This window comes from Abramis brama (genome assembly GCF_963993115.1).
Source record: "Abramis brama genome assembly, chromosome: 18".
Taxonomy (NCBI): domain Eukaryota; kingdom Metazoa; phylum Chordata; class Actinopteri; order Cypriniformes; family Leuciscidae; genus Abramis; species Abramis brama.
The window spans coordinates 22,477,150-22,756,546 of record NC_139980.1 but is presented as its reverse complement, the minus strand read 5'-3'; the positions used below and the strand labels follow the sequence as shown (position 1 = coordinate 22,756,546).

At 39.9% G+C, this 279,397-nt stretch overlaps 4 protein-coding genes across 8 annotated transcripts; 1 reads left to right on the top strand and 3 right to left on the bottom strand.

Moving 5' to 3' along the window:
• Positions 1–3,462: 3,462 nt before the first annotated feature.
• Positions 3,463–44,132, bottom strand: cep170bb (centrosomal protein 170Bb). Of its 4 annotated transcripts, none has more exons than XM_084091116.1 (20): positions 43,994–44,132; positions 37,670–37,804; positions 30,688–30,777; positions 28,763–28,841; positions 28,481–28,539; positions 28,247–28,361; positions 11,063–11,179; positions 10,468–10,962; positions 9,006–10,114; positions 8,507–8,683; positions 8,252–8,378; positions 6,450–8,141; positions 6,024–6,255; positions 5,724–5,883; positions 5,367–5,405; positions 4,817–4,948; positions 4,557–4,645; positions 4,012–4,105; positions 3,872–3,923; positions 3,463–3,778 (listed from the first exon to the last, which is right to left on the bottom strand). In XM_084091116.1, the coding sequence occupies exons 2-20, from the start codon at positions 37,772–37,774 to the stop codon at positions 3,603–3,605; spliced, it is 5,139 nt and encodes a 1,712-aa protein (XP_083947242.1). In that variant the 5' UTR covers positions 37,775–37,804; positions 43,994–44,132; the 3' UTR covers positions 3,463–3,602. The 4 variants fall into 4 exon arrangements, with proteins under 4 accessions (XP_083947242.1, XP_083947243.1, XP_083947244.1 ...); XM_084091117.1 differs by having other exon boundaries at positions 37,670–37,820; positions 43,994–44,109; XM_084091118.1 differs by lacking the exon at positions 5,367–5,405.
• An 8,770-nt stretch (positions 44,133–52,902) lies between these two features.
• LOC311068021 (RAC-alpha serine/threonine-protein kinase) lies at positions 52,903–97,185 on the bottom strand. Of its 2 annotated transcripts, none has more exons than XM_084090186.1 (14): positions 97,049–97,185; positions 95,476–95,624; positions 78,374–78,502; positions 78,017–78,128; positions 77,708–77,834; positions 77,266–77,397; positions 77,031–77,096; positions 74,937–75,005; positions 74,626–74,751; positions 74,328–74,456; positions 65,741–65,955; positions 55,637–55,724; positions 53,755–53,857; positions 52,903–53,606 (listed from the first exon to the last, which is right to left on the bottom strand). In XM_084090186.1, the coding sequence occupies exons 2-14, from the start codon at positions 95,519–95,521 to the stop codon at positions 53,527–53,529; spliced, it is 1,422 nt and encodes a 473-aa protein (XP_083946312.1). In that variant the 5' UTR covers positions 95,522–95,624; positions 97,049–97,185; the 3' UTR covers positions 52,903–53,526. The 2 variants fall into 2 exon arrangements, with proteins under 2 accessions (XP_083946312.1, XP_083946313.1); XM_084090187.1 differs by having other exon boundaries at positions 96,991–97,119.
• Positions 97,186–122,167: 24,982 nt separating this feature from the next.
• mfsd4b (major facilitator superfamily domain containing 4B) lies at positions 122,168–126,791 on the top strand. Its single transcript, XM_084091113.1, has 4 exons — positions 122,168–122,676; positions 123,514–123,682; positions 124,261–124,377; positions 125,064–126,791. The coding sequence occupies exons 1-4, from the start codon at positions 122,401–122,403 to the stop codon at positions 126,344–126,346; spliced, it is 1,845 nt and encodes a 614-aa protein (XP_083947239.1). The 5' UTR covers positions 122,168–122,400; the 3' UTR covers positions 126,347–126,791.
• A 659-nt stretch (positions 126,792–127,450) lies between these two features.
• On the bottom strand, positions 127,451–264,788 carry rev3l (REV3 like, DNA directed polymerase zeta catalytic subunit). The gene is made up of 32 exons (XM_084091112.1): positions 264,244–264,788; positions 235,546–235,735; positions 233,037–233,111; positions 226,760–226,920; positions 189,926–190,049; positions 189,756–189,850; positions 185,107–185,211; positions 184,918–185,002; positions 184,589–184,713; positions 171,960–172,088; positions 171,289–171,502; positions 170,896–171,038; positions 166,963–170,794; positions 165,995–166,848; positions 149,107–149,195; positions 148,853–148,978; positions 148,477–148,669; positions 146,908–147,019; positions 144,883–144,998; positions 143,535–143,653; positions 143,323–143,441; positions 142,255–142,396; positions 140,906–141,150; positions 140,662–140,770; positions 139,874–140,080; positions 139,141–139,250; positions 137,940–138,054; positions 137,672–137,809; positions 136,434–136,624; positions 133,516–133,762; positions 132,851–133,069; positions 127,451–128,420 (listed from the first exon to the last, which is right to left on the bottom strand). Exons 1-32 carry the CDS (start codon positions 264,380–264,382, stop codon positions 128,280–128,282), a joined length of 9,009 nt encoding a protein of 3,002 aa, XP_083947238.1. The 5' UTR covers positions 264,383–264,788; the 3' UTR covers positions 127,451–128,279.
• Between the last annotated feature and the right edge of the window lie 14,609 nt (positions 264,789–279,397).

Here is a 279,397-nt window from a genome sequence, read left to right as displayed (position 1 = left end):
AAAGTTGTTTGTTCTACTTATTACTACTTATATTACACTTTGGATGGTTCATAAAATGATATCAGTGACATCTGTCAAAACTTAGAATGAATTTGCATTACTCAGTGTTTATAATAAAAGAAAAAGGTACATAACAAAATCAAATAAAAAGTGTTAACAAAAGCTGGATTTGGATTTGAGCAGATCCCAGGATGTTTGATTTTAGTTGATTTAGTATGAATCCTATGAAATGAAACATGGATGTAAAACTCGTCACAAGATAATTGCTGTTGCTATTAGTCTGGAAGTTCTACTAGATTACACATGGCTCACATGCAATAATTCCAAAATAATTATTTCATTTGCATTTGATACAACAAACCATTCATAACACCCAGGTAAAAAAAAAAAGCAAACTGTTTAATGGTGAGCTGATAAACCACTAAATAAATCTACTGTATACAATAATTTCTTAGTGCAGATATTTAGAAACATTTTTTCCTAGATTGACTTGATTATACCAGATACCAGGATTGTAGAGCCTTTTTAACGTTAAATGTTAAATAAATAAATAGAAAAAAATGCTGTAATGGAAGATCACAATTACAGAGACAAAGCAAATACAATTCAGTACTAACATGGTGTCATTTACTTAATAATGCAATGTGTTGATGGGACGCTGGTAGACAGAAAGATGTTTTGTACTGTATGTACAGTTGTGTGGTTCACTGCACATTCACACTGTTGTCATCAGAAGATACTGGTTGTCGCAATATTTCTATGTTTCAATGTTATAATATGTTATAATATTTCAATGTTTGCCAGTTGCAAACTAAAATGGGGGAAGATGCAAAATAAAATAAAATACTGTAAAATATTTAGATAAAAGTTTAACGTGCAGGATTATAATGCATCAGACTTATTAAGTGAAATAAATAGAAACGTTGTAAAATTATTCAAAGAGTTCTTATAAGATAAGATGGCCCCTTCCTGGGGGAAACTATGAATGTATAAATGATATCAACCTTATTATTCTTGTCATTTTTAAAGTCATAATTATAAAATACTAAATCAACCATTCTATTTAAAATTGAGCATTATTTTTTTTGGAATAACTGAATAACTTATGACAGATAATTTATGGCAGAATCCCAGTTAAAAGAGATTCATCTGAAAGGTAAATTTATTCCATGATTTATATACAGGCTTATGAATATTTACATATTTAATTGACTGTATTTTAATTGAAGATATGTCATAATAGCAACACTGAATTCAAATATAATAATTTCACTCATTTAGGCTATGGGTTTTATTGAAAAGCTTCTGACATGTACAAAGTAATTCATGGAATTATTAAATAAAAAACCCATGAATTACAATAAGTATAAATAAATAAATACATAAATAAATAAAATAATGATAGTGACAACATTCCACTCCGGGTGAATTCAGGGGGGCATCTTACCCCAAATGTCTAATTTGAACTCTAACCCAATGGTTTTCAACTGTAACAGTCACAGCACTTTTGACAACACTGTTCCTTAACTTACTAATATATACAGTTTCCTAAATTGAATATTAGTGTGACATTATTGTTGTGGATCTCATTCAGGATATTTAAACATAATTTTGATGCTTTTAAAACATTCAAAATCACAAATACATAGAATATATGACACTTAAAGAATACACGGCTAATGTAAACATAGGGGTGATAGCCTGATACATCCAGCGGTTTTCTGTTCTCACCAATGATAGCTCTTTGTCATCCCAAATTAAAAACAATCACTTTGTTGCATACAATCATAAAAGCATATAATAGAAGTGGGGCAGGGTGAAGGTAACCCGCTTTTCAAGTTTTTACCTGTAAGTTCACACAGCAACAACACTTCACAGCATCACACATGATTCTATTATAATCTAGCAGTCGCTTACACACGTAAACTTAAACACCCTAAACACTCCAGACATACAGTTTGTTGTGTAGTCGCAAAACTACGGTGACCAGGAGGGGACAAGTTTGGTTCACTTAGGTTTGTCCTGGCCATGAGATATTGATTTGTGGGAACCCTTATGTTGATCCACAACATCTTAACAAGAGTTGATTCAGTGAATGTGACATACATATTCATTTTATTTGTACTCTTATGTCATCCAAAAGCTAGCCTGGTAATACCAAACTCTGCTACTTCGCTTTGCTTCGTAGACAGAGTCTGGAAGGGCATAATTGAAAAGCGTTTTCTTTCTCGCGGGGGGGCGCTTGTCTGAAGTTTAAAATCATTGGTTACCCATAAGCCAATCACATAACGTTTGGTTATGACGTGTGTTATGCGCCAGCTCAGCCGCATCGAACTTCCACTGTAAACACATGTATGATGCGAAAACAAAACCATCGAGAGAAATACCGGAGTGAACATGGCTGTGAACGACTTTTGCAGATTATGTGAAGTAAATCTATGCATCCACGGTACAATCAGTGTCTACGTCACGGCTCTCAGCCCGCCCTCTGTTCGTTGATTGGCCGGCTGTTTTGAGGCCGGAGGAAAACTGGGAGATAGGTCGCTATCTCAGACTGAGTACAGAAGCGAACTGAAATTGAGCGGAAGTACGAAGTCTGACATAGTCAGGCTATCCAAAAGCGTCATTGTTATAAAAACACCCTTGTATGAAACTGTATTGAAATCAGTTATTAATTTGAACCTTTAACAAAGTACCAGCTGACAGGGTTCCCTGTATAGTTTACAACATTAGCTGAGAAAGACTATTTTTTTCTTTGAGAAAAAATAGCATGTACTAGCCTATATATCCATATATATATATATATATAACCAAATCAATCGATGTTGAAATTTGCATCAATACCACAGTTTTACAAAGTCTGGTTTTCCTTTGGAATTGGGTTACTTTTAAATTGTTGCCGCAGGTTGATTTAAAAAAAAAAAAATTAAGTAGATTTTCAAAAAAATGATCTCTAGGATCTCGTGGCTACTACAAAAGTGAACCAAACATATCCCCTCCCAGTCACCGTACTATACATTTATGCCAAAGGTTGATTACTTGTAACAATATTTTTGATACGATTAACAATATTTTAACTTGCTATATCTGGGAATTCAACAGTAGCCATATTCTCAGAAGCAGCAATATTCAATTAATAGCATTATAGCACGATAGCATTATACCTAAAACAACTGGTAAATCTTTTTTTTTTCCAAGGCAAGCTAATGTCTATGCCCGTGTTGAAGGCAAGCACTAGGTATTGTGTATTCATCCTTTCTGTCATGCTGTAGATTTGTAACAGCCAAGTGCATTACATGATTGACAGTGAATTGAATTGGAAAGTGGATTGAATGCTACAATGGTTTTCAAAACAGACGGCAACACAACACCCACGCATTAACTCAATCATGAATGACAACATGGCATACGGACAATCGCTCAAGCAAGCTAATGATTACAATTGTTGAAAAGAACAATGTTTACAACCTACTTTAGCTTGTGAAGTGTGTCCGCAGTCTTAGAGAAAGCATATGACGCATATTTGCACCACAGGTAGTCTTACATACAAATACGCCACAAATATTGCAGTCTCCAAAGAAATGTGCAGTTGTTTACTATGCTTATACTACATATCGCCCTCCCTCGGGCCCTTTGGGACCTCGCTTTGCACTTGCATTGGCATTACTAGACGTGGGGCTGGTAAACTCCTTGGAAGCAGATTTGTTTTTTCCCCTGGGAGAAGGTGCCACAGGGGGCATCTTTAGGATTCCTCCAGGCTCAACAATAGTGTTGATCACTAAGGCAAGACAAAACACAATGGATATAGGGAAAGCCCCAGAATGTGTAGCATACAAGGTCAAAGTTAAAGATCTAATGCTAATAAACTCACCCTCAAGTTGTCTCTGGACTCTTCGCAGTTCTTGGAGAATAGATGAGATTTCCTGCTTGCAAAGCAAGGAAAATAGATTACAAAATCTCTGAAATGAAAGTCTGGTCTAAGAAATTGCCTTTAATCAGGACAGAATTTACCTTATTAGATGTCTTAAGGACAGGAACCTCATTTTCAGCGTTGATTTTTGCCTCTATTTCCTCCCAGACTTCAGTCTTGTTATGAAACAGAACTCTAAAAGAAACAATATTTGTGGGACTATACAGACAAAACACCTGAGCACTTTGTTTTAAAGAACATCAAAATGCATTTTGTGCTTTTCAAGTCTATTAGCTTTAAAGATATCTACTGTTAGCAGGGGGTATTAAGGGAATGGAGATTCTCATCCTAGAGAATATGTGAAAATATGTGTAGTCCTCAATATTTAGACTGTATCTGCTAGAGATGGACTTTGTCAACCTTAGGAGGTCACTAGTATATACAGATATACTAGTGACCTCCTAAGGTTGACAAAGTCAATCTTTAGCTGATACACAAAGTCTAAATATTGAGGACTACACATATTTTCACATATTCTCTAGAATGAGAATCTCCATTCCCTTAATACCCCCTGCTAACAGCTAGCATGTGGTTTATTGTTTATAATGTATCTACAGCCTATTTGACCTTTAAATAGGAATCATACTTCATTTTCTCTGCTAGTTGCTCTGTGTTCTCTCTGATAGCCTGGGAGAGCTGGGAGACTGGGTTCAGCATTAGATTGTCCAGAATTACCTGTGATTAAATTAAGAGTCAAAGGTTAAAATTAAAAATGATATAATTGAAGTTTATCTATACCGTATCTGAGAGACACTGCCATTGGCTATGAAGGTTATAACACCCTAAGCAAATGACTAATGGATCAGTTTATTAGTGTAATGAGCAAAGGATTTGACCAAATTTGACCTCTTCACGGTTCCAGGGACGCCGTCTGGAACTGTCATGGTCGTTCATATTTGAGTCCTGGTCTATTGGACTAGTTGAGCCTGGAGGAACCTTTTGATAGTTCAGACTTGCCTCGGGTATATGCTGTACCAGCTGTAGATTAATCAGGGATGGGAAAGCACTAGTAAGAACACGTGGACATGACAATGGCAGGTAAAATTTGATGTTAACAGACATACATCTCTGAGCTCAGATTACAATGGAGGCTTCAGAGATACAACTCTGGGAAGATATCTGTATGATCATGCTAATTCAATTGTGAATAGCAAAGGGTTCTATGTTCACAGTCAACATAGTTGGACAATCTCCTTAAAGTGAATATAACCTGTTTTGTAAACATACAGCCTTAAGAGTGAGTTTGGAAGTGAAGTTCCATGCATTAGGGATGCATTAGGAAATAAATCAATTAGAGCAGCAGTTTCAACAACAGGTTCCAAAGGTGGACATCAGACAGCTGTTAGTACATTGATTTTGGACAACACTTGGTGATAATGAGTGATGAACTCAGCACCTGAGGTAACAGGAACCTCTGTAATGATGCATATGGTCTCTGCACAAAAGAGAAAATATACAACAAAACATATGCACGATTACATAAAAACCTTGTACTTTAATCTTAATCCTCTTTGGGGACACAATATAATTATCAGGAGGTGTACCATGCTACTTCACCATGACTTCTTGGTTACAGAACATGCTTGGTTACCTTTGACTTTAGCATTTTATCTACTATGTTTTCTCCTCATTGTGCTAATGAGGAGATTGCAAACATTTGCAGCATGTTCTGCTTCATACTGAAAAGGTAGTGGAATGGGCCAGTGTATATGATGGGATGCCATTTAACCAAGCAAACAAACTTTAGGCCTACCTCTTCTCTGGTCGAGATAGTGGATGCGGGGGTATTTGGCATGGAGCCTGGGGAAGTGGTAGCTCCTAAGCCTGAGGATGTCTGGGAGTCACCATCCCCTGCTACATCATGGATTTCACGTGCAAGAATAGCAAGATCTTTGGCCAGGTCTTGACTCAGCCTAAAGGATACAAGTATTAATTTTGAAATATATATTTAAAAAAAATCATCAATCATAAATATTTATGCATGCACACACTACCCAATGCATTACCATATTACACCACCACAACAACAACAACAAAACAAAAAACAAATAACCTGGCAATCTCTGCACTATGAGTAGACCAATTCTGGAAGTGTTCATTCTGAGTTTCGTCTTCTTCCGTTTCCAAAGAGCCACATTTCAGCCTCATTTGAACAGTCTTCTGTGGTGTCTGTGTCTGAGTTGAAGCTGAGGCATGGGAGCGCTTTTGCTTAGAGTTGGATTTGGTCTCAAACTCCTCCTCTGAGGTAGAGGAATAGTCTGAATCCTTTTGTCTACGGTGGGAACCTCAAGTTTTAAATAAAAAAAATTTGGAAGTGAATATTTGATCAAAGTATCATGTTTGTAATTTGAAACATCAAATATTGTCAGTAATAATGAAAAATGATTCAAAATGTTGAAAAATGTTATGGCACTCCAGTGGTCTTGTCTATAGAAACTGTATTTATAGATCTAAGAGTATTAAACTGACAGATACTCACCAGCTGTGCTACTGTGTTTAACTTGGTTAGAGCGGGTACGAGTGGAGGAGTGTTTCCCTACTGATGCAGTCCCTTTGCCGGAAGCCTGCCTCACCTCACTTGAAGCCCCTTTCCTCGCACTGCTACTCGCCTCTGTAGGATGGTTAGAAATGCCATGCTTGCTTGAGGTGGATTCATTGTCACTTGGAACAGTGAAGGATCTAGTTCGTTTCCGAGGCATAGCAAGAATGTCCAGCCTTGAGAGTTTCTTGCCTTCAGCAGGAGTCTTACTGTGGTCGGAGCTCTGAGATGCACGGTCCGTCTCTGCACCCTCATTGTCTGAGGTCTCACCTAGTCGAGCTCGGCGGAGCATCGAGGCACGGGTTGGTCTTGGGGCTGAAAGGCTATTGGATCGGGTGAGCACCTGAGGGCTTCCTTTGGTCACCTTACTGGGGTCCTCCTTCTGCAGGGGTGCAGTGAGTTTTTTGTGGCTGTTGGGCCGTGAACTTGACTCATGGTCAGAAGCAGCAGCTTCATGCCACAGCTGTTGACCATGCTGATTATCCGAAAGGTCTAAAGAACCACGGTTACCAGCACTGCGACGGAGCTGGAGACGAAGACTCATTTCAGCTTTACTAGTATTATCTGCAGAGGCATGATTTCTGCGTTTTTCTGATAGTCGTTCACGTGCTGTAGGTTGCCGTGCTTTGTCTTTTGCAGTTAAACCGGAAGATGATTTCTCCTTACGCTGGTCACTTGCAGATGTACGCTTCTTAGGTGCAGTGACAGGAGCATTTTTACTGCTGACCATGCTTACAGTACTGGCAGTATCAACATCTGAATCACCAGACAGGGAGTCCTCTTGTGCAGGAGAGCTTCCTGTTTTTGAGCGTTGACTAGATCCAGGTAACTTCTCTTCTGGTGATGCCAATGATTTCTCTGCTTCCTTAGAAAAGGGAAATGTATCTTGGACAGTTTCCTCTGTATCCAAGCATCTCAAAGCAGGATGACTAGAGATATGTGGTAGTTTCTTGACTTGAATGTTGTCACTTGGCCTATCTTTGGTAAAACTCTCCTGTCGAACAAATGAGGTTGAGGTCTCTTTGGTGGGCACCACATCCCTGTTATGTGCCTGAAGGTTCGGGGCTGACGAGTTGGGCTTCACTGGACGCCTAGACTCATGGCCACTCAAATGTCGTATCAAGACAGTAGTTGGAGGTATTTTGGGAGAGCAGTCTCTCTCTGGCTGTGAAAGAATTGGACTTTTGGATGCATCTGACTTGGATGAACCATCTTCAGAACCAATATAAAATGAGGTGGGTTTGGGAGTGGGTAGTGGCTTCTCTCTTAACCCTCTAGAATGGTTTACATTTTCAGAAGGTGAGGGTATTGAAGTTCCTCTCTTTTCTTGGCTCCTTCCACTCCTATCAAGGATGGAGCTGTCATCTGAACGGCTGGTGTCACTCAGACTGTCTGGGTCCACATCGTCTTGGACACGTAGCCTCTGATTACAGTCCTGCTGCTGCGGTGCTCTAGAACCTTTCTCCGGTGGTTCATGGTCCACGTTAGTTTCATGCCGGATCAAGATACTAGGGGTTGTGTTCTCCAGTTTTTCTCCTGGTGGAACTTGAGGAAGTAGTCGTCTGGTCCTGTAACCTTGACTGCCATCTGATTCCGAGATATCCAAGCTTTGACTTAATGTCACTCTATCATCTTCGAAATCAAAAGAGTGAAAATAGTTATTTTGTTGGCTATTCATAATGAAATCAAAATTTGTATTGCCAACTTGTTCAAACACAACTAGTGATTTTCAATGAAAATACCTCTGTCTGCAGGCCCATTTTTGGGTGGAATTCCCATAGATCCTTGTGTAGATCCAGTATCACTATAAGCGTCTGCTAGGCTGGCCCAGCGTGAGACCCATTTAGGCTCTCCTACACCAGGATGTGCCTAAATCACGAAGGGCAACAACTATCAATCATAATTGCATTAATTGTTCACTATTCACTGACACCGTTAGGGCGACATTTAGTAATGAAGGAGATTACTGTTGTCAAAGCAGTACATAAATGTAATACCTGCAGTGATTTGACTTGGTCCCCACCATGGCCCTGTGATGATGTCGACATTATATCAGCTGCCATACCATGGCTATGACTAAAGAATAGTTGCTCATCTTTACCATCATCAATCACAGGCCTATAAACTCCAAGAGTCTGACCACTGTATTCTGGTGCATCTAAAACACCAAACACCTGTGAAATGAGAACAAATATGATTTACTATGTTTCTCAAACACTACTCAAACATTTTCAGATCACATTGGTCAAACAGGCGGTGCACCCCAAATTCACACCAGAAGTTGAAACAGATATTTATATTTCAGACAACTCAAACACTGAACTCAAATGCTTTGAAAGTGCCAAAGAACCACAATTTTCCACTCTTACCATTCAACTTACCAATCACTTACTTATAGTATCTGTACAGTACACTGGGATAGGAGAATTTTACACCAATTGTAATATAGAATCTACATATCTCTTTCTCAAGAAAAAGAAAAAAAGGCTTTGTCACCTGGTCAATCATACTTCTAGCTTCCTCCACTTCCTTATCTTGTGACTCTGTCTCAATTGTGTAGGTACCAGCATCACTCAGACTGTCCTCCTCCTCAGTTCGTGTCACCCTTGAGCCCTTAGTTTCAACACCACTAGCTAATAGTGGTGAAAACGGGGGCACAGATGACCCAGCTGAGCAGACTGGGGAGGCACTAGAAACTGGAACCCTTCCAGGGGCTTCCGAAGGGACGGAGACAGGGGAGGATATTGGGAGAAGAGACTGGGATAATGCAGGTAGTTGAGAAGGAGAAGATGGGTACGACAGAGATGAGGGTCCAGAGGGCTCTGCTGGGGAGGGTAAAAGAGTGTGTGATGGGGACATCATCACAGGTGGGGCAGACAAGGGAGGTGGGGAAGATTTTCCTGTATCCTTCAAGAACTCTGCAGTAAATTCCTGAGCAAGATTGGACTTCTTGCCCACACTCCCAAAAGGCTTAATGGTGATAGCTGGTGAAGAGCGAGAAGAGGTCCCTAATAAAGATGTGCTGGTCCCATTGTCTTCTGTCTTCTCTCTCTTCAGTGAGCTTGATCGCTGTGAACCTCCATGGCTTGAACCTTTCAGTGGAACAGTGATTTGCTGTGTTGGAGGAACATGCCCATGCACAGAGGCTGGCCTTTCCCCATGAGCCAGGCCTTTGCGTCTCTCTAGTTTGGCCTTCAATGCAGAGTATGAGTCAGCATGCGCAGAGTTGTGGGTAAAGGACTGTGACCGCTTCTTTCTGGGATTATCATCAAAGAACTCAATAATGAAGGCTTGCTGGGTGTGAGGCTCAGGGGGAATGGGCTTAACCTCTGTCTGGTGAAGGGAGGAGGCTTCTTGTATAGGATGAGCCTCACTTTCATCAAGAACACCTTGATGGGGTTTGTGTGGTGAGACTGACTGAGGAAGATGAGTTTTTTGCATTGAGACAGACGGCTGGGACAGAACTGATTCTGATGGCTTAGATTGCGCTGACTGGTTTGACTGTACTGATGATTGTGATTGCATGGAATGATGTGACTTGCTGCGTTTTCCATTCAGCACAGGGTCTTCTGAATCACTCTGGGTTCCATCATCATGATGGTGTCCTATTAGGATTGCAAATATAGTGTATATTATGGCTGTCAATCTAATTCTAAAAAAATCAGTTAATCATTCCTCATAGCCTGTATGTCAATTCTATAATAATTTGTTTTACTAAAATCGTGACAATCAAAGCTTGAAGTTTGTTTTTTTCGAAGACTACAGCCAGCTTGCCTTGTCTAGACCTACTAAGAGCAGGCACAGCCACAGAAAGAGTAACAAGGTATTCACATAGGATGCATATATATATATATATATATATATATATATATATATATATATATATATATATATATATATATATTTAGAACATTTTGTATCAGTGTGAGTCTAACAGAAGGTGCAAGATGTCTCTTACCTTTGAGTGTCCGAATATGCATTGCTAAGTCACTCTTAGTGCTGTACACATCCTCGCAGGGTGGCCGCCTGCACATCATGCTGACATCACTCTGCACAAGCCAGTCTGCCACCTTGCTCTCAGCTGACAGAACCTCAGTGGGTGTGGCTGCCAGAGAATTACTAGGCTGTAGCTGCTTGCTACGCTGACGAGAGGAGAACTTGGTCACGTGATCCTTGATTTTAATCTTGCCTGGCATGCAGTCATCAAACTCGATAGTAAAAGAAGCATGACTTTGGACAACTGGAGGTGTAGAAATCAGAGAAACATTGGTGTCTTTGGTTGGGATGTCAATCAAATCCGTCGTTGGGGACTTGGGTTGCATATGGAACTCCTTTGTTGGAATTTCAAAATAGCTGGGCTCTCGATGGTACAGGTAGGTTGACTTGGCCTGGCCGTCACGGATCTCTTGAACAGAGACGTTAAATTCATCCTCAGCTATCTCCTTTGTGATCTCTGTCAACAGACACCCACACCAAACTATGAATATGGTAATAAGACAAATGTCCATATTAAAAACTCATGAAAGTGGCCGTAAGGGAGGACAAGTGCTTACCTGAATGATTATCACCTGACCTTTGTACTTCATTGTGTGCTCCCTTGTTCCCAGAGTCCTCCTCACCCCACCATGATGGTTGTCCATACAATGGTGTTGGCCGGGGTACAGGGGACTCTGAAGAGGAACACATGTAAACACAGAAAGAGAAAGAGAGATGATGAGTTGGTTATTGTTACATCCCAGGGTGTTCTAATATCATTTGTTGTGAGAAAATATTCGCGTTCCCTGTGTTGTGCTCTGTTTCTCTCCCTCACTCTCACTCAAGTTAACTACCATCAGCTGGAACTCATTGTGAGCATGCCTGAGACTGAGCAGAGGAGTATAAATGGTGCACTCACAGAAGCCAGTGCTGTAGAACATTCTAGTGATGGGAAGTTCGGATCATTTTACTGACTCTCTTGTTCGATCTCGTTCATCAAAATGAACGAATCTTTTTTCGAGTCATTTCGTTCATTTAAGAGGCTTTGAATGTTATACTTTTAACTGGCAATTTCCCCGAACACATACACCTACGCAATCTTGATCATATTCTGAATTAAGAAATCATTATAATGCAGTCAAAAATAATTTACAGGGAACATAAATAATTACTTTACCTTCCGAGTCTTTCGTTCATTTGTCACGTGACAAACGTAATGAATGGATCATTCATGAACGACTCATGACTAGAACATTCACCCCAGCCTTAGACTGGAAATTGTCTCTGTGTGTGTGTGCACGCACGATGAATGAGCACTAGTGCTTACCTTTGAGTTAGGAGTGGGACCTATGCTCATTTGCTGTGTGGCAACAACAGTTACCAGTTTATCCTTGTGAGGGTAACTGGAAGGTATTGTAACATTCTAGTGTTGACTTTTTACCTGTGGGTAACTAAAAGGTATTGTGAAAGCAGGGGCCCGTTCTTCGTACGTTGCTTAAAACATCCGAGATCAAATTACACATCCAATATGATATCATCGTGCTAATCATGATCTGGCTAATTAGGTTCCTCGAACACACCTGCCGGATATGATTAGTATAGCTGGATTGAGTTATCTGAGATAATTGCGCGTTCATGCGCTGGTTTAAAAGGTGATATGTATCGATAGTTGAAACATTGATCAGCAACGCTGCTATTGGCTACTCAGCGTGGCTAAAGAGCGGGCTCAGTTTTTCTCCTCAGCAGAGCAAAAACTAATAGTCGAAGTTTATTCGGAATTTTAATGTTTAATCAAAACTCCAGGGAACACCTCAAAGTCTGCAAAAGCCAGGAGAGAGGGCTGGCAAAAAGTAGCAGACAATTTAAATCCGTTAGAAGTGGCCATGTTAGATGTTTTTATCACTTATTAGCCTATATTTTTGTATTTTAATAATTGCATAATTACTTTGTTCATTGTAATGTCAGAGTCACCACACTAGAACATGGGAACAAATAAAAGTGAAGTACAAAAATATTCTACATAATGGTAATTTTTAGTTATATTATAGTCTCTTTTATAAAAGACACTGTTAAATAAATGGTTATAAAAGCAACCAAGAAAGGCTGAGAAAAAAAGAAAGAAAAGATCTTAGTAGGCTACACTGTAAAATATTTTTTGGTGCATTAAATTAAGGCCGTATAGTCATTTCAACTGTTAAATCTTGAGTAATGATGAATTGCTTTGACTTGTGAAAGTGAAAACTGATAAACTTATGTTAATGTAAAAATATTTTGCCATGAGTTTCCCGAGTGTAGTTCATTATGTAATGATGGGTCAGAGACGTTCGGATCCATTTGCAGTGTTTATTAGAAGAATAGTCAAACAGGCAGAAATCAGGGAACAGTGTCAAGAATATCAGAGGCAATCCAGAATCACAAACAGTGTTAGGCAGAAATCGGGGCAGGCAGCAGAGAATCATAAACAATACCAGGCAGAGGTCAGGGCGGGCAGCAGACAAAACACGAGAGTAAATAAACAGGCAGAGGTCAGGAAACAGGAATCAGTACAATGCAGAGAAAATGCTCAGAAATGTCAGCCGTGGCAAAACAAGACTTCGCAATGACCAAGAGTTCAGAGTCAGTATAAATAGAGAGGAGAAGTGGATGCACCTGTGCAGGTGATTAGACCTAGGTACAGATGTGGCCTTTAAAAATGCGCGTCTCAGAGAGAAGAATGCCGCGAGCACTTCCGAAATTCTGCGGGATCGTGCAGAAGGGGGATTAGGTGTTGGACGCAGGAAATACTAAAACCTGTAGATGGCAGTCGTGTTTCATGTGGCCATACTGAGTTGACGAAGTATGACGAAGACAATGTTTTCTTTTGCCAGTTACATAAACAGTCACATATTCTTCATAAAAATCCGACTCAAACGCGCATCATTTGTCTTATTTTTTTTTCTGTGTACTTACAGTAGAAGAGACGTGATGTATGATAAGTGAGTCTTATAACACAATAATTTGCGAAGACCTTTGAAGAGACCGAGAGCATTTGCGCAATATCATTATCTAATTTTACATTTAGTTCCTTTTTGCATCTTAATGTTTTAAATAGCTTTAACATGGTTGTAATGCGCTTTTCTGCATTACTGTACAGTACTTTTTATATTATCATATTTCCCTTATAGGCATCGATTTCGGTGGGGACGGTGGGTACGCACCCACCAGATTTCGTCATGAGTCATTTTGTACCCACCACTTTTAACTTCCGTCCATATTAATTTGACTTTTGGTTCGATTTTTTTTTACCGTTTTCAGTGGTTATGAGGAGCAATATGAGAGAGAAATTTGGTAATCATTGTCTGACCCAACAAAAAAAACATTTTATTTTATTTTTCGTGTTCGCATTTATGAGGGAAAAAACAACGTGTCAGTTCTCGGTTACGGACGTGAGCGCTCTGAAAGCGGCACTAAAAGACTGCTTTAAAACTTTCACAGAGACCTCAAACAGAACAGCTGCCTTTCTTTAAATTGAATTTTGTTTTGTATTAATTATATCTTAATTTTAATCAATGTTTCATAAACCAATTGCCTGGATTTACGAAGTAAATATAGCAGACAATCACGACATTGGAGGCGCCGGCGAGTGAACTGGTATAATGCACATTCACATTCACAGCGTATTTACACACATTTAGACGCATTCATAATCATTACTTTTACCAGTTCTTTGTGGCAAGCTATATTTGTGCGGTCGTGTGCTTGAGTGCGGCTATATTACGTAAACGCTCATTATCCTGTAGGCTATATAAGTAGGCTAATTAAATTAATATAAAGGGGCGATTTGTCGACGAATTACTTAAATGAACAACTAGCCTACTAGTCGACTAGAAAAAAAAACTTTTAGTCGGAAGCAGCCCTTATTCCACATATTTTCGAACCAGGCAACAGGACATCTGTGTTGAGCGAGGGACCCTGCGGAAGGAACGAGCGGAGCGGAATATTCAGAAATGCGCTCTCCACTCACGAGCTCTGATCGGAACAAACCTGAACCTCACTGTCTGCTGAACTTGTGCAGAATCATCAAAATATAATATTTTCTAAAGAAGAATTTTAAAACTTTATTGGTGGTAGTTGAGAAGAATTCCTCTTTCCATATCTAAATCATTTTGAGCGCAATAAATGTATCATATTGTTATTCTTATTATATAAGAATAATACGTTTTTTTTTTACAACATTTTTAACATATAAAGAATATAAGTTTAGCTTGTTGTGTGTATTTCCTAATTATAAGCTTTTGGTGAAATTGCAACAAAACTAAAAGTGCATAAAAACATAAAAAACGTCATTACTTTTTAAATTCTTATTCACATTTAGCGATGGTTATAAATATACTTTTTTTTTTTTTTTTTGCATTTTGTTGAGCTTTCCCTATCCGATATTTTTTTTCCCCGTTAAAAAAAAAAAAATTCCGTAAACATGGCATCGTCTCAAGAAATATCTGCGTACACACGAAACCACTGAAACCGACTCAAAACGATGTAGCCTAGTATACATACCAGACCAGGCGCTGTAATTCTGCCACAGACATACACTAAAAACGGAGAAGAAGACTTAAAGCATGCGCATAAACCTTGCGCGCTGTATACAACAATAATATTAGGCACATTAGCTTCTTTTTTTCTTTTCTTTTTTTATCAAGAACTTTGTTGAACAATATGAACAACGTTATGGTCTGTTCGATAGTTAGCGGACGCATAAAGCTTGCCACAAAGAACCGGCAAAAGTAATCATGTGTCAAATATAGCAAGGAGACATTTTAATTGTTTATTAATAAGCTAGTGTTTTATGTGTCAGTCAAAGATGTTGACAATGCTGACTCGTCATCTTCGCAGATATTGTGAACGTGCCTATAGAGAGAAATGCACACTTCATACGGATTACATAAGAGAGTTGTCTGTTTCTTTTCGTTTTGAATTGTTTTGTTTAAAAGTGGACATTTCAAGCTTTCTAGATACATTTCTGAGTTTCGGTTCATTTATGAGACGAGCTCAGTTCACGAGCAATGCAAGTTATATCGCGCCGGTGCCTCCATTTCCTGATTAAATCGTCTTAAATGCGTCTCCGTGTGGACAGAAACCAATGTAATCTTCCTGATTTAATCACGTAAAACACAAGTCTAAACACAAGCACCACTCTTCTGAATGATGGTAACCACAAACCTCCAAAAGTTTGTAAACCAATTGTTTGTAAAACATATTTAATACTTTACTTACAAATAAAAAAAAAATGTTTTTACAGTGTATAAATAAAACGACATGAAGGAAGTTATTTCCAAAATGTAATTAATTGCACAGTCTTTGTTTTAGCTGCTTGTTTTAGCTGCTACCAATTGACACAGAGTCAAGAAATTACAAACCACCCACCCCCCAGGTCTGCCGATTCTTTGTCAACCCCCAATGCTAATCGATCTCCTCTCAGGGAATCAAAAGAAAATCGTTTTTTCCTGTTTTCACCAGCGTGTGGGCGGGGTTTTAATCCCTTGCAGTTCCTTTGTTTAAATGCTATTTAAGCAAATCTACTATACATACGCTTTAAGCTATTTCAAATTAATGTTTATAACTTCATTTGTTGATATCGCGTAACTTAATTTGACATATGTTGATATAACCAACTGACATTGTAGCCTAGTAGATTAGATTGCATGCCAGGAAGAGGCTTATGCTTTGTATTAAGTAATGAGCGTTTACTATAATATAGCTGCACTCAAGCGCACAACCGCACGCATAAAGCTTGCCACAAAGAACCGGTAAAAGTAATGATTATGAATGCGTCTAAATGTGTCTAAATACGCTGTGAATGTGCATTATACGCTGAGTTTCGGTTCATTTATGAGACGAACTCCAGTTCACTCGCCGGCGCCTCCAATGTCGTGATTGTCTGCTATATTTACTACTTCTTAAATCCAGGCAATTGGTTCACGAAACATTGATTAAAATTAAGATATAATTAATACAAAACGAAATTCAATTTAAAGAAAGGCAGCTGTTCTGTTTGAGGTCTCTGTGAAAGTTTTAAAGCAGTCTTTTAGTGCCGCTTTCAGAGCGCTCACGTCCGTAACCGAGAACTGACATGTTGTTTTTCCCTCATAAATGCGAACACGAAAATTAAAATAAAATGAATATTATAATGTTTTTTTGTTGTGTCAGACAATGATTACCAAATTTTTCTCTCATATTGCTCCTCATAACCACTGAAAACGGTCAACGGAAGTTAAAAGTGGTGGGTACAAAATGAAATGAATATTGCTACTTTTAGAAAAAAATGACATAATTATGAATCAAATTATTATGAACAAATAATGAAACTGTGTCAAAATTCGACAACACAAAGAATGATCAAAAAGCGATATAACGCACATTTCAGGTTAAATTAATTATATAAAAAACAGGGAATATTTTGTAAAAGCAAAACTGATCAAAATGCGTAATTAAAATAATTGTATTATGTGTTACCAAATATTTAATACCACTTCCCCATAATGTTGTAATTATTTTTTTAAACAACATCTGTCAAACTGTCAATCAGATACCTCTTATCTGGTCATTTTTATTTTATTTTAGAAGTCATAACTGTTGGTCACCCTTTATATGGAATTTGTGAATATGAATATTTAAAAGATTTACAAACTGTTGGCAAGACCATTAAGACAGTTCAATTAAAATATTTATTAATAATGTAATGGCAAATCAGATGCGCCCAAAATATAAATGCTACGCGTTGTGCTGCAACATTACCTCACAAGAAATATCTGCACAAGAACAATCGCACAAGAAATATCTGCACGAATTAAGAATCTGGGTAAGTCGCATTATTTAAGCCTTTCATTATGTTAGGATGATTTTGTGTATATATAAAAAAATACTGCTGGGTTTTTACAGGCAGAGTCACGTGTATTATGCTCACACTAAATTCTCTGTTGCACTTATATAAATGCGCATTGCACGCACAATCATCTTAATAGTTGTACAAAAAAGTTATGCGCTGGCAAGAACGTCACTTTGCTGTTTTAATAAAAGCAATGTTAAATATTCTGCATGCACTCATCTCCTGGAAACCACAGCAATGACAAAGCATATAAAAATTCGTAAACATTGTCCAATACCCCTTCTTGTCTTAAGACAACTTTGATGAACCTTTTGCATTTACAAATATTTTCAAATGTCTGTATAATACAGTAGCCTACTGTAAATATTTGTGTCTATTACTATTTATAATTTATATTTTATTGTGGACGTTTTCTCACAATCATGACGTAATGTGAAGTAAAATAAAAAATCTAATGTAAAGTTGTTTTTTATGCGCCACCTGGTGGATATTCTGTGAAGCGAAACACATTAAGGGATTTTTTAAGTAGGCCCCCCCGAAAGCACTTGCAGAAGAATTCTGCGAGACTCTGCGAGACGAATTGCCGAATGCCACGGGAGAAAACGCGCGTTTTTAAAGGCCACATCTGTACGGGGCTGATGGGAATTGAAGTTCAATACTCAGGTGAACTTGATCTTTGGTGATTGGAGAGAGCCACAGAGGTGCGATCTATGACAGAGCCCCCTCCCTGCGAGCGGCTCCTGAAGCGAGGACCAACACGACGCCGAGGTCTTCCACGGGGTCAAGGGGCAAGTCTTTCTGGGTGGTTCTGATGAAACTCAGTGGTAAGTGCGGGATCCAGTATATCTTGTGATCTCACCCAAGATCTCTCTTCCGGACCATACCCCTCCCAGTCGATTAAGTACTGTAACTCCCTGCCTCGGCGCCTTGAGTCGAGTATCTCCTTTACCCGGTAGGCCTCTTCGCCGTCGATGATGATGGGAGGGGAACTCTCATTCGCGACCTCATCCTGGTCCCTCTCTCCTCTCGGAACACCAGCCGGTTTGAGCAATGACACATGAAAGGTGGGAGAAATGCGATAAGTGGATGGTAAGGCTAGGCGGTATGACACTGGAGTTATTTGTCTAAGAATCTTAAAAGGACCCACGTACCTAGGATTTAGCTTCTTGCTGGGGAGTCGAAGACGAAGGTCTCTTGATGACAGCCACACCCACTGTCCAGGAGCGTACTCTGGTCCCCTTCTTCGAAGACGATCGGCCTGTTCTCTGACTCTACGGACTGATCGTTGAAGGTGTACATGAGCGTTGTTCCAGGTCTCCTCACTCCTCTGTAACCAGGCATTAACGGCCGGGACATCGGTAGGTTCGCCAGACCAGGGAAATAGAGGGGGTTGGTACCCAAGTACGCATTGAAAAGGTGTGAGGCCCGTCGAGGGTTTGAGAAGGGAATTTTGTGCATACTCTGCCCACATGAGGAAACGACTCCAGTCCTGCTGGTTCTGATGACAGTAGGTGCGCAGAAAACGTGTAAGTTATTGGTTTAGCCTCTCTACCTGACCGTTGGCTTGTGGATGATATCCGGAGGTCAAACTGACATTGATGTTGAGCTGTCCACATAACTCCTGCCAGACCCGGGAGATAAATTGCGGCCCTCTATCTGATACAATATCCTCAGGTAGCCCGTACAGTCGAAAGACCTGCTGTATCAGAGCCTCCGCTGTTTGAAAAGCTGTAGGTAATTTGGTTAAGGGAATGAATCTACAGGCCTTAGAGAATCGATCCACCACAGTAAGTATCGTCGTGTAGTTCTGAGAGCGAGGCAGATCAGTGACGAAGTCAACAGCAATATGAGACCATGGACGTTGCGGTACTGGAAGGGGCTGAAGTAATCCGGCTGGTTTCTGATGTGATGCTTTGACTATGTTGCAGATGGTGCATTGATGTACAAAGGAAATCACATCGGCCTGGAGCGTAGGCCACCAGAAGCGGTTAGTCACAAGATGAGTGGTGGCTGTAATCCCGGGATGTCCAGCACTGGGAGTATTATGCACCCACTGTAATACCCGGGTACGGAGGCATTGTGGCACATAGGTGCGATCCGGACTGCAATCAGGCGGTGTTTGCTCCTGACTCTGAGCCACTGCAATCTCTGTCATTATGTCCCACTGTACCGGGGCGAGAATGAGGGTCTTGGGAAGTATGGGCTCTGATGTAGATGAGACAGAGGAACTGTCGAACTGTCGGGAAAGAGCGTCGGCCTTGCCATTCTTGGAACCCGGGCGGTACGTAACTTTGAAATCAAATCTGGAGAAGAAGAGAGACCACCTGGCCTGTCTGGGGTTCAATCGTTTGGCGGCCCGAATGTACTCTAAGTTCCGATGGTCAGTTAGAACCGTAAAAGGCAAGTGAGCTCCAACCAATGCCGCCATTCTTCAAAGGCGGCCTTCATAGCCAGAAGTTCCCTGTCTCCCACATCGTAATTTCGTTCGGCTGGAGTGAGTCTGCGGGAATGGTAAGCACAGGGGAACAATTTAGCTGGACTTCCATGCCGCTGTGATAATATTGCCCCAATCCCAGTTTTGGAAGCGTCCACCTCCACAATGAATTCTCTTTCAGGATCTGGATGGTGCAAAATGGGAGCGGTGGTGAATTTCTCCTTGAGCTGTTTAAATGCTGCGTTACTCTCGGCTGTCCATTTTAACCGGTGTCCTCCACCCTGGAGGAGAGATGTGAGCGGTGCGGCAGTGATGCTGAAGTTTCTAATGAACCGTCGGTAGAAGTTGGCGAAACCCAGGAAGCGCTGCAATTCTTTTACATTAGTGGGTTGTGGCCAGTTAACCACTGCTTGTACCTTGCCGTTGTCCATGGTTACTCCCTCGGTACTGATGACGTAACCCAAGAAGGCGATCTGCGTCTGATGGAACTCGCACTTCTGGACCTTGGCGTATAGTTGGTTGTCGATGAGGCGCTGAAGTACTGATCTCACATCTTGCACATGTGTTTCGAAAGTCTCAGAGTAAATTAGAATGTCGTCAATGTAAACAATTAGTTTCTGGTTAAGCATATCTCGGAAGACATCATTGACCAGTGCCTGGAATACGGAGAGACTGTTGGCTAGCCCGAACGGCATCACGTGATACTTATAGTGCCCGGTAGTGGTTGAGAAAGCGGTTTTCCACTCGTCTCCCTCCCTGATCCGAATCAGATTATATGCATTGCTTTGGTCCAATTTAGTGAAGTACTTTGCGGTGCGGAGCTGTTCAAGGGAAGTAGGAACCAAGGGTAGAGGATAACGAAACTTCACAGTAATCTCGTTGAGACCACGATAATCGATGCAGGGGCGTAAACCTCCATCTTTCTTCTTCACGACGAAAAACCAAGCTGACGCAGGGGAAGTGGATGGTCGAATGAATCCCCTAGAAAGTTGTTCCTTGATGTACGCCTTCATAGCGTCAGACTCTGGTTGCGAGAGGGGAAAAATTATTCCTTGTGGGGGCACAGCTCCGGGAATAAGATCTATAGCACAGTCACAGGCTCTGTGAGGAGGAAGTTGAGTAGCTTTACTTTCACTAAAGGCGAGTGCAAGATCATGGTATTCGACAGGAATCTGTTGAAGGTCTGGATTCTCAGTGTGAGTGGAAATCGTGGTAGACTTGATGAGAGGATGCAGGCATTCCGTTAGACAGGTTTTGGACCACTGGATAATCTGTTTATCAGTCCATGAAATGACGGGGTTATGCTTCTCTAGCCAGGGAAGACCCAGGATGATGGAGTGTCGTGGAGATTCGATGGTGAAAAATTTAATAGTCTCAGTGTGCAGAATGCTAGTGCTTAAGGTTACTTCTTGAGTGATGTGTTGGATTTCTCCGGTACCCAAAGGGCGTCCGTCTAGCACTGCAACTGCCACCCGAGATGTACATGAAAGAAGAGAAAGATCATACTCTTTAGCGAATGATAGATCAATAAAGTTTCCTGCAGCCCCTGAATCTATCAAAGCAGTGGTATTAACTATTTTCTTGCCAATGCGCAAACTGACGGCTAATTCAAAGGGTTTAGAGGAACATAGATTAGAGTTGAATTGGCGGAGGAAATCATCATAGGAGGGAAATGACAGGTTTCCCCCCGACCAAAGCGCCGTCGCCCAATCCAGAGCCTTTCCAGTTAAAAGTGAGCAAATAAGAGACACTCGGCTGTCCTCGGTGGGATAGAGGTTAGATTGTTGGTTAATAAACAGTGAGCATTGCAGAAGGAATCCCTTACACCGTGCAGGCGAGCCGTCATATTTATCAGGAAGAGACAGTCATGGATTACTTGGACTTGTACTCACAATCTGAGTTGGCTGCTCTGGAGATGCTGCGGGAGGAGCTGCGGCGGCGGCTCGTGTCGTGAGGGCTTGCATAGATCTCACTAGTTCCTTGGTCAGCAATGTCAGCTTGACGAGCTGTTGTTGGTGGGCTGCGAGCATGGAAGCCTGTGAAGACACTTCGGAGGTAAGACGATACATGGCTGCTGGATCCTGTGGTGGCGAAGTCTTCTGTAATGATGGGTCAGAGACGTTCGGATCCATTTGCAGTGTTTATTAGAAGAACAGTCAAACAGGCAGAAATCAGGGAACAGAGTCAAGAATATCAGAGGCAATCCAGAATCACAAACAGTGTTAGGCAGAAGTCGGGGCAGGCAGCAGAGAATCATAAACAATACCAGGCAGAGGTCAGGGCGGGCAGCAGACAAAACACGAGAGTAAATAAACAGGCAGAGGTCAGGAAACAGGAATCAGTACAATGCAGAGAAAACGCTCAGAAATGTCAGCCGTGGCAAAACAAGACTTCGCAATGACCAAGAGTTCAGAGTCAGTATAAATAGAGAGGAAAAGTGGATGCACCAGGGTGGGAATTATGTAATTTTAGGGGCAAGGCCATTTGGCCTCCACCTTTTCTCTTTTTTTAGGGGCACCAAGGCCATATGACAGGGCACAAAGGCCATTGAGTACAATTCGATGGTTTTCCCATTCAGATTGATACCATAACATCCTAATTTGGAATAAGACATGGATTATGACTTTTTTAATAAAAAAAACATTTTTTAATGAGAGAGAGAGAGAGCGCCATTACATCCAGAAGGTATACACCCTCACACAACAATAGAAACAACATAAATGCCAATAAAAGCATTCAGAAACACCACAAATGCCAATAAAAGCATTCAGAAACAACACAAATGCCAATAAAAGCATTCAAAATATTCATTCAGTCCTCTATATCATGTGAGTGTGAGAGAGAGAACCATTTCATCCAGAACGTATACAGCCTCACAATCATTATCGCTCAGCGCTCAACGCAGTTTGCTTCGCGCTCCACTCAAATCGCCCCCCCGCTCGCTCCAAAAAAGGAAAAAAATCTACATGTATATCACTTGTAGCGGTCCCCAAGCTTTTTTGCGCCACAGATCGGTTTAATATCAGACAATATTTTCACGGACCGGCCTTCAAGGTGTGGCGGATAAATACAACAAAATAAAATGATACGAACGGCATAAAAACTGGGGTATTTTTTTTAGCCTATAATAATGTGAATCCAATGTGTAGGCCTACTAGCAACTTTATTAGCAGCGTCCTCTAACATCGCGCCTAAAAACAACTGAGAAAGTCTGAACACAAACAAAATGCCCCCAAAAGAAAAAAATCTCTATGTTTTAGGTGCAGGTGCGATGTAAGGGTGGCACTGCTGCCAATAAAGCACCTAAAAGCTGTCACAACGAACCGGCAAAATTAATGATTATGAATATGTAAAATATAGCAGGAGACATTTTAATTGTTTACTAATAAACCATTTTTTATTTTTATTTTTTTATGTCTGTGTCGGCTGGAAAGATGCTGACTCGCGATCTTCGCAGTAGTGAAAGCGCCAGAGAGAAATGCACATTTCATACGGATTACATAAGAGAGCAGTCTGTTTTCTTTCGTTTTGAATTGTTCTGTTTAAAAGTAGACATTTCAAGCTTTATATATGTGTCTCAGGTCTGTGAGGCAAGTAGGCTATATGCTGAGTTTCGGTTCATTTATGAGACAAGCTCCAGTTTCGCCGGCGCCTTCGTGTCGTGATTATCTATTTTCTAATATATTCACTTCTAATTTATTAAATCCAGACAATTGGTTGATGAAACATTGATTAAAATTAAAATACAATTAATACAAAACGAAAGACAGGCTTTGTGCTTTCTGCTTGAGGTCTCTGTGAAAGTTTTATAAAGCAGTCTTTTAGTGCCGATTTCAGAGCGCTCACGTCCGTAACGGAGAACTGTCCAGTCTGTAACATTGTTTTTTTTTTTTTGTGTGAAATAAATTTCTAAATAAATGCGACTTATAGTCCAGTGCGACTTAGGCTAGGCATATGTGTTTTTTTCTTCTTCATGGCGCATTTTTTGACTGTTGCGATTTATACTCCGGAGCGACTTATTAATAGTAGGCTACACCTGTATGACTTCTCATTTTCCTTTTTAAAGTACTTTTTGAACTCCATTATTGAGCTGAGTTTTGACTGAAAATAGTCTACTGTTGATGACTGTGCAAGACAGATGGATTCAGGGTCAGGCTTGACTGAGCATGCTTCAGACTCGTGGTGTGAGCGGAGCGAAACTGGAGCGGGAAATAGGGCGACGCTCCGTCCTTTTGAAATTGCCGCTCTGCGCTCTGTCCAAGATCCGCCCGCTCGCGCTCCCCGCTCGCTCCCGCTCCACTCCGCTCACATGCTCTGCTTTATACATGGAACTTGGACAGGGCCAGGGCACACAGGCCACTGTGGGCGTACGATGATTTTTTTTTCACGGGGCATGAAGGCCAAAGTGTAGGGCAACGGCGGCCATGGCCGCGTGGCCGCGGTATAATTCCCACCCTGGGATGCACCTGTGCAGGTGATTAGACCTAGGTACGGGGCTGATGGGAATTGAAGTTCAATACTCAGGTGAACTTGATCTTTGGTGATTGGAGAGAGCCACAGAGGTGTGATCTATGACACATTATAATGACATTGTGTTTTCCTCTTTTGTGCACTTTTACATAATACACCAACACTTGTATCTTTTCCCAAGAAAGTGGTGGCTGAAATATGTGCAGTAAGTGGACATTTTCTAACTTTCCAAAGGAAAGAAAGTATAAGACTTTGTAATGTCCATTTGTTTCCATTGCACTGGACAGTGAATAAACCTTCTCAGATAACTGTCATATGGAGGAACTAGCCTACCTGCAAGTGCATAAATAACTTTACTTAATTTATACTTGTATGCTTTATGGCTGCAATATAAGTTGCAGTTCTGTCAGGACCACTACCGTCAAATACGATTGACAATTAGCATACAGTTTGGATTGGCGGTATGGGTCCGTTCTGGGCGAGAACTCCCTGCACATCCATGCAGCCTAGCATGGATAAGAGCAGGGAGAGCAGCAATAACCCCCCTTGGGGTAAACAGAACAGAACCAACATGAAAGTTTGCAAATATATTTAATTCAAGATTTTAAAGTACAACATAATCGAGAATTTATTCTGATTCAAGGGGAATCAGAATGCCAAATCCTGACTGGGCAAGAGGAGGAGCTGGGGATGGAGGAGGGTAATTAGCTCCTGAGAAACGCAATAGCTGCTGATAATACTGAAGGAGCGTATATATGTATACAGTGATCGGCATCGTATTCCAATAGGTAGATGTGGATCAGCTGAGGGTCAGCTGATGCGCGCTTGACTAACGTGACCTGCCAGAACTAACACTATGCTTGATGATTCCACATCTACAGAAAGGCCTACAGAAGAGTCTGCACAGACAGAGGAGACATAGGTCTACAGGTGGGCAGTGTAGGCTATAGCCAACTTTTCCTTTGTATTTGTTGCATGAGGCATGTATCTAATATCTCTTGTTGCAGACACTTGACCACTGGCTTTTTTCTTTCTTTTTTTGGCAATGTTGTGTAATATGGCACATGCAACAATGTCACAGGCCCTGTCAGGTGTGCAACCCCTCAGACTTTTCAGACACTGAAATCTTCCCTTTAGTTAGCCAAAGTTCATTTCATTGTGTGCCCTTGTCCTGGCTAGAGCTGCATTGTAACTGGTTTGGGTCAGGGAATGGGGTCATAAAACACCTGTCTGCAGGCAGGAACATGTCATAATCACCTATGAAAAAATGCAGTTCTGTTAGGATCAGCATAAGTGTATGTAATACAGTGAGCTTGATATTTAATTGTGGAACTCTCCTTACCACTTTCAAATAATGTGCATAAATGTGAATCTCTGAAAATTCTTAAGTCATGCACAGATCCTGGCCATTTTGCTTTCTCATTTGTGATATGGAAGATTTTAGTCAACTGCCTTTTTTTAATTTGATATAATATTACTAATCTGGAATATTAAGAATCACAATAGTAACTGTGCTGCACATTTACATTGTGAACCCCCTTTCTGTTCACATAATCCCCTTCATTGAGGCCTTGATGGCAGTCTATGGTCTAGCTAGCCTATAGTCTATGGCAAGTGGTTCTCAATTCCAGTCCTCGTGACCCACTGCTCTGCACATTTTGTATGTCTCTCTTATCTGACACACTCAGTTCAGTTCATGGAGTCTCTCCTAATGAGCTGATGATCTGGTTCAGGTGTGTTAAATAATGGAGACATACAAAATGTGCAGAGCAGTGGGTCACGAGTCATGTATAATCGGCATGGTCATGATTGCATGATCTTCATAAAAAATTATGATAGCCAAAAAAAAAAAAAACTGCTTTAAAAACTGCTTTTTTTGTGGCTTGGCAATGCCACAAAAAAAAACTAAAACTGTTTTTGAAACCTAAAAGTGTCAGGTAAACTCCGAATGACACGACAGACAGCACTTTCCATCAAGTTCTCCGCATCTCCAATAGTGTAAAAGAAAGAGCCACTCGCAAATAATCTTAGGGCAATGCAAACAGTTTGTGCTGTAGTTAAAGCCCGACTCCGACAAGTCGAAAATAAATGTGCGTTTCCAACAAATTAATAATGTAAACGACAATCTCACGAGTCACGAGAAAAAATATATATCTCAGAAAGTGCACTATCGCGCTGCGCTGGACTTCCCGTATCAGCTCCGCTTATGAAGCCGCAGTCTAATCCTGTTAACATGAAATAAGCCTGCTCCCGAGCAGTCCAGGATGAGCGTTGAAGAACCAAACAATCCAAGATCATGCCAAATCACCAACAATCAAATCCAGCTAACTGAGTTAGCGACGTACGAAGAACGGGCCCCAGGTATTAATTTAATTTTCTGTTGGTAATTAAAAGGTTAAAAGTTAAAAGTTTATGTTTATTGGGAAATGTAGGGAGAGGGTGCTTTTTTATTATTATTTTGTGTATATTTTTCTCCTATTTTTGGTTCGAGAGAAAGCTCAGGGAAGTTTGTAGTTGATTTTCATCTTTGTTTTTGTGCAGGGTAGGTAGCTCCCTTAAACCTTAGTTAGCTTGAAGTTCCTGAAGATTTATTCCCATCTTTTGATAAGCTTTTTGATATACAAAGGAAATAAATAACACAACTTTAAGGAAAAGTAAAAGTATGTTTTAACTCTGAGACTGAGGCTGAAGTGTGTTCTCCACATATTTTTATGTCTCTACGTTACTTTTTATTATCATTTTTTTTTTTCCATTGTTACCTCCCCTCCTGACCCCTAGACTGGGAGGGGAACGTAACAATTGGGGGCTCGTCCATTCCCATTACATGTTAAGCACAAGCAATTCTTTAACACTTCATCACTGTCAGAAAGTAGGAGCAGCTCTTATATCAGTTTACTAAAACACAAAATATATAGACTATCCTCCTTATTCCAAACATCTAGTATCCTGGGCATATTTCTATTATATATTCTAACATATTAGCCATATGACCTGAAACAAGTTTTCTTGTGTCAAGTCACCTTTATTTATATAGCGCTTTTTACAATACAGATTGATTCAAAGCAGCTTTACAGAGATAACAGGAAAATAATGCAACAAAGTTTGTTTTGGCTCTACAACAGATCTAGAAGAAAATAGTGTCATAATCCATCTTAAGTAAGTTCAGTGATGGTTAATTTTTGTTATAAAAAGTTATTAATTTAGTTCATTTATAGTCGCTCTGGAGAAAACAGTGATGTCATCGCCCAGCTCAATTCAGTTCTCACATAATGGTGTCAATGCAGGTAGATCAGATTGTGAAAATTTAATGTCCAGTATACAGGACGTTAAGTAGGCTTTTACTGTAAGTGTCTATATTACACAATAATATAATTGTTAACCACTTACATATGGTTAACAAAAAATAATACATCATATTAAATGTTGCCCATTAGTGTTACTCTTTGCATACTCACTTTACTATGCATTATTTCAAAAGTTTTGATTATTATCATTTCAATATTTTATCTAAAAACTCAAACAACCCTCATGTTGATTTTTCTATTTCAGTTTCTTTGTATTATTTGTAATAAAAATAGATATTACATATATAGAAACACTAGTGATGTCATACTTTTAGACACCACTGTATGTATATAGATTTAATGAGCTTTTCAGCACTCTACGGGTTTAGCGGTCCATGAGCCATGTGGTGCCAACAGATGCTCATTGATGTATGTGTCAGTGCAGTGCCAGCTGCTGGACTAAGGCATAAGGATTATCTTTCATATGTGTCACCTGACCAAAAGCTCGACTAGGAGGGGTTTACAAACAAACCAGGCCACCGTATACTGCAGTCTTACAGATAAACAGAGATTAACAAATGCTGTAGATAAGAGACATGATCTTGTTGTTAGATACCCTCTGTACTACATGTTGCAAAGCATTTTTTTAATTCTTTTTATCACTCTCTGTCTTTTTCTCCTGACTTTGGTCATTCTTCATTACTCTCACCTGTGAGACTCTTGCGTTCAGAACGCTCTAATTTGGTCCTTTCTTCTTGCAGGTTCTGTTGCTTCCCCTCTACAGATTTTATGTCCATCTGCAGCTGACTGGTGTACTTCTCATGCTGACACAGCAGGGGGCAGTCCACCAAAATATTAAATGTATAAAACATACATCATTATTTTTATATGCTTCAGACAGAACATAAAAAAAACACACACTCACAAACATGTAGAACCATACCTTGAGGGCCTCTTCAGGGACTTTATGTTGACTCTTCTCGAGAATATACACATGTGAATGTGCTCTTCATGTTAAGTCAGTACATTACAACTTAGATGTATATAAATCTTCTGATTACCTGTATCTTAAGCTGACAGGAATTTAAATCATGGTAACACAGTCTCTCCAAAAGGTTGTACAGAGAATGCTCAAGAAATTAGACAACAGACAACAAACTGCCTCAACCAAATTTAAAGTGTCGTGCTTTGGCATGCATAGAAAAGCTAATCAGGTAAAGGATATCATATCCAAAACGAACGATGTCTGACAGCTTGAGGGTTATGTATGTTTGGTCTGGAATTCTCAAGTCATTCACAAAGGTCTGAAATGAGAGAAGAAAAACAAATTATGTATATGTGCCTGAGATATTGGAATGCCACAGCGAATGAAGGCAGGTTATTAGGGAAAATGCTTTTGTCTCAGAAAACAATGTGCTTTAACTTAAATTTTTATATATTTTTTTATATTTACAGTAATTCATTTAGCAGATTATTTTTTATCTAAAGTGATAAATAAGGAACATGATCATCACAAGAAATTAGTCAAGATTTAACAATATTCATAGTACAGAATCTACTTTTGTGTTCCGCAAAAGAAAGTTTCAGAACGATATGTGAGTGTGAATGCACTGTAAAAGGTGAACATGCAGTTATTGCTTTAAGGAGGCATTTTTACCTGATTCTACCTACAAAGTCCAATTTTGATATAACCTATACTTCAATCAGGTTTATGTAGTATTAAAACAAGGGAATGCTGTTTTAACTTAATTGAGTTACATTGACCCAATATATAATTTCCATTAAAGCTCAGGACGGACACATTCATCACATGTGCACCTGCTCTTTGCTAATCAGCTGATTTTGCTTCAGTGAGAAACTGTGATTTGGGGACATTAAACACTTTAAGTTGTATAAAAGTGAAAATCACAACTGATAGCGCTACTCTTCACCACAATGGTAACAACAACAATAACAGAAACTTCTCAAAATGTCCAACAATGTTAAACATTAACATAAACTACCAACATCTTTCCCTTTGCTGTAAAACACATAAAATAACACTTAATACCTTGAATTTGAATTTACTCTCCTAACGCAGCAAGGCATTGCTGGGAACTACAGATCAACTGCCCAAGGCTGTGTTTCTCAAAAGCATCGTGAGCTAAGTTGATCGTAGAGACCATTGGTGGCAAAGGCTCTACGCTCTACAATCAAAGGCAGTGGATCTAGAGTTCCCAGCATGCTTTGCAAGGGGCTGCTATCTCCTATTGGAGAGTAAATTTAATGTGTTATTTTATGTGTTTCTCAGTAAAGGGAAAGATGTTGGTAGTATGTTATGTTGGACATTTATAGGAGTTTCTGTTACTGAATGTTGCGGTTACCATTGTGCTGAAGAGTAGTGCTTGTGTTCAGGCTGTGGGCACTCATAGATTAATGTTTGTTATATTTAGAGGTTCATTATGTATGTATTGTATAATGATAAACATCAGAGTTAATCCAACTGAACTAAGTTATGTATAAAAATGTCTTCAATTAAATTAGTTTAATTTGCATACAAAGTTTGACTTTACTTCAGTGTTGTGATGTATTTCTAAATGAAACAAAATATTTAATAGAGAGGGTGTTTATTTTAGTGCACCTCCTCTCCATCCCTCGCTTATAGCAGACTGATGGTTGGAGGGGAGTGGTTAAGGATATTCAATCCAAGCTGTCAAACTGACGTCATCAGAGAAGGAACGCCATTCCAGAGCGGAAACACCACAACAAACTAATTTTTTTCTGTGTATTAACTTGCACAGATTGTTCATCACAAGATTAGTAATAGTAGTGCGCCAACAAAGTAAATAGTGTCAATTTTGATTTCATGATGACTTTAAGAAAGTTTCCTATCCTAACCTAACACATTTGACATTGGGACTGGGTCTGATTCAAGGGTTAATTGATTCTCTCTGTACTGCAGTGATGGCACCAGCAATAACTTTAAGCTTTTAAGTCTGCAACAGCACCATAGTGACAATAAGTCTGTTACTTCTGTCCATTTTATTTTTAAAACCAAGGGGAAAGAGAATACAGATTGTCTTTCACAGATAATGTCACAGTAGTCTGTTAAAATGCACTCATGTTTTTATGACAGTAAAAGTCCCTGTTGCCTTTTGTTTAAAAGCTTACCCCATTTAAACTTCCAAGATCCTTGACAAGGTGCTCATCTGTGGCAGGGTTATAGTTGATAACAGCATGCTGTTTATCCACACTCCGAGACTAAAGGTGAAAAATACATCTATATTAGCCATCTTGATGATTCTTCACACTTTTTCACTCCACCCAAACAATACTCTCATACATGTTTGAGGCCTCCCATCTAATTCAGCTGGAAAGGTAGTGCTCTTTTAGCAAAGTAAACATAAGTTGGATCTTTAAAATCATTAAACAGGTCCCACATTTCTGCTCTATGAATCTTACCTGTGTGGCTTGCAAGTACTTAATCTCAAAATATGGTTTTCTCTCATTCATGGAACACAAAAGAGAGATTTTTTTTTTTTTTTATCCTGGCTGCAACAGCTCGATCTAATTTCAAGATCAAACTTTCAATTATGATCAGCAAAGCCAAATCTGTTTACCCCTTTGCTCATTGATTATATGATCAAATCAAGAAATGCATGTTGCAGGTTACATGTTTACTGGTACATGGTAAAAACCTCTTGTAGTTGTAGTTAATGACATAAAAATAGTAGATTCACTCTACAAGTAACGACTGACCATTAGTGACAACACCTTTTTTTTATATATATGATATGTGTACAAAGGTTGTTGAAATCTGAAATTGCTTGCAATCTTTAAAACTCCAGTCATGGAGGACCAGTGTCCTGCTTGAGTTTTTGCTCTAACCAAACACACCAGGACAAGCTAAGGATTTCAAAATTGCTTGCAAATCACAGAGTTGAAGAGCCCTGGGGCTCGTTCTTCGTACGTTGCTTATTACATCCGAGATCAAATGACACATCCAAGATGATATCATCGTGCTAATCATGATCCGGCTAATTGGGTTCTTCGAACACACCTGTTGTTTATGATTAGTATCGCTGGATTGAGTTATCTGAGATAACTGCGCGTTCATGCGCTGGTTTAAAAGGGGATATGTATCGATAGTAGAAACATTGATCAGCAACGCTGCTATTGGCTGTTCAGCGTGGCCAAAGAGCGCGCACAGTTTTTCTCCTCAGCAGAGCAAGATAGTCGAAGTTTATTCGGAATTTTAATGTTTAATCAAAACGCCAGGGAACACCTCAAAGTCTGCAAAAGCCAGGAGAGAGGGCTGGCAAAAAGTAGCAGACAATTTAAATCCGTTAGAAGTGGCCATGTTATTTGTTTTTATCACTTATTAGCCTTATTTGTATTTTAATAATTGCATAATTAATTTGTTCATTGTAATGTCAGAGTCACCACACTAGAACATGGGAACAAATAAAAGTGAAGAACAAAAATATTCTACATAATGGTAATTTTTAGTTATATTATAGTCTCTTCTCTTCTATAAAAGGCACTGTTAAATAAATGGTTGTCTGTTTATAAAAGCAACCAAGAAAAAGGCTGAGAAAAAAAAGAAAGAAAAGATCTTAGTAGCCTACACTGTAAAATAATTTTTGCTGCATTAAATTAAGGCCATATAGTCATTTCAACTGTTAAATCTTGAGTAATGATGAATTGCTTTGACTTGTGAAAGTGAAAACTGATAAACTTATGTTAATGTAAAAATATTTTGCCATGAGTTATTGATCACATGTTTCCCAAGTGTAGTTCATTGTAATGTCATTGTGTTTTCCTCTTTTGTGCAATTTTACATAATACACCAACACTTGAAATATGTGCAGTAAGTGGACATTTTCTAACTTTCCAAAAGAAAGAAAGTATAAGACTCTGTAATGTCCATTTGTTTCCATTGCACTGGACAGTGAATAAACCCTCTCAGATAACTGTCATATGGAGGAACTAGCCTACCTGCAAGTGCATAAATAACTTTACTTAATTTATACTTTTATGCTTTATGGCTGCAATATAAGTTGCAGGATTCCACATCTACAGAAAGGCCTACAGAAGAGTCTGCACAGACAGAGGAGACATGGGCCTACAGGTGGGCAGTGTATAGCCAACTTTTCCTTTTTATTTGTTGAATGAGGCATGTGTATAATATCTCTTGTTGCAGGCACTTGACCACTGGCTTTTCTTTACAAAGAACAATTGAAATAAAACTCAAGGAACTAAGCATATTTGTCTTTTATTAAACATTTAATGAAAAGTGTTTTTTTTTTTTTGGCAGTGTTGTGTAATATGGCACATGCAACAATGTCACAGGCCCTGTCAGGTGTGCAACCCTCAGACTTTTCAGACACTGAAATCTTCCCTTTAGTTAGCCAAAGTTCATTTCATTGTGTGCCCTTGTCCTGGCTAGAGCTGCATTGTAACTGGTTTGGGTCAGGGAATGGGATCATAAAACACCTGTCTGCAGGCAGGAACATGTCATAATCACCTATGAAAAAATGCAGTTCTGTTAGGATCAGCATAAGTGTATGTAATACAGTGAGCTAGGTTAGGTTATGGAAGATTTGTCAACTGCCTTTTTTTTATTTGATATATTATTAATCTGGAATATTAAGAATCACAATAGTAACTGGGCTGCACATTTACATTGTGAATCCCCTTTCTGTTCACATAATCCCCTTCATTGAGTCCTTGATGGCAGTCTATGGTCTAGCCCAGGGATGGGCAACTTCGGTCCTGGAGGGCCACTGTCCTACAGAGTTTAGCTCCAACCCTGAAAAAAACACCTGCCTGTAATTTTCTAGTAATCCTGAGGACCTTGATTAGTTTGTTCAGGTGTGTTTGATTAGGGTTGAAGCTAAACTCTGTAGGACAGTGGCCCTCCAGGACCGAAGTTGCCCATCCCTGGTCTAGCCTATAAGCCTGAGTGACATATATACTGTAATCAGCATGGTCATGATTGCATGATCTTCATAAAAAATTATGATAGTCTAAAAAAAATATAAAATAAAAAAACTGCTTTACAACATTAGGTCTTAAGTGGCTTGGAAATGCCACAAAAAAAAACCTAAAACTGTTTTTACTGTTTTTAAACCTAAATCGCCAGGTAAACTCCGAATGACACGACAGACAGCACTTTCCATAAAGTTCTCCACATCTCCAATAGTGTAAAGGAAAGAGCCACTCGCAAATAATCTTAGGGTACAGTTTGTGCTGTAGTTAAAGCCCGACTCCGACAAGTCGAAAATAAATGTGCGTTTCCAACAAATTAATAATGTAAACGACAATCTCACGAGTCACGAGAAAAAAATATATCTCTCAGAAAGTGCACTACCGCGCTTCCCGTATCAGCTCCGCTTATGAAGCCGGGATCTAATCCTGTTTACATGAAATAAGCCTGCTACCGAGCAGGTTTAAGCTTGCGCACCTGTTGCTATGACAGCAAGTCCAGGATGAGCTTCGAAGAACCAAACAATCCAAGATCATGCCAAATCATCAACAATCAAATCCAGCTAACTGAGTTAGCGACGTACGAAGAACGGGCCCCTGGTCTTCAGCATTTCATGCTCCTGACAGCAATGACATACTCTTTACTTTTTACACTTTTTTGGACTCAGTAACAGTCAGCCAGAATTTGACACATGCGAGTTCCCAAATGTGCATGAAAGGAACTACAGTACTAAACAGTACTGTTTAACCAACAGCAGCTTTCAATTTTGAATTTTATTATTAAAAATTGTATTAATAAAAGATTAATACCTGCTGTTAACAAGCACTGAAGTAAATATAAACACAAGAACTACAACTGACTTCTAGCCACAGCCTTGATGAAACATCTACAGAAGTTGTTACTGAGAATTAACAGAGGTTTAGAAGATGATGATTTATTGAGTTTAGTTTAAGGTCACCATGATGGAGATCATTGTTTGCTTTAGTTGGGCTTTTAACCCTTGACTTTTTTTCAAGAGTTTTCCTTTGGCTGTTGTAATTGAGTGTTTATAAATCACATTTGTTATGGCACAAAATCCAAAAGAAAATCAGGTGTTGATTTTTAAGGATTGATGATAACAATCATTGTTTAGTGACCTGCTTGAGTTAGTTAATTAGTGTACTGATTAATTAAGCAAGCGAGATATTATTAATGTTATTCAAAACTGTTATTCTACAACATAAGAGACAGCAGTTTTATGGCAAGCAGGTAAATTGAAAACAATTTACAAACAATTTGTACTCAAAACATATTCATTGATGGCATTGTCAAGTCTCACACAGACATCAAGAATCAGTATATGAATCTCAACAATGGTGACCATTAAAGGAGACATATCATGCTTTTAAATTGTTCCTTTTTACATATAAATCATACATTTGTAGTCTATATAAAGCGGAACTGCAATGCTTGGGTCTGAATTCCTCATTATTATAGCTCCACAGGCCCCTTTTCTACCCCTTTTCTGATGTGCGTCTGAGAGCAACTCGTTTTGGTGCGGTCTCTTTAAATACAATTGAGACACTTCATACCCCGCCCCCTCTCCATGTTGCAGCGGTTCAACTCCACCCCGTTCGGCCATTTTTGTAGTTTGATAGCAGAGATACGTTTATCTAGCGGCACAGAAACTTTTTATTCACACGTTATTAACAAAATGTCAACAACGGAAGACTTGTCCAGCCAGCCTTACATGTTCGAGCCAGAGTCGGAGCCGGAGCGAGATGAAAATGAAGACGACGAACCTGTAGAACAACGTCTTCATATGGATGTATTGCAATGGTGTGTACTGTATTTAACGTTACACATGAAACTTTGGTCTTCCGACCTTTTACCACCGTGTCGATTTATTTTGATTAATATGTGCGAGGGAGAGAGAGCAAGACAGGATCTAGTTTGGAGACGGTGATGTCTTGTTTACACTTTCGCCTGGCTCTGAAGAGAGAGAGTGGGTCTCTCTCTCTGCTCGTTCTTTCAGTTAAACATGCGCCCTGTCACGCTACATTAGACAGTTCATCTACATTAGACGGTGTAATGAAGCGTGTGGGTTACTACATCCAACAACCGAACATTTTAACTTACCCTCTCGTAACTTCTGCATCCTTTAGCTTGGACTACAAAATTGCAGCGAGAAATAAAAATGGCGGATTGCTCGAAGTGTTGGGCCGGAAGTCAATGTCCTTTTTTGGCAGTTCCGCTGCAAATACTGTGACGTAATAGTTCAAAAAACGTCATAGATAACAGAAAAATCGGAACAGGTTGAAAAATATGACCAAAACAGAATATAAAGATATCAACGAAGCACCTGAAGAGAATAATTTCATATTTTCTGTACTTCTAAACACTCCAAATATACAACAAAATGCATTTAAGGGCTAAAAAAGTGCATTTGGCATGATATGTCCCCTTTAAAAAAAATCATTTTATACTATATGGCTTCAGAAGACTTGCAGAACAATACAAAATAGCTGTATGTGTCTCAAGCTCAAATATGTTGTTGCTGTTATAGTAGCAAGTTTTCTATGAAAGCTCCTTTCTGCCAAGAAAAAGGTAATTGCGACTTTTTATCTCACAATTCTGTCATTTTTTTTCACGGAATTGCAAGATATAAATTTGCAATTGAGAGTATATCTTATATCTTATAGTATATGGTATATTGTGAGTATATTATGGTATATTGTGAGTATATACTTTTTTATCACACAATGGCATTTATATTTCACAATTCTGACTTGTTTCTCAATTGCGAGTTAAGTCCAATTCTGAGGAAACGAATGTTTTATCTTGCAATTCTGACTTTATAACAATTGTGTTTATATCTTGCAATTCTGAGAAAAAGAAAGAAATGGTAACTTGTTTCTGCCACTGAATAAAAAAATACAAAAAGCAATTGCGACTATTAATCTCACAATTCTGACTTTTTTCTCTCGCAATGATGGCAATAATGGCAAGGAAAGCTTCCATTTCTCCTTTATCTTTTATACACATGTTTTTTTATTTGAATTGACTCTAAATAAGTCAAGCATTTGGTAAGGCATGTTACATATAAAAAAAAATATGCACATTTGATCTTTTTTGCTTTCTTGATAATGGTTGAGCAAGCAACACATTTTACTCCAGACTTTGTGGGATCCCATCAAAACTGATATGTTGACTCATTTTGATGCAACAATAGTCTGAGCAGTATTCAGATTTTTATTTTTATTTTATTACATGAATATAATTATATAATAACCTATTTTAAGACTCATTTTTACATCTGAGGCATTAAAATATTTAATGCAAAGTCCTTTATTATGATCTACTTTTTTAACATTGTTAAAAAAAACTGACCCTTGTTCTGTCAGGACCACTATCTCAAATATGATTGGCAGTTGCATACAGTTTGGATTGGCGGTATGGTTCTGTTCTGGGCAAGAACTCCCTGCGCATCCATGCAGCCTAGCATGGATAAGAGCAGAGAGAGCAGCAATAACCCCCCTTAGGGTAAACAGAACAGAACCAACATGAATGTATTGCAGATATCACTAATTCAAGATTTTAAAGTACAACATAATTCGAGAATTTTCAAATGCATAATTCAAGGGGAATCAGAATGCCATACTGACTGACGAGAGGAGGAGCTGGGGATGGAGGAGGGTAATTCGCTCCTGAGAAACGCGATAGCTGCTGATAATACTGAAGGAGCTTATATATGTATACAGTGATAGGCGTCGTATTCCTATAGGTAGACGTGGATCAGCTGAGAGTCAGCTGATGCGAGCTTGACTAACGTGACCTGCCAGAACTGACGCTACGCTTAATTTATCCACTTCAGGAAGTGAGCACTAGGTTTCGGCTCACACCAATGGACCATTACTGACACAAGCTCATAAATCTGTTCTCCCAACAACAGTACTTCAACATGACACAACACAAAATACTACAGCTATAGTGTTTGTACAGCTTTGTAGACCATTTCAGCTATTTCTTCCAGAAGATGTTAAAATAACTACAGATAGTATAGATGTTCAAATTCAAAATTTAACATATTATTTTGAAGAATTATATGTAATTATTAAGTACAGTCTTCAAATGATTTTCATGTATGAAAACTTAAACATGCTTGTGTTCAGCCATGAACCCTACCTGCAGCATGAGCTCGCAGTCCTCCCGTCCAACAAAGATCATTTCCCGTGGCAGACGGTGACGAGTACCAGAGCTGCTGACCAGGAACCATGATGTCACACTCATCTTTGTTGCTCAAAGAAACCCCTTTGCATCCTGTAAAAGATTGTTTCTTGAGAAGAAATACAGGTTTTATGTAATATTTTAATACAAGAAGGAGAAAACTGTTAATTGTACAGTATATTACTGTAAAAATACCATGCACTAAATTGAAACTTGAGTTAACTCATTTCATTTGCAGGAAATCGACTGCCTTAAATTGACCAATAATTTGACCAGTATATACCTGTTTTTTAACTTTCAGTTTGTTACTGTTAAAATACATTTGGTGGGTGTGTCTTTTTATTTTACACTATTAACCCTTTCAACCCGACAGGAAAATCCTGTAGTTTCTACACTACAAAGAGTAAAGTAACATTGACACTGTGTTGCAGTGAGATAATTGAATGAATATGTAAGTGATTGTTGAACATTAATGATGAACACCAGCTGTCAACAAGCAGAATCATTGAAGGAAAGGGGAACAACAAGAACTACAACTGACTTCCAGCCATTACACATTATTAGACTTATTAATTATTTCTGTCATACATCTACAGAAGTTCTTATTGAGACAAAAAATTTCATCTGATTATCTTTCTTTAAAACAAATTATGTGTTTTAGTAAACACTACTACAAAGACCACAAACTCACCTAAAAGCCAAGTGTCAAACTGCCCAACTAAAGTAAACACTAATCACCATAATGGTGACCAAACATTTTCAATAAAACATCAACATCTTAACCTCTGTTGATTCTCAAAAATAACTTCTGCTGAGATATTGCGAGATTTATTGTCTTTTTATTTTCAGTTGATTTCAGGCTTTTATAGTTGTTTCATTTTCTGAGAGTGGAAACATGATGTTGAACCAACATCACATTGTAACATTGATTCAACGCTATTACCATTGATTTTTGGATGAAATTAAAAAAATCAACATTAATTGTGGGAGCAAAAGTGATGTTGAGTTAATGCAGTTTTACCATCCCTGATATAGCCTCTTCATTCATTGATCTTTTTCAGAGATTAATCCTGTATCAAAAGTGTTACATTACCAACATTGTAAAACTACAACAAGAGTTCTAACAACAATCATTTACAATGAAGAATTTTTTAGCCACATCATGCACATAAAAAAACGACATTCTCCGATATCAAAAATCAACACATGAATCTCAACAATGGTGGCAATAAAAAACCCATAAAGTATTCATGCTGCAGTGCATGCTGGGAGTTTTATACTATACACTGTAAAAAACAAAATCCAAATTTTACATAAAATAACTGAATTTTTGATGTTCATTTTCTTTCATTTTAAATTGCACTCAAAACTCTGTAAAATTACAAATAATATCTGTAAAATAAAAATTCAGCTGTTATTTTAGGTATTGTGACATTAATGACAAATTGCAGTAATTCACATTTTTTATACAGAAAATTTACTGTATTTGTTCTGTTTTCTTAAATTACATAAAAATGTATGTAAAATTATAAATATAATCTGTAATTAAACAGTAACAAAACAGTTAAATGATAAAATGGTCGAATGACTGGCAGCCCAAAAAAAAAAAAAAAAAAACCTGTAACATTAAAGTAAAACATCCTTAATTAAATAAACTGAAAAACACTGTTAGTTTACAGGTATATCCTGAATTATCATGATCATAGATGCTATATCATATTATCGTGATCATATCGTGGTGAAAAAATGGTCAAATGACTGCTACGGCTGCCAAACAAAAACTATAAAATTAAAGTAAAATATTAAATTTAAATAATCCAAAAAAACACTGTTATTTCACAGGTATTTCCTGAATTATTACGATCAAATACCTTCATTGTAAAAAAACCTTTTTAAAAAAGGGTCAAATGACTGGCAGCTACGGCTGCCAAACAAAAAAACATAAAATTAAAGTAAAATATGGTTATTTAAATAAAGTGCAAAAGACTTTAACAGAAATTTGATGTCACCATGATGGAGGTCAGTGTTTGCTTTAGTTGGGCTCATGACCCTTGAACTGTTAGATTTTTTCTGGTTGTTTTAACTGTGTTTTTTGATGCACGTTTGTTATGACAAAAAAATCCAGAAAAAAAAGTTATCAGATGGTGTTGGTCACTTAACTGATGATGTTATCAATAATGTGACTGAAATTTTTTGCATGATGATATGAAATTTAAAAAATATATATGTATGTTAAAAAGAAAATGTTTTGAGCTGGGTTAAAATTAATAACTAATATTAAATGACTTAATCAGATATTAGACTTAAGGTAGTATCAATACACTAAAAAGTGAACAAAACCATCTGATATGAGTTTCTATTTGATTCCTACCATAACAAATATGTATCAGAGACACACAGTTGAAGCAGCCAAAGAAAAACTAAAGTTAAAGGGGTCATATAATGTGACGTCAAAAGGTCGAACAGCTTGATTTGAGATGGGGGAAAACAAAAAAATTAAAAAACACTGGATGGATTTTTATCATTTTATGATGGCTGTGTACAGGCACTGCCAACACACATTTCAGTACAATCAACTTGCAAAAGTGCATGTACCATTATATGACCCCTTTAAAACTGAAGGGTCAAGAGCCCAACTAAAGCAAGCACTTATTACCATAATGGTGATATCAAACTGTATTATTTTCAATAATAGAAACCTCTATTGTGCATCTAAACCTCTGTTAATTCTCAATAAGAACGTCAGTATGAAAGAAATAAAGTATGGATTGTGAAGATGTGAAGATGCTGAGATCTTGAGAGATCTGTTAGCGTTTAATGTTCTGTTGGGATTTAAAGAGTTTCTGTATCGTGTGTTTTGTCACCATTGTGCTGGAGAGTAGAGCCTGTGCTGTCAGTCCAGGATGAGCACAGAAACGATGATTGCTGCATGTTGCTTTATTTAAAAGACAGTAACTGTGTAGTTGCTGATTCAGTGACATGTAATCACAGTAAATCATGCATGTAGTTAACCAAAAGTGATTTGCTTTTTACAGTGAATGTGTTTGATAGTAAAAATTTAGGAAATAGTAAAATAATTGTGTTTCTGCTAAAAAGTTGAATAAAGATTTTTGTAAAAGTCTTTTGCACTTTATTTAAATTAGAATATTTTACATTCATTTTGTGTTTTTTGTATGGTAGCCAGTGCTGACAGTCATTTGACCATTTATTTATTTTATTTTTTAATGAAGGTGTTTGATTGTAATAATTCAGGAAATAGCTGTAAAACAACAGTGTTTTTCTGTAAAACATTTAAGGGAAATTTCTGTAAAAGTTTTTTGCACTTTATTTAAATTAGGATATTTTACTTTATTTTTACGGTTTTTGTTTGGCAGCCGAAGCTGACAGTCATTGGCCGTTTTTTTTTTAAGATTTTATTTTTTACAGTGTACTGGAACCCAGCATGCATTGCGACATGAAACGTTTGATTGTCACCATTGTTGAGATTCATGTTCTGATTGTTGATGTCTGTGTATGTCTAAGTCATGCAGAATGATTCATGCACAAAATAAGTGATTGTTGGATCTCATGCTGTAAATTATAGATGCTATAATCAATAAATATAAACTCAAAGATTAGACGCAAGAAGAGATCAGTGAATGTCTTGTATTTTTGCTCATCTCTTCAGTGATTTTGCTTATCAGGTGTTCATCGGTGTCTAAATTCACACGATTCACATAAATGATATTTTGTTTTACAACGGCGAATTTCGCTGAAAGGCGACTAGTTTGCATGCAGATAGCGCTTTTATTTCTAAATATTAACTTGCTTACCATTGTCAACTATCTTCTGTTCCGATTCTCAAATACGTGTAAGTGAGTTTGTTTTGTTGTTTAAAAACCTTTATAAATGATCTTGATCCGTAACGGTAGATGGGCGCCACCATGTTTGTTTGGGCCGCAGTTCAGAGATTCCTGTCTGTTGGATTTATTAAAGCACGTGAATTTATCAGTTTAAAGAAAGGGTTAACCGTTTAAGATAAAAAGACACACCCACGAAATGTATTTTAACAGTAGGCTAATAAACTGTAAGTTAAAAAACACGTAGGCTATATATCAGGTATTTTACTGTAAAAACTTAGCTTTTCTGGGTTACCATTGTGCTGTAGTCTAGAGTAGAGCCTATTTGCTTCAGTCCAGGAAAAGACCAAGATACATTGAGAATATGCTGTATGTTGTTTTATTTAACAGGTGGTGAATGTGTAATTGCTGATCCAATCAAAATCTTTTTATTTAAATTATTTTTAGTGATATCAAATGAAATAAGTTCACAATAATATACTATGTTCATATTATTAGTGCGTTATAAATATCAGTTAATAAATTAAAATGGCAGATGGTCCATTTAAGGCAGTCGCTTCTGACAAATTAAATTAATTAACTGAAGTTTTAATTTAGTGCATGGTACACTGTAAAAAATGATTTTTTGGTGAAGTAAATACTACTGAAAAAAACAATGTAATTTACATGAAAAAGTTAGTTCAGGCAAGAATTAAAAAAACGAAGTAAATTCCATCAGTACTTAATTCAAGCGAGTAGAAATGAAAGCGTAAATATCAACTCAATAAAATTAAGTAAAAAGTACTCAACTTTTCTGATACTGGGGTTCCCATCATGCACTGGACCTTGAATAATTAATGAGGTTCATTTTTCACTGTTTTCCAGCTGTATTTACACTGTTTTATCATTGCTTTTGTTTTCAGGATTAGTAACTTGCCATTTTGTGACATTTCGAGTACATTTTCTGCTCAAAATGACACATTCAAACACAAAAATGATCCATCAAATGTTACCGTCATTGTGTATTGTCTACCAAGTATTGAGGTCTTTGCATTCACATGAGGCTTAACATCTGACATGATGAAGTATAAATTACTTAGATAATCTAAGTAAAGCACATACTATAAATGACTGGTATAATTCAATGTTATTGTTTGAGTGAAATGTAATGCAAAGGAAATTTTAACTAAATTGATATTAATCAACCTTTTACTAGCCAAGTTAAAATTACTTATTTTCTTTGTTACTTTCACTTAATTAGGTTAAGTAAAGTTTACTTAATTCCATATTCCAAATAAATTTAACTTAAAGATTTCTAATTAAAGCTACTGATAAATATGTTTAGGTTTTTACTTGGCAAACTTTGTAAATTTACTAGCATTTTCTGAGTGAAAAAACTTAGCAAGCTTTTTTCAAGTAAATCCTACTCCAAATTTTTTTCAGTGTATTTTTACAGTGACATACAGTAGATTAACGTAAGAACTGTACAATTAACAGTAAATTACAAGCAAAGGTGTCTCCAGTATTTTACCATTAATTTGCGGGACAATGTTTTACAATGTAGGCAGCAATTTGCTGCATGTAATATGGTCAAGCCATCAATAATTCACCTTAATTTAAGGTAATTCATGTACCTATACCCTAACACAGAACTATAGACATAATGTGTTCTTGTTTTAACTGAAGTTCGGTTTCCTCAAAATGGAAGCTTAACAGTTGCACATTTACTGACAGTTTTAATACATTATTAGATAAGACAGCTGTCTAAATAACATATTACATCGAAATAACAGCCAATTTTTCAGATTTTATTTGAAATGTAGGAGATATCTAAACAGCAGATAAAACGTTTTTTTTAAAGATATTTTTAAAATGTGCCAAAGACATGTAAGAAGCTATGATATTTCAGCAGGCCTGCAGATAATTCATCTTTCATCTGTTCGTCTCAAAGAGACGATGCTATCAAATTTTCATATCATACACACGCAATTTTCATGCTATTAGTGGACAATACGATTCAGCATGCACGCATAGTTCTTGTATTTTATGTCACATTTGCATTAAATCGGGCCTGTCTGCTCCATGCGATCATACAGTAAGTGAGTCTGAGCAGCAATGGGTTGGTGATGGAGGATCAGTTGCCGTCGCAAGAGAGACGCCTTCTGCTGCCTTATTTCACTCTCTCCTCCACAATTACATCAGACATCAATGTTACATCAGTATACGTCAACCAAATCCACGAATTTACAGATATTGAGCCATATTGATTATGGTAGAATTAAGACATCTCCGATCTGAATTTATTCGCGTAATTCAAGCGCATATCAAACTCTCATGTACATGAATCGTTATGAGGTAGCAAAACATGAACGTTTCTGTATTGTGAAATAGAAAGCCTACATCTAGTGCGCATCTGCTCTTTCATCCACAGCCTCTGATGACACTGAATATCCTCCGACCTTACCTACTCGACTCCAGATGCGCTGATCTCTCCCAGATAAACGAATCAAACGTCTTTTTCTTGCTTTCCCTAATGTGATAGGCGCTTCCCCGGCTGCACCGTTATTCTGTGAAATCCAGTTTAAAGGTCGTGGATTCTCATCAGTTTTGTGGTTCCATGTAGACAACACCCTCTCCCATTAGACACGGATCATGCTGTCATGGCATCTGCGTCCAGCGCCGCCACCGGTGCATGTGTACAGCAGAGACTGCAACACCAGCGCCTGAACAACCGCGCACTCGCGTGGGGGATCAATATAAATATAAAGCTGGCCGTGCTTATTGCAGCTATTAAAGAAAATGTGCATTCATTCCAAACACTTTATAGCTAACTTCAAATTTGATAAATATTCAACATATTCTTTTTTTCTTTTCTTTTTTCAGTCCATATTTCACCACAAATATGAATTTTCTATTGCTTTTTTTAATGAAGAATATGGGTAACCAAAAATTTAAAGGTATTACCGAAAATGTATAACACTAACAATTTTACAGGTTGATGCAGGCAAAGGACAGATTTAAAGGAATAGTTCACCCAAAAAATTAAAATTCTGTCATTGCACCCTCAAGTTGGACCCCATTTCCTTCCATAGTTTTTTTTTTTTTTCTTTTCTTTTTTTTCCATACTATGGAAGTCAATGGGGCCCATCAACTGTTTGGTTACCCATATCTTCTTTTGTGCTCAGCAGAAGAAATCAATTCTTACAGGTTTGGAACAAACTGAAGGTGAATAAATTATGACAGAATTGTAAACAATACTACAGTTTAAAATAATGGATTAATTAAAATTTCTATGATCATTTAACCATAATCGTGCAATATTTCATTAATTGTGTTTATCATGGGCCATAATTTTATTAATATGCTGTCATAAATTACACCGTATTTTGTTCCTGTGCTGTAATCCAAATATTTGGGATATTATGCTTTTGTGTGACAAACTGTTGTAGAGTGAGATTTAAAAGTTGTATGTGAATATTTATAACAGTCTAATGGGGGCAGTCTAATGCAGTTCAAGTTTAAAAAGCAGCAAAGAGCCTGTTGTTTGTGCATGTAAATCCAGCTGTGATGCGGTTGATTGTACTGTTTGCTGTTGAACTCACTAAGTAAATGATCAATCTTTAATTCTTTAAATAAAGTTTTTTTTAATCTCTCTCAAGTTATTACAGGAACAGATCCAAATTCAATTTTATTCAGGGATATTTATCTCCTTCCTCTCTTCTGATCGTAAAAAAAGATCAATGACTGTCAGCTACGACTGCCAAACAAAACCGTAAAATTAAATTAATTAAAGTACAAAAAACGTATACAGAAATTTTTCTTTAATGTTTTACAGACAAACACTGTTATTTTACAGGTATTTCCTGGATTAATTCAAATGACTGGCAGCAACATAACATTAAACACTAACAGATCTTGAGAGATCTCAGCATCTTCAGTTCAAAAAGTCCAGATTGACTTTATTTCTTTTATAAAAAAGTTCTCATTGAGAGGTTTAGGTGTGGATGTCTAATTGAAAACAATACATTTTGATGTTACCAATATGGTGATCAGTGTTTGCTTTAGTTGGGCTCTTGACCCTTGACTTTTTAACATTACATTGTATATCACCACAATGGCGACATCAATGTTTATTATTTTCAATAAAACATCAACATCTAAACCTCTGTTAATTCTCACTAAGAACTTTAGTATGAGAGAAATACAGTCTGGATTGTAATAAGTGAAGATGCTGAGATCTTGACAGATCTGTTAGTGTTGGGATTTAAAGGGTTTCTGGTATGTCTGAGTTTTGTGGGACACCATTGTGCTGAAGAGTAGAGCCCAGGATGAGCAGAGACATATTAACTTGCTTGCATATTGCTGCATATTGCTTTATTTAAGAGGCAGTAACTGTATAGCTGCTTATACAGTACCATATAGATACATTAAGTCATTCATTCACTTCATTTCACGTCATTTCAGACACTTGACGTTGATTGCACACTTAGAAAACATGCAATGGCTGACCCCGAAATGAGCACGCATCTAGAGCGCTTTCCATCATAAAACCAATTTTTCCCAATTGCTGTCTTACACAACATACAGGACCACATCATTGCAAACATTTCTGCATTTCAACAAAGTTTGCTGCATAGAAACTACAGATGCAAAAACAAAAGAATTCCAAAAAGAGACTTAAATGCCAAACACAACTCAGAACTTACTCCTTTCTTCAATATTGTAAAAAGCAACATAGAACATTCATCAACAACACAGAGCTCACAACCAAAGTCGCTGCTCTGCACCCAATTCACGCTCAAAAAGGCGCATCATGAGTTGATAGAGAAGCACTTTCAAAACACATTTCCAAGCAAAGACCTATAGAAATGATCCCTGAAAATATAGTCTTAACGGTTTATCGAAACTCAATCTGCATTCCATTCTGCTGCGCCTCTCCTCTAAAATGGTTTTGCGTAGTTGAATTCTGTGGGCTTTAAAGTTTACGTGACATTTTAGCACATTGGACCAAATGCAGAAAGGACTTCCACAATCTCTTTGAAGCCTACTATTAAGATATGTGGAAGACAAACAACAATCCATAATGTCATACTTTTTTGCAGCATAGCTACCCGTGTATGCTTTGTAGTTCACTTGTTGAAGCTAAATGTAGAAAATCTTTTAGAAGAAAAGTCACACGCACACAAACAATTCTTTATGTAGACATTTCAGAAACGTGACGTCGGTTGCGCACTTAGAGAACATGCTAAGGCTGACTTCGAAATGCGAAACGAACCGTGTCAGGCCTGTTTTTTCCATAAAACCTGATTTTTATCTGCTGTCTTATCCGAGATACAATACCACATCGTTTTAAACATTTCATGTTTTTGCAGTGATGTGGTATTATCTCTTGGATGAGACAATGTTGGCTTTATATAAAGGACACTGTGACACGGGCCCCAAGACGAGGAGCAGTTTAAGCTGCCACAAAACGGGAGCCGAGTTAACAGAAATGATCTTTTATTTAGTCAAGAACTTCGGAATTTAAACTGGAACATAGGTTCCTCCCGGGCTGTGGTATCCGTGGCGACTTTGTTCCCCACATCTGTTTCAATGCTAGGCCACCTTTAAGGGGGAAGACAGTACTGAAGAAAGGCAAAATCATTAAAGAAAATGATCTTTAATGAAGTCTTACTCTTCATCCAGTTTCTCTCTAACCTCTTAGTCAGAGTGGAACTGATGGTGGAAGTGTCAACTGCAGGATCAATCATAATCCTATTTGAATCGGATTAATCCTAATTTATTTGCCAATTTTTTATTGTTTGTCGGAAAAATGAAATATGAAATATTTTATTAATATGATTTGTGGGCATTAGTGAATCTTCTGATAAGTTTTGTTTGGCTCTCAACCTTGGAGTTTCAACTGGACTACCCAGTCAACACGTTGATTTCTACAAATGATCACAATGTGAGGGCACAGTGAGCTAAAAGTGTAACCTCACAGCACACTCACTGTGTGCTCATATTATGGCCACATAACTGGGGTGGCAGTGGCTCAGTGGTTCATGTAGGTTGTCTACAAACCGAAAGGTTGGTGGTTCAATCCCCGGTTCCACCTGAAGTGTCGAGGTGTCCATGAGCAAGACACCTAACCCCAGCTGCTCCCGACGAGCTGGATGGCGCCTTGCATGGCTGACACCGCCGTCGGTGTATGAATGAGTGAGTGAATGGGTGAATGTGAGGCTATGTAAAGCGCTTTGGTGGCCATAGGTCTGTGAAAGCGCTATATAAATGCAGTCCATTTAGTAAGATTTTGGTTGAAAATTAAAATTGGGTTGACGTCTTAAACATTTGATGTCAGGCTCCAAAGTCATTAAACAACTCCACAAACAGCATTACCAGCTTCACTTATTACTAACAAGACTTTATTTCTGTCATATGTGTACAAAAGTCCTTATTGAGATTAACAGAGGTTTAGATGTTGATGATTTATTGAAATTAATAGTTTTGTTTGATGTCAACATTATGGTGATCAGTGTTTGCTTTAGTTGGGCAGTTTGAGTCTTAATGCTAGTTGTTCTCTGGCTGCTCTAACTGTTTGTTATGGCAAGAACAATAAGGAAAAATGTGATCAGATGATGTCAGCTACTTGATAATGATATAATCATCATGTAGTGCTCTGATCAGCTGATCTCTTCTAGACACATGTGTTATTATTTTCATATAATTTATATATTATTTTCATATAATTATTTTCATAAAATAATGTTTCTATAGTATGATTCTACAGCATGACATCCAACAGTGTTTAAATAAGGAAAACTGTATTATAATAAATAGAAAACTAAACAATTTGAACTACTGTATCATTTAGACACACTCAAACCTCAAGAATCAGCGCGTGAATCTCAATAACGGTGACATGCGTCATGGCGCAATGCATTCTGCATTGTGCAAGGCCAAAGAGCCCAACTAAAGCAAACACTGACCTCCTTTCAAAGAGGAACAGACTTCTTTTAAGAGGTTCAGTCCTGTGTCTGCTGGGAAACTTCCCACTAAAACTTTATTATTATTCCCACTAAAACTTTATATTTTTTTTAGAGAAACATTCACAATTTTAGAATGGAGTGTATCAATACAAAATGTTTCATTTTAGCGAAGTAGAAAAACATTTAAAATATAAAAGCAAAGTTTTAATATATATATATATATATATATATATATATATATATATATAGAGAGAGAGAGAGAGAGAGAGAGAGAGAGAGAGAGAGAGAGAGAGAGAGAGAGAGAGAGAGAGAGAGAGAGAGAGAGAGAGACCAATTTGAAGGTTTCATTATGGGGATTCTCAGAAATGTTTGGTCTGTGCAAATTTTGTTAGCTGTTTATCTAAGGTGTAAAATGCTGAAGTCTGCTTGTCATGTTATTCATTGTTATGTGACTATGAAAGAAATCTGCATTTGCAGCTTATTCTTTGGAGGGTGTAGGGGGACAAATCATATAATTGCCAAATATGCCAAACTGTTGACTTCAATGAACTGCAGCACTGTTTTCAAAATGAAGGGTCTGGAAAGATTAGTAAAGAATTCCTTGAAATGCAATTCTTACATGGATTAATTTACAACATTTAAAACTACATAATAAATATTGGGTACCATGAAACATGTAAACAAAAACAAAAAACTTTTACATTTTAAAAGAAGGCTAAGCAGGTAGATTGTTTGACAATTTTAGTTTGTTTATGCAGTTTAACTATGTCCTGCTATAATAACAAACTCACATGAAGACAAACATCAGTATTGTTTCTTGACGATTGATAGTCCTGAATGGACTGAATGACAGATCTTATAAATTATAAAATGCACTGACATAAAAAAAATAAAAAAAACTTTATTACCACTAGCTGAAACCATCAGTACATGGCTGTAGAGTTTCATTAAATAGTGCTGTACTCAATGGTGCAAAACAACCTATTATACTGAATGTCTAAATGGAGCTGTTCTGTTTGAGAAAACTCTGGGTAACAGTATTTACCTTTGAAAGATTATTCTAATAAAAAAGGAATTAAAAAAAAAATCTCAATCTTTTCTCATTTCTCATAAACTCCAACATAAGTCTCCATCTGTAATTCATTATTTCTTTGGTATTCAGGTAATATTGTGTCCGACACAAACCATGATACACTACATTCATACATAAGGACCACATTTTTAAGTACAACTAAAGAAGAAAGAAGAGAATAAAGAAAGTATTACAGATTTGGAACAACATGAAGGTGAGTAAAGAATACAAATTTTAATTTTTGGTTGAACCTTTCAAATTTAAGAAACAATGTGCATTTGTGAGATGCTAGCATAATCCTCAATAAAGAATTTGACTGAATAATAACCACTAGTGAAATCTTTAAAGTGTGAATCCAGTATGGGAAGGGTGGTAAAGAAGTGGAGTGTATCAGTGGGGAATGTTTTTGTGCAGAAAGTAAATAGTAATAGAAATATTTCGCCCCAAAATGAAAATTCTGTAATTTATTCAACCTTCAAATCTGTATGGCTTTCTTTCTTTAAGTATGCTTTAATAATTCAAAGGCGTAATGTTCAAAAATGTACTGGCAACTCTTCCATATAATAGAAGTGAATGGGGACTGAAAGCAAAAGCAAATGAAACCCATTATTAGTTATGCTGTCTACACTGGATGTGGCGCAACACAACAAGAAGTCAAAAGTAAACTGATGCTCCATTCTATTTCTGGCACACTCCACATGCTTACGCTACTTCTGACAACAGAACAAATGGATTTGGAGCGTTCACTATGACACATCCAGTCTAGGAAGCCTCAAGCTGTTGTGCCTTGACGCCACAATGGTCGTTCTCAATGTGGACATGAGGCCTGTTGCATGAAGCCGGTTTCAGTTGCTACCCAGGTAAATTTAAGATTAATTTCAGCAAACTCTCAAGAAGGTGGATTGGTTTTTAGCGGTTCATCGCCATGGTAACTTATGCTACACGGCCAGAGCAGGTTTTATTCTGGGTTTGAGATCACAAACCTAAACTGGACCAATCAGCTGTGAGCAAAGTGACTTCACACGCACACACACACACACACACACACACACACACACACACACACACACACACACACACACACACACACACACACACACACACACGCACACACACATATATATGTGTGTGTGTAATGCCATAAAGCCACTCCCCCTGTATCTCTTACTCCAAATTAAAGCAGTTCATAGTGAAAGAATTTAGACAAAATTGTCTGTATTTTGTGGCAAATTATTTATTATATTTATATTATATGAATTATAATTATTTATAATTCATATACAATTCATATAATTAGCCTATTATATGAATTAACAATTAACATTAAACTTTGCATTTAAATTAATATACAGTAAATATCTACATATAAATACAAGCTTTAATATAAAGCTTTTAAACTGATTAAGCTTAAGTGTTTTCTTTTGAACTCTTCGTGAACATATCAATTATTATTTAAATTAAATTGATTCACTTGCATTTTTCATAACGATCTCTTAATCCTCAGCAGAAAAGTGAATTGTGCTGCTCTCTTAATCAAACTGATGCTCTCCGTATTTCGTGTGATTGGCTGTTCGCTGCAAATGACACACTTTCAGGTGCTCCTGCTTCAGAGTTAATCATAAACTCTGGATCAAACTCTGAGTTGACAGAGAATGTTTATATCAGCGTTGTCAGCCTACCGAACCTGATCTAAACCTTACAGAATGAAAATATATACATATATTTATGATCAATATATTATATGGTGTAAATATACTGAAAAATATATTAAATATTTTTTATACATTTTTTAAAATATATTATTTATTTATTTATTCATTTATTTATATATTAAATGCGTTAATATATTGTGTTATATATAACAATACATGTAATAATACATAAGGATTTGCCACATATGTTGGAAAATATATTTACAATACATTTACTCTGTAATACCGTTCAGGGTACTTACAAAACGTGGAAAATAATTGCCTTAAATTTCTCCAAGGATATTTTACCCAAATATAAGCTTAAATATAAAAACATGCAAAAGAGTGTCTGGAAAAAAATAAACTATGCATTCATTTCTATTTATCAAACTGAAACTTAACTGAATAAATAATTTAAAAAAAACATCAGCTTAACAAAGAGGTTAACAGATCACTGCAAAAGATAAATGCCTTTTAAATAAAGCAACATGCAGTATATCATCAATCTTTCTTGATCTTCTCCTGGACTAAAGTACAGGCTCTATTCTTCAGCACAATTGTGACACACAAAACTCAGACAACAGAAACCCTTTAAATCCCAACAGAACATTACATACTAACAGATCTCTGAAGATCTCAGCAGTGGAAGCTTAAACAACAAAAACAGCTTCACTTATTACCAACAATTTGACTTTATTTCTGTCAGACGTCTATAGAAGCTCTTATTTAGAAGTAACAGAGCTTTAGATGTTGATGATTTATTGAAAATAATATAATTTTACAGTTACCATTATGGTGATCAGTGTTTGCTTTAGTTGGGGTCTTGATTTTTGACTTCATAGCTTTAGATTTATCTGAGTGCTGTAACTGTTTATACAACATAGACATTACAGCTTAATAAGGCATGATGAAATTGGTGTATAATCTGTTGGGTTTTTATTGATCATCATTCATGACATAATGACATAATCATCATTAATTATACACATAGAGTCACAGATCTCACCCCCAGGTTTTTCCACAAAAATCTGTTAAATCATTCAATGCGCTTGAACGTTGTATTATAAACACTGTTGTATCTGATTTCCATAATATTGCTGATCCTCTTGCTACAATATCAGTGTTCATAATCCAAAATTTAAATGCATCAAATGATGTAACAGACTTTTGTGATAAACCTTGGGATGAGATATGTGACATGTGAGTATAATTAATGATGATTATGACAACAGATTATCCCAAAAAATTCTCTTGGATTTTTTTAGCAATATGACTGTCTTAAACACAAATTTTCAGCAATCAGAGGAAAACTAATGATAAAAAGTCAAGGGTCAAGAGCCCAACTAAATCAAACACTGATCACCATAATGGCGTCTAGAAACGTTATTCTTTTCAATAAATCATCAACATCTCTGTTAATTCTCAATAAGAACTTCTGTAGATGCCTGAAAAAAATAAGATCAAACTGTTAGTAATAAGTTCTGCTGAGATCTTCAGAGATCTGTTAGTATTTAATGTTCTGTTGGGATTTAAATGGTTTCTGTTGTCTAAGTTTTGTGGGTCACCATTGTGCTGAAGAGTAGAGTCTGTGCTTCAGTCCAGCAGAAGACCATGAAACACTGATGATATATTGCATGTTGTTTTATCTAAAAGGATTAAATATTGCAGATCTGTTAACTACAGCAAGCTGATGTTTAATAAATACAAATAAATGCCCAGTCTATCATTGTCCCAGCACTCTTTGGTACGTTTCTATATTAGAAACTTATGATTTTGAGTAAAACATCCTTGAGAAATTTAAGACACTTGTTTTCCACATGTTTTCTAAATACACTCAATTTATGACATTCTACAGTGTTAATTTATCCTAAATAATGGTAAAAAAAAGCGTACATTTCTTATGTATTATTCAATATATTATAATATATAACACAATATATTAATGCAATATATAATTTAATATATTTTCAATATATTTACAAAATATATTATATTGTTCATAAATATATGGGAATATATTTTCGTTCCGTAAGGGAAACCACGTTGGATTTGTATGTTTTTGTCAACTCTAAACCTACTCTGAAGCTCAAGTTTGTTCAACTAGCTTCCTGCAACAGGCCTATGGTGTCAAGCTCCACAAATGACAGAACTAAAGTTTTGCCCGGATATTAAAAAATAAGGAAGATAGTTATACATATTTGGAATAACTTAAGGGTGAGTAAATGATCACAAATTTTCTGGGTCAACTATTCTTTTAAGGGGTTATTTATGCTGTGCCACTGGCAGAATATGAGAACTGAGGGAAGTGGGGCCTTCTATCACTGTCAAAAGACTCCATGTTTTCATCTGGAAAAAAAGAGAAAATGAAATGAATTATTCTTTTTCATTTTATATCATTATAAAGCAACCTGTAAATCACCACTAGATGGCGCCTTCGTTATCAACCAAATATCTGTTGATTGAGAGTTACTGTAAGCATGTAGTGTAATGTCACCTTGGCCTGGGGGTGTGATGGTGATGGTCTGCCCTGTAAACTCCACATCAAAATAGCGAGTGTCTGTTTCTGAGGTTACCTGAGGCTTAAAAGGTGGAACAAGCTGTGGAGAAACAGAAAAACAATATTATACTTGAGTGACCTCTACCTGAAGGCATATTGTAGCATCCTACATAGCAACATTGTGACGTCCCAGATCCGGCCCACATCTGACACATGTGGAATGATGATCTGGCCCGCATGCAGCGTGGAATGACGGCCCTTTGGTGGCTCACTCCTGTTTACCAGATCTGGGCCACAAGCAGGCCATGGCAATGCCTTATGTCTGCCAAGAGCAAAATAATTAAACCAGAACTGAACATTATCTGAGCCACAAAATCTGTGTATATTAAATATGATGTCATCTCAGCCTAAATAAGCATGTTAACAATAAGAATCAATGAATGAAAGTAGAGAACAGAAAAAGAGACGAGCAGAAACACAAGAACTACAACTGACTTCCAGCCACAGCTTTAGATGAAATCAACTGAAGAGAAAAGAAGACATTAAATCTCTCAAGATCTCAGCAGAGGATTAAACAACTCCAGAAACGGCAATACCAGCTTCACTTATTACTAACCAGATTGACTTTATTTCTGTCAGACGTCTACAAAAGTTTTTATTAAGAATTAACTGGGTTTTTCATTTGTAGTCACCGTTTCCATTAATTGGTCTTTTAACTCTTATTATATCTTTTATCATTTTTGGCTGCTATGACAGGGTGTTTGTTAAACACATTTGCAGTAGTAAAGAAAGCTAAAATGAAATGACATTAGGTGATGGTAGTTACTTCTTGATGGCTTTAAAATCATCATGAAATCAACAAACATATGCACAATAAATTAATCTAAGCTGACACACACAGATATCAACAATGGTGACAATCAACAAAATATTTAGATAATCAACGCTGAACATCACAAAAAAGCTACTAAATGTCACAACAAAAACAACAGCAAAAAATAAAAGCAAATATTTAGAATTAAACAAAATAATAGGACAGTTCAGCTGCATAATTTATTCATGCTGCAGTGCATGCTGGGAGTTTTGTACTATGCTGGTATTTGATTGTCACCATTGTTGAGATTAATGTGCTGATTGTTGATATCTGTGTGTGTCATTAACTCTATTAATTTTCAATGAGAATTTCAGTAGACATCTAACAGAAATAAAGTCAGCCTGTGAAGCTGGTAATGCTGTTTGTGGAGTTGTTTAAACGTTGTATCAGCGATTTCAGGCCCAAACATAAATAATATATGCACGAGCGCAAAACCTCACAACACCCCTGTCAGTGATTGGTTGGAACACTATTTATTTTGGTTTTGAGTGGTGGTGAAACCAACTGTTTTTGTGTGCAGATCTCAGAGCCTAGGCTGCCTATAGAGACGCGTTTTTTTGACGACCTGCTTATGGGGCGGGCAGCTAGCGGATCGTTAGGAAAGATTAGATGAATGTGATCATTTATGTTTGGGCCTGAAATCGCTGATACAACCTTTAATCCTCTGCTCAGATCTTGAGAGATTTAATGTTTTCTTTTATCTTCAGTTGATTTCATCTAAGGTCTAAAGTCAGTTGTAGTTCTTGTGTTTCTGCTCTTCTTTCCTTCAGTGATTCTGCTTATTAAGGCTGAAATGACTCCATATTTAATATACACACATTTTGTGGCTCAGATAAGGTCCAGTTATGGTTTATACTGGTTTATGCTGGCAAACAGGAGTGGGGCCACCCAAGGGCTGTCATTCAACGCTGCATGTTGGCCAGATCATCTTGTGCCAGATTTGGGCCGTCACAATGTCATTATGTGGCATTTTGTCAATGACTACATGCTTTTATTATTATTCACCTTCTTCTCATAAACATCTTGCCACTCAATGCCTTCAAAGAACTTATGCTGCATGATTTCTTTTGCATCATCTGGACCTCCACCTAACCTGCAGACAAAAACAACAACCCAAGAAAAGATAAACAAACACCTGATCAGCCAGATTCCCTGGTTACCTTTAAGGCCTCTTCCAATAACAACTTTCAGAGAACTGTTAACAAAATCACACACTCATATGCAAAAGTATGCTTTCACTTATTTTTCATAGTCACTTTTTTTTTTCTGTTACAACAAAGCAATTCCTTAAAACATAATAGGGCTTTTCACACCCTGGGTCATTCTAAACACCGGGTAAATGTAATCCTGGGTTTGGGTTATTTTGCTTCATGTTCACTCTGCTCATAATTTACCAAGTGTTAAAAATGAATCCTGCACTGAAAAAAACAGTGTTTTTAACAGTGAAAGTAAAATTTACTTAATTTTTCTTTGGCAAGTTTTTGCACAAACATTTTTTAAGCAAATTTCACATATGGAATTAAGTAAACTCTACTCTACTAAATAATCTTAACTGGGCTAGTAAAAGGTTAAGAAATATCTATTTAGTTTAAGTTTCCTTAACAATACATTTCACTCAAACAATATAACACACTTTTAAAGTATATGCTATACTTAGAAATATCTACATAACTAATATAACAGATATTGTGTAAGCCACCACATTTACATATCAGTAGTTAAGTGAAAAGTGAACGCAGAGACCTCAATACTTGGTAGACAATACACAATGACGGTAACGTTTGATGGATCGTTTTTTTGTGTTTGAATGTGTCATTTTGAGTAGAAAATTAACTCCAAATGTCACAAAATGGCAAGTTACTAATCCTAACATCAAAAGCAATGATAAAACAGTTTAAATACTGCTGGAAAACAGTGAAAAATCAACTTCATTTATTATTCAAGGCCCAGTGCATGATGGGAACACCAGTATCAGAAAAGTTGAGTAATTATACTTTATTTTATAACGTTGATATTTATGCTTTCATTTCTACACGCTTGAACTGAGTACTAATATAGAATTTACTTATTTTATTAATAGGTTTGTGTTTGTCTCAATGAAGGGGTTTAAAACTTCTTGTACACAGATTTAGTTTTTTATAATAAATACTCCAGCTTTTCTGATTAAAATGCTGCAGGATCTCAAGTGATAGAAATCCTGGATGGTTATGATCATGTAAAATTGATACCAGAGACTAGTCCATAAAATAAATCAGGCCACTACATTATGATAATATCTTTATTATCAAGTAGCCAATTATTAAGTTATGACTGGGTAAGATATTAGACTCAATGGAGGTCAGTAGTCTGAGCTTTTAATTTAATTGTGACAATAATATATATAGTTTCATGTGAAAATGGGAAACAATAATATATATAGTTTCATGTGTTGGATTGCTCCTGTGTGCCTTGTTGCTACTACTGCTGCTGTTGAGATGGTTTGCGTCTGTAAGCTTTGTATATCTTTCTGTTTTGAATCATTATTTACTCTCATTCCTTGTTGTTTATACTGCTAAATATAGCTTACTCAACACCACACATTAACCTGACATCGTTATTGCTAGCACAACACGCTAGTAATTCGCTAGCCTGTTAGCGTGCCATCCGTGCGCTCTTTATTTATTTATTTTTTCTCTCCCACGCTCGCGCCTTTTACAAGTTCATCAAACCTTAGGTGAGTAGGATCAGTCAACAAACACAGTGAGTCATGTCATCTTCTCCTCTTATTGTCACTTGCACTTCATGTAACATGTATAGCATAGCCTTCTCTGTCAGCACAGAATTTACATGTGATAAATGCAGGGAGATAGTCAGGCTGGCGGAGAAGATTTCAGAACTAGAGACACGCATCCAAACTTTAATCAAGGTTAATTGTAAGAGTGCAAGGGCTTTAGATACTGCTTTGGATGTGACTAGCTTAGTGAACTCTGTAGATTGTTCGGTTCCGGCTGTAGTAGAGCCCGTGCAGAGTTGCAATTGGGTGCAATTGGGTGACGGTGAGACGCTGTAGTCGCAGGACAAAATACCGCTCTTCCGTTCCGATAACCATAACAAATAGATTCTCCCCACTCAGTGAAACTCCCAGTGTGAATCCTGTTGAATGTGCCCTAGTTATTGGTGATTCTATTACACGTAACGTGAAAATAAAGACACCAGCCACTGGTGAGAAAATGTGATCAGATGATGTCTGACATGTGAAATGTGATTCACATGTTTGCCGGGAGCCAGAGCGCCTGACATCAAAGCAAATTTAAAAGTGCAGGCTAATGCTAATCTTAAATTCTCTAAGATTATTATTCACGTTGGCACTAATGATGTTCGACTCCGCCAGTTGGAGATCACTAAAATTACCATTAAAGAGGTGTGTGAACTCGCAAGTATGATGTCAGGCACTGTAATTTGCTCTGGCCCCCTTCCTGTTCGCAGGAGTGATGAGATACTTAGTAGATTGTCCTCACTTAATGGCATGGCTGTCTAAGTGGTGTCCGCAAAATAATTTAGAATTCATAGACAATTAGAAAAGTTTTTGGGGCAGACCTGACCTGTTGAAAAGAGATGGTATTCATCCCTCCTGGGATGGTGCTGGGATGGTCTCTAGTAATATGGCACATAGTCTTAGAGCTCAAACATGAATTGGGGCTCAGGTCAGGAAGCAGACAGTCTGTCTCACGTCACCAAGGTCAGATAAATCACATAGAGCCTCTTTCACCTAGATATCATCATATAGAGTCTGTGCCTGTTCCCCGAATTAGGAAATACAAAAAACTTCCAAACCCATCTAAGGTTAAAAATGTAATTGATGTTCAACAAATAAAAAAACAGATATAATACAAATGAGCAAATTATAAACCTTACTTCAGAAGCACTTATTGTTAAAGATATGTAAGAAATTGTAGTCTGCCTCGACCCAGATTCCACTCCTAAATATATTTTAGAATGAGCTCGTCCCCAAAATGGCTTAATTATCATATAGATTAAGGCAGTCAAGTTATATTGTTTCTTGACCATTTGGGTTGATTACATCCTGAGCAAATGGTAGTCAATTGTAGAATGGGAATGGGTGTGGGACACAGAGAACCTTCTCAGACAATGGGGTGTCTCAACTTCATTAACATACAGACCACAGCTGTTACAACAAGGGCAACTTAATTTACATTAAGAGTTGTAAACTGTAACAGGATAAAAGGTTTAAGATTTGGATGTTCTGGGTTCATTCTGACGCCGGTGAACCCAAGGTGCTTTGTGTACCTTGCCACTGCTAAGCTGTAATAAACTTCATTTTTGAGATCTTCGACGTCCACGTAATTTTTTCTTACAGATATGATTACAGACTATAACCTAGATGTGCTGTGTTTGACAGAAACCTGGCTAAAACCAAACGATTACATGACTTTAAATGAGTCCACCCCACAAGATTACTGTTATAAACATGAACCTCGTCTGAAAGGCAAAGGGGGAGGTGTTGCTGTAATTTATAGTAATATTTTCAGAATTACTAAGAAGTCTAGTTTCAAATATAATTATTTTGAAGTGTTGGTGCTTAATGTAACAATATATAGTGTAAATGTAAAATCACGTTTGACATTTGTGCTGGCTACTGTATAAAGGCCACCAGGGCACCATACAGACTTTCTCAAAGAATTTGCTGACTTTCTATCAGAGTTAGTACTGGCTGCAGATAAAGTCATAATTGTTGGTGATTTTAATATACATGTAGATAATGAAAAATATGCATTAGGATTGGCATTTAAAGACATTCTTAACTCTATTGGAGTTAGACAACACGTGTCAGGACCTATTCATTATTATAATCATACTCTAGATCTAATATAATCACACAGAATCGATGTTGATGCCGTTGAAATTCTGCAGCAGAGCGATGACATCTCAGATCATTATCTATTCTCGTGTAAACTTCATTTAGCCAAGGCTGCAAAGCTGACTCCGTTGTTACAAATATGTCAGACCTATCACTTCTGCCACTAAAGATTGCTTTATTAATAATCTTCCTGATCAGTTTCATCATCTCAGCATCCCAGATAGCTTAGAAAAACTTGATATTGCGACAGAAACTTTTAACTCTCTCTTTTCCAGCACTTTAGACACAGTTGCTCCGTTGCGCTTAAAGAAGATTAAAGAAAACAGTCCAACGCAGTGGTACAACGAGCACACTCGGGCCCTTTACTCTGGCCCAGAAAAATGGAGCGCAACTGGAAGAAAACAAATCTAGAGGTATTTCGCATTTCATGGAAAGAGAGCTCGATTGCATACAGAGAGGCCTTAAAAGCTGCTAGATCTGCTTATTTTTCAACCCTATTAGAAGAAAATAAACAAAACCCTAGGTATTTATTTGAAACAGTGGCTTAACTAACGAAAAATAAAGCTTCAAGCCCAGAAGTTTCCAAGAAGCACAGCAGTAATGACCTTATGAACTTCTTCACTTATAAGATTGATAATATCAGGGAGAAAATTATAACTATGCAACCGTCTACTACAGTATCGCATCAGGGAGTGAAAAATTCGATTCATTCATTACTATAGGAGAGAAAGAATTTTCTAAACTCGTTAAATCATCTAAATCGACAACATGTATGTTAGACCCTATACCGACTAAGCTACTGAAAAAAGATGCTTCCAGAGGTCATAGATCCTCTTCTTAATATCATTAAGGCCCTGTTTACACGAGAACGCTCGCGGGTGAAAATGTAAAAATATTTGAACAGATGTGCCTTTCGTTTAGACGGCGACGGCGTTTTTGGGGCTTAAAAACGCAAAAAAGTGAAACCACCCTCCAGAGTGGAAATCTTAAAAACGCTCCACCGTCGCGTTTCCATCTAAACGGTAAAAACGCAAAAGTCTGCTAGACAGTGAAGGCAACGATCAGTGCTTCACATTGCCGCCTGGAGTGCATACTACATTGAATTTCATACACTTTTGTGTCACCGTATGCACGCAGATTTCCCCCCCATACCGCTCGTCTAAACGCAGAATAAAAAGTGATCACTTTTGCGTTTTCTCTTCAGATCGTTTCCGTGTAAACGTAGCCTAATTCTTCTTTGTCATTAGGATACGTACCAAAAACCTTTAAGCTGGCTATGATTAAACCGCTTGTTAAAAAAACACAACTTGATCCTACAGAATTAGTAAATTACAGGCCAATCTCGAATCTACCTTTTCTGTCAAAGATACTAGAAAAGGCAGTATCTTCACAACTATGTTCCTTTTTATAAAGAAATGATATCTGCGAGGATTTTCAATCAGGATTTAGACCGTACCATAGTACTGAGACAGCTCTCATTAGTCACAAATGATTTGCTCTTATCATCCGATCGTGGTTGTATCTCTCTATTAGTGTTACTTGATCTTAGAGCTGCATTTGACACTATCGACCACAACATTCTTTTAAATAGACTCGAAAATTATGTTGGCATTAGTGGAATTGCATTAGCATGGTTTAAATCATACTTATCTGACCGTTATCAGTTTGTAGCAGTAAATGAAGAGATGTCTTATCGATCACAAGTTCAGTATCGCGTACCACAAGGCTCAGTACTAGGACCGTTGCTGTTCACTCTGTACATGCCACCCTTGGAAGGAAGCATGGCATTAGTTTTCACTGTTATGCTGATGATATGCAGCTCTATATTTCTTCACACCCTGACGAAACTTACCAATTGTCACATGCCTGTCCTGTCTTGTGCTGCACATGGGTGTTTTGTTATTTTGGGCTATGTGCTCATGTCATTGTCTGATCCCTCCCACTTGTTATCTGATTATTGTTTGAGTTCTTTCACCTGTTCCCTCTTGATTAGTTCCCTTTATAAGTCCCCTCTTGTTTGCAGTCTGTGTCGGTTCGTTGTCTAATGTTTCCTGTTCCCTGTGATTCCCCAGTAAGTTCTTGTTCTGTTTTTGGTTTTGTATTTACTAGTTATGTTTTCCCCCTCGTGGGTTTTGTTTTGTGTTTAGCTTTTCTTTTATTAATAAATATTTCTTTCTCTGCACTTGAGTCCTCGCACCTTTTGTATTTACCCATTCCGTGACAGAACGAACCGACCAATGAGGACTCAGCGGAGAAAGGGGGCGCAACCAGTCTCCTGTCCGCACTGGGAGCGGATTCTCCGATTTCAGGAGCTAATCTCCCTTCGTCAGCAGGGGACGGGGGTGAGAGAATTCAGTCACGTGTTCTGTAGCGCAGCTGAGGGGCTGAATCTTGACAAGGAGGCTCGTAAGGACTTATTTAATCATGCGCTTGACGAACCGATGGACTGGCTGATCCGATCGGCGTTTGATCGGGTCAGTTTTGAGGCGATGGTGGAGGGTCTTATTCGCCATCAGGAGAGAATTGCCAGGAAGGTGGTCCCGAGTCAGGTGGTCCCAGTTCCGGTGGTCCCAGTTCCGGTGATCCCGAGTCCGATGGTCCCGAGTCCAGTGGTCCCAGTTCCGGTGGTCCCGAAACGGAGGAGGGAAGACTCCCTACGTGACTGTTCCGGTGGTCCCGAGTCCGGTGGTCCCGAGTCCGGTGGTCCCAGTTCCGGTGGTCCCAGTTCCGGTGGTCCCCGTTCCGGTGGTCTCGAGTCCGGTGGTCCGGAGGCGGAGGAGGAAGACTACCTGCCTCCCCAATGGCCCGGAGGCCGTCCCCTCTGAGCAGCCCACTGTCGTCCCGGAGGCCATCCCCTCCGAGCAGCCCGCTGTCATCCCTGAGATCGTCTCTGAGCCGCCCACCATCAGTCCTGCCACGGCCAAGAGAGTGGTCTTCCTTTTTTATGCAGTGGCGGTACTGCAGGCGTGGAGGAAGCACAGGACGTCTGCCGATCCAGAGACTGTTCCTGAGCCTATGTCTTCGGACAAGATGGCCGCCGCCGCCGAGCATGTTCACGTCATGCCTGCCGAGCCTGTGTCTTCGGACAAGATGGCCGCCGCCGAGCCTGTTCACGTCACGCCTGCCGAGCCTGTGTCTTTGGACAAGATGGCCGCCGCCGAGCCTGTTCACGTCACGCCCGCCGAGCCTGTGTCTTTGGACAAGATGGCCGCCGCCGAGCCTGTTCACGTCACGCCTGCCGAGCCTGTGTCTTTGGACAAGATGGCCGCCGCCGAGCCTGTTCACGTCACGCCCGCCGAGCCTGTGTCTTTGGACAAGATGGCCGCCGCCGAGCCTGTTCACGTCACGCCTGCCGAGCCTGTGTCCCCTGACAAGATGGCCGCCGTCGAGCCTGTGTCTGTTCCTGAGCCGGTGGTGCCAGTTCCAGTGCCTGAGCCGTTGGTGCCAGTTCCAGTGCCTGAGCCGGTGGTGCCAGTTCCAGTGGTGCCAGTTCCAGTGCCTGAGCCGTTGGTGCCAGTTCCAGTGCCTGAGCCGGTGGTGCCAGTTCCGGTGGTGCCAGTTCCGGTGGTGCCAGTTCCGTTGGTGCCAGTTCCAGTGCCTGAGCCGGTGGTGCCAGTTCCAGTGCCAGTTCCGGTGGTGCCAGTTCCAGTGCCAGTTCCGGTGGTGCCAGTTCCAGTGCCTGAGTCGGTGGTGCCAGTTCCAGTGCCTGAGTCGGTGGTGCCAGTTCCAGTGCCTGAGACGGTGGTGCCAGTTCCAGTGGTGCCAGTTCCAGTGCCAGTTCCAGTGCCAGTTCCGGTGGTGCCAGTTCCAGTGCCTGAGTCGGTGGTGCCAGTTCCAGTGCCAGTTCCGGTGGTGCCAGTTCCAGTGCCTGAGTCGGTGGTGCCAGTTCCAGTGCCTGAGTCGGTGGTGCCAGTTCCAGTGCCTGAGTCGGTGGTGCCAGTTCCAGTGCCTGAGTCGATGGTGCCAGTTCCTGTTTCTGAGCCGGTGGTGCCAGTTCCAGTGCCTGAGCCGGTGGTGCCAGTTCCAGTTCCTGAGCCGGTGGTGTCTGTTCCTGAGCCGGTGGTGTCTGTTCCGGTGCCATGGCCGCCCGAGGGAAAGTCTCCGCCCTGGCCGCCCGAGGGAAAGTCTCCGCCCTGGCCGCCCGAGGGAAAGTCTCCGCCCTGGCCGCCCGATGGACAGTCTGCTCCGCCCTGGCCGCCCGAGGGAAAGTCTCCGCCCTGGCCGCCCGATGGACAGTCTGCTCCGCCCTGGCCGCCCGAGGGAAAGTCTCCGCCCTGGCCGCCCGATGGACAGTCTGCTCCGCCCTGGCCGCCCGAGGGAAAGTCTCCGCCCTGGCCGCCCGATGGACAGTCTGCCCCGCCCTGGTCTGTTCCTCCCGTCCCGCCTTGGTCTGTTCCTCCCGTCCCGCCCTGGTCTGATGGAGCGTCTGGTAGCCGCTCCATAGGGAGGGGGTAATGTCACATGCCTGTCCTGTCTTGTGCTGCACATGGGTGTTTTGTTTGTTTACTTACCCACCAGCGAGGCCCATCATTTCTTATTTCAGCAACGTAGTCTTGTCTGTCAATATCCTCGAAGCGTGTAATGGATTAGTGCTTGCCCTCTGACTTTAGGGAGAAACTGCTGTCTTTTCAGCGTATTGTCTAAGGAAAAAACATTCATATCCCCCCTGGATCAGATAGGTAATGTTTTTTTGGCATGTGTTTTTTGACATGCCAGCATCTGTCACTGTACATAAAAAAGTCATAGTGAAATCTACTAAATGAGGACTTCAGTTTGTTTTTATGGTATGCCATAAAGTGTTGAATGTGATTGTTGTTGGTACATTTTACCAGTATTTACCATACTTCAAATACAAAAATACAAAAATGTAATATGAAAAGCATGCAATATGACAATTATTTTGAAATAAAGTATTTTCTTTTAAAAGACAAGATTTGGTCTTCAAAAAGTCTTTTTCCAAAAGGTTCATCTTGAAAATGGGGGTCTTCTTATATTCAGGGTCTTCTTATAGATTCGGAACAATACGGTATGAGTCTGGCGCTGCTAATCAAATGCCCGATTAATTGATCATCAGCAAGTGTGATCACCTCTTTAAAAAAAAGAAGATGTTTTTGATAGTTTGCTGGTCTGAAGCATTCAGGTGTGTGTTAACAATGCCAAGGAGGAAAGACATCAGCAATGATCTAAGAGAAGCAATTATTGCTGTCATCAATCTGAGAATGGCCATTTTCCAACAATTTTAAGTCTATTATTCTACGGTAAGGAAGCTTTACAAGTGGAAAACATTCAAGACAGTTGCCAATCTTCCCAGAAGTGGACGTCCCAGCAAATTCACCCCAAGATAAGCATATCAGCATAAACACCTTATACCAGCTGTCCACAACGCGGATGGAGGGTTGATGATTTTGGGCTTGTTTTGCAGCCACAGGACCTGCTGGGCACATTGCAGTCATTGAGTTGACCATGAACTCCTCTGTATACCAAAGTATTTTAGAGTCAAGTGTGAGGCCATCTGTCTTACAGCTAAAGCTTGGCCGGATTTGGGTCATGCAACAGGAACATTATCACAAGCACACCAGCAAATCTACAACAGAATGGCTGAAAAATAACAGAATCAAGTGTTGCAGTGGCCCAGTCAAAGTCCAGACCTCAGCCCGACTGAAATGGTGTGCTTAAGAGAGCTGTGCATAAACAAATGCCCTCAAATCTCAATGAACTGAAGAAACGTTATAAAGAATAACGGGACAAAATTCCTCCAGAACGATGCGATAGACTGATACTGTTATATAGAAAATCATTCCTTCAACTTATTGCTGTTAAAAGTGGCTTAAACAATTGAATCACAGGGTGTACTTGGTTTGTCACCCATGGATTTTCCATTTTGGCTTTATTTTTGTTAAATGAATAATGACACGGTGTAATATGTCATTTGTTGTTGTTCGTTTAAAACCTGCCAACGACCAGATGATTTTTATTATGTTCTGATACGTGAAACCATACATTTCCAAAGGCTAATATATATATGTATATAAATTATTATTATTACTATTATTTTACCCTATTCAGGGTTGCATGTAAAACGCAACAATTCAAAGAAATAAGAATCTACTAAAACAGTCACAGACCTTCCAGGTGATGTTATGAATCAATTAATTGAGAGAAACACATCCTTCATAATAACATGAATTCTTAAAACAGTGGACCATACAACACTAAGAGTGATTACTTGACAACATTCAGAGGTCTCTCACCGCTGTTTCGGGTCTTTCTGAAGCAGTCCTGAGAGCAATGATTTTGCCTCGGGCCCAAGTGTACGAGGGAAACGGATCTCATCCATGAGGATTAATTCAAAGAGCTTCTCATGATCCTGGTTGTAGAAGGGCAACCGGCCGCACATCATCTCGTACATGACCACACCCAACCCCCACCAGTCCACCGCCCGGCCATAATCATTGTCCTCAAGAACCTGAAAAAAAGCAGCAGAGAACCTGAGCCATAAACTTTGAATCTGACAATTTCAAAAGCGGGGCAAATGGGTCAAGATTTTGCTGTTTAGCATGGTAGTTGCCATAATAACAGTAACATGCTATAAAGATTACATTAAAGAACTGTAAATTCACAACTGCTCTAGTTTTGCTGCTTTTACAGGTGTGCTGTATAATTTTACAGTATAATTGTAGTTTATGATTTACGGCAATCTTGTAAAATTTACAGGCTTACTGGCAACCAAAATTGGCAGTAAATTGCTGTAAAATTTACAGCAATTTGTTACAGTGTACATTATCAGGACCAAAAAGCGTGTTTCTCCATTGACAATCATTCAAATAGCTGCTGCTGTGTTCTGACATTTATTTATATATTTTTATATTTAGGGGTTCAAGCATGAAATGCTGAAACCCTATTGTAATTGTAAGGATTTGTAAAACTGATCGTGCAGGCCAAACCGTAAGGCCTAGAGACTTGAAACCTGGCCAGATGGTAGGCCTCAATTTCAATCAACCTCAATCAGTGTATGACCCCGATTGGCCCATAGGTGGCGCTACAGCAACCAAAAGTGCAAAATTGCTCATAACTCTAAGACCGTTTGACTCAAGTGTCTTACACCATTGTGATCCCTGGCTCAAGTCGGACAAAATGTGTATCTCCAATTTCGATTTAGGCAGGAAAAATTTTCTGCTATGTCGAATTTTATCCAAAACCTACTTTTGCGAACTAGTCCCTGGTTTTTCGCCCAATCGGAACCAAACCAGTCTAGGACAATTCTCTGGACTCTCTAGATCAATAATTATCGAAAAAAAGTTTAACTTTTGGGTGGCTGTAACAGGGTCATTTAGAAAAGGCAAAATACACTCAAAAGCCTATAAATCCTAAAGGAAAATTGATGAGCATATGTGACATAACATTCTAAACAAGCAAAGCAACATTTTATGGACATCGGACCATAGGTGGCGCTATAACTGTCAAAAAGCTTTGAATACCACATATTTCCTATGGTAAATTGCCTGTATTGGCTGTAAATGGACTTTTCCATCTATTATTTCAGTGGTTAAAAGCTTGCTAAATAAAACTTAATGTCTTAAATGCTTATGTGCTTAAAGGCCTTAAATGCTTGAACCCCGATAAATGCTACTTGTAGCTTTAATTATTTATGTATTTGCATGCATTTATTTTGTTAAATCGCAAATTTTCATTACAGTATAGTAGATGTTTTGACAGTGATTTGTGGAGGGCTCTTGAAAGCACAAAATGGCTGCCTGTTCACGTCATAGCTCGTGGCTTGGCACTGTACATGTACTGTACTGGTGCCATCAGCCAATCTGCCTTGTCATGAAATAATGTTCTCATAATTTAATTTTTATAGTGCTTTTCACAATACACAAGAATTCAAAACTGATTTACAGAAATCCAAGATGATAATGTTTATAATATCTTAATGCCTAAGTGTCCACATTTAGCGGTTTTAAGCTGAGCGATAGGATAGTTTATTTTTAAGGATGATATAAACAATCAAGCAGTTGAGTTGCTATGTATGTGATGTGCTGATTGATATCTGTGTGTGTCATCGTAGATTAACTTTTTGTGCTCATATTTGTTAAAATCTTCTAACTGATTTTTATAATACTGCTGGATCTCATGCTGCAGTAACACAGGGTTTGTGATGTGAATATATGAATGGTACAACACAATTGTTAGAATAAAAATAAATCAGTGAATCAGTCTATTTCATGATGATTATAAACCATCAACAGGTAATCATCATCACCTGCTATTGTTTCATTTTAGCTTTCTTTGCTACTGCAAATCTGTTTGACAAACACACTGTCACAGCAGCCAAAAAAGACGAAAAGCTATAATAAGAGTTAAGAGCCCAACTAATGGAAACACTTCAAATGAAACACATTAGAGTTAAACCCCTGTTAATTCTCAATAAAACCTTTTGTAGACGTCTGACAGAAATAAAGTCAGTCTGGTTAGTAATAAGTGAAGCTGGTAATGCTGTTTATGGAGTTGTTTAATCCTCTGCTGAGATCTTGAGAGATTTAATGTCTTCTTTTGATTTCATCTAAGACTGTGGCTGAAGTCAGTTGTAGTTATTGTGTTTCTGCTCATCTCTTTTTCTGTTCTCTTCTTTCCTTCAGTGATTCTGCTTGTTAACAGACTTATTAAGGTTAAAATGACTCCATATTTAATATACACAGATTTTGTAGCTCAGATAAGGTCCAGTTCTGGTTTATTTATTTGCTCTTGGCTGACATGTGGCATTGCTATGGCATGCTTGTGGCCCAGATCTGGCAAACAGGAGTGGACCACCCAAGGGCCGTCATTCCATGCTGCATGTGGGCCAGATCATCTTTCCGCATGTGCCAGATGTGGGCCGGATCTCGGATGTCACAGTGTTGCTATGTGAGTTATTGCTGTCATCAATCTGAGAAGGGTTATATTTCCAACAAGTCCATTATTCTACAGTAAGGAAGATTATTTACAAGTGGAAAACATTCAAGACAGTTGCCAATCTTCGCAGTAGTGGACGTCCCAGAAAACTAAACCTATGGCGAGGCGGCTCAGACGCGCGAACCAATCAGGCTGCTTCGCACCCTAGCGCGTCAGAGCCCGCCAGAATGGGCGTGAGTTATGGCTATATAAGCACCCATTCTTTGCCAAGGAACTCAGATTTTATTTCCTTCAGTGAACACTCCACTTCGCTGATCTCTGGATAGAAGCCTTCGCCGCCGTCGACAAGCTTTCAGTGGAACAAGCCTTCTGCTTCGCAGCCCTGAGGACGCCGGCTTCCTGGGTTCACCGGATGCCGCCTTCAGCCCGCTGTTCTGCTGTGCCATCCGGCGCGCCATATCCTTTAACGCTAGTGTGTTCGTTGTTGCGTCACACTTTTTCAAAGAGAGCTAAATTTCGAAGGTGTTTCTTCAAATGCCTCGCACCACCTGCGCCTCATGCCGAGGCCCTCTTTTCAGCGGGGACCGTCACAATCTCTGTGCTTCCTGTCTGGGCCATGCGGAAGCTGCACTCGCCAAGGACGGCTGCCCTGAGTGCGACTCGATGGATCTCCCCACCCTGCGGGCTCGACTGGCTGTTTTCGCCGACGACGACCCTGCGCTTCTCGCCTCTCTCCCTCTGCTCAAGCCGCGCAAAAAGAAGTGCCATTCACAAAGGATGCCAGAGTGGATGGATGCAAGAACACACGCCGACCCAGTCCCCGCGTGCCTCACTCTCTCACAGAGAAACTCCCTCACCGGTCCTGTTTAAACAGGCGGACCAGCGCCCCTCTATGCGAGCGGCATGTCTCGTCTCTTTTGGGGCATCAGACGAGGAGGGCGAGAAGGATGACAGCCTTTCCATCGCTGCATCCGAATGCGACGAGTCGGTGGGCTCCGTTTCAGGCCCCGGTCCGTCAACACAAGCCAGCACGAGAACGAGCATCGATGCAGAGCTTCACCGCGTGCTCACCAAGGCCGTTGAAAACCATGAGCCTTTGCTCGAGTGGTCTTCGCCAGACCTGGCCCTGCGAGCCACAGAGTCGACAGCCCAGGCGATTGGACGAAGCATGGCCAGCTTGACGGTGCTTGAGCAGAACCTATGGCTTAATTTGACTGACATGAAGCACGCAGATAGGGCAGCTTTTCTGGACTCCCCTATCTCCACCACCGGTCTGTTCGGCCCAGCAGTCAAAGGGTTCGCGGAGCGCTACACTGAGGCTCAGAAAGCATCGCAAGCTATGTGTCACTTTCTCCCGAAACGCTCCCGCTCTGCTTCGAGTCGCCAAATGAAGGCGCCACCTCCTCAGCAGGTAAAATCAGCGCCTCCGGTCTCCCAGCCCCGCCCAGCGGCTAAAGTCCGTCACCGATCCAAGATTGTGTTGGACCCCGAGCCTCATAAGCCTTCCCAGCCTTAGGAAGAAAGAGAGAGAGTTTGAGTCCCGCCGAGGCCGGACCACTTTCCAAAAAGCATCTCACACATTTCCCAGCCCTCTCTTTTCAGGCGGATGGAAATACCGATGTTGCAGTAAATGGGTCTGTTATAAAACACGCACACCTGCAAACAAACGCCGTTTTTTACAAATAAAGCACAAAAAGAGCTCTTTTCTGTCTGTGTCATATGTAGGTCACGTGCCCACGATAAAGTACGCATACCTACACACAAGCACTGTTCCCACAGTATTAACCTCTCCTCCAGCTCAAGCTGGAGAGGTAATGAATGTAGTGCGTGTGCCCACTATGAAGTATGCACCCCTACACATAAGCACTGCCACCACAGTACCAATTCTCCCCCCAGCTCGTGCGGGAGATGTAATACATGTAGGTTGTGTGCCCATTATGAAGTATGCACCCCTACACATGAAAACTGTTCTCACAGTTTCAGTTCTCCCTCCAGCTCGCGCTGGAGATGTGATAATGGTGTGGCCACTGTAATGGACGCACCCCTGCACATAAGCGCTGTTCGCACAGCATTGCAAGACGGCTGGGTGGCCGGGTCCCTGCCACAGAGCGGCCCGTCCCCAGTTTTCATTCAACCCCTAACTATGCAGGCCAAGGCCTGGGAGGCCATCCCCGGTATATCAGTATGGGTGTTGAACATAATAAAACGAGGCTACTCGCTACAGTTTGCTCGCATTCCCCTGTGCTTTCGAGCCGTGGTCGAAACGACAGTGAGAAGAGATGTGGCGCACATCCTTCGCAACGAAGTGTCGAAACTGTTAGAAAAGGGAGCTGTCGAAACCAGTCCCTCTTTCACAAAGCGAGTCGGCCTTATACAGTCGCTACTTCCTCGTTCTGAAAAAGGATGGTGGCCTCAGTATCGAGTATTGCGTAACCCGCCGTGCTACTGTGCTTTGATCAGGGGATCGCTTCAGTCAATTAAACCTGAGTGGCCTGATTGGTTTGCGCGTCTGAGCTGCCTTGCCATAGGTTCGTGCAGTTGCCGCAACACAACCAATGACCGCGCTAGTCGCTCATCTGTGTATGCTGTTTTAAAAAATTGGCTTCAATATTCTCGAGAAAAGGAGTTTTCCCAAAGCGTAAGCTAGCCTTACGTAATACTCATTCCCTCATCTCAGGGAACCAAGTTTACTTTAGTAACCGAGATGTTTTGTCTCATGATGAACACCAGTTATGTTTTGGCATGTTTATATAAGTTACTTAAATGCCCTAATTTTAAAGCCTTATCCTTGCTTAATTTAAGCCTTGTCTGCCAGGCCTGTAATTCCACTATCAATTAAATTATTGAATGATAAGGAATGATCTGTATGTGTGTGGGTGAGGGTAAATGGGTAATGTGTTTGGTAGTGTGTCATGTCTTATAGGTATAATGTAATAAACTGTTGTGTGTTGACCTGCTCTCTTGATTGCCCAAGACAAATTTCTTCAAGGGAGACAATAAAGGATAAAACTAACTAAAAACTGTACATTTTGTCCAAATTTAATTTCATTGTGTTCAGTCCACTTAAATATATGTAAAATTAAAGTTTACTTAATCCATTTGTGTTGGGATTACATGAATGATTTTTGTTTAATTAACTGAAACTGGGTGGTGGATTGTTAGTTCCTGGCATGCTTTGCATATGCCAAGATCAGGAGAGTAAATGTTGAAATGAAGTGTTATTTTATGTGTTTTTGAGTGAAGTGAGAGACTTGTTATTGTTTAATGTTCAGTTATGGTAAATTGACATTGAAAAGAGTTTCAGTTATGTTGAAGTATTTGGATGAATATTTGAATGCTACCAATCCCGAAGTGAATTCTGACTTGTGATGCAGCCTGAATCATAATCATACATTGTTCGTTCGTTGGCCAGATGAGAACTGGCCCCCAACTGAGCCTGGGTTCGCCCAAGGTTTTTTTCTCAATTCTGTCTCCTGATGGAGTTTGGGTTCCTTGTCACTGTCGCCTCTGGCTTGCTTAGTTCGGGACACGTAATATTCAACAATATTATTGATCTGACTGTACTGACGGTTTTGAATGAGAACTGAACTGAGCTGGATGATGACATCACTGTTTTCTCCAGAACTGCTTTATAGATGAAATGAACTAAATTAACAATTTGTGATATTTACAACAGAATGGAATCAACTCTGAACTGACTTCAGTTGAACAACAGCCGAACTGCATAATTGTTCCTGTTTATCACTGTAAAGCTGCTTTGAAACAATCTGTATTTTATAAAGCGCTATATAAATAAAGGTGACTTGACTTTGACTTTGTATGGTTATCGTTGTGCTGAAGAGTAGAGCTTGTGGTTAGGTTGTGGATGGCTGCATGTGCTGAGATAACAGAAGGAAGATACTCAAAAATCACAGACTCTACTCAATGTATCTGAATTGATATAACTAAAAACAGTCAGTGCGTTAACATGCACTCTCATAATGCGATTATAATGGGATAATGGCCACCCTGCGATTAAACTTTACCTCATGTAAACACAATACTTTGATCAAATTAATGCAATTAAGCTCATAATAATAGTAACCATATTCGCATTAACCATATATCATACAATGATTTTGATGTCAATTAACAGGCATGTAAACACTTCTATTGCATTATTACCGCTCTGACCAATGTGCACATGTGCTCGGTTCTACACGGTGTGTTGTTCACACAACTTCATGAATGAACTCTGTGACATTATTCTGAAGTTTTCTCTTCACCAAATCGCTAAACTCTATTAACACAACTCGCTGCGCAGTCTCTTTTCCGGCGCGAAGAACGCAGTGGCCTACAAGGGTCACATAATTCGGTGAGTCACAATATTTGGCACAACACCAGCACTGCAATGTTTATCACGGTGCCGAATAATATCCAGTACATCCATAAAAATGTATTTTGTAGATTGAGTAGATTAAAACAATGGCCGATAACATGCATACTGAGTGTGGTATAACCATTCTTATTAGCGAAAAATCTGAATAATGAAATTTGCATGTAAACAACGAGTGAGTGAATGAGAGTGAAGAGTTCTGCTCATGTCATGTAAACATCTTACTGCGATTAAGACCTTACTCTGATTATTAAAAATAATCGCGTTATTAATGCACATGTAAACGTAGTGAGTGACTAAGTGAGTAACTAAAAATATATGATTAAAATGAAGATATATTTATTTTGTGTAACCACTTGCCTTAAAAAAATTTAGTAAAACCAAAAAGCCATTTCTTTTAGCGTTCATCATGCGGTGATATGGAAATTTGCAAGGTTTGCAAAAAAGATTTCATTTTATTGTCTTCTTTTGGAGGTGTCTGAACACAATTCTCCAGGCAACCAAATAGCAGAGGATAAACAATGCTATAGATTGTTAGCATTTGTTTGACAGTAAAATGATCAACAAGCAGTAAATTCAGAAATAAGATAGGCACATAGGAAAAGTCTATTCACTTGGTTGAAGGCAAAATGTTGGAGGGATGATAACAGAGCTACAGTACAGGTCTTCGCAAATCTACTGTTATGATTTTTTTATTTATTGTTTACTTTAAGGTCCTTTATTTCTATGGAGCTTTGTTTCTTCAGATTTAGTGGATCATTTGTTTTGAATTATTCTATTTTCTAACAAGTTTTGTTTTTCTATTATGAATATGAATTCATTATTTACATGTATTTTATTTTATTCTATTAGCAGTAGTTCATTTATTTAGGTAAAGTGACAATGTGTGGTTTTAAAATTTAAATGTTCTGTTATAGCCCTGAATAGTACCAAAATGTCTCAGTTACGTATGTAACCATGGGTCCCTGAGTAGGGAATGTTTGCGAATGCTGCGCCCACATTGTGGTGGCAGGAAAAACAGTGGTAACAAGTGGAGGAAAACGGGCGAGATCCACGGAATAAAATGGAAAAAAAAGTATTGTGCCGTTGGATGTCAGAATCGGGATGCAAAAAAAGATGGTCTTAATTTTTATGGAAGACTGTGGTCAAAGTCTTTATGGTTGCAAGCCATTAAATGGACAGACTGGACTGATGAAACCTCTGATGATTAGTCTACTATTAAAGCATGAATTTGATGTAAACAATAGATCTACATAATATTTACTCACACATGCAGTTCATAGGGGACATAATGATTAGTCCTACAGTCACAACATGAAATGATATTTATATCATTTTACATAGGTAACATTTAAATCTAAAATATTTGTATCTCACAATTCTGACTTTGTTCTCGCAAGTTTATATCACAATTCTGAGAGATTGCGGGACATAAACTTGCAATCCTGAGGATAATCCTCCCTGGATTTCCTTCTCTGTTCGGCGTTCATTTATTATTAGAATAATGTATATTTACTAACTACTAGTTCATGGAACTTGTTTCACATCTCTTTCATTGAATGTTTTATTACCTCTGGAGCGAGATACTCTGGTGTACCACAGAATGTCTTCATTGTTGCTCCGTCTGTAATTCCTTCCTTACACAGGCCAAAATCTGTGATCTTTATATGGCCATCTTTATCCAGCATCAGGTTCTCCAACTACCACAGAATAATTATATTCCTTATAATGTGACATATACTGTATGTTTGATAGTGATGCAACAAGTAGCATTACACTAAATACACATTCTGTCATTTCAAACATTTATCATTCATATTGTATGGAATTTGTAATTTTGAAAAAATTTCTACTATATTTCTATCTCACCTTTAGGTCTCTATAAACCACGTTTCTCTCGGAATGAAGGTAATCCAGGGCTGAGACGATCTCTGCCCCATAAAACTTTGCTCTCTCTTCCGAAAAAACACGATCTCGCGATAAATGAAAGAAAAGCTGTGATATAAGAACAAATATAAAGATGCATTTGAATTGTGAATCTTCTGGGGTAAAATTCATTATAATTAATACACACATTATTTGAATAAACATTTGATTGTTAAATGAAATTAAAAGAAAATATTTATTTGGTTAATTTTAATGAACAGTCATTGTTAAACTTCACCTTTACAAGATCTCACCTCTCCTCCATTTGCATACTCCATAACAAAACATAATCGGTCATGAGTCTGGAAAGAATACTTCAGACCCTGCAACACAGAGGTGACATTAGGATCATAATTTTGCTAAAGCACATAATTTGTTGCAAAGGAAGCCATAAACAAAGATGGTCAGATGACAAAGGTTTAATCTTCTTAAAGAAAAATGGTTGATCTCATAAATTATCAAAAGTAGTTATTTTATAATAATAGTTTTTAATAATAGTAACAAGATCAGACAGATCAGACATTTAGAATCTTTTTATTTTTAAATACACTATACTGTCGTTTTTTTTGTTTTTTGTTTTTTAAATACACAGACATACAGAATCAGCATATGATTCTCAACAGTGGTGACATGCTTCATGCCGCAATGCATCCTGGGATCCATTATAATATAAAACTCATGATCCCAGAATGAATTGCGGCATGAAGAATTGTTGAGATTCATATGCTGATTCTGTATGTCTGTGTCTAAAAAAATAAAAAAATAAATTGTATATATTTTTCTGCAGTGTATTTAAAAATCAAAATTCAGAATGTCTGATTTGTGCCAACAAAATAATATTGGTGAAAATCTATTGATATCAAATTGTTACTTTTGGTCAGTGATAAGATTAGTGAATTATTCTACTTTATGATGCTGAAAAAACTATATAACCTGATAATTTTAATTCATGGTGTCCTTTGTAACAAATTATGTGTTTTGGTAAACACTATTACAAAGACCAGAAACTCAAATATAAAGTCAAGTCAAACTGCCCAACTAAAGGAAACACTGATCACCATGGTGGCCAAACACTTTCAATAAAACATTAACATCTAAACCTCTGTTAATTCTCAATAAGAACTTCTTTAGATGATTGGCAGAAATAAAGTTAGTCTGGTTTGTAATAAGAGAGATGTAGGGCCCTATATACCTGTTTTACCAATAGTGGCAAGACATTCTGCCATTATAATAATAGCAATGCCTATTGCCATGAACAAGCATGCCTGCTTTTAAAGGGAATGTGAGATGACGCTCTGATTGGTTTATTGCATGTTACGCCCAAACCACACCTATGTGTAATGTAGCTACTTCAGACCAACCCATTTTAGATTTGCGTCGGGTGCAAGAGTCATTTAACCCGCCAATAGCAACAGTGCCCAAGATCCGCCCACAAAGTTACTTGCGTTTCGCGTTTGATAGTTGCGTTTCAGACCGTTAAAATAGGGCCCTTAATGTCTTTTCAATTGATTTAATTTCAGTCAGTTGTAGTTCTTGTGTTTCTCTTTCCTTCATTGATTCTGCTCATTATCACCTGGTGTCTTCAGTGTTGGCAATAAAAATAAAGAGTTCTCAATTCATCTTTGACGTCTTTTGTTTACATTTTTCTTAATTTTTTGTGTGCAATTTGCAATTATTCATTTTAAATGGTTGACTTTTAAGGAATTAATTTGATTAATTCTAACTCAATTCTTATTTGTTGAATTTAATTAATAATATTGCTTGTAATCTGTTGCCACAATTTTATTGAGTAGATATAGTGTATTATTTTAAAGGTCTATAATTGTTTCTGTTTTTATAATCTGCAGGCCTTGAAGGAATGTTCAAAGCAATATTATATTCATTTTCAGTAGCTATGTTTCCATTTAAAGTTGCTTAAAATTTGAATATCGCATAAAACATTTGCGATAAAGCAACTGGAAGTTGCTGCAATTGGAGAAGAAAATGTGGCTCTTTTTTCCTCCATCATAAATGACGACAAACTCAAATGCTGTCATGGTATCTTGCGTTCGGATCCCAGGCAGTCTCAGTTTTAAAAGTATAGCCAAAAGATTTGAGCGTTTTCTGATTTTAAAACCTGGAACTCTGGCTCAGTTTATTTCTTTTATAAGTGTGGTATTGCAACCACAAATTTTTAAGAGTTAAAAAATTACGTTCTGAGGTAAAAAACAAACAAACAAAAACCCTAAGGCCAAAATGTCCTGTCGATTAGAGCTTTTATTGATTGTACGGAATGTACCGTAAATTACATTTACTAATGTATAAACCACTAATTCTAAAATGTTTTTACTTTGATAATATCAGCTTACCGTTAAGAAAGGGTGTTTGGAGTTCTGGAGGACCCGGTTTTCAGTAAGTGTGTGTGCAACCTCATCCTACAAATAAATAAGTAAAGAAAATAACTTGTTAGAACTTCTTATATACAGTAATTACAATTTATGTATAATTAGAACTTGTCAAAAGGAAACAAAAAAAATTGTACAGGTGAACACACAATGCAATGTTTAAATTTACTGAAAGAAAAAGTAAAAATAAAGGACATACTTTTGCTACTATCACATCCTTCTTGAGAATTTTCATAGCGTAGTATTTGCCTGTGGCTTTCTCCTTCACCAGTATGACCTTCCCAAAAGTGCCTTTCCCCAAGAGTTTAAGGTATTCAAAGTCATGCATTGTCTGCACAACATAAAGAAAAGTCCAATGAATCCAATCCAATGAATAATTAAAAAAAATTAGATAAAAAAAAAGAAACATTTATTTTACACAGATTATTTTTCAATATTTTATTCCTTTTTCATTATCTTATAGTGTGTACTTATAAGATTAATTATTTTCCTTAAGAAAAGAATAGGGGAAAGTATTTTAATCTGAAAAATACTTGCTTCATCTTAACATTTTTATGGAAATAGTTGAGAGGACCAATAATGATGGGGGGGGGGGGGGGGGTAACAGTGAAGTAACAGTAACATTTCAGCTGTTATCCTACCACTTTGAGGCGAGGTTTGGACAGGTACATCTCCATGTCCATGGGATCAGGTGAAGAGTCCATTCTCTCTTCCTCCTGCTTCTGTAGACTATCTGCCACAGCCTGGATGGCCTTCGTCCACTCCTCCCTGCAGAAAACAAGAAAATCACACAGGGTAACTTTTCTTTTACTGCTTTCTTTTGTGCAATGAGAGATTAAAAAATTTACTTTAGGGAACTTGAGGAGTGCTATCATGAATTTAAGCAAAACAGTTTATACAGTAAATGAACTATACTGCATACTGTTTGCTCATGAATATGACAAACCAACCTTTCTTCTGGAGTCTCAACATGAAAAGTGCGTTCAATAACAGTAGTCCACTGCAGGCACCGAATAATAAAAGTGTTTGTCTTTGGTCGCTCCGTCTTCATCAGCTGACATTCTGAGAGAGAGAGAAAAAAAGTATATGCATTTTGGGGTTTTTAAGTGGGGTTAGGGAAGGATGCAAAAGGGACCAGATACAAACAAAAAAGGCAAAGAGAGAGAGAGAGAGAGAGAGAGAGAGAGAGAGAGAGAGAGAGAGAGAGAGAGAGAGAGAGAGAGAGAGAGAGAGAGAGAGAGAGAGAGAGATTCTTGTTCACCTGTAAATTCTCCCCGGTAAACTGTTCAAACAAAATGGATACCTACGTGCCACAGAGAAGTTATTGAGTGGAGTTTCCAGCTGGTCAATATCTTGCGGTCGCTCTTTGTACCCAATAAAAGTTCCGTCACTCTTGAGTAAAAAGTATCTTGGTCTCCATGTCTTTATATATTCTCCTAAAAATAGAGACAGTAAATTTAGATCAGTAGAACATCTTTAACAAAAAGCTTCCAAACATAATACATAAACAATAATATGATATTATGAAGCCATGTATAAAATGGAGGCATAAACAGTAACGAAAAATCTCTGTGATATATATGATAAAAAATACATTACTGTTCAAAAGCCTCTTATATTCACCACGGCTGCATTTATTTGATCGAAAATGCAGGAAAAACAGCAATATTGTGAAATATGATTATAATACAAAATTGTATATGTAATGTACTTTTTAGCATCATTTGCAATACAAATCTTTTGTAAAATTTTAAATGTCTTTACTGTTCATTTTGATCAATTAAATGCATCCTTGTTTAATAATTGCTCAATTCTTACTGACCCCAAACTTTCGAACGGTCGTGTATACGATAAATATCTGTGCAGTTTACATTAAATACTTTAGGAAGTTTACATGTTCAGTGGTGTCACATATTATACTCCATCTAAATTCTCTACATTTCTTATTTAGTTGTAAATACAGTGTAGCGCACTGGATTCTACACCAGAACGGCGGCTCATTTTTGGCCAACGCTGGCACCACGAAGCATGCATGTACTGATGACGCAGGAGCTGGCCAATAATGAGCAGGCGTTCTGACGTAGAACCCAGAAGCGCTGCACTGTGTTTACAACGTAAACAGCGTAGGAGTATGACGTGGAGAGATTGCTGAATAAAGTCATTATTTTAGTTTATTCTTTTGCACACAAAAAGTATTCTCGTTACTTTATAACATTAAGGTTGAACCACTGTAGTCACATGGACTATTTAAACAATATATTTACTACCTTTCTGGGCCTTGAAAGTTGCAATGACGTTGCTGCCTAAGGCTGGTTCAGAAACCTCTCGGATTTCACAAAACATATCTTAATCTGTGTTCCATAGATGAACAAAGGTCTTACGGGGTTGGAACAACATGAGGGTGAGTAATTAATACAAACTAAAAGTCCATGAAAACGAACCAAGAACAAACACATCTGAATACGTGTCACAGAACGCTCCCTCCTGGAAGGCGTGACCTCGCATCATGGAGAGGAGAAGGAGGAGGCTTAGGAGGAGGACGAGGAGATAGCGAAGGGATGGTGACAGGAGATGGCGAAGGGATGGTGACAGTAGATGGTGAAAGGATAGTGACAGGAGATGGCGAAGGGATGGTGACAGTAGATGTTGAAAGGATGGTGACAGGAGATGGCGAAGGGATGGTGACAGTAGATGGTGAAAGGATGGTGACAGGAGATGGCGAAGGGATGGTGACAGTAGATGGTGAAAGGATGGTGACAGGAGATGGTGAAGGGATGGTGACAGGAGTTGGCGAAGGGATGGTGACAGTAGATGGTGAAGGGATGGTGACAGTAGATGGCGAAGGGATGGTGACAGTAGATGGTGAAGGGATGGTGACAGTAGATGGTGAAGGTATGGTGACAATAGATGGTGAAGGGATGGTGACAGGAAATGGTGAAGGGATGGTGAAGGGATGGGGTGACAGGAGATGGTGAAGGGATGGTGACAGTAGATGGTGAAAGGATGGTGACAGGAGATGGCGAAGGGATGGTGACAGTAGATGGTGAAGGGATGGTGACAGTAGATGGTGAAGGGATGGTGACAGTAGATGGTGAAAGGATGGTGACAGGAGATGGCGAAGGGATGGTGACAGTAGACGGTGAAGGGATGGTGACAGTAGATGGTGAAAGGATGGTGACAGGAGATGGCGAAGGGATGGTGACAGTAGACGTGAAGGGATGGTGACAGGAGATGGCGAAAGGGATGGTGACAATAGATGGTGAAGGGATGGTGACAGGAGATGGGGAAGGGATGGTGACAGGAGATGGTGACAGGAGATGGTGAAGGGATGGTGAAGGGATGGGGTGACAGGAGATGGTGTAGGGATGGTGACAGGATATGGCGAAGGGATGGTGACAGTAGATGGTGAAGGGATGGTGACAGGAGATGGCGAAGGGATGGTGACAGTAGATGGTGAAGGGATGGTGACAGCAGATGGTGAAGGGATGGTGACAGGAGATGGTGAAGGGATGGTGACAGGAGATGGTGAAAGGAGATGGTGAAGGGATGTGACAGGAGATGGCGAAGGGATGGTGACAGGAGATGGCGAAGGGATGGTGACAGTAGATGGTGAAGGGATGGTGACAGTAGATGGTGAAGGTATGGTGACAATAGATGGTGAAGGGATGGTGACAGGAAATGGTGAAGGGATGGTGAAGGGATGGGGTGACAGGAAATGGTGAAGGGATGGTGACAGTAGATGGTGAAAGGATGGTGACAGGAGCTGGCGAAGGGATGGTGACAGTAGATGGTGAAAGGATGGTGACAGGAGCTGGCGAAGAGATGGTGACAGTAGATGGTGAAAGGATGGTGACAGGAGAAGGTGAAGGGATGGTGACAGGAGATGGCGAAGGCATGGTGACAGGAGATGGCGAAGGGATGGTGACAGTAGATGGTGAAGGTATGGTGACAATAGATGGTGAAGGGATGGTGACAGGAAATGGTGAAGGGATGGTGAAGGGATGGGGTGACAGGAAATGGTGAAGGGATGGTGACAGTAGATGGTGAAAGGATGGTGACAGGAGCTGGCGAAGGGATGGTGACAGTAGATGGTGAAAGGATGGTGACAGTAGATGGTGAAGGTATGGTGACAGTAGATGGTGAAGGGATGGTGACAGGAAATGGTGAAGGGATGGTGAAGGGATGGGGTAACAGGAGATGGCGAAGGGATGGTGACAGTAGATGGTGAAGGGATGGTGACAGTAGATGGTGAAGGTATGGTGAAGGGATGGGGTGACAGGAGATGGTGAAGGGATGGTGACAGTAGATGGTGAAAGGATGGTGACAGGAGATGGCGAAGGGATGGTGACAGTAGATGGTGAAAGGATGGTGACAGGAGATGGCGAAGGGATGGTGACAGGAGTTGGCGAAGGGATGGTGACAGTAGATGGTGAAGGGATGGTGACAGTAGATGGCGAAGGGATGGTGACAGGAGATGGCGAAGGGATGGTGACAGTAGATGGTGAAGGGATGGTGACAGTAGATGGTGAAGGTATGGTGACAATAGATGGTGAAGGGATGGTGACAGGAAATGGTGAAGGGATGGTGAAGGGATGGGGTGACAGGAGATGGTGAAGGGATGGTGACAGTAGATGGTGAAAGGATGGTGACAGGAGCTGGCGAAGGGATGGTGACAGTAGATGGTGAAAGGATGGTGACAGGAGAAGGTGAAGGGATGGTGACAGGAGTTGGTGAAGGGATGGTGACAGTTGATGGTGAAGGGATGGTGACAGGAGATGGCGAAGGCATGGTGACAGGAGATGGCGAAGGGATGGTGACAGTAGATGGTGAAGGGATGGTGACAGGAGATGGCGAAAGGGATGGTGACAATAGATGGTGAAGGGATGGTGACAGGAGATGGGGAAGGGATGGTGACAGGAGATGGTGAAGGGATGGTGAAGGGATGGGGTGACAGGAGATGGTGTAGGGATGGTGACAGGATATGGCGAAGGGATGGTGACAGTAGATGGTGAAGGGATGGTGACAGGAGATGGCGAAGGGATGGTGACAGTAGATGGTGAAGGGATGGTGACAGTAGATGGTGAAGGGATGGTGACAGGAGATGGTGAAGGGATGGTGACAGGAGATGGTGACAGGAGATGGTGAAGGGATGGTGACAGGAGATGGTGAAGGGATGGTGAAGGGATGGGGTGACAGGAGATGGTGAAGGGATGGTGACAGTAGATGGTGAAAGGATGGTACAGGAGCTGGCGGAGGGATGGTGACAGTAGATGGTGAAGGGATGGTGACAGGAGATGGTGAAGGTATGGTGACAGTAGATGGTGAAGGGATGGTGACAGGAAATGGTGAAGGGATGGGGTGACAGGAGATGGTGAAGGGATGGTGACAGTAGATGGTGAAAGGATGGTGACAGGAGATGGCAAAGGGATGGTGACAGTAGATGGTGAAGGGATGGTGACAGGAGATGGCGAAAGGGATGGTGACAATAGATGGTGAAGGGATGGTGACAGGAGATGGTGAAGGTATGGTGACAGGAGATGGTGAAGGGATGGTGACAGGAGATGGTGAAGGGATGGTGACAGGAGATGGTGAAGAGATGGTGACAGGAGATGGTGAAGGGATGGCGAAGGGATGGTAGGATGACAAGGATCCCAGGGTGCAGACGGAGAGCCGATGGTACAAAGCGACATTGCTGGCACTGGAGACATTGTACGTGTAACACTGATATGTTCTACATCCATGAATATCTCTGGATCAAGGTGAAGAGATCATAGCTGGCAAAAATGCATGCAAACAGTTTTTGACTTTGAAAATTGAATTGTCAGTTAATTATCACTTTTGTAGTTGTAATAAAGAATAATTTATATTATAATTAAGAATATTATTATTATTTAATTTATACAGTGAAGACTATACAGTGTTATTTTACATTTATTGAATTTATGTACCTGAACAGTGAACACTGTTCGACTAACCTGGAACCAAAAAGTACTGTTTATTTAATTTGTATCTTTGTTCTATTGTATTTATCTATGTTTGTAATTTGTTTATTATTTTCTATGCAGATTCACTCCCCCACAAAATCACCCCAATCATTCTAGGATGATTCATTCTTTCCAAATAGAGCTATTCAAGTCATCTGGTGAATTATTTTTCATACTGCAATAAATAAAAAATAAATATTGCAATGTCAGTTTTTTCCAATATTGTACAGCCCTAAAATTATTTACTTCTTCTACAAAATGTGAAATTAACTGAGATTTGAAGGGTCTAGAAAGCTAAAATATCTTAAACAGGCATGGAACCTGTAAAATTTTGTCTGGGCCTCTTAACTGTTATTCTAACTACCATTACTTTTGGTACCATTAAGTTGGTACCATTACCAACTTAAGAATAACTCTTATTCTGTTACCAATTTTAGAGGGTATTAAAGTTATTACACAATACATGTCAGCTTAATAAAAAAAGGATGATATGATAAATGTTATATGTACAGTATTATACGGTGGCCGAGAGAGCTCAACGCGCTGCAACTGAAGAAAACACATGCAAATAGAAAAACACCTGCAAATTAAGAAAACATCTTCATCTGTTTCACAACACATGTGTGCTCCAAATACAACACAACCAAATACAGAAACGCGCTGCAAAAGTTCACAACACAACCAAATACAGAAACGCGCTGCAAAAGTTCACAACACAACCAAATACAGAAACGCGCTGCAAATAGAACAGAACACAACGGAAATGTTTCCAGGGAACCCAATAAGTGACGGACCCGGCTAGGACGTGCTTACAGCTGTCTACTTTTATTATTATTATTATTATTTTGCAAAACATACAGAGATGACACGTTTATGACATACAACTTTGTATACAATATACAAAATGTATTTACAATATGTTCAATGTCATAAGAATACTAAAAAGAACAATGAGCTGAAGACTAAAATAAATAAATAAATAAATAAAGATAGAGAAAAAGAACATGAGGGAAAGACATTAATCTATACATCAGTTACATTGTACACATTTTGTCATGTTATATTAAAATAAGTTTCATAAGAAATGTTAGAATGCAGCTAGGGTCCAAATATGAGACGGCAAGTTTTAAAGTTGAGACACTCACACACAGATATAACGCATATTTTAAAAACTTTGTTGTATAAAATGTATATTTATTTGCAACAGTTATGTTAACAGCAATAATACTATATTTCTGGTAAGAACAGCTATTCAGCTGATGGACACGCGCTGCGTTGTCATGGGAACATCCCAGGTGAAAATAATGAGGAAATTACGTTGTCTTTCGTTGCTCCCTTCATCAACATAATGGCACACAAGTGCCCCGCTCCCTCCAAAGTGCCCAATTCAAGGGCTCTGCCGTCTGCCCTTTTAAGAGAGTAGGGCATAGGTAAAGCTCACGAGCAATAAGCATAGACAGTATAAGAAGTGGACAGAGCCATCTCATTGGATCTCAATTGAGACAAGTGAAGCCCATTTTTAGCGATTTCTTAGCACTTCCTTTCCTGACGCGCAGACTCAAACCGAGCAAAGCGTTACACGGACCACGTGAGCAACCCGTCTGTCTTCTAGTAGCTGTGCCAAGAGAAATCTGAATCATTCCCTTCCGAAACTTGCAGAGACGGAGAGTGTGAGTATGAGCTGTCCATGAGCTTGGAGCAGGAGAAACTTTTGCTAGATATTCTGATTAATTATTTTGTCATTTTGCCTCCATGTCTCCCCGATTGCTCGCGAGCTTCTCCTCCCGTCCATACGGTAATCTCTCTACTGTGCGACAGAGAGTCGCGTGGTTATGACGCAATCGTTAGCCTATTTTTGCAAAAATTGCTTCTACGGGGCCGTAACGTAAGCTACAAGGTAATGAAGCCTTTTATACATTTTCGCGTTTCTTTAGAAATAAATAATGGACAAATGGAGTCTTCAAACGCCTCAGATGTAAAATTATTCGCTGTCAAAGTGACGCCAAAATGAATGGGAGTCAATGGGATGCTAACAGCAGGTGAAGTTCTGCTACAAGATGGTGGCACGCGGCCGGCTTCAACTTCCGGTCGACTTCCTTCCCGCTTGGCAATAAGCACGTCCCAGCCGTCCGTCCGTCACTTATTGGGTTCCCCGGAAACATTTCCGTTGTGTTCTGTCCTATTTGCAGCGCGTTTCTGTATTTGTTTGTGTTGTGAACTTTTGCAGCACGTTTCTGTATTTGGTTGTGTTGTGAGTATTTGGAGCACACATGTGTTGTGAAACTGATGAAGATGTTTTCTTAATTTGCGGGAGTTTTTTCTATTTGCATGTGTTTTCTTCAGTTGCAGCGCGTTGAGCTCTCTCGGCCACCGTAGTATTAGATGTTTGCAATTAGCAAATAAGTCAAGTGGTACTATTTCTATTCTTATGCAGACACTCAGGCAGCCATTATCTATGACCGATATACAAATTCTTGTAAACTACACAAATTACAGTACAACTGTCACTGGCTGTTCTCCTTTTAAACCACACAGATTGCAAGTCCACACCTACGGCTAGCCCATTTCTTTTTGTTGGGGAAGTACCCAGCACTACTTTCAGGTAAAGTGAAGGGGCATCCCTGAACCCTTATAAAAGAGAAAGATGAGATTTTTCTTTATTTGATCAGCTTATCTAGAGCCACCAAAACAAACAGGAAACTGCTGTTTAGTTCTGAATAACTCACTCAAGATAAGGTTCACACAAACTCAACTAGAAAAAAAAAACCTAAGATCAAATAAGAGCAAGACAGTCTCTGTCAAAGGCAAGAGTTCACATTATTAATCAGTCGAGAGTAGTCGTCACCTACACAAACCTGCACAAGATTACTCAAAAAACAAAAACAACAGTAAGAAGTCATGACTGATTGTCATGGTGGTATTATAATTTCTTATGTCTTTTTTTATTTTAATGTCACCACACTAGTGGGACTTCTGGTAACTAAGTGTCGGATTCTTGAAAACAGGAAACGACACGAAAGATAGCATGGCCACACAAGCAGTTTAAAAATGAGCTACTGCTATTGCTGACTCATTTCTGCACTGATAGACACACACAAACACATGCACAGTAAGATCATATCACATGATCGTCCAGGGAGTGTGTCAGTTTTTTAACTGTGCGTGACAGAACCTTTTTATTTAGAGGAAATACTTGCCCCCTGTAATTCAATTTTTTTAATAATATATACATATATATATATATATATATATATATATATATATATATATATATATATAGATAGATAGATAGATAGATAGATAGATAGATAGATAGATAGATAGATAGATGCACAACTCTAATCTCTTCATATACATTTTACAACATTCAACTCTGAAACAGATATTTGAGATCACTATAGTATTTGCACTAAACCCATAACAAAAATGCACTATAATCGCTGGCTGTTCAGTTCTCAGCAAAGTTCTCAGTTTCAAATTTGATTGGTTAATAAATTGTTTGTTTTTTTTAAATAATAATAATAAATAAAGTTAAAAAAAATACAAAAATATATATTTATATATAATATATAATATTATATAATAGGCTGTAAGTTGATCTATCCAAACATTAAAAGAAACAGGCTATGGATATAACACAGCTGTCACGTTCATCTGCCTTCACCTGTGTGTGTGCACTACACTCCCCAGAATCCTCCGTGGCGCACACCTGCACTCACTCTCTCATCATCAATCATCAGCATCACCTGCACTCCCTCATCAGTCTCACCCTTTATATTCAGCACTCACCCTTCAGTCATTGTCTGGTCTCGTCAATACAAGACACACAGACTCCCTTCCTACACCTACCTGCATACTTACCGTCGATCCCGCTCTTCTTCAGCCTGTCTTCAGTCCATCTTCAGAGAATCTTCATCATCTGCATCTGCATCTGCAAGAGAAAGAGAGACTTTGTTATCATTCAGTTAAGCTTCATCCAATTATCTACTTCCTGTTTACTCACCTTTCACGCTGTGTCCGATCCATTCTGCTATTAAAATATCAAACTTACCATCTTGCCTGCTTCGTTTGTACGAAACCTGACAGAAGACAATTACACTACACTACACAATTACCAGCACAGTTTTGTTTTTGTTTTATTTAAATGGTTTGCACTTCAACTGCCATGTGCCTTATGCCACTTTATCTCTTTTTTATTTTTCTACAATGTCCTCAGTGTATATGTGTATATGTATATGTGTATATTTGTATATTGTATATTGTATAGTTGTATGTACACGTCTAAGACTGTATTTATCTGTACTTGAACGTCTACTGTCAGTGTTTAATGTTAACTGTATGCACCTAGGGTCTGAGAGTAATGATATTTCTATTCTCTGTATGTATGTACTGTACATGTAGTAGAATTGACAATAAAGTAGACTTGACTTGACTTGAAGACCAGACCAAGATGCAGAATCCTTCGGATTCCAGAACGAGTCAGCTTTCATTATTCTACGCAGCCCCGTTCATCCGGTTGTGTCCAGCCGAGCCAGCATTTCAGTTCGGGTCCGAAACGCAACTCAAGGAGGATGACTTCAGCGATCTTCCTCCTCTCATCGGCCCGGTTGAACCACAGCCACCAGTCATCTTCACTTCCTCACCCATCCTCATCCAGAACCATATCGAGCCTTCAAGTGTCTGCCCAGCTGAACCAGAGTCTGCAAGCGTCTGCCCAGTCGAACCAGAGCCTGCAAGCGTCTGCCTAGTTGAACCAGAGCCTGCAAGCGACTACCCAGTCGAGCCAGAGCCAGCAAGGGTCTGCCCAGCCGAGACTGCTCACAGCGACTGCCCAGCCGAGACTGCTCACAGCGACTGCCAGCCGAGACTGCTCACAGCGACTACCCAGCCGAGACTGCTCACAGCGACTGGCATGCTGAGACTGCTCACAGCGACAGCACAAAGCCCTCTTCGCCGCTGGTCCCGCCCAGCTCAACGCCCTCTTCATCGTTGGTCCCGCCCAGCTCAACGCCCTCTTCATCGCTGGTCCTGTCCAGCTCAAAGCCCTCTTCACCGCTGGTCCCATCCAGCTCAGAGCCCCCTTCACTGCTGGTCCCGTCCAGCCCAGAGCCTTCACCGCTGGTCCCGCCCAGCTCAAAGCCCTCTTCGCCGCTGGTCCCGCCCAGCCCAGTATTCTCCAAGAGGCTGTTCCCACCCAGCCTCCCTCTCCCACCTCCTCTGTTTGAGTCATCCTGTTCTCCTGCCCTGCCTCTGCTGAGCCCTGTCAACCCTTCGGCTCATCCACAGCTACTCGCCCGTGTCTCTGTTTATCCGCCTCAGGGTGTCCAGGGCTCAACATCGCCCTGGCCCCTGGATCCTCTGTCTTCGCCTCTGTCCCTTGAACCTCAGACTCCACCTTGCTCCTCCGACCCTTCAGCTCCTCCTCAGCCCATAGTGTCCTCCTCTCCGCCGTGTCCTGTCAGCCCTCTAGCTCCGCCAGGCTCTCTCGTCCTTCCATCTCCGCATTGGTCAGCCGTCACCCTGGCTCCACCACGGGACTCTGAGCTGCCGGCTGCGCTTCTGCCCTTCGTCCCTTCAGCTCCACCGGGCTCTGTCTTCCCTCCTGCTCCACTGTCGTCCTCATTCGCACTGGCTCCACCGCGGCCTTCCAGAGCCCCTTCTCCGCCTCGGTCCCATGTGCCTTCAGATCCGCCTTGGCCCTCCGGACCTGTGGTGTCGCCTCGGCTCCGGGTCCTTCCGGCTCGATGGGGGATCCTTGAAGCCCCGGATCTGCCGTCATCACCGTGGCCCCCGGATCTGACTGTTATCATTCAGTTAAGCTTCATCCAATTATCTACTTCCTGTTTACTCACCTTTCACGCTGTGTCCGATCCATTCTGCTATTAAAATATCAAACTTACCATCTTGCCTGCTTCGTTTGTACGAAACCTGACAACAGCCTGTTCGCAGGAGTGATGAGTTACTTAGTAGATTGTCCTCACTCAATGGCTGGCTGTCTAAGTGGTGTCTGCAAAATAATATAGAATTCATAGACAATTGGAAAAGTTTTTGGGGCAGACCTGACCTGTTGAAAAGAGATGGTATTCATCCCTCCTGGGATGGTTCTGCTCTTCTCTCTAGTAATATGGCACATAGTCTTAGAGCTCAACCATGAATTGGGGCTCAGGTCAGGAAGCAGACAGACTGGCTAAACCGGTCGGTTATCTGCCAGCCGTCTCATGTCACCAAGGTCAGATAAATCCCATCACATAAAGACTCTTTCACCTAGATATCATCATATAGAGACTGTGTCTGTTCCCTGAATTAGGACATACAAAAAACTTCCAAACAAATAAAAAACAGATACAATACAAATGAGCAAATGATAAAGCTTGGGTTTGTTGAATATTTGATCCCTTACTTCAAAAGCACTTATTGTTAATGATATGATTACAGACTATAACCTAGATGTGCTGTGTTTGACAGAAACCTGTCTAAAACCAAACAATTTCATGACTTTAAATGAGTCCACCCCCCAAGATTACGGTTATAAACGAACCTCGTTTATAGTAATATTTTCAAAATTACTAAGAAGTCTAGTTTCAAATATAATTCTTTTGAAGTGTTGGTGCTTAATTTATCAATATATAGCGTAAATGATAAACCGCGTTTGAGATTTGTACTGGCTACTGTATACAGGGCACCATACAGACTTTATCAAAGAATTTGTTGACTTTCTATCAGAGTTAGTACTGGCTGCAGATAAAGTCCTAATTGTTGGTCATTTTAATAGACATGTAGATAACGAAAAAGATGCATTGGGATTGGCATTTAAAGACATTCTGAACTCTATTGGAGTTAGACAACACATGTCAGAACCTACTCATTGTCATAATGTCATAATAACTCTAGATCTAATATTATCACACAGAATCAATGTTGATGCTGTTGAAATTCTGCAGCAAAGCTATGACATCTCAGATCATTATCTAGTCTTGTGTAAACTTCATTTAGCCAAGGCTGCAAAGCTGACTCCGTGTTACAAATATGTTAGACCTATCACTTCTGCCACTAAAGATTGCTTTATTAATAATCTTCCAGATCAGTTTCATCATCTCAGCATCCAAGGTAGCTTAGAAGAACTCGATATTGCAAGGTATTTATTAGATATTTATTTGAAACAGTGGCTAAACCAACCAAAAATAAAGTTTCAACCCCAGACGTTTCCAAGCAGCACAGCAGTAATGACTTTATGAACTTCTTCAACTTATAAGATTGATAATATCAGGGAGAAAATTATAACTATGCAACCGTCTACTACAGTATCGCATCAGGCAGTGCATTGTAGTCAGGATTTAGACCGTATCATAGTACTGAGACAGCTCTCATTAGAGTCACAAATGATTTGCTCTTATCATCCGATCGTGGTTGTTACTCGATCTTAGTGCTGCATTTGACACTATCGACCACAACATTCTTTTAAATAGACTCGAAAATGATGTTGGCATTAGTGGAATTGCATTAGCATGGTTTAAATCATACTTATCTGACCGTTATCAGTTTGTAGCAGTAAATTAAGAGATGTCTTATTGATCACAAGTTCAGTATGGTGTACCACAAGGCTCAGTGCTAGGACCGTTGCTGTTCACTCTGTACATGCTACCCTTGGGAGATATCATTAGGAAGCATGACATTAGTTTTCACTGTTATGCTGATGATACGCAGCTCTATATTTCTTCACAACCTGACGAAACTTATCAATTCACAAAATTAACGGAATGCATAGCTGATATTAAGAACTGGATGACTAGCAACTTCCTACTACTTAATTCTGAAAAAACAGAGATTCTAATTATTGGACAAAAAACTTCCTCACATAATAATCTAGAATACTCTCTAACACTTGATGACTGCTCTGTCAAGTCTTCGTCGTCGGTTAGGAACCTGGGTGTGCTCTTTGATACCAATCTTTCATTTGAAAGTCAGGTATCTAGCATCTGTAAAACCGCATTTTGTCATCTTAAAAATATATCTAAATTACGTCATATGCTCTCAATGAAAAATGCAGAACAATTAGTTCATACGTTCATGACATCAAGGCTAGATTATTGTAATGCTATTATGGTTGGTTGCACTGCACGCCAAATAAACAAACTACAACTACAGCTACAGCAAATCCAAAATGCAGCAGCTAGAGTTCTTATCAGAACCAGGAAATATGACCATATTAGCCTGGTTCTGTCAACACTGCATTGGCTCCCTATTAAACATCGTATACATTTTTAAATAATGCTTATCACTTACAAAGCACTAAATGGTTTAGCTCCCCAGTACCTGAGCAAGCTCTTAACGCATTATAGTCCTTCACGTCTATTGCGATCTCAAAATTCCGGCCAGTTGACAATACCTAGAATATCAAAATAGACTGCTGGCAGTAGATCCTTTTCCTATATAGCACCAAAACTTTGGAACAATTTTCCTAACATTGTCCGGGAAGCAGACACACTGTCAGTTCAAATATTACACAGTGGAATATTTAGACCCTATTTAGTAAGCAAAATCCTGCGATTCAGAATCGAAAATAAAATCCAATATAAAGATATTAGATGTGATTTATGTATCAGCAATACATTCTTTCAGTAGGTAAAAGTCAAGAAGTTCCCATCTGAGAAAGATCAATCTTCACTAGCAACATTTGATCTAAGCATCTATACGTGTACACATAATAAACAAGTTTGTGTGAAAATTGTTCTGTTCCAGATTAAGCATGGCCACAGTTTGCACTCAATGACTTCTTTCTGCTTAAGGACATCAAGTAAGTTTATAGACGGACGAGCAGAGGAAGTTAGTTAGTTAGAAGTTAGTTAGTAAAGGGGATTATTAATAACTCTTTAGGACAAGCATATTTGAAAACAAACAAATCACATATTTCCACAAAAAAAAAATAATCAAGAGAAAAAAATCTGTGAAACATCAACAGATTATATTCAATACAGCGTCCTGCACATAGGAGAAAAAATAACTCCCCAAATCCCTTGTGGGCAAAACAAGCATGCCGCCACACTAAGCAGCATAAATCCAGGCAAAGGCAGAGTTGCTTTCATCTGGGCCTAGAGTGCCATTACGGGTGGTGTCTGTCTGCATAGCTGAACTGGGATGACCTTGCCTACAGAAGCACACAGCCCTACACTGTCCGGCAGTCCATGCCTCATGGGCCCTGGCAAACTGAGGCTAGCAAACATTCGGAGTGCCTCAGGGCTAGATATTCAGCCCTTTTTTTTCTGTTTTCTGCTTGCCACACCCTCAGGCTTTTTTTCCTGCACACTGTTATGTCTGCCTCTTTGGCCCAATGACTCTGATGCTCTGTGGTTTGCAAGGACAGACATGTGCTCAAAATTTCCATGCTTTGAAAAGTGCAAAACAGTAATATCCTCTCACTGACACGTACCGTTGGAAAATTTACTTGAGAAAAACGTGATATGATGATGTTGGCTAATGTTGAAAATACTGAATAAATGAGAAAAGTAGGAAAATATAAACACTGCTAAAATGAAGCAGAATGGCACCTTTTGTAATGGCTATAGGCACACGCAGCCTTTTACATTTTCATTGACAGCGCGTTTACACTTGCACACAGGAGCAAAGTGTCCATTCAATTGATTCCTATAGGAGTCGAGCTTCATACTTGCACAGTGAATTGTAGGACTGACAGCGGATTGTAGAAAGCGTTGAGAGTAGTCGAGAGCATCCAAAAGTTGAGAAATCCTGTGCAAACAGCTGTAAAGTTCAAGTAGTGACATCTGTCTTGAGTGTTTAAAAATATGCAGATTGTTATTTCTGCTGGATTTAGTGCATAAATCCTATTGTTTACATACTGGATGCTTTGCAGTTGTTACATATATTCCATATATGTTAAATACTGCAATTTAGGGCGCTTTCATTGTAGGTGAGTAGGTGGCTGGGTTTATGAAATGTGCCACTATTGTTACTTTGGACATTCCAAAACAAAGCTTGCATATTTCCAACTGAAATAATGTGCATAAAAGATCATTATATTAGCCATGTGCTGAATAAAACATAAATTTAATATGCCCGCTATAGCCTACAGAACCCAAAGTGGAAGCAGTTTTGAGCGGCACTGACCTGAGTTTTGACACACACACACACACACACACACACCGCGAGTGCTACCAGGCAGTGGTGTGTGGTGGACTTCTAGAATGATGAGACAAAGTCCCATCTTTATGTTTGCTTTTTAGTCATTTGTCAATTCATGTTTCGCTTGATATTTACACAGTTCGAACACCAAAACAATAGCATAATATTTTTGCATGTTATATTAATGTCTGATCAAGTTGCTGCATTTTGACAAATTCTACATTACCTTAAGTAATCACTACAAAAGTACCAATTACAGAAACAATAACAGAAGTGCATCTTTGTTGAAATTTTTATGTAGAAATTTAGACTGTAATTCATATAACATGAACAGTAAAAATACAGAAAATAATTGTTTGACAGTCAATAACCACCTCTGGATAACTAACATAACCTATTATTGATTTGACTGCACTGACAGTATTGGATGAGAACAACACTTGAACTTAATTGAGCTGGATAAAGTCACAATTGTCTTCCGTAGAGCTGCTATAGCTGAATCGAATTTGTTTCAAAATTGATGAACTTCGCAACATTGACACTGTTTTATTGAACTGAACTGAAACAATATTGAACAGACTTGTACTAAATAATGACACTGTAGAGCTACTTCACAGTTGAGTTGAGCTTGTTTCATCATTGATGAACTTTGCAACATTGATATTGAAATAAATTAAATGAACATATGATGTTTTATTAACAAGGTTCGGGAGGAGCACGTTCAGATAATTAACACAAGTGGAGAGCGCTCAGCAGTCAACGGTAAGAGGTGTATATACACTCAGCAGTCTCACCTCATTCCATTGACAGTTTTGCAGCATCCCTCCACCACCCCTTCTCCACGCTTCTAGTCCTAAGCACTTACATACGGGGGGAGTACTCTGGGTTCGGGCCGAACTCCGAGCTCAGAGCCCTCCCAGCACGCCAAATACGCATTAAACTTTACCCCCTCAAATTATATGTAAGTGTGAACTCGTGAATGTGCTAAATAATGGCACTTTTGTAGAGCTGCTTTACAGCTCAAATTGAATTTGTTTCAAAATTGAAGAACTGTAAAACATTAAAGGTATTGTTCATCAAAAATGAACATTCTGTCATCAATTTCTTTCTTCTGCTGAACACAAAAGAAGATATTTTGAAGAATATGGGTAACCAAACAGTTGGGCCTCATTAGCCGTGTTTCCACTGTCGGGCCAAAAGCAAAAGCGTGTTTCCACTGTCACTTCCAGGGCTTGATCGGGCCACATCGGGACTTCCCGTTTTGGCCCGCCGAATACCCTGGTCCAAAGCGGGCCAACTGGGGCTTGAGGGGTGGTCATGAACAGAGGCGGAGTTTACCTGAGTCAGGAGACGGTCAACACCGCTGCTCATCTCCCATGATATTATATCAGGCTACCAACATTTAAGACATTTTAAACCATTTTCAGCTCAAAACTCACTTTCAGACAGCGAGTGTTTGAAATAACTTCCTTGCAATCTGATGGGGATTCTGATAGCTAAAGGCTACTTATGCTAACCACTGCGATAATAAATACACGTTTATGGAAAATACCGGAGACTGCTTGAAGAACGTAGACATAACATATATGATTAATGTGTTCTACTTTTATTTGAAATGGTAAATACCAGTTTGATTCAGCATGACTGATGTGCACTCTTGACACAAATGAATAAATTACTATCATTGTAACCTTTTTTTATTGTAAAACGTTGATGAAATATTGATACTGGAATCTTAAGTCTTTAAGTAAAGACCAAACGTTCACTTCTGTCATGCTCATTTTTTCAGTCAGCTGGTGAAACTGTGGGTTGTGTGACGTTGTTCTATGACGTGGTTGTGTGACATCGCTGCGGGGCTACTGGGTCAACAGTGGAAACGCAACTTGATTTTGGGCTCTGTGCTTGAGGTCCGAGGCTACTGGCCCCACCTGGCACGCTGTTAGCCCTGGCTCGCACTGGCCCGACAGTGGAACAGCGGCTATTGACTTCCATAGAATGAGAAAAAAAATACTATGTAAGTCAAAATATATTCTTTTGTGTTCAGCAGATGAAAGAAATTCATTCTTTTTCATTTTTTGGGTGAACTATCCCTTTAAATCTGTCCTTTTCCTTATTATTACTGTGAACCTGCTTTGAAATAATCTGTAATGAATAAAGTGCTACATAAATAAATGTGACGATTGACTTAATGGTAATAATGGAAACAATGGAAATAATTTACAATAATTGTTCTGGTTTCTCACAAGAATCATTTCTGAAACTGGAGGAAAGCTTCACAGAATCTTTACCTCGCTTATGTAGCCATCCTTCCTTCACAATGGCAACATCACTCATTGTGGCTGGAGAGAAAACCCTTGTGTCCCTTTGACTCGGACCAGGGGCAGAAGGTGGGAAGTGGTGGGTGTCTTCAGTCTAGACATTCAGCAGGACAGGTGGTCTGTAGGAAACAGAAGACAAAAAAAAATGTTTTATTTTTTTATTTTTTTATTTTAAAGCTATAGGGACATAATAGTTATTGATCCAATTATATATATATATATATATATATATATATATATATACAGTATATATATATATATATATATATATATATATATATATATATAAAGACTAGCTATTTCTGAATTAGTTAAAGCCACATAAGCTAATATTAATGTAGCTTTATCCCTCGGTTTCAGCTGAAAGTGTGCTTGCACTTTTCATAAATGTGTCTCTTACTGAATATATTTATATTGTGTCTGTTTAAAAAAAGGAAATAAAACCACACTGTAAAGACAAACAAACAAACAAAAAACAGCTGACAGAAATTAATCTCCACAGTGTTTACACCAGGCCTTCGCCTACTTTACAGCTCTGCACACTTTTGGCATTCTCTTATTATTTATTATTCAATTACACATGGACTTTTAGACCTCTGAATGAGAGCCAGCAGTGTCTGTATACCATCTTTTTTATTAAGCCATCAGAGTCAAGTGTGCATAATTTATATTTTTCCCTTTGCACACAATTTTTATTTTTTTAAATTCTGATCACAATTCAAAGCGGAATTCTCACGAACCATAGAATCATTACTGTTGTAACACTGCATCCACTACTATTGCTGCTATTTTTAGCCTAAATTCATGTGATATTTAAACTTTTGAATAATGATTTTATGTAATTTTAGTGTTTAAAATGAGTATGGCATATTTAATCAAAATGTGTTTAAAATCATTCTGTTTCTGTCATTACTACATTCAAACCAGTAAAAGAGCGTGTAAACATGGTCCAGAAAGAGTCAGTCAATCGCATACACAACTGTATGCATAGTTGCATACACAACGTTCCTACATCAGATTCAGGGTACACAAATTCTTCGACTAAGTTTAGCAAATTAACTCTTTAAAAGACACAATAGTTTGTTACAGTATAGTATTAGAACGAGCCGAGTCAACTGGGGAATAGCTTTGACTGTAGTTTCTGAGGTCTGTCTATTAAAACCTGCTGCCCTTGATGCACCCCACAGCTATGCAGCCTGCTGCTTGGAATGCAGTGAGAAAGAACAGCGTTCTCCTGCCTCAGAGCCGTCTGAAACAACAACCCTATGTGAACTTCCCCTCCCCCTGCCTCAGAGATCAGCTACTCCGAGATGCAGGTACTCCTCTGACACAAAACACACACTCATGCACAAAACATACCATCACTAACCCTGGGATGGCAACACATGTGAGAAGCAAAAAAAAGTTAGATGACATGCAATCACATAATCTATGAGAGAACACAAGCATACGGTAAAAATACACACTGAAGAACCATTTACTCACAATGATGCCAAGCAAATGCAAAGATGCACATAGACCTACAACACTCGGGCACAACTACCTTTTCTAATGTCTGTCTGTCTGTCTCACACAACCCCACACGCACCAGGGAAGTCTCATGTGTGTCTGGTGCTGCCACTGCAGCTTGTCTCTGAGAACGGCCCCTCCCAAAGCAGCCACGCTGTGGGAGAAAAAGAGAGGGTAAAAAAAGTGGGCGGGCGACCAAGCCTGTGCTCAATGCAGCACTCCATATGAACTCAATGGCCTCACAAATGGTCACGTGGCACAAATAAAGTGAAAGAGTGAGAGACAGAGGCCACTGAGGCCATCCACTTCATTCAACATTTTTGCTCTTACTCGTGGCTCAGTGAGAAAGAGAAAGGGAGGAAAAGGCATCAGTGACCCTGGTTTTTAGGAGCATTCAATGGTATATTTGGCACACTCAAAGAAAAAGATTATTGCTCAGTGGTTGCTTTTCCTAAGCTCAGGAGACTTGTTTGTTCTGTGATTGTGAAGAAAGAAGATTTGTGATTCTTATATATCTCTTATTTTAGTATCAACAGCATTTCAGATGTTTCTACTAAATTTCCTTAGGACAAATAAAAATAGAGAGACATGAGAAATATTTGAAAGAAAAAGAGCCAAAACTGAGAATGTATTAGAATAAACATAAAACATATCTTTATTGTCTTGCTGCAATCTCTTTCTAGACTCCATTAAAGGAGCATTTTATTGCTCAGATGTTGTTTTTTTATGCCAAGCAAATGCAAAGGTGCACATAGACCTACAACCCTCGGGCACAACTACCTTCTCTAATGTCTGTCTGTCTGTCTCACACAAACCCACACGTGATATATCTCATATATCTCTCATTTTAGTATTAACAGTGTCTCAGATGTTTCTCCTATAATTCCTTAGGCACAAAAGTAGACACAACTGAGACATGAGAAAGTTCTGAGAAAAAGGAGTCATGGAAGATCTGTTTATTGTTTTGCAGAGGTTGCTCTTTTTTTATTATTATTTCATGCCATTGGGGTTTTTCACCTTTATTGGACAGGACAGTAGGAGGAGAGATGAGAAGGGAACATGAGCAGGAAAGTACCTTTATCCTGTCGATGTGCTGCTCACAAGGCTATGGCTCTGACAGAGGTTTCTCTAAGCTCAGGATACTAAGGGTGATTCTCTTATATGTCTCATTTAGGTATCAACTTTGTCTTCAGATGTCTTCAATTTTATTTTAAGGAGAAACATGTTACATTTATATATATATATATATATATATATATATATATATATATATATATATATATACATTCTTAATATTGTAAATACTGAAACGTCTCGGTTACATACGTAACCCTTGTTCCCTGAAGGAGGGAACGGAGACATCATGTCAGTGACCGACGAATAGGAATCTCGCTAGAGAAGCCAATCTACTTCGAGTGTAGCTAAAACGAGGCAATAAACATTGGCATTCGATAATTGCATCAGCAGCGCTGCATCGCGGCTCGCACATATAATGAGCAGAAGGTGCATTGCATCTTCAGGTTTTCGCTGAGGAGCCGAGCTGGTGACCTGGCTGCCCCAGCGGGGCACAGCAGATGTGGTGACGGGACATGACGTCTCCGTTCTGAGGGTTACATATGTAGCCGAGACATTCCCTTTCAGTTGGTCACTCTCGACGTCAAGTCAGTGACCCATGAAAAGGAATCCCCTACCAAAGCGCCACAGCTGCTGACCCCATCCAGCGCCCTGTGTAAACCTCCTACTTCCTCTTACCTGATGGGACAGGGCTTACACAGAGAAGTCCATCACTGCTGTTCTGACTCAGTGAGACTATAACACTGGGAAAGCGATAACACTGGGAAACACAGGGATAACACTGGGAAGCGATAACACGGGGATAACACTGGGAATGCGTGCCCTTTCCATTGTAAAAGCGACGCTGCGGAAGCCACATCCTTCCCCGGAGGATTCATGTTGAGATAACATATGTACTAACTGTGGCGAGGGGGGCGTGGTTTTGTGAAGTCTGTAGCGGGAGAGAGAGGAGGGAGCCGAGCGGTGAGTAAGTAGGTCAAGTGCAGATGATGAACACCTGTGTCTGATTGCAGTAATTGGCGTGGAGAGACCGGATATAAACCGGTGGGAATGAGAGAGAGAGAGAGAGAGTTGGACTGGGACATCGCTGCTGCTGCCTTGAAGGAGAAACCAACGAGAGATAATCTGATTTATTGTTTCATTTTTGCTGTGCTGAAAGCACGGTGAACGCGCTCTGTGCGCACCTTTGTTTGTTTTGAGTATTTCTATAAATAAAACGAGTGTCCCAGTCTCGCTGATCCGTCTTCTTCCTTCCCTTCTTTGACAACGTTGAACCTCATCACACTGGTGCCGAAACCCGGGAAGGAAGAAGATCGCCACCGCCATGCAAAACCACGCCCCCCTCGCCACACTAACCTTGTGGGGTTGTTTGCAAATGGAATTACTGAGGTGACACCAATCTCCTAAGGGAGGGGTTCTCCCAAGGGAAAGACAGGGGCTTCCGTTTAGGAGCAACTTTGAAAAAAAGCTACATATGGGATCCCCGCAGGGTCACACATAAGGCATCCAGCCAAGACCCAGTTCTCAAGGATTCAGCGGGATATAGGCCTGGCGCCAAACGCTCTGCCACGTAGCCAACAAGAGATGGGCCTGCTTCTATCCGTTGAGGTGAGAACACAAGAGGGAACCGGCTCTACACGTAGGCTATAGAACCTAGCGAACGTTTTGGGTGTTGCTAAGCCTGCAGCTCTACAAATATATGTTAGCGAGGTGCCACGTGCCAGCACCAAGGAGAATGCAACACTTCTTGCTGAAGGAGTTTGCAGCCTGAGTGGCCAAGGCGATGGCATCCACTATCCAGTGGGCCATCCTCTGCTTGAAGACTGCCTTTCCCTTCTGCTGGCCTCCGTAAAAGACAAAGGTCTTACAGGCAGCTGTATTACTGCCGTGTGGTTTGCATCTGTAAGGTCCGTATAGCTTTCCGTTTTGAATCTCTATTTACTCTCATTCCTTGTTGTTGTTGTCTTGTTGTCATTACTCATCAACCAGATATCTGATTTTATCTAATTTTGTCTGTCACATTGATCTGACTTCGCTAGCTTTAATCTAAGTCACTATCACTCGCAAAACGCTCTAGTCTGTTAATCTGCCATCCGTGTTTGCCGTCTTTTTTCTTGTGCGCGCTCGCGCCTTTTCGAGTCCATCAAACAACTGTGGTGAGTAGGATCAGTCAACAAACATGGTGAGTCATGTCTTCTCCTATTATTGTAACTTGTACTTCATGTCACATGTATAGTATAGCCTTCTCTGTCAGCGCCGAGGGCTTTACATGCAATAAATGCAGGGAGATAGTCAGGCTGACGGAGAAGATTTCAGAGACACGCATCAAACTAGAGACATGCATCCAAACTTTAATCGAGGATAGTAAGAATGCAAGGGCTTTAGATACTGCTTTGGATACGACTAGCTTAGTGAACTCTGTACATTGTTCGGTTTCGGCTGTAGTAGAGCCCATGTAGCAGGGTAACTGGGTCACCGTGAGACGCTGTAGTCAGTCGCGGGACAAAACACCGCTCTTCCGTTCAATTGCTGGCTGTCTAAGTGTCTTTTGGGGCAGACCTGACCTGTTGAAATTTATCACTCTTGGGATAGTGTTGCTCTTCTCTCTAGTAATATGGCACATAGTCTTAGAGCTCAAACATGACAGTCTGGGGCTCAGGTCAGGAAGCAGACAGACTGGCTAAACCGACCGTCTGCTAGCTGTCTCACGTCACTGAGGTCAGATAAATCCCATCACATAGAGACTCTTTCACCAAGATATCATCACATAGAGACTGTGTCTGTTCCCCGAACTAGGAAATACAAAAAACTCCCAAACCCATTTAAGGGTAAAAATTTGATTGATGTTCAACAAATAAAAAACAAATATAATGCAGATGAACAAACAATAAAGCTAGGGTTGCTGAATATTCAATCCCTTTCTTCAAAAGCACTTATTGTTAATGAAATGATTACAGACCATAACCTAGATGTGCTGTGTTTGACAGAAACTTGGGTAAAACCAGACAATTACATTACTTTAAATGAGTCCACCCCGCAAGATTACTGCTATAAACACGAGGCTCATTTAAAAGGAAAAGGGGGAGGTATTGCTGTAATTTATAGAAATATCTTCAGTATTACTCAGAAGACTAGTTTCAAATATAATTCTTTTGAAGTGATGGTGCTTTCTGTAACGTTATCTAGCATAAGTGATAAATCCCGTTTGACATTTGTGCTGGCTACTGTATCAGTGTCAGGACCTACTTATTGTCGTAATCATACTTTAGATCTAATATTGTCAATATTCTGCAGCAGAGCGATAACATCTCAGATCATTATTTTATCTCATGTATACTTAATTTAGCCAAGGTTGCAAAGCCGACTCTGTTATAAATATGGTAGAACTATCACTTCTGCCACTAAAGATTGCTTTATAAATAATCTTCCTGATCATCCCAGATAGCTTAGAAGAACTCGATGTTGCAACAGAAATGATTGACGCTCTCTTTTCCAGCACTTTAGACACAGTTGCGCTTAAAGAAGATTAAAGGAAATAGTCCAACGCCGTGGTACAACGAGCACACTCAGGCCCTAAAGAGAGCAGCCAGAAAAATGGAGCACAATTGGAAGAAAACAAAATTAGAAGATTTTCGCATTTCGTGGAGAGAGAGCACGATTGTGTACAGAAAGGCCTTAAAAACTGCTAGATCTGCTTATTTTTCAACACTTTTAGAAGAAAACAAACACAACCCTAGGTATTTATTCGAAACAGTGGCTAAACTAACGAAAAATAAAGCTCCAACACCAGACGTTTCCAAACAGCACAGCAGTAATGACTTTATGAACTTCTTTACTTACAAGATTGATAATATTAGAGAGAAAATGATAACTATGCAAACGTCTACTACAGTATTACATCAGACAGTGCTTTGTAGTCTCCCTGAGGAAAAATTTAATTCATTCATTGCTATAGGAGAGAAATATTGTTAAATCATCTATATCAACAACATGTATGTTAGACCCTATACCGACTAAGCTATTGAAAGAGATGCTTCCAGAGGTCATAGATCCTCTTTTTAATATCATTAATTCATCTTTGTCACTAGGATATGTACCGAAAACTTCTAAGCTGGCTATTATTAAACCTCTTATTTAAAGGCCGATCTCGAATCTACCTTTTCTGTCAAAATTAATAGAAAAGGCAGTATCCTCACAACTATGTTCCTTTTTAGAAAGAAATGGTATCTGCGAGGAGACCATATCATAGTACTGAGATAGCTCTCATTAGAGTCACAAATGATTTGCTCTTATCATCCGAACGTGGTTGTATCTCTCTATTAGTGTTACTGGATCTTAGTGCTGCATTTGATACCATCGACCACAACATTCTTTTGAATAGACTCGAAAATTATGTTGAATTGGCGGAATTGCACTAGCATGGTTCAAATCATACTTATCAGTTATCAGTTTACCCCTATATTCAGTTTGTAGCCGTAAATGAAGAGATGTCATATCGATCAAAAGTTCAGTATGGAGTACCACAAGGCTCAGTACTAGGACCATTGCTGTTCACCCTGTACATGCTACCCTTGGGAGATATCATTAGGAAGCATGGCATTAGTTTTCACTGTTATGCTGATGATATGCAGCTCTATATTTCTTCACGCCCCGACGAAATGCAACTTAAAACGAAAATTAACGGAATGCATAGCTGATATAAAAATTTGGATGACTAGTAATTTCTTCTACTTAATTCTGAAAAAACAGAGTTTCTAATTACTGGGCAAAAAAACTCACGTATTAACCCAGAATACTGTCTAAAAACTGATGGCTGCTCTGTCAAGTCTTCGTTGTCGGTTAGGAACCTGGGTGTGCTCTTTGATACCAATCTTTCATTTGAAAGCCACGTTTCTAGCATCTGTAAAACTGCATTCTTTCATCTTAAAAATATATCTAAATTACGACATATGCTTTCAATGAAAAATGCGGAACAGTTAGTTCATGCGTTCATGACCTCAAGGCTAGATTATAGTAATGCTCTACTGGTTGGTTGCCCTGCATGCTTAATAAACAAAGTCTAGTTGGTCCAAAACGCAGCAGCTAGAGTTCTCACTAGAACCAGAAAGTATGATCGTATTAGCCCCGTTCTGCCAACATTGCATTGGCTCCCTATTAAACATTGTCTACATTTTTAAATATTGCTGACTACTTTCAAAGCACCAAATGGTTTAGCTCCCCAGTACTTGAGCCCCTTAATGCATTATAGTCCTTCACGTCTACTTATACTATTATTTCCACTCTGTCAGTTTAAATCTAGACTAAAAACACATCTCTTTTTTCTGGCATTCATATAGACCATTATACATTTTTATTATTCAAATCAGTTAAATTATTATTAGGCTGCATAAATTAGGTCAGCCAGAACCGGGGACACTTCCTATAACACCTGATGTACTCGTTACAACATAAGAAGAATGGCATCTACGCTAATGTAAGTCTTTCTGTTTATTCCGAGGTTTACTGAAGTCAGCCGGATCTGGGCCGTATCCAGATCAGATGGTGGGCCTGCGCCTGGACCCATCCATGACACATCCCTGAAGTGCCAGCCTCATCAGCCCTGTGAAGGCCTCATCGACACGACAGCAATCGGCACCGATCCTCAACAAACTCGTCTCCATACCGGCGTGATGACTCTGACTTCCAACCAGATGGAACTGGATAAATATTCTGAATGTTCTGATGCAATCTCACTTCTGACCTGTAATGCTGCCTGAATCATAATCATACACTGTTCGTTCGTTGGCTAGAGGAGAACTGGCCCCCGACTGAGTCTGGGTTCTCCCAAGGTTTTTTTCTCCATTCTGTCACCTGATGGAGTTTTGGTTCCTTGCCACTGTTGCCTTGGCTTTTGGCTTGCTTAGTTGTGGACATTTAATATTCAACAATATTATTGATCTGCCTTACTTAAGGTGGACGATGACCCAGTTTTCTTCTAGAAACAAACTTTGTTGTATTATTTTCATGTTATCACTGTGAAGCTGCTTTGATACAATCTGCAACTCTATAAATAAAGGTGACTTGACTTGACTTGACAAAGAGCTGGTCTGAGGTCCTGAAGCTTTGAGTTCTGTCTACGTACCTTCACAGAGTGTGGACAGGACAGAGCAAAGCCAGGGCTGGGTCTGCCTCCTCCAAGGGCAGCGCTTGAAGGTTCACCATCTGGTCCCTGAAGGGAGTGGAAGGAACCTTGACTTGTTGAGATTCATGTGCTGATTGTTGATATCTGTGTGTGTCATCATGTGTGTATATCAACTTTTTGTGCTCATATTTGTTAAAATCTTTCTGATTTTCTAAACTGAAAATCTAAACTGATTTTTATAATACTGCTGGATCTCATGCTGCAGTAACACAGGGTTTGTGATGTGAATATATCAATGGTACAACACAATTGTTAGATTCTAAAGACATCACTGAATCATGCTATTTCATGATGATTATAAAACTATCAACAGGTAACCATCATCACCTGCTCTCATTTCACTTTAACTTTCTTTGCTGCAGCAAATGTGTTTGACAAACTCTGTTACAGTGGCCAAAAAAGATAATAAATAAAAAAAAATAAGAAAAATAAAGAAATAATAAGTTAAGAGCCCAACTAATGGACACACTAATTAATGTTATGAATGAAACACATTAGAGTTAAACCCCTGTTAATTCTTAATAAAAACTTTTGTAGACGTCTGACAGAAATAAAGTAAATCTGGTTAGTAATAAGTGAAGCTGGTAATGCTGTTGTTTAATCCTCCTCTGCTGAGATCTTGAAAGATTTAATGTCTTCTTTTATCTTCAGTTGATTTCATCTAAGACTGTGGCTGGAAGTCAGTTGTAGTTCTTGTGTTTCTGCTTGTCTCTTTTTCTGTTCTCTTCTTTCCTTCAGTGATTCTGCTTGTTAACAGGCTTATTAAGGCTGAGATGACTCCATATTTAATATACACAGATTTTGTGGCTCAGATAAGGTCCAGTTCTGGTTTATTTCTTTGCTCTTGGCTGACATGTGGCATTGCTATGGCCTGCTTGTGGCCCAGATCTGGCAAACAGGAGTGGGCCACCCAAGGGCAGTCATTCCACGCACCATGTGGGCCAGATCATCATTCCACATGTGCCAGATGTGGGCCGGATCTGGGACGTCACAGTGTTGCTATGTGGGTAAGTCACAACTTCTGGCTACTGGGGTTACTCAGGGATCAGTGCTTGGACCACTTCTCTTCTCCATCTACATGTCATCACTATGTAGCAGGGTGGTTGAATCCACCTATGGTAATGTCATACACCTGTGCTTAGTTTATTAATTCCCCTCCCCTTTTTCAGCTGTATATAAAGGATGGGTTGTGGCCACTTTGCATGCGTCTTGGTATTGCCCTTTGTGACGTCATCCGTGGTTGCCGCAGGCTTAGACTGTAAGCTGGCTTCCTCGTCTGCTGTGTGCTGGCTGCCCACTCCTCACAACATGTCATTGATAGCATGTGTTCCTGACTGAGCCGCTGTACTGCAATATGGTGCGCGGTTTGTGTGCCTGGATCATCCCGCGGTCTCCTTGCGTAACTGAGGGTCTCTTGGGCTATTTGTGGGAATTGAGCATCAACACTGAACTTTGATTACGTAATAATTGCGACTATGTCACTGTTTTGCCTCGACGTTCACCACGATAGCAACCATTAGCCGCTGTGATTCTGTCGTTATTGAGTATTGTGTATTCGTCTGACTGTGCAGGCTGGCTATCTTCTCTGGGCGCCGCCTATTGAATTCCATTGGTTTGTAAGCATCATGTATGTATGTATGTTTAACTGTGGGTAACGTATGGTGTTATGTTTGATTATTTGGTTTTTGTTTTGTTTATAAATTTATTTTTGTTCATTCTGTCTTATTTTCAATCACTGCAAACCTGAGTGAACTTGGTTTATTTCAATGTTAACTTGTTTTCATGTGGTACTGTGAGTCCTAATTATGTCAAGTGGTTTAGATCCTTGAATTATTTGACTTGTCTCATGTTTTGGATTGTTTTCATATGTTTTGTGTTTCCCATTTTTGTCTTTGTTGCAGGAGCTGGGGGTTTCTGGAGGGTGGAGGCGACGTTGCCATTCGTGTGGTGTGTTCACACCTAGTGCTGTGTGTCTTCTGGCATTTAACCCTTCAAGTGTGCGTTTGGGTATTTGTAGTGGATTATTTGGGGGGGTTGTTTTCCAATTTGGCAGCTGGCCCGGACCTCCAGATACCTCTGCTCTTGGTTAATTTGTTTTCTTTAAATTGAGTTTATTTACTGTGTGTATGAGTAGATGCTGATTGATGGTGTTCATAATTTATTATAATACCAATGTGAGTTTTTAACTTTGAAATTTCTAGCTATTTATTATTCAACATTGACGAACAAAATAAACTTTTCTACTTCTATGTATACGACTCATGTCTTCTCACCCACCCACTCAAAACGAACCTGTGTGCCCTTAAGGCTATTAGTTCCCCGGTTCTCCAGGGTGGCATAGTCGATCATATATTGCCATAACTGGTGTCTCTCTAGTTGAGTGTGGTAAACACCCCTCAACTTTCTCTACTCTCTCGTACCGCAACGCTTCAACTAGGATCTGTCATTCAGAAACATGGCTTTTCCTATCACTGCTATGCTGATGATACACAACTCTACTTCTCATTCCAACCAGATTATCCAATGGTACCTGTTCGCATTGCAGCCTGTCTGACAGACATTTCTTGCTGGATGAAGGACCATCACCATCACCTTCAACTCAACCTTGCTAAGACAGAGCTGCTTGTGATCTCAGCCAACCCAACACTTCGCACAACTTCTCCATTCAGCTAGGTTCATCATCCATAACTCCATCCAGGACAGCAAGGGAATCTTGGAGTTGTGACTGATGATCAGTTAATCTTCACAGACCATATTACTACAACAGCCTGGTCCTGCAGAGTTAGTTCAGACTTATGCGCCTTCCAGAAGCTATGAACGACACCTCGTGGTGCCATCCCAAAGAGGCATGAAATCACTCTCACAGGCCTTTTTCTGGACTGTTCCCAGCTGGTGGAATGACCTGCCTATCTCAATTCGAACAGCTGAGTCTTTAGCCATTTTTAAAAAATGTCTAAAGACACATCTTTTTCGTCAGCACCTGACCAATTAATACTAGCACTTACCTTTTCTATTCTATATTTGTTTTGTTTTTCTGATTTAAAAAAAAAACAAACAAAAAAACTAGCTGTTATAGACTAACTGAGACTTGTTACTGTCAGGATAGAGGCACGGAGACAGAGGTAAGTGAATCCAAACACAGCTTTATTCAAGTTGACAATAGTGCAAGGTGAGTATTCAGTGAGTTCAAATGCAGATTCAGTGAAGATCACTCGGTGCAGGGCAGACAGCAGGTAAGGATCAGCGGGCTCTGGCGCAGGATCAACGGGCTCTGGGCTGGGCAGGACCAGCGGATTGGAAAACTCGGGGTTGGACGGGACCAGCATATCAGGAAACTCGGGGCTAGATGGGACCAGCATATCAGGAAACTCGGGGCTGGACGGAACCAGCATATCAGGAAACTCGGGGCTGGACGGGACCAGGGAAAACGCTTTTGAGGAGACAGGCTCTGGCTCTTGCTCGGAGACAGGCTCTGGCTCTTGCTCGGAGACTGGCTCTGGCTCTTGCTCGGAGACTGGCTCTGGCTCTTGCTCGGAGACTGGCTCTGGCTCTTGCTCGGAGACTGGCTCTGGCTCTTGCTCGGAGACTGGCTCTGGCTCTTGCTCGGAGACTGGCTCTGGCTCTTGCTCGGAGACTGGCTCTGGCTCTTGCTCGGAGACTGGCTCTGGCTCTTGCTCGGAGACTGGCTCTGGCTCTTGCTCGGAGACTGGCTCTGGCTCTTGCTCGGAGACTGGCTCTGGCTCTTGCTCGGAGACTGGCTCTGGCTCTTGCTCGGAGACTGGCTCTGGCTCTTGCTCGGAGACTGGCTCTGGCTCTTGCTCGGAGACTGGCTCTGGCTCTTGCTCGGAGACTGGCTCTGGCTCTTGCTCGGAGACTGGCTCTGGCTCTTGCTCGACAGGGCAGGCGACTTCTTTACTCGCAACTGGACTCGGAACCGGACTCGGAAGGCTCGGCTGGACTGGTGTGAAGTGCAGGCTTGGCTGGACTGGCGTGAAGTGCAGGCTCGGCTGGACTGAGGGTGGAAACATGTGACTCAGGAGAGGATGGAGCTGAGGTAGCCGACAGTGAGGCATGTGCGGCCCAGACACACATAATAGCAGCAACATAAAGGGAAAGGGTAGTCTCTTCAACCTCTACAGAACAGACATGAAGAGCAGACTGCTCTGAGGTGGCCTCCAGAATTTGGGGAATGCTTCTTCCTCCTCCGTTTACGAGAGCGAGGGGGTGCTGCAGTGAATGGTTCAGCTGGGCCGATGAGAGGAGGGAGATCAGGCTGGACGTGAAGATCTGGCTGGACGCGAAGATCTGGCTGGACGTGGAGATCGGGCTGGACGTCTCCCATGGTGAGTGAGGAACCACACACCCACAGTGTGCAGTCAATGAATTTGATGAGAGGTAGGTCGAGATCATCCAACAGCAGTATCTGGGCAAGAGGATCTTCCAAACCCCTCAAAAACTGCATCTTTAGAACCTCTTCATCCCAATTTACATCCTGAAACCAACTTACGTCCTGAAAGAGAACTAGGTAGAACTCAACATACTCCTCCAGAGTCCGATCACCCTGGAAGAGCATAGTGGATACCTTGGGGTTTGCGGAAGCACCGTCTTTGGGCTGTGTAGGATCCATAACGGTGTAAGGTCAAGCCTTAGGATACAGGCACGGAGACAGAGGTAAGTGAATCCAAACACAGCTTTATTCAAGTTGACAATAGTGCAAGGTGAGTATTCAGTGAGTTCAAATGCAGATTCAGTGAAGATCACTCGGTGCAGGGCAGACAGCAGGTAAGCATGTTCACTTCAGGTTTGTAGATACCAAACAGTCATAGTTCATAAATACTTGTCTTTTCTCTTTCAGATGCAGTCAATAGTAAGCAAGCTCGGAGGAAACACTGGAAGCTCGGGAGAACAACGGATCACAGGCAATAGGAAATCAAACAGGATTCCTGGAAACAGTAGAACAATGACACAGAGGTTAGTGTTTCACAGGTGAGTATACGTTACATCTTGGAATCATCAGAGTTTTAGGAGACAACGGATCATGGTCTATTCCTGTTGGAGGCTTGACAAAGAACTGGGGCTATGGTGAGTGTTTTTATAAAGCTTGCTGATGAGGCTGCTGATTGTGAACAGGTGCAGGTGATTATACTCAGGGGAGAGTAATTGCAGGTGCGCCAAAGAGGATTCTGGGGAATGTAGTGCAGAGACAGACGGTGAACGTGACAGTTACAGCACTTGTATACTGTTGGTCTGATTGCTTCTATTGTTCTCCTCACTTGTAAGTCACTTTGGATAAAAGTGTCTGCTAAATGATTAAATGTAAATGTAAATGATGTACGCCATGGTCGCAGTGTTGTCCGCGCAGACAGGCATATCTTTGACTTGTAGCAGCTATTTTAGACGGCTCTGAGCAAGACGTTCTGCAAGCAACTCGAAGCAACCCCCAGCAACTGCATGCCCATTGTGCGTGGTCCCCCAGCTGGTGGCGGAGGCATCCGTGAAAATCACAGCATGCCTGGACATTTGTTCCAGGGGCACTCCCGCCTGAAGAAACGAAGCGTCTGACTACGGGCCAAAGGTTTGGCGGCACGCCGGTGTGAATGTCACCTGGTGGGTGCCTACCTGCCACGCCCATCTCGGGACTCGGCCATGAAGCCAGTGCTGAAGCGGTCTCATATGAAGCAAGCCGAATGGCGTCACAGCCGCTGTGGCCGTCATATGCCCCCAGTTCCTCCGTGAGGAGCGCTGTCTGTACGACCGAATCCAACTCCATACCAAGAAAAGAGATCCTCTTCACGGAGGCGAGTTTGCTCTTTTTGCGTCTTCCTGCAGCAGACACAGTAGAGCAGGCTGCGCAGAAGTTTTTTGCAGGGGACGACACCCTTGGCGACGAGCAGATTGAGGGGTGGCCTCCCAGATAGCAACATTGTTTCGGCCAGATCCGGCCCACATCTGGCAATTGTGGAATGCGGATCTGGCCCACATGCAGCATGGAATGATGGCACTTGGGCAGACCGCTCCTGTTTGCCAGATCTGGGTCACAAGCAGGCCATAGCTAAGCAAAGTCCACTAGTTCCTAGTGTATTGTATAATATACAATTAGGGCTGCACGATTTGGGGAAAAAGTCATATTGCGATAATTGAGGTCAATATTGCGATTGCGATATGCGATATAATAAACAAATGGTTTATGAGTCAACTTGCTTGGTTCTCAAGGAAAATAAATGCACACACAGATTAGTGATAATCTGCCTAAAGAAAAAAGTTCTTTAGTCAAGAGCAGTGAGTGTTTTTCTCTGTTCCCTTTGTTCTTTGATTAACTTTAGCGACATAATATAGCGATATAATTAGTGGCTACTGTGTAGGCTACTGTCCCTTTAAGATCAGCCGCTGCTGTCAGAGACGTGGATCTCACACGCGCCTCATTCTCTCACGAGTCACAGCTCTTCACGTTCATCATAAGACTACTCTTATGTTATGAAGATACTCGACAAAGAGACATTTTGGCATAATTGTGTGTGTTATTGTTCGTTCAAGCTCGAAAGAGAACTGTATTCTGGCATGCTGTTTTGTGCGCATGCACGATATTAGCGCGAGTCTTTCTGTGTGTCACAGGGGCTGTTTACACCTGGCCACTTCATGCGTTTTCTCAGATCGGATAGCTATCCGATCGTGAAAAGACCAGGTGTAAATGCCCTCCGAAACGCATTTGAGGCGGATTTGAATCCGATCACTCAAACTACTTCAGGAGGTGGTCTGGGCCGCATTCCTGATGAAACTGGACAAGTGTAAATGCATCTGGTGGTTGAAACCACATATGTAAATTGTACTCCTCCCAAAAATGCTAAAAATAAACGTGTGAGAGCGTGTTCCCAGCAAACACAGAACGTTGGCGCAACGTACCCGACCTTCTAACAACGTTTTAACAACATGGCCAAAAGGTTGCTATAACTACGTTGTGTGGTGAAGGTTGTTACAGCGTTGTCACAATGTTGACATTAAACCACCGTTCAGGGCCATTGCTTAAGGTTGTGCCTAGGGTGTCTGGACAACCACTGGACTACATAATGTACTCGTCACTGCCCTGAAGCGGGAAAATCATACTTTTGAATCCCAACCACCTGTTGGGCTCATTGTGTTGTCTTGTTCTTCATCGAGCAAGGATACGTGAGTACTGCGTTTAATTTAGCCTACCTCAGCTATCAAACTCAACCTACAACTTTAATTTTTAATGTGATTAATGTAGCCTAGCTTGCACTGTTTAGTTTTTCATTCGATTTTTCCGCTATTTAGTCTCATTCGTTTGCTCCTCTGTATCGTCCGGCTTTCGGCTACTGTCTGCCATACAGACCCGGTTTTGTTCATTAAATGTTCTGATCTACCTTTGCTTTTTATGTTTTATTTATTATACTTAAAATAAATTTTGTATATTAGTTTATTTCGGGGGTTTTTTCCACAAATGTATTAGCCTACTTTTGGAAGTGCAATTTGATGGAGTTTTAATAAAGTTGAATTAACGAAACCTTCTGTCATTTTTACTCTTCAAAGTGTACACTTGCAGGTGTTGATAGCCCCATTAAATAATAATATAGATAAACAATAAACGATAAAAAGTATATAATTATCTTACAAAATGCTAAATGGGGGGATATAGCAGCATATAAAAATATTGTCAGAACGTCGTCTCTCAGTTGCTGAATGTCGCGCAACAACGTTGCTACAGCCCTGTCGCGTCTTACAATTCTACGTTGTTACAATGTTGCAAGCACGTAGACAGCGACGTTGCCATAGCAGAAATGCAACGTGCCAGAGACGTTGCCACAACGTAAATGTGTTTGCTGGGTTATAGGCTATATGTAATGTTATAGCCAGATATGACGACGCTACTGGAACACGCATCACCGCAGATGAGAAGCTGAGCATATATTCATTAAGCCGATAGTGCAAACTATCGCACATCAAAGTGAAAGTAAGTCGCAGACGCTTAACTCACAATTATCATCATTAAAAGTAAAGAAACGAAATGATCTTACCAGGGCTGTTGCCGCTCTCTCTTATTGCAGTCTTTGATTTTGAAATTTTAGCTGATGATCAATAAAATGCAGCTCATATCTGTTGCTTTCAGTGACGTGCACTCCATTAAATCTGCATATAGCGTGGGAATTGAAGATCGGATTTAAATCCGTTTTGCAAAAACACATTTAAGTGACCAGGTGTAAATGGAATCGTTTTGATAAATCAGATAGCTATCCGATCTGAGAAAACGCATGAAGTGGCCAGGTGTAAACAGCCTCACAGTCAGGACATTCACAGGCAGCGCGTTCATTTTGGCACACGTGTGTTGTTCGTTCTACCGCGAAAGAGAACTTGATACTGGCGCGCTGTCTGTACGATATTGGCGCGCGTCTATCTGTGGGTCGTGTGTGTGTGTGTGTGTGTGTGTGTGTGTGTGTCAGGAGGACATTCACTGACAGCGCGTTCATTTTGGCATACGTGTGTTGTTCGTTCTACCGCGAAAGAGAACTTGATACTGGCTACGTCTATCTTTGGGTCGTGTGTGTGTATGTGTGTCAGGAGGACATTCACAGGCAGCGCGTTCTTTTTTTGTCTTGTTATCGCGCATGAATGGTTTAAAAGCATTTGCATGAATAAGAGCGGGATCATGTAACACTAGCCAAAGAATGCCAAAAATTAACAGATGCTGCGTTATTTGCGTTAACAGCGCTAATTTGTTTATTTAATATAAAATCGCAGCATTTTGCGTCATATAATCGCGTAGGCTTGACATCGCGATTGCGATTGCGATACGATTAATTGTGCAGCACTATATACAATTAACACTGACATCTCACAGCTGCTGGTAGCCCATGTACAAACTGGGGAACACATACATTCCTAAATTTTGAAAGTAAACATAGGCCTACATGTTAGTAAACATAAAGGGAGTCAGTCTAGGACAACTCGAGGTATCGCACACCGGACGCGCACTTTCTCAGTTTATGGCCAGCAATATTGTTATGTTTAAGGACATTATGAAATTAAGATAATGCCTGTACTATGTTATGATTGTACTGTACAATTAAATACAATCGTTGCCAAATCTGCAGTCTGAACACTTTACCTCAGAGCGTCCGTTAACTTAATGAATTGACAATAATCACCTGAAAATCCGATAACATCAGCAATTTTCATTCAAGCAGCTGATTTCTGTGAATGAATGTAAAACTAAATGTAGCCTATACTGCAGCACAGAGTGAAGTCAGTATATACATTAACAACGATTTGAGACAAATAAGTGTACATTTAATGTAAAACTATGTAGATGGCGCTCTGTGGTGCGGCAGGATTTTGAACACGGTCCTGAGCCGTTGCTGGGCGCCGCGGACAGACGCTGAAAGGCGCCGACGGTGTGTGTAGCGCTACGTACACTCATAGAGAATAATGTGTTCGAATTTAAAAGACGTGGCGCTGCACGTCCGGTGTGCGACCCCTTTAAATTGACCATTTCAAATAAACATATTTGTGCCTTCAGACAGTGATATTGCTGGGTGATGGCGCTGCAGATGTGCAGTCATGTTGGAAGTGTTTCCGTTTGAGTAGGCTACACGTGTAAAACAATGCTTGCACACAGTTATTTTTATTGTTTACCGTTTTTTCTTCCTCGGCACTATATTCAACGGCAAAACCGAAATGTCCCCACACCACGGATTTGAAAGACGCCGGCGCTTCCTCGTACTGTAGCCTCACTTCACCGCCGCTCGCCATGTTAAAGTGTGGAATGATGGTTAAGCGCCCCCTAAATTTAGAACATAGTGATTGAATATTTACTCGCGGGGAATTTCCTTATCAGCTCGTAGACTTACAGGCACACACAAACAGTCAATTCGGAGAGAAATAAAACGCACATAAATTATTTAAACCGAAAACCGAAAAAAACGCAATTCACAAGCGCGTATTGAACCGTGGATGTCGTACCGAACGGTTCAATATTATATTGAGAATTGTGGCATTCTGTGAGGAAATCAGAACGGATACAATTGCAAGTAAAAAGGCGTTTATTAGTTGGTCAGAAACGCACAAACACAGGTCGGGGAAAACACACTCAGATGACGGTTGTGGCACAGGGACTTCGATGGCATCCGGTGGTGGTGAAGTAATCAGCGTGCTCGGGAAAACCAGGAACCAGTGGAACATCCAGACGAAGTGACGAAACACAACGAATCCACACGACGAAATCCACAGCAGGGAAACAGAGAGCCACACGGGAACAGGACACGACACCGGGGAAAACCACAACGATCTGACAACATGAGATGGGAATTACTGCACATATAAAGGGAACGGGGATTGATCACAGCTGGCGACACTAATCACTACAATGAGTAACCACACCCACATACAGACACACACACACACACACATCAGAAATGAGACAGCCGATTCATGAACCGTGACAGTACCCCCTCCCCTAGAAACGCCTCCTGGCGTTCCCAGATAACCTTACCTGTCGATTGTAATCATCGATAAGGGAGTGATCCAGAATGTCTCTAGCAGTTACCCAACTTCTCTCCTCTGGACCGTAACCTTCCCAGTCCACCAAGTACTGAAATCCGCGTCCTCTCCGTCTCGAATCCAGAATACGACGTACCGAATAAGTAAGTTCCCCATCTACGAGTCGCGGCGGGGGAACAGGGGCGGGCGGATTAATGCGAGAATAAAACACGGGCTTGATCTTTGATACGTGAAAGGCGGGGTGAATTCTCCTGTACGCTGGAGGGAGTTTGAGTCGGACTGTCACCGGACTAATAATCTTGGTGACAGGAAACGGGCCGATAAATTTGGGAGCTAACTTGTTAGAAACGGAATGGAGCGGAATATTTCTGGTAGAAAGCCACACTTTTTGACCCACGACGTATACGGGAGGCTTTGACCGGTGGCGATCGGCCTTGGCCTTCATGCGCCCCCCCGCTTGGAGTAGAGTCTCACGGCCTCTAGTCCAAGTGCGGAGACACCTCTGGACGAAAGCGTGAGCGGAGGGGACCGCGACTTCGGATTCCAGACTCTGAAAAATTGGTGGCTGGTAACCTAAACTACACTTAAACGGAGAGAGGCCCGTAGATGACACTGGTAACGAGTTATGGGCGTACTCCACCATAGAAAGTTGTTGGCTCCAGGACGAAGGATTCTTGGCTACCAAACATCGCAACATTCTCTCAAGATCCTGGTTGGCCCGCTCAGACTGACCATTGGTCTGGGGATGATAACCCGAAGACAGACTGACCGTAGCCCCCAATAATTTACAGAACTCCTGCCAAAATTTGGACACAAATTGGGAACCCCTGTCAGAGACCACGTCCACGACCATGTAACCGAAAGACGTGATCTATGACTGTGACCGCTGTCTCCTTGGCTAAAGGTAATTTGGGCAAGGGGATGAAATGTGCCGCCTTCGAGAACCGGTCCACTACGGTTAAAACAACCGTCATGCCATTAGAGGGCGGGAGGGCGGTGACAAAATCTAGCGCGATGTGGGACCAGGGTCTCGAAGGGACAGACAGCGGTCGAAGTAACCCATCCGGAGGTCGGTTAGATGTCTTACCAGTGGCACAGACTGAGCAAGCCAAAACAAAATCGTGAATATCGCGAGCCATTAACAGCCACCAGAATCGTTGCTTAACTAAATAACTGGTGCGAGTCACTCCTGGATGACAAGCCACGTTGGAGCAATGACAATAATATTGAATATAATATTGCTAGATCTCATACTGCAGTAACACAGGGTTTGTGACGTGAAAATATTAACAGACCAACACAATTGTTAGATTCCAAAGACATCAGTGAAACAGGTTATTTCATGATGATTATAAAACCATCAACAGGTAACCATCATTACCTGACCTCATTTCACTTTAGCTTTCTTTGCTGCTGCAAATATGTTTGACAAACACACTGTCACAGCGGCCAAAAAATGACAAAATATATAATAAGAGTTAAGAGCCCAACTAATGGAAACACTAATCACTGTTATGGTGACTTCAAATGAAACACATTAGAGTTAAACCTCTGTTAATTCTCAATAAAAACTTTTGTAGAAGTCTGACAGAAATAAAGTCAGTCTGGTTAGTAATAAGTGAAGCTGTTTGTGGAGTTGTTTAATCCTCCTCTGCTGAGATCTTCACAGATTTAATGTCTTCTTTTCTCTTCAGTTGATTTCATCTAAGGCTGTGGCTGAAGTCAGTTGTAGTTCTTGTGTTTCTGCTTTGTGTTTCTGCTTGTCTCTTTTTCTGTTCTCTTATTTCCTTCAGTGATTCTGCTTGTTAACAGGCTTAAGGCTGAAATGACTCCATATTTAATATACACAAACTTTGTGGCTCAGATAAGGTCCAGTTTTTATTTCTTTGGCTGACATGTGGCATTGCTATGGCCTGCTTGTGGACCAGATCTGGCAAACAGGAGTGGTCCGCCCAAGTGCCATCATTCCACGCTTGCATGTGGGCCAGATCCGCATTCCACAAGTGCAAGATGTGGGCCGGATCTGGGCCGAAACAATGTTGCTATCTGGGCTACGAGGGACTCTGATTGTATATCGGGGGAAGCTCCTCGGTCTGCTACTGACTGCGGAGAACTGCTGGGCCAGTCTTCTACAGTGTTGTCCAAAAGGCCACTTTGTGAGATGGGAGTATCGAGAAAGCATACTTTGACGACCTCTCGCACCTCTGCAAGGCCAGCCAGGGGGTGCTTCCATAGCAATGCCACGTCTCTTTTTCTGTTCTCTTCTTTCCTTGTGATTCTGCTTGTTAACAGGCTGAAATGACTCCATATTTAATATACACAGATTTTGTGGCTCAGATAAGGTCCAGTTCTGGTTTATTTCTTTGCTCTTGACAGACATGTGGCATTGCTATGGCCTGCTTGTGGTCCAGATCTGGCAAACAGGAGTGGGCCACCAAAGGGCCGTCATTCCACGCTGCATGCGGGCCAGATCATCTTTCCACATGTGCCAGATGTGGGCCGGATCTGGGATGTCACAATGTTGTTCATAAGGTAATGGTAAGATTATCTTGATCATCTGTTTTTTTTTTTTTTTTTTTTTTTTTTTTTGAAAAACTGAATATTCACAAAATATTTCTTTCTACTATTCCTGAGTTAAAAGTTGTGTAAGCACGGGCAACTTGAGCTGTCATGCAGAAACCCATATCTATCGTTTGATACACATACAACAAAAAATCTATATCCAAATGTATATACAACATCATGTTATGAATGATGTGTTGTACACAAATTTGGGTTCCTCAGACATCTCAGCATGACGGCTCAAGTTGCTTACACAACTTTTGCAACACGTCGGCTCATTTCACAAATTCTTCGAGCTTCTTATCGTAGGCTACAACTTATTTCCGTCATGTTGTGGGTAAAATTATGTCCTGCAGAAGTTACTCTTCCCGCTCTTATGATGATCTCTCTCTTCGACTTGGCGTGTATTTCATCCTAAACATACTTTGGTTTTCCATTCGTTTGTTCGGGATATTTCAGCAATAGTATCAGTGCAGTAAGTGAGTTTTGCGTTGCGCAGGTGGTGACGTCATGTATGTTGTCTTAAACAGACCCAACATTTCCTCAAAGAAACAAAGGTGTAAATTCTACTGGCGTTTTTTAGTACGGATCCCAGGAAGTCACCTGTAGGATTGGGAAAAGACCTGGCTTTTGCCGGGCAGCGAAGTTTTGTATATCCAATACTACGGTTAAGGAAGTCCACTTTAAAATCTTTCATAAAATCTATCCTGTTAATTCCACTTTTTTTTTATATATATATATATATATATATATATATATATATATATATATATATATATATATATATATATATATATATATATATATATATATATATATATATATATATATATATGTATATTTATTATGACATTAATAATGAGACATTCTCTTTTTGTGGTCTTTTAGAAGAAGCAGATGCCCATTTGGCCTTTTTTTTTGTAGGCTAATATAACCAAGCAGTTTTGGGCTGATTTAAGTTTAGTATTTTCAATCCTACAGAAGTAAACCACTCTTTTGTTCTCAAAGATATAATTTTCTATTATGAAAACCCTGATCATTTATCTCTTTAATATGTTGCCACTTGCCAACTATATTTTGCAAGCTAAATTTTTCATTCATAAACAAAAATGGTTTAAATCACCATTGTGTCTTCCACTATTTCTTACTGAATTTAATTCTCTAATTTCATCCCCCAGTGACAATGATTAAAAAAAATTGATGCTCTATAAAAAACTATTTAAATGCATTTCATTTTAATATTGTGTTTTTCTCAATTTATGTATATAAACCCATGTGTTCATTCTATTTGGCTCTTGATTTAGTTATTTTCTTAATATCTTATTCAAGATTTGAATATATTTTCCCTGTTCATGTTTGTACTTATTTGTTCCACAATAAAAACATTATTATTTTTTAAATCCTCAAAGAGACCTTACACACAATCTAACATAGCAAAAATGTTCCATTTGATGATGTGGGAGGGTGAAATTTTACAATAATGTTGGCCACTATGAGTAATGTAATCCAATGAGCCCTAAAAACAGTGCTAAAAAGGTGAATTATTATTAAATTATTGAAATTATAGATATAGGCTAATATATTTCATTTAACTGAGATAAGTTTAGGGATTTACAGGGTTTTAATTGTGTTTAATTGCATAAATAAATTATAAAACACTTGACAAGTTCCCAGTCCCCTGGTTGAAACAGCTTGGTTTGGCTAAAGTTCACTGACCTCATAACTAGGTGTCTGAAACCAGAATACAAAACATTTGTGTAATTGTGTAACCTATTCAAAACCTTATGTGCTTCTGTGAGAATATCCCCATGTAACAAACAATCCATTCTCCCTATTATAAATCAATGAAGAAAAACAATTATAGGCCTAGGTTTTCATAATATACAGAATTTTCTTACGTATATACTTTTAAAAGAAACCAACAAAAAAAAATTATCCTAATTTTCACTATGCCAATAATAAAAAACAATATATTTTTTATTATTAGCAGTAATGACAGTATTATTATTTTTTTACTTATTCACAATGCAACAGAACCTACCATACTAATAGGCTGAGATTAGATACATATGTATTTTCAAAATGAGAATTTTACTGTTAACATGTGTTGTATCCCATACAGTAACATAGCGTCGGCCCAGATCTGGCCCACATCTGATACGCATGGAATCCACATGTACCAGATGTGGCCCGGAATGGGGCAGACATATGTTACTGTCTGGGATGTTTGATCTTGATTCCTGCATCAGTTTAACCTGTTGCCAGAGTACTTGTTCCTTTTTTTGTTTTTGAGGTGGTAGGCATTTAATACAAGGTGCTTTACCGCCATCTACTGGTAAAGACTGTGGATCAGGATTAAATAAATTGTATACTCTATTCTCTTATATAACTCTGTTGCTTCCCTCTGTCAGTGACTAAATTGCACGAAGTTTGCATGAATTCATTCTTCCTGTCATTTTAATATTTGTGACACATCATCACCACATTCTTCAGTCTCTTCCTCGCAAAATTCTCATTTCCCTGTGTCATGTTTGAACTTAAGTCTGGAGAATTGTTTAAATTTCATAAAACCATACCTGCTGTATCCTGTACCCTTGACCTCTGACCCTCATCTGTTATTTAATTACTATTCATTTCAGTCTTACTCGCACAAGCGGTTTGGAGGATGGATGAATATTGTTTTGGTATGGTTTTGGAGGATCGAGAATATAGTAGGATTTCAGACAGTCCTACTATATTTAAAAATTATGTCCATATCTCTTTGCTTTTTAAATTCTTTGCACTCCTATATGATATCAAATTTATTTTACTCCTACATGAGCTGGTACCCATAAAATCGAACACTTAATCACATCATCTGAATCCTATCATTTGTAATATTGCAATGAAGATGTCGGTCTTTCCGTGTTAAACCTATATGTTCACCTTTGTGGCCTTTGGCTTTTGGCTTGCTTAGTTGGGGTCACATAATATTCAACAGAAATGAATCATCACTGAACTTACTTAAGTTGGACTTTGACACAATTTTCTTCTAGATCTGCTGTAGGCTACAGCTGAAACGAACTTTGTTGCATTATTTTCCTGTTATCACTGTAAAGCTACTTTGAACGATCTGTATTGTAAAAAGCGATATAAATAAAGGGGACTTGACTTAAGTTAGTCTATGCATAACACAGGAAACATGGGACCCTTTGTCATGAGTTTATTATTTGTCATATAAATCTGGGGAAAATATAGGACCCCTGAATGAAACATCTCATGACTTTGACTTAAACGAAACACCAACACTATACTGCAATTTAACATTTATATGTTATGTTATATTTATATAACATTTAACATTTATATATTCAGTTAGGCTACAGTCATTAATAGGACAATTAGTGGTGTTTTATATTCAAGAATGAACCAGTGTTTGTGGATGAATCATAACCCTATAAGTGAACACATTGTTTCATTTATGTCCATTGTTTCATTTGTATACGATTCAGTGTTTAACAAATAACTTGATTTAAGGATTTTTGACTCCCTAACACAAAAACAGATGCACATTTATCATCTCTGCATCAATACAATGTGCAACACTTTACATTACATTTTCTCAACATCTCACGATTGTTTGTCTCCCCTTTATTTTAACACTCTTTCCATGCTGGGGAACGGCAAACCAGTAACCAGCATCCCATGCTGGTCCTAGTCTGCAAAACATGCTGCTGGCCAGCAATGCTGGATTGGGACACAACTTTTAAAATTTCAACACTACAGAAGTGTCAGTAAACATTCTGGGACTTCTTATTTAAAGTCACCAATTAAATCAAACTGAACCATTCTTATTTTTTAACGGAATTGCAGTGTTTATTATGATTTATCAGTGTACCTTATTATTATGAAATTCAGCAATTTACATTTTAATCAATTCCTGATAGACAAAATTATTATACATTTTCTTCTCAACTGAGAAGCTGTTTCACTTGAATATGTCACAACAGGGAAGAAAAGATTAACACAATTTCTGTTTCATGCCAACATTATTTTTTAAGTGTTCTGTTTTGATTTATTTACTGTATATGGCTGCATGATTTGGGTTTATTTTGTCATGTAGGCCTAACCAACTTGTCACCACAAATTATAAATGATGTCTTCTGTTACATAGGAACTACTGAACATAACACACATTAAGAAGTGTATTACTACTCCTGTCAGAGCTTGGTTTCGCCGATTGAACATGGATCGGATTTATAATGTCTGAGAAGAGATGTGCAGTAATCTGGTGACCGTCGGCGTTGGTCTGCGTTTCTGCGCATGCGCACACATTGTATCCGGAAGTTTTGAACTTTAACTGGTCTCTGAAATTTACTGCGTATAATCATAGATATCATATAAAGGCTAGATGTCTCGTGCGCGCTGCTGGCCAATGGAGGTCGACGTCCGCACGTGGCGGCCATCTTGCCACAGTGTGCTCGCTCACTCGTTTAATAGTGCATGTACTTTTAAATAACCATAACTTGCTCAATTTTCTACCGATTTTCAAACGGTTTGGTTTGTTATAAACGTCAGAGATGTAGTTATGACACTGCATACATACACTGCATACATATGAATAATTATAACATACATGTTCAAGCATTCGGAATTATAGCCACGTTAATAACGTTTGTAAGAAACCAAACCGTTTGTAAATCCGTCAAGATTTCAGCGAGATAAGAGGATTTGTGTGCATGCTGATCACTCACCTTAATTCACAGCTTCACTGTGACAAGATGGCCGAACGGTGATGCCGGAAGTGACTGCGCCATAAGACAGCTAGCGTTTATATATGATATCTATATAGTCACGCGGTGTTTCTGCTCAACTAATGATCGACGCCAATTATGTGTTCAGTTTTACTGGGGTTTTTTGTTGTTGTTTTTTTTTCTAAAATAAAACTGTTATTATAGTACGTTGATAGTTGCGAACAGGTCAAATGTGGGTCATTTTTTTAGGTCGGCCATAAACCCACGAAACGCTTCAGCTCAGCGTTGACGATTTTTACGTACACCACAGCGCGAGCTCGTGCTGCCATGACACCTGCTGAAGCAGCGCCGAAGAAGAAACACGTTCGGTTTGCCAGGATGGAAGAGGACATTGACCACGACGAGCAGGAGGAGGACACGCTTTTCGACAAGCGTAAAGACATTAAGGAGGGGCTGAAAAGTGCGCTGAAGGGGGGTAAAGGGGTCCTGAACCCGGACTCCGACCAGGTTGATGTAATTCGACCCGGACGGAGCCAGAGCAATACTGGGACCTGCTGGCGATGGCTGGTCAGCCTTACGCTTTGCGCATCGTTTCTCGGACTGGTGGGTCTGTAATGTTCAGCTTGCATGTGGGAAATAGAAAACGATCATATGAACACATAAGGCTTTGCACCCTGTGATTTAATGTCCTATCTCCTGTTTTTTTATGTCTGAACGTGTTCTCTGGCTGTTTAAAAAAAACAACTGAATGAAAAAAATAACTGGGAATAGATGTTCAAATCATTGTTATGTAATTTCCTGTTCGTCTACAGTATTGTCATGAAACAGGATAATTTATAAGGGAAAATGCCTGACAAGTTTGCAGTGGTGTAACATGACCGAAAGGTTAATCTGGGCCTGGGTACAAGTTCAGGTTAATATTATGATATTTTGACAGATGATACTAATTGGTTACCATACTTGTGCTATGGAGTATATTACACAGTATGTACAAGGTACCTGATTACCATGGTATTAGCATGGTTCTATGCTGATATTCACTGTAGTTTAGTAAAGCAATACTACACACATCCCAGAATATTGGAGTGGCTGGTCAGTAGAAAAATATTTTCTGTTGCACATTTAAATGTCAATAACTAACTCATGCAATTATAAATCTTAACTCCTAAGCAGTCGTAGTTTTTAAACATATTGTATGCATTTTATTTTTTTTATGTGTTTTTTTTGTTTTTTTTACCAATACAATATTATTGTATTTATTATTGTTTGAAGTACCATGAAAATACTGGTATGTGAATATAAAATTACCATTTTACCAAGTCATTACTGTATCTCTGTAAGATAGCAATCCATTTTATGTGTACATGTCGGAATGTGCTGCGCATAAATTATCTTCTATATTTTTATATTTCTGCATTTGTTTATATGGTATATTTATAGGGAATGGCCATCGCTGTTTTGGGCCCTACCTTTGAAGACCTGGCTATGAATGTCAACAAGAACATGAGTTCTTTATCCTATATATTTGTGAGTCGTGCATCAGGATACATTGGAGGCTCCCTGATAGGAGGGATCCTTTTTGACTGTGTGAATCCCTATCTGCTTTCTGGTAAGGCCCATGAACTCCACAGAGAAAAGGACAATGTTAAATGAAAGAAGCTTTTTAATCTTTAATTTAGTAAATTATTTACTTATAAAAATGTGTGTTTAATTATTAGGAGTTAAAGATATGGACTCTGGGTAATCACCTGATGAAGCTAATGTGTTTAGATTTGAGTAACTTTTGATAGGTTTCAGTGATCTGAAGCAAAGATTTTTAGAGCAGCACTATTTATTTAAATAAGAAAGGGGAAAGCACAGAAAGGGCAAAATAAGAGGAAGGCTACAGAAAAGCTAGCTAATTTGCCCAAAATAATTCCGTCACTCTGCTACCAACTATCATGCATGAGTTCAATGATAGTTGGTGGGACCATGTCTCATGGTGTATGTTTTGTGGTAGGACCCCACAGAGTTGCATATTTATTTGACTGAAATGTTTTTGAAAAGTCATGGCAGTTAAGACATTTGTCAGTAGTACACTGGAGTATGTTCTCCCCTTTATTTTGTATTTAATTATATTTTTTTGTGGATATGTGATATTATGATTCCCTTGGTGATTCATTGCTCACGGTTGGTTATTGTCTGCAGGCTTCTCAATGTTAATCACAGCATTTGGGATGTCTGGCACTCCCTTCTGTAAAAAGGCTTGGCTGCTCACTGTTTTGATGTCCGGTGTGGGGGTTTCAATGGGAATTTTAGATACAGGTAAGCATGCTCCTGGTGTAGACAGCTTTATAGTATATAATACCAGTATTAACCAATTAACAATGTGAATTTTAGGTGACACTCAATATAAAAAACAGGGTTCGTACAAGGTGCTTAAAATGCTTGAAGTACTTGGAATTAGACTTTTAGAAATTTAAGTCCTGGAAAACAGCCATATTTATGAAAAGGTACTTGAAAAGCGCTTGAATTATTGAAAGACAATATATGTGAAATTAGTGTTTAATTTGATCAATAAAGCAATCTTTTCACACAAAATGAACACTGCAGCTCATCTGATATAGATAAAGAGTCATTTCGCATGGCTATGAGTGTGATATTGGTCATAAATATCCAAGTATATGATATAGCTTTAATTTTTTAGGTCAATCATATATTCATGAGAGAAAAAATCAGTTTGAATAAGGAAAGCAATATCTTTGTCATAGTATCCTTTCAATGGTTAAAGTTACCACAGTCATTGCATCTGCTGCATCTATTTACCTTTTTTAGAATTTGAAAGATAATAAAGATATTGTTTGATAAGTGAGATATCTGATTGAAGTCCTTGAAAACCAAAAAAGTAGTGCTTGAAAAGTCCTTGAATTTAATTTTACAGTATCTGCACGAACCCTGAAAAGACCCATATAGCTTCTACTATAACTCTTTGAGTTTCTGGTTGTCAACAGGTGGTAATGTTCTCATACTGAACACATGGGGAGAGCAAGCTGGGCCTCATCTGCAGGCTCTGCACTTTAGCTTCGCTGCTGGAGCCTTTGCCTCCCCGATCATAGCCAAGCTGCTGTTTGGCCACCATTCCCTCAATGACTCGATTAACACCCCTCTGGCGTCTGGCCACGCATCTAAGACCATCGTGCAATTATCCCTGCCAAAGAGCATTCCTTTACCATCCATGTGGGCCTACGTCGTGATTGGTGCTTTTGTTTTACTTGTGTCACTCTTCTTTTTTATCCTGTACTGCTGCAGTTCCCCCAACTCAAATAGGGCAAAGACACCCTCAGGGAAGCAGCTGTTCTCCAAACGTCATAACATACTAATATTCCTGCTGTCCGTGTTCTTCTTCTTCTATGTTGGAAGCGAGGTGGCGTACGGTTCCTTTATATTTACCTATAGCAAGGACTATGTTCATATGCAATCGGCTCATGCAGCGGGACTGAACTCACTGTTCTGGGGAACGTTTGCAGCTGGTCGTGGTCTGGCCATATTCTTTGCAACTTGCCTGCGCCCTGTCACCCTGATCCTGATAAGTCTAGTGGGCACCACAGTTTCCTCGCTCCTGCTGTGTCTTTTTAGCAAAAATGTCCCAATGCTTTGGACCTGCACTGGCCTGTATGGTGTCTCCATGTCTACCACCTTTCCCAGTGGGATTGCATGGGTTGAGCAGTACACGACTGTGACGGGCCGCTCAGCTTCAGTGTTTGTGGTGGGTGCAGCTCTTGGAGAAATGGTTTTGCCAGCTCTGTTGGGCTTCTTACTGGGGAAGGTGCAGAATCAGCCGTTGCTGATGTACCTGGCACTTTGCACATCCACCTTCACTTCTATCCTGTTCCCGGTCTTGTACAAACTAGCATCCCCAGGAGGGGACACCACCTTACGGAAAACATCAGGGAGACGCACCAAGGATGCGGATGACAGTGAGTACCGGCAAGCACTGCTGGAAAACGTGGAGGAAGAGGAGCAAGAAAATGAAAGTGAAGCTGACCAGTGGAATGATGCAGACTTTGAGGTGATAGAGATGGACGATGCCAGCCTGTTGAGCTCTCCTTCCAAAGCCTCAGTGCCACCTGATGTTGCAGCCAGTACGCTTGCCCACTCAGTGGCCACTCCATTGTCAGCACCCTCGAGAGACACCACAACCCTGGCCCAACCTCTGTCTAACACTCCATCTTTTTCCACAGACTCTCCCAGACGCAAACTCTTATTGTCCCTCAACAGGGAGAAGAAAGACTAATACATTGCACTGCGTCAAAGAACTCTGAGAAGCTAAGTCCTGCACTCCACATCAACCTGAAGCATTTTTTTCTTTGGTGAAAAGATCACACTAGCCAGTTGATTTGCACTTTCTAAATGCCAGTTGCATGTTTGACGTTCCTTATGACAACACCAAACCTTTTCCACTGTACAGGATTATCTGATAGAAGTTTAATTGGCATTTTAGACATTAACTGAAAATTGTCCTGTCAATGACGATCAGCCTTATTATTGGACACCAATGTATATTAAGATATTGGGACTTCTATATCTCTCCTCATTTGTTGTTGATTGATTTACCTTGAATCGAAGGTTTTGTAAATTGTAACCAGCACAATACACTAGTGTAAAGAACTGAGAAGATTAAGACTTTTTTTGTATTGTAAGAGGTTAGATTGGATGTATAAAAAGTTTCATTAATAGTATTATTTTGATGAAGTCTTTCTTGAAAGTCCTCCTTTTGTGTTGACAAATTATTTCTATTCAATCATATGGATTGCTTGGTAATTACTAAATATTAGCACATAATATTTTGCACATTAGCACATGCTTAAATTGTGCAGATACTAACCAGACTTGGATAAAATTAGATTTATCATTTGTCACTTTAATGCATGTAAATTGTTTTTGTCCTAACAAACTACAAGTGATGGGACCATTTCCATTGCCTGTACTGGGTAGCCCTGTTCATCTTGACATCTCATTTGTTCGAAGTCCCACTCAACATGATTGTATAAACATCATATATCTTCTATAGTGGAGTGGGTGTATCATACAGCAGTTTTGCTTTCAGTGTAGACAGACAAGTCACTTCTGGATTGGACACAGCATGCGATTAGAGACCACAACTGGCAGTTTCCATTATACCTCTGCACATTTTTTGTGTGCAATTTGACAATTTTGCATCAACAAATCAAATCTAACATTTTTATTTCCTAGAAATGAATCAAACTGTATTACATTTTTATTGCTCTGTTAATAACCAATATGTGGAAGAAATCCTTCACTGCATAAATATTTGACTTGTTTGTGAATAACAGTAGTGATGTAAAAACCAAAGGACCCATTTCAATAGAAACAAGCATTTGTTAAATACATCAACTTTTATTATATCAATATTAAATCTCCACCCACAAATGTTCTTTAAAAACAAAGCACCTTAAGTTTTTACAAGTTTACAAAAACAGGTTACAGAGCTCTGAAAGCTCTTGAGTTTTTACATAGGTAGGTAACAATGTCTGGTTTAGAATAGAGAAAGCATTAGAAAAGTTTTTAAAAGGACAAAAAAAGAAAGTACAATTGTGCACACAGACAATATAAATTATCAAACATATTGCCGAAGTCCAAGTTAAGGCTGATACTGACTTGCTTTTCCGCAGACTTACATCTGTAGAGAATGGACAGGCATAATCAGCGCATAAAAAACCCTCCAATATTATAGGGTTTTTTTTTTGTTTTTTTTCATCAGTGCTCACAGACAGAATTTTGGATCATCATATGCAAGGCTTATTTACAAGACACTGATTTAACAGGGGGAAAATAACTGCAGTCAAATCATTGCTCCACAAGAATTACAGCCAGTTCTGAATCTCCTTGATTTACAAATTGCTACAGTACGAGGTTCAGTTTAGAGAGGATTATGCAGTAAATGTTTGGCTTGTCAATCTGCAGAAATGTACCAAATTAACACTGACATTTGAAGCAAATTCAAACACAGTGCATCAAAATCATCTTCCTCTTTTCTGTATTTAAGGCCTCTTCAGTCCCCCTACACTGCAGTACCAGTCAAACAGTATTAGATGTAATCTCTCTAAGGTCACGTAGGGAAAAAAAGCACCTTTTCAAACTATGACACAGAAATTGTGCTGAATGGCACAGTGTTAATAGCACCAGAGTAAAATGAAAGAGGACTCTCAGAACTGCTCCAGCAGCTGGCGAAGGTATGGTCCTCGGGAAAGATGCCGACTGACACGAGACAGTTTGTAGAGTATAGGGCAGTCCAATGAGACGCATGGCACCTGACGCTCTGCACTGCCACTGCAACTTCTACATACCTGTCAATCAAATCACAACAGAAAAGAACAAAAGATTGATATATGACAAACATGAAGCATGTGACCCTAGTCTCATATAGCCAGACTTTTCACCAAATCTGGTCCTCATTGCAGCTTAAGGCCCTTTCATACATCAAATGTGTTGCAAAAAGTGGTCTTCCACACCAAAAGCTAAAAAAATAAGAGTCAGGCTGAAGGAAATGGCATGCCTGTACAGAGAGTACAACACAAACACCTTTCTCCGCTGCACTGCCATTCCAGGTCTTGCAACAAAAGGACAAGACCATTCAATTCACTCGCTCTGTGAATTTTGTGCTTCACTCTGTCAATTCACCAATCAGAGTAATTTGCATATGGTTAAATTTGATCACTGAAGGTCAGCAGACACTGGTAAATAAAGTGAGAGTAAATGATTAAAGTACATTTGTAAAATTTTACATATTGATTGAAATATTGCAGGTTTGAATAGTATTCTGGGTTTGTATTACCCTGTGCGTTTTTATTCATTTTGAAGAATACGGAATGTGTTTTTGTGTAAGTGAGACAAGTAAAGAGCATCTGTCTGGTTTCACATACAGTATGGAACACGAAACAAATCATTTCACAAACCCAACTCTTCTTTTTTCTTAGCTTAAAAGCGAACTGACTATGCATTAGTCAGTAAAACAAAACATTATATTAATCGCTACTATTTTGATCTTTTGACCGGCATTTGCTTTTAATAATTAAAGAAACTTGTTGAAAAAAAGAGATGTAGACCTTTACAGACAAACTTACTGACCTATAAATTGATCAGTAACATTAACTTTGTTTTTACGTGCCTGAAAAACAAAGTATCTGCATGGAAGCTAAATATGTGGTATAAAAATATCTAAAAAGTAATGAAAATTTTCTTAAATCAAAAAGTATACATAACATGGACAACATAGCAGAACATCTGTGTGTGTGTGTGTGTATACATATATATATATACACACACTCACCTAAAGGATTATTAGGAACACCTGTTCAATTTCTCATTAATGCAATTATCTAATCAACCAATCACATGGCAGTTGCTTCAATGCATTTAGGGGTGTGGTCCTGGTCAAGACAATCTCCTGAACTCCAAACTGAATGTCAGAATGGGAAAAAAAGGTGATTTAAGCAATTTTGAGCGTGGCATGGTTGTTGGTGCCAGACGGGCCGGTCTGAGTATTTCACAATCTGCTCAGTTACTGGGATTTTTTCTAGGGTTTACAAAGAATGGTGTGAAAAGGGAAAAACATCCAGTATGCGGCAGTCCTGTGGGCGAAAATGCCTTGTTGATGCTAGAGGTCAGAGGAGAATGGGCCGACTGATTCAAGCTGATAGAAGAGCAACTTTGACTGAAATAACCACTCGTTACAACCGAGGTATGCAGCAAAGCATTTGTGAAGCCACAACACGCACAACCTTGAGGCGGATGGGCTACAACAGCAGAAGACCCCACCGGGTACTACTCATCTCCACTACAAATAGGAAAAAGAGGCTACAGTTTGCACGAGCTCACCAAAATTGGACAGTTGAAGACTGGAAAAATGTTGCCTGGCCTGATGAGTCTCGATATTCAGATGGTAGAGTCAGAATTTGGCGAAAACAGAATGATAACATGGATCCATCATGCCTTGTTACCACTGTGCAGGCTGGTGGTGGTGGTGTAATGGTGTGGGGGATGTTTTCTTGGCACACTTTAGGCCCCTTAGTGCCAATTGGGCATCGTTTAAATGCCACGGCCTACCTGAGCATTGTTTCTGACCATGTCCATCCCTTTATGACCACCATGTACCCATCCTCTGATGGCTACTTCCAGCAGGATAATGCACCATGTCACAAAGCTCGAATCATTTCAAATTGGTTTCTTGAACATGACAACGAGTTCACTGTACTAAAATGGCCCCCACAGATCTCAACCCAATAGAGCATCTTTGGGATGTGGTGGAACGGGAGCTTTGTGCCCTGGATGTGCATCCCACAAATCTCCATCAACTGCAAGATGCTATCCTATCAATATGGGCCAACATTTCTAAAGAATGCTTTCAGCACCTTGTTGAATCAATGCCACGTAGAATTAAGGCAGTTCTGAATGCGAAAGGGGGTCAAACACAGTATTAGTATGGTGTTCCTAATAATCCTTTAGGTGAGTGTATATACATATACATACACACACACACACACACACATATACATATACATATATATATATATATATATATATATATACATATATATATATATATATATATATATATATATATATATATATATATATATATATATATATATACATATACATATACATACACATATATATATATATATATACATACACATATATATATATACATACATACACATATATACATATATATACACATATATACATATATATACATATATACATATATATATATATATACATATATATACATACATATATATATACATATATATATATATACATATATATATATATACATATATATATATATACATATATATATATATACATATATATATATATACATATATATATATATATATATATATATATATATATATATATATATATATATATATATATATATATATATACAGTGTTGGTCAGAATTAATGGCACCCCTGATAAATATGATAAAAAATGGCTGTAAAAAATAAATCTGCATTGTTTATCCTTTTGATCTTTCATTCAAAAAATTCGCAAAAATCTAACCTTTCATTGAAGTAAAAGAATTGAAAGTGGGGGGGTAAATCACATTATAAAATAAATGTTTTTCTCCAAAACACGCTGGCCATAATTATTGGCACCCTGTTATTAAATACTTTTTGCAACCTCCTTTTGCCAAGATAACAGATCTGAGTCTTCTCCTATAATGTCTGATGAGTTTGGAGAATAACTGACAAGAGATCAGAGACCATTCCTCCAAACAGAATCTCTCCAGATCCTTCAGATTCACAATTTCATGTTGGTGCTTCTTCTCTTCAGTTCAGCCCACTAATCTTCTATGGGGTTCAGTTTAGGGGACTGGGACGGCCATGGCAGAAGCTTCATTTTGTGCTCAGTTACCCATTTTTGTGTTGATTTTGATGTTTGTTTTGGACCATTGTCCTGATGGAAGATCCAGCCACGGCCCATTATAAGATTTCTAGCAGAGGCAGACAGGTTTTGATTTTTTATCTGTTGGTATTTGCTAGAATCCATAATACCATGTATCTGAACAAGAAGTCCAGGACCTCCAGCAAAAAAATAGGCCCACAACATATAAGATCCAGCAGTATATTTAACCGTAGGCATGGGGTACTTTTTATCCCTGTTTGCACCAAACACATCTGGTGGGTTTGCTGCCAAAAAGCCCTTTTTTTTGTTTCATCTGACCACAGAATCCGGTCCCTTTTGAAGATCTAGTCGTGTCTGACAACTGAATATGCTGGAGTTTATTTTTGGAGGAGCGAGGAGGATTTTTCTTGAAACCCTCCCAAACAACATGTGGGGATGTAGGGGTTGTTTTATTTTTTTTAATTTTTTTTAGGCTTTCTGACCCCCAAGACTCAAGTAATCTCTGCAATTCTCCATCTATGATCCTTGGAGAGTCTTTGGCCACTCAAACTTTCCTCCTCACCGTGCATTAAGACGATATAGACACACGTCCTCTTCCTGGCAGATTCGTAACATCTTTAGTTGATTGGAACTTCTTAATTATTGCCCTGATGGTCAAAATGGGGATTTTCAATTCTTTAGCTATTTTCTTACAGCCACTTTCTATTTTGTGATGCTCAACAATCATTTGATGCACATCAGAACTATATTCTTTGGTTTTACTCATTGTGATGGATGAGTAAGGGAATTTGGCCTTTGTGTATTCGTCATATTTAAACTCCTGTGAAACAAGAAGTCATAGATGGACAATTTCATGTTCCTAGTCACCCTGGTGTGCTAAATAAAGGTAAATATTAATGAGAATATACTTCAGAGATATTTTACTCATAAAAAATTCTAGGGGTGCCAATAATTGTGGCCGACATGTTTTGGAGAAAAACATTTATTTGTGATTTACCCCCAATTTCAATTCTTTTACTTCAATAAAAGGTTAGATTTTTGCGAATTTTTTGAATGAAAGATCAATAAACAATGCAGGTTTATTTTTTTACAACCATTTTTGATCATATTTACCAGGGGTGCCATTAATTCTGACCACCACTGTATATAGTTTGTGTAAAAGTTATTAGTGATTAGTTCAAAATCAAAAATTTGTTCATTTTATCAATCTGGTTAAAACTGGTTTTCAAGCAGGCCTTAAAACACAGAACCATACAGTAGTTTACTCCCGGAAGCTGTGTAAAGCCAGCTAATCAGATCAGAACAGCTCTGAACAAACTATGGCATTCTAAGACTAACCAGCATGACCTCTAACCTTTAGGAGCTGGTCTTGCTGGCTTTCCCAAAGCCGCAAGTCCTGGTGTAGGTGGAACGCAACACGCTGTGGTTCGGCCCGGCATCGCTCACACACTCCCAGCTGTGTCAGCTCATCACAAACTGGGCAATGCAGTGTTGTAAAGTACTGAGAGATGGTGCCCTTTCTTGTGCCCTCATCTCCTCCTCCACCCCCCACAAAGCTCCAGGCCTTCTGTACCTGTGCAATGAAAACATCACCAACAAATGAAGTTTTTTTTGGAAATGTCTTTTTTTTTTTAAAGGTGAAGCATGCAATGTGTTTTAACTGTTTTAATGTTGCTTTGTCGAGCTAGTCTGGATACTTAAACAGAACAATGTTTGAGAACCAGACACCCAGTGTTTATACTTTTTTATGAGAATCAACCTACTAATGGCTTATATACAGTTGTCTCTGCATAATATGTAAAAAAAAATTCTAACATCTATCCCACCACCAGATGGTGCCTTTATATCAATAATAGCTAGTATAATTCAGTACGATTTAGAGCTCAAATAGCCATAGAACAGACAAAGAACAACCGAAAAGCACAATAACTAGTAGATACACCCATTTAAGGTGAACAATATTTCAAGCTTGATCATTTATATTCTGCATTTGCTAAAAGACAAAATGACATAACTAACCCTCGGCAACTCATGGTACCAGATGAACACATCTACTCCAATCAGGTAAAAAATTCGTGCAAGTGGTGGCAAGATCTGCTTGGTGATGTAGTAGGTGGCATTGAGGCGCAGGCTGGGGTCCTGCAGTACCTCTACAGGACGCCGAACCAGCTGTATGAGCGGCACTCCCGGCGTCCCGTACACAATGACATACGGCACACGCTCACCCACACGCGGCTCCAACCGCCGATCATGTGCCATCATACGCCTAAGACACAGACAGAAAAGAGCACACAAAAAAGGTTTATACAGCAACCTTTGTGGGACATTTTAATGCATTCAGACTCAGCCTGGATTCAGAACAAGGAGCAGCATTTTCAACAAAGATAGAAATCCCCCTAAACCATACCTCAAATCTAATTTCAACATCTGTTAATGGATGTGTTGCTAAGCAACAGTCTTAGTCTAGCACAATAATAGTCTTGCAGCATGCATGCAGAAAATAAACCGAGCCCTGAAAGGTCTGCATGTAGTGAGTAGTGTAGGGTAATGTCATCAGTCCAACTAAACTAAAGTGTGCCATAAACGGGAAGGTGACGCATTAGAGAGCTCCATAAATATGATCACCACAGCTACAAGATGGGGATGACACGAATATTTGCCAAGTATGTACCTTTCATGCACATGTGAATCTGTTTTGTGGGTGAAGGAGGGTGAAGCCTGTGTAGCTTTGTCTTGCATTTAAAGACCAACTATAGCCAAAGTCCCAACAGCACTCGTGAGCAGAACAAGTACGCCCCTTCACTGAACTTGTCAGTATTTATTAGTTAATGACAGAAAAACTAAAACAAATCAGCCATCTTGTTTCATGAATGTGGATCTGCTGACTGACTCTACGTAAGGGAAATGTGGATGAGTCAATCTTTTTCACAAGGACAGAATAGATGAATTATAAATGTGTCAAAGTGACAATGAGAATATATTACAATGACAGATGTTACTGAAATGTTTTTTTAAACTATTATTGTCTTTTTTACATAGCTTAAAGGGTAACTAAACCCTTAACCCTTAGTTAATGATCTGTAAGACTGGGGCTTTATTAATGCTTTATTAATTTTTTTGACATTTGGGTATAAAGTGTTTTAATTCTACAATATATGGTGTAAAAAAAGTGCTGCCCTCTTCAGGTTTAACGATGGCTACTGCAGTTGAATTTTCCTATTGGAAGTTGTGGTGCCCTGTGATGTAAGAGGGTACCAGCTAACCACGCCCTTGCCTACAGAGAGACATGTCTCAGGTGCACGCCCCCCCCCCCCCCCTCCGCTGGGCTCTGCCCACTTTTCCAGCATTTTTCAAATATTACCAGTGGGTGGAGTACCCTTTAATAAAAAAGTAAATCTCAACAGAAAAATAGATTTGTGAGAAATTCTTAGTATAGATTTGTAGACATACAATTTTTAATCCAAATAAGGCTTGTTGGATTTTGGTACAAATCAGCGCAACAAAATGCATAAAAGACGCTCATAAATGCCTCAATATATAATATTACGAACAAATCAATCTGAACAATTTTTTTTTTTTTTTTTGTGAACTGATTCAAAAGTCACTGGGATGAATCAATTCCCACCACTATTATCACTATTTTCCACACTAGCCCTCAAAGTGTGACATCACGTCCACTAAATTGTGAATTATTGGCATGATTATGCCGGTTTGTTTTTAATATATAATTATTAAATGTATATGAATTGTAATGTGCCTATTTTCAAGAGTCGCATTTGCCATGAATTACCTAGACCTTAAATATTACATATTGTAATTTTACTACTGTGAAGTAAAAATTATATTACCATGTAAAGTCAAATATATTACACTTTAGCGCCAATCATCAAGGTCCAAGCACCAATGGCACATGTGGATGATTAGCGATTTTATGATGTAGTTTTTACAGGAGTCATTTTAAATCTTCACTTAAAGTTAAGGTTCAATCATAATGGGTGTATATGTAGACTCATATTTAACATTTAAATTTAGATGAATCACGTCAAAGGAAGTCACAGGATATTTTCAAATGAATGTGAATATCATTTGCCGCTCAAAAAATTTATCCGAAGCATTTATCTTAAGGCCCTTTTCATTTTTTTTGTCATTTTTTTCTAAAATGCGTGTAGCCCTCTAACCTTTTAAACCATGTATTTGGTGTATTTAAACTCTAATGTGAAATGTTTTGTAGAAATTATAATATAATACTGGAATGCAGAAATACTACACAGATCAAACTGTCATACAGAATGCGTTTTTGTTGTTAAAATTACAAGCATGCAACATTGTCAATTAGTTATGTTGTCAATTAGTAAGTTATGAAATTACCGAAAAGTACCAATAAATTACATAAATGATACGTTGTGTGTAAACTGGGAAGGATTTGCATGCAGGTGTGATGTTCATTCTATTCATTAGGATCAGTTAAAAAAAGTAGGTAAATAAAAAAAAATGGCAAAAGAATTGTATAGATTGAAATTAAATGAGCTTGAAGGGGGAAGAATTTTGTTTCTAGCCCTTAGTGGTTCCAAAGTTATGATCCAAAATGCAAACTGCCTTATTATATCACCTATAATATAACATATAGCTTTACTCACTTGCAACACAGTGAGTAAAATTAACGTTTCAGTGTCTACAAAATAACCACTAAAGAGGTCACACATGTACCTCATATTTTGGGAAATTTCTCAAGCTTTTGGTTATTAACCAAGTACAAAATGGCTAAAAGGATAAAAAATAACCACTTTTCCTTTAATAATAAACATGAGTACTATCATTGTTTTCAGTGACCAGTAAATATCTGTTGACATCTCAAAAATGAGTTTTAATCTCAGTCATCCGTATTTGGCAGTGACCCATGTACCCACCTTTCCACAAACGGATATACACTCGCTCACCTGGTCAGTTCCAGAGCAGGGACACAGGCCCCTGGATGGTACGATCCGCTGCCGCGGTACTCTTTGGCAAAGATGAGGTCCTGCATGCTGGCTTTGGCCTCTAGCACCTTCACACACTGCCGCTGCACATACTGCTTCACCTGGCTGATGTCACGCGACTCAAAAAGCAGCTTCAGAGATCGCTCCAGAATCTAACAAAACAAAACTCAATGAAACCCCTTCAACTGACATTCGACAATCCCACGGTCAATGCATCTTAAGCAACAAGTACATTTACATGTACAGTTACAATCTAGCTACAAGAGGTTTTTGTGAAGTGAATGTACAGGCATGTCACGATGCGTAATCAAATACTGATACAGACTGGGTCAATAGCTTTGTTGTGTTCGCAGCATGTCATCTCTGTTTTCATACAACACAAAGTCAGTAGTAGATGTGGATGAAACTGCAACAAATTACATTATCCAGATTTCACAGAAAAAACAAATGGTACGATTTTTGTTGGAAAAATGTTTTCATGACGTATTATTGCTTTAGTCCATCTCAAATCAAGTTTTTCAAGTGCAGGTAAACAATAATAATATGATAGGACAGCGTGTTAAAGGTAGGAATTGATTTTTTAGTCCAGCTCCAGCAAGATTCTGTCCCTGCAAGATGTTTTTTTTCTAGAAAAAAAAAAGAAGCTATATTTTGTCCTAAAAAAATATTGAAGGTTTTATAGACAAACACAAAGACAACTCCAGAACATGAAGGAATAAAACATACATACACACACATACATACATACACGCACACACATATATATATATATATATATATATATATATATATATATATATATATATATATATATATATATATATATATATATATATATATATATATATATATACATATACATATATATATATATACATATATATATATATATATATATATTTTATATAAAATATTATATTATAAATATAAATATTCTGTGTGACTACTCTGTGCTGCCTGGTCTACATATTTTGATGTATTGTTTTATTAAATAACAATTGTGTGTAAGGTTAGCATCCATAATTATAATTATATTACTGAATAGCAAATAATATAATTTTTTTTTCTGTTATCTCAGAATGTAACTTTTTTTACTAAACTCTGCTTCCCATTATAACTGCAGTGTGACTGACAGGTGAGCAGAGACATTATCAAGTGAGTAGGCAAAAAGAAAAGAAAAATTCTGGAATGCTAGTTACCTTGGCAACAGCGGGGCAGCCATCTCGACGTACAGTTTCAATGCCTTTGGCATCAAACACTGGATTTTTCTGATCCAAACTCTCATACATGTATCCAACGTAACGCTTCTTCGTCTGTAAAATGCATGGGAGGTACACCTGCACAAACACACAAGAATGCAGACAGACAAAATTAAAAAGCACAATAAACAATCATGTAAGCCACAATCAAAGAGCTCTCACACAGAGTATACTTTTAGACAAACCACTAATAAAGCACTTCACGAACCTTCTCAAATTTCAATTTGATGGGTTTAGGGTTGGTGGCAGTGACAGCCTCTGCAATTTCATTACCAATCTTAAATGCCTGTTCCTTGGTTGCTCCTTTCAACAACACAAACATACTAAAAGAGAAAGAGACTTGTATCAGAGACAGCATACAACTGTTTACCAAGCAAGCACAAAACAAATTTCCACAGACAAGCAATTTGCCTGTTCATACTGAATGACACTGAACTACTGCACAATGGAACAGTCAATGAGAACATTTTGATGCTGATGTTAATATTGTCTGCAATTTTACTCTTGGGCAAAAAATAATAATAAATAATTAAATAAAAAATGGGCCAAGCCTAAAATGGCTAAACACTAAGGTTTTAATTGTCTTAACCACAAATTATTGGTCAGGAAATTAGCTTAAATTTAAGCAAATTAACTACTTAAAAAGCCATTACTGTCTCAGAAAAACATCAAAGACAGAATGACGTTTTTTGGCAGAATATGGGAAATTGTGTGTGGAGTGATGGATCACAATGAAAAAAAAAAAAAATCTGCTGAGAAGTATAACAATAAATGCATCTCTAGCACAGTGAAGCATGGAGGAAGAGTGTCATTGTGTCTGGAGCCCTTTTAGCTGCTGGTATTGTGAGATGCTTCACTGTGATAAAGTCATTTAATGCTTTGAAGTACAGGAGAATATTGCAGAATGGCTTGCTTCACACAAATGAAAGGTTATCTAAAGAGGAATGATCAGATGTTATTTTTCAATGAGACAATGCTCCTGCCCAAACTGCAAAGACAATCAAGTAGTGGCTTGAGAACAAGTCCATCAGGCTTATGTTTTTATCTACTCATGACCTATTTGAATCCATTAACATTGAGTGGAACAACATTGACTCTTCTTCCTGTAAAAAGCTGTCTATGAGTTGGGGAAGTATTCCGTGCCAAGTTACTTTACCCACAGTAATTGTCAATTTCCTGACAAGTGATTTATGATTAATATCAATCTAAATAATTTGCCATATTGTGCCATTTTTGGATAGGCCCTTTTTTTTGCCCATGAGTGTATGAAAACAGTCTGCAAATCAGACTGAATGAGTCAAATTGGAGGAAATGGACTAATTACAAAAAATAACACTCCCACTTGCAACATTGTAGGTGAGGTCACATCTTTAGTGAAATGAACTAATGGATCCAGTCCATTTCTTTACCTGTCTGTATCTCCATAGACCACACGCGCTCCCCACTTCTTGGTGTCATTGACCATCTTTATGGCTCTTTCCAAAGTCTCTCGGGCCTTGTGCACAATGCTGTCGCCTACCTGGAGTATCAGGAGAGACACATTTTATCTGGTTTCTTTGGCAACATCTCCTGTAAAATTTTGGGCATGTGGCCTTTTCAGTCTTTGAAAAGAGCAATTCAGTCTTTTGGAGCAATGTTGCATGCACAATTTGAATACAATCTAAAATATTTAAATTGGTGGCTTTACTTCAGGAGCAAGATTTTACATTAGACATCAAGTTGAACATTAATACAGTACTAAAATTGGATTAAAACCAAATCAAACATTAAAGTGTAATAATATTAATCATGAACCACATACAGTAGGCCTAACAATATGCTAATTTATGACAATGGCTGGTATGAGAATTCACTATTTGTTTTACTGTCTTTATAGTTTGACCGTTCAGTCTGTAAAATTCTCTTGAATTTCAGCATCCAAAATTTTACTGCACAAAACCCATTTTTAATTAAAAAAATCCTTTTAAAAGGTGATAAGCCTATTTATTTTGCTATCATAATGATTAAGGACTATTTGGTTAGTTGCAATTCATTCTTTGCATCTAGCATTGTTTTTCCTTTCTGATCTGTGATCACATTAGACACGCAACTCATTTTTGGGTTAAGAACCAGTGATTTAAAATGCCAAGTTACAGCATGTACCTCAACGCTGGGCATTCGTCCTGAGAAGCTGGCAGCAGTGTAACCGAATGTGACATTAGCAATAAGTTTGAGGCCAAGCTGCCTGGCATCCAGCAGGCGCAATAGAGCTTTGTCGTTCTTGTACGCCTTCATGGACTGCTTCACCATGATCCTGGTCTTCAAAATCTCCTCCAGCATACGTGGAAGTACACCCCTCCGCACTGATGACTGAGCACACACAAACCGTGAGCACAACCGACTTTGACACTGCCGTTGTAAGAAATATTACAAATACATTTACCTGAAAATCGACAGTTCTTGCTCTAAAATCTGGCTGGATGAAATTATGCGACTGTGACTGCACATCTGTTGTATTTTATATCAATTTCTGTTCATAGAATGACCTTTATGATGCTTGGTAACTAAAAGCAGAATTGAATATAGTGATTGTTATTCACAATATTTGAATTATTCCTTGAACCCTGGTATCTTTTGTCATATTTTAGTCGCTACTGTTTTATAACAGCAATAAGCCATAAGAAAATGTTGGTTAACTTTGTGCATTGCGGTTTCATATCCATCAACCAGTGACAGTTTCTGAAAAGCCAATCCAGTTACAATTTTGGAAATCCTGTTTCACATACTATTATTCAAAGATAGTAAGCAGTACAGTATACAGTATAAATCATACAGCAAGTAGCAAGCTAGTATTCCATTTCAACTATTTGAACTATTTAAATGGCTCATCTCGTGAGGATCATTCAGTATTTAAATGAAAAGGTTTAACAGTGGTGTAATCTCAGAACTACCTTCACAAATGCGACACCATTGGGAGAAATGGTGATGTCATTTCTGAGCTGGTATAGGAGGTCAGGAGGGACTCTGAGAGATGTACAACCAAACCTGAACTCATCGCACCTGAGAGACCGTGTGAGAGTGGAATAGATAAACATTTATGAACCACACAACAGATACTGCAGATATATGGAAATGCTGCATTAATTACACACTAGGCCTAATGTAGTTTTACTCTAAATCCAAAAGCATGCTTACGTTCCGAGATTCTCGACATGGCCAAGGCAGGTGGAGTAACAGTAATTGTAGGCAATGATGATGGATGGATACAGTGACTGGAAATCTAACACAATGACCGAGTTGCTATAGAAACGCGACTCTGGCTCCATGACCAGAGGGATGCACTGTGGGGCTCTTTGCTGGGCTCGCTGCTGTGTGCTTGGGGTCACTGGGATGTAATTCAATGGCTTCGCAATCCTTAACATCATTGATTCCACACGGTACTGCAAGAGGAGGAAAAAGATTAACTATCAACACGAAACTACAAAAAGTATTTATGGATCTAATAATCAAAAACTTAAATATAATATACATCTGTGAATCTCTCTCTTCAAGAATTAAAAGAATACTGTTTTTTTATTTTTTTATTATACAACTTAACTGATAACTTTCCACACAGAAAATAAATTATGGTTGGGAATCAAGAACCAAGAGAATAACTTAAGACTGGATGGCGCAAAAAAAAAAAAAAAAGAAGAAAAAGAAAGAAAGAAAGGCCACACGTCTTTCTATTGTTATGTCCACACTGCTTGCAAGCAACTAGTATACAGCATGACAACTGCAGTCTTAAGGTTGGAATACATTTCACAACTTTAATGTTTGTTTTTTTTAAAGAAAATAATACCTTTTACTCATCAATTATGCTTTAAATGGATCAAAAGTTACAGTAAAGACAATGACTGTTCATACCTAAAACAATGATTTGGTAATCCTCCTATTCCATTGTTCTCTTTTGTGAAAAGAAAAAAAGTCTCCTGACAGTTCTCTGCCAAGTTGTTTCTATTGTTGTCAGCATTAAAGAGGCTTTTCCCAAATCACGGAAGTGACCTCGATGTTAGCGGTAGCATAAGCCATCAGGTAAGTGTTATTTAAATAAACTCCTGATGTTTATTGAAGTTTAAACAAACTTTCCAATCCCTCGTTTTATGAGTACAGAACCTTGTACTACTGTAGAAGTTTGGTACCATTCTGGGCATTATTAGTGGGGTAATTTTACGAGATACAACCTTGGATCCATTAGCGCCTGCACTAAGCCATTCGGCTGATATCTCTAAATAAGCTCTAACTTTAATAATGTTCGACCAAGGGAAAAAAAGCTTCTGGGGGGTGCTTGGCTCGAGGTCATGGGGCAAAGGACCCTAGGTTGAAATTACTCCGAACCATCCCTTTAAGTCTGATTCAATGGATGGCTATGTAACCATTTTGATTGACTTTTTAGTTTTATTTTGTATCTTTCATGAGGGTATAGTCACTTTAATCAATTATTTCATATATACTGTAGCTAAAAGGTATCTGTGTGCTATGACAGGTTTTAGATGGATGATTACCTGTGAGCCCCTGGTTAGCACATGGTAGAACTGAATTCCAAACACGCGTGCCAGCTCACTTGTCCTGCCAATAATGTCCTGCTGCTGGAGTAACTGGACTGTACCACACACACGGCTCACATAATGATCCACCACTTTCCACCTGACCCAAATGAAAGCAACAGATAGATAGAGTATGGAGGGGGGGGGGAAAAACAGTATTTTGTTTGTATGCCCAGTACACATTATTAAATGTCATGTGCACACTGCAAATATTGTATCCCATAATGCAATGTGCCCAACTTGACAAATTAGCTTCAAGTAATATCAGCAGTAATTTATAACATCTATTTATTTGACATTGACATACGTTACCTTAACATGACATTTAGTCATTCAATGACTTATTTATTTTTATTTATACGTTTATTTGTATAGGGACAGTACAAAAAAAACATGATCCCAGTCAAAACTGGAAAATATGTATTGCACATAGAGAGTATAGCAGAAGCTAATTTGCATCTCAAATTAGCATTTGAGACATTTACACTGCAAATTAAATTTACAGTGTAAATGTGTCATTTGTCTACACATTTCACAAACTTTATTTTTTATAATAGCTTGTACCATTCAGTCAGGGACGCAACTGCACAGTGTCCAATCAGACATGTCTGAGCCAGTCAGAATCCCCTCCGCTCAAAACACCTGAGCTTTCTTTCAGGGCAAGATCATGGCGCTCTGAACGCTCGCCAATTCTTTCATTTTTTTAACAAACAAAGTGTAGACATGATTTAAATAAGAGGTTCATTGTGCTTCTTTGATAACAGTTGATATCACTTGATATAATAAAATACAATTTTGAACACTTTTAAAATGCTAAACAAAAGTTAAATTAAAATGTTTCCTTTTATTTATTTTTAAATTCACTTTTGATTATGACGTCTTAAAGGAGATTTTCAAAGAATGATTTTTGCACAGTAGTGCCCTATGCGGCACAGTTAAAAGATGAATGGAGAAATTATATTCCAAGGAACAACTCTGCAATAAGACCAGTAACTGGCATCTGACGGATGCGAGATCCATTCTCACCTGTGCAGGTGTGTGTTGTGGTCAAACCAGTCAGAGAGTGTGCGATGGCTGTAGAGAGGAAAGCGCTGATGCAGGAGGTGGAAAGCCACATTCTCAAAAGTGTAGTTATTCAACGCAGCCTGCAAACATACAGGAAGCACTTGATTAAAAGGAGAACACTCAGATAAACAGTGTTAGCTCAGGCATTCTGGGGGAATGAATGTGAAGTAAACCTCAGTCTTCATAACTCTCCACAAGTTGAGGACAATGCGTCCAATAATATGGATTTCTGTCATAGTGTCTGCACCATATTCATCTTTTTCTGCCATGAACCGATTCTCCTTTGAATCTCCTGTAATAGTAATGACATCAAATACAACATTTGAGAAATGGGCTATGGGGAAAAGGCACAGATTTGGCAGAACACCTGGCCAGCCACAACTCTTAAAGTGAATACATGACCTCGGCTTTTAAATATTAATAAGTGTGTTTTCACTGGCCCTGTTCACACTTGGTATTAACATGCATCTGGGCAGTTCTGATCAAAAGTGCTCAGGACTTTTTGTGTGTTTGTGTTTGTGTGTGTGTGTGTGTTTGTGTGTGTGTGTGTGTTTGTGTGTGTGTGTGTGTGTGTGTGTGTGTGTGTGTGTGTGTGTGTGTGTGTGTGTGTGTGTGTGTGTGTGTGTGTGTGTGTGTGTGTTTGCCTATCCTCTGATCCCAGGTTATTGTCTGGGCTGGACTGTGTCTATCAAATGACAGGGCAGAAATTCTCAGGAGGAAATGGCAATTATAACAAAGGTGGAGCCAAATCAATTTTAAAAGATGTACAAATAATGTGCTTTTGATTATACTTGCTCTCCACAGACAAGCCAGAACCCCTTGTGATAAAATGTAAACAGTTGCACGGACAATGTCTTTTTCTTTTCTTTAGTTTATGGTAAAAATACACTAGGCTAGACAGAGAGCACTGGAAGGCACGGCCCACTTTTATTTTTTATCTCTTGAAGTAAGACGTGTCCACACTCAGCCTGATGTAGACGACTCTTTCTTTTCTTTTTTGGTTTTGAGCTTGCACTACTCTATCTTACTAGTTTGTAAAGTAAACACTTGCTTTTGTAGCAAAACTAGTATAGTGTCTTTGATGTTACAGCCCATTTCAGTGGTATTGGTGTATACATGGACTGCAACATTAGAGTGCATTTAACACCTGGTAGTATTTTGTAGAACATGCATCCACTTGAGTCTAGATTGCCACTATTTACAACACTCACTACGTCAGGGTATTACTACATGTTAAAAATTGGCAAAAAAGTAAAAAAAATACAGTACATATAAAAATAAAAATAAACTTGCAGCAAGCAAGAAAGTGATGCACACACCAAGCCCAACTGTTCGACATCTTAAAACGCTAATCCTAAATCTCTTATATGTCAGTATAGTATTTCGTCATAACTACTCATGGGAGTGTAGAGATTACTATAGCAAATATATACTCTATAGCAAAAGCAATACTTCATTAAAACACATCAGAGGGCACAGGGCACTAAACAGGTTGCGGACCGCTAACTGAGCTAACCGTACCTGGCACACGAGAGAGCTGCTGGCACAGGTCCACACCGAGGGTTGAAGCACGCTGCAGTAGGTAACCCCAAGAGTGCATCTGGACCTCATAGCCAACCAGAATGTCTGGGTCAAACCTGCGGGTAGGTGGTGTTTTATGAGATGTGATGAGTGTTTTTGCTGTATTATCATCCTTTAAGATTATGTAAGAAAAAAGTGCTCATCCTCATGTATTTCAAATCAGTATGTTGTTGTTGGTTTCTGCTGAACACTAAAGGAGAGTACTGAGGAATTTATGTTCCATATGACAAAAAAGAAGCTCCCCTTATCTGTGAACTTTGTCTTATGAAGTCATAAGATTGCTTTGTGTGAAGCAAAAAACGCAATTTAAGTCATTTTAACTCCTGAATGGCAGTAGAGGAAAATATATTCAGTGAATGAATTAAATTTTGGTCTGTTCATCTCATAAAGCCATTGCTGTCACGTTTGGTTTTGAGTTTTGTTTCATGTTCAGGTTTCATGTTCTTGGTTTTATCATGTGCTCCCCTTTTGTCATGTGATCCTGTCATGTGCTCGCCTTGTCATGTGTCCTATGTTGTCATGTGTCCTATGTCCCATGCTCTACGGCCCAAGCCCGCCACTGCTAGGCCGTGCTTTGTGTCCAGTTCCCCTTCACGGGCCTGGCCCTCCATCTTTTCCCCCTGGACCGCCTCCGCTTCTCCACCCTCCAGGACTTTCTGCTGATTTGGTTTTGGGGTGGATGTTCACTTAAGGCGTCAGGTGCCACCTTTTTTGAAGGGGGAATGTGTCATGTTTGGTTTTGAGTTTTGTTTCATGTTCAGGTTTCATGTTCTTTATTTTGAAGTTTTCCCAATATCATGTTCCTGGTTTTGTCATTTGCTAAAACAAATTTTGTCAATGTGTTCAGGTGTTCCTAGTTTAGTGATTAGTCCATGTGTATATATAGCCCTCATGTTCCCATTGTATCTTGTCTAGTATTGTTCGTGTAACCCGCTGTTTGATGAGTTAAGTCAAGTCTAGGTTTATGTTATTTCAAGTCAAGTCAAGCCAAGTGACGCTTTGTCAAGTTTTTTGTTTATTTGTATCTGTTCACAGTTTCAATAAACTGCACGTGTTCAGTTCAACTCGCTTAGTGGAATATGTTACAATTGCATGATTTCAGACCATCTGAAATATAAAGCAAGTTGTAGGACTACTTTTTGACACGGTTTATTTTTATATATATTTTTTTGTCCTGTTTGGAGCATTATAAAATGGTCACTATGAAACATTACTGAATGGAAAAGAGCAACCTAAAACATTTCCTTTTGAGTTCAGCAGAAAAAAAAAAGTTTGGAACAACCAGAATAAATCACAATTTAAATTTTTTGGGTGAACCATTCCTTTACCATTTGAATTCCATTATATTTAATATTCATATAATATATATCCAATATTCAATTTGAATATTTAAAATGTTATCAATGTCAGTATATGCGAGTAGGATTGCAAAAAGAAATACATAAAAGTGATAATGAAAATAAACAAGATTATAAATAAGTAATGAATAAATAAATGTATTCATTTATTCAGAAAATAAAAAGTAAACTAATAAATAAGATTAATAAAAAGTAAACTAATAAATAAGATTAGTCAGGCATGTGTGCTGTGAAAGAAAAGCCTTTTATGGATACAAATAGAGGTCACAGAGTGAGCTACTGTGTGAAAAGTGTATGACCCAAGTTGTCCAAAACATGAGAGTCCTTTATATTAAGAACTTCAAACAAACTTGTAAGCATAAAGTTGTAATGTGACATGTCCTGTCAGATGCTTTGAGACGTGTGCTGTTCAGTATGAGAGACATTATTTCCCAAGCACATTAACTGGATTCAATTTTTTTCCACTTCTGTATTTTACTTTTAAAGAAGTTTAGATTTTTAAAGAATTTATCCAATTAATTGTAGAAATAATAATAAATTAATACATTTTAAAAAATGCAGCCATACACAACAGAATGAAAATCCAACAGATACATGGTTAACCTACTTTCTAACTATGTTGCCGATCTCTTCAAACAGCTCCTTCTCATCACTGGCATAGGTCACCTGCAGTCCTGTCACACCAGATCTAAAAAGAAAGGGTGCTGTGCTCCTGGAGGCTACAGTAAGAATACAACAAACAATAAGTTAGCAACAAAGAGATATTGTGTTAGGGTGTACCGTCGGTGAAGGTGTAAAATCAATGACGATGGAGAAGAATTCTCAATCCAGGGTGTTTATTTTGGTGCAAAAGTGATTCCCAAGCAAAAATATAATAAATATAAATATATACAGTGACAAAAACTAAGGCAAAATAAATATACATATATAAATCCATAAGAGGTTCAAGTGTGTATTTCTATCATAGAAATGATAGTTTCCCTGATTTCCCCCTGTGATGTCACTGACAATGAAAGTGCCCTTCCTACTGGGCAAATAGAAGCTTTAAAATGGCAGCCGTCGCTGCACATGGGTTTGCCAGTAGAGAGGTGACCCACACTGTGAGTATAACAGTATTTTATGTGTATATGTTAGTTTGTTACAGGGGAAATAAACTGTTAACATTTGTAAAAGAGTTTGGTGTGGTTTCTTTGAATGTTAAATCATATAACAAAACAAAACATTAAGCATTGAGACAAAACAAACAACCAACAAAAGAAAAGAAAATTATATAAAAAAAACCATGAAACTAAGCAGAGGGCCTATTACACCACCTGAACAGAAAAATAACCACACATCTAGTATATGATGTTATTTTGCCGGCTTGTAGATTGTGTGTGTGTGTATTGGTGTAAACTGTTTATGGGTGTACATGCACTTCAGCAGTCCTTTCAAAATAAAAGTCCTTTTAGTCATAGGTCACAGGCTATCTGTGACACATTGAATAGCACAGTATATAAAACATGTAGGCCTTGTTTCACAGACAGGGTTTATATTAAGACAGGATTAGGCGAGAGTATGAAGTGAGGACTGATGGGACGTTGTTCTGCTCCACTTCACAGAAAATGAGTGGTTTTTGAATAATATGAGTCATTTACGACTGCAGCACGTCATTACACCATTTCCACATCATTGCACATGCGCAGTCCTTTCCAGTTTCGGTTTTCAATCTGATAAAATATTTACATGTTCTCTTGGTCGGATTAGAAAAGAAATAAACCACCCCTTTCTGATCAAAATTTAATTTGGATCAAGCTCAATCGGATCGATTAAAGTGTTTACAAGAAGGCTTTTCAGTCCGATTGAGTTGTCAATCCGATTACTAATGGTAAACATGGTACTAATGGTAAACATAGCCATTGTGAAGTAGAAAAATTTATAGTTTTGACACCTTGGTTTCAACAAATGCGAAATGTCTGAAACCTACAGTATTTCAGTATACAGACTTAAAGTATAATGACCTATATGTCAAAAGATCACAGAAAGGTTGATTCCTCATGACCCCTGAAACTAACAAGTAGGGTTCACTTATCGCCTAGATGATTGCCACATCAACATGGAGATGTCTAGTTTGCTGCTTTTCCATGTCACGACTAGTACACATCAGTAATAGTAAGTAAATCAACACTGATCTCACCTTCAGATGAACCACAAGAATCTTTATCAATGACAATGGCTCCCGTCATCTGGGTAGTGTCAGATTTGGGGAGAGGGACATCAGAACTGAGGCAGTAGAATAAAGCACAAATTGGGTCAAATTCAGGGTCAGGCTCAAGGTCACGGCGAGTCCTTGCATGAAGCTCCATGCTTATCAGTGTGAGGTGCTGTACCTGCAGTAGGGGGATTCAAACTTGAAATGAGAATAGTGAAATGAAAATGGACTTGAATTTCTAAACATGTGAGATGAAATCAAGACAACAAAGCTTTCTCCACTTTACATTTTTATGCAAGTTTGATCAATCACTCAGTTTAATGAAAGCTATTCTTACTACAAGACAGAAATCCATTCCTACCTCATGCAATGCTTTGGCCTCCTGCAAGTTCTGCATACTGACTTTAAAGCCATATGAATTACAGATTGACGGTCCCTCAATCTGGGAGTTCTCTCTCTTTGGAACATTCACATTGGTAAGCTGATTCTGAATGGGATGAAATGATTGTGCTATAAAAACTGCAATTAATATAATACAATATACTATTATTACTATATAATACACATAACATTGTATCTACATGAGATTCATAAGCTCACAAACTTTGATCTGACCTTAATTTGTGTGGTAAGCAATACTCTCCGTAAAGCATCTTTTTTTTTGTTACTCTTCTGATGTAGCCACTGTGATCTGGGCTCCATGTCTGCAAAAGAACAGATACAAAAGAGTTTTGCAATGAGTGGCTAAAAGGCAAAGCTTAGAAATTGGCTGTCTTGGAACAAAAAATAAAATTAATAAAGAAATCATGACTGGGGGGACTTCCGATATGCCTTGTGGTGAATAGACGTGGTTGGAAGTCGCTCCGTGAACACTCATTCGTTTTCTTTTCAGCAGTGTTATTTATTTTGTAATTTTTTTTTACCAAATAATCGATTCTATGATACATTAATAAAGAAGAATGCCAAAACCAGGAAAATCGGGGCGAAACATTGTAGAAATGCTGACTGACAAGGGGAGCGACCAGGCAGCTAAGGCTAATGCTACCGCTTCAGTACAGGTGGAGGAAGAGATCAGGTGTTTGGTGTTTTAAGCCCCCAACGGCGCCTTCCAGGCAGCGAGGGGATGGGTAGGTTTAAGGTTGAGGGTAGGGTTAGCTGCCTCTAAGGAGCCATTGGGGGCTTAAAACACCATCGAGCAAGAGATCACGCCAGCTTCCTTGAAGAACTTAATTTCATCCACCATCCGCTCAGAAATCTCTTCACTACGGTCAGAATTTTTGTCTGAAATTCGTTCTGCCGTTTCCACATTACAAACAACCCTGTCATTGCAAGCTCAAAAGATCGGGGACATTGAAGAGGCACTCAACGATTCAGATGGCCGGTTGACGGTGGTGGAGAAACTGTGCAGCATGCTGCAAACAGAAAACACCAGCCTCAAACTCAAGCTGGACGACTTGGAGAACCGTTCGCGGAGGCGAAATCAAAGGATTATTGGAATACCAGAGGGCTCGGAGGGCCAAAGTCCGATTGCTTTTATGGCCTCATTCTTTACTGAACTGTTTGGAGACGGCGCCTTTAAGCGACCTCTGGAAATTGATCGAGCTCATCGTGTCGGCCAAAAATCTCAACAAAGCACTTTTCCTAGACATATGCTGGTCCGACTCCACCATTACCAAACCAAAGAACTCATACTGAAGCTGAGTCGCGAGCTGGGCTCTTTGGAGTTTAATGGTGCGGTTGTTCGTATCTTCCCAGACATGTCTGCTGAGGTGGCGAGACGCCGTGCTGAATTCAAAGACGTGAAAACAGCACTCCGCAATGCTGGCATCACCTACGGAATGTTGCATCCCGCCAGACTCCGTGCCGATTTCCAAGGACAGCGCCAGATATTCCAGACTCCGCAGGCAGCGATGGACTTTGTTAGTACGGTCGTTAAGACTGCAACCAGCAAGGTTTTAGTGACGGACATGTTTTAAATCTAAAAAGAGTTTGCCACCCTGCTTAAATTGAGTAAGCGTTTTAGTTATGAAAAGGGAGGTAGCCCACACACAATCCTGAGTCGCTAAAATCTTGCCCCGTTCTAAAAGGTGAATACTGAGTTGGATGCCGTTCTACTGTTCTACCGTTCTACTGGGTTGGATGCCATGCTTCATATACTGCTTAAATTAATTAGTTGGAAGGTAAAGGGATTAAACAATCGAGTGAAAAGTATAAAAGTATTTTCCAATTTAATAAAGTGGAAGGGCAATATATGTTTTTCGCAGGAAACCCATTTTAAGAACTCCAGTCATAAAAGCTTGATGAGGTCATGGGTGGGACAGGTGTTCCACTCGGGATTTAATTGTAAAGCTAGAGGCACAGCCATTTTAATTAACAAGAATACTCCATTTAATCCTTCTGAAGTTATTTCAGACCCCAATGGTAGATATGTGATCGTTTCAGGCACTCTTTATGGTAATCAAGTTGCTTTGGCAAGTGTTTACGCCCCTAATTGGGATAATCCAGACTTTTTTGTAAAACTTTTTTCTAATTTCCCGGACCTGAATTTTTACTAATTGTTTATGGGAGGCGACTTTAATTGTGTCCTGAATACTGCTTTAGGTCATCTCCCAAACCAGCTCCCTTGTCTCAATCCTCTAGAACACTTAACTCCTTTTTGGAGTGGTACGGTATAACTCGGGGGTCTCCAACACGTCGCTCGCGAGCTACCAGTAGCTCGTGGCCTGATTGGAGGTAGCTCGCCAAGGGCCGTTCACATATCGCGTCTTTTGCGCTGTTGTAAAGTTTTCTTTCATCGAAGCAGAGACCAGGAGACAGTTGGGATCGCGTTCAACGGAAGTTATTCTTTATTGAGAACTCCGCTGTACGTTGCTGTAGTACTTCCAACATGATCTAACTCTAATACAGTATGCATTGTAGTTATATAAATTCCAAGGGGGAGGGATTACATAGAGGTGGAGATTCTGAACAAAGCATGCAAATTAAGTATACAGGTTAAGGTAACACCCTAGACTGAGGGTCTGGCCCATCCCAATTCAATCAGCATAAGGCTCCAAGAGCCATTTGGGTCCGAAAGCCATTTGCAGAACAAAAGGTGAGATTCTCAGTGAATCATTCGTGTGCTAATCCCATCAGTCTGACAATAAGGAGAGAACAGAAATTGCAACTTTGCTGAGATCTTAACCTTAAAAGATTCTTTACCATGATGTTATGTACAGAAGCATATTTGAAATAGATTCTTAAATTTGTAACCCTTCAGCGCGCTCAAGTTCGTTATTTCAAATAATTGAAGCGACGCGCTCATTTTTTTTCCAGGCACAGCGAGTCAACATGAAGGATGGGAGTGCACCCAAACATTACGGGTGTTTTTTTTCTTCTCTGTAAATAAATCTTCTAGCAGAGCTACAGCAAGCGTTTTTCTTCTTTGTTGTTGTGGAGAGCGCATGGTTGCATAGCAACGACAGACGCCACGGGAAAATTGGACCGTATTTTACTATTAATAATAAAAGATAATCTAATGTGCATTGTAAATGTCAGTAATTTATGTTTTTTGACTCATTCTTTTTATAAAACTGATTTAAAAGGCTGAAATATGCGAGGTTTATCTTTTTATAAAAAAGTTTTTGTCAAAACTTTATTTGAACCTCTAGCCCAGTGGTTCCCAAACCTGTCCTGAAGGCCCCCCAACACTGCACGTTTTCTTTGTCTCCCTAATCAAACACACCTGATTCAACTCATCAGCTCATTAACCCATGTGATAATGAGCTGATGAGTTGAATCTGGTGTGTTTGATTAGGGAGACAAAGAAAACGTGCAGTGTTGGGGGGCCTTCAGGACAGGTTTGGGAACCACTGCTCTAGCCTACATATTAGTAGATAACATGTTGCAAGACACTCCTTTAAAATCTGGCCATCATTTTAAATGTTATTATTTTAATGTTTATGTAAACAAAAAGTGCATATTGATGCTAAGTTTATTTGTTATTTGCTGGTTTTCGACATAAAACTTGGTGAATTGATTTTATTGTGTAGTATTAGTACTTTTTGAACAGGATTCTGTGATAACCATGATCATTTTGGTCACTATAATCATGAAATGAAATTTTCATGCCATTTCATCTCTAGTTATCATGCACTATAAAATCAACTATAATTATGTGTTTTTACAGTATAATATGCAAAGTACAATTTTCTCTATTTTTTTTTTTTTTATCTCTGATTCTGTTTTTTTCTCTGACATTTAAGGGTGACATTGTCACGAACGCCAGTGAAGAATCCTCTGTCGGCCACCGGAGGTCTCACTCTCCTGAATATTAGTGTTGGTTTTGAACTACATTTCCCAAGAAGCCACATACTGGGACTGATTACTGCACACCTGATCTTCATCACCAGACTATTTAAACCCTGCCTGTTCATACACAAATTGCGAAGTCTTGTTTGCCCCGGCTGCATTTCTGAGCATTATCTTCTGCCTGTATCTTCTGCCTGTATCTTCTGCCTGTGTTTTGGACCCTGCCTTGGATTACCGTTTACGACTCTTCTCTGCCTGCCCTTGATCTCTGTTTAACCTGGACTCTCACTTCTGTTGTTAGCTGCCTGCCTTGACCTTTTGCCAGTTTTGACCACGTTTGTTGTTCTGTCTCTGATATTGTTGTTCGCCCTGGTATTTTGACCCACGCCTGTTTGTACACTGAGCTTGCACCTTTGTTAAATAAAACTGCACATGGATCCTAATCAGTCTGAGTCTGCGTCACAGACATATAGGCCTACAAAAACTATTTTAGGTCTAAAACAGTTTGGATAGTTGTTAATATGAGAGTTATGAGACATTATTTAAGATATTTAAGTATTGTATTACATGAGTAGCTCTCGGCCACTTTCATTTTTAAAAAGTAGCTCTCAAATGAAAAAAAGTTGGAGACCCCTGGTATAACTGATATATGGCGTCATTTGAATCCCACTTCTAAAACATTCTCTTTTTTTTCTCCAGTTCACCATACTTATTCACATATCGATTATTTTATCATTGACAGCAAACTTACTCCTTTAGTAAAGTCTTCCTCTTATGATAGTATAGTCATTTCTGATCATGCCCCAGTAATTCTCGAACTGGCCCTCCCTGGTGGTTCTATAATTTCGCATTTTTGGAGAATGAACGTGTTACTCTTATCAGATAGCCGTTTTGTTGAGTTTATCTCCGAAAAGATCAGTACTTTTCTTGAGGTTAACTCTACGGAATGGATTTCTGTATCTCTTCTCTGGGACACGCTCAAAGCTTATTTGCGTGAAGAAATAATTTCTCGCTCTGCTTATATCAAAAAGATACATGATAAAAATTTCCCAGAGCTTTTTATGACGCATCTTTTTGATATAAGCAGAGCGAGAAATTATTTCTCTAGACAGATTGGCCAGTTGGACCAGAAATATGCACAACATCCAACCCCATTACTACATAAGGAAAGGGCTTTTTTGCTTTCCGAATATAATCTTCTTTCCACTAGCCATGCTGAACACCTTCTACTTAAGTCACGACACAGATTCTATGAGTTTGGCAATAAACCGAGTAAAGCACTTGCATTACAACTTAGACTACAAACTGCAAGGAGCTTTATTACTCAAGTCCAAGACACAGCAGGGAATATTATATCAGACCCTCAATAAATTAATAATCAATTTAAACTGTTTTATTCTTCTTTGTATCAGTCAAACTCCCTCAAAGATTCTAATCTTATTGATCACTTTTTTGAAAATCTTGACACCCCTCAAATCAGTAACGAGTCAAAAACCAAATTAGAAGATCCTATTAGTCTAACCGAAATTCTGCAAGCTATTATTCAGATGCAGAGTGGAAAATGCCCAGGTCCAGATGGCTTTCCTTCAGAGTTTTAAAAAAAGTTCCCTTTCCAGCTCTCCCCACTACTTCTTTCGGTTTTTGAAGAATCCCTAAATAATGGGCATCTTCCTCCCTCCAGATGCGTCAGGCGTCAATATCACTGATCTTGAAACCTAATAAAAACCCACTAGATTGTGGGTCTTATCGTCCAATTTCCCTTCTAAATGTAGATGTGAAAATCCTGGCCAAGATTCTCTCTCTAAGGTTGGAAACTGTTATTCAAGATATCATTCATCCAGACCAAACTGGCTTTATAAAAAACAGACAAAGCTTCTTTAACCTTAGAAGGCTGATGAACATAATTTATACCTTATCAGACTCATACATGCCAGAAGCCCTAGTTTCTCTTGATGCAGAGAAGGCTTTCGACCGTGTTGAGTGGGACTATTTATTTTATACATTAAAAAAATGTGGGTTCAGTGATAAATTTGTGTCCTGGGTAAAACTCCTATATTCTTCCCCTTTGGCGTCGGTAAAAACGAATGGTATTAGTTCTGAATATTTTTCTCTTCACCGTGGGACAAGACAGTGTTGCCCCCTGTCCCCACTCTTGTTTGCTATAGCTATAGAACCTCTTGCAATCTCTTTTCGTACTAATTGCAATATCACTGGCATCTATAGAGCTGGAAAAGAACAGAAAATTTCCCTCTATGCTGATGACGTAGTGTTATATATCTCAATCCAGAAACTTGTCTTCCACATGTTTTGAGTATTTTAGGACAATTTGGTAGTGTCTCAGGTTATAAATTAAATTTGCATAAGAGTGAGGTTTTTTTCCAATTAACATAGCCGCAAGAGCTCTTTTAGCATCAACTCTTCCATTTAAATCAACTTCAGATAATTTTCGTTACCTGGGAGTTACAGTAACACGGAAACATGTAGATCTCTTCATAACTTTATTCCAATTTTGGAGAGAACAAAAAAGGATCTTGCTAGGTGGAAAACTCTACCACTCTCACTGGTAGGTAGAATTAATGCCATAAAAATGAATATTTTACCCAAATTTCTATTTCTATTTCAAAATATTCCGGTATTTATACCAAAAGCATTCTTTAAGTCACTAGATCGAGTGATTTCAGATTTTATTTGGAACGGAGGCCCAGTAAGAATACAGAAACTATTCCTTCAGCAACCCAAAAGATTAGGTGGATTCGCACTTCCTTATTTCTTATTTTACTACTGGGCAGCAAACATTCATAGCATTTTATATTGGAGTCAGTCACATTATGGTCTTTGTCATTGGGTGCCGGCAATAGATAGAAATAGGTTGAAATAGAATGCGACTCTTGTAGCCGAGTCTCTTTACATGCTTTTTGTTCTTCTATTCCTATAAAACTTTCCCACTATTCTTCAAACCCTTTAGTTCTGCATAGCCGAAAAATTTGGCAACAATTTAGAAAACACTTTGGCTTTCAGAAAATGTCGGGTCTGTCTCCTATATATAAAAATCCTTCTTTTTTATCTTCCATTTCAGATGGAGCCTTCGCATTATGGTTTAGAAGGGGCATTGTAAATATTAATGATCTCTTCCACGATAATACTTTTGTAACTTTCGACAAATTTAATCTTCCGAAAACTCACTTCTTTAGATATCTTCAGACTCGTGAATTCATAAGAAATAAATTCTTTCACTTTCCTCATGCACCTCTGAAACAAGAGATTGATCAAGTTTTAGAAATAAAAGTCTCTAAAGGTGCTGTCTCCAATATTTACAAAACTATTTTTTCATTTACTGCACTCTCAGATTTTTCAACCATGTCTAAAATAAAGCAAAATTGGGAATCAGATCTTAATCATGTTTTTACTGATGAAGAATGGTCAAAGGCCCTTTGTCGCATTCATACCACCTCTATTTGCGCTCGTCACTCACTACTACAATTTAAGCTGTTACACAGAATATACTGGACGAAAGCTAAACTGTCTAAAATAAACCCGGATCTTGATCCTACTTGTGACCGATGTCGACAAGCCCCGGCCACTCTTAATCATACTTTTTGTTTATTGCAGTTTATTCAAATAGAAAAAATTAGATTTACAATGATTGGCAGAACAGAACAATTTCATATGATTTGGCAACCTTTTCTTTTGCACTTAAAAAAAATAATCATTTTCCTATAAATAACCATTTACGTAACCACTCCTTTGCATTTGACCCTAGCTGTTTTTGTCCTCTCTCTTGTCCCTGTTTGTTTAAGAAACAGAGTACATAAAAAAAAAAAAAAAGGGAAATAAATTGTATTTGGTTTTCTTGACAGCTGGCAGTGATTGTTTAAAAAAGGTGTAAAGTTTTTTTGTTTGTTTTTTCCTTAGTAATATTTACAGTTTTTGCTGTATTTTATTTATATTGCTACCATACTGTACATGCATACTACATTAATATTATTTTTACTTGTATTATTGTGTAATATACTAGTATGTTTTGAAGCAAGCATTTATAATCCTTCTCTTTTTTCTTTTCTTTTCCCCTTTTTGTTGAATCAGAGAGTAAGAAATACCTCTGCTTAATTTCATCTGTATTTTTTTGGTCAACATGTCGAAACAAACACTGTATTGTCTTGATTTTATTATCTCTCTGATTAGTAAAACACCAAAAAAAAAAAAAGAAAAAAAAAAAAAGAGTTAAACCTAAGACTCTTAAAGCTAAAAAAGAAAAAAAGAAAAAAGAAAAAGAAATCATGACTGATTCATAGTTATACTGAGCTTAAAATGCTGGTTATGTCATCTGAATCATTCATTAAAAAAATTGGTTTTTAAACTGTGGGTTGCAGAGTGGAAATTAATTAGTTGTGCAAGTTTTGGAATGGTGACCCATTTATGCCATGTCAGAAGTATAAGCAATCAAATTTAGTCAAGTTCATTGATAGGCATAATTTGTATCTACATATTTCTGACATGACGCATTACAAATATGTCACACATCACAACTTTTCATGGGCTGTACGCAAAAACAAGCATATGGCCCGATTCACAAAGAAATGCCATTACTGACAAAAAGACTCACATAATCAGGAGTTTGAATCAATCTGATGAATCCTTCGCTGAATGAACTTATGACTGTACACATCACAACTTACAGCCAATAGGTTGCTCTTACTTTTTGCCACAAAGAAAGCAAAAATATATTCTCCCTTTAACTATAAAGTACATTCAGGAAGTATTCAGACCCCTTTATTTTTTCATATGTTGGTATGGTGCAGTCATACAACATAAAATGCTTTCATATTCATATACAGTACATGACTGGTACTGACTGGTTCATCTGACAAAACATCCAACACCTCCAACACCATCTTGCTCCTCCAACAACTGTCTAAAGAATGAGAAATATGTAACCAATTGAAATTATACTTAATGTGTAGATGAAATCGTAACATCAAATTAAAGATACACAATTTAAAACTTGGATTAGGCCTAATGTTTAGTCAACACAACGGAGATATGCAGATGATATTTAAAAGACCATTCATTTAGTCTAACACCATCTTAAATACAATACTGTAATCAAACAACACACACACACACACACACACACAGAGATATCAAAGACACTATCAAAGACTATGGTTACACACACACACACACACCGTTGGCGGTGCGCTCAAAGTCATCTGTCAGTTGTGCAGTTACCCAAAATCTCCTGAATGAAGTTAAAGGAGAACTCCGGTCAATTTTAACATTGAGCTCATTTTTTTGTAAATTTGGAGTGCTGTCAGTACAGAGAACAACGACAAAAATCGGTGTTGCCTACACTGTGTTATCCTCTTTTTAAAATTTGTACCCTGTTGACTTCAATGGGGCAAGTTTCTGCTTTTAGCCTCTTAACATCCTTGTTGTGTCATTACAAGTGCCCAGCCATGTGAGTGATTCCTTCAGAGTGAACACGGTGAATCTGACTGCAGTAGATGTGAAAGATATGAATAAAAATGATGTTAATTCAGCCAGCGCTCATACCTGTATTTTCTTCCTGTTTTCAGTCGAAGTCCACAGTAGTCGATTGTCGAGTTCACGCGCGTGATAACCTATGCGCGTGAACTCGACAATCGACTACTGTGGACTTCGACCGAAAACATGAAGAAAATACAGGTATGTGCGCTGGCTGAATTAACATCATTCATCTTTCACATCTACTGCAGTCAGATTCACCCGTGTTCAACATCCTTGTTGTGTCATTACAAGTGCCCAGCCATGTGAGTGATTCCTTCAGAGTGAACACGGTGAATCTGACTGCAGTAGATGTGAAAGATATGAATAAAAATGATGTTAATTCAGCCAGCGCTCATACCTGTATTTTCTTCCTGTTTTCAGTCGAAGTCCACAGTAGTCGATTGTCGAGTTCACGCGCGTGATAACCTATGCGCGTGAACTCGACAATCGACTACTGTGGACTTCGACCGAAAACATGAAGAAAATACAGGTATGTGCGCTGGCTGAATTAACATCATTCATCTTTCACATCTACTGCAGTCAGATTCACCCGTGTTCACTCTGAAGGAATCACTCACATGGCTGGGCACTTGTAATGACACATCAAGGATGTTAAGAGGCTAAAAGCAGTTTTAAAACTTGCCCCATTGAAGTCAACAGGGTGCAAATTTTAAAAAGAGGATAACACGGTGTAGGCAACACCGATTTTTGTCGTTGTTCTCTGTACTGACAGCACTCCAAATTTACAAAAAAATTAGCTCAATGTTAAAATTGACCGGAGTTCTCCTTTAAAACCCATCATGTCACTGATATGTGTTTTTTAAATCAAGTGATCAAAGTGCTTGTTGCCGCTGCGATCAGTGGTGCGGATACAGCGTTTTCTTGTGTGGCTCGCGCAGACGCCGCACTGTCTTCACTCGGACTTGCGCTTCAATCCGTTGCGGATACTCTCTATTCGTTCTGGTGAAATCACAAAACATAATGCACACAAACGTGTCCCTGCTTGATATACAACCACTGATGAACATAATCGGTTTTGATGAGAAAAAAAAACTAAACGAGTGCGGATTAGAACCCAGAACCTCTGACACGGTTGGCGAAAGTTCTACCACTGGACCATTAAGATATACAATGTTCAAATAGGCGAAACGAGTCACACGAAAATTCTCAGCACTGACAACATATATTAGGCTACATCTCATTAAACCAAGGAATTCGCTGACATACTACTGACTGACTAGGCTACTATAGATGCTGGATCTGTGCTCTTTACGCTCTACGCTACACTCACTCACTGAGGCATAATGTTATATGGATGGATGAGCGCCAACGGCTGTGTCACAAAAAATACATGCGATTGGTTGCATTTAAAGGGCGCGAAATAATAATAATGTTGCATTATCGAACGTTGTGTCGTCGTGGATATTGTAGTATTGTATTGCTAAATCCCCCGACCACTATGTCGGTCTGAGACAGCGAGACCTAGACAAGACCGAGAGGTCCGAGACCAAGACAAGACCAAGACCAAAGACCGTCAAGGCCGTGACAAGACCGAGACCACGTAAAAGTGGTCTCGAGACATACATCACTAATATATATATATATATATATATATATATATATATATATATATATATATATATATATATATTTTTTTTTTTTTTTTTTTTTTTTTTTATCAATCTACACTACACACCCCATAATGACAAAGCAAAGGGGCTTTGGTAAGAGAGGTGACCAGGAACCCGATGGTCACTCAAGGGGAGTTCCAAAGATCAGAATGTCACATTACACTTTTCAAAGTGAAATGTCTAGTGAGTGGTGCTAAAGTGTTCAGTTTTATACAAAACAAATGAACGTGGATCTGGCAACATCTTTATCGGAGCAAGATTACTACATCAGAAAAGTCTTACATATGAAGCTGGTTATGTGATGCAAATATCAAAAAGTATTAGTTTACAAACCATGCACTTTGGTAAAACCATATACTGCCTCTAATGTTACTTTCAGATGGAAACTGCAGTGAATTATATGTTTAGGTAAGTTTTAGAGTTTTGCCGTCTTTTGCCGACTGCGAGAAACAAAGTTCACCTTCCAACAAGACAATGTTCCTAAGACCACAGCCAAGACCATGCAAGAGTGGCTTAAGGCGGGAACACACTACATGACTTTTGCTCAGATTTTCCCCCAGATCTGCTGCCTAGATGAGTCGACAATAGTTGCCAAAAGGTTGTGCCAGTCTGCAGATTTTGGGCAGTCGGAGGTAACAGATTTCACAGAAAATTGCATAGTGTATGATAGGAACACACTGTTAACCCTTGCTGTAAAAAAAGGGCCAAATTCTGACAATATCATACCATTTTCCATTAAAACAGTAATATACCGTAGAAAACAAAAATAGCCTACAGGAATATACTGTGAATTAACAGCGCTCAAAGTCGACACTCAGAGGCTGTTTTCCCAATCACACCCTATACCCTCATTCACTATTCCCTACATTAGTTCACTAATATAGTCCCCTTGAATGTAAAGAAGTGAGTGAATTGAGAAACTGATGAACACCTGATAAGCAGAATCACTGAAGGACAGAGAAACAAGAACAGAAAAAAGAGAAACACAAGAACTACAACTGACTTCCAGCCACACTGAGTGTAAAATCAGTTTTATTATTTCTTTCATACATGTACAAAAGTTCTTGTTGAGAATTAACAGATATTTAGTTGTTGATGTTTTATTGAAAATAATAAAGTTTGTTGTCACCATGATGGAGATCAGTATTTGCTTTAGTTGGTCTCTTGACCCTTGACTTTATAATATTAGTTTTTCTAATTAGTTTTTCTAAAACACATTAGTTATGGCAAGAAAAAGCTAAGAGGAAGGTGATCAGGTGTGTTAGGCTATTGGAATGATCCATAGTCATCCTTGACATGTCTGAATCTCTTATCACATATAAGCTTTGAATTTATGTGTATAAATATCGTACATCTGTTAATCTACAGCATGAGCTACAGCTATATATCTGTAACCAGTAATTCTGAAAGATATTGAAATCATATAGTGCATTAAAACATTTTAAACTCCTGCTTGGCTCAGACACAGACAGACATCAACAATCAGCATATGAATCTCAACAATGGTGACAATCAAAAGTTTCATGTCACAATGCATGCTGGGTTCCAGGATAGTATAAAACTCCCAGCATGCACTCCTGCATGAATAAAAATAAAATATATATTGCCACCATTGTTGAGATTCACGTGCTAATTTTTGATATCTCTGTGTTTCTACAATACATTGTAGTTCTGTTTCTTTGGTTGTGCATGATGTGTTAAAAAAAAATCGTCATTGTAACTCATTACTGTAGTTTCACAGTGGTGGTAATGTAAAACTTTTCATACAGGATTAAACTCTGAATGAGGTTAGTGATTGAACAGGCTATATGATGATTTTGGCATCATAATCAATATAACTGCAATTATTCACAAACCGTGTGTGTGCACAAGTATGATCTGCAAAAACACAGTTCAAGCAGCAAGAGAGATACTAATGTTAAGTCAAGAGTCCAGAACCCAACTAAAGCAAACACTGATCTAATGGTAACTTCAAACCAAACATTTTCAATTAAACATCTCAATTACAACTTCTGTAGATGTATGACAGAAATAAAGTCATACTGGGTAATAATAAGTGTAATAATATGTAATGGCTGGAAGTCAGTTGTAGTTCTTGCATTTCTCTATTTTCTGTTCTTGTGTTCCTCTTTCCTTCAGTGATTCTGCTTGTTAACAGCAGGTGTTCATCACTAACGCTCAACAATCACTTACATATTCCCTTAATTATCTCACGGCAACACTGTCAATGTTACTTTTACTCTTTGTAGTGTGGATTTTCCTGTGAGGTTGAAAGGGTTAACAGTAGTGTTGTCACGATACCAAAATTATTGTTTCGATACCGATACCAAGTCAAGTATTGCGATTTCGATACTTTTTCGATACTTTTCCTGAAAAGGGAGAAACACTCTCAAATATCATTGCTGTGCTTTATTTTAAAACCGGGAAAACATTCTAATCATATAACACACTAATAAATGAACATATGAACAGCAGATATATTAAACATTTGAACAAAATATGAAATATAAAAATATAAAAAATTAATTAGAGCAATGACATTCAAGGTAAAAAAATTTATAAATTTAGCAGCATTATCTCATTTATCATAAGAAACATAAGAGCTTTATCTTGATTCTGAACTTTGAATAAAAATATGAACAGCGATTATATTAAACAATGTTTAATATTGGTAACATGATAAGCCTGGTGATATATTTGACATGTGGGGAGAGAGTTGTGGAAGGCCTATACTTCATGTTAAACAAATATATAGCAGCAAAGACAACGTCGGCAGTGTTGACGGCAAAATAGGCTACAGAATAATTCGTTCTGTATTGAGAGGTGCAATATTTGAAAATTGATAATATTTTTTTTAATTACATTTATATTGTATTTATGTCACAACTTTCAAACATCAAAATGTCATTTATTAATATGTATTCGTGTCCAAATGACATAGAAACATCTTTTCCTATTCTATTTTGCCTGGAAACGCTTCCAACACGCTTGCGTGTCGCGTGAAAAATAGGCGTCGGTTCTATTTCTAGCATGCACGCGTTTTCCGCGCGTCTCGAGCTGCGCCCAGACGCGTGTGTCACGCAGGCAGTTAACATGGGAGCCGAAATAAAAACGGACACGACACGCAGCCAGTGTGTCGCCGGCCTTACAAATCTGGAACGCGGTATTTCTTAGAAGTATCGATACTAATAAATTAAGGAATCGTGACGTTTTTAATTTCCGATTTACTTTTGAAGTATCGGTGCACCGTGCAACAGAGCAAGGTAGGCAACGTACTTCCATATGTCACTCCTCGCGTCATCTTTTTCTACGAGTCGTGGACCACTTGTGCTCGCAGACGTCCATAGGGAGGCGTTTTTTTTTTTTTTAAGTATCGATACTGATAAATTTAGGTATCGTGACGTTTTTAATTTCCGAGTATTGCGATACTTTTGAAGTATCGGTACACCGTGCAACACTAGTTAACAGTGTAAGATAGACACACCCACAAAATGTATTTTAACAGTAATAAACTGTACGTTATAAAACAGGTTTATACTGGCAACACTGTTGCCAGTAGTTTACTGTAAAATTGTGTTTTTTGGGTCACCATTGTGCTGAAGAGTAGAGCCTGAGCTTCAGTCCAGGAGAAGATCTAGAGACATTGATGATATGCTGCATGTTGCTTTATTTAACAGGCGGTGACTGTGTAGTTGTTGACAGTGGAAATCTTTTTATGTACAATAGTTTTTTAATGAAAGAAGTTCACAGTAAAACTTTGCTCACATTATTTATGCAATATACATTTTAGTTAATACATTTAAATGACAGTTGGTCAATTTAAGGCAGTCGGTTTCTCGAGTTTTAATTTAGTGCATTTTTACAGTAACATACTGTAGATTACAGTAAATAACTGTACAATTAACAGTATATTACTGGCAACAGTGCTGCCAGTATTTTACTGTAAAAAAACCTGGTAAGGTCTAACAGTGCAGACTATCATACACTACTGTCATACTGTGCTTATTGTGTAGTGTATGATGGGCACAGAATCCGAATTTTTAGCTTCAGACTATGAATCCATCTAGTTGGAGGATATCAAAACATGTTTGATATCTTGAGTCGATTTTAGAACACAACGTAGTGTATGACGCATCGCAACTGAAACTGAAGCTGTCCTCTGTCTACCAATGTTACAATACAAATACAATAACAATAACAATACAAAAGTAAATTAACAGAACATGTGTAACAAATTAGCCTCAATGTTTGACTCATCAGCTCAGATAAAACAACAGACTTCGCCACTCACCACTAACTCCCCGTTGTAATCTGTAGTGTTCCTTACTGACTGCGTCTGCCCAACCAACACTACATCACAATGTGCTTAACTCATTATTTTTTGTTTGAGACTCAGCATAGTTGCTACAACAACTACTGGGGTAATCTCCTGCACATCCATGTTTGTTTCATCTGTCATGTGTCTCCTAGCAAGTAGGCGTGGGTTTCTGTTTTCAGATTTTAAAAAGAAACGATTTGAAAGTCTGGTAGTAAATGATCCTCAGTTGTTTAGTGTATGATGCCCAGTTTTTCTCTGTAACAATTACAAAGTCGACAAGTGTATGATGCCTAGTATGTTCAGATGTTAAAAGTCATGTAGGGTATTCCAGCCATTAGGGACTAGAGTTGTAACGATACCAAAATTTTAGTAGTCTGTACTAATACCAGTAAACTTTAAAGATTCTCTGTACTAATTTAAATACCATTGCAAAAACCGTTTAAGTAGAATATTTAGAATATGTGTGGATGTGTAAATATTACAGCTGTCGATTTAACAGCGATTAATTATGGAAAAAAATAAACTTTTTACAGTAAATCTGCCCACCATTGTCTGGTTGGGTCAGACAAAAATTTTAAAGAAACCAGTCTAAAAAGTGAGAGTGGTGTAGAGGGAAAGAACAGCAGGTTTAGCTTTTAACGCAAGCGACCCATACAAATATTTGCTTAAAACTATTTGCACTTGGTGCTATTAGCCTCTGCCAACAATATAAGAAAAGTTTCCAAAAAGAAATTGTCAATGAATTCCATTTTCTACCCATGAATGCATTTATGCTGCTGTTACAATAACATTCATAATGCTATGAGATTGTTTTTTTTTAATACTGAAAAAAAAAAAAAATCTAATTATACATTAAATATAAAAACTCAAACCGCCAGTAGGTGGCAGCAAGTTGCGGTCTTGAGTCCTTAATTCATTTCAACGATTCGTTCAAACGGCTGATTCATTCAGTAACAAAGCAACTGTCTACAGTCTTTATGAATGGGTCACTGAATCATCCAATTTATTAAAAAAAAAACATTCATTCAGTATCAAAACACAGCTGAGTTGCTTGGAGATGCACAGCAGTTGTGCAGTGGCTTTGCTTGGATCTATTTCGTTGTTCGAAATAGCGAAAAAATAATCAATATTGACAATATTGTGTCTAAAATGATATTCACAATAATAATTTCTTGTTTATTTAACTTTATAAAATCGATATCACATTTGCAATTGTGCTATTTGGGAAAAAAACAGCACTCTTGCTCGTGTGATATGCTAAACTAGAACATATGATATAAAAATACAAAAAAACAATCTTATAATTATAGGGACATTTTAATTGTACACAAACAAGGCATGCTTTTGTCTGTTGTTGTTTAGTTTTTTTGCAAAGTGAGTGACATACTTATGACAATGTCAACGTCATCTCGCATCGTAAAAAACAATCATCATAGATACAGCTGTAATATTTAAAACATGCACACACAAATCGACCTTCAACTGCCTGCAGCATTTTCAGCTTATCCTGTGGGATATATGTAGATATCTTGTCCAATCAGCTGTATATATTCCATTTGCAAAATATATCTAGCTTTTCAGTTTTGTATGACTTCTTGTTGTGTTTTCTAACTTTTTTTGTTTTCAAATTTGTGATTTGTTTTGCACTTCTCAGCCACCATTCATTATTGATAACAGAACTGAACAACTTTTAGCTAAAAGATTTAAACTCCAATGAAAACCATTAAAAAAAACTTACCCTCATTTCTTATTGGACTACAGCTTGACCCATCATCGTCAATGCAGCTTCTCCTGTGGACAGGTGTGCTATGGAGCAGGAAAGAGCATTTGACATCTGGGTCTTTAATGGGAAAAAGTGATGGACTCAAGTGGTCCTTTGGCAGTACATTTTCAGTAACATTGAGATTTTGAGACTGATCCACGTCAGGGGATTGCAATCCATCGGTAAAATCCTCCTTGTCCTCATCTTGTTTAATCTCAGCTAGGCCTTGTTGCCATGTAGAAATCTCAGGAGAGTTTGGAGAAGTGATAATCTGATAACTTTTGTTTGTCTCCATGTCCAAGGTACATTTCACACTCTTAGGGCTAGTGTCAGATGAAGCTGCCATAACTGGTGAGAAAAGGTGGGGTAAACTTAAGCCATTCCTACTGATACTCTGCAACTCTGAAGCTTTTTCAAGCATTTTATCATGATGCTCTGAGCAAGGTGAATTCAAGTCCTTTTTCTGAGATGAAATCTTGTCATATGTACTCTGCATCAGCTCTGCAACTGTCTGGCCACACATTTGTTTCTTGTCCCTCTGAAGGCACTCATACTGTTTTTTGGCCTGCAGCCAGAGCTGCACCTCTTCTGGGCTTGGAGCACACTTGCAGGGAAGCATGATCACTTTGTGATCACTGCCAGAAGATGGGTTTTGGTCTTTAATAAATATAGATGATTTAAACCCATAGATTGGTGCAGAGGCTTGATTTGTCATGGCACAAAATGCAACTTTCCAAAAATTTAAGCCGTCTTGAGATAAGTCTCCATGAAATTCAACTAGTTCATTCGCCAGCCTGGTTTCCAAAATCAACTTCCGACCACCAACCTCCCTGAAAAAACAGTATGAATGAGTATGGATGATTTCATAATCGAATTTAAAAATTTGAATATACAAACACAAAACTTCTGCAGGTGGATCCATTATAAATGTTGTGTGTTCTTACCTTGGCTTCAATGGTGCATCTGATGGGTCACTGCAGAATGGTTCCTGGTAGGTGGCTTCTGAGAGGTTCAGATCCATCAAAGTAGCTAAGATTTCTTCTCGAGTAGGCGGAGACATGAGAGGTTTGAGAATGTGAGTTCCTCCGCTCTTTGAACTCTGACCAGCATTTTTCAGCAGGGACAGTGAGTTGATGGACCGTGGGGAACTGCTTGGTGTTGCTGAACTGCCATCTAGGGGATCACTATTTGGGGAAACACCACTATAAACAAAATTAGCAGAAGTAATGGGGGGAAAGGGCTCTGGGTCAAGCAACACATCTCTCTTTTCACAGTGAAAGTCCTGAAAGTGGCTGAGGCCATGGATTTTACCTAAAGAGCCCACCCAATCTTTGCTAAAGATTTTTTCTGAATCAAGCAGAGACAGAGATACCTTACTGGTATAAACTCTGCCATTTTCACAAGATGTTTTCTCAAAGAGTTCTGGACTAAGAGCCCCAGACTTGTTCCAGTCCTGTTCATGCTTGCTGTTCTCATCAACGTCAAACATCTTTTGTGATCTGTCCCCCAACCCAACCAGGGCATTAATTGCCTCCTGACTGACATCACTAAGGAACTTCTGAGGCAAGTGCTTGTCAGTTAACACAAACTGGTTACTTGAATAAAGACTGGAGAACTCGGTTTGGCCAATGGCATTGATATCAAAACTGTAATTGTCTGGGAGCTCCGGAGACAAGCTATCCTCAATAGAGCAACAGCTGTCAAAGCCAGGATCAGACAAAAACACAGGACTGTCATCTGATGAAAAATAGTCAACTCTCAAATCATCCGGTTTTCTTTTCTTACTTCTGATTTTGGACTTTAACTCTTTTGGAACTTTAGTTCTTGCACCTCTTGGTTTTCTTGATGTTGATGAAAGAGCTCTTCTAGATTTGCCTGGTTTGGAAATATCAGTTGATTGACTGGTAGAAAACACAATCTCAGTCATTTGATCACTTTTATGTGGTTCCTTTCCTGCCTTTAGTTGCCTCTTCTGGAGAAGCTCCTTCAAGACAGCCAGTCCAGAAGGGATCTCAGGAACACACATTTCCCTATTTTTAGGGTCTGACGGCAATGTGAGACCTCTGTGAGATCCATCTGTAATTGCACACTTAACAGGGGATGTAAGGGAGGATCTACAATCAACAGACTCCAATAAAGTTGTTACGGTATCTTTCTTTCTTGTTTGTGGTCTTCTTGACTTTACGTTGGCTTTTCTGTTTGATTGTGAATGCTGTACGATAATGGGGCTCTCTTCATGGCCAGAGGCATCTGAATTGAATTCATAGGGATTTTTTGTAATGGTCCCATCTTGACTAGTATTTTGTGATTTTGAATTGGAACTGCTGTATGTGATGACAGAACATGGATGACCTACAGACTTTGTGGCTGGGGAAAGAATACTGTTCAGAGGTTTTTCAATACAGGAGTCATTTGAGCAAATGGCATTGATGAGAAAAACATCTTGATTTGACTTTCTTCCAGTGCTGGTGTGCTCTGTTTGGGAGTCTGAACAACTGACAGTAAGATCCACTGGACTGCTTTTTTGAAAACTGGGATGTTGGAAAGGAGTCATGTCATCAGATGAGGAAGTAATAGGTGCAGTGTCAACTGAATGTGAAGCCTGTGAATTATTACTCTTCTTACCTTTGACCTGCTTTTTTCTCAGGGATTGCTTCTCATTCAGCATCCTGCCTTTCTGAGAAGTTGATGTGCCATCTCCGAGAACAGTCCCTTCAATACCTTCACACTGTTTTTTTTGCCTCCTTGAAGCTGCTGGAATACTTCTCCTTTGTGACTCCTCAGTTTTCACAGAATCTTTGTTCCCTGACTTTGTTGAGGTATTAATTCGTCTTTTTGGGCTGGTAGCAGAAGCCTTTTTAGGCCTGGGTGTGCTGCTTCTATCCCACAAACCTCTTCGGCATGGTTTTGAAGCCAGTACTTGATAGGGTGAACCTAGACATGGATCATTATGGGGGTTTATAAGATGATCATTTGAATTTGATTCCAGGAAAGGCTCAGTAGGAGACCAACATCTTGGTGGGGTTGAATCAGTAGGACTGGGGGCTCTTTCTGACAAATAACCCAACTCCACCATCACATCAGAATACTCTGTAGAGCAGTCATCAGTGAAATCGTTATAACAAGGCCATGGAGGGGGTAATTTTGGCAAAGTTAACAATGCTTTGGGACGCTTTGCCCTCCTAGTCTGATTTGCTGGTGGACATCTAGATCTTGGAGAGATGCTGGCCCTCTTTGATATTGGATTGACCTTGGTTTTTCGTTTGGGACATTTCTTTACTTTTGGCTCAAGTAGCGGGTACTTCACTGCCATAGACTCTGGCACTTTGGGCCAGAATTCTTTGAGAGGAGCGAGCTTTTTGTATTCGGCAAGCTTTTCTGGTGTTAAAACTGTGTGCGTTTCCTCAGCCTTAATTTTAGAAATCTTCACTAGCATGTTCTTCTGACCTTTGAATCTGTTAATGATTATATATTTGATGATGATTGGTGGCTCTTTTTTAGCCAGTTTCCTTTTTTTTTGGCTGAAGACATGATCTTTGCCTTTAAAGCCTTCATGTTGCACCAAAGCTTGTTTGAAAGAACCAGAACTTGCATGATCCCCCTTTTCACTGTCGCAACTCCTTTTTCTTTTGGTCCGCAAGGTATATTTGCTACCTGGCAAACAGGACACCTTTGTGCAAGAGACTTTGGTGGGAATATCTGCAAGTTTTTCCTCTACTGAGCTCTCAAGTAAACCTTTAATAGTTGGTGGATCTGAAGTTTTCATGTCAATCTCCTTATACATTTCTGGGAGAAAGTCTGGAGTGATGGAAGGAAGCGCTGTGGCTTCCTCTTTCATAGGAGATGGAGTCCTTACAGGACTTACCCATTTTTGACCTAATGTAGTTCTCTTTTTGGTCAACTTTAACCTTGACCTTCGCTGTTCAGGATTGTCTAAGATACAGCAACCATCCCCAGTCTTGCTCCAGGCCTGTTTTTTGATGGGTCTGGACAGGCAATTAGACAGAATTACGCTTGGAAAAAATTTGTAGTGTGCCTCCTGCTGTGCCACAATGGTCCTCTCAGTTTTATTCTCTTGGTAGTCCTCGTATCTTATTTTCAGTTCACCAACATCTTCCTCTTTTCTTCCCTGTCCTGTCTCAGCTTCTTGAGGGACCAAATCTTGGCTCTCTTCCACAGGACTTTGTGTCTGGTCAAAACTTATCACAGTACTTCTGCAATCATTTGGACTGAGTTCCATTTCAGTCTTGGTGGGGCAGCTCATCAGCTCAGAATAACATACAGAGAAGCTCCTGTGATTCTCCAGGATAGATAAATGGTTATTTTCCAAATTTTTAATACTGGTATATTTTTTTAAGCTCAGGGGAAGCTTAGAGTTTCCAAACACTGAATCATCAGGATCTGGCTGATTAAGGCCAGTGGCTTGGTTTTCACCAGTGTACAAAGAGTGCATACCAATTTTTTCAGCACCAATTTTAGATATATTTGCTGTATTGGAAGGGACTGGGTGTTTAACTGGTTGAATATATGGCACCTCTTTGTTAACTCTTAATCCAGTTGAACATTCGTTTGCCTCTTGACTTTTTAAATGCTTATCTGCTAAATCCTCTTGATTGAGTCTATGTTCAGCACATTTGTACTCAAGAACAATTTTAGCAGAGGACGGTGGCTCCATACGGACAGCTTCATTTGGAAAAACATTTCTTCTACCAAGGATCTTTTCTGTTGCTATTAGAGATGAATGTGTCCTTGATCCTTTGTCTGTTAGTGATGAATCTACAGCAAACAAGACAAGAAGTATGTATACACTACTGCACCAAAAGCAATCATACTTGTCATTGTAGTTCATTAAAATACTTAATTAAAATTGAGCTTACCACTATTCTCATCTGCAGCTCCATCCAACTGTGGAATGGACAAGTCAGTAAGAAGAGCACTGTTTCCATTCCAATACACCTCTTCATCTGATGAGGCTTGCTGCTCTTCGCTGGAGCTTTCATTTGCTTCTTTCATGCATAATCTGTGCAGGGAGGCAACACAGATTATGATTAAACAACATGCCACCAAATTAAATAATGCACAGTCATAACTCACACACGCACTATCATCTGTCTGCTGTGGACCAGCCAGTTTTGCTATACGAGGCCTATTCTGAATGCCTGTTAAAAAGGGTTCAATAAATTGAGTTTCCTGATCAAATTAATCTGCCTAATCATTTAAATGCAAATTAAAATTAAAAGCAGACAATTACAAAAGTGAAATTTGGTGACCTTTTCCTGGCAGAGGGTTCTGGCATGTCACTATCCCATCTTTGTGACATGATTTTACTGAGCTCCGACTCATTTTTCTCCAGCTCAGGCCCAGCTTCCTCATCATCACTGTTATAGCCGCAGCTAGCATACAGCTGCTGGGACCTGTCGGCTCTAAATCCATCATCTGCCAATGCTTCTAGCAGATCAACCATGGCCTGGTCTTGATTGCTGTCTGTTAAAAAAACATTGTTGAATATGTAAATGTAAATTTAAAAATATAATAAGAACATGTATAAGAGCAGATGCATTATGCATATGTGTACACATGCAAAACTGAAATGAATGTGAATATAAAGAGATGCAAATAAAGAATTGAAAAAAAAAGTTTCTTAATCAGGTTTTGTTGTTTTTCAATATAATATCTATTAAAAAAAAAAATTGAAATACCAATCTATTGTTTTATGCATAAAGCAAAAGTAAATGGGATAAGTAATACAAACTTCAAACAAAAATAAAATATTAAAATGATCTCTGAATACACCAATTGTATTATCTTGCTCAATTACAAATTATCTTTTAGATATATTTTGATGTATTTATGTATTGATTTATTTAAAATACTGATTAAGAAAAAAAGTCGCAGTGCGACAACACTGCTTGAATCAGATTTGTTATGATAGTCTCGGTACCAAGTATTGCTGATTGGTTGGTTCTCTGAGAGAGAGGGAGGAAGGTCTGACTGTTTTCCAACAAACTTAAAATGGCCTCTTCATCAACAACTGCCACTTCAGCATCTTTCCCACCATGCCTTTTTGTATCTATATGGTGAAAAGGAAAAAAATTATAGACATTTCATCAGACAATGTCAAAAAGTGAAACAGTCTCCCACACCACTAATTTTCACTGTGTACAGTCTCTTTGTTTTTGCAGTTTTCTTTCATCAGCATGAAGCTGCTTGTCACTCTTTCTAGTGACAATGAAAGGGTAAAAGGGTTTACTGAATCATCAGAGCTCTGTTTTCTAATTTTTATCATAGGTACACTTCAACTGTGAGAGACGGAATCTAAAACAAAAATCCAGAAAATCACATTGTATGATTTTTAAATAATTAATTTGCATTTTATTGCATGACATAAATATTTGATCACCTACCAACCAGTAAGAATTCCGACTCACAGACCTGTTAGTTTTTCTTTAAGAAACCCTCCTGTTCTCCACTCATTACCAGTATTTACGGCACCTGTTTGAACTCGTTACCTGTATACCTGTCCACACACTCAATCAAACAGACTCCAACCTCTCCACAATGGCCAAGACCAGAGAGCTGTGTAAGGACATCAGGGATAAAACTGTAGACCTGCACAAGGCTGGGATGGGCTACAGGACAATAGGCAAGCAGCTTGGTGAGAAGGCAACAACTGTTGGTGCAATTATTAGAAAATGGAAGAAGTTCAAGATGACGGTCAATCTCCCTCGGTCTGGGGCACCATGCAAGCTCTCACCTCGTGGGGCATCAATGATCATGAGGAAGATGAGGGATCAGCCCAGAACTACATGGCAGGACCTGGTCAATGACCTGAAGAGAGCTGGGACCACAGTCTCAAAGAAAACCATTAGTAACACACTACGGCGTCATGGATTAAAATCCTGCAGCGCACGCAAGGTCCCCCTGCTCAAGCCAGCGCATGTCCAGTCCCATCTGAAGTTTGCCAATGACCATCTGGATGATCCAGAGGAGGAATGGGAGAAGGTCATGTGGTCTGATGAGACAAAAATAGAGCTTTTTGGTCTAAACTCCACTCGCCGTGTTTGGAGGAAGAAGAAGGATGAGTACAACCCCAAGAACACCATCCCAACCGTGAAGCATGGAGGTGGAAACATCATTCTTTGGGGATGCTTTTCTGCAAAGGGGACAGGATGACTGCACCGTATTGAGGGGAGGATGGATGGGGCCATGTATTGCGAGATCTTGGCCAACAACCTCCTTCCCTCAGTAAGAGCATTGAAGATGGGTCGTGGCTGGGTCTTCCAGCATGACAACGACCCGAAACACACAGCCAGGGCAACTAAGGAGTGGCTCCGTAAGAAGCATCTCAAGTTCCTGGAGTGGCCTAGCCAGTCTCCAGACCTGAACCCAATAGAAAATCTTTGGAGGGAGCTGAAAGTCCGTATTGCCCAGCGACAGCCCCGAAACCTGAGGGATCTGGAGAAGGTCTGTATGGAAGAGTGGGCCAAAATCCCTGCTGCAGTGTGTGCAAACTTGGTCAAGAACTACAGGAAACGTATGATCTCTGTAATTGCAAACAAAGGTTTCTGTACCAAATATTAAGTTCTGCTTTTCTGATGTATCAAATACTTATGTCTTGCAATAAAATGCAAATTAATTACTTAAAAATCATAAAATGTGATTTTCTGGATTTTTGTTTTAGATTCCGTCACTCACAGTTGAAGAGTACCTATGATAAAAATTACAGACTTCTACATGCTTTGTAAGTGGGAAAACCTGCAAAATCAGCAGTGTATCAAATACTTGTTCTCCCCACTGTATCTGCGAGACGGAAGGCGGAAGGACCATCAGAACTGAGACTGATTTCAACAATATAGGTGACCAGTTCAGAAAGAGCCATAAGAAAGATGGCTGGTTGAATCGTTTCACTCTGTGACTCTTTCTCAAGCCTTCTGAGGTGGAGTTTCTCTCTGTTGTAAAGATGAATGAGACACAAATGATGGTATTTCAGCTCCTGTGCAATGGCATCAGCACCACTTAGTTGAGACAATAATTTAGCATCATTCAGTGTTTGTGCACATTCATGTAGTCTGTCATTCAGTTGCAGTGTCATTACCTGACGTAGGTCAGATTCAGGAGATATGTTATCACAAAGAAAGCAAACCTGATCATCTAGACTTTTCTGCATCATGGTTCTGCGATGCTTTGTTTGGCCTTCATCTGTCTCACTACATTGAGCATCGGATTGTTGCTTCTGGGCACGAAGTAACTTTGTGTTGTTGAACCGAAGTCGACAATTGTAGTGATACTTCACTTGGTTCCTTCTCAAAGTAGCTTCTATACCACCACCTTCATCCAATCGTTCCAGGTCCAGGGTCATTGGCATTTTGTTCATCTTGTTAAAGAGTGGAATGTTGGTGGCAATCATTTTATAGCCATCATGTTGAGAAACATGATGGGTAGGTGGTGATTGGAGGGGTTCCTTTGTGTCTGTCTGACAAAGACAACATTTCATCCAATCAGTTGGCCTCTTGGCTGACATGGGATTTTCATTTGCCATTTTGGAGGTTTGTTGTCTGATTAAGGCCGAGGGGTTATCCTTTTACCACCTCAATCACAGACATAGTACACATTCAGTTATGGGATACAACTAGGTACGGGTCACCTACACCTAGCCCAATCATTCATCCAGTGCCATTTAAGTCCCGTGTGATCTGTACACCTTCCAGGTAAGCATACATGAACAAGTCATGTATTGCCCCGCCTCTCCCGCGCTGGCACAACCTGTCAATTCAGGTGCGGCTAACTACATCTATTACTAGCTAATTGATGAGGGGCTGTTAGACAGCATTTGGGACACTAAACTTAGCTATACTATTACTACTAGTCAAGAACTACAGTGTAAGTAAAACTAGATCAGCTGACACTGAACCCCATGCTGAGTTCCACAGCAGTGAAGTCACCAGTGTGCCCTGGTTGTGTAATGACGTTCACTCTATTAAACGAAACCTTCCTTAACACATTAAATTGAGCTCTGACAGAAATGGTGGCCATCTTGAAAATGGTCGCCATCTTGAATTTTTGAGTGGCACACATCTTTTTCCATGATAATGTTCCTTTAAGAATATTTGTACCAAATTTCATGATAGCATCACCATTTGAAAAAAATGTTTTAAGGATTCAAGAAAAATGGCGGCCATCTTGAAAAATGGTTGCCATCTTGAATTTTTGAGGGACAAGCACCGTTTTCCAAAAAAACATTCTGAAGAGAGTATTTTCACAAAATGTTATGCCTACATCACTGTTTGAATGATTGACATAATGAGCATTTGACAGAAATAGCGGCCATCTTGAAAAAATGGCCGCCATGTTGAATTTTTGGATGGCCAACGCCTTTTTCCCAAGTGACCCTTAGCTATCTGTGCCAAATTTCATGCTTTTATACCAATTTGAACGATTCTCTTGAAATATGCCATTAATCTGCTGCACTACGTGGAAAGGAGGGATTTAGAGAGACTGATTCACCCATTGAGTCGTTTGAGAATCATTAATAAATGTAATGTGCGATGAATATTATGAGAAAATGAAAGCGTTTTTTGACCCTTTGATGCATGTAAAACTGTTGTAGGAGACCTTCAAAACAAAATTAGGAATCTTTCAAATAGCATAATAGGGGCACAAAAAATAAAATATATATAAATAAATAATAAAAAAACTTTTTTATAGTTTATTTGAGGCTGTTTCTATGGTGTTATTTTAATGACAAATGTCGAGAGCGCATCCAAGTAATGCGCGAGCACAAATCTCTCAACTTGCAGGCAGATTTCTTTCACTCTCGCACACAACTGGACACGCATTCTCAAATATACAGTCTCATGTTTCTGCTCTCGCTCAGATATTACGTGTACTCAAACTCTCTACTTGCTCTTTAGAATGGTCTTCTCTCCTGGATTTAATGTTGCCAAAAGCTTTCAACCACTAGACTTTCACGATTGACTGACGAAATAACACCGTGTATACCTTTAAATTGTAAAGAAATTACAGATTCACCTTTATTTCATGATAGCATTTTCAAGCTGATTTTAGAAGTTATTTTATTATTTAATAGTTATTTTTGCGTTAAGTGCTTATTGTAAATAGGTATTTATTTAATTATTTTATTTACTGAACCGCTACTAATCATCAGATATCAGCGAGAGTGCGACTCGTGACAACACTCATGAAAAGAATGTGCTTTTGTTTGGTTGGTAACATAGGCGTAATTTCCGGGTGGGACATGTCCCAACCACTTTTTGCAAGGGTCGATACCTTCCCCACCAGTTTTTTGGGGGGATGGGGGTGGAGTGTGGGCACTGGACACACACCGGCATAAACATAAATCGTCGCCTATGGTGAGGAGGATTAAATCAAATAAAGTGCAAATTTAAAAAAAGCTCACTGAGCCGGCAGAGTGTGAGGGTCGCGGCAGCCGGTAAGCTACCACCTGCTATTGAGTCCAAGATGCGGAACCGTCACTCGTCTCGGTGCACCTCAGTGTAGGACAAAATAGAGGAGAGAAATACATTTAGCATTTAACGGCAGCTGTAATGATGAGGTGAGCGCCACTGATCGCTGCCGCGCCTCTCGTTTCTCATGCCCGCTCCACGTGTAGCTACTGGGTGGCGCTCAAAAAGACAGGGCAGCACTGTCAAGAGCAGAGACAGTCACTCCGTGAATCATGCCAGTTTTTTCTTATCTTGGTTGTTTTGTCATACGTTCCCTATCAAGGCGGAACTTCGACATTACGGATGTCGTATATGGCATCCCTACTTCACTTCTGCTGAAATCTTATGGCTAACGCCAGCTAACAGCTGGCCAATGACGCAAGTATGCAAATACTGACGAGCCCGCTGGCAGTATAAATGCATGTCACGTCATTTCCCATCAGAATCTCTCTCTTCACGCTCAAATCGTGTGCTCTGAGATATTAACCTACATCCTACAGAACTTTTCGCCGTCGTCGAAGGTGCAAGGAAGATACGAAGGATTACTGTCTTCAGCATCCGATGGCGACCACGTGCAACTTGTGCTCAGGCCCCATCATGCCTCCGGACACGCACCTGTTCTGCGTCACGTGTATGGGTCTGGCTCACGCCGAGGCAGCCCTGTCGGATGGCATGTCGTGCGATAGCTGCGCGGACCTGCCAATGCGAGCCCTCAAAGCCAGACGGAACGAGGCTCGTGCAGCAGCGGGGATCGAGCTCACCGCCGCCAGAGAGCCGCTGGTGAGATCCCCCCCCAGCCGAGGCGGCAGGGAACGGGAAGCAGTCAGCTTCCCCGACGCCACTTTTCGCCCCCCTCCTGAAGTCGCTGACTTTCTGATTCTATGTCCCTGTCAGCGTCGGAGAAAGACTGGGGATCCGAGCACACCCAGTCGGAACAGGAGAGCCCGGCGGACCTCCAGGAAGAGCTCCTTAGGATCCTAACCATGGCGGTCGCCGAGCTGGATCTCTCCTGGAATGCTCCGGACGAGCCGTCCAAGAGTAAGCTCGACACGTGGTTCCTCCAATCGAGCCGCCGCCAGGCCGCGTCGAAAAGAGGAACCCCGTTTTTTCCTGACGTACATGACCAGGTAGTGAAGTCTTGGGCTGCACCCCAGTCGGCGCGCACCCTCGCTTCTACTCAGGCTATGTTTGCCCCCGTGGACGACGCAGAGACCCATGGATACCTGCACACGCCCCCCCGTCGAGGAAACCGTCGCCGCCCATCTCTGTCCGACCTCGACACCTGCCCTGGGCTCGTCTGGTCTAGTCTGCCGTCCAAACCCTGTAGGTTCACGGCCCACCAGGCCAACAAGGCCTACGGGGCAGCTGGGGAGGCGGTATCCGCGCTCCACGCTATGGCAATCCTCCAAGTCCTGCAAGCGAAACTACTTAAGTCTTTGGATGGCGCCGCCTCGGTAGATGCTGGCGTCATCCGAGACCTGCGCTCAGCGATGGACCTCACGCTCATGGCCACCAAGCGCTCGGCTCAGGCTATCGGCCGCTCGATGGGGTACCTGGTGGTCCTTCACAGGCACCTCTGGCTCACCCTATCAGACGTGAAAGACGGCAATAGGAAGACGCTACTCAACGCGACGATCACCTCGACTGGCCTATTCGGAGATGCGGTGGATAAAGTTACCGAGCGCTACACTGAGACGCAGAAGAAAGCGAAGGCGATGAGTCACGTCATCCCTCGCCGGGCACCGCCGCCTCAGCAGCGATCCCGCTCTTCGTCGGCCACGCACCGCCCTCAAGCGCCAGCCAGGCAGCCATCAACCCACAGGGCTACACCCCGAGCCGGATGGCCGCGGCGGACGAACCGGACAGTGGCAAGGCGCCGGGAAGAGGAGGATGGGCCGGAGGAATAGCCCGCGCAGAGAGCGGAAGCCCGCGACGAACCCTGCGGCTTCAAAGCAGTCGTCCTGACGGCCCGGGCAAGAGGGAGAAAGAGCACCAGGGAGGTCCCGCTCCCAAGCGTCGTGCTCTAACGCACTTGGTCCCTCAGAGTTCTGCCCTGAGCGACGCATGTTCAAAATGTGTGAAGGTTGTTGTTTGTGTTCAAAAATGTTCAATAAAGCAAACTACCTCTTCACAAAACACCCCACACTGTGTCACTCGCCCTGCCCTCAAGCAGCGCAGAATCACGGTTCATAACTATAAAGCCACCTCGTGGGCGCGAGGTATCCCCCCCTCTCACAACCCTCCGGCAGCGCCGGCGAACTCAGTGGCGATGACCGCAACTTTAGAAACGCGCACACTGAATCATTTTCTAGCAGCATGGGAAGCTATTCCAGGCATTTCGCCGTTGGTGTTAAACATAATTCGCCACGGGTATACACTTCAGTTCAAACGCAGACCACCCCGCTTCCGCGGCGTGATCCCGTCATTAACTTTGCCCCAAAACGCTCACATTCTGAGGCAGAAAGTGTACAGTTTGCTAGAAAAGGGAGCGATAGAACCGGTTCCCCTGAGCGAACGGGAAAACGGCTTCTACAGCCGCTACTTTGTAGTGCCGAAGAAAGGAGTAGGTCTCCACCCAATCCTGGACCTGAGACCCGTGAACAGGGCGCTTCACAAGCGCGCTTTCAAGATGACGACACTGAAACAGATCCTGGCACAAATTCGTCCCGGGGACTGGTTCGCTTCAGTGGACTTAAAGGACGCGTACTTTCATATTCAGATAGTGAAGCGTCACAGACGTTTTCTGAGGTTCTCGTTCGAGGATGCGGCGTACCAATACTCGGTACTCCCGTTTGGACTGGCCCTAGCCCCCCGCACGTTCTCGAAATGTGTAGACGCGGCGCTTTCTCCCCTCAGATCGAGCCGAATGCGCATCCTAAACTACCTGGACGACTGGTTGGTTCTCGCCCACTCGAAAGAGACGTTAATCGGCCATGTGGAAGCTCTGCTTTGCTACTTGAGGACGCTTGGAATGCGAGTAAACGACCAGAAGAGTGTGTTCACACCGAGTCAGTGGATGTAGAATGTAGTGGTCCTGGGGGTGTGTTTGGACTCGGTAAGGATGCGAGCCCGTCTCTCCTCGGAGCGAGTAGAGGCTCTAAGATCATCTCTGGGTCTCTTCAGACCAGGCAAGCCCGTTCCGCTGAAGGATTTTCAGAGACTATTGGGTCGGATGGCGGCGGCTTCCTCGGTGTGTCACCTGGGTCTGCTGCATATGAGACCGCTTCAACTCTGGCTGAAAGCTCGTGTCCCCCCGAGAGCGTGGTCCTCCGGCCACAAGCGTATCATGGTTACCCACAGCTGCATTCGTGCTCTGGCGCCATGGAGAAACCCGGGGTTATTCAGCTCAGGAGTCCCCCTGGGCAGGTTTTGACGGACGCATCGACCTCAGGCTGGGGAGCGGTCTGCTTGGGCAAGCCCACTTCGGGTCAGTGGTCAGAGCCGGAGAAGGGATGGCATATAAACCGCCTGGAGCTAAAGGCGGTCTCCATAGCCCTCAACACATCGGTGGTTTCATACATAAATCGCCAGGGAGGCGTTCATTCCAGAGCCCTTTTCAAGCAGGCGGAGACTTTCCTGCTATGGGCAGACAGGCACTTTCTCTCCGTAAGAGCAGCGCACATCCCCGGTGTTCTGAATCGCGGGGCGGATATGCTGTCGAGGAACGGGATTCCTCAAGGAGAGTGGAGGCTTCACCCAGGGCCGATCTGGAACCGTTTCGGCAGAGCGGAGGTCGACCTTTTTGCCACGGAAGAGAACACGCACTGTCAGGCGTTCTTCTCGCTGACTCGCTCCCCGCTGGGCAGAGACGCGCTGTCTTCGCGCTGGCCGGAAGCCAGACTCTATGCCTTTCCTCCAGTGAAAAATCTGCCCACAGTTTTGTGCAAAATCAGGGAGGAGAGAGCGTCAGTGATCCTTGTAGCTCCCAACTGGCCGAACCAGCCGTGGTTAGCGGACATGATGGAGCTGCTGGTGGGACAGCCTTGGGAGATTCCCCTCAGGAAGGACCTGTTGTCTCAGGCAAGCGGCACGATCTGGCATCCCAACCCCGGGATGTGGAACCTCCATGTGTGGCTGCTGCAGGGTCGCTGAGCGGGCAGGACGCGTTGCATTCGTGAGCTCTAAACACCATTGCAGAGGCGCGAGCCCCGTCTACCAGACGTTTGTATGCCTTAAGGGGAGCATACGTTTCCTCAGGGGAGCTAGAAGATTATGCCCGGCGCGGCCGCCTTCGGTGCCGCCGTGGGATCTGGCCTTATCTAAATTCAAATTTATTAAAATGTATCACCTAGCCCTAGAGTCGACTTTAAAGGAATTGAATTGAGAAATCAAATTTTCCTTGAGCTTTTAGGTCATTATACTATAAGAATATCCTGTAAGTTTCAGAACTGAAAACTTCCTTGTTAGTCCAAAAACAGCTTTCATTCTGAGTCATCAGAACGACTCGTTTGGGAATGCGCCTATTTATAACATCATAGATAGGTGAAAACCCACCTCTGCAGAACGCCTACTTCTACATCGTAACCACTGTAGCCCCGCCCACTGATTCACACATTACAAGCAGTAGGTAAATAACATAGTTAGTAATCCAGTGTTATCGTCAAGTATAGCCTAAGCGATAAACATGCCTTTGAAGAGTGCAAAATGTTGTGCAGTGCCAGGTTGTGGAAAAACACACACTGGATTTGCAGAGAGATGCGGTGAAACACACTTATGTGAGGAAAAAGTTTTTACTGTGTCACTTAGTGTTGTCAAAGTACCGGTACTTCGGTAACAAGTCGGTACTGAAAATGTGACGATACCAGCATATTCGGTACTCACTAATAGGCAGCTGCTTTAAGTCGCTTCCGTGTTTTTATCTAAGCGCGGGGCTCCAGACTAACTTTTTTACTTGGAGCACTGTCTGTAGCCGATATATACACGATATATATATAGTGTCTGTGTAATATAAACTGCAAAAAGACTATTTCAATATTAACCCTGCCAGTTCTGCTTGTCTTTGTGTTAATGACGTTTCATTTACCTCACACACGCACACACTGAAGCACGAGTGACGCTCGCGCTGTTATCAGTCTCTGCTGCCTCACGATATGATAACATGATGAAATTCATCTCCAGAGCCACTCTGAGAGTCACTTCATGAGCATTTTACCGTTTGAGAAAAAACTATCGTCATATCACACAAATACAGAAACTCAAAGGACGTCACGGCAACCCGTCAAAATAAAAGTTCGGTTTAACTTGAAGAAAATGACAGAAATAATTAGGCTACTGTACAGTAGATTTAGCTACGTCTCCATGGGATTTTTTTATAAGCAATATTTACGTTTAAACAGCATGTAGCCTTTAATGCTTATATGTATTATTTACTTATGATTACCGTCATAAATAAAGTCATTGAATTGAATTTCATATTTTTTTCAAATAGTTAAATAAAATAGAAAAATAGTTCCAACAGATTTTGCTGTGGTACCGAAATTGGTACCAAGAATCGTAAATATTTAATATCGGTACCGACTACTGGAATTTTGGTACCGTGACATCCCTAGTGTCACTACTGTTTTTTTACAGATCGCTTGATATGTACATGTCTAACTCTGTACATGTACATGTCACCAATGACCAGTTATTTCTGCTATGTAATGATTCATGTACAGTCAGGTGTTCTTGGTCTCAAAATCTTTTATTGCTGTTTGTGTGTCAGTAAATCAAACCAGAGACTAAACGGTCAACTTCACACTGTTTCTTTTAGTAGGACGAAAACGATCTGTAATTTAAACTGATTAAATTATATATAGAAAGTGATCAAAGAACGCTCCCTTTACAATAGCTGGAGCTGTCAATCAAACAGCGTGAGTTTATCAGTTCTGGACTTTTGCCAAAACTCAGGCTATAATCAGCGAATCTCTTATTAGGGGTTCAAGCATGAAATGCTGAAACCCTATTGTAATTGTAAGGATTCGTAAAACGCATCGTGCAGGACAAACCGTAAGGCCTAGAGACTTGAAACCTGGCCAGATGGTAGGCCTCAATTTGGGGACAACCTATCAGAGTATGACCCCGATTGGCCCATAGGTGGCGCTACAGCAACCAAAAGTTCAAAATCGCTCATAACTCTTAGACCGTTTGTCCCGGGATCAAGTGTCTTATATCGTTGGAATCCTTGGCTCAAGGCGGACAAATGTCTATCTCCGATTTGGATGTAGGCAGGGAAAATTTTCTGCTATGTCGAATTTTGTCCAAAACCTACTTTTGCGAACTAGTCCCTGGTTTTTCGCCCGATCGGAACCAAACCAGTCTAGGACAATTCTCTGGACTCTCTAGATCAATAATTATCAAAAAAAAGTTGAACTTTTGCATTTGGATGACTGTAATAGGGTCATTTATAAAATGGGCGTTGCAAAATACACTAAAAAGCCTATAAATCCTAAATGACAACTCAGAACTTCACAAAAATTGGTGAGCATATGTAACATAACATCAATAATAAGCATGCCAAATTTTATGGAGATCGGACCAAAGGTGGCGCTATAACTGTTAAAAAGCTTTAAAACCATATATTTCCTATGGTAAATTTCCTGTATTGGCTGTAAATGGACTTTTCCATCTATTATTTCAGTGGTTAAAAGCTTTCTAAATAAATCTTAATGTCTTAAATGCTTATGTGCTTAAAGGCCTTAAATGCTTAAACCCCGATAAATGCTGCTTGCAGCTTTAATTTGTATTGTGTTTGCACTGTTAGTTATGATGACAGCATTCGTGTGAGTGCAGAAATCGTGTTGTAATGACGAGATCACTGCAGTCATGCACTAAACATGTCTGTGATTGGCTACAGTGTTCATTACTGCAACCTTTTATGCCACAATCTAAATATAATGCTATAATCAACACTTTTCATGATTAGTTAACCTTGAGAGCTGTAATAGTAAAATGTGCTAAAAGTTTTCGAGAGAGTTCCACATGTAATACATGTATACTGTTTCATATGCAAAGATGTTAGCCAATCACAGCAGACACGCCCCTTCAAACAAGAGGGTTCATATTAGAGGGTTAAAATCAGAGGAAGAAAAATGTCTTTTATTTCTAAATTATGACAATTTTTTATGTACCATACTAACATTGTAAGTGCACCCTAGGAAACATTATAAAAATTTCAGTTCATGACCTTCAATAAAGCAGTAAAGGTACAAGATTTTTTTTTTACTCATTACTTAAAGTCTAGGTAGTTGCTAGGGTGTTCTCGGTGGTAGTCTCGCAAAGCAAGACCTTTGTCTGACAACGTGAGGTCTGGGCTCTTAAACCATTGCAATTGGCCAAGGACCGGCCACTCAGTCAGGAAGAGGCCATCTGACTGACATGTAAAGTGACCAATCCCAGTTGTTTTGTTCAACGTCATGTTTAGGGGCGGGTAAATGTTGCTTCAATAATTCAGTACTTTCATGTTTACCTGCATATGCCACAGATATTCCCTTCTCAGTCAGGTACTTCACCCTGATCTTCCATTATAGATGTGAGAAGGACACACAACTAATAATAGGAAATATTCTACAAATCGTCACACTCTAGGCTCCCGGAGAACCTACTGAAGTCAACCAATCAGAGTTAGATTTTTGCCTTCATGAAAGTGTTTCCATGGACAAACTTTTATGTGTGCGAGTGTTTCAGGGAGGTTTCGATGAAAAACATTTCTTATTTAGCCGATCTCAGTTTTAATGCTTCAAATTGAAATTATATTTCTAATATAGAATTGATCTCAAAAGGAGATTGACATCCTTTTTAAAGCCAACATATTAAAATAAGGCATCTCATGACAACATATTAATATCTAGAAAAATCAATAATTAACCCTTACACACATTTATAATATTGAAACCAAGCCTTTAGTTTGAGTTTGAGTTTTTTTTTTTTTTTTTTATTACAACCATCTTAGAACACATCTTTAAAAGCTTTGCTTCCCAAGCACCGCTAATATTAAGCATTTGATATAATAGTGATGCACGCTAATAAGCATGTGAGATAATAAAAGTGATGTTTTGCTTCGTAAGCACCACTAATAAGTTTGAACACAAAATCTGTATGTTATCTTTCTCAAGACTGTGCATCTCACCTTTGATAGCATCTTGATGCACATCCACTTGGCTGGCAGGTGTGAAAGGCAAGTCATCTGGGCTTAGCACAGCAGGATAGAGTGAGAGCTCAGGAAAATAATCAACTTCAGACCCAGTCTGAGTCCTACAAAACAAGTAAAATCAACATCAACTCTCTACCTACGCAATTCAATTCTTCCAGCACCCTTCTCCCCCCATTCTTCTGAAAGATTTCTACACGGCTGTCAGGAGACTGGGTAGTGATTAAAACATCTCACTGAAATCTCTTTTGTCCCTCAAGACTCGGAAGAAAAACATTTGTTAAAAAGTTATGATAAACTTCACTCACACGTCAAATGCATTTTCCCTGAGAATTTCCTTAAACCTCTTCATGAAGATTCTTTCACTCTCTGCAAACTCTACAAAGCCTCGATCTGAAACAGTAACCATCGAAACAGAGTTGGGCAGCATAGTAAATTAATATTAATAGTGGTGCTGCACAAAAATAATGCTCTTTGCACTCAAGAACTTTTCTCACCTTGTGATTCAGGCATTTCAATATGAGAGCTTTCATTTTTCTCCCGTCGTCGCTGTTTCTCATCATCCCAGATGGCCTGGAGACCAGGGTTTCTACCAATCTGATCTGGAAACAACAAAGCATGCTCATGAGTTCACCACACAAATAGCACAACTCCAGAAAGACTCAACTAAGGCTTACAGTCGAATCCAACAGAGTCTGATTTTGCCACGTTGCTTTTCCTAACAAGCAAAAAATACATGATAGCACAACAAGCATTGGGTGAAAGTGGTCACTGCTACATACAGGTGCAAAGATGGTCCGGACTATTGATCAACCAATGTATTGGCCGATATTCTGCATTTTGGGATAAGTGTTTCCATTTCAACGATAAGTGTAGGAAGTGGACTTTTATTTTGACATCGCTAAGAACACAGTTCTGTCTAAAAAATTAAGACAGAATACTAGGCAGAACCGTGAAAGTGAACGGTATGAAAAAAAGTATTAGTAAAAGAAAGGCAAATGCTATAATTCCTCATTGTCTGCAAATACACATCTATTTAATTCAAACAATACATTTTTGAATATCTAATAAACATTTAATTCCACACACCTTGCAACTTTGGCAAATCCAGCTGTTAGATATTCTGAATTGTACATTTGTACCCTGCAAAAAAAACGTTTGTATTCTGCGTGACCCTCTAGACATTTTAAACTATTCCAGTTGGCTGCTATGTCTTATTCACTGTGTACTGTATGTAACATAACTGCTATCTTGCCTTTTTTTGAGAAACAATGAAATGAAATGAAAAAATATGAATATGAAAACAACTATAATAATTATTTTACATATTTGTAAGTTCAAATTATTTTATAAATAATTTTATTGATATATTTTCCAATTAATTATTTCTAATTTGGTAAATATTTAAAATATAATTTTATTGCAGCAATGGTTATGTATGCGTAATTTACTTTCAGCTTTTTTAAACTAATCTCATAACCCCCTCACATAAGTGCTTGTCAGTGTGGGTTGTTGTTGTAGTCTCTGATATTTTGTTGTTGTTGTTGTTGTTGTTCCGTCTCTTTATTTTCATTTTATACTCTGAAACATTGGCCTGTGCCAGTGTTGGCACCTTGTGGAGAACTGGTTAGTGAAAAACACATTCAATGCGCATGTGCGACCGGTCTAATTTGAGAACTGATTTCATTTATTAATTTGTAACCATTTATCATTTTATCAATCCTTAACCATTTGTTACAAAAACCAGGCAGAGTGCATATTGTATGCTCATACTATTCTCACTGCATGAAAAGAGGTGTATCCGGACTAGTAAACTCCTGCATACATGATTTCTGGAAGTATCCACAAGTAATTCCACGAGTTCGGATACTTCCGTAATGGTACCAATTCGGAGGTATGTTGCTGAGGCATTCTACCATGCTACAGCCATCTGTTGCCATGGCAAGTAATCCCATCAAGGATTTTGTCAGGAGACCTTAACCTTAACCAGACAGCTATTGGGCCACTGAGCACAAAGACTTTCCACAAAAGTCATTTCATTGGTCAACTTAAAATTTAACCCACCCAAAACCCTTACAGCAAAGTGACTTTATTGGTTACATTTAAAATGTATCCCACCCAAAACCCTTACAGCTGAGTGATTTGATTGGTTGCAGGCCAAGTGGGCAGAAAGAAAAAATTGTTTAGCCAATAATTGATTGTCTGTCTTTATTAGGGAGAAATAGTAAATAGTATCTAAAACAAAAACAGTCAGAAAAAAAACATTGAAAAATATCTTCTTTGAATTAAAGATTTCAAACAAAGGCAGTAAATAACACATGAGATGATGTGTTCCAGCAGACTCCAGTCCTCACTGTAGCTCCTGCGTGAATTCACATCAACAACATCTTCCATTGAGCTTCACCATTTCTGTGTTCGTCTCTGTTGACCTCATCTCCAGCAACTGCAAAATAACAGTAATGTAATCACTGACAAAACTCACTACAGCCTATTTAAAAAGAGTTACATGTCAATTTCTAAACTTTCAGTTGTCTCTCTTTGCCATTTTTACACAACCTTGATTGTTTCAGCTGGGCCTTTCCGGAATGAAACTATGAATACCCCTTCCTTATAGCTTCATTATACATCTTTTAGGATAGCTAAAAGACATAAAATACTATTTTCCATAAAATAAAATAAAAATAAAAATATCGATTATTGTTTATAATCTCAGAAGATTAGTTGACCCAGTCTTGTGTGTAGGATACTGTTAAAAAGAGGAAACATTATTTGAGAAAAAATACTGTATAAATGTAGTTTTGACATTAAATATATTATTTTTACACAACATAGATAATCAGACTTACCTGGTTTGTGCATGATGTTGAAGTGGATTCTTCTTAAAACTGTGCAGGCTTACAGAGTTCAAGTCTGTAGCTGTTGGTGCGTTTAAAAACGGCTCCTCAAGAAGTGTGATCGACCGGTTAAGTTAAAACAGGGGGTGGGGTATATATATGGGAGACCAGGGCTGTTTGACACACTTTTTACATAAAATATTTCTCAGGGGAGATATAATTGGAAAGTATGATAGTTTATTTATATGTAGTTTATAATTATTCATATATATAAATACTCTTTGCTAGTTTTTACTAAATATAGCTATTGAACAGTTCCACTGTTATTGCCCAGGAAAAGATAAGCGTCATAACACACGTTGACTTTTTGGGGGGCATTAATCAATATTAGTAGAAATACTGCTAGAGAAACCACAACTGTCCCTCTATACCAGTAAAGGACCAGGTCTTAATTTCTGTGAAATAATATGGAAAGAAGAATGAAGCTGGGGAGAGAATGCCTTCAAATTATAAATCATACATAGCTATGTTCTCTAATGGCTCTGTCAAAAATGATAAAGCTATACTCCCCTCCCTCCATCTGAGAACAAAGCAAGCACCTTGAAGGAATAGTTCACTTAAAAAATGAAAATTCTGTCATTGTTTACTCACCCTCAAGTTGTTTCAAACCTGTATACATTTCTTTCTTCTGCTGAACACAAAGAAATATATTTTTAAGAATGTCTGTAAACCAAACAGTTGATGGACCCCACTGACTTCCATAGTAGGAAAATACTTGTGTTCAGCAGAAGAAAGAAATTCATATAGGTTTGAAACAACCCGAGGGCGAGTAAATGATGACAGAATTTTAATTTTTAAGTGAATTATTCCTTTAACTGCATTATTCCTTTAACTGCAAGGTCATAAATATATGAAAGGTCTTACACGGACCCTTGCGTACATTAGGGGTGTAACGGTTCTCGGTAAAAAAAATACCATTCTCCACGGATCGGCACGCACTTGCACTGCGGTTCTTAAATCTGACGACGCTTCTATAAAATGGTTTATTGAAAATTAACAGAAAGACAAAGTTCTGATAATGCATGTTTCTGTCGATGCATACACATTCTCTGTCACTCTTAGTAAACTTTGTTCAATGCAAGTGCCCTATGCTCGAATATGACCAGTCATTTAAGCAGTCATCACCCGAGTGTTGATAGTGCAAAAGAGAGACCTGAATAGCACACGTTGCTATCAGTTTAAACAAAACTCATTTAAGTGTTGTCAATTTAAACATTTAAGAGACAGAAGCAGCAAATGAGAACTCACACGCTGTGAGAAGATTGTGTGTGCACTCAAAACCGCGTCTCAGACAGTGCGCAAATATGGAGTCCGCTTTCAAGTCTTGTGCTTCAACGGACAAATTCACACATAAATTGTGTCAACATGCCCGTCTTGGTGAGTATCCTAGCAGACAGTTGGTTACATCTTAAGTGAATGAAACAGTCAAGAAGTGTATCAGTATCAGGGTGTACTGGATCCGTGCTTTATATCTTAAAGTGACAGCAGGCTAATATTCCTGCTGTCTGTGTTTTTAATGTTAATCAAACAACAAAAGACAAGGACAACACTCACTGCTCTAGATTGAATAGCTTTAGTAACTTTAATGAGGATTATCTTCAATTTATGCAGTCAAATACGCAATGTTATTTTACAGTTTCTCTACCTGAAAACTAAATGTTAGACCTACCTGAAAAACACTGTTTATTTTATTTGTATCTTTGCTTGTATTTAGATTATTTGTTGTTCATTTTCTTTATTTTTATTTGATAGTAGTCCTTTTTTCCCCTTAACATAGCACATACCGAATTGTACTGAAACAGTGACCCTAAAACCATGATACAAACCGATTTGTGAGTAATTTGAATCGTTGTACCGCTAGCGTACATGTAAAAACCAAAGTATAATTTGGGCTTTAATGCTATCCATCGTGACAAGTCCCAGACAATAGAAACGACATGTCAATCAACCAAAGCATAGTTTTTAAACTTGCAGCAATGTGTGGCTGTTAAAAAGAAAATTAATCTAAATCAAGTCATTTGGCACAAACATATGTAAAGTACATTTTTGTTACATAATGTCTGTGCTCAAAAAGTAATATATTCAGTGAAATAAAAAACTGGAAGTGTGCCAACCATTTTTTTTTGTACAACCACACTGATTTCTGATTAGTGATGTATGCAACCACAGATGTTATTACCCGGTGTAGGCAGGGACTCGCTCATGCTCACACACACAATTTTTTTTTTTTTTTTAAATCAACCAATCCTTACTCTCAATCTCTAAACGGTTGAGAACATCAGCAGCCACGGCATCGACCTCCAGCTCGCACACACTCATCCGTTCCACCTCCTCTAAAACCAAAGAACTGCAAAACACACATGAAATAAAAATGACATACAATGCTGGTATGTATTGACATATAGCAACAACACAAACACACCTTGGTATGTTGTCCTCCTCCCAGCGAGTACACATTGTATCCCTCAGCTCGCTGTCACTGAGTTTGGACATACAGGGATTCTTCCATGGGCTGGTGCTGCCCCCTATATTCAACATCTGCTCTCCTAAAGAAACAAGTAGTAATAGCGGTGCAAAGTGTAAAAAAAGTACATGTATTGAGTTAAACTCAAAACTGTCTTTATACTCTCGTTAACACCCTGTGTGTGTGTAGTCTCAAGAGAAAAAACATACATTTGTGTTGTTTTATTTCCTTTTCTTCTCATGAATTAATTTGTAATAAGTTTAATTTCCTTAATTCTGACATGTACATCACTCTTTTTAAACCTCTGGGCTTCTTCCGTCAAATGACCGAAAAATGTAACGTTTTGAATTGAAAAAAAATAATTGCTTCGTCGGAATGGGATGATACTTGGAGACTTTTGTCACATTAGCTATGTAAATATACAAACAAAGTCACATGTGGCTCCTTCGCAGTCAAAAATGACCGACACAGAGAATGAATGGGAAATCCGAAAACTCAGAGAATTTTTTGGTGTTACAAACTACAAATCAGCCACTGTGCAGAAAAAAAGTGCACAGAAATGAAAAAGGTGACACTAAATTGTCAAGAGTGCAAAATAGACATCCACCTCCCCCAACCCTCACTAGGGTTGCACAGTAGACCAGTACTGGGAAAATAGCGGTATATATTTTATTTTAAAATGGTACGATATCATGCCGTTAGTTTTCACTGTTATGCTGATGATAAGCTGATAAAGTATATATTTAAGTGTACTATATTTCTTTGCGCCCCGACGAAACTTACCAATTCACTAAATTAACGGAATGCATAGCTGATTAAAAAAAACTGGATGACTCGTAATTTCCTGCTACTTAATTCTGAAAAAAAAAACAGTGTTTCTAATTATTTGACAAAAAACCTCAGCACATAGTAACCTAGAATACTGTCTAACATTTAATGGACGTTCTGTCAAGTCTTCATCGTCAGTTAAGAAACTGTGTGTGCTCTTTGACAGCAATCTTTCATTTGAAAAACTTATGCTTTCAATGACAACTGCGGACAGTTAGTTCATGCGTTCATGACATCAAAGCTAGATTATTGTAATGCTCTTATGCATTACAATCCAAGCATCTGTCACTTGCCCATCCTGTCTTATACAAGACAATAGATCGACAGGTGAGTGCATCATTCAAACAATCTAATTTAGACATTTATTTTCTTTTAACACTGATCAATGCACAATGCTCTTGTAGCGACTGGCAGCACCGTGCTTCATGTTCATTTGTTTGAAATTCCAGTCACCATTACAGACTATATACAGTTAAGTTTGTCTGCTCTGTGTAAGAAAAATTATCAATCTCTAATGTTCACATAAATAAGATCGAGAATTAAACTGCAATTCATCAACTGGCCGCTTGAGGCTGAATGCAAAAGTGAGTCAAATCTGTATCTCCCCCATGTTAAAGGGTAACTAAACCCAAAACCAACTTTTTTTAGTTAATGATCTGTAAGAATGTGGCTTTATTAGTGCTGTTCATTGATTCGAGTAACTTTTTTGACATTTGGGTATAAAGTGTTTTAATTCTACAATATATGGTGTAAAAACGTCTGAGTGCTGCCCTCTTCAGGTTGAACGGTGGCTACTGCAGTTGAATTTTCCTATTGGATGTTTGCGGTACTACGTGACGTAAGCAGGTTCCAGCTCACCACGCCCTTGGTACGAGCTAGCGTAGATTTATCTGTATTTAGTACAGTGGTCAGGAGGGTACGTAGGTGTAGTGTAGTGTTGCTGGTTGCAACAGCACTGCTGGACTGCATAGCTTTCCAGCAGACTTGGAAATTAGGCACCAGTGGTTGCATGCACTTGGCCTGGAAGACCGTGAGTTCCCGCCTAGAGCTCAAGTGTGCAACCTGCATTTTACTCCTCCTGCATGGACTCCACCACCGCAGCTTGATGATGTGAGATCATATATATTTTAATCACAATTTATGGTTAGGCTAAAGTTAATCCTCTGGGGTCGACAAACACGCCGGCGCATTTTGCTGGATTTTTTCACATATCGGCAAAATATGAATATGCCTACAAAGAGCGCGCGCTATTGACATCAACTCGATAAAACTCATCAGATGCATGTACTTTACGTCGTCTTGCAACCCTGTGAGTCACTCTCCATTTTAGAGTCTGACCGCACGTATCAGGTGCACGCCTCCCCGCTCAGCCCCACCCTCGGTTCGTCCCCTCTATCTCCGCTGGGGTCTGCCCACTTTTCTAGCATTTTTCAAATATTGCCAGTGGGTGGACTCAGGCTCTGACCAGGGGTTTAGTTACCCTTTAAAATGCTCAACTTTACAGCAGAAAAAAGTATGTTTACAGCCTGGTGCAAAAAGTGGTTTTGGTCAATATAGCCCTTCATGACAACTGTGAGGGGGGTCTATAGATAGTTAGGTACTGTTGCTCTCACGGAACAGATAGACTATGCTTATTTAACTTTTTAGTGTTAAAAAAAAAAAAAGTACCATAAGATGAAATCCTGCAGGTGTCCGTGCTTTCTCTCAGTCCATGCAATAAGATGCACACCCTTGAATGAGTGCGGATTTCTAGTGCATTTACTTGAACTTCTTAGGTAATATCTATGGTTTAACCCATTTGAGAGGCAGCCAAAAATCAGGATTTAAAATGGACTGAATAAAGCTCTCTACGAACTTGACGTGCGATGCCACGCTGACTGACATGTATGCGCATGAATCACTGTCACACGCACACGCTCAGAGCAATATTGTAAGTTACTGCATGATAATACATTTTTAACCAGCAGAATAATGCATCACGATACACAGTCTCACTTTTAGTTATGTCTTTTAACTATTATAGTATTTCTAAGGTCAAAAACATGAACTTTAAATATTGGATTTACTTCAAGTCAGCTGTCACTTTAGCGCGAGGGCAGTATCATATAACATTAGCTTCCTAGCCTGAGCAAACTCGATCACGTCGAGTTAAGGGGCATGGTTTCAGCAACCAGCATCTCAGCTCCACCTGCTGCCAAGATGGCGACAGCCGGCTCCGCCCACTTTAGGATTCAAAAACGCTCTACAGAAACCTTCGGCTGACATCATGGACACTACGTCCATATTTTTTTACAGTATATGGTATAGAACCAATAATGTTTAGATCTCAATATTTGCACTTGAGTTTGGTAGGTCTAACAGTAGTATGCAGGACTACAGAAATTGAATGAAGTAATCAAATGTAAAATAATACTGGATAGTCTTCTCTATTAATACATTAACAGATACACATAATCGATTGTATTTGTGTGTCAAGTCAAACTAGAAGAAATATAAATTACAAATAGAATATAAACGAATTAATAACATGAATAAAATATAAATAAATAAAAAACTGCTTCAGTAGTCTCTCAACCAAATGGAGCGAGGGGCGAAAATAGGAAACGGAGAGGATGAAAGTCAGTGCTGTGATGAGACGAGGCTATTGTGAGCTCTGCCCAAACTCATGAGACGAGAACACGAGAAAAGTGCACAGAAATTATATACATCATCAATTTCCGGAGTGGCAGCTGGTGTGATCTTTAATAATTCATTTTGCTTCTGTAAATGGAAGAGAATGATGCTGGTGTAGTGGTAGATGCCAAATCAGTTTGTGACGCAGCAAATCTGTCTGTGCTCGGTACGGAAAGATTCTGTGACCTACTTTCTTTAACTGCTCATTATGTGACCATTTCAAGCTAAATGTAGTTCTGAGTAGCAAATATCAATGTTAAGTTACTTGTGAATTGATTTGTGTATCTTTGTTTGTATTTCGATTAATTTGATATTCAAACTCAATGATGACAACAGATGTCTAATAAGATTTATTTGCAATTCATTTACATATTTTGTATTTTGTATTTTTGTTTCTGTTAAATGTTTTTCAACTTACTTCTGTCTGGCTATTTTGAACTTTCATCATAATTGACAAAATAAAAAGAAGAGTGGAATCCAGTTAAAGCCTCCTTTGATGATGTGTCCCTCCCTTTCAAGTGGGGAAATCGTGAACGCAAAAAATAAGCTGGACAGTGAAAAACTGGGAAACCAGTAGGAACTGGAAACCTGTGAGACTCAAAGAGAAAGTTTCAAAGAGAAAAGACATAATTTCAAGCATTATACACTCCTTCCCAACAGTGACATAAGTCAAAATGGCCGAGCAGGTGATCAGGAAGTCAGTCGAGCAGCTGAAAGCAGTGGAGAAAAGAGCCTTCACGTAATGAAAGAAATTAAATGAAAGATGATCTCTAGGATCTTCAGAAGATATCTCACAAAGCAAGCAGAGAAAGTCATATGATGATCTTGAAGCAGGCATCGTCGCAGGATTAGAGGTGGAGCTGGAAGTCAGCTGTGTTAACAGAACAGCAAAAAGCAGACCTTGAAAAACTGCGAGCGAGTGGGAGTTAAAACTAAAAGAAAAAGGTCTTCAAGAGACTCTCTGGGCCAAGTATGGTGATATTGAAATGTTCACAGCACTGCAAGTTGCCAAACCTTTAATGGCTCATTTCCACTGAGCGGTACGGTACAGTACAGTACAGTACGCCACGCAATTATTTCCACTGTCAAAAGTTGTGAATGGTACCAAAATGCCGAACCATACCGTACTTTTTAGGTACCCTTCTGTTGTGGTACCTAGCACAGTGGTATGGTACTAAATGGTGGAGCTAGACTCACTGCAGAACGTTGATTGGTTGACAGAGTATCGTCACTTGCGCGTGCTACATAGGGAATGACAACATAAGAAGCACCATTTTTTAATATACAGCTGAAATATAATACTACTGTTATTGTGTCACGAAAAGTAGTTTTAAGAGTTTTTCAGGCGAGAATGTAGTTGTTTAAAGCTCAAATCTGTGGTTTATTTCTAAAGATTTATGAAAATTTGATCCAGGTTGTGAGATCCATTCCAGGCGATCATCGGGCGCTCGGCGCTCATGTACCCCGCCTGGAACAGCCTTTCCTCGGCTAGTCCTTCTGACATTTGCCGCTGACTCTGACGTCTCTGTAGTGGTTAAACATGAGATATAATTCGTCTTGTGTATATCTAACAGGCAATCTTTGGTCTCCTGAATCTATAATTTGTTCCCTGGCCAATCGTTTTGGCTGAGGGCTAAGTGAAATTTCATAACTTTATATTTAGGCTATTTAACTTTACTGTTGTAACGTTAGACTATAGAGCGCTGACTTTGAATGTTTGACTGAATTGTTTGCTTTATTTCTTATTGCATAGCTTCTTGCACCTTTCACTTATACATTTATAATGGCTATTATTGATAAAACTGAAGTTTAACAAAAAGAGACAGGGTTGAGTTTTGTCATTTTTAATTTTATTACAGTGAAGATGATCAGAGTACAAATGCACATATTGCCTGAACCATATTAATAAGTTTAATATTTTAAAAAATTTAACGAAAAGAGGCAGGGTTGTGTTTTATATTTCGTTTTGTTATAAATAGGCTATTGTTATACATGCAGTGAATATAATCAATACGCGTTGCCTGAACCACATAATGTTTAAGATTTCTTTAAATGAAAACAAAAAGAGGCAGTGTGGTGTTTTATAACACAGTTTTATTGTTGCCTAAAATATACATACAGAGATAACATTAACCGGAGTAGCAGAGCGAGCTAAGTGACACTTTCAAGAACGCTGCTGTTCCATTTGCAGAATTACCAGACTCGCGTCCTCGGAAGTCATTCTCCTGAGTCGGACTTGGCAAGTCCGAACTTTGCGTACTTGGTATTGAGAAACGCCTAATGTCAGCGCTTGTCTTCTTGTGACAAACATGCCGATCGCTTCTTTCCGGCATAGGCTACACCACGCCTATTAAGTAAGGGTACTGTTGGCGGTGGAAACGCAAGCCAGATCAGGGTTTACCATCCCGAATCATACTGTACCGTACCATACCGTACCGCTCAGTGGAAACGAGCCATAAGTGAATGTGTCGCAGCAGCAGCTCCAGATGGCAATCACAAAGTATAGGACTTCATGCTCAGTCATCTTCGAAATTTAACAAAGACTGCAAAAGACCTGTACAGCCGGTGGCAGCGATGCATTCCAACAGGTGATCAAAATAACTTCTGCGTTACCAGATTAGTTTTGAGAAAAGCTGAATTCATACGGGCGAGACGAGAGGCAGAGAGAACAACACCTCCACCAATGATCTCCAACTACCCCGTGGCAACAATTAAGTTAAAGCCCACATATCCCTTCCAAAGTTCACTGGTTATAAATGTGACTTTCACAGGAGGAAGAGAGACTGGGAAGCGCTTCAGAAGCAGGGTGAGCCTACCAGTTCCAAGGAGGTAAAATAGATTCAGGTGCTAGACATTCTGGATGAAAGGATTGTATGAAATCTCAGCCTCACCACTTATAATAAAGCTGATGACATTTTCTGTGTCTTGGAAAACTGTTATGGAAACGTGACAGCTATTGCAATTAAAATATTAGAGGACTTGCACAAAAAAAAACCTGCTATCAGAAATCACCATTTAATAGTTGAATTAAAACAAGCAGTAGAAAAGGCACTTGGAGATTTAAGTGACTGAGTGAGTAATACTGGCACTATTAAAAATCCACTAGTGATGAAAACAATTGAAGGAAAACTTCCTGAGTCTTTCAAGAAAGAATGGCTTGTCCACATCTCTGACCAGCAGAGCTCTGTCACACCAGACAACCGGTTAGACAAACTTTTAGAATTCCTCAAAGAGCAGGAGAGCATTTACGAGTAGCTTGAACTATTAAAGGGAACTGAAACGAAATAGGAAGTAAAGGTGATATAACAGATGTGTTATCATTGTTATTTGTGGTAGATAACTTAAAACTGCTGAAGTAGTTACAAGGGGGGAAAACAGTGATGTTAGTTTGTTGTTTTGTTACTAGGGCGCAGCCATCTTGAGCTTCAACGGTCCGTGACGTCACTGGCATGATAGGCTACCTTGACAGCTCCAGCAAAATGGAATCTCAAGAGCATAACAGATCGAAAGGGGGGTCTTATTGCATTGCAAAAATTCAAAAATTCAAAAATTGTGATCTGTCCAACAAGCGAATATAACACCTCCGATGCCATCAAGGGCCGAATAACCTGACTTTGGCATAAATGTGACCACGGCAGGTCCTGTAAACAAGTTCCACTCACCCCTTAGTTGTTATCATGATGTTCACCTTCACTGTAGATCACCTTGCTAAATTCATTCGACATTGAGGATGCTATCCAATATAAGCAATATCCATCGACGACACCCGCAAGATACTTGTTAGTGTGATTTCAGCCGCTTTCAAACTGTGTATAAGAGACGCGGCGGCGTGCCTAGCCAGTTTAAATTTGACGGGAGCACACGCCTAAACGCAATGCACAGCCAGCCAGCTGTCACAGCATGTGCACTAAACTAAATTCTCTTTATCGTCTTATTGCATTTAAAGTGTCAAAAACACAAGGTTCTATGTGTATCAGTAAATTCTAGATCCCTGCATTACTGTAGTTTTTAAAGTGACAGCAGTCTATATAAGAATCATGGTTTTGGGTTTAGTTAAATCTAGAACGGTTATATAAATGGCGCCCGAACAGGGACCCTATTGTATTTAATGCTTTGGTCATTTCAAAGGTTGATGGAGTTTGTTCTCAAATACATTAGAGGGAAGTGTTGTTTTGTTTACATAGATGATATAGTAGTGTATTCGAAAAATGAACAAGAACACTTCTGGATCAAGTCTTCAACTGTCTCCAACAAGCTGGTCTTACATTGAATCTCAAGAAGTGTAACCTTGTGCAACGATCACTTGCCTTCCTACCTAGGCCATGTGGTATCCTCTGAAGGAATAAAAACAGACCCTTCTAAAGTTGAAGCTATTTGTGATTTCCCAGTACCCCAGTCTCTCAAAGACTTACAAAGATTCATGGGATTGTCTGGATGTACCACCGTTTTATTCCAAATCTGTCTGAAAAAGCCGCACCACTTCATTCACTAAAGAAGAAGCAAGCTACGTGGACATGGACCAAGGCATGTCAACAGTCATTTGAACGAATCAAGCAAGACTTGTCGAGAGCTCCTGTTCTTATCCCTCCCGATTTCAACAAACCTTTCAAGGTACAAACTGATGCAACTGAAATTGGCCTTGAAGCTGTATTGACACAAGAGATTGATGGACAAGAACATGTGATTGCATATGCATCTAGACTTCTTCGAGGAGCAGAACAATCATACTCCGTATCCGAAAAAGAATGTCTTGGAGTTGTGTGGGCTATAGAAAAATGGAGAAATTATTTGGAAGGAACACAATTTGAGGTAATCACTGATCACGCCGCTCTAATTTGAGTCTTCCAACATCCCAAGCCTTCCTCCAGATTAACTCGCTGGACAATTCGACTTCAAGGTTATGAGTTTAAGGTTAAGTACAGAAAAGGACAGTGTAACATTGTACCAGACACCTTATCCCGAGGTTTAGACCCTACCTCAACACACATGATTGCCATGGTCAAAGCCACCAGAGATTCTGATGCCCCAGCAAATTTGCCTGTTGACTGGTCAGACATTGCTACAGCACAACAGAATGATCCAGAAGTACAGGAGTTGTGCATAAAGGCTAAGTCACAGACAAGTTCAGATCCATCTAGAATTCATTATGTTATTCAAAATGGATTCCTGTTCCGCAGTGCACCAGATGGACAAAGAGGGCCAAAGTTACTGCTAGTAATACCAGCTTGTTTACGACCTGAGTTTTTAAGATATGCACATGACAACCCATTGACAACCCATTAAGTGGACACTTAGGTAGACTTAAAAGGCTATTGAGATTGATGGAAGTTGCTTATTGGCCAAGTTTGAGGAAGGATGTGTGGAAATACTGCAAGGAATGCCAAACATGCCAAAAGTATAAACCAACCCACTCCAAGTTGTCTGGCTACTTAGTCTACTCCTGTCATAGAGCCCGGACACATGTTGGGTGTAGACTTGATGGGGCCTTTTCCAAAGAGTCCAAAACAGCATGAACATTTGGTAGTGGACTATTGTTCAAAATGGGTTGAACTGTTTCCGTTACGGGTTGCCAAAGCACCTCAGATAGCACGCATCCTCATTGATGAGATTTTCACAAGGTGGGGAACCCCGGTCTACCTAGTATCTGACAGAGGGGTACAATTTACCTTGAATCTTGTATGCAAACAATGGAGTGTCACACAAAAATTGACCACAGCATATCACCCTCAAACCAACCTAACAGAATGCATTAACAGGACACTTAAAACCATGAACGCTTCATATGTGAAAGACAATCATCGTAACTGGGATAAGTGGCTCTCAGAGTTCAGGTTTGCCGATAATACCGCCTGGCAAGAGAGTACTGGATTTACCCCAGCTGAAATTGCTTTGGGACGTAAACTAAAAGGACCACTAGAAAGAGCTCTAACAAAACCACCCAATCCTAGCAATCCCACTTATGATACAGTGGAGCGACAAGAGAGCCTCATCCAGCTTGTTAAAGAGAATGTGCAACGAGCTCAGGCTAAGCAGAGGCACTACTATAACCTGAGAAGAAAACAGGCTTTCTACAAAGAAGGTGATCTCGTCTGGGTTCGTACCCATCCTCTGTCAAAAGCTGATGATGGTTTCATGGCTAAACTGTCGCCAAAATGGAAAGGTCCTGCCAAAGTGTGTAATGGCGCTTTTCCACTGCATGGTACAGCACGGTTCGGCTCGGTACGGTTCGACTCGGCGCGGAACGGTTCGGCTCGCTTCGCTTTTCCACTGCGTGGTACGACTCGACTCGGTACGGCACGGTTCGGTTCGCTTTAGCTCGGTTGCTTTTCCATTGCAGTTAGTACCGCTTCAAACTGGGTGGGACTGATCGTTATAGTTGCCGCCTCTACTGCCATGACATCATCGTAAACGCGCCACATTTCAAACGCACAACACAGGGGATGGTGCTCTTGATTCTCGGCATGTGGATGTTTTTAAATTAAATTAAACGTTCTTATAATGGTTTACTATATGGAAGGAAAATTCTTAACGTGTAATTAAACGTTGCGTTCATATTCTGGGCTCATCTGATTTTTTGTACATAGCATAGCCTACTTTGTTATGATTTTAGTATCATAATGATTAATAAATGCACGCACAATTATCCGTGAACTTGATTTGAACAAATGCCTTTCAACTTGTGTGTGCAAAATTCAGAGTTAAATGAATGTGCAGCAATCATTACAAATAGAGAGTCTAGGCCTAATGTACTGTTTTAAACTAGCCTACTGCCATTAAAAAAGCGCATTTAGTTAATGTTATGTTATTTTTTTCCATCTGCCTATGTTGATTATGAAAAGTGAACAGCACGAGTAGAGAGACATGGAGCGAGTCGGACATAATTTTGACCACTTCATTAAGTTTTGTTTTGTAGAAAGCCTTTCTTTAAAGTGAATTTCGTTTTGTATAGATTGTATCTTAATTTTAGTATTTTTTTCATCAAACAATTACCTGGATTGAATAAATAAGAGCAAAATAGACAATTTAATCATTGAGGCGCCCGAGCGGTCACTTGCATTGTACGTTAACTGGAGCGCATCTCATCCTCAAATACACAAAGCTTGAAATGTCTTTAAACGAAATAATTCAAAACAAAAAGAAATAGGCTACTCTCTTATGTAATCCATTATGTGCATTTCTCTCTATAGGCGCGTTTACTACGAATATGGCGATCGTCAACTTCATCTTTGCCATGCACAGACACTGACAGAAAACACTATTTTATAAATAAAAATCAGTGCACGCGTTTTAATAAAATTAAAACTTTTAATTGTGATCATTAAAATAATTGAATATTATATATTTTGTGGCCAAGTTTTGCTCATTTATTAATAGTATATATATAGGCTATATATAGGCGTAATTTTATTAAATTGAACAAGCGCAAAATTCAGCATTCAATCAAATATTCAAAAAGACTTAATAATAATGTTATTTCAACATAATATCTCGTTATTTCGACATAATGTGCGTGCAACAAGCAAGATGTGCATTTGTAAATCCGGGGATGCGTGCATTGATTTTTATTTATAAAAATAGTGTTTTCTGTCAGTGTCTGGCAAAGATGAAGTTGACGATCACCATATTCGTAGTAAACGCGCCTATAGAGAGAAATAACATTATTATTAAGTCTTTTTGAATATTTGATTGCTGAATTTTGCGCTTGTTCAATTTAATAAAATTAAAACTTTAATTGTGATCATTAAAATAATTGAATATTAAATATTTTGTGGCCAAGTTTTGCTCATTTATTAATAATATATATATATATATATATATATATATATATATATATATATATATATATATATATATATATATATATATATATATATATATATATATATATATATATATATATATATATATATATATACACACACACACACACACACACGTGTGTGCCCTCAGCACATGCGTTAAAAATTATCCGGCGCCGCCCCTGACTGCAAGAAACAGTTTGCAAGAAACTTTTTAACTGCAAGAAACTACAGCGTTGGCTGTTGTCTACTGGCTATTTAAATCTAGCGGGTTTGTCTCGTGCATGGTCTCGTGTCGCAAATACAATGACACTGGTAGTGACAATTCTGTCTGACCAATCAGTGATCTTCAGTGTTTTCACGTCACATTTTAGTATCGGTACGGTACGCTTGGAACCTCAACAGAGGTGGTACCATTTAAAGTGAGCCGAAGCGAGCCGTACCGTACCGTACCGTACCATGCAGTGGAAATGCGCCATAAGTGAGCCGTACCGAACCGAGCCGTACCGTACCATGCAGTGGAAAAGCGCCAAAGCATGCCGTACCGAACCGAGCCGTACCGTACCATGCAGTGGAAAAGCGCCATAAGTGTTTGGGTCCGGTAAATTACACTATTTCTTTCCTTGATAACACTGACATTTTTGATACTTGTCATGTTCAAAACTTAAAGCCTTTTTTTGGGAGTGTCCAATCTTCAAATGAGGGAGGTGATATATAACATTCAAAAGCCTGTTACAGGGTAAGTTCTCTTCCTCACCACTAGGGGTACTAGAGGGCAACATGTGTGTGTATAACTCATGTAACATGGTAGAAGGACTGGGTGTATCATGCAAAGGCTGAAGTAATTGAAGTAAAGTATCATGCCTTGCCATGTAATTGTTGAGTCCTGGTTGAGAAACATTTGTTTTATGCTCAACTTTAAAATAAGTGAGGTTATGCATGTCTAACTTGTTTCTTTTTTTGTGTGTGTTTTGGAAGTGTTTAAACTATATTATTCGGACTGTTTATTTAGTATGGTTTGTTTTGATTGTTGTAGAAGGACTTGTTTGTTCTGGAGGATTGCAACTGGAAGAAAACAAAACTAGAGATATTTCGGATTTCATGGAAGGAGAGCTTGATTACGTACAGAGAGGCTTTAAAAGCTGCTAGATCTGCTTATTTTTCAACCTTATTAGAAGAAAATAAACATAATCCTAGGTATTTATTTGAAACGGTGGCTAAACTAACCTTTAAGCTGGCTATGATTAAACCGCTTGTTAAAAAAATGCAACTTGATCCTACAGAATTAGTCAATTACAGGCCGAATCCGAATCTACCTTTTCTGTCAAAGATATTAGAAAAAGCAGTATCCTCACAACTGTGTTCCTTTCTTGAAAGAAATTATATCTGTGAGGATTTTCAGTCCGGATTTAGACCGTACCATAGTACCGAGACAGCTCTCGTTAGAGTCACAAATGATTTGCTCTTATCATCCAATCGTGGTTGTATCTCTCTATTAGTGTTACTTGATCTTAGTGCTGCATTTGACACCATTGACCACAACATTCTTTTAAATAAACTAGAAAACTATGTTGGCATTAGTGGAATTGCACTAGCAATTCCATAAGTATGTATAAGTATTTAATAAGTATATTAAATTATACTTATCTGACCGTTATCAGTTTGTAGCAGTAAATGAAGAGATGTCTCATCGATCACAAGTTCAGTATGGCGTACCACAAGGCTCAGTACTAGGACTGCTGCTGTTCACTCTGTACATGCTACCATTAGGAGATATCATTAGGAAACATGGAATTAGCTTTCACTGTTATGCCGACGATACTCAGCTGTATATTTCTTCAAAACCTAACGAAACTTACCAATTCACAAAATTAACGGAATGCATAGTTGATATAAAAAATTGGATGACTCGTAATTTCCTACTACTAAATTCTGAAAAAACAGAGATTCTAATTATTGAACAAAAAACGTCCTCACGTAATAACCTAGAATACTTGTAATAACCTAGAACACTTGATGGCTGCTCTGTTAAGTCTTCGTCGTCGGTTAGGAACCTGGGTGTGCTCTTTGATACTAACCTTTCATTTGAAAGTCACGTGTCTAGTATCTGTAAAACCGCATTTTTCCATCTTAAAAAATATATCTAAATTACACCATATGCTCTCATTGACAAATGCGGAACAATTAGTTAATGCATTCATGACCTCAAGGCTAGATTATTGTAATGCTCTACTGGGTGGTTGCCCTGCACGCTTAATAAACAAACTACAGCTAGTTCAAAACACAGCAGCTCGAGTTCTTACCAGAACCAGGAAGTATGACCATATTAGCCCGGTTCTGTCAAAACTGCATTGGCTCCCTATTAAACATTGTATAAATTATAAAATATTGCTGATTACTTACAAAGCACTAAATGGTTTAGCTCCGCAGTACTTGAGCGAGCTCTTAACGCATTATAGTCCTTCACGTCTATTGCGATCTCAAAATTCCGGCCAGTTGATAATACCTAGAATATCAAAATCAACTGCTGGCGGTAGATCCTTTTCTTATTTAGCACCAAAACTTTGGAACAGTCTTCATACCATTGTCCGGGAAGCAGACACACTCTGTCAGTTCAAAGCAAGATTAAAGACACATCTCTTTGACCTAGCATTCACATAACACATTATAGACTTCTATAATTCAACGTTAGGCTGCATAGATTAGGTCAGCCGGAACCGGGAACACTTCCCATAAATCCTGATGTACTCGTTACATCATAAGAAGAATGGCATCTACGCTAATTTTAGTGTCTTTGTTTATCCCGAGGTTTTCCCGCAGCCTGCCGGATCCAGGCCGTATCCAGATCTGACGAAGGACCTTCGCCTGGACCCGATGACAACGCAGTGCTGAAGTGCCAACTAGTCTCTCCCTATGGAGGATCCCTTTACCACTCTACAGATAAAGCATTTTCGGGAAATTCGTTTTGCGTACCTACCCCGAAGTGATAAAATAAAATAAAATTCTGTATAAAAATTTATAAGGAAAGCCCAGTACTTTGTTTAGGCTTGGTTTGTATGGAATTACAAACCTGCGCACATATATTCAAACGCACATAACTATAGAACCAATTTTTAATGCTCTTGTGAACGCCATCAGCGTTTATCACAGGTTCGCTTTTAAAGTCTGTGTAGAGAGAATGGTGTCGTCTTGGCGGCCCCTAATTTAATAACAAATTATCGTTGCGACGGAAACGAATCAATCAAGACTAACTTTAGCTGGAAAATAACTTTATTAAAGAACCGCTATAAAGCCAAAACAATTCTCTGTTACCTTAAATTATACGTTTATCTCTGTAAAGCTGCTTTGAAACAATCTACATGGTTAAAAGCACTATATAAATGAAGATGACTTGACTTGACTGTTTATTTAGTATGGTTTGTTTTGATTGTTGTAGAAGGACTTGTTTGTTCTGGAGGATTATGGTCCGTGAGAAGAAGAATATGTGAGGAAGTTTTATAAGTTCCTTGATACACGAAGCTCTTCAGCTCATCATATGACAATCACCTTTATTGTCCATGGACTCTGCTATTGAGACAGCAAGCATATGGATTAAGACTGATCGTTTTCTGGAGGATATACTGGACATTATGGGACTTTGAGGAATTCAGATAAGACTATTCTCTCTATTATCCTTACTTGCATCATCCATGGACATTTATTGGTCTTGAACTTGAAATTTTTTGGTGTTGTGGTTTGGGGTGAATAATTGTGATGGAAGGTTGAACTGAATTGATTGGCATGAATGTGTTTTTTTGCTACTAAATATAACCTACTAAGATTTTGCATTCAATGAAAGTCTTTGGTTTGTGTTTATGCTTTGTTAAATGGACTATGTTATTGCAGTAGGTTTTCTTTATAAAAAAAAATTAAAAAAAAGAGTTGTATTACTGGTTTTGGGTTTAGTTAAATCTAGAACGGTTATAACGTTTCATTCATACAGTGAAGAATATGCAGTTTTATTATTTAATTTGATGATTCAATTTCTTACTTAAATGATTTTTAGTGTTAACTTGTACAGTTAAAAAAAAACTGTAGTCAAACAGTCAGTTCAGTCAGAGTAGCCTGACAAAACGTTAGTAGCCTACAGTGGTACCATGCCAGTGACGTCATCGAACACGGCTGCACTCTAATAACAACAAATGTAAATTTCAGTATTGGGAAAAACTTAATATGTTTTGTTTTTAATATTTTTGAATTAATTTGTTTACAGTTTTAATAACCAACATGTTATCGGATTATATTTTGTTCGTTTCAGTTCCCCTTTAAGGGATGAGGAACCAAACAGAAAGGAGTTAAGAACCGAGCCAAGATGGACAAAAACAAGTCTACAAAATCAAGCAACGACCAATCAGGGTGTGTAGTCTGTGGTGACGCTAAGCACAAAAGGAAGCTCTACTTGAGCAGACAGTTCCAATCACTAAAGCTAGCAGACAAGAAGGCTGCAGTAAGAAAACTGGGAGCTTGTAAAAGGTGCCTAGAAGTCCACGAGGACCATTCATTCTGCAAACCCAGCTATCTATGCAAAAACCAAGACTGAGGAAGAAAGTGTTCTTGAGCATATCTATTATTTATGCCCAAATGCTGAAAGAAAGGAAAGCAGCACTATGCAGAAAAAGAGCAAACTTTGTCCTGAAGGAGACAAGGGCAGGAAGGGCTACACTAAAAATCAAGAGGACTTTCTCAGTAGACATCCACTAAACTTAACACAGCAATGCCGAAGTGTGTTCTCAAACACTGCAGCTAGAGCGTTCAATGTGACAAATGTAAAAACTCTCCAGGGCACTTTCAAGTCACATCAGTTGGCTTGCTATGGATTAGAAAGCATCGCCGAGATTCACAAAACAGTGCCACCTGAGCGACTTTCCAGACGTTCCCCACATCGAACTTGCACTTGAACTCGAACTAAAGTGGTCAAACTGCTTACAAGCCATTGAGAAGGCCAGCTAGCCCCATAAAGGGTCGGAGTGGTCGTTGACCTCATGTTGTGGGACAGACTACTGGGAAAGACGGTTGGAGGAACTCACCCAGAGCTCTTCGTAGAGGTTGCTGTATCTGCCCACAGATCCAAAACGCACTTTGCAAGGTCGATGAGAATGGCAGCTTTGAAATATGAGGAAGTAACAGAGTACCGTCCACCAAACAAGCCATTAGCCAGATTTCATGAGTCAAGCACTCCAACCAGGAGCCGAGACTTTCTGGAGTGGTGGAAGTGGGATTCCATCTGTGCAGCGTGTGAGCCTAAATATGGTGGTTGCCGCTGTGGAAATTGCCAACCAGGTGGAAAAGCAATTACTCTTGCTGAAGAGAGGGAACTCTAAATAATAAGACTTATAGGCCGGGAGCCAGGTCCACTCCTCAGGATGTTTTTGCTACCTTTTTTTCACTATTATTTCCTATTATCTTATACCTTGGGCCATCACAAGTTGATGACCACCCCCAACTCGGCCCCGTTTGGTCTCAGGGCCAAAAAACACCCTTTTTGGGAAAAGCTTTTGGCGGAATGATGTAATTGTGAATATAAAGGTACTGCAGCTACATAAATGGCCATATAACCCTAAAATTTTGCATGGTGTATCCTGACACAAAGGGGAAACTAGCAGAAAAAGATTCTGGGCATTGCTGCCTTTTTTCTGTCAAATATCACCCTCAACATACCCCAAAAGACTAAAAAATGGCTGTCCGCCTGACAAATTGTCATCAAAAGTGATCATTTTCAAGCATTTTATTATATATATCGCTGCCTCAAATGTACATGAAAAACTTCCCAAGTTCATAAGCTTCAATTTAAGTCCAAGATGACCTTTCTATCTAGAGGATTATAGCTGGTATAACCAAAGTTCTCCACTGTACCTCAAATCGGAGAAAACAGTACTTTCAAGCATTACCATTCCTTTTGGGTTCCATAAGTCCACAAAGTCCTCGCAACACAATGAATAAAGATGACTCTAGTGTGTAGTCTGTTATCAAAAAAAACAACCTTCAATAGAGTAAATGTTAGTAACCTTCTGTACAGGTAAACATTCTTTACAGCCAAATGGCGAAACTAAAATACAGCTCAAACATAAAATAGAAAACATCTAGATCTTTTTGCTGCTTATCCATGCTGTACTTCGACGACTTGTCATGTTAGTGTGTTGTATTAGTGTAGAATATAAACTCTCAATCATCATTTTCCTCATCTTCATCTATATTTGTATGGATTTCATCAGTTTTTGGAGCCAAGCACTTCGATGTGTTCTACATACCTTCAAGGAGATTGTGAAACTGAGCGAGCTTCTTCTTCTTCGGACCTCTCCACACTGGTGCGGGTGACAGCACAGCAGCGCGAGCAGTCTTTTTTCTCTCTCTTTCTTTTCTTTTTGCTTTTGTTTTGACTTGAGCAAACAAAAGCTGTTCTCACAGCTGGTAAGGTGCGCTTGAGAGCACTCAAAGGCGACGTGGTAGAGAACTTTGCCCAGCAGAAACTGGCTGAAAAGCAGACTGAGACCATCAAGCACATCCTGCCGCGGCGGTCCGCTGCTGCCTCCACCCCATTGCCCGCAGCCCCTCAGTCTGCTCGTCGCCGGGGCGGCCTTCTGTGTCTGCCCTCGCTCCCGCGCCGCAGCAGCAGCCTCCACCTAAGCGGAGCCAAGGAGCCAGTCGCAGGCAGGCCCCCCCCACCCGTCCAGGCCCCTGCCAAGCAGGGCGGTAAAGCCAAGGACGGGCAACCCGGAGATGGATCGGGCCATCCACTCCACTACAGTGAGAGCAGCCGATGCCCATGTCTTGCGAGCAGAGATCGCAGTCCTACTAGGCCGATATGAGGTCAGGGCACTACAGTCCCTACTTTATTGTACCCAAGAAATGTGGTGGGTTCAAAATGCTCATGCAGAAACGCATTTTCGAATGCATCCGTCCCCAAGATTGGTTTGCAGCGATCGACCTGAAGGACGCGTACTTTCATGTCTTGATTCTTCCTCGACACAGGCCATTTCTGCGCTTTGCGTTCGTGGGTCGAGCATATCAGTACAAGGTCCTGCCCTTCGGCTGTCCCTGTCTCCCCATGTCTTCACAAATGTCACGGAGGGGACCCTTGTTCCCATGAGAGAACAGGGCGTGCACATCCTGAACTATTTCGACGACTAACTCATATTAGCACTAGGGCTGTCACTTTACGTTCGAAAATCGATTGCACAATCGATTGGACCAACCAACGCAAGTTTCGAAAACGAAAATAGGGAATCGATTTTAACGGTCTTTTCTCGGAGCGCGTCCAGCTCGTCACGATACGCTCGCAGCGAACGCGTGTCATACAGCAACTGCAGGCTCTGACAAACACGCATAACAGCAAATTATCCTTCTGCATAATGAGTCTCTTTTTACTACAAAACTGTGAATTCTGCCGGTATGCAGACAGTCTCATGCATTCAGATACAAATTCGGGCTACACGTCTACAATCGCCTACGTAGGCGAAATTTGTTTGACATTTCTAATCGTAAACACAGCCATGTTGAAGACTGAGGTAATGTTTTTCATTTATGCTATGGCAGTTCACTCTGCTTATTGTTTTTCGAGAATGTTGCACTCCTGTTTGTCATTGTGTACGAAACTTCACGCCAATAAATCATCAGAAATATTGCAGACTTGTGCGCGTCTCAAGCGCCCTCTTTACGTTCGTCCTAATGCCTGTTGGTTGTCCGTGGATTTGCCCATATTTTGTGTTTAAAATGGAAACGTCTTTAGACATGGAAAATCGATTTTACAATTGATTCAATGAACACTTATGTCTCAAAAATCGAACAGGATTTTTTCACAAAAGTGACAGCCCTAATTAGCACACTCTCGAGATCAGTTATGCGAACACAGGGACCTCGTACTCAGGCACCTCAGCCAGTTGCGTCTTCCGGCCAACTGGGAGAAGAGCAAACTCGCCCCCATGCAGAGGATCTCTTTTCTCGGTATGGAGTTGGATTCGGTCGCACAGACAGCACGCCTCACAGAGCAAATGCGCTCAGTCGGTGCTGAACTGCTTGAACACCTTCAAAGGTAGGACCCTGTGCAAAGTCAGGGAGGACGAGGAGCAGGTCTTTCTGGTGGCCCCCATTGGCCCACCCGGACCTGGTTCCCTGAAATCATGCTCCTCGTGACAGTCCCTCCCATTCCTCTGAGGAAGGATCTTCTGACTCAGAGACAGGGCACCCTATGGCACCCGCGTCCGGACTTCTGGAAACTCCATCTCTGGTTCTAGGTGACTTACCCCCAGAGGTACTTAACACCATCACTTCTGCACGGGCGCCGTCCACGAGACGTGTGCCTTGAAGTGGAACCTGTTTGTCAAGTGGTTTTCTTCTCACCGAGAGGACCCCCGAAGATGTTCAATAGGGTCCGTGCTTTCCTTCTTGCAGCAAGGGTTGGAGCGAAGGCTGTCTCTATCCACCCTCAAAGTACATGCTGCTGCTATTTCAGCTTATCACGACCACATAGATAGCAAATCAGTTGCCATCTATGTGCCATCTATGGAAAGCACGAACTGGTCGTCAGGTTCCTTAGGGGGGCGAGAAGGTTAAACCCTCCTCGTCCCCCCTCCATACCCTCTTGGGACCTTTCCCTGGTGCTTCAAGCTCTTCAGGATGCTCCCTTTGAGCCTTTGAAGTCAGCAGACTTAAAGCTTCTCTCTTTGAAGATTTTGCTGCTGATTGCACTGGCCTCTATCAAGAGGGTAGGGGGCCTGCAAGCATTTTCGGTCGACGAATCGTGCCTAGAGTTCAGGCCGAGTGACAACCATGTTGTACTGAGACCCCAGCCTGGCTATGTTCCCAAGGTTCCTACCACTCCCTTCAGAGATCAGATGTTAGGCTGGGTTCCATATGTGTATACTTCCACGGCTGCTCCTAATCGAAGCCCCGTGTCTTTCCCTTGGGCTAAGTTACCCAATATTCATATGCAGTACAACCTTCGGGCTAGTCCATATGTATTTTTCCACATAACTCCCTTGAAGAAAGTGGCTTCCGCAGCGTTCCCCTTCCATAGAATGGGCACGCTTTCCCAGTGTTATCCAATAATCTCACTGTATGGGTTATCATGGAACAACAGTGATGGATACGCTCTGTGTAAGCCCTTTCCTATCGTCCGTCCAGGCAAGAAGGGGTACAGGCTTACACCGGGCACTGGATGGGGTGCAGCAGCTGTGGCGCTTTGGTAGGGATTCCTATCAGTCGGTCAAGGCATACATCAAGAGTGACTGACCAATAAGGGAACGTCTTGGTTACATATGGTAACCCTCGTTCCCTGAGGGAGGGAATGGAGACGTACATCCCATCATCACATCTGCTGCTGCCCACGGGGGCGGCCAGCTTACCAGGCTTGGCTCCTCAGCAAAAAAGGAGCTCACCTCGCACCTGCTGCTCATTATATACCTGCGCTGCAAGGCTTAACAGTTGATGCAAATGACTGCATGCCAATGTGTATTGGCTCGTTTTAGTTTTACTCGAAGTAGATTGGCCTCTCTAGCGAGATTCCTATCAGTCGGTCACGACGTACGTCTCCGTTCCCTCCCTCAGGGAATGAGGGTTACCATATCAGGGTTACCGAGACGTTTCGCCATTTGGCTGTAAACAATGTTTACCTGTACAGAAGGTTACTAACGTTTACTCTATTGAAGGTTGGCTTTTTGATAACAGACAGCTCTCTACGCAATAATTGGTATTTATAAAAAGCAAACTTGATGGGAAAATGTGCGGTCCTTCACGCAAACTCTGACCCAGGCGTACGCACAAAAACGGGTGAAATGAGAAATGGTGACACCATCGGCAGATGGAAGAAACACGTGAAAGTGTGTGAAACTGTAGACCGTTGTGTAAAAGAAATGGCAATACTGCCTCTCATAAATAACATGAAGACTTCACAAAGCAAGTCTTACAATTAACAGCCTACACGAACACCCGTTTGATCGATCTGCAGTGTAAAACAAACAAAATCAAACGAAGATTACAACAGAAATGCAAATGAACACATATTTGCAAAAAGATATAAATATGTTGCAATAATATTAGCATGTTATGCAATTCATCCTCATAACACATCTGTAGCTTGTCAGATGCAATCAAATGGATGGTAATAAAATGCCATGATGCCATCACAATGCGTAATGACGCACAATGGCTGATCATGCGCTTCACGCTTGCGCGTGAGTGAAGTTACGTTTCTTGGTTTTCCTCTGTGTTTGCCATGATATCGCAATCGATGAATATTAACTTGTGGGCGTTTCATGGACTATTTATGGGCAACTATGGGCGTGACATGAATCCGCAAAAGCTGCGCTACATTTAGAATTGATTGTGATTTATTAAGGGAAAACTGCGTAGGATGTGCGTGCGCACGGTTTTATAAATCCGAATATTTCTGTGCGTACGCACGTCCTATCCGTACGCCACTTCTGACACAAATCCTACGCAAAGTTTTATAAATGAGGCCCCTGGACACTATTATTAAACAGCATTGCGACATCCAGTGAGAAGTGGTTCAATTCGACACACCTCTGTTACAAACCACAAATCACTCGATGATTTAACTAGTTTTAAATCAGATGAAACAGCCTCAACATTCCCAACACGACTGATGAGGTAAACAGCAGAAACATTGTGCCATAAACGAAGTTAGAAGACTTTAAATCTCTAATCATCACCTCATTTACCATGAATTGTACTGTAGTAATTTACTATGGTTTGGGCAGAAATGTAGAATATTTATACTGAATACTAACTTATAGTCATTTAGGCCTATATTGCAGTAGATTAATTAGGTTGGTAGAGGAATATACAATTCATTTTGTGTATAGTTTTTACCTGTGTTTAGGCATTTTGTTATACAGTGGTAGTGAGTGAGTAACCATGTATGGTTTTACCTGTGGTTATCAAGTCTCACTGTTAGAATATTTTCATTTAAGCCTATAATAATTATAAATAAAATAATTCTTACCAATAGCTATGATCTTATATAATTCATATTTTTGTACATAGCTGTAAATAAGTTATTTATTAAATACTCATAAATCTGCATACTGTTGGGTACCACATTTCCAAGTAAATACAATACTTTTTTATGTTTACTTTATCTTATTTATTGATACTGTTATGTTTCAATAAGTAATAAATAATGTTTCAATAAATAAGCTAAACCCACCGGCCCTCCTTAACATTTCGATTTAATAATCCGGCCCTCGAATGAAGCTAATTGAATAGCCCTGACCTAGGGGCATAACATTGCTCACTTTTCATGCAATTCATTTCATATAGTATAGCTCATAAGTCAAGTCTCAACTCTTGTTTAAGACATTGTTCATATGTAAAAAATATGCTTAATCCAATATGGAATGGTAATGCTTGAAAGTTCTGTTTTCTCCGATTTGAGGTACAGTGGAGAACTTTGGTTATACCAGCTATAATCCTCTAGATAGAAAGGTCATCTTGAACTTAAATTGAAGCTTATAAACTTGGGAAGTTTTTCATGTACATTTGAGGCAGTGATATATATAATAAAATGCTTGAAAATGATCACTTTTGATGACAATTTGTCAGGCGGACAGCCATTTTTTAGTCTTTTGGGGTATGTTGAGGATGATATTTGACAGAAAAAAGGCAGCAATGCCCAGAATCTTTTTCTGCTAGTTTCTCCTATGTGTCAGGATACACCATGCAAAATTTTAGGGTTATATGGCCATTTATGTAGCTGCAGTACCTTTATATTCACAATTACATCATTCCGCCAAAAGCTTTTCCCAAAAAGGGTGTTTTTTGGCCCCTGAGACCAAACGGGGCCGAGTTGGGGGTGGTCATTATCAACTTGTGATGGCCCAAGGTATAAGATAATAGGAAATAATAGTGAAAAAAAGGTAGCAAAAAACATCCTGAGGAGTGGACCTGGCTCCCGGCCTATTAGGGCTGTGCCGGTAAACTTGACAACCGCACCACCGCGATTGTAAAGCGCCACTGCGGTGGCTGAGTAGCACCGGCAGTGGTCTGCCAAAACAATTTTTTTGTATGTGAATACTGTTTTACATGAATATTACGACACGAGTGAAGCACAAAGCTTTGTTTACAAAAGAAATAATAGGTTAGCAATTAAATGTTACATCGCAGCCATGGAAAAGTTTGGATTCATGACGAATGAGAGAGTTGTGCGTGAGCCCATAAATTTAAGCTTTGTCGGCATTGAATTCTGGTTTGCGATCTGGTCACCCGATTATCAGTGAATTTAACAATATTCCATTAGTTATTCCATATAGAAAGCTTGAATTGTCTACTTTTAAACAAAATTCAAAACGAAAATAAACCGACTAGCATATGCTAATGAATTCCGTATGAAGTGTGCATTTCTCTCTATAGGCGCGTTCACTAGGAAGATGACGAGTCAGCATCGTCAACTTCATCTTTGGACTTCCCATTTCCGAAGGGGATTATAAACGTTTCTTCCTTGGTTCGCTTTTAATTAGGCCTATTATTTTCGTATTTTTTACGGTGGTAAAGTAGAAAAACTGTTGTAGGACAGATAGCCTACATTTTTACTTATACGTCAAATTCCTTTTAACACAGTTTGTGCTTGTTATTAGACATATGGTAATTGGTAAGGCGTGTCAAGTTTATTTGTAAAGCGCGTTTCACACGCGCAGGTGATTTTAGTTTTGCTTTCTCTGGCAGCGCAATATCAAACATAGCCTAAATGCCTTGCCCTTGTGGAAGATAAAATTTGATTTTTCATACCTTTTACAAGTAGAAAACATGAAGATATCAGAAAAGAGATCGATGGTCTCTTTCCTGCTCGTGTCCCACATCCCTTTCAAAGCGCAGAGCGGAAGGCTATATCACGCGTCTTTGTGTGGAAATATTAAACGAAAACTGTTGTTTTTTAAAATAGATTCAACTTTATTATATTATTTAAGTTACCAGTATTTACCGATATTTATTTCAATGCTTTACAGGCTTTAGTGTTGTTTCTTTGTTTTTTTATTTCAAAACAACCCCCCATCCACCGCACCACCGCCGGTAGTCGGTCCATTACCACCGCGATGGTAAAAAACTGCCACCGTCACAGCCCTAGTAAGACTGGGCCTCACTTACATCATGGAGGACAACCACAGCAAAGAGCTGCATTGGCATGCTAAATATCCTTAGTTGGAGGACCCAGCTTCCTTGCCAAACAGGAGTGCAGTTGAACTTGCAGCTACATTCTTGAGTATGGAGAAACAGCTAGCCAAAGAACCTGAGTGGAAGGCTGCCTATAGCGTGACATGCTTGAGGGGCTGCAGTAAAGTTATCCAAAAACACAATCACTAACTAGAGTGGGCCTGTGTGGTACGCAAGCTATCTTATTGCTCCTAACCCTCACTCAGTCACAACGCCAGTGAGACTTGTTTGGAACTGCAGCCAAAGATTCAGAGGTGTCAGCGTAAATGATTTGTTAGTGAAAGGCCCAGACTTTCTTAATCAGATACAAGTTGTCCTGCAGAGATTCAGGAGTGGAGTGTACACCGCATTAGGAGATATCAAGATGATGTACAATTCCGTCTAGTTGGAAGACCATTAAATGCATATGCACAGGCTCCTTTGGCGAAACTTTATCAACATTGGAGACAAATCAGCAGGCTGCATCACACAGCTGGCAATGCGTGAAACTGCCAATTTACCATCCTTTGCTCACCTTGAGGGTGCTCCATCAAGACAGCTATGTTGACGACATTCTCACATCCCACAATGACCTTCACCACCTGAAGTCCATTGTGGCAAATGTGGAGCTGATCTTAAAAGCAGGAGGATTTCTTCTCAAGCCATGGGTTTTCTCAGATCAAAGTGGGAGGGGTGAGTCAGAGGATGAGCCCTTTGGAACCAAAGAAAAGATCAGGATTCTACCAAAACAAATACGGGATGATGACAACAAAGCACTTGGCCTAGGCTATGACGTGAAAGAAGACAAGCTCTGTGTGATGACAATCAATCAATTTCTCAAACGAAATGAGACTTGGTCAGAAGACTTTCGCAAGAGCAAGTAAGGGCTCAAACACCAAATCCACTGACACAAAGGGAGTTGAGTCAGGTGTCGGATGTGTATGATCCAGTAGGCCTAGTGACTCCAACCAAACAGAAGGGAACAATTCTAGTCCGCAGAGCTTTCCAAGAGGCAAAGGGTGGTTCCAGTCAGTGAAACTTGGGACACCACCCTCTTGGATGGTCTCAGAGAAGATGTAATCAAGCTCTTTGTGGAGTGGGTCCAGCTTGGCCAGATTAAATTCATTAGAACTATAACTCCTCCAAATTCCAATGATGAACACTGAGCAATAACCTTTTCAGATGGAAGCGAAAATGCTTATGGTGTGATAATATATAGGGCTGGGACAATAAATCGATTCATCGCGATTTGTGGATCGATTCCAATTTTTTCCGAATGCATCGCGATTCTCTCTCGAACCGATTCTGAGCTTAGTTTTCAACAGCAGATGGCGCTCTAGGCTAGTTTTTAACGGCACGCTCAAATGCTCACGAAGAAGAGCGCTCGTGCGTTCGGTTGAGTCTGAGAATATACTTGCACCTCAGAATGCTTTTATGACGTGAGATTAATCTATACAGCCTACTGCAAACACCCTTGTAATTCGCTTCAACCTTTTTGAACTTTATGAATGATTATTTTATAGAAGGTTCAAGTGGTGTGTGTGTAAGGAACTGGAAGCCAGCAGATTACGGCTGTTTCCAAAGCACGCAGTGCCATCTGCGGTTAAAAAATAAGCTCAGAATCGATTCAAGAGAGAATCGCAATGCATTCGGAAAAAATTGGAATCGATCCAGAATCATTTCTCGATTCACAATGCATCAATTTATTGTCCCAGCCCTAATAATATACCTCAGATGGAACTCTGATCAGGGCTTGTGATCAATCACCAGGCTTGTGGAGTCCAAAGCCAAACATTAGACCACAAAGGAGACGCTGTCAAGAATGGTGGTGGATACTGGGCCCAAAAAAAACATAGCTGATGTGATCACCGGGGGGCTAATCCTCAATACCTTGATGAAAATTCAGAGTTTCTGATCTTACCAATAGATGAATTGCCGATCAAGTCTTCTAGATCTTGCAGCTATCATCAAGAAAGCTTCAAAAGAAGGCATTCGCAGCATTGCTTAAGAGGTCCAAAGAAAAACAGCAGGAACCGACTGAAGAATCAAGGCAAAATGGGGATCTCAACCAAGTTCAAGTAGAAACCAGGAGACCTCCTGCAGGGTCAGCTGTCCAAAACCTGTGTGACATGGAACGGTTCAGTGATATAACTAGACTAGTTAAAGTGCCCCTATTATGCTATTTTAAAGTTTCCTAATGTTGTTTTGGAGTCTCCTACAACAGGTTTACATGCATCAAAGGTCAAAAAACGGTTTAATTTCCTCATAATATACATTTGGACATCACCACATATTTCAATGATTCTCAAACGACTTGTCAAATGAATCAATCTCTCTAAATCCCTCCTTTCCTCGAGCTACTCTGCTCTGATTGGCCAGACAGCTCAGTCTGTTGTGATTGGTTTACAGCGTACGCGTCGAAAACAAAAACACCATAAGACCATTTGCCATAAGAGCGTCAGCTGTCCTGAGGCTTCCTACACCGTAAACTAAAGACAGTAACGAACAATGACGTCGATTTTACCACATCAATGCAAGCACGAGTCCAATGATGAAACACTGGAAGAATTAGTTATTCAACCCGAACCACCATCACAAGGACGACTCGAGCAGGACGTTTCTCAGTGATACACTACTCAGTCTGAGGTAGATTATGAGATGTTGCAACTGTAATTCCTCACCATCAGCATTAACAAGTGCATGTCCATCAACAAACCGATTATTTTACTTGTACAAATTTATTTACAGAGTAATATATTGCGGTGAACATGTGGAAACTATCAATAACTGATGTAACAAACGTTGGTAAAACAAATCTTGCTCCATGCTTAATCTTTCATCAAAGTAGTGAGAACGACAGACAATCTGCATTAATAGACACAGTTATAGGTAATAGTGGCCCACAAACTGATAAGCAGAAGTATTTAAGTAAGACAGTGATAACGCGAGTTAGCAAGTTAGCAGGAGACCTAAACAATATAAAACTCAAAACTAAGTATTTTGAACACCATCTTTCAAAAGCAAGCAGTTTGTGAATCCTGCATTGAACTCTGAGATTTGAGAAGCAGTCGTCAGTGAAATAAAGGGAACAGAGCAAAAGTTTAGGATTATACCGCTGTGATATCATGGTAAAGATGAATTTTAACCACTGATTCTTCACATGCTCGTCCTTGGGCAGTGAAAGAAAAACTGGCTTTACCTCGACATGATGCTATATTCAGTATCCACAGGAATCAGCTGCCAGTTTGAGGTTAGAGTTTTCCCTGGTGTCTGCGCACACAATAAGTGGGCGGAAAATATGCTAATGTTCCGTCTTGACGTCACAACGAAACGGCTTATGACTCGTTTGAAAAACAATTCATTTCATTGACTCAGAGTCGACTCTTACTTTTGAAAGACAATAACTTTATATACGGTGTTAAGGATTACAAATTTAAGAATCTATTTCAGATATGCTTCCTTACATAACATCACGGTGAAGAATACTGATTTTAGCATTTGAGGTTTTAATTTAGATTCCAATATAAACTGAGAAAGTTTAGCAGCGGTTATGATGATTATATCAAGAGATTCCTGCCAGTCCTGTTCTCTAAATGAGTCAATTGCTGAGACTCTCACCCTCACCCCTTGTCTTTATGCATTTCCTGACCATTAAGCTCAATGTACAGCTGTGCTTTTGTCTCTATAATCATGTGAAGGTATGGGTGATACTGTCAGGCTGATTGGATCATTTGAATGATAGTGTTATGCTGATTGGGTCTGTTTCTGTTGAGCAAGCCAGAAAACCTGCCTAACTGGTTTACACTTGATAGAATCAAATCATCCCTATGCTTTGTTTTGATTTGTCTCCACCTCCAAAAGTCCCTCCTCCTAAAATGCCTATAAGATACCATGTAAAGTTACTTTTAGATTAGATTGTTGGATGACTGCAGCAACGCTCAGCAAAGTCCTCAATAAAGAATAACTTCTGCTTGAAGGATATCCCAACATCTCCTGGTCTTGCTTCGATGAAGGAATAAAGTTGCACTTTCAGATTTAAAACTTTGCAGGATGTTTTCATCCACTTAGAGCTATGTTACACACTACATGAAAGGTCATTTTCAAAATTCCATATTAGGGGCCATTTAAGACAGTAGCATGGTTCTGAAGAGCAGTAAAAAAAAGTTCCTTTTAGGCAGAAATCAGACCCTAAACAACCCAAAGTGGGAGGCAGTCTCTTCAGCAGGAACCATCTCGGTGAGAGAAAGAAATGATGCCCTGCGAGACATTTTCCTTGCTACGAAAGAAGGTATGACCTTCCCGAACACCACCAGAGACAGGCTGGTAGTCTATAAGGATCCAGACTCTGGGCTTTTGGTTTGTGGTGGAAGTGTGCAGGTCTTTAAAGAAGATGTCACAGCGAAAGCCACGGAGGATTGGCTGAAACTCTGCTTAGGATGAGGAGGAAAGCTTGGGTCATCAGGGGTAGAAGAATAGCTCAAAAGGTTGTTGACAGCTGTGTTCAGTGTAGGAAGACCAAAGCAAAGAAATGTCAATGAGTGGTGGGTAATTTACCACAATTCTAAAGCTTGGGTTGCTGAATATTCGATCGCTTACTTCAAAAGCACTCATTGTTAATGATATGATTTCAGATAATAACCTAGATGTGTTGTGTTTGACAGAAACCTGGCTAAAACCAAACGATTACATTACTTTAAATGAGTCCACCCCGCAAGATTACTGTTATAAACATGAGCCTCGTCTGAAACGCAAAGGGGGTGGTGTTGCTGTCATTTATAGAAATATTTTCAAAACCACTAAGAAATCAAGTTTTAAATATAATTCTTTTGAAGTGTTAGTGCTTAATGTAAAAATATATAGTATAAATGATAAATCACGTTTGAGATTTGTGCTGGCTACTGTATACAGGCCACTAGGGCACCATAAAGATTTTATCAAAGAATTTGCGGACTTTCTATCAAAATTAATATTGACTTCAGATAAAGTACTAATTGTTGGTGATTTTAATATACACATCGATAATGAAAAAGAAGCATTGGGTTTGGCATTTAAAGACATTGTAAACTCAATTGGAGTTAGACAACACGTGTCAGGACCTACTCATCGTCGTAATCATACTCTAGATCTAATATTATCACATGGAATAGATGTTGATGCCGTTGAAATTCTGCAGCAGAGCGATGACATCTCAGATCATTATCTAGTCTCGTGTAAATTAAATTTAGTCAAGGCTGCAAAGCCGACTCTGTGTTTCAAATATGTTAGACCTATCACTTCTGCCACTAAAGATTGCTTTATCAATAATCTTCCTGATCAGTTTCATCATCTCAGCATCCCAGATAACTTAGAAGAACCTGATATTGCAACAGAAACTTCTAACTCTCTCTTTTCCAGAACTTTAGACACAGTTGCTCCGTTGCGCTTAAAGAAGATTAAAGAAAATAGTCCAACGCCGTGGTACAATGAGCACACTCGGGCCCTTAAGAGAGCAGCCAGAAAAATGGAACGCAACTGGAAGAAAACTGGCTCGATTACTTACAGAGAGGCTTTAAAAGCTGCTAGATCTGCTTATTTTTCAACCCTAATAGAAGAAAATAAACATAATCCTAGGTATTTATTTGAAACGGTGGCTAAACTAACAAAAAAGAAAGCTTCAAGCACCGAAGTTTCCAAGCAACACAGCAGTAATGACTTTATGAACTTCTTCACTTATAAGATTGATAATATCAGGGACAAAATTATAACTATGCAACTGTCTACTACAGTATCGCATCAGGCAGTGCATTGGTGTCTCCCTGAGGAAAAATTTGATTCATTCATTGCTATAGGAGAGGAAGAATTTACTAAACTCGTTAAATCATCTAAATCTACAACATGTATGTTAGACCCTATACCGGCTAAGCTACTGAAAGAGATGCTCCCAGAGGTCATAGATCCTCTAAATATCATTAATTCGTCTTTGTCTCTAGGATACGTACCAAAAAACTTTAAGTTGGCTATGATTAAACCGCTTGTTAAAAAAACGCAACTTGATCCTACAGAATTAGTCAATTCCAGGCCGATCTCGAATCTACCTTTTCTGTCAAAGATATTAGAAAAGGCAGTATCTTCACAACTGTTCCTTTCTTGAAAGAAATGATATCTGCGAGGATTTCCAGTCCGGATTTAGACCGTACCATAGTACCGAGACTGCCCTCATTAGAGTCACAAATGATTTCTTATCATCCGATCGTGGTTGTATCTCTCTATTAGTGTTAGTCGATCTTAGTGCTGCATTTGACACCATTGACCACAACATTCTTTTAAATAGTCTAGAAAACTATGTTGGTATTAGTGGAATTGCATTAGCATGGTTTAAATCATACTTATCTGACCGTTATCAGTTTGTAGCAGTAAATGAAGAGATGTCTCATCGATCACAAGTTCAGTATGGCGTACCACAAGGCTCAGTACTAGGACCGTTGCTGTTCACTCTTTACATGCTACCATTAGGAGATATCATTAGGAAACAAATACCACCAAAACTTTGGAACAATCTTCCTAACATTGTCCGGGAAGCAGACACACTCTGTCAGTTCAAAGCTAGATTAAAGACACATCTCTTTGACCTAGCATTCACATAATACATTATAGACTTCTATAATTCAATGTTAGGCTGCATAGATTAGGTCAGATGGAACCGGGAACACTTCCCATAAATCCTGATGTACTCGTTACATCATGAGAAGAATGGCATCTACGCTAATTTTAGTGTCTTTGTTTATCCCAAGGTTTTCCCGGATCCAGGCCGTATCCAGATCTGATGAAGGACCTTCGCCTGGACCCGATGACAACGCAGTGCTGAAGTGCCAACTAGTCTCTCCCTATGGAGGATCCCTTTACCACTCTACAGATAAAGAGTCGTTGGGAAAACTAAAATAAAATAAAATAAAATTCTGTATCAAAATTATAAGGAAACACCAGTACTTTGTTTAGGCTTGGTTTGTAAGGAATTCCAAACCTGCGCACATATATTCAAACTCACATAACTATAGAACCAATTCTTAATGCGCATGTGAACGCCATCAACGTTTATCACAGGTTTGCGTTTAAAGTTTGTGTTGAGAGCAGGGTGGGAATTATGTAATTTTAGGGGCAAGGCCATTTGGCCTCCACCTTTTCTTTTTTTTTAGGGGCACCAAGGCCATATGACAGGGCACAAAGGCCATTGAGTACAATTCGATGGTTTTCCCATTCAGATTGATACCATAACATCCTAATTTGGAATAAGACATGGATTATGACTTTTTTAATAAAAAAAACATTTTTTAATGAGAGAGAGAGAGAGAGAGCGCCATTACATCCAGAAGGTATACACCCTCACACAACAATAGAAACAACATAAATGCCAATAAAAGCATTCAGAAACACCACAAATGCCAATAAAAGCATTCAGAAACAACACAAATGCCAATAAAAGCATTCAAAATATTCATTCAGTCCTCTATATCATGCGACTGTGAGAGAGAGAACCATTTCATCCAGAAGGTAGGCTATACACCCTCACAATCATTATCGCTCAGCGCTCAACGCAGTTTGCTTCGCGCTCCACTCAAATCGCCCCCCGCTCGCTCCAAAAAAGGAAAAAAATCTACATGTATATCACTTGTAGCGGTCCCCAAGCTTTTTTGCGCCACAGATCGGTTTAATATCAGACAATATTTTCACGGACCGGCCTTCAAGGTGTGGCGGATAAATACAACAAAATAAAATGATATGAACGGCATAAAAACTGGGGTATTTTTTTTAGCCTATAATAATAAACGTGAATCCAATGTGTAGGCCTACTAGCAACTTTATTAGCAGCGTCCTCTAACATCGCGCCTAAAAACAACTGAGAAAGTCTGAACACAAACAAAATGCTCCCAAAAGAAAAAAATCTCTGTTTTAGGTGCTGGTGCGATGTAAGGGTGGCACTGCTGCCAATAAAGCACCTAAAAGCTGTCACAATGAACCGGCAAAATTAATGATTATGAATATGTAAAATATAGCAGGAGACATTTTAATTGTTTACTAATAAACCAGTTTTTTTATTTTTTATGTCTGTGTCGGCTGGAAAGATGCTGACTCGCGATCTTCGCAGTAGTGAACGCGCCAGAGAGAAATGCACATTTCATACGGATTACATAAGATTACATAACAATCTCCAGTTTCGCCGGCGCCTTCGTGTCGTGATTATCTATTTTCTAATATATTCACTTCTAATTTATTAAATCCAGACAATTGGTTGATGAAACATTGATTAAAATTAAGATACAATTAATACAAAACGAAATTAAATTTAAAGACAGGCTTTGTGCTTTCTGCTTGAGGTCTCTGTGAAAGTTTTATAAAGCAGTCTTTTAGTGCCGCTTTCAGAGCGCTCACGTCCGTAACGGAGAACTGTCCAGTCTGTAACATTGTTTTTTTTTTTTGTGTGTGAAATAAATTTCTAAATAAATGCGACTTATAGTCCAGTGCGACTTAGGCTAGGCATATGTGTTTTTTTCTTCTTCATGGCGCATTTTTTGACTGTTGCGATTCATACTCCGGAGCGACTTATTAATAGTAGGCTACACCTGTATGACTTCTCATTTTCCTTTTTGAAGTACTTTTTGAACTCCATTATTGAGCTGAGTTTTGACTGAAAGTAGTCTACTGTTGATGACTGTGCAAGACAGATGGATTCAGGGTCAGGCTTGACTGAGCATGCTTCAGACTCGTGGTGTGAGCGGAGCGAAACTGGAGCGGGAAATAGGGCGACGCTCCGTCCTTTTGAAATTGCCGCTCTGCGCTCTGTCCAAGATCCGCCCGCTCGCGCTCCCCGCTCGCTCCCGCTCCACTCCGCTCACATGCTCTGCTTTATACACGGAACTTGGACAGGGCCAGGGCACACAGGCCACTGTGGCCGTACGATGATTTTTTTTTCACGGGGCATGAAGGCCAAAGTGTAGGGCAACGGCGGCCATGGCCGCGTGGCCACGGTATAATTCCCACCCTGGTTGAGAGAATGGTGTCGTCTTAGCGGCCCCTAATTTAATAACAAATGATCGTTGCGACGGAAGCGAATCAGTCAAAACTAACTTTAGCTGGAAAATAACTTTATTAAAGAACCGCTATAAAGCCAAAACAATCTTACCTTAAATTATACGTCTATCTCTGTAAAGCTGCTTTGAAACAATCTACATTGTTAAAAGCGCTATATAAATGAAGATGACTTGACTTGACTGCCATCCGAAAGATCGCAGCCTGTTGCACCCTTTGAGTTTACAACAGTAGATATCTTTGGGCCCTACCTTGTGAAAGATGATGTTAAGAAAAGAGCATAGATGAAGGTCTGGGGTGTTGTCTTTGGCTGCATGTCAAGTACAGCAATCCACACAGAGCTGGCTAACAACCAATCAACTGAAGGTTTCTTGATGGCCTTCCAAAGATTCACTGCAGTTAGGGGCTATCCAAAGAAGATCTATTCAGATCCATCGCTGCTGCTTCAGCCATTATATGGTAGAAATATCCAAATAAAAATGTGTTCAACAAGCTGACAGAAGTTTCTAACTTTGTTGGAAAGTTAAAATGTAACTGAAGGTTTATTGTTGTCATTGTAAATATTCACTTTCACATATGACCACAGAGGAGAATCCAAGAGGGTCATATTCAGCAGACAAACTGACACACTATTTTTTTGTATTTATTTCAACAAATGACAACCAAAATCAAATCCATAGAAGAAAGGCAGCAGGATATTTAAAAAAAAACAGACGATCTCAACATGGCATGATGGCAGATTAAGTAGAGACTGGGACTCATTTGCATAAAAAGTATGGTAACGGTGTATCCCTAATTAACCCTCTGAGGTCGACAAACGCGCCGACGCGTTTTGCCGGATTTTCTCCACATTGTAGCACTATAAACTTAAATTACTCCATCATTTATGGTCATACAGAAAAAAGAAATATAAAAAAAGAATCTGTGATATTTCTCCTTTTGTATGTGTCCACTTACAATCAAATCAAAACATTGTGCTTTTGTAAAATAAAGAAAATAAACAGGGTGTGCTTTCTGCCTCTCCGTCGCGGTGAACTTTTTTTTCTTGAGCACGTCTATAAACTGAAACAAAACTCAGCGAATACTTGTCACACATTTATGAGCCATATACCTTTATAAACATTTAAGTGTGTACTTTTAAATGATCGGATTCAAAACGAAAACAAATATTCTCTGTTTAAGTAATTTGTATAAAACCAACAAGATGTCCAGCTTCTCAAACGCTTGCTCATTACAGTTAATTTGGCCACGCCTACTCGCGCAAAAGATATTCACATGCAAATCTCCACATGGAACGCGAACGCGCTCGTTACCTCAACAACAAAACACTTCACTTCACTTTTCGTCGAGTTTGAAAGACGTGCCTGAGCTTACATTGGATTTAGGCTACCTCAGAAGAAGAAGAACGCGATTTGAAGACAAGAAAGATAAGGTAAGAAATTCTTACATAGCCTAGTTTGTTATTGTTGCATAAATGTCACGTTGCAGCTGAACTGTTGCTAGATATATGGGGAATATTATAATATTTAGACCCGTGTTTACTGTGTTTGTGGATATCTGCTCAAACATAGATATGTTTATGGTAACCATAATGTTTTATATTTGAGAGTGATCGCGTTTGAATGTATCATATTTTGCAAGCGATCGCGTTTGAATGTATCATATTTTGCAAGCGATCGCGTTTGAATGTATCATATTTTGCAAGCGATCGCGTTTGAATGTATCATATTTTGCAAGCGATCGCGTTTGAATGTATCATATTTTGGATGAAAGCAAAACGCACCAAACGGCTTCATGTTTTTATTATTATCTCATTTCATATCATCATAACGGATGGAAACATTTGAAGTAACATGATAATCAATATATTTTTCTCTAGCTTAGTTGTTACTGAAATCTTTTGGAAGATTTATAGGCTGCTATAGGTTATTTATTGTTATTATTATTTTATCCGCACTGCGCATATACCTTATGCCTACAAGGCACAACAAACCTGGTGTTCATTATATTATATATCGTTGGAAACGTGTGTGTGTGTGTGTGTGTGTGTATTCTGTGAATTTTAAAAAGGAATTTTAAAAAGCAATTTTAACCAGAAAAATCTAATATTTATTTCCAAAATCGTGCAGGCCTTTCTCTTGATATCAGTATGTTCACTTTTTTTTTTTTCAGGTCCCAGATGCCACTGAGGACTTCAACATTCACATGAGTCTCAGTACGTGAACATGGTAAAGTGAAAATCTTGGAAATGAAAGGTATGTACAATGTTTTTAGGAATGGCACAAAGGTCTCTGTCTTTGAAGTGCTTTTTTGGCATTTGTTGTGTATCTTTGGATTATGTTGTGTTGTAAATAAATCCAAACAATTTAAAAGCCATTCTTTTTAAATCTCCTCATTTACAGTATTGTGCAAGGTTGCTCAGAATGATAGGGGCCTGATAGCTCCTAATAGGGCCGTTAGGGGAGGTTCTTTGTCTTTCTCAGGTGAGAAAAGCTTACATATTAATGAGCTCTCGCATAAGGCTTTTTCACACAAAACACGTCGTAAAATTTTTAAATCAATATATTGTCTTATCTGAATGAGCTGTCAGGGTGATTTTCACATAGTTTTGCAGCAAATATTCTAGGCTACGTCATACAATTTTCAAAAGTCTTGTGAAGAAATAATCAGTATGGGTTTCATGGCCTTATTTCAGTGAGAATTTTTTTTTGTATTTTCAAAAACCACGCATAAATGTCATTATCTCAAAACTACAAACTTTTACATACATGCTGCTGATATATTATTGTAGCAGAGTTTGTGCTGAATACAGTGTAATTAGACTTTAGCCATGAAAATGTCACAAGTAACAGAAATAACCAGAAATGTCAGAGCATGTCAGAACACCTCCAGGGCCCAGAAAACAGCTCAGACCTCAGAGGGTTAAAAGGTATTATTACAAATCTTCAGAAGTTGAGCCTCTAAATTGATCCTGTTTAAAGCATCACTGCTAAAAACATTAAAGCTAAAAAGACAGAAGGAAAAAATCTATACAAACTCAAAATCAAACTCTTCAACTAATAAACTAGTTGGATTTTGGACTAGTTGACCATCCTGCTGTTTTACATGTTGGTCAGATAATCTCATTCTAAGTGGGTGGCACTGTGGGCGGCACTGTGGGCAATGTGAATCAGACTTTTAATAATCAAAAGTCTGGCAAGGCAAGGCAAGACTACTTCTTGTGTGTATGAATGTCTGCATGCGTTACCTGTTGCACTGCTTTTTCGAAACTTAACAGCAGCAAGACTGATCATGTTCATGCCGTAGAGGTTGTAATCGATAAAGAGCTGCAGCAGGAAGGGAATATGAGCTTCATGGGGCTGAAAACTCTTATTCATTACAGCTCCACCCTGCAGGAGTTCACTCACCCTACAAAGAGAAAACATGCATTCAATCAGTAACACCAAACACATGACATACCCACCAAACACACACACACACTGGCTTTCCATGTTCTTTTCCATGTTTCCATGTTCTTTGTAACCCTAAACCTACCCATCACAGAATTTCTTTTTTTCACATTTAAGTTTTCCTTATGGGGACCAAAAAATGTCCCCAATAAGGTCCAGGATTTTGGATCTTGCCATCTTTGTGGGGACATTTTGTCCCCATAACGTAGGGTTTACCAGGACAAACACTCCTAAATTCTAGAACACAACACATCACAAAAGGTTACTTTGGTACCGAATTTTCAGTAGTAGACGCCAATACAAGAAAAATTTCATGAATCTCATGCAAATCTATTTCAGTACAGCACATAAACAGCACCCCAAAATCATTGATATTTAATTTTTAAACAATATTAATTACATGAAAACAATGCCATTTGACAAAGCTTTTCTCATTTAAAGGGGTCATATAATGGTACATGCACTTTTACAAGTTGATTGTACTGAAATGTGTGTTGGCAGTGCCTGTACACAACCATCATAAAATTATAAAAATCCATCCAGTGTTTTTTTTAAAATCTCCTTATGTTTTCCCCTCTCTCAAATCAAGCCGTTCGATTTTGTGACGTCACAAAATCGACGCCCCTCCCACGATTGTTGAGTGACAGCAGCGTTTCAACACAGACCCGCCCCCGCTCGTGAGCGAGCTGTCTGTCATCACAGTCCGCGCAACAGCAATGCTTTCATGTTTGCACGAATCATTTCACCAGACTGCTTTATAAACGAGAACATTGAAAAAGGTATTAGCTCCTGTCTGAGTATGTGTTGTTTATGTGCCTAATGACTGTCATTAGCCTGGATGCCAGCCGAACTTAGCCCCGCCCACAAAATTTTTAAGTCGGGAAGTTCAGTCTGGACTCGATCTATTCTCGAGCTATTATGCCCGAACAAAAATTGTTCAGACCAATCAAATTGTCAGGGCAGGCTTTATACGATGATGGACAGATGAGCAACGTAACGTAATCATCCACGTCACCAACGAGCGCTTGGGTTGAATTCGTTTACAACAAAGATGACTGCCGCTGGAGAATTGTTATTTCACGAGTTCACACTTACAAATAAGTCAGATAGAATAAATGCATATTTGGCGTGCTGTCCGAGGAGAGGCTCAGGGCTCAATATTCGGCCCGAACCCAAAGTACTCCCCCCGAATTCCTGGCTGTGGAAGAACAAGCCGAGAGTGAGTGGAGGGATGCTGAAAACTGTCAAGGAATGTTAGGTGAGTTGACATAGTGAATAAATATATGCTTCCTCTCATGCTGATAGGGTAGACCGTAGACGGTCATTGTTTGATAAGTTGATTGGATTGATTATTTGAACGTGCTCCTCTCCAACTTTGTTTATAAAACATTATGTGTAGATTCCGCCATCACATCTGTTATAGAAGATATCGACAGCGCATTCATTTTAAAAGAGGAACAGAGAACCACGATCAAGGCATTTGTCGATCGGAAACATGAATGAAAAACATACGTCACTTACTCCGTTGCTCTGATTGGTTGTAGGTCTATCCAATTGAGTGCAGAGGCATTTTCTTTCCTGGTTCGGTTGAAACACGCCCCATAATCAAAGCTCAATGGAGCAGTATCAGACTCACATTCTGACTAGAATCTGAGTATGACGACGTCAGGCTAGACTGTCATAGTCTCACAGACTGGTTATTTTTTTAAACAGATCAGTAAAATGTTAGTGCTTCAGCCCTGACAGTTGTACCTAACACTGCATAGATAATGTTACGCATCACTGACAAGCCTACATTTACCGGAAAAAAGTTTTTCATGACCATTAGCTATAACATCAATCTGTCAATGAACTAACGTATACATCAGTAAACATGTAGCGTTCGTATCTCACTATTCTACCCTGCCAGTACATACAAAGATAGATCAAAGTGACATTACGTTAACCAACCTTTCAGAAACGTCCTGTTTTCCAATGCCGGTTCAAATTGATATGGTTGCACAGTGTCCTCAGAGACTCCCGCTGCCATTCTTCAAAATATAATGTTACCCTCAACTGTTGTCAAGGCAACACTCCACATGTGTTGTTGTGGCAAAACGCCCACAGAACAGAGGGGTGGGGTGAGCAAATCATTTAAAGACACATGCACTTAAACGGCGTGCTGAAAACGGAGCTGTTTTTGACCAGGTAAAATGAGTTTTCTTACAATAGTAATGAGAATTTTTAATTAAAGTATATTACAAACTTTTAATTTAGACCCTAAAGAATCATATTAGCTTGTACAAAAATGGCATTATATGACCCCTTTTTAAAGGTGCAGTATTTGAGACTGACAGCTAGCGGTTGAAATGGGTACTGCAGTCCAAATTCTAAATATTGGGAGACTTGCTCAAACTTAACACTCACGCTGGTTGCCAGATTAAGGACACGTTACAGGAACGAGCGCAACTGACAATGGAATGCGAGCATACTTACACAATAAGTTAATGAGTTGATTTATTGATTTATTAGTTGATATGAGTTTTAATATGCTCCTGTTCATAGAGATTTTTAGCAGGGTGCGGAGGCTTTTTAGGTTGGGTAGAATCTGCGATCTCTGACCCAGTTTGTTCGCTGGCTTCCATGGCTGCAATATGCTGTGTTTTGTGCCAACTGGCAACCTGTGGTGTCGAAATACTATTGGGTAAATTGGCAACATGCGATATCGGATATAACCAACTATTTTTAAACATACTATTTTTATAATTTCCTAGGTCAAGAAAGAGTCAAAGTAGAAGTGGTACAGTCAAAATGCTGCATCTGTAACTGCATGAGAGGAAATATGCTGACATGTTAGAATACTTTTTAATTTTTTTTATGCTTTATTTAACATCACAACCAACATCATAAATGTAACAGCACGAGTCAGATACACGAATGAATATGTTTTCACTACCGGGCGGGAAATAACCCGATTTATTAATAAAGTCTTGTAAACATGGTTTACTTGTGTTGCCTGGTTATTGGTTTTCATGTAAACCGGGACAACTGGTTATTTCAATAAGCTGATTTTTGGAAGTTAACAGCGTGCATATAAACATGCTCATTGCAGAAATGAAAGGTGCCGATGACGTAACACAAAATAACCCCCGGTAGAAAAAAATATGTGGCCCATTCAAGTATTTGTCGGACCTTAAACCTGTTGCTACTACAACTATGAAACTAAAAGCGAGCAAATTCAAATGGCAGAGCATTGAATAATATTACTACATAAAACAAAAAGGAAAATTGCCTAGGCCAACATGTATTTGAAATTTTGACTCATCTTGGATACATAATTTCAGTAGATTTACTAAAAATACACACAAATTAGCAGGATACCACCACCACCATAAGTAATTTATTGTATCTGCTTTACTGCAAAACACATGATTATTGCGACAGCTTCACTAACACTAACACGTTGTGACCCTTTTGATGCACAATTCAGTGAAGTCAACTAACTACGACCAATTATCTAGCCCTCTAAAACATGGAAAAAATATTTCATCATACCTTTAGCCTACTCAGTAGAGCTACTTCATGGTGCGGGAAGTTAATAGGTTAATATGTCAAATGTGCTGGTCAAAATGTGACTGCGAAACAGAATGTCCTTAGTCTTGCGTAGCTAGACCTTCATACTGCTCACAGCAAGAAATAGTAAATCTGTTGCAGTCCATGAGGATGAGATGAAGCTGATGGACCAGTTTCCAGGTTGACTGTTAAAGAATGCAACACACAAATCTCCTGGAAATCCTGTAGAATTCCTGAAGTGTTTCCAATTTTGTATGCCATAGGCATCAGACGTTCAGCCAATACGTGACTTCTGAGGCTGAGACTAGACTGTTCTCAACTAAAATGTTGCTATAGTAGCCTAATATTAATGCTAGAAAGCTTATGCACTTCACAATTGTGATTTTAAAAAAAATAGTCTATACTATTTCATCATTAAAATGAATTTTCACATTCATTTTATCAATTAGTGAGGCTTCTCTTGAAGCAAGGTCAGACATTCTCAGGGGGTCGGGGGAAAATGCCCAAATTAATAAAATGCACCCAAAATTTAAAATACGGTGGCAAAAAAATATCAAACAAGCAACAGCAAAAGTTACAAAACAAGACAAGACAAGCAAACAGTCTAATAAAATAAGATCAAATAAACAAAAATGGCCATAGTTATTTTTATTAAAAAAAAAAATAATTTACAACAAGCCACAGCAAAAGAGATGCACATGTCTCCAAGGCGAGCAACACACAGTGGGGTTACTAAACAAATCCAGGGTTTTGAACGAATCGGTTCAGTAATTCAGTGACCCAGTCACTTGTTTTGCTCCAGAATGAATCAGCCGTTTTGAACAAAACAGTTGAATGAATGCTTCTATGACTCACTCATTATTGGCTATTAATTTCATAATTAAAAGTATTATGCAGTTGTCCTTAATGGGAAAGTTAATTTCTGTCACTTCCCTGTAGGTGAGATTTCATAGAAATTATACTCATAGAAAGATAATTTTGTAAAATCCAAATACGTTCTAGAGATTTTTATTAAACAATGTCTTTTATGCATGTTCAATGAACCATAAACAACTATTGCATATGCACCTGTGGAACAGTCCTTAGAAGAGTAGTTCACTTTAAAATGAAAATTACCCCATGATTTACACACCCTCAAGCCATCCTAGGTGTGTATATGACTTTCTTCTTTCAGACGAATACAATCAGAGTTATATTAAAAGGTGACATATCATGAAAATCTGACTTTTTTCCGTTTTTAAGTGCTATAATCGGGTCCCCTGTGCATCTACCAACCCAGAAAACTTGAAAAGTGACAACCCAGTAACTTTGTTTGGTAAGCCTTTCTCTGCAAGCATGTCAAAAAATAAGCAGATCAGATTTCGCTCCTCTTCTGACGTAGGAAGGGAATCTTATTATAATATTACAGCCCCCTTAATCTGCACATTTCCACCCACAGCAGCGCCATTTGGTTTTCGCAAGCGACAACAGTGTAAACAGTCCTAACGCAATGGCAAATGTTCGAGCAAAGCATGCAAACTGTTCTGTCATTGCTGCACAGATGAGCACAGAACACTATAGAGTCCCAGCCTCAAAGGATACAAGAGAGCAGTGGATTTATTCTATTTTCAACGGAAATCCCCCAGAAACAGATGAATCAATGTAACTCCACAACATCTACATAAATGGATCCACTAACCATTCAGAAACGTCCAGGTGCGTCTAAAAGTTGAACCTCTTCCTGAGTCTATCTCTCCATAAGGCTGCACTCTGCTATTGGTTATTTCTGAGATTTTGGATGAGTGAGATTGGCCTGTTTGTTATTGTATCCAAAGCTAGTGTAAAGGATCGGCCTTCTTCTGAACGGGTGGTAAGCAGCAGCTCATTTGCATTTAAAGGGACACACAAAAACGGCACGTTTTTGCTCACACCCAAAAATGGGCAATTTTGACAAGCTATAATAAATTATCTGGGGGGATTTTGAGCTGAAATTTCACAGACACAATCTGGGGACAACATAGATTATATTACATCTTGTGAAAAGGGTCATATGTCACCTTTAATAAACACCCTGACGCTTCCGAACTTGATAATGGCAGTGAATTGCCACCGTCAGTTTGAAGCTCAAAAAAGTGCATCCATCCATCATAAACGAACTCCAAACGGCTCTGGTGGGTTAATAAAGGCCTTCTTAAGCAAAACGATGAGTTTTGTGTAAGAAAAATCTTCATATTAAAAACTTTATAAAGTAAAATAACTAGCTTCCGGCCAAACAAACATACGGATTCGACTTAAGTGTAAAGCGCAACATGCCATGGTCCTGCTGCAAGGAGGCATGAGGACTGCAGATGTGGAGAGAGCAATAAACAGCAATGTCTGTAATGTAAGATGCCTATGACAACATTCACTCAAGTGAATTCAAAAGCAAACGCTTGTCAATCAGAATTGAGTTGTACCCGACATTAATGATACTGCTGCACTGGTACAGAAGTGTCAGTACTTTTTGATATCCTTTTACACACCCACACACATACTAGGACTCACCTTTTGACCATCTGTGGGTTGTATAGGTAAATCTTCATAAAGGTTTTTTCCTTCATATGGTATCCATAGAAAGGCCTGTGGAGAGATAAGACGGTCAGATCTTTGTCCAGATGTTTCAATAGGTAAACAAAGAATATTCAAGTAAATACAGCCAGATTTGGAATGTAAATAGTTGAGAAAGAACACGCGTGTTGAGTAAGTTCTTAAAGTAACCGCAGCCTAATATGTTAATGTTAAATGTTAAATAACTTTAATTGTAAGCATTAATCTGCATTTAATTTTACAATGAAGAGTGTTATTTTACATTTAATTATTTTATTTTATTTCTGTAAAATTACACAGAAGTGAAAAAGTGAACCCAGAGTGTTTTGCCTTCAAAAAGCACTTATGAGCATGGCTGCATGCAATATCTATAATTTTAGGAGCATTAAAAGCTAAAAATAACCATTTGTAATTTAATTTTTACTAAATCTAACTGCATTAGATTTACTAAACTAATCCAATTACAGAGCTCCACAGTTGATTTCTTCAATTGATAAAATGATCAAGTTGACGTGCGCATTTATGTGTCACAAGTTTAAAAATCGGAATTAATCTTTTGACATGCGCGCACTGCACAATACAGTGTCCTGCTTCTAAGTTATTTGTTTTAAAAAGCATACTTGATATTTATCTATTTAGGTTCCTAATTAGGAGACAACAAGCACCTGAAGCTTTGTGCTGTGCTACTTCTTATCATCGAGACTGTGAATGAGAGTCCAAAGCAAAGGACTAGTGGGGCATGGCCACCGTATGCAGCTTGTAACACGATCCACTCATTTAAAACTTCCTAAATGTGTAATGTATGTGTACTGAAGTGAATATTCCTGCGTGTTCCATTCTCTTCACTCTTTAGCCCATCAAACAACACAAACTGTAGTTTTAAATGAATACTTATATTTATGGGGAGTTGATAGACTCCCGTCATTTTATGTTCTCCATTTGAAAACAGACTTTGTAAATTTATTTTGCCTGTTGTTAATGTTATGCTGTTGTTATAAATAAAAAGATGCAACTGGGATTATTAAACTGCACTAAAGTAGTCATGTCTTCTATTCAGATGGTTTAGAATCTTTTATGCTTTATTTCTTACAATTATTTTTACATGCTATATTCGTTACCTATTTGTGTACCTGATCATAGACTATATAAAAAAAATTAAAAAAACACTTTAGTAACAGTGCAATATATATATATATAAATACTTTTTATTTTGCAGTCTTTCAGATTATTTATTGATTGTAGAAATGTTTTGTTTTATGTAAGGAGGGAGCGAAATTACAGAAATTACAGTATTTAAAAAGTGTTAAATACAAAAAGTATGTTCAGGTCAATTTTGATCATTACCGTAGACATCATTATTTATATCCAAACTACAGACTTTTAAATTAATCGTAAGGCTCTACTTCAGAGTAGGATCTAACCCAGAACAGTAGAACTACCAGTGGCGTAAATGTACATTAGTTGGTCGAATGCATGCGAAACACCAGCACCCACCATTTTTAAAAAGCAATGTAAACATGTTTATCATAGCCTATACATTGACTTCATTAACAAAATCCATGAACATGGAAAACAGCGATCGATGGACCGATGCCAAAGTCCACGCACATCTCAAACTTTACGCTAAAGGAGGAAATCCAATGCGACTTTGAAGAGACCAAGTGAAACATGATTATGCTTTTCTGCTCATCTAGCGACATTGGGCATCAACCACACAGCAAACGCTATAATACTTTTTCATAATAAAGTCTGCAGAGCCGTCAAAATAAAAGACCCACACAACAGCCAGAGTGGCAGGATGTGATCAGAGTTCCTACTGGCGGTGCGACTGCAACCAGAAAATAATTTAGTTCTCGGAAGACCACCCGGGTGGCTAGTTCTTATAACAGAGTTCCTATAATTACCCATAGTGAAAGACCCTTAAGTTATCGTAATTCACTGCACTTTGGGCTTTCACATGTTTCGTCAAGTTCAATTTGTTGGAAGTTCAATTTGTTTTTGTGCACATACTCTGAGACAGAGCGGAAAGCAGAGAAGCCAAAGTATACTTTGGGCATTTAGTGCACGCTTAAAGGGTCAAACACACACAAATGTGTGTCAAAATGTCTGTCTTGGCAAGTATTTATGTAAACCGAATTGGTTTTGTTTTTAGTGAATGTAAAGAGTTAGGAGAAAATCGGATTCCGAAGCGTGTCAGTACTGGATCCATGGATTAGGTGCTAATACCCATCTAATACCTGCTGCTGTCTGTGTCCTTAATGTTAATCAAATAACAAAAGCAAAACTTGCACACAAAAAAAACATTTGCAAAATTGTCTTATAAACCAACATGAAAAAGAATCGTGATAAGATCATGGTCCGTGACAATGCATGAAAAAATTGTGATATGATATTTTTGCCATATCACCAACTCTTAGTAGCCATCCAAGCAAACCCTAGTGTGCACTTGCGTGCCTTTTACACGTACATGCCAGACACCAGAACCACTTTAAAGATGTGCTGCACATTAGACGAGGGGTTTCCCATGCTGACATTCAGGGCTCTGTCAATACTGTAGGCCACCTGTCGAAGGTAACGATCTGCTTCCTGTTCAAATCCGTCATACGGCACGTAGATGTATGGGAACACGCCATGCAGATGAAGACATGTCTTCTGGCCTAGAAACAAAAGAGAAAAAGAAAAAGCATCAGCATCATCTTATACGAGTGATGAAAGGAAAAAAGTTCTTGAAATTAAGGTGCTTGAGAGATTTTGTGCACTTCTCTTCTCAAATAAGGTAAATTCTACTTCTGCAGTCTGTTCAACAGCATGACACTTCACTAGAATAGACTTGTGTCCATATCATCATTGTTTTATAAATATCCTGCACTGTACAATGAATTTGAAAGCAATAAGCCACAAGAGGCCAAGTATTGCAGTGACTGCAATACAGTTATGGAGTGGTGTTAAGCACAATGAACTACCGGTACTGCAGCAAGTCTGGTATCGTTAAGTTTTTAACATCTCAGTATCGACCACAGAAGTATCGGTAGTTTTACCAAAACACTAAAACCAACAAGTAAAGCAATTTGCATACAAGAAAAATACAACCATATATGGTATTGTTTTTGTCTTTTTTTTTCCTTTCACTTGATAGTACTTGATAGGGCAGTAAAAAGGGGGGGTATACACATTAGGGGAGTGCGATATTGACAAAAAAATGATATCTCGATATTTTGTCGATAACTATGATAAGATGATATTTGCTGAGTGTGTTATTGTGCTGGGTAGATGACTCCTAAAGTTTTTGTTATTCTTCATATTCTGTGCGGTGGTTAGTTCGCAGCAGTGACCATTTTTTAAAAAAAATAAGTTTTTAGCTTTTATATGCATTCTTGCCTTTATAAGGGCATTTTTCTTACCTAATTAAATGTAGCCTACGCTACGCATGATTTATTACATTTAATCAAATTCAATTAGAATAATACACACTATAGGGCTGTTAACAATTAAATGAAATCAGTATCAACAAAATCCATCTTTGCAATGCAGAGGAAACACAGAAGCTGCATCTGAAGTGGCATTCAGATGCATTTACACAGACTGTTTAATGCTGCTCAGATGAGACAAATGCATTTAAACCTACAGTTACAAATTCATAAATAATATTTTGAAATTTTAAAAGATCATTTAAATTTAAATGTGAAACTTAAAATCACCAGTAGGTGGCGGCAAGTCACTGTTAATAAGCTAATCACTGAGTCATTAATTCAACGAATTCATTCAAACGACTGATTTGTTTCAGGAACGAAGCATTTCACCTTCTTACTGAGCGAGTCATTGAATAATTCATTTAACCGATTCGTTCAAATGGCTTGATTCATTCAGTAATGAAACACCACTGTGTGTTGCTCAATCAACTTGTTTATTGAACATCGGTCCTGATATTGAAAACTGGCACTCTTTGTGTGATTGCTTAGCTATATCATGATATAAATATATCCTAAAAGATAAATACTCAATACAGGGGCATTTTTACTGCATTTTAATAAAGTAAATCATGCAGTGAGAGCATGCACTCTAAATGCACATGTGCAGTCTAACCTAAATCAGAAAAGCTACATAATGCAGTCAGTGTATGCGTGGACTCTTTAGGCGTGTTTTGTTTGGTTTTTGCAAAGTGAGGGACATAATGTCAAATTCCACATCATTAAAACAACAATTACGATATTACTGTAGGCAATATACAGTGAGGAAAATAAGTATTTTAACACCCTGCTATTTTGCAAGTTCTCCCACTTGGAAATCATGGAGGGGTCTGAAATTGTCATCGTAGGTGCATGTCCACTGTGAGAGACATAATCTAAATAAAAAAAATCCAGAAATCACAATATATGATTTTTTAACTATTTATTTGTATGATACAGCTGCAAATAAGTATTTGAACACCTGTCTATCAGCTAGAATTCTGCCCCTCAAAGACCTGTTAGTCTGCCTTTAAAATGTCCACCTCCACTCCATTTATTATCCTAAATTAGATGCACCTGTTTGAGGTCGTTAGCTGCATAAAGACACCTGTCCACCCCATACAATCAGTAAGAATCCAACTACTAACATGGCCAAGACCAAAGAGCTGTCCAAAGACACTAGAGACAAAATTGTACACCTCCACAAGGCTGCAAAGGGCTACAGGGAAATTGCCAAGCAGCTTGGTGAAAAAAGGTCCACTGTTGGAGCAATCATTAGAAAATGGAAGAAGCTAAACATGACTGTCAATCTCCCTCGGACTGGGGCTCCATGCAAGATCTCACCTCGTGGGGTCTCAATGATCCTAAGAAAGGTGAGAAATCATCCCAGAACTACACGGGAGGAGCTGGTCAATGACCTGAAAAGAGCTGGGACCACCGTTTCCAAGGTTACTGTTGGTAATACACTAAGACGTCATGGTTTGAAATCATGCATGGCACGGAAGGTTCCCCTGCTTAAACCAGCACATGTCAAGGCCCGTCTTAAGTTTGCCAATGACCATTTGGATGATCCAGAGGAGTCATGGGAGAAAGTCATGTGGTCAGGTGAGACCAAAATAGAACTTTTTGGTCATAATTCCACTAAACGTGTTTGGAGGAAGAAGAATGATGAGTACCATCCCAAGAACACCCTCCCTACTGTAAAGCATGGGGGTGGTAGCATCACTCTTTGGGGGTTGCACATGGGACAGGGCGACTGCACTGTATTAAGGAGAGGATGACCAGGGCCATGTATTGCGAGATCTTGGCCAACAACCTCCTTCCCTCAGTTAGAGCATTGAAGATGGGTCGAGGCTGGGTCTTCCAACATGACAATGACCCGAAGCACACAGCCAGGATAACCAAGGAGTGGCTCTGTAAGAAGCATATCAAGGTTCTGGCGTGGCCTAGCCAGTCTCCAGACCTAAACCCAATAGAGAATCTTCGGAGGGAGCTCAAACTCCGTGTTTCTCAGCGACAGCCCAGAAACCTGACTGATGTAGAGAAGATCTGTGTGGAGGAGTGGGCCAAAATCCCTCCTGCAGTGTGTGCAAACCTGGTGAAAAACTACAGGAAACGTTTGACCTCTGTAATTGCAAACAAAGGCTACTGTACCAAATATTAACATTGATTTTCTCAGGTGTTCAAATACTTATTTGCAGCTGTATCATACAAATAAATAGTTTTAAAAAAATCATACATTGTGATTTCTGGATTTTTTTTTTTAGATTATGTCTCTCACAGTGGACATGTTCTGACAAATTCAGACAATTTCAGACCCCTCCATGATTTCTAAGTGGGAGAACTTGCAAAATAGCAGGGTGTTCAAATATTTATTTTCCTCACTGTATATCGCACACCCCTAATGCACATTATGAAAATGATTTGATTGAATTAAAATTATACTGTTGACAAGTAAAGAGAACTTCTTCATATCCCGTGCTCAGGGAATAAGGAGCAGTACGCAGGGGCCCTGTCAATCAGAACGCAGTCCTCAAGAGTACTCCAAAGGGACCGCAAAGATCAATCGTGAAAGCGATGATCATATGACTTTAAAATAGGGCTGCACAATTAATCGCAATGAAACCGCACGCGATTTGGCAAAGGCTGCGATAATTTTATGCGCAGCTTTGTCAGTGCAGCACGGCTGATCGGTAGTAAATGCTGCTCCATCTGAACACCAGAGGGCGTCTCACGCAGACACACCAAATATGCACAATAATGCAACAATAACACACATCATTCAAGGAAATCCCTATCAGGCATCATACCATGGCTGTAGCTGAATAAACAGAAGTTTGAAATGCTTTGATTAAACATGACTAATAAACACACGAATGCCTTATTCTGTGTAAGAAGAATCACATCATCTCACAGAAGGATGCTCAACTGTCGTTATGAAGTGAATTTGGAGTAAAAGCATGTTATTAAATGTTGTTAAATGTCTTTTGCTGGACAAGAGGTTCATAAATGCATGTTTGGAAAGATGTTTGACGCGTGTTTTTTCAAATGCACGTTATAAGTGACTCAAACTCAGTGCTTTCAGATGGAGCAGCGTTTACAGAGCCATACAAGCGGTGCATAAAAAAATAATCGTGATAAGCCAAATCGGTTTAAGTGCGATTTCATGTAAATTTCGATTAATCGTGCAGCCCTACTTAAATTATTATTTTTTTATGATTGAAAAACCGACAACGAATGTCATTATCTTTATTCGCGTCTGCCCACAGTGCACGGAAAACTTCCGCCAGTCGCGTCAAATCACAGCACTGAATAACGCATTTCTATGAACAAAATGCATCTAAAAATAGTGGAGGAAACTAGAGTGAGCTGTTGCAGGATAGGTGCATGATCCAAAGTGCCCAAAACATGAGAAATTATTTATTTTACAACCCCAAATCAGAAAAAGTTGGGACACTGTACAAATTGTGAGTAAAAAAGGAATGGAATAATTTACAAATCTCATAAACTTATATTTTATTCACAATAGAATATAGATAACATATCAAATGTTGAAAGTGAGACATTTTGAAATGTCATGCCAAATATTGGCTCATTTTGGATTTCATGAGAGCTACACATTCCAAAAAAGTTGGGACAGGTAGCAATAAGAGGCCGGAAAAGTTAAATGTACATATAAGGAACAGCTGGAGGACCAATTTGCAACTTATTAGGTCAATTGGCAACATGATTGGGTATAAAAAGAGCCTCTCAGAGTGGCAGTGTCTCTCAGAAGTCAAGAGGGGCAGAGGATCACCAATTCCCCCAATGCTGCGGCGAAAAATAGTGGAGCAATATCAGAAAGGAGTTTCTCAGAGAAAAATTGCAAAGAGTTTGAAGTTATCATCATCTACAGTGCATAATATCATCCAAAGATTCAGAGAATCTGGAACAATCTCTGTGCGTAAGGGTCAAGGCTGGAAAACCATACTGGATGCCTGTGATCTTCGGGTCCTTAGACGGCACTGCATCACATACAGGAATGCTACTGTAATGGAAATCACAACATGGGCTCAGGAATACTTCCAGAAAACATTGTCGGTGAACACGATCCATCGTGCCATTCGCCATTGCCGGCTAAAACTCTATGGGTCAAAAAAGAAGCCATATCTTAACAGGATCCAGAAGCGCAGGCATTTTCTCTGGGCCAAGGCTAATTTAAAATAGACTGTGGCAAAGTGGAAAACTGTTCTGTGGTCAGACGAATCAAAATTTGACGTTTTTTTTGGAAAACTGGGACACCACGTCATCCGGACTAAAGAGGACAATGACAACCTAAGTTGTTATCAGCGCTCAGTTCAGAAGCGTGCATCTCTGATGGTATGGGGTTGCATGAGTGCGTGTGGCATGGGCAGCTTACACATCTGGAAAGGCACCATCAATGCTGAAAGGTATATCCAAGTTCTAGAACAACATATGCTCCCATCCAGACGTCGTCTCTTTCAGGGAAGACCTTGCATTTTCCAACATGACAATGCCAGACCACATGCTGCATCAATTACAATATCATGGCTGCGTAGGAGGCCGGGTACTGAAATGGCCAGCCTGCAGTCCAGATCTTTCACCCATAGAAACATTTGGTGCATCATAAAGAGGAAGATGCGGCAAAGAAGACCTAAGACAGTTGAGCAACTAGAAGCCTGTATTAGTCCAGAATGGGACAACATTCCTATTCCTAAACTTGAACAACTTGTCTCCTCAGTCCCCAGACGTTTGCAGACTGTTATAAAAAGAAAAGGGGATGCCACACAGTGGTAAACATGGCCTTGTCCCAACTTTTTTGAGATGTGTTAATGCCATGAAATTTAAAATCAACTTATTTTTCCCTTAAAATGATACATTTTCTCAGTTTAAACATTTGATATGTCATCTATGTTGTATTCTGAATAAAATATTGAAATTTGAAACTTCCACATCATTGCATTCTGTTTTTATTCACAATTTGTACAGTGTCCCAACTTTTTCTGATTTGGGGTTGTAAGTTTCAAGGTAATGTGTTAGCGTAATGTTGTATGCGGCTTCCCTGTCAGGGGCTTTGAAAGATGCGTGTGCCTCTTAGAGGATAAATACATTTTCTTGGAATGTTCTGCATGAACACACACATTCACTTTGGACACAGTAACTGCATGAACACACACATTCACTTTGGACACAGTAACTGGTTCCTGGAGAACATTCCACTTATCGGTTAACACTGAGTTTGTGTTTTTGTTTTTCTTTATTGTCTTTATTATTATCTTCATGTTTAACGTAGGGATTTAAACTGTCCTTTAACTTTATAGCTCTTTTGCACATATAGGATAGATATAGATATATTCCCTATACATGTTTTCATAGCACTCAGTTGGCACGTTTGTTTGAAGGACAGCATTGGGAGGATGTGGAATAGTGTGTTTTGTCTATAAAATAAAATAGAAAATTGAGCTTTTTATCCAATTAATCGAAGAAATAATCAGCCAACTAATCGATTATCAAAATAATCGTTAGTTGCAGCACTAATTAGAATGTTGTAAATACTTTGTTTATTTGCCTCTGTTTTAGCACGTTGTAACATGCCCTGTGAACGCACTCTTCCACTAACATTCAGACTAGCACATCAAGTTAACTTTAATCTAATACTTCTTTCAGCTTTGGTCAAAGTCACCAATGAATTTCTTGATGGCTTCTGACTCGTGCAATTTCCATTCTCATCCTTCTTGATTTAAGAGCAGCTTTTGAACAAGTTTTTGGTGTGGCAGGGACAGCTTTGAAGTGGTTTAAATCCTATTTCACAGACCGTTCTCAGTCCATTTATTTGGGTGGTTTCAAGTCTGAGATTAGCTCTGTTCTCACTGGTGTTCCCCAGGGCTCAGTCTAGGGCCTTCTGCCATTTAATATTTATCTGTCTGTGACTTGGTCACTTGTTGGAATCGCTTGGCCTCCATTAACACTTTTATGCTGATGATATGCAGTGTAACGACTGAGACAAATCCGACACAAGTATTTGTTAGAGTTAACAAATAATATTTAAAACTCACTCTGGGATCTGTGGTCCCATGCCCTCAACAAGGGCAAGAAGGTCTTAGTTACCATGACCACGATCAGATAAGTTGGTTTTATTGCTGTTAAGAATGTGGTCACATGCTCAAGACAGAGACGATGGGGAAGACAGAAACAATCTTTAATACAGACTTTGCTGCATTAATCATAGACGAACTGATCTATAAATGAGCATGCATCCCAGAACATTTTGTGAATGATTTACTGTCTTGTGTAATAGTCTTACTATTATTTTGTTGATGCTGTGTATTTTTCAATAGAATCAATGGTCACCCATGTCTGGTCTCTATAAATTGGTACTTTGAAGATCGAAATGGACGTGTATATGATATGTTGATAGCTGCGCAACATATTAGTATTACAAGAATCTTTCATAGTTTCTTCATCAGCAACCAATCCAGCTGCAAATCCAAAGGAGCACGCTTAAAAGAGTCATAAATCCTCCCCACAGAGGAAACTCCCGCTTAGAAATTCCCCCTTTCTTATTGGTTGAGCCAACCCTGCAAGGTGGGACCTTTGTCAAGCTTTAAAGGGCCTCTTCGCTAGCCCTTCCCTCTCTTGGCCTTCTCGGTACGTTCAGGGTGCCGTGCTGTCCAGCGTGACCTCAGTAGGCCCCAGGGCAGCAGGCCTCGACTCACAACCAGTCATGTGCTCATTGAGGAGAGAGCGGACTCTCTCAACCACAACAGAATCAAGGACAACCTCAGGAGTTTGGACAACGTCTTCTTTCAATGCAGAAGAAGTCCATCGCAACTCCCACCATTTGCTCTGCGTGTCCTCTCCGGCCCAGGGCCGGCAGGCCACAATCTGCACTCCAGCCATGAGAACAGAGTCGAACTAACCATGCAAGTTCATCATATCTTCTTCATCCAACGGAGAAGAAAATGATTGCAACTTTAACATTTGACACTCACCGAACCATCAACATCCTTTTCAACAACTTCAAGAACTGTGTCCACTGCACAGACCATGCAAGTATCAATTTAATGAGGTGCTCTGAAAATGATAAGCTAATGGTTCTTTTCATAGTTAAATGGATCTTTTCCATAGTTTCCATTTCCTGCTTCCGGTTCCATTCTATCACTCACCATTTTTCCTATGCATGTATGTGTTTAGATTAGTTATGTTTGTGATTTAGTTAATAAAACTTGTGCACAATACGTATTTGGTTCTGATTCTCTGCTTGCAACAAAGCTTACTTTACGATTTAGATTTTGACTACAGACTCTTAGTACTGTACAGTAAGAAAAGACATTTCCCTTCCCCGGAATTGAATATTTCTTAGAATTAATAAACAATTAACGCTGAGTGTTCACAAGATGAACAGGTGGGTTGATTGTAATATTAATTTTACTACAGTTACTACAGTTATTATTGATTATTAATATTTAATAGAGCTAATTCATTACAGCAGATTTATATACACTCAAACACTGGTTCACTGGTGAACACCCTGGTGTTGGTTTTCTCTCCGGCTTTATTTCTGAGATAAAAAGATGAATGAGTAATAATTTCTTGTGTCTGAACAGTGGTAAAACTGAAGTCATGCTAATTGGTTACCATCATCAAATTTCCAAAACTGGTTCTCGGTCTTTACTTTGATTATTTATGGCTCTGTCTTGGAGACTCAAAGTGAGGAACCTTGGATAAAAGGAATAAAGAAACCGTATAAAACATTGCATGGCTTGGCTCCACATTATTTATCTGAATTTTTACATTCCTATACCCTAAATCGTAGATTGCGATCTCCACAATCCTTGTTGGTTGTTCCTCATACACGCTTAAGATCTATGGGTGACAGGGCTTTCTCTTCATATGCTCCTGCCCTTTGGAATTCTCTGCCTTTTGAACTAATGCTGGGTACACACCAAAAGATAATTGGGCTGATTTTGGGCAGATTCCCCCCCTTCCAACAATCCTAGCTATGTCCCGATTATCTTGATGGTTCTACAGATTATCTCATCATATTTTCCCTTGGTGTGAGGTGTGTTAAGAGTGTCCGAACCTGATCGGAAGAACGTTGGAGTCGCCCCGATCGCGAATCGTAAATATTCGATCAGAAATCCTGATGTGTGGGGGGAACCCCGAGGACAAACGCGCTCACACTCTGGAGTTTATCACGTGAAACGAAACAATATCCAATCAGAAAGCGAGATGATGGAAGACGGAAGCAATGCAGTCATGGCGCAGCACAAAGTGAAACTGATGTGGACAGCAGAGATGGAGGATCAGCTTGTTGATTTGTGGCAACAGCACAAATGTTTATACAACGTGTTGTGTAAAATCTTTCCAAACACTATCATCACATAGACAGTAAAAGAAATGGACACAGCGACCCCATTGGAACTCAATTGAGACAAGTGAAGCCCATTTTCAGCGATTTCTTAGCACTTCCTTTCCTGACGCGCAGACTCAAACCGAGCAAAGCGTTACACGGACCACGTGAGCAACCCGTCTCTCTTCTAGTAGCTGTGCCAAGAGAAATCTGAATCATTCCCTTCCGAATCTTGCAGAGACGGAGAGTGTGAGTAGGAGCTGTCCATAAGCTTGGAGCAGGAGAAACTTTTGCTAGGTATTCTGATTAATTATATTGTCATTTTTCCTCCACGTCCCCCCGATTGCCCACGAGCTTCTCCTCCCGTCTATACGGTAATCTCTCTAGTGTGCGACAGAGAGTCGCGTGGTTATGACGCAATCGTTAGCCTACTTTTACAAAAACTGCTTCTAAGGGTCCATAACATAAGCTACAAGGTAATGGAGCATTTTATACATTGTCGTGTATCTTTAGAAATAAATAATGGACAAATGGAGTCTTTAAACGCCTCAGATGTAAAGTTATTCGCTGTCAAAGTGACGCCAAAATGAATGGGAGTCAATGGGATGCTAACGCAAGTGAAGTTCTGCTACAAGATGTCGGCACCCGGCCGACTTCAACTTCCGGTCGACTTCCTTCCCGCCTGTATCATCACAATTTCTTCCTGCATATCGTCCGCCATGCTTATTCTGAGGTCTCGCGAGATTTTGTCGTTCATAGTCGAGACTCTGGTTGAAAATCTGTTCGTGTGTGGTGTGCTGTCTTTTAGGGCTGAACGATATATCGTTATCGTATCTATATCTAGATATGAACTTTCAAGATATTACTATCGAAAAAAGCAACGATATAGACGATATAGATTTCCCCTCTCCGCGCTCGCCCTGCATACAACTCTGACAGTCACAACAAACATCAGTTTTACGAGTGCCCTTGAATGCACCGCTAAAGCCAGCGCGCACACACTACCAGGGACGTGGGAACTATATTGTGAGAGGGGGGCGGCGTTTCCATGGTGACGCGTCATTGCTTGTCACGTGACACACCGCAGCAGCAACAGCGCTGAATGAATGATGATCTGCTTTTATGTCATTTTTCCTTTTTTATTCAGAATATTCACAAATGTGTTAGCTATGGCATGAAATATCTGATATTCCGATTGTCAAATACATGCAAGTGGAAGTATATTGTTGTTTAAACACCTTTATAACGATCGCGTTAGTTGAGCTGTATGCGCGATGGGCGCCGCCGTGTTAGTTTGTGCCGCAGACGCAGTTCAGAGAATCGGATCTGTTGGATGTTGTTCTATGTTTACAACACGTGAATTCATCCACTTCTCCCGAAATACTTAAAAGTAAGTGGCTGGTGAACTGGGAATAGAATAGAGTAAACATTTAAGTTACTTACACAATGTGTATCTGATATGAATAAAACGTGTCGAATTATAATGGAAAGGATTATTATTACCTCTTCCATAGACATCAGTGTGTATTTTACAAACTCTAAATGTATTGTTTTTTTAGTACTTATGTGAATTTATATGTTTGAAACCTAAAATAAACAGTATGTGGTTGAAAACACTGAAAAGTTGTGATATATGACAGCTCTGAGCGCGCCTGTCTCTGGCTAAATTCAACATTTGAATTTAGCAGTTAATCATGTGATGCACTTGATCGTAAGCTCCAGGGACCAGCCTAGACTGATTACACCTGTGTGATCGTACGTGCGAAAGGCTTAAAAACAATACATTTTCTGACACAAAATTTTGAAATGTAGGCTTAAATCAAACACATTTTAATTCAGATTCTGTATTATATATATATATATATATATATATATATATATATATATATATATATATATATATATATATATTATCGTATCGATATCGAGATATCTGGCATGAAAATCGAGATATGAAATTTTGTCCATATCGTTCAGCCCTACTGTCTTTGTCACATCATGGCACACCACACACTATAGGAGCAAAACGGTTAAATCTAGTATTTTTGTCCTGTGTATTTATATATGTCACTAAGACCTATAATATTCTCAGACTATGTAATCTGTATGAAACGTGCATATAGGCACATCCACAACTATGGAGATGACAAGTCAGCATCGTTGACTTAATCTCTGCAGCCCGAAAAAACAGAAAACATTACCAATAAATTAATCAAAATGTTTAGACAGTCTCTTTTTTTTTCCGCGATACATTCATAATCATTACGTTTGCCTGAGCACTGTGGCAAGCTTTATGAGTGCGTTTGAGCACTGATTAGGTATATGTATTTTATATAGGCGATTTAAGATGATTTAGGCTATGGCTTATTCATATCAGGGCTCCAGACTAACTTTTTTTACTAGGAGCGCTGTAGCCCCTGACCGAAAACTTCAGGAGCGCAAGCAGAAAATTTAGGGGCACACCTTAAATCCGCTTGCAATGCAATTATTCACTTTTTGCCCAAGAATAACTGTATTACTGACAAATGCTTTGATAATAAATAACTTAACACAGAAATTACAATCAGCAGTTTTAAGTTCACAGGGCTCCTTTGAGGGCAGCGGCACTGGAGCCACTGAGTTCTACAGAAAGTATTTGGTAGCACTGAGGGTCTGACAATAAAGCACGGATCTTAATTTGAGGTGTAGATAAAATATACTTTAATTATTATCATTCATAATGTCTTAATATTAATTCACAATACCATAGCTACAGTTAGTGTTACTAATTATGGTGAATGTTGGTGATTTGTGGACTATATAACTTGTTCATTCATGGCACAATAGCCGCGTTTCCACTGTCGGGCCAGTGCGAGCCAGGACTTTAAATGGGCCGTGCTGGGCTATTAGCCTCGGACCTGTAGCACCGAACCCAAAACCATGCCACGTTTCCATCGTCGGGCCAGAAGCTCCGCAGCGCTTCACTAAAACCCACCCGTAACAAGCCTCTCTGGAACAACATGACACAAACCCATCATTTCACCAACAAATGGAAGTTTTATCAGAAAAAAAATAATCAAAGAAATCACTGGAAACTAGTGTGATCACAAAACAAACATGATAAAAGCGACCGTTTGTTGGCATTTTTGCATCAATGTTTTACCACAGGTTTACAATAAAAAGTGATGCATTGACCATAATGAATTAATTTGTGTCAAGATTGCAAATTAGTCACACAGAAATAAAGTGATTTACCGTTATTTCACAAAAGAAAGGGACAAGCGTAGCCTACTTATTCAGCCGCATCTGTTTCTGTTTATTTAGTCACAGGACAGTATGTTTATATCACATTTAGAAAGAATGATCATTTCTACAAATTTTCCACAAAAAAAAAAATGACCTGAGGAGCTTTAGCACAGTCCCAAATTATACAGTTATATTTTCAGTCAGAGAAACAGAGGAAGCTCCCGGAAAACTAGAGTTGGTTAATTTTATGACATATGCGGAGCTAAATATTGATATCAGACAGTCCGGCATAAAGAGACGAGACGTATAGTGACAGATAAAATAAAAACATGCTTGTGATAGCCTATTTAATTGGTCTGATTTCTTCAAGCGGTCATATTTACCATACTATGGTAATGGGTAGCATGCATAGTCTTTTGCATCGCATATAAACATGTCTGCCTTACATGGTGATCAGAATCCACATCGGATCACAAACAGAAGGTATTCAAACATGAAAGTAAGTTTTGAGCTAAAATGAATTTCATAGTCTTTAATGCTGATGTTAGCTGGTATATGAAGTCATCCGGCGCTGCCGTCTCCAGACTCAGATCAACTCCGCCCCTGTTCGTAGCCACTCCTCAAGCCCGAGTTGGCCTGCTTTGGACCAAGGTATTCGGCGGACCAATAAACCCTGGCCGTTGGCCCCGAGGAAGTCCCGACGAGGCCTGATCAAGCACCGGAAGTGACACTGGAAACTTCCCCTGGCCCTGGCACGCACTAGCACGCTCGCTTTTGGCCCGACAGTACGGTTTCATCTGATATCTACGGTTTATAACAGAGAACTCTGAATCCGAATCTGAATGTTTCTCAATGGATCTCGCAGCGATGTTATTAATTCTGTGGCGAATTCAAAGGATTTCTTCACTGGATCTCCCAGCGTTGTGTAGTAACGGTGTCATGTGATCGAGGTCGGCCCGCGACTGTAGCTCGCGGTGCTGCGCTGTCTATTATTGGTCCGAACTAATAAACGGTCCGTGAAGCACAAATGAGTAACTAAACTTTCATTTAGTTTGCAATTCAATGCTGGACAACGTTGTGGCCAGGCCGGGACCTATATCACTATTTGGTCGCACCGGCAGGAAAAATGGTCGCAAAATGCGACCATTTTTTCACAGTCTAGAGCACTGCATATAAACGAAAAATCTTTAATCGAGGGCAGCCCTACACAAAGGACAAACAATTTCAAAGGACAAAATTTCAAGGACAAAATTTCTAAATCCCTGGTGGCCCTTCGGACTGGCACTCTTCAGATTTTGGTAGCCCGAAATGTATTAAACAAGCCTGAATAAAAATAAAAATAAAATAATGTAGAAAATTGGATAGGAGTCAAAACAATCAATCAAAAAATATTTTCAAAACACAAATAAACAATTGTATATAAAATAATCAAATTAAAATCATCAGTACAAATATGCATTTGGTTCTAAATGAACTGAAATTTTCAGTAGAACTGACATACCGGCGTAAATCCATGCATCTCTTAACATTCACACACACACACGTGATTTTCTCAAATTTCTCCTCTGCACATGCAATCTCCATCACTTAGCAAAACACTCCTTTAAACAACACTCCTTTAAAGGGGGTGGTAGCAGCAATTGTCTTTCCCAAATGACAGAAAAAGAGAAGGCGAGGTGGAAAGTCTTAAATTCATATGGTCACAGCATTAAATTGTGGGAGGATTGCTTTCTTCTTGCATTTCTTTTTAAACTGAAGAGAAGGCATCATTTTTAGATTAGAGTAGATTGCTCAACATTCATTCATTGAACAGAATGCAGTAAGGGTGTAACAGATCATTGTTGATCCGTGAATCATATGGACCAGGCCCCACGGATCGGCATGCAAAAGCGCCTCCTTTTGTCTCATGGACAGGCAATGGTTGAAAGGGGGTTTTCTGTATAAACAGAGGTAGAAACATGCAACATGAAGGAAGATACAGCGGTTGCGCAGAGGATGAATCTGTGATTATGTGCCTTTAAATCAAAAGAGTTCCTGAATGCAGCTAAATCAGCAAGATCAAGATACATACTCCATCTGGATGAGGAGAGCGAGAGAAAAGCCAATGAACTGCAGTCAAAAGAGGAAAGCAGCTGAGGAAGACATTCAGCGACTGAAAAAAATATATGTTTGTGCATCTCTGGAAAAGGATGCTGACTTCTGTGCTGAAGAGGCAGAAAGTGAGTCCGGAAGTCAAATGGCACAGCTCATTAGCAAATCAAACGCACTGTGGTTGAAATCAACCGTCTGGTTGAAAGATAAGCAGAAGGAAAGGAAGGATTTGGAAGCAGAAATTGTGAAGAAAGTTGTTCAACATGGACACAATAATCTATTATACATATTTACAATTCTGATGAATTTGGGCAATATTTTGTCTTCAAAATGAAGAAAACAAATTGAATGAGTCTTTGTTCCTAGTTTGTGCCCACTTCTAGGACAAGATATTTGAATTGAAGAATCAGAGGGAGGTTTTCACAAGAAAAGAGAATGTGTGCTCCTTTTTTTTTGAGCTTCCTAGTTTCAATGCCCAAATTGTATATCAATAAATTTTTGTTTTTCCTTGTTTGATGGAGATTGCTTGTATTATATTCAAGGACTTGGACATAAGTTCTAGGGTATTGTTTAAACACTATTCAGGAGAGACTGCAGCGTCATAGGAATATAGCTGATACAATGTGTCTGATCAGAAGGTAAAAGTTCATTCCACATTCTAATTGGAAACAAGGTATTCAAGCCTCAACATTAGTGCTGATTCACACACAGGGAATATGAGCTCTCCATTGATTATAGCTATAAATCATGTTTATATATCTCTTTCGTTATTTTAACATGTCATTGTCTTCCTCCATTTTTCACTGCAGTCACACCAAGGGATGGAAGAATCACTTGCTTACAATATGTTAGAACAGTGCTATGACTGTGCTGGTTGCCTAGCAACTACAGTTGCTCACACATTGCTGGGATGCGTCTGAGTGAGCATGTGCTACCCTCTGGATCCAGCCGTGTGCGTGCGTGTGTGCGTGTGTGTGTGTGTGCGTGCGTGTGCGTGTGCGTGTGTCAGTGAAGCAGTCTCTCACCTAAAGCTCTGCCCTCTCGAGCAGTGGTTCTCTCAGATTCAGCTTAGACTTAAAGGCAGAATAGTTCCAAACAAATTCAGACATTTTGACCAGAAAAAAAAAAAAGAATATATTTTACATATGGCATGTCAATTCTACGTAGTACGCAAGACCCACTTTCTCCCTCTTTTTCTCTCACACATGCAAAGAGGGAGAAAGCGAACAAAGCCAAACAATGGTAAGTTGGGGCACACTTCAGAATCTCACCGGAAGTAGGTCATCCGGGTGATTTTTGCCTACTCTTTTGTGAGTACTGTGAATTCGGACTTCTTTTGTCACAAATTGTTTTTCACCTACTAGGCCTATATAGTAGAGAAGTATGCGATTTTGGATGCAGCCACGGTCATTCATTCAGTGCTTAACATGGCGAATGCACTCGCGCCTTAAAGTTACAGTTGAAGGAACAGTCACTGTCCCGATTGGGCCAGTCCTGCATGGTCACGAAAATTCATCAGTTGCACGTGTTTTCAACCTTGACAATTTAAGCATTCATGCACAAGAGGAGAACTCGCGCACGTTGTGTGAGAAGTTTTGTTTGCGCACGCTGTCTAAGACGCAACTTTCTGTGTGTACTTCAGCTGCAAGTTTCAGACAGCGTGCAAATAATAAAATAAATTATCTTTCACATTCTCCTTGTGCTTGAACGGACAAATTCACTCAGATTTATCTCAAAATGTCTGCCTTGGCTAGTATCCTAGTAAACATAGCCGGTTATGGCTTAAGTGAAGGTAAACAGTAGAGAAAGACAAAGCGTGTACCATATTGGATCCGTCCATTATTCTTAAAGTGACAGCAGCCTAATTTTTAGCCTGTTTTTATTGTTAATCAAACTACAAAAGACAAAGAAATCAATCGCTGCTCTTCACTGAATAACTTTTTTGTAAATTTAGTAAAGATTAACCTTTAATTTGTTCAGTGAAGATTATATGCAGTGTTGTTTTACATTTGATTAGGCTACTTTATTCAACTTCTGTACCTGAAAACTAATTATTGATTATTTATTGATTTAAGCACTGATTATTTCATTTGTATCTTTGTTCTATTGTATTTATTTGTGCTATTGCCTTTAATTTAAATTTTATTTATTTTTTTATGAATGACCATTTACTTGTCTTCAATAATTTTTGAAATTTAAATTAGTAGTTTTAGCTGTGGTATCGAAATTGTATTAGAGAATTGTTAACTTTCGCTGGTATCTAAAATTTGTGTCAACCTTATTAATTACAATACAAGGATACATGGGTCAAAAACAATAACTATTTTATTCATTTCTTTTTTGTGATGAGGCTGGTGAAAATTTAATCATTGAATTCATTGAATCGAAAATCAAGAATCGACATCTGCATCGATACCCAGCCCTAAAATTTACTGAAACTGAAAATGAACGAATGCTCCACTGAATAAAAGCTCCTGAAACGTGTAGAGTAGGAGCATCAGCAAGGCCACCGTATGCAGCTTTTAACACGATCCACTCATTTAGAACTCCTTAAATTATATCAACATCTACTATACAACCTTTATTTAGCTAATAAACATCTAAATAATCACAACTCTGTGGAAATTCATTATCTCTCCAAAAGAAGCTCAAACGCATGGATTAAAAACACCTCTCTGTTAGCAGGTATTTTCATAGACCATCAAACATAGACTCAGCAATTGCGATGATGTACTAAATGTTTTGTTTAGTTTTCCTGACAATGTTTGCATATTCGAGCTAATTGCATGCGTCATGTATGCTTATTCAAGCGAATATTGCTGCGTGTTCCATTCTCTTCACTCTTTAGCCCATCAAACAACACATATATGAATGCTTACATTTATGGGGAGTTGATAGACCCCCTTTCATTTATGTTCTCCATTTGAAAACATTAGACTTTGTAAATTAGTTCTCTTACGAGAGTACTCGTGTTGCGTAAGTTTAGCTTACGCTACGTGAAACTCCTTTTCTCGAGAATACTGAAGCAAGAAAATTATCCTTATTTTTCCAAAATGTAAAACGCATTTGCTGCAGCAGGCAGAGATGGCTCGCGTGCCTATTGGCTGCTCTGCAGCAACTGCTGCAACCTATCAGCACATCTTGGCATGACTCCAGCGCCAATGGGAAGCCTTCCCGCGCTACGTCATGACCCGCCAAAATGGGTGTGGCCACAAGACTATAAATACCCACCGCTTGATGTTGCATGATGATTTCGTCTCCTTCAGCGAGTGACTTCACTTCGCTGGATCTCTGGGAAGAAGCCGCGCCGTCGAAAAGCCCTCAGCGGGACGAGCTCGAGATTCGAGGACGCCAGGTGGATTGCCGCCTTCGCTCGCCGTACCTGCTGCGCTATCCGGCGCCCATATCCTTTTTCCACTGCTCCGTGTGTGTTCGCCGCTGCGTACACACACGTTTCCTAAAAGAGCAAAGGCATTTTTAAATGCCAACCATGTCCTGCGGCTCATGCAGAGCCATTCTCAGCGACGGGGACCGCCATTTGCTTTGCGCTTTCTGCCTGGGAAAGGATCACACGGACCACACGCTCGCTGATGGCGGCTGCCAGGAATGCGAATCTATGCCTCTCTCGACCCTGCGGGCTCGACAGGCCTTGTTTCCCGTCAAGTCCGCTTCTCCCATGCCTTCTGTTGGGCCGCGCCGTAAAAAGCGCCGCTCTCAAAGGCCACCAGAACCTTCGGTGAAGGAGAACTCGCCGGCGGCGTCCCCGCGAGCCTCCTTCTCGGAGTCCCCCGTCTCTTTCCTCGACGGCCAGCGCCCCGCTGCGGTCTGGACGACAGAGCGGGATGCTATGGAGGAGGACAGCTGCTCTCTCCTGGCGTCCGGGAGCGAGGAATGGTCGGGCTCTATCCCTGACCCCACCCCGTCGACACAGGAGTCCAGCGTGAGGGCCTCGGTCGACGCTGAGCTTCTCCGCTTTCTCTCGAAGGCCGTCAAAGACCTCGGCCTTGACTGGACCACGCCCCAGGAGCCTGCGCCCAACAGGTTGGATGGCTGCTTTCTCACAGGACGCTGCTCTGCACCTGTTTCTAGGCCCGCTCCCTTCCTCCCCGAGCTTCACGACGAGCTCTCCAAATCGTGGGGAGCCCCGTACTCGGCCAGGCTGAGATCCTCTGTCTCTTCCACGCTCTCTGCGGTCGACAGCGCGAAGGACAAGGGATGTCTCTGTTCCTCCGGTTGAGGAAGCAGTGGCAGCGCACTTGTGTCCGCCCTCCGCTGGATGGTGTGCCAAGTCAACACTGCCCACCAAAGCCTGCCGGACCACGTCAGCCTTGATCGGCCGCGCCTACGCTCCCGCCGGTCAGGCCGCATCTGCACTGCACACCATGGCTGTTTTGCAGATCCACCAGGCCAACCTCCTCCGCTCTCTGGACGAGGCTGGACCAACTAAGGAGTGTGGGACGGATTTGAGGAGTGCGACGGACTTGGTACTCAGAGCTACTAAAGTCGCCGCCCAGGCCATCGGCCGCAACATGGCTTCTCTCACCGTCACAGAGCGTCACTTGTGGCTCACCTTGTTCGACATGTCAGAGTCCGACCGTGCCACCTTCCTGGACGCTCCTATATCTCCGACTGGTCTCTTCGGTCCCTCAGTTAAGGGATTCGCGGAGCGTTATTCGGAGGTGCAGAAAACATCTCAGGCATTGAGACATTTTCTGCCGCGGCGTTCCAGTTCTGCAGCAGGCCGTGCTAAGAAGCAGCCGCCCACTCGAAGAACGGCCCCCCCACCGCCTCCGCCTCCCGCTCCGCAACAGCACCAGGCCCCGGATGCACGCCAGCGCTCACGCTCGTTGAGCCGTCGCAGATCGCCACCTGCCCGGGCACCCAGTCCCAGGCTCGCGCCCAGCTTCGAGCCTCCCAAGTCTTCCTAGCCCCCCTAGGAAAGCGCCGATGGTCAAGTCCCGCTGCGGCCGGACCGCCGTCGAAATCAGCGTGAACCGCTCTCACAATTCCCTCAACAGAGGCGACTCGAAGAGTGTACTTAGCAGCCAACGAGCCGGTTCCAAAACTCGCTCGCCTGCACACAAACGCCGTTTTTATGGTGACCCACATAAATCTCAAAAAGAACATTATGTCTGGTCATATTCCGGCTCAAGCCGAAGGTGTTTTGAATGTAGCAAAGGTGTCCACTGCCCAGTGCCCACCCACGCACATAAACACTACCCTCTCTGTGTGTCACACTCATCCAGGGTCGAATACAATAAAGCTGGCTCAGGCCGCTCGACCATTAAGTGTAGGAAAAGTGCCCACTGCCCAGTGTTCACCCCTACACACAAGCACTACCCATACAGTGTCTCACACCACCACAGGGTTCATATCAGTCAAACCGGCTCACGCCGTTCATGTTTTAAGTGTAGGAAATGTGCCCGCTGTACAGCGCTCACCCCTGCCTGTGAAAACGATTGTATCTGCGCTACGCACACACATACCGCGCCGCGAGCTCACATTGCTGTGTCTGTAATGCAGCATCTCCCCGTTCATACGACCGGAGTGCTAGCTACAGAGCCACCACACAAAACACTGTCTGTCCCATTCAAAATGAACATGATGAACGAACAGTTTCTTCATGGTTTGGTCCCCGGGTCCCCGAATGTGAGCGACCGGAACCCAGACTTCATTCTACCCCTGTCAATTCATGCGAAAGCATAGGAAATGATACCAGGGGTTTCAGAATGGGTACTAAAGACGGTGAAACAGGGCTACTCGCAGCATGGGTCGAAACATCGGTGAATCAAGAAGTAGCACACCTACTCTGCGCCGAGATAGCGAATTTGCTGAGAAAAGGGGCGGTGGAACGCGTTCCTTTAGCCCAGAGCGAGTCAGGGTTTTCCAGACGTTATTTCTTAGTACCAAAGAAAGACGGCGGACTCTGCCCTATATTAGATCTCAGACGTTTGAACAAAGCGCTGATGATACGCTCGTTCAAAATGATCACGACCAGACAAATCCTCGCTCGAATCCGACCGGGGGACTGGTTTATATCAGTGGACCTGAAAGACGCTTATTTTCAGATCCAAATAGCAGCCCGTCACAGGCCATTCTTGAGATTCGCCTTCGAGGGCCAGGCTTATCAGTACATCGTCCTTCCCTTCGGCCTGTCTTTAGCACCTCGTACATTTATGAAGTGCATGGACACAGCGATCGTGCCCCTCAGACGACGGGACGTGAGTCCTGAATTATCTGGACGACTGGCTAATATTAGCCCAGTCGAAGGAGGAACTGGTGTCACACAAGACTTTACTGTTGGCCCATCTGGATCAGCTGGGTCTCAGAGTCAACTAGGCCAAGAGCATTCTATCCCCCAGTCAGGAAATATCCTTTCTGGGGATAGATTTGGACTCCAGGTCTATGATAGCGCACCTGACGCGAAAGCGCGCGGCGGCAACTCAGCGCTTTGCAGCAACATTCACAGGAGGGAAGAATCTTCCCCTCAGAATGTTTCAGAGGATGATGGGTCTCATGGCCTCAGCCTCGACGGTGCTGAGACTGGGTCTGCTACACATGCGCCCTTTTCAGCTGTGGCTGAAACGGCGCGTACCAGCGAAAGCGTGGAAATCAGGTTCACTTTGTCTCATGATAAATCAGACATGTGTTGCAGCTCTGAAAACGTGGATGAGAACCGGCTGATACCAGACCGGTGTGAACTTGGGCACCGCCTCTCAAATCAAAGTCATCTCGACAGATGCCTCCAACACGGGTTGGGGCGCCCTGTACGAAGGGAGACCTTCCATGGGCCTGTGGTCAGATGCAGAAAAGCGTCTGCACATAAACTGTCTAGCGATGAAAGCGGTCGAAAACGCCCTTCAGTTCTTTCTCCCTGTGTTAAAGAACCACCACGTTCAGGTCAGAACAGACAACACCTCAGAGGTGTCGTATATAAATCGCCAGGGTGGTCTCAAGTCCCGGAGCCTTCTTGCATTAGCAAGATGCCTCCTCATGTGGGGCCAGCACAACCTGCGCTCGCTGAGAGCGGCGCATGTGCCGGGCGTCCTGAACGTGGGCCCAGATATGCTATCCAGGGACAAGCTCGCTCCAGGAGAATGGGCTCTGCATCCCATGACAGTGCAAAATATCTGGGACATTTTCGGCAAAAGCAGAGGTAGACCTGTTCGCGTCACAGACCAACGCTCACTGCCCAATGTTCTTGGGCCCGAAATTGGCCCAAGCGCCCTCTCTATGCGTTTCCCCCGGTCACCTTGTTACCACAGGTAATCAAGCGAATCAGAGAAACCAAATGCTCGATACTCCTGATAGCCCCGCTATGGGAGAATCAAGTATGGTTCCCAGAACTGATGGAACTGGGGAACACAGCTCCATGGCCGATTCCGCTGAGGAAGGACCTGCTGTCTCAGGCCCAGGGTGCAGTTTGGCATCCGAACCCCGAGCTGTGGGCCCTACATGTGTGGGCGATCAACCATCACCATTTCACCTCCCAGAGGGAGTACTGAACACGATCACACAGGCTAGAGCTCCGTCTACTAGACGGCTCTATGCGTCCAAATGGTCAGTGTTCGCTGAATGGTGTTCAGCTCATGACTTTAACCCGCTAAGTGGTGAGGTAGCGGTGGTGCTTTCTTTCCTGCAAGAGCTGCTGGACAGCGGTAGAACCCCATCCACGCTCAAAGTGTCTGTGGCGGCTATAGCGGCTTTCGCGAAGCCCGCGAACGGCCAGTCACTGGGAAAGAACGACCTCATAATCCGTTTCCTCAGGGGTGCTAGGAGGCTGAACCCTCCTCGACCACCTTCGGTTCCAGCGTGGGACCTTTCCACGCCCTTGAGGCCATGAAAGGTAAACCATTCGAACCATTACATGCGGTGGAACTAAAGTACCTATCCTTCAAAACCGCTTTTCTGCTGGCGCTAGCCTCAGTAAAGCGAGTGGGCGACCTGCACGCGCTCTCAGTAAGCGCTATGTGCCTGGAATTTGGGCCTAACGACTCTAAAGTTATCCTCAAACCAAGGCATGGTTACGTCCCGAAGGTGCTTGCGACCCCGTTCAGAGCGCAAGTTATTTCCCTTTTGGCACTCCCTGCGTCCGACAGTGAGACTGGGATTAACCTCCTTTGCCCAGTGAGGGCTTTAAGGATTTATGTACAACGCTCTGCCGCCTACAGGCAAACAGAGCAGCTTTTCGTTTCGTTCGGTGGCCGCGTCAAAGGGCTGGCCATCTCGAAACAGACCCTGTCCAGATGGATAGTGGATGCTATCGCGTCAGCCTACACTGTAAAAAAAATTCCGTAGTTTTTACGGAAAAAAACTGGCAGCTGGGGTTACCAGAACAATTCCGTAAAATATACAACAAAACAGTAATTGCTTTTACCGAATAACATGTACATTTTACAGTTTAAACCAGCATATAACACACTGGAGTTCTGTTATATTTACTGGTTTAAACTGTAAAATGTACGTGCTATTCTGAACAACATGTCAATTTTACAGTATAATCCAGTAAATATAACAGTAAATTTCAGTAATATGATATAAAGTTAATTTACCGTCCTATTGAAGTATTAATATCTGTTTTGTACACTGATAACCACCAATCACAGCAGTGATGAGAGTCACATGATCAATCAAAGCTCATCACAAGCAGTTCTTCCACAAGAAAGTTAATACTAATATATATAGAAGCTGCACAGTGTCATTCACACAAACATTAAACACCATCATGGTAACACATGAAATTTTAAAAATGCAATAAACATTAATTTAACAACATTAAATGTAACATAAACCCCTAATGTACATAACTGATTAGAAAAAACGAAGAAAACTATGAAGAAACAAACATAGTTATTTCAACAAAAATAGATCAAATGTGAAGTGTCACAGGGAATTGTGGGAATGTCAATTTACGGTTTTTCACTGTAAATTATACAATGAGTTGTTTTTTCACTTTCAAAAACTGTAAATTTAACGGTATGTTACAGTAAAATTACATTAAATGTACCGTTAGATCTATCACAGTTATTTACCGTATATAGTACAGAAACTTTCTGTTAACCAATTAACAGTTTTTCACTGTAGCATTTTTACAGTCTTTTACCGTTAAAATTACGATCATTTTTTACAGTGTATGCCTCCAAGGGCCTGGATTGTCCCTTGGGGGTTAGGGCCATCTCGACTAGAGGTATGGCCTCGTCGTGGGCATGGACAAGTGGGGTGTCACTTCATGATATTTGTATGGCAGCAGGCTGGGCCTCGCTGTCTACATTTATAAGGTTTTATAACCTAGAAGTGCCTGCCTTACAGGCCAGGCTGTTCTCAGTCTGATGTATCATATTAACACTGTCTACCCAACTCAGCTTGATTAGACTGTTGGTATGCTGCAACGTCCTGTGGGCTTATGCAGTTATAAGGTTGAGGTACTGCCATAAACTGTATATATGTGTGCGCACCCATCACATTTACCGAGTCGTTCCTCCCCGTCTACCGCTCTGTGTGTATCCCACTGATATAAGCCCCGGGCACACTGCCCTTGGGACATTAGTATTGGAAATTTCGCACGCACTGCGTTTTATATGGGGTTCCCGTAGCGTAAGCTAAACTTACGCAACACGAGAGTACTCTCGTAAGAGAACGACACTCGGTTACTAACGTAACCTCGGTTCTCTCTAGAGAGGGAACGAGTCTTGCGTACGCTGCCGTGCTTGTGCTGCATTATGGTTTCGCTTCACTCGACTGAAATCATCATGCAACATCAGCGGTGGGTATTTATAGGCTTGTGGCCACACACATTTTGGAGGGTCATGACGTAGCGCGGGAAGGCTTCCCATTGGCGCTGGAGTCATGCCAAGATGCGCTGATAGGTTGCAGCAGTTGCTGCAGAGCAGCCAATAGGCGCGCGAGCCGTCTCGCCTAGGTCTTCCTGCTGCAGCAAATGCGTTTTGCATTTTGGAAAATTAAGGATAATTTTCTTGCTTCAGTATTCTCGAGAAAAGGAGTTTTCCCGTAGCGTAAGCTAAACTTACGCAACACTCGTTCCCTCTCTAGAGAGAACCGAGGTTACGTTAGTAACCGAGTGTTATTTTGCCTGTTGTTAATATTAATCCTGTTGTTATAAATAAAATGCAACTGGGATTAAGCTGCACTAAAGCAGCAATGTTTTTTTTTTTATTCAGGCGGTTTTAGAAATGTTTTATGGTGCTTTTTTTTTATTTATAGAATTATTTTTACATGTTAAATTCATTACCCGTTTGTTGACCTGATCAAAGATTTCATTTAAAAAAGACACTTCAGCGACAGTGCACTATATTTTATTTTTTGCACTCTTCCAGACTTAATTTATTGATCTAGAAGTGTGTTTTGTTGTGTATGCAAGGAGAGAGTGAAATTACAGTATTAAAAATTACAGTATTTAAAAAGTTAAATAAAACCTAATTCAGTTCAGTGCTGTTATTATTGTCAAAAACAGAAATAAAAATAAATTTCAGTTCTGTGTAATAGGTTATCAGGCACATAAACATGCAAATAATTGGTATAGGTAATAAACAAAAATCAATATCGGTCAATCTCTACCTATATGTTTTTTTTATAATCCCAGACACGGTGATCCCAATGCAACTCCATGTCCAAATTGTTGAATTTTACCCATTTTTAATGTTCAAAAACCAAATGTGGGTAACCTTTCAAACTAATACTGCGTTTAAAAAAGAACTTCTGAAGAACAAATAATACTGAAACTAGAAATGTATCTTGATTCCCTCTATCAAAAACAATTGCATACAACATACCCGAGTACCAAAAATACACTGAAATGGTCAAGTTGAGGCACATTAACTTGCTTTCAAAAGTGTATTTATAAAGAATCTATATTTGAATCAGTTTCAGGGATATTTGGAAGAAGGGATTTTGTTCATTTTAACAACTTATGAAGCTACCAAGATAGATAGATTTATTTAATGCTATGTCAGCATCTAAGGCTATTTTCATGGCAGAAATTCAATTACAAAAATACAAATATAAATACAATAAAACCAAGCAAACAAACACAACAAGTCATATTATTTAAAAAAGAATGTTAATTAACATGGTAAAACATTCCGGATGAATTTCATATCTGAAGCTACCAAGAGTTCAAATGTTACTGCATTGACATTCCAATATCTCTGGGATTTAACCAAATAGGAATTAATATTCCAAAAGAGAAGTTTCATATTAGGAACAAGAATCTAAAAAAGATTTACTTATAGAGTTAGACATGCAAACTATGGTGGACATTTTGGACACTCAGAGATGCATGTTGTATGCAATTGTTTTCATCGAGGGAAACACAATACATTTCTAGTATAATTTTTAGTATCATAATAATACATTTCCAGTATTATTTGTTCTTCAGACATTCTTTAAGTCCAATAAAAAGTATCAGCTGTGTAAAAAGTGACCCACATTTACTTTTTGACCATATAGTAAATTTAACAATTTGAACATGGAACTGCACTGAGATCCCCATGTCTATGGGACCGAACCAATTAGGGCCTTAATTTGGATACCAAAAGAAAAGTTTGTTTAAAAAAAAGAAAAGAAAAAAAAAAAATCTAAAAGAATATTAAGATATCTTTAATACTTTTAGAGTAACAGGCATGCAAACTTTGGGGGAAAAAGCTCCCATTTTTTAACCGTCTCCATTGGTATATAATGCAGCAAAGATTGCTAAAGTCAACATATTTTTGTAGTTTTTAGACTAATTTCTGTGTAAAATGCTGCCATCTTTCCAAAGTCATTTAAAGTCAGACTCAGTATCCCCCTGTAACCCCCTGTAAATTCTCCAAATTTGTAATTTTGAGCACCTCTGTAAAATAGTATTGAAAGCAAAAATATTAAATGTCATGGATGTATAGTTACAGGTAATCCACTATTTATGTTTGTATTTCTACAGAAAAAAAAAATATTAACAAAAATTTGAGTCAGGGCAGTTTCTGAAATTTAGCTGATTTGGCACAGAATGACACTATAAAATTAATGGAACACATCAAATGGTTGACCATTTTCTTTAAAATGGTTTTCTATGGGGAAACGCTTAAAGGGACAGTTCACCCAAAAATGAAAATTATATCATTTTTTACACACCCTCAAGCCATCCAAGGTGACTATCTTCTTTCAGACTAATACAATCGGAGTTATATTTAAGAATATCCCGGCGAGATTTTGAAGCCCCAAAAATGCATCCATCCATCATAAAAAATAATCCATACTGCTCCAGGGGGTTAATAAAGGCCTTCTGAAGCGAAGCGATGGGTTTATGCAAGAAATATTTAAAACTTTATTAGCTATAGGCTAATAACTAGCTACCGGCAGGCGGTTATACACAACGATTTGCGGCGAAAGAGTAAACCCCTGACCCGACGCATGACACAATGACGAACGCAGAAGTGCAGAGGATAGAGAAAATAAAAACACTGGTCGCCAATTAGAAGTCTAAAACGAGAAATTTTAAATAGAAATGTAAGAGGATTTCGATAAAAGAGAAGAGGAGCTTGAGTTTGTTGCACAGCCCTATTTGTTTAAACCGCGAGAGGCGTCTAAGCCAGTGGTTCCCAAACCTGTCCTGAAGGCACCCCAACACTGCACATTTTCTTTGTCTCCCTAATCAAACACACCTGATTCAACTCATCAGCTCATTAACCCATGTGATAATGAGCTGATGAGTTGAATCAGGTGTGTTTGATGAGGGAGACAAAGAAAATGTGCAGTGTTGGGGTGCCTAGCTTATGATACTCCTACATCAAACATCGTGTAATATCGCTTTAATAACGTTTTAAATATTTAAAATGTTTTTCTTACACAAAAGCATTTCTTCGCTTCAGAAGCACTTTATTAACCCCCCAGAGTTTGTGGATTACTTTTATAATGGATGAATGCACTTCAAATTTTGGGCTCCCATTCACTGCCACCAGGACATTTTTTTTATATAACTCTGATTGTATTCATCTGAAAGAAGAATGTACGCCAAGGATGGCTTGAGGGCGAGTACATCATAGGGTAATTTTCTTTTTTGGGTGAACTATCCCTTTAACGAGAAACTGTACGTTATGTTTAAATTCTGGGTTCATCTGATTGCCTGTACAGTATGCATCAATTACACTGAATTTGGTATTTTAATGTCACTGTCTTACTACATTATACTTAACACAAAACTGTTAAATGGCTGGTGTGACGTCACGTGAAAATAATGAGTTTAAGGGGCTTCTTGAACAAGAAAAAAAAATGTAGGAGGGGTCGCGGGACTTGATTTTGTCCATCGGGAATTGATTGGATCTGCAATCTCATGTGAGTGACAGGTTGACCCGCCCTCACGTCGGTGAACACGTCATCGGAAAAGTCGTTGCAAGAGGGTGGGAAAGTAATTTAAATTAAGATTACGAGGGCACATTAATTTTTTTTAAAAATCTTTTTTTTTTAAAAGTCCACGGATAATGCATTGATGATAATCACTTATAAATAAACACTGCAGAATTCCTTCAACAACAACAACAAAAAAGAAGAAGAATTGAACATTTTGATTTTATGGTGACTTTAAGAAACATGGCGTTATAGCATTTCAATTCGTAACTCTCGGTATTGAGACAAGAAATGTGCATGCATGTTGTTGAAACACTAATATCACCACCACAGAACAATGACCCCGTCTGTCTTTCTCCGTGAAACCTTAAATCACAGCGAAGACAGTCTCATGTGATTATGAAATCAGACATCATAGATTTATTGCTATCATTAGATATGATTTGTAAGCAAATATAGCATAGGGATTAGTCAACAGATAGCGTTTAGGTTTAATACGGCCGGAGTAAACACGTCCACATGGCGGCGGTCAGACCATGTTGACAACATGGCGCAAAACCTCCAGAACACCAAGAAATATGGTCCTTTCCCACTTATTTAATGCCCAAAGACCACAGTTCCAGAAACTGCATAAACTCGTGCGATAACGTTTGCAAAAGTTATGTGATGTTTTCACGCAACACGAACACACAAATGTATACATCATGCATACCTGCTGGTGTTGCCCCAAAGATCCGCACCACGGGCACTTTCTTGACATCGCTCTCTCTGAACTCAGAGTAACAGGCGTCCAGCTCTCGGACCGGGCTGCTCATGTAATAATCCGCCGTGACGATCCTCAATGAAAACATGGTTGCCCTGCAGAACCGAACCGAACATGAGGTGCTATTGACAAATAAATATAAAGGGCAGCAGCCGACCCTAGTTGTTCCAGCTGCGTGAAACAGGCGGCTTTGAGCAGAGCGTGATTTGCAGAAATATGGAGCTCAAACATTCGTTAATCATATGATGCAAATGATTCCCAAAGATCACAGCTTTAATTCCTACCCAAACTCTTCAAATACAACATATATTCCGATTTAAAAGAAAACCTAATGTTCACTCCCCCCTCCTCTGTAATACGATCACGACACTGTTGGGCAACCCTAATCATTCCCATCCAGCCCATATCCACATAGAGTGCACTGCAGCATTCCTTGCAGCCAGCAGCTGGGTCAGCCAGTTCAGCTCACTTCACTTCTGCTGCTGCTGAGAAAGGAAGCTCCACGCTGTCGCTGCCCTAATTGGTCAGAACCAAAGACAAATCGCCTTCTGATTGGCTTACAAGAAGATAAGCGCGCTGATTGGCTCGTGTTAAGCGGAAGTAACAGGGATGTTACAATTCGTTAAAAGCCTCAGATTATTTATTTTTTTAAATGAATTCATAAAATAGTCAAACAGACACCGATGACATGGGCTATAAAATAAACGACGGTTCACACCAGATTTTATTTAATTACCTACTCAGGTATGCTGATGCGATCTGAGAAGCATACTACTACTTTTGGTGTAGGCGATTTTTTTCTCTAAACTGCCCCTTGTCGTTTCGGAAAATAGTACAATGGCGAGTGCGTCGACAATAAACACGTAGGGTGCTCGGCTGGCTCGGCTCGGTCGTGTGTTAAGCGAAAGTATAAAGAAGGATTTAGTGATAGTAACAGTGGTAATGAGAGAAATAAGCTTTTCGAAATGATTCTCTGTATTTTTTTTATTTTTTTTTACAAATTTTATTAACATTTTGTCAAAGTACAATTTTAACACGTATACGAAATTGAATCAATATACAGCTTCATATATCTGATCTTAACAAGGTGAACAAAATAAGAGACAGGAAAAGATCCGAAATAAAATAGAAATAAAATAACAAAACACATAGATACATAAATGAAAAACACTTAGGGGTCTGCTTATGCATTAAAGTTAAAATAATGAAATAATTTGATTGTTTTGTTTAATTTGTTTTTCTTTTTTTTTTAAATTTTCAATGCTGTTCCAATATTTTTTAAGGTCTGTTATTTTGAAATTGTAAAAGGAGGGTTTGCTTCTTTGCCAAATCATTTTGTGCAGATAATATTTAGCTAAAATAATAATTAAGTTAATTACATATTTTTCATTGGCTGATAAATATGGCTCAGTGACTATAAGAAGTATTTCAAATTTGCTTAGAGAAATATTCTTTTTTATCTTTTGGGAAATAAATCTTTGTAAATGGGACCAAAAGGAAGCTACAAGGGGACAATCAACAAAAACATGCTCAATGGTTTCTCCTTCACAGCCACAGAATGTATAAATGTTACACACAGTTGGAAAAAAAGTACAGATGTTTGCTTTTGAAGGGTAATACCTGTGAACAATTTTGAATAAAACTTCTTTGATTTTATTTACAATAATATACTGATGAGGTAGCAGGAAGATCATGTTCCATAGTTTCTTGTCCAGTAAAGTCCATTGGTGTTTACATATAGGAGTACTGGCAGGATCAAGTATGTTTCTAATAAAAGTATTGTTACATCTCTTATCTGTAAGTGGAATGCCAGAAATAGCAGGAGAACCGACTGTTACAGATAGAGAAGTATCTGTCTGTATGCTCTGCGCTAAAGAAACAAGACTAACAGGAATAGACTCAATCACCATTTCGAATTCTTCTTGAGATGTATCAATACCATATTTTTCCATGAAGTGCTCATAAGAATAAAATTCATTTTTTGTATTTAGCAGATTGTTTACTGTATTCAGATTACTTATAAACCAATTATTCAAAAAGAGTTTTGTTTTTGTGTAGTAAATATGCATTGTTCCAAAGAATACAGTTGTGAGGGGAGAAATTGTGTTTAAAGATAAGATTCCAACATAACAAGGTTTGTTTATGAAAATTGCTTAATTTCACAGGGAGTTTTCCTACCGAAAAAGGACATATCAATAGAAAGTTAAGACCACCAATAGTTTCAAAAAAGCTGTTTGGAATAATATTCCACATACTATTTGGACATTTGAGGAATCTTTTAATCCAGTTGATTTTTATAATTTGGTTAAATGAAGTAAATGTCAGTACATTCAGACCACCTTCAGCCAGAGGGTTTGAGAGAACAGACCTTTTAACCTTGTCAGGCACCTTCTTCCATATAAATTTGAAGAGAATTTTATCAAATTGGGAACAAGTGGATTTTGGAACATCTAGAGATGAGAAAACATAAGCTGCTCTTGACATCCCTTCTGCCTTAATTAACAGAACTCTGCCATATATGGATAGATCTCTGGCAGACCAACATTAAATTTGGTTTTGATGGTCTGAGTCACCGGGAGCATATTTAGGTCCAGAGTTTCTCTAGGATTTCTCGATATTTTAATACCAAGATAAGTTATAGTGTTTTTGAGCGGGATATTACATATTTCAGACTGGCTGCTGTCTTTTAGGGGCAGAATTTCACATTTTTTAACGTTTAGTTTTAATCCTGATACTTTTGAGAACTTAGATATTGTAGATAAAGCTAGGGGTACTTGTTCGATATTATGCAAAAATAAAGTAGTATCGTCTGCAAGTTGTGAGATTTTGATTTCTTTGTCAAGTACTCCAATTCCCTTGAAAGGAGTTTGTAATATCAAGTAATTCAATATTTGGGCAACAAGCAAGAAGATATAAGGGGAGGCTGGGCATCCTTGGCGTACCCCTTTTTCTACATTAAATCTCTGAGATGTTCCATACATGAGTTTAACTGAGCTATTGTTATTTTTATAAAGTGTTTTCATTGCTTTAATGAAGAAATTGCCAAAATTTAAGAAGGATAGGGTGTCTAATATGAATTTATGACTAATTGTGTCGAATGCCTTCTGAAAATCTAGAAAAAGAATAATTGGGTCTCCAGAGAGCAGGTGACTGTAATTTACCAAGTCCAAAACTAATCTAATATTATTAGAAATGTGACGTCCAGGCATGAAGCCACTTTGAGATTCGTGTATAATGTCGTTTATTCCATATTTTAATCGTTTGGCTAGTACCGACGCCAAGGTTTTGTAATCATTGTTTAACAATGTAATACCACGCCAATTATCAATCAATAGAGTGTCTTTATTAGGTTTTGGGACTAACGTTATTAGGCCTTGCTTCATTGAGTGGGGTAATTCTTCATCACTCAAGGCTTCATTATATAGGCCTACTGCCAAAAGAAATTTGGATGTTTCTTCAAGAAATGCTTGGTAAAATTCACCTGTAAGGCCATCATTTCAAGGTGATTTGTTGAGTTTCCAGGTGATTTGTTGAGTATGTTTTATTCCCCATTTTATTTCCTCGATAGATAACAATTCATCACATTCCTCTCTGAAGGTAGTGCTTGCTTTCTTGATATCTACAAGTGAATTAAAAATAACAGATGACTCAGTACATATGTCCATCTTGTGAAGATTAGCATAATATACGGACACAAACTTGGATATAGTATTATAATCTTCTGTTATGGAACTTCCTACTTTTAGTTTAGTTAATGAGCTTCTTTCCATATTTCTTTTTTCAATGCCAAAAAAATATTTGCTGTTTTTCTCTCCTTCTTCAAACCATTTTAGTCTTGATCGTATGAATGCCCCTTTAGCTTTTTCCTTATAAATTTCATCCAATTCTGTTTGAAAGCAGTCTAACTGCAAAGATTGTTCATTATCTGTTGAATTTAGAAAAATAATTCTCTGTAATGAAGCGCTCGAAACGCGACGCGCTGGCGACGCCTGCTGGTCAGAACTGTGTACATGCAGCGCAAACTCATCCGAAACCACAGCAAAACATGTATAAAAACACCATTTACAGACCTGCGAATGTTTTGTTGAAAGTGTAGTTTATCAAATGTAATTAACAACAAAAAAAAATCTAATGCCATTAAAGTGACTTTATAATATATGTTATTTTATTAAAATGTATGGCTTGTTTTGTTTATGGAAAGCATGGTTAATCAGATCAGACTATAATTGGGTTAGTTCACCCCAAAATGAAAATATTGTTTCATTATAATGTCATTTATATATGTCATTCCAAATCCATAAGACTTTCGTTCATATTCAAAACACTAATGAATATATATATATATATATATATATATATATATATATATATATATATATATATATATATACAGCTCTGGAAAAAAATTAAGAAATCGCTGCAAAATTATCAGTTTCTCTGGTTTTACTATTTGTGTTTGGGTAAAATTAACATTTTAGTTTTATTCTATAAACTACTGACCACATTTCTCCCAAATTCCAAATAAAAATATTGTCATTTAGAGCATTTATTTGCAGAAAATGACAACTGGTCAAAATAACAAAAAAGGATGCAGAGTTGTCAGACCTTGAATAATGGAAAGAAAATAAGTTCATATTCATTTTTAAACAACACAATACAATAACCCTGATTTTCAATCACAGCTTTCATGCGTCTTGGCATGCTCTCCACTAGTCTTTCACATTGATGTTGGGTGACTTTATGCCACTCCTGGTGCAAAAATTCAATTCTTTGTTTGATGACTTGTGACCATCCATCTTTCTCTTGATCACATTCCAGAGGTTTTCAATGGGGTTCAGGTCTGGAGATTAGGCTGGCCACGACAGGGTCTTGATCTGGTGGTCCTCCATCCACACCTTGATTGGCCTGGCTGTGTGGCATGTTGTCCTGCTGGAAAAAACAATCATCAGAGTTGGGGAACATTGTCAGAGCAGAAGGAAGCAAGTTTTCTTCCAGGACAACCTTCACTGTTAAACTTTGCAGTTTTACAGTTATTTACCGCAAAAAAGCCCAGTAAAATACCACTTATATTATTTACGGTTAACTACTGTAATATGCACTGCATTATGGGTATTTCTTATGAAATTTACAGTAACTTACTGTATATGGAATTTACAGTACTTTACTGTTTACGCAAAAGCAGTAGTGCTACTGTAAATGATATTTTGAAGTTTGTATATGCATATTGTATTTATGTTTTAGGCATTAAAATATCATATGATAATGTTTTATATTTTTCCCCCCATCTTGTTCTGCAGATGAAAATCATGAATCTGCATTCTCATTTTTAATTTTTGGATTATGAAACACTGGATGTTTAAAAGTTAAATAAAATAAATAATAATAAATAAAAAACACGTGGATGGAAGGATTTAAAATTTGTTCTTAGTGAGAGACCAGAGTTTTATATTAGCATTTTCTCCAATAACAAAATAAATAAATAAATATATTGTACAAAATATATGTAATAAATAGACCTATATATGTACAAAAATTCACAACTGGTTCCCATACAGGCAATATAAATGATATAAATGTATTTTTATTTTATTTCAAATTAATATAAACTTCATATATAAAAACTTTGCTTACACCTCACAAAATTTAAATTGTTGCAAAGCCCGGGCAACAACCTGGCAGAATGTAAACTGAGGTTTGTGTGACGTCACGTGTCGAGTGCGCGCTCTTAACGGACGTCCCTGCTGAGAGTGGATCGCTAGACGCCAGCTGGGGGTTCCCTTTCAAGGGAACTCGCGCTGCGTCAAGCGCTGCGGGAACGCTCCTGCGTGATTGCGTCATGAAGCACTCGTGAAATCAGTCCAATGGCGTGACGGGACGTCATAGGCGGGTGATGTCATTGACCAGGAAACTATAAAGCACCCCCCAGACCAAACAATGTCAGCTTCTGTGTCTTCACAAGCGCTCTATGTGAAATCGTATCTGTCTATTTGATGTGTGTTTGTCTCTCTATATATATGTATATTATGGAAGGAAAGCAGCATTTTAAGCAGTGTGTCACTCCCTGCCCTCGTTTTATTACGGGTGGGGATACACACGAGCTTTGTGTGATGTGTTTGGGACTGGAACATGCCCAGTCAGCTCTCGAGGGGGCTGGCTGTGAGCATTGTGAAAGGTTGTCAATGAAAACTCTCCGGTCCCGCCGAGCGCTCTTTGAGGAGGGCGCTTTGGCTCGCGTTCCCCAGGGCTCGGGTCCCGCTGCTTCTGAGGCACGGCGAAGACGCTCGTCCTGGGGTTCGCAGATGGATTTAACGGCGGGGTTAGAGACGGGTGATCCCCTATCTCTTCCTTTAACCGTTGAATCCGACGCTTCAGTTCGCGAGTTAGAAGCACACGCTGCGGTTTCTTCTGCTCGCGCTGAAGCGCAGGTGCAACAGCACTCCAGTTCTGAGGAACTGGATGTTGTGAGCCTGAGTGAAAATGAGTTTACACAATCACACACAATTACACACACACAAGAGGAGCTTTTGGAGGTTATCACTCGTGCTGTTGCTAGATTAAATCTGGACTGGCCAGCCAGTGAACAGGAATTGGGTCAAACAAAAAGTAAATTAGATGAACGATTTCTGCCAGCTAGATCTCAACCTCCAAAGCGGGGCTTGCCGTTCTTTCCTGACCTCCACACCGAGGTGTCGAAGTCATGGATTAGACCAGCATCATTCAGAGTTTTTAACCCAGCGACGTCTGAATATTCAAATATAGTAGGGTTAAAAAAACATGGTTATGCGGTGATGCCTCAGGTGGAAGAGACGCTTGCTAGCTATCTCTCCCCTGAGTCTGCATCATCGCTGAAAGCCCCGCAGCTGCCCACTAAACCAGTGAGAACGACATCGGTTTTAGTGGGTAGGGCATACTCAGCAGCAGGTCAGGCAGCCGCCAGTTTACACACTATGGCTGTCCTACAGGCATATCAAGCTGATCTATTAAAAGATATAGATGATGAATGTGAGGAAGTGGGGAAAGAAACGATCGCGGAGATCAGGAGGGCAGCTGATCTGTCTCTTCGGGCCACCAGGGAAGCGGCAAAATCTATCGGCCGCTCTATGGCAGCAATGGTGGCCACAGAGAGGCATCTCTGGTTAAATTTATCTGACATTAAGGAAAGAGATAAGAAGTTTTTGTTAGATGCTCCTGTCTCCCCTACCGGTCTTTTTGGTGACTCAGTGAATTCGGTTGTCGAACGATTTCAGGAAGCGAAAAAGCAGGCAGCCGCATTTCAAAAGTTTCTTCCCCGAAAAGTCTATGTCTCTGGGGCTGCTGGGCGGGAGCAGCCCCAGTCGAGTATGTCCTCCTCTCACAGAGCTCAGCAGAAGGTGAGCGTGGCTGCCCGTGCTCCCCCACAGAGAGACTGGGGACCGGGACAGCGCGCTCAGCCAAGGTCTTCCCGAGGTAAAGCAGATCTGAGGACTGTTATTATCTCCAGGAAGGCCTCGGCGAAGAAGTCCTGACGCCAAGGGTGTCAGGATTTCGATGGCAGTCCCCTCCAAGGGGAGTCGGTGTGTCGAGGCACCCGTTTCCTCTCGGTGCCATCAGGGGGCCGTGTTGCCAACCCTGCCACCTTCGGTGTTTCAGGGCGCAGCGGTCCTCAGCGAGTACTCATCTCTATGTCCGCCCGGAAACGTAGCGGCATTGGGAAGCTCGCACTCTCTGAGGAGGGTTCAAAGTGGGTCAGTTCGGTTGCTTCCTGCCGGTGCGCCGTTTCAGGTCGCCGAGCTGGCCGCTCAAAAAACACCTCGAGAGGCTGGTTCCCTTAGTAGAGTATCTGGTAGCGTGGAAACTTCTGCCAAATGTCTCAGACTGGGTCCTGCGTACAGTAGAAAAAGGGTACAGAATTCAGTTCGGGTCATGCCCGCCCAGGTTCAGCGGAGTAGTACACACGGTAGTAAACTCCGAGCAGGCTCTGGTGATGGAAGGAGAAGTACAGACGCTTTTGCAAAAAGAGGCTATAGAGAGGGTTCCTCCCCACAGCAGAGAGTCAGGGTTTTACAGCCCGTACTTCATAGTTCCAAAGAAGGGTGGAGGGCTGCGGCCCATTCTAGATCTGCGCCAACTAAATCGGGCAGTCAAGAAATTAAAATTCAAAATGCTCACGTTGAAGCAGATTGTGTGTCAGATCAGGTCCGAGGACTGTTGTGTCACGATAGACCTAAAAGACGCATATTTTCATGTCTCCATCCTTCCGCAACACAGGAAGTTCCTCAGGTTCGCTTTCGGGGGCGAAGCGTACCAGTATTGGGTTCTTCCGTTCGGCCTAGCACTGTCACCCCGCACGTTCACGAAGTGCGTGGATGCAGCTCTGGCTCCCTTGAGACTCCAGGGCATCCGCGTGCTGAATTATATAGACGACAGGCTCATTCTGGCGCAGTCAGAACTTCAGGCGGCCCAGTATCGAGATGCTGTGCTAGCCCATATGAAGACGTTGGGGTTAAGGCTAAATGTAAAGAAAAGCGTGTTAGTTCCACAACAGAATACCACTTTTCTGGGCGTAGTATGGGACACAAAGACCATGAGAGCCCGTTTGGCGCCCGCCAGGATAAAAACGATCCTGGAAGCCGTGCGCAGGATAAGACTAGGCCAGTCACTCACTGTAGTACAGTTTCAGAGAATCTTGGGTTTGATGGCAGCTAGGGCTGGGGCGGTTACCGCATTACCGCAATACCGCGGTCACATGATGCCTACCGCGGGTCTGAGCTCGTCACCGTCATCACCGCAAAAAAAAAAAAAAAAAAAGCATTGGCCTGCACATGTGTGCACGTTGTGTCTAATTACATTGATTCTAATGACATGGATTGTGTCTAATGACATTGTGTCTTACATAAGTTTTGTTTAGAAAACCTTGAATCCATCAAAAGATGGAGCACATCCGACCTTTCGCGAGTTGGGGAGCGCAATGTTCCATGACACATAATAACATTCCATTCGTATTGACTATTTGGCCTATATGCGAGAGTACCTACAGACATCCCAAGTCTCCCAGAAGTTCCGGGAGTCTCCCGCATATTAATAGCGGCTCCATGATGCCAAATTAGTTAAAATCTCCCGGAATCTAGAGCGAGCGAGCAAGAGTGCGCATGCGAGACAGAGACTGTGTTCCAAACCGTGTAGCGCGCGCACGGCAGAGAGGGAGAGGGAGCGAGAGAGAGCATCCTGATTGGCCCGTTTCGGTAAGTCAACCAATCAGTTGTCAGTGTGGGTGGGCTTTTATCTCTTCTTCTCTGACTGCGTGCGCGCCTCCCCAAGTGGACGAGGCATTTTATGCTTGACGCGCTCGCCGTATTATTCTTTGAAACGACAGCGGGCGACTCGTCCTCTAAACCATCAGGAATCAGCAGTGAGAAGAAGTAATAAGGTACACTCGTGAATGTTTATTTTAGAACAACACTTTAGTACACCAAACTACAAAAGAATCGTGTAAGCAGTAAACCTTGAGATTATTAGGCTACCTGTGACATTAGAAACGTAACCTACAACTTAATTAACGTTATCTTACATACAACATTTTCATTTAGTTTTGTGAACATTTTTATAAAACATGGCTATTTATTTGTATTTAAAGGGCTTATGTCTACTATTGTAGGATTATTTTGTTTATTTAAGCAACTAATTGAGACGCAAGAACTGGGTGCGGGTGCTGTGAGATGTACAGATTTGGCTCGGGGGGGGGGGGGGGGGGGGTGGGGGGGGTTGATTTAAAGCGGTTTACCGCTATACCGCGGTAATTTCTTGCTTTTCAACCGCGGTAAGAAAAAATCCATACCATCCCAGCCCTAATGGCAGCAGCGTCCAACGTGATTCCTTTTGGCCTGCTGTACATGAGACCCTTACAGTGGTAGCTCAAGACCAGGGGGTTCTCCCCGAGGGGAAATCCGTTTCGCATGATCAAGGTCATGCGACGATGCCTACGTGCCTTAGTTATGTGGAAAGATCCTTGGTTCTTGTCCCAGGGTCCGGTGTTGGGAGCTCCTTGTCGTCGCTTAACGCTAACGACGGATGCTTCCCTCACCGGTTGGGGGGCGACCATGAGTGGTCGCTCGGCTCGGGGTCTGTGGAGCGACCATCAGCTTTCCTGGCACATAAACCAGCTGGAGATGATGGCCGTGTTTCTGGCACTCAGACACTTTCTCCCAGACCTCAGGGGCCATCATGTGTTGGTTCGCACGGACAACACAGCGGTGGTCTCCTATATAAATCGCCAGGGGCGTTTACGATCTCGCCGGCTTTGGAAACTGGCACATCGAGTTCTGATTTGGGCCCAGGGGAAGTTGCTATCAGTTCGAGCACTGTATATTCCGGGTTACATGAACAAGACGGCAGACTCTCTGTCGAGACAGGGAGTGGTGCCGGGGGAATGGAGACTCCACCCCGAGGTGGTGGAGCTCCTTTGGAGTCGATTCGGGCAAGCTCAGGTGGATCTGTTTGCGTCTCGAGAGACAACGCACTGTCCCCTATATTATTCCCTGACGCACCCAGCCCCCTTGGGGTTGGATGCCATGGTACAGACGTGGCCGAGGCTATGTCTGTATGCCTTTCCCCCCCTGGCGTTACTGCCAGGAGTTCTGAAGAGAGTTCGCCGGGACAGGGTTCGGGTCTTATTGATAGCCCCGTTCTGGCCGGGCCGAGTATGGCTGTCGGACATTGTGTCCCTCCTCGAGGGTCCTCCATGGGAAATCCCGGTCAGGAGGGACCTTCTCTCCCAGGCGGCGGGGTCAGTGTTGCACCCGTGTCCGGAGCTGTGGAGACTGTGGGCCTGGCCTCTGAGGGGGATCAGCTCATAGGCTCAGGTCTTTCTACTGAGGTAGTGGAGACCATGTTGCAATCCAGAGCTCCTTCCACGAGGAGGCTCTATGCCCTAAAATGGAGAGTTTTCATTGCCTGGTGTACAGGCCAGTCTGTGAATCCAGTTGACTGCCCAGTAGGTTCAGTGCTAGATTTTCTTCAAGAAAAGTTATCTTCGGGGTTGTCCCCCTCCACCTTGAAAGTATACGTGTCAGCTATATCTGTCTATCACGTTCCTCTAGAGGGTGCATCAGTGGGGAGACACCCATGGGTAACTCGCTTCCTCCGTGGTACTTTGAGGCTAAGGCCTGCGGCACGCTCGAGGGTGCCGACGTGGGATTTGGCCATTGTACTAGAAGGCCTAGCCCTGGCCCCCTTTGAGCCTATTGAAGAGGTTCCAGAGAAGTTTCTCACATTAAAAACTTTGTTTCTTCTATCTATCTCTTCTCTTAAAAGGATCGGGGATTTACAAGCATTGTCAGTTGCTCCCTCGTGTCTTGAGTTTGCGCCTGGTATGGTGAAAGCGTTCCTGTTCCCAAAGGAAGGTTATGTGCCTAAGGTCCCCACTAATGTGGCGGGTCCAATAATGCTGCAGGCCTTTTCTCCGCCTCCGTTTCAAAACCAGGACCAGGAGAAATTAAACTTACTTTGCCCAGTTAGGGCTTTAGATGCATATGTCCACAGAGCTGCCCTGTGGCGCAAGTCTGATCAACTGTTTGTGTGTTTTGGGTCCCCGAGTAAGGGGAAGCCCGCATCTAAGCAGACTTTAAGTAAATGGATAGTCGAGGCTATCTCACTTGCGTATGAGTCGGCCGGTCATCCTTCACCACTAAAGGTCCGAGCCCACTCGACTAGGAGTATGGCTGCTTCTATGGCCCTATTGTCAGGGGTTTCACTTCAAGAGGTATGTGATGCGGCAGGGTGGTCCTCTCCGCACACTTTTGTGAGGTTTTATAACCTGGATGTGGCTTCTACTCCGGGTTCTCGGGTGTTTGTAGTTTAATGTGCATTACGATTTCACATATACAGGCACTTGAGGACTATGGCGACGTGGGTATTCAGTTCCCGCAGCGCTTGACGCAGCGCGAGTTCCCTTGAAAGGGAACGTCTCAGGTTACGTATGTAACCATGGTTCCCTGAGAGGGAACGAGACGCTGCGTCGCTTTGCCATACTCCCGGCATGCCTGTGACCAACTTGTTCGACCTATCAGAAGCTGACATTGTTTGGTCTGGGGGGTGCTTTATAGTTTCCTGGTCAATGACGTCACCCGCCTATGACGTCCCGTCACGCCATTGGACTGATTTCACGAGTGCTTCATGACGCAATCACGCAGGAGCATTCCCGCAGCGCTTGACGCAGCGTCTCGTTCCCTCTCAGGGAACCATGGTTACATACGTAACCTGAGACGTTTTTCTGAGGTAAGTACTTTTTACTGAACAAATTTATTTTATAAGTTACTTTTACAAAGTAAACCATTACCAATATCAATTAAATATAGCTAAATTTAAGAAGAAAGTAAATAATAAATTCTAATAGGCTTTTAATAACAGCTCACAGACAGTCTAATTTTCCTCGAAACTGCCGCTTTAATATCCCATTAAATGCCATAGAATTGACTGACTGCCTTTTCCAGTAGATGGACCCAATCTAATATTTACACAAACAAAGGTTTTCTGTTCTTTTTACGACCAGTTATGACATATTTTACTCGTCAGTTAAATGTGTGGCGTTTTGAAGTAAGTTAAGTTAGGCCTAGCGCGTTTTCTCAAAGGCACTCTTTCGCGCTCTCTCTGCCCCAGGCCCGGTACTATGGGGGTGCTATGCACCCTCAAACGCAAGCCTCGATTGATACTGTTATAATATATTGGCGAAACAGATTTGCCAAACCAAACGCTCCAGTGCATTTTGTGCTTATTTGTTTTCGAGCTCTGGAGAACGCTTGAGTTTTTATTCAGTGTGCAAAGTGTAGTAGACACGATGTAAGAGATGTGACAGCTACGTATGAATGCTGGATTCACTCTGCACAGGACTGCATATGACATGTTAAAATAGTAAGGCATTTAAAGCAATGTAAAGGCAGACTAATTGAAAAATATTCATTGCAAAATATATTTGTTTTTAATTCTTTGCCAATAATTGGTAAAACTGTCATCTGATTGTGTAATTGATCAATCTAGCAGTCATCCTAGATCTGTCATTTATCATGTTCATAACATATAGGCTAGTCATTTGCCAATAATCATTGCTGAAAAATAATGTTTCTTCTATTTCTCTCTTTTCCCTGTGTCAACAGGAGCTAACTACAGCCCAAAGGCTCTTTTAAGAGCCTCAGCACTGAGCATCTTTGGCTTTGTAAGTATGTTTTGACTAACTATCAGATGCATTATGTGATTAACATATTGTAATGCAGAACTTGCAGCGTAACTTTTTTTAGGAGCACTTGTGTGAATCAAGAAACATTTCTGATTATTTTCAGTTGTACACTTCTTTTTCAGGATTCTTTGAATAGAAAGTTCAAAAGAACAGCATTTATCTGAAATAGAAAGCACTACTGTTCAGTCAGTATTTTTTATTTTATTTTTTTTTGGTTGTTGAATGAAATTAATACTTTATTTCGGCAAGGATGCATTAAATTGACCTAAAGTGACAGTAAAAACATTTGTAATGTTACAAAAGCTTTCTATTTCAGATTTAAGTTTGAAGGGTCATAAAGTTACTCAGTGTACCTTTAACGTAATTGTACATTCAGGCAATTAATAGAGTTCCCTAACAAGGGATATGCAATAAAGCTATACTATTTAAACTAACTCGACTGGTAATAACTGCTGTTGCACAAGTTGATTCCTCGTCTGTCTATGAACAAATTTAGATTAAATAATCTCATGACCATTTCTCACACATTTTCTGTTTTTTTTTGTTTGTTTTTTTTTTTTCAGATCAGCCATCAGTGGTTTACCATATGGAGGCCAGTCAAGACCAACTGGGATGCTTTTTCATGCTTCATGCTTTTTTTGTGTATTGTGTATTTTTTGTGTTTTTGTATCCCTGCTTTGATTTGTTATGAATTCAGTTCTCTTTTTGCATCCTCCTTTTGATTCTAAACTGAACTCAAATGGCACTGCGAATTGGGTAAGAGACAAACATAAATTACTTAATTGGGGAAATTGAGAGATGAAATCATGCTGATGACCTCTGTCTGTGGTGAAGTAGTGATTTTGACGTGTAATTAAACTGGAGGTTCTGTGGGGTGCGGACTGAATCGATTCCATTCCTAGAGCTTCCGGACAAATCTTTGGGGTGCGGACTGATGGGGCAGTGAACCCAAGGTTACCCCGTGAGTCAGTCCTAGAGCTTCTCATGGACGATTTTAGGGAATCGTTTTTTTTTTTTTTTTTTGGATACGTTGATTTCTTAGGCGTGCCGCAAGAACACCACAGACACAGTGTAATCACCATGGGAAAATCTCAGAGTAAAACTGGGAGTTGTGAAAAATATGATACACCGGTGTATTGCCAGATGAGAAGTTTATCTATGTATTATCTTTTTACTCTTTTAATTAATTTTATAACTGTACTGTACATCTTAAATTAAACAATTTAAATTGTTTTTATAACTGTTTTAAAGTGCCCCTATTATGCTATTTACTACAACACTTACCTACAACAGGTTTACGTGCATCAAAGGTAAAAAAAAAAAAAAAAAAAACTGTTTCATTTTCTCATAATATACATTTGCACATCACCACATTTTTTCAAAGATTCTTAAACGGCTCGTCAGATGAATCAATCTCTCTAAATCACTTCTTTCCACATGCTACTGGCCAGACAGCTCAGTCTGTTGTGATTGGTTTACTGCGTACAGCGCGCGGTCTTAAACAAAATCACCCATTGCCATAACAACATCAGCTGTCCTGAGGCTTCCTACACCGTAAACTAAACACAGTAATGAACAATGACGTCGATTTTACCATATCAATCCGAACGCGAGTCCAATAATGAAACACTGGAAGAACTAGTTATTCAACCCGAACCTCCATCACAAGGACGACTCAAGCAGGACGTTTTTCAGTGATACACTGCATTAATGGACACAGTTATAGATAATCGTGGCCCACAAACTGATTAGCATAGGTAAGACAGTGATAATGTGAGTTAGCCAGTTAGCAGGAGACCTATGCAATATAAAACTCAAAACTAAGTTTTTTGAACTCCATCTTCACAGTGGTCAGTGAAATAAAGGGAACACAGCAAAAGTTTAGGATTCTACTGC

Coding starts and splice junctions, on each gene's coding strand:
- cep170bb (XM_084091116.1), bottom strand. CDS start 37,774: ATGAGTGTGACATCATGGTTCCTGGTCAGCAGCTCTGGTACTCGTCAC. Junction 6,256..6,449: donor TAAACACAGTAGCACAGCTG/GTGAGTATCTGT, acceptor TTAAAACTTGAG/GTTCCCACCGTAGACAAAAG. Junction 4,646..4,816: donor GTCCCTGGAACCGTGAAGAG/GTCAAATTTGGT, acceptor ATTTAATCACAG/GTAATTCTGGACAATCTAAT.
- LOC311068021 (XM_084090186.1), bottom strand. CDS start 95,521: ATGAGTGATGTTGCCATTGTGAAGGAAGGATGGCTACATAAGCGAG. Junction 55,725..65,740: donor CAGAAAGACCCGAAACAGCG/GTGAGAGACCTC, acceptor TTTTGTCTGCAG/GTTAGGTGGAGGTCCAGATG. Junction 53,858..55,636: donor AAGATGTTTATGAGAAGAAG/GTGAATAATAAT, acceptor GTTTCTCCACAG/CTTGTTCCACCTTTTAAGCC.
- mfsd4b (XM_084091113.1), top strand. CDS start 122,401: ATGACACCTGCTGAAGCAGCGCCGAAGAAGAAACACGTTCGGTTTGCC. Junction 123,683..124,260: donor GAATCCCTATCTGCTTTCTG/GTAAGGCCCATG, acceptor TATTGTCTGCAG/GCTTCTCAATGTTAATCACA. Junction 124,378..125,063: donor AATGGGAATTTTAGATACAG/GTAAGCATGCTC, acceptor GGTTGTCAACAG/GTGGTAATGTTCTCATACTG.
- rev3l (XM_084091112.1), bottom strand. CDS start 264,382: ATGTTTTCATTGAGGATCGTCACGGCGGATTATTACATGAGCAGCCCG. Junction 170,795..170,895: donor AGCTGCAGATGAGAATAGTG/GTAAGCTCAATT, acceptor TGTTTGCTGTAG/ATTCATCACTAACAGACAAA. Junction 137,810..137,939: donor TCAAATTGAAATTTGAGAAG/GTTCGTGAAGTG, acceptor GTGTTTGTGCAG/GTGTACCTCCCATGCATTTT.